The sequence below is a fragment of the Fringilla coelebs genome (assembly GCF_963513975.1).
Source record: "Fringilla coelebs genome assembly, chromosome: 10".
In the NCBI taxonomy this organism is placed as follows: domain Eukaryota; kingdom Metazoa; phylum Chordata; class Aves; order Passeriformes; family Fringillidae; genus Fringilla; species Fringilla coelebs.
The window spans coordinates 17,028,901-17,295,358 of NC_140036.1; the positions used below are offsets into that span (position 1 = coordinate 17,028,901).

At 57.0% G+C, this 266,458-nt stretch overlaps 21 protein-coding genes across 43 annotated transcripts in view; 12 read left to right on the forward strand and 9 right to left on the reverse strand.

Annotated features, from left to right (window-relative positions):
• The first annotated feature begins 1,674 nt into the window (after window positions 1-1,674).
• Window positions 1,675-19,727, forward strand: EIF2B5 (eukaryotic translation initiation factor 2B subunit epsilon). The gene is made up of 16 exons (XM_084212455.1): window positions 1,675-1,842; window positions 2,926-3,050; window positions 3,424-3,609; window positions 3,706-3,883; window positions 5,065-5,145; window positions 5,830-5,907; window positions 5,988-6,300; window positions 6,769-6,914; window positions 7,206-7,341; window positions 7,799-7,900; window positions 8,545-8,652; window positions 9,541-9,631; window positions 10,418-10,541; window positions 15,261-15,386; window positions 16,866-16,976; window positions 18,047-19,727. The coding sequence occupies exons 1-16, from the start codon at window positions 1,690-1,692 to the stop codon at window positions 18,110-18,112; spliced, it is 2,124 nt and encodes a 707-aa protein (XP_084068581.1). The 5' UTR covers window positions 1,675-1,689; the 3' UTR covers window positions 18,113-19,727.
• Window positions 19,728-23,331: 3,604 nt separating this feature from the next.
• Window positions 23,332-56,995, forward strand: DVL3 (dishevelled segment polarity protein 3; the record flags this gene model as incomplete). 6 transcript variants are annotated; one of them, XM_084212673.1, is made up of 17 exons in its annotated part: window positions 23,332-23,548; window positions 44,861-44,930; window positions 48,286-48,407; window positions 48,800-48,906; window positions 49,479-49,614; window positions 49,878-49,971; window positions 50,348-50,417; window positions 50,710-50,849; window positions 51,047-51,123; window positions 51,635-51,702; window positions 52,062-52,112; window positions 52,232-52,381; window positions 53,123-53,254; window positions 53,481-53,648; window positions 54,253-54,465; window positions 54,754-55,152; window positions 55,610-56,995. In XM_084212673.1, the coding sequence occupies 17 exons, from the start codon at window positions 23,382-23,384 to the stop codon at window positions 55,639-55,641; spliced, it is 2,196 nt and encodes a 731-aa protein (XP_084068799.1). In that variant the 3' UTR covers window positions 55,642-56,995. The 6 variants fall into 6 exon arrangements, with proteins under 6 accessions (XP_084068799.1, XP_084068800.1, XP_084068801.1 ...); XM_084212676.1 differs by lacking the exon at window positions 23,332-23,548 and adding an exon at window positions 31,363-31,478; XM_084212674.1 differs by lacking the exon at window positions 52,062-52,112.
• Window positions 56,996-57,616: 621 nt separating this feature from the next.
• AP2M1 (adaptor related protein complex 2 subunit mu 1) lies at window positions 57,617-85,100 on the forward strand. Of its 2 annotated transcripts, XM_084212459.1 has the most exons (12): window positions 57,632-57,685; window positions 62,764-62,805; window positions 67,933-68,045; window positions 73,336-73,601; window positions 74,997-75,079; window positions 79,184-79,319; window positions 79,416-79,557; window positions 81,835-81,954; window positions 82,453-82,588; window positions 83,308-83,405; window positions 83,549-83,660; window positions 83,958-85,100. In XM_084212459.1, the coding sequence occupies exons 3-12, from the start codon at window positions 67,972-67,974 to the stop codon at window positions 84,090-84,092; spliced, it is 1,302 nt and encodes a 433-aa protein (XP_084068585.1). In that variant the 5' UTR covers window positions 57,632-57,685; window positions 62,764-62,805; window positions 67,933-67,971; the 3' UTR covers window positions 84,093-85,100. The 2 variants fall into 2 exon arrangements, with proteins under 2 accessions (XP_084068584.1, XP_084068585.1); XM_084212458.1 differs by lacking the exon at window positions 62,764-62,805 and having other exon boundaries at window positions 57,617-57,685.
• Window positions 85,101-85,923: 823 nt separating this feature from the next.
• On the forward strand, window positions 85,924-96,683 carry ABCF3 (ATP binding cassette subfamily F member 3). The gene is made up of 21 exons (XM_084211919.1): window positions 85,924-86,032; window positions 86,228-86,375; window positions 86,449-86,528; window positions 86,858-86,913; window positions 88,580-88,677; window positions 88,793-88,915; window positions 89,186-89,452; window positions 89,656-89,736; window positions 90,290-90,349; window positions 90,680-90,736; window positions 90,936-90,958; window positions 91,547-91,602; window positions 91,739-91,939; window positions 92,081-92,157; window positions 92,396-92,440; window positions 92,770-92,902; window positions 93,507-93,595; window positions 93,797-93,888; window positions 94,416-94,548; window positions 94,903-94,990; window positions 95,789-96,683. The coding sequence occupies exons 1-21, from the start codon at window positions 85,960-85,962 to the stop codon at window positions 95,945-95,947; spliced, it is 2,139 nt and encodes a 712-aa protein (XP_084068045.1). The 5' UTR covers window positions 85,924-85,959; the 3' UTR covers window positions 95,948-96,683.
• Window positions 96,684-98,672: 1,989 nt separating this feature from the next.
• On the forward strand, window positions 98,673-103,002 carry LOC311157458 (PHD finger protein 13-like). Of its 2 annotated transcripts, XM_084212174.1 has the most exons (5): window positions 98,673-99,067; window positions 100,636-100,728; window positions 101,038-101,650; window positions 101,965-102,003; window positions 102,117-103,002. In XM_084212174.1, the coding sequence occupies exons 1-5, from the start codon at window positions 98,966-98,968 to the stop codon at window positions 102,341-102,343; spliced, it is 1,074 nt and encodes a 357-aa protein (XP_084068300.1). In that variant the 5' UTR covers window positions 98,673-98,965; the 3' UTR covers window positions 102,344-103,002. The 2 variants fall into 2 exon arrangements, with proteins under 2 accessions (XP_084068300.1, XP_084068299.1); XM_084212173.1 differs by lacking the exon at window positions 101,965-102,003 and having other exon boundaries at window positions 98,803-99,067.
• Window positions 103,003-103,251: 249 nt separating this feature from the next.
• On the reverse strand, window positions 103,252-106,088 carry LOC311157318 (uncharacterized protein). 3 transcript variants are annotated; one of them, XM_084211955.1, is made up of 2 exons: window positions 105,968-106,088; window positions 103,252-105,087 (listed from the first exon to the last, which is right to left on the reverse strand). In XM_084211955.1, exon 2 carries the CDS (start codon window positions 105,061-105,063, stop codon window positions 103,939-103,941), a length of 1,125 nt encoding a protein of 374 aa, XP_084068081.1. In that variant the 5' UTR covers window positions 105,064-105,087; window positions 105,968-106,088; the 3' UTR covers window positions 103,252-103,938. The 3 variants fall into 3 exon arrangements, with proteins under 3 accessions (XP_084068081.1, XP_084068079.1, XP_084068080.1); XM_084211953.1 differs by having other exon boundaries at window positions 105,923-106,071; XM_084211954.1 differs by lacking the exon at window positions 105,968-106,088 and adding an exon at window positions 105,529-105,575.
• A 6,360-nt stretch (window positions 106,089-112,448) lies between these two features.
• VWA5B2 (von Willebrand factor A domain containing 5B2) lies at window positions 112,449-120,786 on the forward strand (the record flags this gene model as incomplete). Its single annotated transcript, XM_084212088.1, has 21 exons — window positions 112,449-112,587; window positions 112,936-113,097; window positions 113,423-113,648; window positions 113,754-113,908; window positions 114,337-114,468; window positions 114,582-114,706; window positions 114,831-115,007; window positions 115,090-115,200; window positions 115,326-115,528; window positions 115,817-115,931; window positions 116,013-116,198; window positions 116,293-116,452; window positions 116,529-116,818; window positions 117,911-118,139; window positions 118,224-118,568; window positions 118,640-118,777; window positions 118,865-118,984; window positions 119,218-119,295; window positions 119,495-119,564; window positions 119,778-119,886; window positions 120,178-120,786. 21 exons carry the CDS (start codon window positions 112,449-112,451, stop codon window positions 120,784-120,786), a joined length of 3,879 nt encoding a protein of 1,292 aa, XP_084068214.1.
• Window positions 120,787-121,208: 422 nt separating this feature from the next.
• On the reverse strand, window positions 121,209-124,212 carry ALG3 (ALG3 alpha-1,3- mannosyltransferase). The gene is made up of 9 exons (XM_084212019.1): window positions 124,053-124,212; window positions 123,526-123,625; window positions 123,291-123,438; window positions 122,989-123,149; window positions 122,734-122,854; window positions 122,264-122,469; window positions 122,017-122,093; window positions 121,688-121,832; window positions 121,209-121,585 (listed from the first exon to the last, which is right to left on the reverse strand). The coding sequence occupies exons 1-9, from the start codon at window positions 124,201-124,203 to the stop codon at window positions 121,396-121,398; spliced, it is 1,299 nt and encodes a 432-aa protein (XP_084068145.1). The 5' UTR covers window positions 124,204-124,212; the 3' UTR covers window positions 121,209-121,395.
• A 105-nt stretch (window positions 124,213-124,317) lies between these two features.
• EEF1AKMT4 (EEF1A lysine methyltransferase 4) lies at window positions 124,318-129,107 on the forward strand (the record flags this gene model as incomplete). Its single annotated transcript, XM_084212388.1, has 3 exons — window positions 124,318-124,489; window positions 125,314-125,597; window positions 128,008-129,107. The coding sequence occupies 3 exons, from the start codon at window positions 124,318-124,320 to the stop codon at window positions 128,305-128,307; spliced, it is 756 nt and encodes a 251-aa protein (XP_084068514.1). The 3' UTR covers window positions 128,308-129,107.
• A 200-nt stretch (window positions 129,108-129,307) lies between these two features.
• CAMK2N2 (calcium/calmodulin dependent protein kinase II inhibitor 2) lies at window positions 129,308-133,371 on the reverse strand. The gene is made up of 2 exons (XM_084212389.1): window positions 133,128-133,371; window positions 129,308-130,633 (listed from the first exon to the last, which is right to left on the reverse strand). Exons 1-2 carry the CDS (start codon window positions 133,294-133,296, stop codon window positions 130,563-130,565), a joined length of 240 nt encoding a protein of 79 aa, XP_084068515.1. The 5' UTR covers window positions 133,297-133,371; the 3' UTR covers window positions 129,308-130,562.
• Window positions 133,372-138,774: 5,403 nt separating this feature from the next.
• Window positions 138,775-142,083, reverse strand: LOC311157613 (mitochondrial ubiquitin ligase activator of nfkb 1-A-like). Of its 2 annotated transcripts, XM_084212407.1 has the most exons (5): window positions 142,046-142,083; window positions 141,458-141,595; window positions 141,136-141,223; window positions 140,938-141,058; window positions 138,775-140,190 (listed from the first exon to the last, which is right to left on the reverse strand). In XM_084212407.1, the coding sequence occupies exons 2-5, from the start codon at window positions 141,569-141,571 to the stop codon at window positions 139,494-139,496; spliced, it is 1,020 nt and encodes a 339-aa protein (XP_084068533.1). In that variant the 5' UTR covers window positions 141,572-141,595; window positions 142,046-142,083; the 3' UTR covers window positions 138,775-139,493. The 2 variants fall into 2 exon arrangements, with proteins under 2 accessions (XP_084068533.1, XP_084068532.1); XM_084212406.1 differs by lacking the exon at window positions 142,046-142,083 and having other exon boundaries at window positions 141,458-141,942.
• Window positions 142,084-143,173: 1,090 nt separating this feature from the next.
• ECE2 (endothelin converting enzyme 2) lies at window positions 143,174-150,801 on the reverse strand (the record flags this gene model as incomplete). 2 transcript variants are annotated; one of them, XM_084212426.1, is made up of 19 exons in its annotated part: window positions 143,174-143,350; window positions 143,475-143,570; window positions 143,652-143,842; window positions 144,493-144,560; window positions 144,855-144,965; window positions 145,266-145,369; window positions 145,553-145,630; window positions 145,718-145,816; window positions 146,009-146,119; window positions 146,361-146,475; window positions 146,592-146,734; window positions 147,134-147,322; window positions 147,495-147,560; window positions 147,637-147,783; window positions 147,928-148,052; window positions 148,127-148,342; window positions 148,531-148,675; window positions 149,060-149,146; window positions 150,760-150,801. In XM_084212426.1, 19 exons carry the CDS (start codon window positions 150,799-150,801, stop codon window positions 143,174-143,176), a joined length of 2,310 nt encoding a protein of 769 aa, XP_084068552.1. The 2 variants fall into 2 exon arrangements, with proteins under 2 accessions (XP_084068552.1, XP_084068551.1); XM_084212425.1 differs by having other exon boundaries at window positions 149,060-149,149.
• A 1,676-nt stretch (window positions 150,802-152,477) lies between these two features.
• On the forward strand, window positions 152,478-159,701 carry PSMD2 (proteasome 26S subunit ubiquitin receptor, non-ATPase 2). Its single transcript, XM_084212153.1, has 21 exons — window positions 152,478-152,651; window positions 153,390-153,446; window positions 153,818-153,982; window positions 154,230-154,351; window positions 154,723-154,947; window positions 155,051-155,209; window positions 155,481-155,625; window positions 155,798-155,858; window positions 156,120-156,266; window positions 156,437-156,543; window positions 156,932-157,059; window positions 157,139-157,226; window positions 157,559-157,721; window positions 157,804-157,905; window positions 157,993-158,138; window positions 158,359-158,442; window positions 158,558-158,726; window positions 158,824-158,918; window positions 159,084-159,210; window positions 159,303-159,421; window positions 159,502-159,701. Exons 1-21 carry the CDS (start codon window positions 152,517-152,519, stop codon window positions 159,682-159,684), a joined length of 2,727 nt encoding a protein of 908 aa, XP_084068279.1. The 5' UTR covers window positions 152,478-152,516; the 3' UTR covers window positions 159,685-159,701.
• Window positions 159,702-160,924: 1,223 nt separating this feature from the next.
• EIF4G1 (eukaryotic translation initiation factor 4 gamma 1) lies at window positions 160,925-178,589 on the forward strand. Of its 7 annotated transcripts, none has more exons than XM_084212717.1 (34): window positions 160,925-161,026; window positions 162,120-162,180; window positions 163,446-163,554; window positions 163,652-163,738; window positions 164,686-164,706; window positions 165,252-165,425; window positions 165,776-165,875; window positions 167,619-167,731; window positions 168,794-168,886; window positions 168,967-169,033; window positions 169,405-170,286; window positions 171,190-171,278; window positions 171,478-171,664; window positions 172,030-172,163; window positions 172,417-172,554; window positions 172,746-172,919; window positions 172,999-173,196; window positions 173,456-173,602; window positions 173,696-173,932; window positions 174,013-174,117; window positions 174,528-174,681; window positions 174,780-174,877; window positions 174,977-175,079; window positions 175,199-175,301; window positions 175,870-176,126; window positions 176,219-176,334; window positions 176,489-176,661; window positions 176,795-176,920; window positions 177,004-177,085; window positions 177,304-177,402; window positions 177,515-177,649; window positions 177,738-177,819; window positions 177,904-178,044; window positions 178,159-178,589. In XM_084212717.1, the coding sequence occupies exons 3-34, from the start codon at window positions 163,480-163,482 to the stop codon at window positions 178,338-178,340; spliced, it is 4,872 nt and encodes a 1,623-aa protein (XP_084068843.1). In that variant the 5' UTR covers window positions 160,925-161,026; window positions 162,120-162,180; window positions 163,446-163,479; the 3' UTR covers window positions 178,341-178,589. The 7 variants fall into 7 exon arrangements, with proteins under 7 accessions (XP_084068843.1, XP_084068846.1, XP_084068847.1 ...); XM_084212720.1 differs by having other exon boundaries at window positions 175,211-175,301; XM_084212721.1 differs by having other exon boundaries at window positions 172,435-172,554.
• A 2,425-nt stretch (window positions 178,590-181,014) lies between these two features.
• Window positions 181,015-185,272, forward strand: FAM131A (family with sequence similarity 131 member A; the record flags this gene model as incomplete). Its single annotated transcript, XM_084212469.1, has 6 exons — window positions 181,015-181,045; window positions 182,614-182,738; window positions 183,530-183,623; window positions 183,886-184,068; window positions 184,319-184,447; window positions 184,827-185,272. The coding sequence occupies 6 exons, from the start codon at window positions 181,015-181,017 to the stop codon at window positions 185,270-185,272; spliced, it is 1,008 nt and encodes a 335-aa protein (XP_084068595.1).
• A 1,762-nt stretch (window positions 185,273-187,034) lies between these two features.
• On the forward strand, window positions 187,035-189,087 carry LOC311157344 (heat shock protein beta-7-like). The gene is made up of 3 exons (XM_084211989.1): window positions 187,035-187,228; window positions 188,051-188,202; window positions 188,740-189,087. The coding sequence occupies exons 1-3, from the start codon at window positions 187,087-187,089 to the stop codon at window positions 188,926-188,928; spliced, it is 483 nt and encodes a 160-aa protein (XP_084068115.1). The 5' UTR covers window positions 187,035-187,086; the 3' UTR covers window positions 188,929-189,087.
• Window positions 189,088-189,193: 106 nt separating this feature from the next.
• On the reverse strand, window positions 189,194-201,168 carry CLCN2 (chloride voltage-gated channel 2). 4 transcript variants are annotated; one of them, XM_084211988.1, is made up of 23 exons: window positions 201,040-201,168; window positions 196,521-196,665; window positions 195,942-196,073; window positions 195,699-195,827; window positions 195,051-195,184; window positions 194,888-194,965; window positions 194,703-194,781; window positions 193,976-194,101; window positions 193,824-193,908; window positions 193,614-193,715; window positions 193,445-193,529; window positions 193,212-193,358; window positions 192,696-192,765; window positions 192,402-192,512; window positions 191,948-192,161; window positions 191,725-191,858; window positions 191,461-191,612; window positions 191,274-191,379; window positions 191,133-191,206; window positions 190,297-190,335; window positions 189,989-190,093; window positions 189,830-189,916; window positions 189,194-189,750 (listed from the first exon to the last, which is right to left on the reverse strand). In XM_084211988.1, the coding sequence occupies exons 1-23, from the start codon at window positions 201,088-201,090 to the stop codon at window positions 189,544-189,546; spliced, it is 2,592 nt and encodes an 863-aa protein (XP_084068114.1). In that variant the 5' UTR covers window positions 201,091-201,168; the 3' UTR covers window positions 189,194-189,543. The 4 variants fall into 4 exon arrangements, 3 of the variants coding, with proteins under 3 accessions (XP_084068114.1, XP_084068113.1, XP_084068112.1); XM_084211987.1 differs by having other exon boundaries at window positions 193,212-193,367; XM_084211986.1 differs by having other exon boundaries at window positions 191,274-191,612; window positions 193,212-193,367.
• A 2,202-nt stretch (window positions 201,169-203,370) lies between these two features.
• Window positions 203,371-211,012, reverse strand: CHRD (chordin; the record flags this gene model as incomplete). Of its 2 annotated transcripts, none has more annotated exons than XM_084212006.1 (23): window positions 203,371-203,795; window positions 203,957-204,050; window positions 204,219-204,366; window positions 204,462-204,564; window positions 204,704-204,807; window positions 204,897-204,953; window positions 205,058-205,151; window positions 205,234-205,446; window positions 205,671-205,784; window positions 205,871-206,112; window positions 206,205-206,361; window positions 206,452-206,568; window positions 206,653-206,759; window positions 206,857-207,004; window positions 207,088-207,170; window positions 207,645-207,785; window positions 207,857-207,998; window positions 208,103-208,199; window positions 209,072-209,189; window positions 209,266-209,403; window positions 209,797-209,923; window positions 210,445-210,548; window positions 210,883-211,012. In XM_084212006.1, the coding sequence occupies 23 exons, from the start codon at window positions 211,010-211,012 to the stop codon at window positions 203,721-203,723; spliced, it is 2,853 nt and encodes a 950-aa protein (XP_084068132.1). In that variant the 3' UTR covers window positions 203,371-203,720. The 2 variants fall into 2 exon arrangements, with proteins under 2 accessions (XP_084068132.1, XP_084068131.1); XM_084212005.1 differs by having other exon boundaries at window positions 204,212-204,366.
• A 7,558-nt stretch (window positions 211,013-218,570) lies between these two features.
• On the forward strand, window positions 218,571-220,332 carry THPO (thrombopoietin; the record flags this gene model as incomplete). Its single annotated transcript, XM_084212274.1, has 5 exons — window positions 218,571-218,583; window positions 219,385-219,512; window positions 219,595-219,681; window positions 219,887-220,051; window positions 220,150-220,332. The coding sequence occupies 5 exons, from the start codon at window positions 218,571-218,573 to the stop codon at window positions 220,330-220,332; spliced, it is 576 nt and encodes a 191-aa protein (XP_084068400.1).
• Window positions 220,333-220,896: 564 nt separating this feature from the next.
• POLR2H (RNA polymerase II, I and III subunit H) lies at window positions 220,897-223,245 on the reverse strand. 2 transcript variants are annotated; one of them, XM_084212326.1, is made up of 5 exons: window positions 223,135-223,245; window positions 222,711-222,794; window positions 221,923-222,016; window positions 221,477-221,560; window positions 220,897-221,348 (listed from the first exon to the last, which is right to left on the reverse strand). In XM_084212326.1, the coding sequence occupies exons 1-5, from the start codon at window positions 223,205-223,207 to the stop codon at window positions 221,231-221,233; spliced, it is 453 nt and encodes a 150-aa protein (XP_084068452.1). In that variant the 5' UTR covers window positions 223,208-223,245; the 3' UTR covers window positions 220,897-221,230. The 2 variants fall into 2 exon arrangements, with proteins under 2 accessions (XP_084068452.1, XP_084068453.1); XM_084212327.1 differs by lacking the exons at window positions 221,477-221,560; window positions 221,923-222,016.
• Window positions 223,246-244,601: 21,356 nt separating this feature from the next.
• EPHB3 (EPH receptor B3) overlaps window positions 244,602-266,458 on the reverse strand; it is a gene marked incomplete at its 5' end in the record, with an annotated part of 27,573 nt that continues 5,716 nt past the window's right edge. The window contains 15 exons of the mRNA XM_084212416.1: window positions 244,602-245,845; window positions 246,157-246,312; window positions 246,481-246,674; window positions 246,769-246,918; window positions 247,008-247,223; window positions 247,456-247,703; window positions 247,804-247,926; window positions 248,093-248,190; window positions 248,561-248,666; window positions 248,761-248,929; window positions 249,085-249,209; window positions 249,994-250,329; window positions 250,478-250,633; window positions 257,734-258,406; window positions 258,810-258,874. Of these exons, the coding sequence (XP_084068542.1) occupies window positions 245,737-245,845; window positions 246,157-246,312; window positions 246,481-246,674; window positions 246,769-246,918; window positions 247,008-247,223; window positions 247,456-247,703; window positions 247,804-247,926; window positions 248,093-248,190; window positions 248,561-248,666; window positions 248,761-248,929; window positions 249,085-249,209; window positions 249,994-250,329; window positions 250,478-250,633; window positions 257,734-258,406; window positions 258,810-258,874 (2,924 nt within the window). The 3' untranslated portion in view covers window positions 244,602-245,736. The remainder of the gene's footprint in view (window positions 245,846-246,156; window positions 246,313-246,480; window positions 246,675-246,768; window positions 246,919-247,007; window positions 247,224-247,455; window positions 247,704-247,803; window positions 247,927-248,092; window positions 248,191-248,560; window positions 248,667-248,760; window positions 248,930-249,084; window positions 249,210-249,993; window positions 250,330-250,477; window positions 250,634-257,733; window positions 258,407-258,809; window positions 258,875-266,458) is intronic.

Here is a 266,458-nt window from a genome sequence, read left to right on the forward strand (position 1 = left end):
ACATAAGTGATGCCTGAACATTTTAACTGCTCAGGGAAATTTCAGGGAATACCCAATGCTGCAGAGTCCTTCAGGAGACAGAGGAGACTGTTTTCTACATCAGTGCTGAACCTGCAATTCAATTGGTGGAGAGGAATACTGCATGTTGCCTGTTACAGCTTTCTTCCCTTTACTGAAGACCTCTCAGCAATGCCACGGGGGCTGTACAGCACTGCCTATTATATTGGGGCACTGCTCTAGATCTGTGGTTAAGTAGTGCCTCCCTTAATTTCCCTCCTTCTGCCCATACTGTGTGCCTTGGGCTGATAAGCATGTGCCACCTTCCACCCTTGGGAGAGGCTGTGCCACAGTGGTGGGGTTGCAAATGCCCCGTGTTCTCTCAGACCACAATTGAATTTGAGGCTGAGTCTTTGGCTTGTCACCCAGTAGCAGATGACAGCAGTGAGGACCAGAGCAGGGTGTCACAGTGGGTCAGTTTGTGGGGACTGAGGGGTAGCAAGAGACGCTGGTGAGGTGGCAGAGCAGGGGCTGTGAATGCCTGTCCCATGAGGAGAGGAGCAGAAGTGTGACAACGGGGCAAGGCAGCGAGCACCAGGTCCTGCAGCAGCCCGCACTGGAAAGGGCTGTCCTGCTGCCAGGTTCAGGGCTCTCCATAGCCCTTCTGCTGCCATCCAGTCAGGAGCTCCCTAGAGAGGTCTTTCAGCCTGTTTCCCTGGGTTTGAATGCAGGGTTATCACACAGCTTTTCCTCGGTGACAATTGAGCAGGTGACAGTGCTGCATGAACTGTGCCAGGCAAGTCCTGCAGCCCTGGGACCGGCGGCAGGGAAAGGCAGCAGAGGGACTCAGCTGAGGGCAGGTTTTCTTGCTGAGGGCTGTACATGGCCCATCCCCTTCTGAGGACCAGGATAGTACTGAAATACAATCAGAGCTGTGCGAGGACGGAGCCTGGGCTGGGGCAGGAATGGCTGGAGGGGATCAGGATCCGTGGAAGTGACAGTGTCCGAGCAGGGGGACGGCCGGACACCAGCACTGCAGCATGCCACCCCCACCCTCCGAAACCACGTCTCCTTTCATCCCATCCACTGTGGAAGGGTCTCTGAGCGAGCTCCGAGGGGTCCCTCAGGGCCTGCGGGTTTTGGGGACAGCTTTTTGATGGCAGAGGTGAGCTGTGCGCTGACGGGCTGCTTCACACCAAGGCTGTCCTTTGAAGGAAGAGCGTCTGGACACTTGGGAACGCAGCACAAACACGTCGCTGCTAGGAAGTGTATCAGAAAACATCACTGCTCCCAAAAGCAGACACCACCAGGGTGACACCAAAGCGCTACACACAGCCCGAGACCACCTGGGGCTGTCTGTGGGGACATTCAGGCCTCCCCCAGGCCGGGTCCCGACCGTGCCCGGCCATGGCAGGGAGCTGCGCTGCTCTACCTCCGCTCCTTCCTCGGGGGATGGCGATGAAACGCCTCTCCCCGCTCCTCAGGCCGTGCCACGGCGGATCTTCGCCACGGAGGTGATGCCGGGAGGAAGGAGTTCATGGGGAGGCAACGAGCAGCTCTCGCCCCGCTCCCGCCCCATTCCCGCCCCGCTCCCGCCGGGACGCGCCGCCCCGCGCTGTTGTGTCCCCGCCGGGCGCCCGTTGCCGCTCCCGTCGCGAGCGGAAGCGGAAGCGGCAGCGGCCGCGTGCGGCGATGGCGGCCCGCGGTACCGCGCGGCGCGGGGCGGGCGGGGGGTCCGCCCGCGGCCCCGACCCGCAGGAGGAGCCGCCGCCGCCACTCCAGGCCGTGCTGGTCGCCGACAGCTTCAACCGCCGCTTTTTCCCGATCTCCAAGGACCGGCCGCGGGTGAGAAATCCCCTCTGGGTGCTGCTGCCTGCGCCGCGCCGGTGCCTCCGGGGCCGCCTGTCCGGTGTGCAGTGTCCCCGGGAGGCCGGGGTGCGCAGGGACCTGGCGAGAGGCCGGGCTGCGTCGGGAGGGGACGAGGCTTCTCCCGCCCTCCTGCGCCCCGGCGGTTCTCGCCCGCAGGAGTTTGTATCCCCCGCCGGAGGGGCGGCGAGGATCGATGGCTGTGTCGGGGCTCTCCGCTTTTCCATATGGCGTGGCGAGCTGCGCTATCGGCCCCTCGTCTGCGGCTGGTGCTGGACTGACAGCGCGTTTGGACAGCCTTCTTTCTGATAAAAGACAGAAACGAAATCTTGGCCCTTGCCAGCTGTAATGCGTGAAAGAATATGGCCAGAAAATGGATGGGGGTAGTACTTCAATTATTCATCTCAAAAGACTGTGTGTTAAAGGCTTCTGGGGACTTTAGGTCTGAATAATTATCTCACCTGGTTTGCTGATTAAGTGTTGGTGGTGCTTGTAATTACACACGCGAGCTCAGGCCTGAAATGAAACAGCACCAAAAATGAATTAAGGAATGGTATGCCATCACTCAGGTGTGACTCATTAACTCAGTTTAATAAGTGTGAGTTGAATCTCAAGTCAAGAGAGTACTTACTTCATTTTAGGTTGGGGTTTTATTCCCCCTGTTTAATTCTGGACACTCATATTCCTGTGGCTTCATCATTCACGTCTGACAGGTTTTTCTTGAAGCAGTTGAAGCCCGAGTTATAGAATCAGCACTTTTCTTTTCCAGTCTCTGTCATTTATCTGAGTCTTCTTGAACAGTTTTCAGTGATAACTTCACTTGTTTACGCCTTCCTTTCTGAGCCGAGGATCTGCCCCTAGAAGATCACAAATTAGCTCTTACTGTTTAGATTAAGACTAAAAGATTTTTCTAAAACCTGGTGGAGCAGTTACTTGTGTTATGTTTCTGGTACTGTTGATGACATTATATCCCCAAGTTGGAAGGGGCTGTTGCTGATGTTGGAGTACTGAGTGTGTTTGTTCAGCTATCTGTATGGTTTTTTGGTTTTGGTTTTTTTTCAGGCTCTTTTACCTATGGCAAATGTGGCCATGATTGATTATACCTTGGAGTTCCTAACAGCAACAGGAGTGGAAGAAACCTTTGTTTTCTGCTGTTGGAAGTCAGCTGAGATAAAAGAGCATTTGCAGTAAGAATCTCTTTTTCTTTTTAGTTTTATCTCAGAAAGTATTTGTCTGCCCTCCAACAAGCCTCAAAGGTTTCACTGAATCATATGAAAACTGTAAGGACACCCTTTCAGCAGTGGTCTCCCAGCATATCTCAGAAAGGACCGTCCCTGCTGTGTAGGAGGGTGGTTGTGCAGTGTTAGAAGGGTTGAGTGTTGTGGGATTGCTCCCGATTTCGCCTTCTGAGTGTACCTGAGCCTGGCAACAGCGGGCTTGCTGTCACAGGACGCTCCTCGCACCCCTTATAGGTGTGGCACGCAGTGGGACACTGTGTCCTAGTGTGTCTGTGGGAACAGCCTCTTTATGCCTTCCTGATGGGTTTTTTCCTTCTTCCAGAAAATCCAAGTGGTGCCGGCACACGTCTCCCAACACGGTGCGCTTTGTCACCTCGGACCTGTACCGCTCCCTTGGGGACGTGCTGCGTGACGTGGATGCCAAGTCCCTTGTTCGTTCTGACTTCATCCTGGTCACTGGCGACGTGGTGTCCAACTTCAATATATCCAAAGCCCTGGAAGAGCACAAGTAGGTGCTGGAAGAGTGAATGCTTACCTGGTGTGCTGAGACTGCGGTCTGTAGCTCTCTGAGGAGCATTCTCATAGTTCTGCCCTCCTTTTTCAGGTTGCGTCGTAAGATGGAAAAGAATGTGTCCGTGATGACGATGATATTCAAGGAGTGCTCACCTGGGCACCATGCCAGGTGCAAGGAGGATGACATTGTTATTGCTATGGACAGTGCCACAAACCGTGTCCTTCACTACCAGAGAACGCAGGGGCTGAAACGATTCCGCTTTCCTATGGTGCGTCTGGGGCCTGGGAGGTGGAAAAGGGCTGTGGTAGTGAGGCAGCCCACACAAGGAGATCCTCCTTGAATGAGGGCTGGGGAACTGTCCTAGCTGCTCCTCTTGGAGGAGCAGATGATAGGAACTAACTGTTTTTTTTCCCCCTTGATCTTTATCTGGGGCTTGATGAAATCCTGCTGGGACACGCATGTGTGTGCTTCATTCCAGTTTGAACGTGAGGCAGATGATTTCTCAGAGTTCCGGTTTTGACCTTTATTTCCTTTCCATGATGTAAAACAAGGGAGGGAGATTATTTGTGATATCACAGATATCACAAATTGGGGGCTCCCAATTTGGGGTGCATATACCACTACCATACATAGACCATTTTTACCAAATCATTTAGGTTGGAAAAGAGCTCTGAGATCAGAGTCCAACCTTTGATCACCACCTTATCAGCTAGACCATGGCACGTCCAGTCATTTCTCAAACACCTCCAAGTGTGGGACACCAGCACTTCCTTGGGCAGTCCATTCCAGTGTTTAACAACCCTTTTCTTTTTGAAGTGTTGTTGAACCTGACATGGGGTGGAATTACAAGTCCTTTTACCTGTTTGTTCACCTAATAATGTAGTAAATGTTCTGTAAATGTTTGTGAACGCACTTTCTCCATGAGATAGATGGACCAGTTTCTTTCTTCAACTCATAACTAAGGCTGTGATTGTATATTTTCATCCCCAAATCAGTAATCAGGAGGTTATTTCATGTCTTCAAATGGAAGTACGAACCACTGCGGGAAACAAAAAAGGAAAAATCTAAAGAAACAAAATGCAGCAATACAAAACTGACCCCCAGCTGTAAAAATTGTCTTTGGATTTATCAGTGGTTTTTTGTACAGTTGTAGTTCCCGGAGTCTGAGGTAAGGAGCTTCCTGGAGGAAAAGTGATTGTTGGAAGTGCAAGCTGTTTCTGGGAGACTTGCACTGTGATGGGGCAGGGGCAGTCTCTGCTGACACTCAGCTCTTTGTGTGGCCGGTCTGTGCCTGCTAGATTGGGCCTAGTGTAGATTGTAGATTTCTCCGATCCTCAGAGCTTCAGCTAGTTTAATAATTCAGTCAGTACTGCCCCTGGCTTGTAGCAGGCTTTTGGAGTTGGATACTGCCTGAGGCACTCAGGTCACCTGAATTTTTTCTTCTTTCAGAGTCTGTTCCAGAACTCTATTGAGAATGTCGAGGTGCGCCATGACTTGCTGGATTGTCATATCAGCATCTGCTCTCCACAGGTGAGCTCTGCCCTTCCAAGAGTCCAAAATTCAGTCTGCACTGCTCCCTTGGTACTGCTGGTGTGCAGGGTGTGTGTGGCCTGAGTACCAGGGTTGGGAAACAGAACAGGCTGAGCTGAGGGCCTGGGTGATCATGTGGTGCTGCTGTGTGGAGCATATGGGGGCTCAGTCTGTTTCTGGCATCCACTGCTCAAGCCCAGCAGAACTACATGGTGGATGCATCCAGAGACTGGCTGATTTGGCACAGAATGAAACTATTTCAGGAACTAAGTTATTTCCCTTTGGATATAATAACATCTGTGAAGCAGAGGTGGTGGCTGTGCTGTGGAGAAGAGGCAGTGCTTTTAAGCTGGTACCATGTTAGGGTAACATTCAGGGTTATTCCAGCTAAGGCTTGATAACATGTCTTCCAGATCTGATAAAGTTTGTCTGCAGCCTTCCTTAGGAGGTGAAACTACAAAGTAAGGCTGGGAAAATTGCTAGGAAATGCTAAAGCAATGTCTTGCCCCTTTTGAAAATCAGAATCTGTTCGTGGATTCTGGAGGAGTAGTGGGGTGAGGAGATGGGAGTGTCAATATTCCTAGCAGAAGGAGTTAGAGCTTTATTCAAGGCAAGACCATCACTTTCCCATATTGTATAACTTGCCTCTAACAATAATATTTCCATGTACTTTATTCCTGTCAGGTGGCTGAGCTGTTCACAGACAACTTTGACTACCAGACACGGGATGACTTTGTGCGTGGCTTGTTGGTGAATGAGGAGGTAAGGAGAGGGTTGTTGCAAGGGAGATCCTGTTACTTTGCCTTAGAGAACCCTCTGATGTGCTCCTGCCTGTCTGCCAGGTCCTGGGGAACCAGATCCATATGTATGTAACAACAGAAGAGTACGGTGCTCATATATGCAACCTGCTGATGTACGAAGCTGTGTGCTCTGACATCATCCGGCGCTGGGTTTATCCTCTCACTCCAGAGATGAACTTCACTGATGACAAGAACCAGAGTTACACCCACTCTAAACACAACATTTACCGAGGGGTGGATGTGAGCCTCGGCCACGGCAGTGTGCTGGAAGAGAACGTGCTCATCGGGCAGGGAACGGTCATTGGCAGCAACTGCTCCATCACCAACAGCGTTATTGGGCAGAACTGTAGGATAGGTGAGTGCAGGAGTGGGGGATGTGCCAGCCGTGCCAGGCCAGGGCACACGTTTGCTGGAATTCCGTTTTTAAAGTTTTGCACTGAGACAGGATGATAGGTGGGTACTGATTGATTGCGAATGGGGAGAAAGGAGAAAAGCTTGGTTTTCCAGCAGAGGAAATAGATTAAAGTTTCCAGGATACCATAATGAAGCTGAAAAGTACTTCATGCAAATGAGTTGTTTCAGCAGCAGAGAATGCATGATCTTTACTGATCTAGAGTTATCAACCACCACCATCCTGCAAATGAGGGACATCTGTCCCCATTTTCATGAGCTGTTTCTTCCCCTGTCATCTAACATCAATCATGCATCAAGGGGGTTGGGAGTCAGTAAGATGTAAGACTTAAGTAAGCCAGTAAGACTCAGCAGTGTCAGAGAGCACCAGACAGCCTTCCTCAACATATTTGTACTTGGCGGTGTATAACAGGTGATAAAGTCACTTTGGATGGAGCTGTTCTGTGGGACCGAGTGCACATAGCAGATAACGTGGAGATCCACCATTCTGTTATCTGTGATGAGGCTGAAGTGAAGGAGAAAGTAAAGCTAAAGCCCCGCTGTGTTCTCTCTTCTCAGGTGAGCTGATTTATGTCTGTTCTGCTTTTTGCCTCTCCTGGCAGGTTACTTATCTTACACTGTATATTCCAAAACACAGGATTTCCCCAAGCCTTTTTGCAGAGATGGAGACCATGCTACTGCTCCCACCCTTTTCTTCCCTCTGCTTGGCTGGGGCAGTATAGTATGGACAGTGGCAGTGCTGGTGTCTTCAGTTACACTTATTAGTGACAGCTTGTCTGCAGCTGCTGGTGGAGATACAAGGGGGCAGTCTGAGTGTTTGTCATTAAGATGTGTTTCACATATTTTCAGGTAGTAGTAGGTCCTGGCATCACTCTCTCTGAGGGCACAGTGATCTCTCTGCACCCCCCAGATGAGGAGGAAGAGGATGATGACCAGTTCAGTGATGATTCTGGTGTGAACAAGGAGAGCAAAGTGAAACTGAAAGGTATGAGAGTCTCTGTCTCCATGCACTAAAGCTATGCAGAAGGTTTTGTCTTCCATGATCTTATGGGGTCTTTGCCAGTGCCATTCCAGACATCACAGTGCCAAGGTGGGGCTTAGAGCTGCATTCAACTGGGAACCTTTGGGTTTTCATCAGGGCAAGCAAGGATACTCAGCTGAGTCCAAGGGCTTTGTCCTTGTGAAGTGCTGTTGCTATAGTGTGGGTTTGTCAAGGGTACTAAACATGGTATGCCAAATGTTGCTGCTGTAAGAAGGAGTAAGTCACTTGTCAAGGCATGTGAGAAAATGAAAGCTGAAATCCATGTGCATCTGCAGGAATCCCTGCTCCCTCTTCATGAAGCCTCTTTAGGGGCAGTAACATGCAGGTTATACAGTCTATTTCAGGTTTGCCTGTAAGCAGATCTGCTACATCCACACTCTGAATGCTGATTCTTTTTCAGGTTACAATAAAAAGGATGTAGGCTCGGAGGGCAGAGGCTATCTCTGGAAAGCAGATGACAAGAATGAAGATGATGAGGAAGAGCAGAGGCAAAGCCTGTGGGGTGAGGAAAAGTTTAGTGTGGTCACCTGGGGCTGAGCAGACAGGTGTCTGTTGGGGAAACCAGCCAAGTGGGATGCTGGTGATTGTGTCTAGAGGAAGATCTGGGCTTTGTGAAGCAGACTGGCTCCAGATAACAGCTATGTGTGGAGGGAAGGTGAGAGTTAAAAGCAGATCATGGACCAGATTCTCTCTACCTGTTCTCTGTGGAAGGTGTTTGTTAGATATTTGCTTTGCACTAACTCACAGAGCTGTCTGTGCTAGGAATGCTGCTCTATGGGACACCAGGCCCTCCCTCAGATGGGAATATGCTTTGGCTATTCCAGGTGCTGCTGGCTTTCTTCCTGCCAGTGGCAGTGTCTGCTGACATTGCTCCATTGTGACTCAGCAGTTTGCACAAAATGCAGTTGCTTCTGTCCGTGTCCTTTGTTGTCTGCCTGCAGACTCCCAAAAAATCCCATTATCCTTGTGCCAGCTGTAGTGTTCCCTCTGCAGCAAATCTAATCATCTGGACCTGTAAATAGAAGCTTCCTTTCAAGGACAGATAGTTGCTGACTTGGTTGGGAAGTCCCTGGGACACCTGGTTCCTCATGGCGTATGATGGTTGCAGCTTTTGATTGCTGAATGCTGCATCTTTTCCTTCCTCAGGCCCAGCTATGCACTCAGAGGAAGAGAGTGAATCTGACAGTGACCTGAGCATGGGCTCTGAGGAGCCAGACAGTCGGGCAGCTTCCCCTCAGCTGGATGACATCAAAGGTGAGACGGTCTCTGAAGTACAGTGATTCTGTAGATACTGCAGTGTGTGAGGTTTGTGCTGCATTCTCTGGATGTATTGGAAAATTTGTGCACCTCTGTGATATGTTGTTTCCTGATCTCACTTCCTGCATTTTCTACAGAGTTCTATAATATTCTGTGTATCACTTCTGGGTTAACCCAAGGCAGTCAAGGATGAGAAACTAGCAAAGAGTCTCCATCTTTCTCATTCCTCATCACTGGACCTTCATAAAAGAGACCTCCCTGAGTTGTCTGTTTAAATGGCAGTGTCATTGCCTAATGTTTGAGACTATGGGAAGGTCCACTAGAGTTTCTCTGTATGGACAGCTTAGTACTATAATCATTCTGAAGAAATAAATGCCCTTGTAGGAGTTTCCTCTTTTGGCAGAGATGTTTTGGTTTTCTGTTTGTTGTGTTAAGCTTACCTGGATTTGAAAGAGGTTCAAGCCAAATAGGAAAAGCCCAGAAACTTTCTCATGTTGGAATATCGCCTCAAAGGAAATTAAACCAATAAATTTTAGATTTGAATTAATACTTTCAGTTATGGGAAGATGAGGTTTGTCTGAGTAGAAAAGGCTAGATTGTGAAAGTATAATAGAAACTCTGCTCTAAAAGGCCACAGAGGTAAATAGCTTTGTACTGGTTTCTGTGGATAGATCAATGACATGTAGTAGGTGGTTTCCTTTCGTCGAATTATATCCCACTATTTATAAGTATAGTTGCTGTGGGTTTGTGTCAGTGTACAGAGAACAAATAAACATCTGTGTCAGAATGCTTTTTTTGCGAAAGGCATCATTCCTTCAGTAATGAGCAGTTTGGAGAATCTGTGCTTTTCCCTCATGTCTAACTGCCTGTCCTTTCTTTCATTAGTTTTCCAGAACGAGGTTCTGGGTACGTTACAAAGGGGTGAAGAAGAAAACATTTCCTGTGACAACCTGGTCCTGGAAATCAACTCGCTCAAGTGAGTTGGGGATGTCCTTAGGGATCCTTGGGTGTCCTTAGGGATATTGTCCCTTATGCTGAACAGCTGGGATTGACAGCAGGCATGTCAAAAGAAGAGGAGAAACCACGTGAATGCCCATTGTTAGACATTTTATCAGTATGGAGCATGAGAAATGCAGCTTAAACATTGTGACTGAATGACAGCAGGAGTTGATGGAGAGCACCAGCTGCACCTCTAGCATCCTTGGTGGTTAGGCTTTTCCTGCCCCCTCTCTGTAACAAGAGATTGAATTGCTGCTAAATAACTGTGGACTGAAGAGAAAAGGCCAGTTCTTGGCACGACTGTCTGGAAGTTCATGCAGGGTCTGTTGCTCTGGGCATTGTAGCATTCAGCCAGCTGCCTGCAGCTGGGGCTGTGCTGTGGTGTGACTTGTCCACAGTATTTTAACAGCAGCAAGTCTACAACACATAATCAGAGTGCCTTTTATCTAGTGTTTCTCAAATCCAAACCTGTGTGCCTTCTTTTGTGCAAGAACATTCCTAGAGCACTCTGGTAAATGTGAGGGTGCTGTCCCTGCAGCACCTTGTTCCAATTGTGAAAACAGATTTTCAGGACTTAGGGCCTTATGCAGGGTCTGATGCAATGCAAATGCTTTTATTATCTGAATATTTGGAAAACAAAATAAATAAGAAATAGGTTGGGAATATGAAAATCAGATTTTCTACTCTATCTCTGTGAATAGCCACAGTCTGCAGAGATCTGACAGTGTGAAATGTTAAGGGTTTTTTGCCTTTTTCATTGTAGGTATGCATATAACATTAGCCTGAAGGAGATGATGCAGGTGCTCAGTAAAGTGATCCTGGAGTTCCCACTGCAGCAGCTGGATGCAAACCTGGACTCCCAGAACTATTTCTCAGCATTACTTCCTGTGAGTCCTGCTCCATTTGACTCTTCTTTGGGCTTGTCTTCTAGTGTATAAGTCTTTCTGTGTGCCCTAGGTAGTTCCTGCCTGAGAAATCCTTTTTGTTTATGCCTGGAGCCACTTGAACTCCTTGAGTTCATGAGCCTCTTTGTCTTCTAGAGAAATAAAAATGAACTGAAACTGTTGTTCCTGTTTGACAGAGCTCAACTGAGACTGTCGGTGTAGGAGTTCTACTTCAGTACCTGTGGTTGTTTCTGTTGCCTGTGTGACACAGTAGAAGTGCATAATTTGTAAAAGAGAAAAGAGGAGGTCTGTTAGAGATGTCTTTACAGGCTTGCATTCCAGCAACCCTGTTCCAATCCATCTCAAGTCCTGTCCCTGGGGCAATGGGGAGCACTCCTCTCCCAATGGGATCCTTTCCAACATCTTATTTTACTGCATACCATAATTGGTGCCAATTTTTTTTCAGGCAAATGCAAAGGCATGATATTGTTGTCTTTGTGCAAAGATAAAGTTCTGCTTTGTTGCTAGGGACATGGGTTGCATAGTTGGGTGTACCAATTTCAATTTCCTGCCTTATGGCAGACAAAATAGGGTAGGATCTATTTTAAAAAGCAGGCAGTCTTCCCTTAATGGTTTTGTTCAGCCAAGCTGAAGGCATTGTAGTATCTTTGTCTCCTTGTTACAGTCCATTTATGTATTTGACTTTGCAAACTACAGATTCTGAAAACGCTCTTTGAGAATGAATAGGTCTGACACATGTTTGGGACAGACTACTTTTTTTTTAGGACTACTTTTTTTTTTTTTTTTTTTTTTTTAGGAGATTGAGAGGAACACTAGACTTCCTCATAATCCTTTCTCTGAGGAAGTATGTGCTTTCAATTGATGGGAAAGGGTGGAAAAGTAATTCTCCTGTGTGTAGGTGTAAGCATGCTACTTAATTCACCTCCTGGACATGTGGAGATGCCTTCTGCAGAAAACATCCATGTAAACTGATCTGTTCTTCAGATGGCTTAGTGAGATTTTGCTGCTCACTCTGTTTAAATTCTGCTTGCCTTTGTTCATTTTTCCAGACTGTTTTCTTGAATAGCATGTCCTGTCCTAGAAAAAGAGAATTGAAGGAGGAGGACCAAAGAAAATGTTGGAGCAGGTGCTAGATTCTGAGTGGAAAGCAGTACATCTAGACAACAGCTTGTATGGAATTGGTAGCTATATCGGATAGGGGTTTTTTTATCCCAACTGGGATATGGCATCTCTTGGTCTCCCAGATTAGGCTCTTAACTGTAGCATGAGTGGGAAAGGAGAATTTCACTGCAGCACCCAGTTAGAAGATGGTCTAGTCTGGGATGAAGCATATAAATACACGAAGTTTTGTGCAATTACCCCAAACCCCTAGAAGATAAAGACAATGGTAGCAGGTGAAGAGTTTCTCTGGGTAACTTTGTCCATATCTTTTTCATCAAAGGAGAGCAATGCTCATGCTTAAGAACATAGAGAGCAACTCAGCTCACCTTTAGTGAGAAGCAGTAATAATCAAAATGTGATGTTTAGAGTGGCCATGTGTGATGTCATGGGCAGGTGGCATTTGTCTAGGCAGGGAATTGTGTTCATTTGTGAAATAAAAATTACCCTTAGATTTATCAAATAAAGCCAGGTGTCAAACCAATTGACCATCATGGCAGCCAGTTTCTCCAGGTTCTCCCTTGTAAGGAAAACCAGGAAGTTTCTTAGAGAATCTTTCACTGTGTTCAGGATTGCTGTGCTGGCTTTCTGCACTGCATTCAGCAGGAGCACAGTGTCCTGGTGAGGTACAGGTGTGTTCACTTGCACTCGTGGTGTTTGTCACTGTTACAATAACCCAATATTTGGGGTGAGTATACCTCTAATAGATGTAGTGACCCAGCCTTCAAAGGCTTATTAAACACACATCACTGTTCTCCTGAGGCAGCAGCTTTGTGTATTTACCAGCAGAGCTCTGCAAAGATCAGTTCTTCACGCAGAAGTTGTACAGCATCTGGAACAGTGGCTTCTCTGCAGCTTGCAATTCCCTGGTTAGTAAAATATACACTCCATTAATTTACTAATTCTTATTTACACTCTGCAAATCCCAAGCACAGGTTTGGTATAGGTTGGTACATAATGATGGTAGTTGCTGCTGAAATTTGCAGCTAAAACTGCCTCAGGCAATAGCAGTTTTGGGCTGAGAGCTGCTCACGATGGAGTAGTTATGGAAAAGTGTTATTTTGTGTGAGATGGGGCTACCTGCATTCTGAGAGTGATGGGTATCAGAAGCCCACTGAACCTGACAGACCTGTTTTATGTTTCTCACTCTCTTTGTAACTCAACTCTGACCAAGAGGTCCTGAAATAAGATGTGTTGTTATGTAAAACCTATGGTAGAGCAGTCCCAGGCAGCTCAGGAGGGGAAATTGTGGGAATGCCATAGTTGTGATGTATGGTTTGACTTGAAACCACACTTTGTGGTCTGAAGTACTGGCCCCTGAGCATGAAGCTCTGAAGTGTTGCAGCAATTTTAGGAAACAAGCATCTGGTAAAGGATTTGCCTGTGGGTATTTTTTTCAGATGAAACATGGAGGCTTGACAAATAGAAGTATCCAGTTTGATGTGTGTCAGGCATCTCGTTTAGCTCTTGTGCAAGTTGTAAAGCAGAGAAGGTGCAGAAACAGACCTTTCCTAGAACTATAGACCTTTCCCAGAACTGGGATTCTGTAATGGAGTGCATGTGAACACGCCATGGGATTGCTTATTTGGAGACCAAATGGATTTCTGCTGTCACTGAAGCCATTTATGGCGATCAGCACAGATGCTGTTGTGGTCTAACTACCCCCACTAGCACCAGTTACAGTGCAGTGCATGTTCTCAACTTGACATGGTATATTTTTTCTTCTTTCCCTTTTCCAGCAGCAGGCACACTAAATTGGGTCCTGGGGTTGTGAGTGTTTTCTATATAAATAAGCTGCTTTCAGAAACTCAGTAGCTTCTGGTTAGGTTTGTGCCTGCTTATGATTTAAAGGTGTTAATAGAAAGGTATTACAAAGTGTTTCTTAACCTGGAAAGAACTTTCCAGTAGCTTTACTGTAATTGAGGTGAAGATTCCAAAGAATAATAAGAATGGGGAGATGGTTGTAGAGGAGAGAGGAGCATTTAGCATTAAGTATTTTGCTCAAGTACTCCTGAGGTATGCCACAAGAACCCTCAGTTGTTCTTTTGTCATACCATGATGATCAGGATCATTCTGTGCTGTTACTGTTGTTCCTTAAGCCAGTCAGTGTACCACTGTACAGATGAGTTTGCTTGGACTAATCCCCTTCTTTGTTTCTGCTTGAGGCATGCAGATTCCAGCAGGGTTGCATAGCAGATGTGTCTGAAGAGGTGATGGGGTGCAGTGCTGCAGAGTAGATGAGCGCTGTTTCCTAGCTGAGGCCACCTTTAGTAGTCCACACCAGCCTGGACTATCTCCATAGCCTGGGTTGTAGCTCTGCTGTGTGTCCTGGAGCTCTCCCTCTCTCAGGTCTGCTGCCTGTTAACAGTTACCCTGGACAGTATAATGCTGATTAACCCCAAATGTAGGTGACTCAAAGCTTCTTCATCGCACCCTGAGCCCCTCTGAATTGCCAGTTTCCCTTCAAAACAGACCAGATTGTTCTGTAAGGAGACACTGCTGAAGGAACAGCAGACCTGTGTATCTGTGCAGGCATGCCAGGGCTGTAGTTTCAGGATCACCTGCTGTTGAATTACTCCATTTAAAAAGATGTGGAACTCTGATTTAATTTCCTACAATGCTTTTGTAGGATGGTCAGGTCATGATGTGGCCAATGAAGAATTTTTGTATCTTATCCAAGTTCTGATACCTTTTAAAATTTTTATGGACAGGGATCTAAGTATTATCTCCTATCCCAGATTCAGGTCAGTCTGTGCTGCTTTGCAGAGCTCCCTGCTGCATATTTCCCAGATATGGAAACAAGGGAAAGAGCTGTGGGGGACTCAGAAATATTGTTCGAAGAGGCACCACTAAAATCATTAAACTTAAGACTTCAAGAAAAATAAGCCTTGGAAGGGAGAACAACTAATAGTGTAACAACTTCTTGCCCTTCATTCTTCCCACTCATTCCCTGCAGCAGGCTTCAGGATCCAAACAAGCCTCTAGGCACACAGCAAATGTGTGATTTGCACTTAGGGGCTGCTCTGACACGTTCCTGTTTTAGGGGTGGTTGTTTTTCACTGTTCACTTCTACTCAGCTGGTAATTAACCTGGCATTATCTTTTTCTATGCTTCCTTATTTGTCCTTCTGCTTTGAAGGAAAATTCCACTGAAATGTCAGCTGCTCTGTGGGGGGAGGCTGTGAATAGCATGTAGGTATCTCTCCTTATCAGTCTGCAGTGAAGAGATTTTGTTTGAATACCAGACTCCATTGAACAACATTCATTGTGATGATCTGATATTCCATCCAGAGAGGCAAAACCAAGAAAGCTAATATATATTCTGAAAGCTTAGTAAAACCAGGTTCTGTCCTCACATGTGAGACTCAATATTATCTGTTTCATGGACAGAGAGGGTCAAATACCTGAAGTAGTCAGCTGAATAGTTTCATAAAATGCTTCCCTGGGTCCTGGGTCACTTTCTTGGCGTAACACAGCTGAGACACAGGGCTGAGTGCACCCATCCATCTCAGCTCAGGAGCTCTTCTGTGTTTTCTCCCTGCAGCTGTTGAAGAACTGGACCCCGTTGTTTAAGAACTACATAAAACGATCATCAGATCACTTGAATGCCTTATGTGCCATTGAGGAATTCTTCTTGGAACATGACAGTCTCTGCACATCGATAGCTAAAGTGAGTATCCTCTCCCAAATCTATTTTTGCTAGATTCACAGTGGAATGCATCCTATTTACATCATCACCTCTCTGCTTTAAGGGAGAGAATTTTGGAGTCTCAGTGTGTAGAAAATCCATTTATAACAATTTCTTTTAAAAAAAAAATAGTTCTGTGTCTGCCTGTGCCTCTGAGGGAGCACAGCTGAGGGTGAGTATTAATTACCAGCCTGCAGCCTGTGGGGAGCTATTATTTTGCAGCTTCCAACATAGATGCCCTTGTTGTGTGACGCTGGAAGAGGCGAGGCCAGAGACTCGCTCTAGGAAGAGCTTCTCTTCATTTATCTCTCCATGGTCCCTGGGATTTCACTGCTAAGTGGTTTTTCCTACTTTGGAGTGCAAAACACAAAAGCTGGGAATAAAAGTGGAATTTTATTCAGGCTGAGCTAGTTATGAAATAGGGAGTAAAGGAAAGCTGTCATGTGGCTTATTATCTGTCTCCCTGCTTCTGAGAATTTTCATATATTCCTCCTCACCATCCTTCACAAATATTTTGTCCCTACATTCTGTCTGCCTTATCACATGGAGAGCATTTGACTTGGATTACAAGGCTCCTTTAGCAGCAACTCAGGAAGCCCCTGTCTGTTTTGGGAGAGCTCTCCTAGAGCCTGCTTAACTCTTGATTCCTCAAGAAGGAGTAATGCTAACTTCTGCTACCAGTGCTTCTGGCTGATGGCAAAGCACTTAGGACTGGAGCCAAAAGCCTTCAGTTTGGTGAGCCAAAATGTCCTTGAATTACAGCAATTGTTTGGCATGTATCCATTGTTCTAGGGGCCTGGGTTTCCCTAGAGGCTGGGAATTGAAGTGACACTTTATATTTGGAGTTGGCAGCCAGCTTTGTTAGCGCTCTGCTGCAAGGAGACTGATGCAAAGTGCCTGCTCTGCCTGAGCCCTGAGAAAGCCTGATTGCCTCTCCCCCTCACTCACGGGGCAGGGGCTTGAGCTGAGGAATGACCAATTGCTTTGACACCTGCCATAAGGCACTGCAGAGAGAGAGCTGGCAGGAGGAGGGGCACAGCTGGATAGGTTCATGCTCCTTTGCACGTGTCACTGTTGAATGTGAGCTGGCATCAGTTGCTTGTTGGATCTGCTTTGGGGATGGCGTTTGGGTTGCTTTTAAAAGAGAACTTATGTCTTGAACTGGTGTCCTCTGTGACCCCTCATTGCCCACTGCTCTCAGTCATACCCAGCGTCCTCAGAGCTGAAGCTGATGGGGCTTGAACTTTGACTCATTATGTGTCACAGCATCTGTCAGGAAGATAAGGCTTGGTAGGAGAATCACGGTTATTTTTGACAGTAGAAGGAAGATGAAGCAGACTGAGTGCCTTCTGGTGAAGACAGAGCTGAGAGACACAGACTACGTGCAAACTTTGTACTTGGATGTGAGCTAGTCCCAAAAGAGTTTATAGAGAGCCTGTTGCTCTTTTCTAATTGATGCAGGTGTTGATGACATTTTACCAGCTGGAAATTCTGGAAGAAGATGTAATTCTCAATTGGTTCTCTTTGCGGGACACGTCTGACAAAGGAAAGCAGCTTCGTAAAAACCAACGGGTGAGTCCCAAAGGTGTTGGGAGAGGCTGGGGTGGGGGGAGAGAGACAGACAACAGCTGCTGAAAGAAACTTTGAGTAAAGTTTGGTGTCACTGTCACCTTCTGTGGGGCAGCTGCCATCACATGGTAGGCCAAGAAACACACCAGTGCAGTGAACACTAAGCAACACAGATTTGTTCTCCAGAACAGTTTCTGTGCATTCTGCCATAATCATCCTGTTTGGATAAGGAATGGAGGTAGTATGAGGATTGTTTTTAGTGGGCTCTGTAGCACAAGGCCAGCACTTTCTGGAGTAGCAGCACCGCTTCTCTAAGCCAACACCCATTTGAAATGGGCTTTAGGCCAATGCCCTGTGTGCTGGCCCCATGCAATTCCTTTGAAGCTTTCATTCCTGGCTCAGCAGTCCCTTCACATATATTTCTAAGCATTTGCTGTACTGAGTAGTTTCATTTGGCTTCTGTTGCAAAGAGCATATAAACTTCCCTCCTCCATCAGGCAGAACTTTGTGCTGCAGTTTGGCTGAGCCCTGTTCCAGTCCTCCTCCCTGGATCTGGAAGAGAAGTAGAGGAAAAAGAGCCATCTAAAGAACAACTTTTTTCAAGACCTTTGCAAAGTCAGCTATTAGTATAGGTCAGCAGTGCTTTCAGCTGCTTGTTCAAGCCCAGTTAAAATGTAAATTGAGCTGCCTTTTTAATAGCAGTTTCTGAGGGACGAGTTTTTTTCCCAGCAGAGTTTTCCTAACATGTCAGTTAAGGTGCAGCTGCCATCTCTTTGCACTGAAGCTCTGAAAATGTCTCAAGGTTTTGTCTTTTTGCTGAGTGTTGGAGGGATTGTCTGACTGGAGGAATTTCCTTTAGGAGTTTAATCAATCTACATTAGTCTGTGGCATCACAGTTGTTTTTCACCTGATTGTCTCTTGCTCCTTCAATCTGCCTCCAATTCTGTTTCTTCTGGAAATACTTTCTCTTTCTTGCATGATAGTGATGCTCACTCACACAGTGTATTTGTTGAGCATTTCCAGCATCTCCTAGGTGTCAGTTTTTATCCAATTATGTTTCATTCTCTCTGCAGCTCCAGAAGTTTATCCAGTGGCTGGAGGAGGCAGAGGAGGAGTCGTCTGATGGCGACCAAGACTGACATGGTGGCTCAGCATGAGAAGAGGCTCTCACTGCCTTTCTCGGCCAAGTGGGCAGGGCAAGATCAATGCCAGTGCATGGTGTATAGATGTGGGGCCTGACATCGAAGTGACTGACAATCCCATCATTAATTCAGTTGTGTGTTCCCAACTTTGCCAGTTCCCTCCCTCCCTCCCTCATTTGCACATTATGTTGCAACCCAGTATAAAAACTATAAGGGAAAAGCAGGAGGCGGTGATACCTAAAATCCCTCTGGAGCCTGGATATGATGTACTATAAGCTATCTTTTGGGAGGTCCTTGTTACTAATACAAAGGGAGAGAGTAGATGCAAATGCATGCAATGCCCCTGTAGATCTACCCATCAGGGTTGTGGAAGAATGGTCGTACAGCTGAGGTATTTGGAGTCATTGTTTCTTCTGGAGCTAAGGGAACTCCTGCTGAAGAGACACCGGCAAGGTTGGTGAATAAGAGCATGTGGATTAGGATCTGGAGGGCAGGACTAGAATTCAGGAGTTCTGGTGCCTAAAAAAGATGCAGCTGTCTGAGGACGCCCAAGGCATTTTGCAGCCTAGAAGGCACTTCTGTGATCTTTCCAAAAGGGAAAATCTCTTGCCATCTGCCGTGCTAGGATCTAACACAAATTGCACAGTGGAGTTGGTAAAACCATGTGTTTCCTGTGCTGTAGACTGGGGCTGTTGTGTGCTCAGCTTCCCCACAGGATTGGTTGATGGCTGTATGGATCACCATATCCTGCATGTGATCGTTCTTCCGTGCCCCCAGCTTAGCAGACGTGGTTTAGAGAAGTGTCTGCTTCTTTTTTTTTTGATGAAAAGGGAGCAGAGGTGCCTGACTCCTGCTGCACCAACTACACTTGTATTTTGCCCTGGGAGCATTGACTGCACAGTTGCTTTGAGGAGAATGCAAGTACTAAGTTCTGCTCCAGTGTGAAAAGGAGCGAATGGTATTTCCTTCAGCAGCACACAGTCTGTGTATCCACATGATTTCAGTTATATAAGCTTGCTTACTTCATGGCCGTTTATTTATTTGAAACTTCCCTCAGACAGCAGGGAAAGTACTGCAGACCCACTGTGAGGCTCTGCAGCTGCAGAGCAGCTTGGCAGGCAGCAGGGAGTGAGTGTGCCTCTGGCTCAGACAATGTGTGGCAGCAGCAAGGCCGTCAGGAACAGCTTACTTGGAAGTGTCACTGTGCTGCATTCTCCCCTGCTCTCAGCAGAGTGAAAAGGGTACTGCAACAATCAGCTTGTGTTCATAGGTGGGTTATTTGTTGGATGTGCTGACCTAGCCTCTGCCCCTTCAGGAGGAGCATGGAATAAATCCTTTGCAGGGGGAAATGCACTGGAGCTGCCCACTCAGGATATTTACTTGGCCGTTCCGTGGTGCCACAATTGTCAGTGAGGGGACAGCATTGGATGCTGGAGACCAGGGATACTGCCTCTAAAAAGCTGATGTTCAGGCAGGGCCATCTTGTGCACTCACACTATCAGTTGCCAGGATTGTGCATAAATGTCCTTGTTTTCTGACATTGCAAACTCAGTCTTGTAAATGTTGGGGAAATAGTCGGTATCTGAAATTTCTGTATCTGCCAATATTTAATTCAGGGAGCAAATAAAAACTATCCTGGTGTTACGAGCTTGTTTGGTTTTTTTGACTTGAAATTGTATGTCTCCAGTTTTATATGCCTGAGCAGGGCTTCATGTGTAAGTTAAATAACTGATCACTGCTTTTTCCTCAGATTTTAAGCACACAATAGCCAGGTAGGAAATCAGCACAGCATTGAATTGGTGAAAGTGTTTGATGGTAACTCATGAGCCCTGTTTGCAACTAGAGAATAATTCATTAAAACTTCTGAACTTGGAATCCTGAAGTGGGTGAGGTTTGGTTTTGTACAGAATTATGTTGCAAAGATGAACCTTAAATCCAAAGGAATCTGTTATCATTTGTCATTATGGGAATTGATGGGAATGTTGGCTGATATGTCATGCATTGTGTCCTCCTGATGCTGGGAAATAAGAACTGGCAGAGGCAGCTACAGAAAAACCATTTATGAACCAGCTGCAAGACTTGGTAATTTTAAAATCTCCTTGGACATCTCAAATATTTTTTTCCTTTTACAGGGTAAAGGTGGCTTAAGAATAAATTTAACATGTAGTGCTGTAAATGGGTCAGTTTTGCCAGAAGTTCTTGATTATTTCTGCCAAGTAACAATTCCACTTTTGTTTTTTCCACATTCCTTCCTCCTTTGCTCCAACTTTGTGGTATGAGCTGCTTTTTACCTGAGAGTTAAAATCCAAGGGGAAAATGTTGCTCTATGGGCACATCCTTCAGGCGGTGGTGGTGTGTGTGGTGGGGTAGTTTTGCAGATGCCAAGAACAGAGTAGCAAAAAAAACAAATTAGAAACTTGATACTCTCCAAGGTGGAGTTCTGGCATGGTGCAGCATCCTTATGTACTGATACGTGTTGTACTCTTTAAAAGAGCATTTATTCCATTGCTGAAGTGTAGGGTGGGCTTGGTGCTTTGTTGTTGCTTCAGTCAAGATGTTTTTTGGTTTGGAAGACTAGAAATGCCTTTGAGAGCAATCTTGAATGTGGAATCATTGCTACCCATCTCTGAGCAATGTAAGCAGTTAAGTATTTTCCTAAGGCTATAATAATCAACTTGTCTGCCTTCCCATCTGACAGGGAGGGATGGATGGATGCATGGATGGATGCATGGAAGGAAGGAAGGAACCTGGTGTTCCTGTATCAAAGCTACAACTTCAGTTAACAGTAGAAACCCTTTTAAAGGAAGATAATAATTTGGTTTTGCTTAAAGGTGTAAGTGATGGAACTCAACTACATCCACCTCTGCTTTGGGCTGTTCCATGATGTACTAAAATGTCTGAAGCCTGTGTACTCTGTAAGGAGAAGGAATGTTATCAATGCTGCAATTTTTAAGTTGCCATAATTGCAAAAGTAAGCCAACAGGCAGTTCAGAAACTCTTCCCTGTGGACCTTGGAGTGCATAGCACAATCCCCTCCTGCTAATTTCTTTGGCACTGTGTTCTTAACTTCCATTCAGTGAGTCATACAGCACAAGGCCTCTGTGAGCAGTGAAACTGATCTATCATTGAGTCTATTCAGTCACTTGGCTTGTTTTAAAAGTAAAGGCAGCTGTGGCAATGAGATTTCATCTACTACACCCTGGGGGTGTGGTACCCCTCCCCTGAGCTGCATGTGTTCCCTTCGGAGCTCACACTATGGAAAAATGCCCTTTTGGTAACAAAAGTGTCTAATGTGTACAATACAGGCTCCGAGGTGCATCCACAGCTGTGCTGGGAGGTGGGTGAGACAGTGGCCCTGCCAGGGACACACTAGGATTCTTTCACATGTGCCCGCTTTTGGGGCAGGGGGGTGTTGTAAAAGGACTTTAAGATTAGCTCTTTCAGGGTTGACACAGGAAGAAGCAACTTAAACTTTTCCATTCCTGACCTGGATTCTTCATTCCAGGTACGCCAGCTTTTACCACAGAGCTCCAAGCATAAGGAAATTACAATCTTCCAAGAGCTGATGTGGAAACATGGGAGAGTCTCAGACCTCTTACAGCTTCTGCTTACCTGAGGACTTCCCTGGAATTTTTATTATTTTTTCAGTTTAATGTCAGGTTCTTCCCCCAGTCTAGCAGTGCTGCCCAGGTAATTACTAGCAATGCCTGCAGGACTCTTTAATGCATTAGAGGGCTTATTTAGCTCAGCCTGCCTGCCTGCCTGAGGAACTTGGCTCTGTTCCCTGTAGGATCTCTCTGGCTCCCTTTCCTACGGCAGGGCAGTCTAGTCTGAGGGCTGATCTAGTCTCATGCCCTGTGCAGGCCCATGGTGTGGTGCTTCCTCTGCATTTGTTCCTTCTAATCCAGGATGGTGCAAGGCGGTTCTTGCCCTTCCTGTAGGTGGGTGTTCCCAAAACTCCATCCACACCAGCTTTGCTCTCAGCCACAACTCTGGGAAACTGCTGATGGAGATGGTTCCTTGGTGCCTGCTGGGTGCTGGCAAGGTGTGCAGAGGGGAAACCAGACAGCCTGACACTGCTGTGGAACAGAGGCAAGTCCTAGGGGCTGGGGTCACAGTGCTGATGACTGTTGGTAAGAATGTGCTGGGGTCTGGGGAGAGAGAGGATGGGAAGTAACCACACAGCCAGTTGAAGAAGCCATGGTATATGGAACAGAGTATTCTCATTAAGAGCAGAGGAAGAGTCTGCTTGGTGAGGAAAAGGTCTGAGCACTGGGGTTAGTTGTTGGATGGTAACAAGGGGCTCAGAGGGAAGCCTTAGCTGGAGAGGAGCTGGGGTGGGTGGTAGTCCCTGTGTGTGGTGGCCATCTGAGATAGTACGGGGAGCTCAAAGGGGTCTGTACATGGGAGGATAGGGTAGAGATGGGTATGCTTCATGTTTTGTAAGCTGTACTCATGGGGCACATAGCTGGATGAGGAGCATGGGGAAGGCTGGGAGGTGTGTGATAAAGGACTAGGGCTGCACAGATAGGAGGCCCGGGGTGTGGACAGAGGTGGAGGTCGTGGGACACAGTAATGACCCTGCGTGTGAAGCAGCATCAGAGGGTGTAAAACGGGGTGTGAAAGCTGAATGGGGGTGGGGAGCCTGGGAGAGGTATATTCCCAGCTGGCGCTGGGAATGTGGGTGCACAGGGAGTACCAGGATGCGGATAGGAGGATGTGGATGTAAAGTACAAATCCCAAGGCACCCACGGGCGAAGGGGCTGGGGGCGGGCGGTCCCAGGGGCCGTGCACCCACATGGCACAGCAGTCGCGGGGTGGATGGGGGTGTGGGGGGTCCGTTCCAAATGGGACGGTCAGTGCCAGCCAAGGGGGTCTCCTATCGATGCGGGAGCTGGCTGGGGGCAGGGTGCGGGCCAGCATCGTGGCGGGATCTGGGCCCAAACTCCCGCGCTGCCCGCTGAGCCCGGTCCTGGCCCATGGCGGGTCCCGGGGTGGCTCCCGCGCCGCGGCCCCACGGGGCGCCGGTTCCGGTTCCGGCGGGGCCGGGACGGCGGGCGGGGCGGGGCCGGCCGAGGCCGAGCCTGCGCCGTGCAGCCGGGCGGCGCTGGGACCCGGAGAACAAGGGGCGCGGGGGGACCGGGCGTGCGGAGGCCGCAGCCGGGCCGGGGCGCGGGCGGGGGCCGGGCCGGGACTGGGGGTCCGGGCCGGGGCGGAGGAGGCGGCGGAGTCAGAGGCGGGGGCCTGGCGGCCGGGCAGGGGCGCCATGGCGGCGGCCGAGACGAAGATCATTTACCACCTGGACGAGCAGGAGACGCCGTACCTGGTGAAGCTGCCGATCCCGGCCGAGCGCGTCACCCTCGGCGACTTCAAGGGGCTCCTCAACCGCCCCAACTACAAGTTCTACTTCAAGTCCATGGACGACGACTTCGGGTGAGCGAGGGCCCGGGCCCGGTCCCCCGGGGCCACGCGTGGAGCCCGGGCCCCGTGGGCCTCCCCGCGGAGCAGTGGGGGGTGGCTGGGAAACTCCGCCCTCACGGGGCCGGGGCCGGGGCTGGCTGCCCCCTCGGCCCCAGGAGCGCCCCCGGGATGGCGGGGCCGGGACCCCCGGGGTGGGGAGGTGCCCCCTGTGCCCGGCGCGGGGAGGGGGACCCCGATCCATGATCCATCCCTATTGCCCTTCCTTGGCGAGGATGGGGATGGTGATCCCCTTGAGTTCACTCTGGTGGAACACACCCTCCGTACACCCACAGGACCTCACCTGTGGGAGGCTGGTGGTGATACCCCCCGTGCACAATCTCTGCGGTTCGTTGTTCCTGGGTTCGTTGTTCCTGGACAACCGCATATCCTCGGATCCCGCATCAGCTCTTGGGAAGCTGCGCCATGCTAACTCCTCAGTGAGGGAGCTGGTGATACCCTGCTTCAGGTGCCAGAGGCACCTTGGAAGAGACCGTCATGCCCATCTGAGGGTCATGTCCTCCCCGTACTCAGGATGTTTGGCCAACACCTTGCCTGAGGTGGTATCTCCCGTGCAGCCCACATTAGGGTGTCTAGGGTGGCACCCCCAGGTTGTATCCTACTCAGGACTGTCATTCCCCACCAAAAGGGCCTAGGCATCTCCCACTGCGTCTGCCTGGGGAAAGTGCCCCTTTTTCCCTCCTCCAAAAGGGTGTGGAGGTAGTGCCACCTCTATCAGCCCTTTCCATGGAATGGATTTGGGGACAATTTTGTTCTCCTACCATCCATTTTGGGGAGGGACATCCATTTTGTTAACTTTGTCCTCCGCATCTCATTTTCGGGAAGAATGCGTAGAGAAGACCAGCTTTCTCCTCCCCTACCTCCATGGAGAAGGAGTGAGAGGTCTCCACGTGCTGCCCATCTCTGAGCAAGGGGTGTGTGCAAGACCCACTGTACCCATGTACCTGTCTCATCTTCAAAGATGTCCCATGCTCAGTCTCTGGTATGGAAGAGGGGTGCAGCCCTGCCTCATATCTCATCTCCTGCAGGGCAGCTCTCTTCCAACACTGGTGTTTCCATCACTTCTTTTGTGATGCCCTTTGGTTCCTCCCATCACATCACAGGTGACTCTTTGGAGGTGAGGAGGTGTGTTCTGTCCCTTGTTTGGATGTTATACTCACCAGTATTCTGGGCAGCCCCTGCTGTCTCCTACTTGCGTAAAGTTGGTTACTGTTCTGGGAAGCAATCACCGTGTGAAGCCAGTTCCCTGTAAGACCCTTTGTCCAGATTTCCTCCAGCTGACTTTCCTTTGGCCTTTTTGGGGAACTCTTTTTTCATCCTGGGGCCGTTTTGGTTTCTGCAACATGTGATCCTTTACCATTCCTAGGATTTCGGTGTTTGAAGGAGTTGTGTGGTTCTTCCTCTGAAGATTTAGCGTTTACAGTAGGTCTTATGTACAGAGCTGGGGTTGCAAAGTGTTTTCAGTTTTATAGTCTTCCCAGTGTCTTCTCACTGCACCAAATACCTCTCTAGACTGTGATTTTGGCTTGTACCCCATGTTGAACAGGGCTGGGCCTGTTTGGGGCTTGGATGAGATCTGTGTGGCTGCCTCAGCAGGGGGTGCTCTCCCCTCCTCGGCCAAATTATCCCAGTGCCCAGGTTCCCGTTAGTTTGGGAGGTGCCAGCTTTCAGATGAGGCTTGAAATTTGGAGTCAGTCCTTTGACCGCAGTCTGGGACGCTTTGCCTCCTTAAATTCCTCCTGACCCAGTGGAGAGCTTTAATCCTTAGAAGCTTCCCCATTCCCTCCTGGCAAATAGAGGTCTCCAGCCCTCATTTTCCATAAATTTCCTCAGCAATATCATTTGTCTGTGGATCGTTTCCTTTCCCTCAGCTGTTGAGTAGCGTTGGGTGCTATGAAACAGCTGCCTCTCCCTGTCTCGGAGGGGACCATGTTCATTGGTGGGAGAAGTGAATTCTCCATGCATGCTGTTTGTAAACAAATGCTTTGGGATCCTTTGAAATGTTGTTCTTGAAGTGAATTCAAACTTGTCTTGAATGAAACATTGCCATGTGGGTGGGAGAGTGCACAACTGTAAACAAAGTTTAGTAATAAATAGCAGCATCATGCATTGGGAAGAGGGGTCTGGTGGTAGTGAGGTTTTGTGCTGTGCCTTTTCATCCTCTATCTCTTTAAGTTCTACAAGAGGAGCTAGGTGATAGATTAACAAGACTCAATGATAAAGCAGCATAGGGAGTTATAGTGGGTGATAGCAGAGAGAGGGGAAAGTCACTCAGGAAGACACCACAAGATCAGTTGTGTCAGGAATGCATGGGATGAGATTTTTCTTGTGACCAGTTCAGCTAATTTATTTGGGAAGCATAAACTGCTCTCAAAGGGAAGGTGCAGCTGAGAGAGTGTCAGAGGCTGTGTGTAGGCAGCCTGTTCCTTGGAGAAGTCCTGGGCAGTGAGTTGTGCAGTTGGAGCAGCATGTGCAAGGCTTGGGGTTTAAGAGACAGAGCAAGACTCTGTCGCCATGGATGCTTCATCAGGAAAGCTGTCTCTGCTGCTTTTCAGAGAGCTGAAGAATGTGCTGGTGGTTGGCTGGAACATGGTGGGAACAACCCGGTCCAGCTGCAACCTTTTCTCTGAGAAGCCCTGAAGCCCCAGGCACACAAAATTTCATGATTGCTGGTAATCGATGTCCATGAGAAAGTGAGCCATTGGCCTGCAGGGAGACTCAGAGACAGAAGGGCAGGAGGCACCTTGGCTGCTTGACTGCAAATGCATGGGCAATTAGTGAAAACTAGACTGGAGGTTAACAATGGTGGCATTCAGAAGCTGTGTGACAGGGAAAAGCATTTCTCTCTCGCACATGTATTCCTCTCAGCTCCTTCCCTGAGGGGATTCCCTCAGGGTGCCTTCTGTCTGGCTTGTGCTGAGCTGCTGTCTCTCAGCTGGGCAGTGTCCAGGAGTAGGACCCAGGTTAAAGCCCCCTCAATGAGAGAAGTAGTGTATGGCCTTAGGGCAGCTGATCAATGAGGAGGAGGCCTGCAGGTCCCATGGTTCTGCTTTGGGCCTTCTGCTTGATCCCTGTGGCGTAAACCAAACTTTTCCTCTCATCTTATTAGGAACAGAGACATCTCACCTTCCAGAGCCAGCTGGAGCAGAATCTCCAATGTTTCCTCTCACCTCTGTAGCCCAGTCTGACTTTCTCACTCTTCCTCCTTTTTTCCAGGCTGTGGATCTCCAGTCTGGTATTCCCTTCAGCTAACCCCATCCCCAAGGCAGTATTACAGCCTCAGTCTTGGTGTGTGGGATTTTTCATTCTTTTGTTTATCTTGTTAATATTTGTTTGCTCTGAGAATCAGAGTAGTGATGGAGCAGCTTCAGTGTTTACATCTCCTTGGAAATGTGAACTGAGGTTCCCCTGGGTGGCTGTGGAGTTGTCAGGCTATGGCAGGAGTTAGTGCTCAGCTTCAAATAATTAAGACCCCAGAGTGGTGTCACTTCTGGGTGGCAAGGAAGAGAAATGAGAGGAATTCCTGCACCTGGTCCTGGGGAGAGGCTTTGGGAGCAGCAGGAAGGCTGCAGGGTTTTGTTCCTGATGCAGTGGTCTTCAGCTGCACATAACAGGGTACAGATATTTGTGCCCTTGTTGGCATTGTGTGCTGCTGATCCCAGAAGTGGAGGCACATTAAGGTCAGCGGATGGATGGTGTGAGTGTGGCAGTGCACAGGTGTGGTCCTGTCATCCTGGACCTGAGATGCTTTTTGTGGATGTCTCACCATGAAGTGTGGAACTACCTTTGACTGCACTCATTAGAGAGGGAAGGTTTCTTCCTGCAGCTTGAATCTTTTCATTCAGGCAGGCAGGCAGGAGCTGTGTGTTGATCAGCAGGACAGCATCTTAGATCAGTGCAGTGCTGTGACTGCTTTTGAGATCCATGTTCTCCATCAGATTTCCCCCATGTTTTTCAGGATTTTGAGCAGACTTTTTAATTTCTTTTTTTTTTCCTAAATCTATAAAATGGAATCTCCAACTGTGCTTTGTCTTGTCCACTTGACACTGGGAGCTTCTTGGACAAACAATTTTGTGTCTCTTAGCATGACAGAGCTCTCAGTTCTGTAGAGGTGCTGCAGGAACAGGACTGTAAATTCTTCTGGGCACCTGTGCAGCTGGGAGGGGAACAACCGTGCTGATGGTCTGTAGCTTGTAGTTTGCTGGGACATGGGCTTCAGTCATGTGTAAAGTGTTGTCTCCTACCCAAGTCCATAATGAGAAATGTACCTGGGCAGTGTGGACTTCTCACCAGCCAGGTGTAGTGCCCATTTGCCTCAGCTGAACTACGGATTTGTCTTTTTATCTGGTACAACTCTGAGAATATTATTATATCAGCTGAAATGTGATTTCTTTTGATTCGTTTTCTGTTTCTTGTTGATGCTGCTCATTTTCTATTGATCAAAATGTGTTTCCACAGGGGCATGCTAAAGTTTAAGCTAAACTTTTCAGAGCATTTTAATGAGTGCAGTTTGTGTGTCCAGGTAAATCCTTAGCACCTGGCCTGAAGTTCTGCCTTGTTCTTTCCATAAGTTGTAGAGTGCTGAAAGTTCGAATTTCTTTTGCCTGTGAAGAAGTTACTTTGGTGATCATTTTGCTTATCTTCACTTGGCCACCTCCCTTCTTCTAGACTGGAGAGCAAAAAGGCCCCATTCTTCTGCAAGGGGACCACTCCTCCCTCCCCATCCTACTGGTTCTGCATTGCTGGTAGAGCACCAGTGATCTGAGGTGCAGTGGTGGGATGGTGCTGCTCCTCCTGCCACTGCTGGTTTCTCCTTCTTGCAGGTCTCTATTCCAATTTTAGTTTCATAGCTCTGGTGATTCCTTGGTCTCAGCTGTGAAGTGAAAATTGGTATCCAGCTAATCACTGGCCCAGTATCTTATCCAGACCTGCTTAATTAACACCTGCTCTCCAAAGCCGGGTACGAGGCAGAGATTTGGACAACGCTCTGGAGGCAGAACAAAGCGGGCGCTGCGGGAATTCCCAGTGTAGGGGTCAGATGCCATTGGTATTTGGCAGCCTCATCTCTGCACATGTGCACGAGGAAATGCGTTGATGCTCTCTGAAAGGCTGAGTGATTTATTTTTATTGCAGGGTCTTTTTGAAATTGATACCAGTGGTGACTGTCCTTCTGGCTGGAAATGCTGGGAGCTGGGGAAGGGATCCTAAACTTAATAAGCAGTGTCAGTTTCTAAGCAGTGGTGAGCCCTGGCATGGTGCCCCTGCCTTTCCTGCCAGCTCTTTGTAGCATGTTTTGGGGGAGTTGTTTTATTTTGATTTTGGGAACTTTTTAAAATTTATTTTTAATTGGAAACTTTTGCTGTCTCCAGAAGACCTTTGCCTGTCCCATGCCCCTGATGGAGACTGCTTCCATGTCAGCATGAATTTCATGCTGGGAGATGTTGGCAGGAAGTCTGTGAGTGAAAGGGCCTACAAAACTCCTTTGCATGCTCACATCCTTTGTGGTGGTCTAAGTGACAGCACTGGCCCTACTGGAAGGTGGCCATCACTTTTTTCCAGTTTCTAGTCAGTCCCTGTTCATTCCATGTGGAAAGGAGCACTTTACACATGAAAGGCCACAGCAACCCATCTGTTGTACTCCAGAGGATGTGTTTCCATGCCTGCTGTGAGGTGAGCTGCCCTGGTTAGCAAGGGCCCACCAGCAGTTACGTCAGACATTTTGCATGTAGGTTAGTGCAGCCTGTGCCTCTGTCTCCTGAGCTGCTGAGGACTTGGCAGAGAGCTGCTAACCACTGTCTGCATTTGTGGTGGGGAGTTCCTGTAATGCTGCCCGTGCTTGGGGTGGCCCATGGACACTGGAGCTGATTCTGGCTGGAGCTGCTGCTGGAGGCCGTTTCCAAGTGTTGTGGTTCTGGGCGCTACAGCAGTGCCAGGGTTGAGGTGAAGATGGAGATGGTTAGTTGACAGTATTCCCTGCTTCCCTGGATTGTATTGTCTGTGCCTGGTCCTGCGTGTCCTGCTGTTCAGACCCAGCTATTACTGTCTCTGTAGGTGTCTGGCATTCTCAGTTGTGGTTGGAGCTGTGCTCTGAAGGCCACATCGGATGGCAGTCACAGCCTGGTTTCTTTGCCCAGGGGTGGTGTTCAAAAAGCCAAGTTAGCCAAATCAGGCTGCAGACCAATTTCCCTAAGGCCTTGTGTGTCCTATGCAAACAATGAAGCTTTACAACAGCTATTGAATTAGTTTGCAGCCAGAACTGGTCAGAATTTTTTTTTGACTGAATGTATTTTCTCCCAAAATATGGTGTCATGTTGAAGCCAGCATTTTTCTTGGAGAGGCATTGTTTTCAGTTATGTGTTTGATGGGAATGTTTCTTAATTTTAAGCCTCTTTTGTCATTTCTGAAAAAAAAGAAAGAAAGGTCAAGAAACCTTTACTCAGCCATGTGAATGCAGCTGTTTTGGTGCAGTTTAGTGTTCTGAATCATCTGGAGGACTCTGGTCCTTCAAATTCCAGAACAGAGCAAAAACCTACCTTGATGTCTCAGAAATTGCTGCAAAGTAAATCGGTGTGCCCCGGCTGTGGTGCAGCTGTGGTCCAACATGGTTCAGACTTGGAGGTGAAGGAAAAATGCCATTAAAAAAATGGCTCATAACCCACCATAATTTGGGTCACAACCTGAGCATTTTTTGTTGTTATGATATGATAGTTGTGGCCCCACTGCTCAGTTTTCTGGTTCCTGCTGAGATACATCTTTTTTCTAAAGTGAACTCTAGAATTTCATCTAGAATTTTGCCGTTCCCAAATCCCAGACTTTGGCTCACCCACAAGGTGGTACTGGGTCTTCTGGGTGGTAGTGTAAGCAGTGATGTTCCTTCCTGCATGGCTGCAGTGAGAGCAGGATGTTACTGGTGGGGCTGCATTTCATAATGGACTCTGAGAAGGAAAATGCTGGCATGCAGGGGTGGAGGTAGATGGCCCATGAGCCCAAGGTCATTGTGCTTGGAGGACTGAGCATTCAGTAAGTTACTCTTCTCCATCATGCTCCCGGCCTCTTTCTCCTGTGATTTCTTCACCTGGTGTCCTAGCAGGTGTGAATTCTTCGAGGTGGAGGCTGCCACCCATTGCTATGCACGTGGGGATGCTCAGGAAAGGGGTCTGTGAATATGAGCAAAGAAAATCTGGTTTCCCCTGCAGATTTTCTGCTGCACACATGGGTTTGGCTTCAGTCCTCTGTCAGGGTGGGCATCAGGCCCTTCATGTAGACTTGAAAGCTGTATATGTAGAGGTCTAAGGAGCATAGTTGAAATTCCTGAAATCCTTTTTGAGCTCAGTGTACTTAAAGGGATGGGAAGCCTCTTCCATGTCTGCGTGGCAGTTGCTGAACTGTTCTGAGCTGAGGGTACCTGCTATAATGAATTGCTACTCCTCCACCCTTGACTGCATCCAAATAGATAGAACAGTGTTGTGGTTTAAGATATTTGATCTGTGAAAGAGCCCATGAAGAGGTGCTGGGCTTGCAGAGCACAGCAGATACTGAGTCTGCAGGAAATTGCCTTTATGTTGCACCAGCTTTGCGTCGTGTTGCACATCTGATGAAGCAGCAGTCGGGGCTGTGTGTTTTTGGTGTTTCCTATTGATTTCCTCCTCTCTCCATCCCTTGTTTGTTATTCAGAGCCTGCCCTTCTGACCTGTGCTGGATGGATTGTTGTTTTCCAGAAGGGGGATGTGGCACCACGTGGCTATGTTACTGTTTGTCCCGCTGGTGCTGGCTTGTTAGGCAGCAGCTGGCAAGTTAAGTAAAACTTAATCCCACTGGTGGCTGCCGTTGGAAATTTTTGGACCAAATCCTTTTGTAAAGGCTTTTTGGAAGGCGTTTCAATAAGGTACAAATAGGGGAATTAGTCTAATCTCTGTGACTTTGTCTGCTTTGTCCATGTGCTTATCTGTGTAATGCCATGGTGGCCTTAGGAGAGAGTGTGAGCTTTTGGACTGTGGTCTCTGAGGACTGAATTAGCTTGCGGAGCTGGAGCATTAGTGTTTCCCTGAGCCCCAAAGCTCTTGGTTTCACTTGTTTCCATTGCTATGTTGTTACTACTGTAGCACTAATATTAAACTCATCCAGGAATGGGCTGGAGCTCTCGGGAGGGTTTGGCAGGCAGAGATGCCTGGCGCTGACCTTCTTGTGCTGTGTAATTCTGTATCACAGTGGAGGGTTGGGACTGTTTGGTTGTTGTATCAGTTATTTATTACAGGGGACATACTGGGGGTGTTGTTTTTTCAGCCGCAGCTAACTATGGAAGGCAGCAGAAGCAGCATTTGGGTATCCTGCTCCACTAAATCCTTTGTGGTGATTATCTCCTTTGTCCTTGTGTCTTGTTGGCAAAAATTTGTTAGGATGTTAGAACTGTGGAAAAGATGGTGCAGTGTGAGCAGTGACTGAGTTGCTGCAGTGGGAGTCTGTCCTTCTGGTCCTGGCTGAAGACAGAAGCTGAAGTGGGAAAGGCTTCCTCACATGACTTGGAGCAAAGCTCTGTTTCTGGGAGAGCTGTCACTGGCTGCTGTGTGGGAAGGTCTTTCCTCTGCTGGTTTTTGACCTGCCCCTAGGGTTTGGAGAGGAATTTATTTGCTACGTGGCCCCTCTGATTGCTGGCAGCTGTCTCTGTGATAGTCTGGGAGTTCTGGGTCTGAGTAGCAGAGTTTGTGGACTTTTCCTTGTTTGCTGGTGGCTACAGGCTGGTTCTGGGGACACTGAGAGTCTACCAGAGGTGTCTGTGTTTCAGGAGCTTTGGCTCTGCATGGGTTATTATAGCAGGGAAGCTGGCGTTAGCGCAGTAACCTGCCCCTGCCTGGGCTTCAACTCTCCCTCAGCATTACTCTGAGTAGGTACTCATGTTGTTTTTGTGTCTCATGACCTGTGGGCAAATAGATTGTCCCCTGTACACTGCATTGTGCTGTGCTGCTGTTGTTGACAGCCAGAGCAGTGTCAGCAGCAGGTGACAACCTTGGCTTGATGGCCTGATGCCATCAGGGCTGGGAGAAAGTTGCTGCAGTGATGATGGCTGTTGCCTGGTTGCCCCAGGGAGCAGGAGCTTCTCAAACTGAAGCTTTTTCCAGAAGCTGTGATGGATATGCAAACTCCATACTTGTGTTTGCATACAGCTAACCAGCTGTCCCAGTTCATTCAGCCCTGCCTAGCTCAACCAGTATGTTAGTGCCATTCACACAGAGACTTGTTTGTGGGCCCAGATGGGGCTGTGCCATACTGGAAATCCATATAGGGGCTCAATGCATGAAGTCTTGCTCTTGCACTGTGTTCATTTGAGTTTTTTTGCTGTTTTTTGTCGCTCTGAGAAGGGTGGATTTTCATGGTTCTGGTTGCAGAGCTAAGCCCCTTATGGCAAACCTGCCTTAGACCTAGAGCTGGTAAATGCATCTTTAGGTCCCGAAGGGTGTCCTGCGAGGTGGATTTTTCTTCTAGATTAAAAATGTGTTGTTTCAGCAGGGGCCAAAAAGTTAGACTTGGAGAAACTCTTTAAGACTGTTCCTTGTCTAGTCATCCTGGATGTGTCGGGGGACTTTGAAGATGTCAACATCTGCATCAGTTATGGATAAGCTCTGGGTTTCTTTGGGGCAGTTCCAAACTAACACTAGGTGTGTAACATCTCTGCCAGTGTGCATGATGTTGGAGCTGGGTCTGACTTAGCTCTGCCATGTAGAAGGGTTTGTAGATGTGAGGTGGGGACTGTCTGGCCGTCCTGACTGTAGGGTCCAGCTGTGCTCCTGGTTAATCAACATGTGGTGTTGGTACTAAGTGTTTGTGGTCACTCTACATATAACTTAGAGGAGAGATGCTTCAAGGGAACTTGGTGTCAGTATTGCAGATAATTAGGAAGCTCAAAATCATGGTGGTCTTGTAACATGACTTACCAGCAGATCCACAGACACAGGATGGCCCTATTGCAGTAACAACATGTGATGAGTATTTCTGAACTGCCTTTGGGAATAGCTAACGTGTAGCATGACCAGTTCAACACAGTTACTGAGCTCATGGGGTATTTGCGGACTTGTAGACAGGTTGTGCACCCTTCCCCTGCACTCTTCTTGGCAGTTGTGGCTTTGAGACCCTCCACAAGAGAAACATTCCATGTCCTGTGATGGTGATTTCTGGAGGTCAGTGGCCATTACCCAGCCTTTGCTGCAGTTGTCAGAGACACCAGATGGAAGGTTTTGCATGGTATGTCCCAGGGTCAGGACCAGGAGTTCACAGTGTCAAAGAAAAGCAGCAGTTGGACCTGGTGCTACAGTGATCCAAAACACTGTCCTCTTCTAAACTGGGGGGAGGCTTGCCCTCCTGTTGAAAAGGAAGATGATTCCTGGTGTATAGGTGAGTCCTGGTAGGACCTGAACTGAATTCTGTACGTGGCAGCTGTGAAGGCTTTATATTTACAGTAATGTATTGGGTCCTACTGTATGGCTTTCATCTGCTTTCTGGACCTTTAGTTGAGAAAGTTGTGTGCCAGCACGTGATTGGTTTGGTTGGGACTGGAGCGCCTTTCTTGTCTCTTTCTTCCAGCAATTGAACAGTATTTTCATGCTTGCTGGGTTGTTGGCTGGAGGGCAAGCCTGGCTGGCCTGGTAAAGGACGCTTGCTAGGTTACTTGTTGCATTGTTGTCCTATGTCTTGAATGAAATTTGGTGAATAAGACTGGTTTTAGTAAAATTGATGAAGTACATTAAAGGCTAATAAAATGTGCTCTATTCACTGTTTTTTTTTTTAATACAGGGAATTTCTTGTACTATCTGCGTGACACTGTCAAAAGCAGATGAGGAAGAAGAACAGTTAAGTGTGCCTGGCTTAGCAATGGTCAGAAAAGTTTCTTATGAGTGTTCAGACCCCTTGTGCTCTCTTCTGCGTCCTGCATTTTAGGACCAGAGGGATGTAGTATCAGTGTTTGCCCATTTTTCAGAGCACTGCAATAGCTTGCAATCTGGGACAGAGTTCTGTCTTTGCCACCATGCAGCTGTTGTGACACTGAAAGGCTCTTCTTTGCGTGAGTCCTTTTCATTGTCTTTGGCACATGTTTTGTGGTGAAAGTTTGTTGTGAGCTTTATTAACAGCCTGTTGTTTTTATGGGGGTTCTCTGTATGTCTTACAGACCCAGTTAGCAGAGCTGTTGCTGATGGCAGCCCAGCTGGAGGTGCAGAGTAGGTGCAGCCATCTAGAGCCTGTCATGCTTCGAGACCCCTTCCCATCGGGTAGGAGGTTGAGTCGGTTTCCTAGGGAGGCTCTTGCAAAATTGTTTATGCAAGGAGAGAGTAATGTGAGCTGGTCAGTGTCTTGAGGACAGGACACATGTGGAGGCTGCTTTGTCATTTCTTCGTGGAGATCTGTCATTAAATTAAATTAATTATTAACATGATGGGGGGAAATGAACCTTGCTCCTCTTCCCCACAGACATCTGCCTTGGTCTGTGTGGTCCCAGATCTGCTCTGGAGGTATCTGGCTGGCAGAAGGGTGCTCCTAGAGCATAGGGCTGGTGCTGGGCAGGGCTGTTGTGCTGGCAGCCCGTGAGGAGGAGGTGCTTGTGAGCAGTCTGCTCAGTGCTTCCCCAGGTGTGGAAGTCCAAGCTTTCAGACTTTGTTTCCCACCCTCCCCCTCTTCCCAATTTCCCCCTGTTCTCCTCTCCTTGGTCTCCCGCTGAGTTGATGCTTTTCCAGGAATGAGCTGTACTGCTGGCCCAGCACATTCCACAGCAGCAGCGCTTTTTTGGCAGGAGCCTCACTTGCTGTTAGAAAAAGCAGGACTGACTTGGTATCCCTCAGCTGAGGGCCAGAAAAGGAAGGCCTGGTCTTGCATTCCTCACGGTGCATGCAGAGCCTTCACAGGCATCACGGCCTTCTCCCTTGGTTGTGGTGTATGTGCAAACCTCATGCTGTTCCCCCAGCAGCCCTTGGGGCTCTTTACAGCTCCTTAGTCGTCTTAACCAGTGTGAAGTCCCTGGACATTGCAGGGGAGGCTGTTGCTTTTCTAGCCAGCCTAGAAAGGGGGAGTGACTTCTCACTCATGGGGAGTTGCAAGGAGCTCCCTGTGGGGTGCAAACACCTCATTCACAAGCTTCTTGATAAGCTGGTGCTGTCCTTTGCGTTTTTTAACTAGCAGTAGCCAGATAGACCCTTTGTCCACCTCTGCACTATTTTCACCTCTCTCCCGTTCCCTCTGTCGGCAGGAGCTGGTGTTTTGCAGCTCTGCCTTGTGGGCTCTTCCTGCTGTCTGTGTCCAGATGGAGCTGAGTGTCACAGCAGACCAAGCCTCCTTCCTCCGGTGTGCTTGCTGTCTCACATTAGTGTGAACCACAGCAACCACATCAGGATTTTAGCCTGTCTCATGCACATCTCTGGCTGGGGCCTCTTTGGGCCTGTTTCCTCTCCCACGCTGAATACAAGCCCAGCTTTTGGCCACTGTTACTATGTCTGTGGAATTGTCTCCATTCCCTAAAGGTCATTTCTGCAGATGTTTAACCTCAAATCTTTTTTTCTCACAGTGAGTCCCTGCACTTGTCTTGTATCTTTGTGTTGTGTTGTATGTTTATGCAAGCTTTTAGTTACTGAGGAGCTGAAATTGAGCTAGCAGCATGAAGAACCTGACTTGGCTTCTGCTGGAAGTTCCCGTTTGTCCTGATTTCCAATTCAAAGAGACTGAAAGTGTCACTGAACCTTCGGGGGCCTGCAGAATGCTTTCTTTGATGATGTCTGTAAATGTCCTTCCGGAGGTTGGAAGCATCGCTTGGGCAGGGCAGGATTAATTAGCGTGGAGGTGCCTCCTGCAGTCCCTGTGCAGCTTCCTGCTGCCAGTAGGTCGGTGGAGGACAGGCCTGTCGGGCTTGTTTGCGGAGCAGGGCTGCAGCCAGATGGTCACTCTGGGATCAAGGTGGGAGGGGCTGCCAGGGCGCTGCACTCACCGTGAAATCAGTCTGTAGCTTTGCTTTGATAAGTGCTACTCCTGGGCAGGCCTCTGAGCCTGGGTGGCTCCTTCCTAAATGCCATTCCTTTTCCAGTCTTTGGACTAGGTGAACAGGAGGTCTGATCTCTGTCATCTGCCACACAGTGTTACCTGTAGGACTGAGCACAGGTCCAGCTGGAGCCAAGCATCGCCCAGACTTCAGGGCTCTGCGTGTCCTGGTGTCTGTCCAGGGGAGTGATTACAAACGTGTTGATGAGGGCTTCTCAGGGAAAACAGTTGGCATCTTGGATGTCTGACTGACCGTGGGGAGAAAGTACAGAAAGCTGGGGATGGTGCATGAGGAGGCTGTGGGGCAGCAGAAGTAAGCATGGTTGAGAGAGGCTCTAGGCCCCTTGCAGGGGGACTTGAGATTAAATGATCTGTAAGGTCCTTTCCAACTCAAACAATTCTCTGAAAATGAAAGAGCCTGTTCTTGAGGAGTGCAGGTAGTAGCTTGAAATGGAATGACCTTTGAGGAGTCCTTGTGATGCTCCCTGGACTTGTTAGGAGGGCAGGGATGGCCATTCCTGCACAAATGCAGAGGTGTGTTACTGTTTTGGTAGTTGAACAACTGCTAACAGATGATTTGTGCTTCTTGATTCTTGAAAAGCACACCAGGTAAAGACAGTGCTGCAAAGGAGTTCATGTTCATGTGGGGTGCAGGGGCAGACAGGAAAGCAGGTCTGAGAATGAAACCATCTACAAATCTGATTTCCCCTTTTACCTTGTGCTGCAGCATAGAGGAGCAGTGCAGAACACCCTGTCTGGGGGCTTGGAGGGTGAATTAAATGGGAGAGTGACAGTCTGTTTGTGGTCAGAGAGCCCTTCTGACCCCAGTGTAATGCAATTTGTACTCCTCTTCTTTGCACAGGAGGTGAAAATACAGTGAGGGAGACCCAAAGAGTGTGTTGGCTTACAGAGACAGACAGCTCAAATCCTCTAATCCTGTTTGATGCATCCTGTTTGCCTGCAAAGCCCGAGGTCTCACCAGTGCACGTGTGATCACTGCCATGTGTATTCTTTGGTTGGGTCTGTAGCTCTTGGGTGAATTGTATCCCCTTGGGAAATACACACATCATATCTGGGCTTAATCTAACAGGCACATATTTCCCAACTGAAATCCCGACACTCATAGAGAATTGCCCTCTCCAGTTTTCTACTCTGGTGGAGGGCTGCAGAGCTCATCCCTGTGGCTTCAGCACTATCTTACAGAAGAGATAAGGATTATGCTCTAGAGCCAGGAGCTGCTTATATTTGGGTAGTGAAACATGAAGGTGCTTCCTTTTGCTGTGTAGCATTATTAATCTATACATTCAATTGGAAACAAGACATCCCTACCCTAAGGGGAGTGTACTAGAGGTCTTGAAAATGAGATCACATTTCTAGTGTGTAAATCCCTGAAGCTTGTGCTGTTGGGTAGAAGTGTTTCCTGGTTTCCTGCTGGTTTTTTGTTTGGTTGGGTTTTTTTTGTCCTTACTTCACGAGCTGTAGGAGATGGGGGCTGTTAAGGTTACAGGAATGACCAACCTAATTGTGCACTTCTGGAATGTTGTAAGAGAAGATTGTTTATAATTTAATTTCTGGGCTTTGCACTGTTGGAAAGAACGTTGCTGCTCTGTAAAGGTTTTTCGGCTTAACGCTTGAGGAGACATCTTACTTCTTTAATCTGCTCTACTAACTTTGCATCTTTTCAGTGTGAAATTGTTGTTGCTCAGTTGTCTTCTCAATCTTTGCACATCCCCTGTTTTTCATCCTGGCCATCAAGCCGTCCAACATGCTTGAGAGGTCCCCCACCCTACCTCCCTTCTTGGTACTGAGCCCTCTGATGCCCGATCCAGCTTTTGTATTTGCCACCATGTCTGTGATTTCTTCTCTCTGAGTATCCTCCCCACGGCAAGCCCTTAGATAGGCAAGGTGGGGGACAGGACTGCCAGAAGCAAGCAGTAATTGCTGCTGAGCCATCTGTCTCCAAATCTGAGGTTCAAATCCTGTGGAAGCCTTTGTCCGTGCCTCTTGGGTTTCTTCTTTCGCTGGGCTTGTATTACTCCGTCAGAGTTCTTCTCAGGGACCTCGCTGTGGCTAGCGGATGCTGCTCAGGAGAGACCAGAGCTGGCTGAAGCTAGAAACTCGCTTGTATCCACAGCCTCAGCCAGGCTGGAGGCCACCGAGGGGAAACAAGGAGGCTGGAGCAGAGCAGCTGCGCTGGCGATGTGTGCACAGCCGGGGTCTGACACGATGCAGCCGTCTCCGCGGCTTGGGGTTTATGGCCTCCTTTCTCTCCTGTGCACACTCTCTTGTTCCCCACCTTCCCTTCATTCCTAGGACATGACTCTGTGATATAAAATACCCTCTAATTTCCTGAGCCAGGCTGGAACTCCCCGGAGAAGGCAGCGTCTGCCTGCCTGTCCCTCACCCGCCTCTGCATCCATGTTCCAGGCTGCCAGCTGCTCTCGCCGGCAAGGCAGTGGGAGGGAAACTGGGAGCATGGCAACTTCCTAGGCCGTGGGGAGAGGGTCTGCTGGCTCCAAAGGAGGAGCTGTTGGGAGGGTAGGGATGGAGCCAGGGTTGGATCTGGGTTTCCTTTGCTTCCCTCCCTGCTGCTGGGGTTGTCCCTTCCCCTCCCCCAGCTGCATGGGAGCAGATGTGCTGCTTGTGTCAGCCCTGGCAGCCCCCTCCGCCCACCCCAGCCAGGCTCCTGCACAGCCAGAGCCTCGTCCCCTCCTCCTCTTCTTCCTCCTTCTCCTCCCCCCCGGCTTGGCCCCGTGTCACTGGGGATGGCGGTGGAATCATCCGCCCACTCGGCCTGCCTCCCCTGTAACCCTCCCTCCTTCCTCCCTCCCGCAGGTCTCTTTGTTGGAAAATTCAAGGCAGATGAGTGCTGGGGAGCGCTGGGCCTGCGTGCCAGGCGCTGAGCTGCAGCTTGGCCTTGGCATGTCTGCTGGCCCGAGGATGGGAGCCAGTGAGTGCCCGGCTGCAGGGCAGTTCTCTGGGCAGGGCAGCAGCACCGAGGGTCCTGGACTCGCATTCGCCTGGGCAAGGCTCGGGTTTCTTCCACATGAAAGGGTTTTTTCCTGACCGCTGTTCTTAGCCATGTTCTACCCAGCCCCCAGCAGGACATTGGAACATTCAAAACTTGACAGTAAACTCAAAGCACTTCCTCTGAATCAGCCTTAGGCAGATGTTTTCCCTGGGCTCTGGGAAAAGGAAAGGCTTGGTGAGAACCAGAGAGCCTGAACTCCTTCTGGGTCTGCTCCTTCAGGAATCCCGGGCTCAGACCCCATCAGGTGGGGGCTGTTCCCAGCACATTCAGAGGATGGCTTTCCTGGCCAGCATATCCGCGGGACAGTTTCATCTCATGGCTGCCTCCCCATTAAAGCGCGGAGCAGAAACGTGGCACTGCTCACAGCTCCCCCAGAGGCTGCTCCCTCGGTGGCTTCTGATGTGTGAACCTGCGGTCGTGTCCGTGAGAGAAGTGTGACTGGAAGAGTGGTGAGAGGTGGGAGGAGGAAGGCTGCAGCTAGGGCTGAGGCTGGAAAGGAATGGAGGAGGAAGGCTGCAGCTAGGGCTGAGGCTGGAAAGGAATGCAGGGCACAAATAGCTGGGATGGTGTGAGGGATGACAGATGTGAGTAGCACTGCAGAGATATTCCTGCTCGGCATGTGCCTGACTCCAGCACTATCAGTTTTTGCTCTGTAGAGTCTAAATATATAATCCATTGTGCTCTGGCATCTGGGTGATAAATAGTGATAAATAATGTAGTGGCTGGAGAAGGAGGCAGAAAACTGCTCTGGGGTGGAGCTGACCCCTGGGATGTCTGGGGCAGCCACAGGGTAATAAGAGCGAGGAGGGACCAGTTCTCAGGACAGAGGGAGCTTGTTCTCCATCAGGCCTTGCAGCTGAGACTGAATGGGCGGGTCTTGGGGTTGGTTTCCTCTGTCCCCACTGAAAGTGGAATAGTTGACTTGTGCTGAGCAGTTGGTCACCTTGACCCAGCAAATATATCACTCTGTCCCTTCACCCACAGGCAGGGCTCTGTGTCCCCAAGCAGGCAGCATGTAGCACTGAAAATTGGCTCTGCCTGAAGTTCTCTCTAGGAATTGGATGCAGTCCAGGCTGCTGGCGACAGTATGAATGGATGCTAGTGCAGCCAGGGCAGGGTGCATGTGTGTGTGCACTTGGAAGTGAGAAGACGACAACTTGCCTGCATTGAAAGGGCTGGTGTGGGCACCGGAGAGGGTGGGTCCCAAGGGGTCTGCCTGTATTTGACATTCATCTGGGCTGCAGGGGCTTTGGGCAGAGGCTGGCACAGAATATGCTGAAGATGTGTTAAGCCATCAGGGTTTTAATCCATCATCACTGCTCCTTTCCTGCTTTTCCTGCTTCTCCATCTGTGCAAGAGGAATTAACACACATCCTGGGAGTGGATTAGACTGCTCAAACCATGACCTCCTCATCTGTGCCTTCTGGGGAAGGGTAGCCTTTGTGCAGTCCCTTTGCTGGCTCTCCAGTTTTGTCAGGGATTGTGAGTGCCAGCTGCCAGCAAAGACCTGGTGACGTGCTGCCTTTCACCCCGTGGGACAGCCCTTTGCTGAGCGTGTGTGACACCGGTGCAACCAGTGGGGCTGGCAGGGTGGAGCAGGCCTGCTCCTCAGGTCTAGGCTTCCAGCACTGTTCATTTGCCTTTTGCTGATGCCTTGGGTCTTGGCAGGCCTTGTGTCCTGTTTTTGGGGATAGCTGGGACAGCTGTTGGCACACCAGGGAGCACAGCCAGGATCCCAGAGCGCCTGTTTCTCCAAGCCCCAGTGTGCTGCGACTTGATGGCGCTGGGGCAATGGGTCACAGCTCCGTGTCCCACCTTTGCATCCTCTTCGATTCCCCGTGAGTTGAGGACTGGCTTGGGGACCTTTCAGATCTGTTGATAGGATTCCACTTCTGAGTAGTGTTAGATACTTATAATCTACTTACTTTTAATACATAATTTCTCCTGGTTTCACATTCTTTACTTTTGTTCTTTTTTCTTTTTTGTTGGACTTTCTCCCTACCTCCATAATTTATTCACTATCTAGTTACCTCATGTTTTAAGCATAATATGTGTCAAGCTACCTTAAATATAGGTTGGAAGGGGGAACATAGTATCACAAGCTAATTGTAATATATCTTTATATTAAATAAGAGGGCTTAAAATGTTGTCATTGGTTAGAAAAGGAAATGAACTTGGTAAAGCCTATTTTGGTATTTGATTTATCAAAGATAGTAGTAATTGAATCTTCTGAATTTGCAAGTTGTTTTGATTGCAGATTCTGTGTGGAAAAAGTATTTAGGGGTCCAGTGATATTTAAAATAAGAAAAATAAACTTTATTTTTTTCCCCAGGAGTATAAAAAAAAAAATCAATTTTCTTTGGAGAAAGAAAGTTAGTGCTTCTTTCACTGTGAAGGCTGATAATAATGTAGCTGTTTGTGTAATGCAGCAACGTGACATTATGGCACAACTATAAAGCTTGAAAGGATGTTGAAATATTAAGCATGTAATTAAAAAGCAACAGTATCATTTAGTAGGCAGCGTGTTTAATGTAGTTCACTTTCATCTATTAGAAATCTCTGGCATAGTTTGTGATTCTTTCAGATCATTATAAAGAGGCTTAAATTATGTATTTCTTTAGAAATAAGCAAACTGGTGGAAATATGTCTGCTGGAAATACAGTACAGCAGGAGCAGTCTGGGAGGTTGCTGGAGTGTGTGGAAGAATTTCCTGATACAGCGGGTGAGGGAGCCAGCTGGGAAAGGCACGCACCGGAGAGAAGAACTGGGGGGTCATCTGATGGCTGGAGGCTGCCTTGTGCATACCAACCACAATGTGATAGCAGTTTTTGATTCTCAGAGGAGCTGCCACCTTGGACTTGGAGAGGCAGAGTTTGGCCTGATTAGGGACTTGGTTGACAGAGTCCCTTGAGAGGCAGTCCTGAAGGGCAAAAGAGCCCAAGGAGCCCAGGAAGGAAATCTAAAAGATGCAGGAGTAGGCTGTCCCTATATGCTTGAAAGACAAGCCAGTGGGGAAGAAGAATGGCCTGGCTGAGCAGGGGCTTTGGCTCAAACTCAGGAAAAAATAAAATATTTTACCTTTGGAAGAAGGGGGAGGCAACTCAGAAGTGCTACAAGGATGTTGTGAGGTTATGCAGGAAGAGCTAGAAGGGCCAAAACCCAACCTGAACTTACCTGGCTACTCCTGTTAAAGACAATTAAAATGTTTCTACAAATAATGTCAGCAACAGGAGGGCTAAGAAGAATGTCCATCCTTTATTGGATGTAGGGGGAAACAATGACAAAGGGTGAGGAAATGGCTGGGGTACTTAATGTCTTCTTTGCCTCAGTCTTTAATAGCAAGATCAGCTGTTCTCAGGGTGCCCAGCCCTCTGAGCTGGGAGACAGGGACAGGGAGCAGAATGAAGCCCATGTAATCCAGGAGGAAATGGTCAGCAACCTGCTTAAAAACACAAAAGTCTATGGGGTCAGATAGGATCCACCAAGAATAGTGAGGGAGCTGGTGGAAGTGCTGACTGAATCACTCTGTCATTTACCAGCAGTCCTGGTCAACCAGGGAGGTGCCAGGTGAGTGGAAATCAGCAAATGTGATGCCCATCTACAAGGAGGGCCTGAAAGAGAATCCAAGGGAATTACATGCCTGTCAGCTAGACCTCAGTGCCAGGGAAGGTCATGGGGCAGATTATCTTGAGTGCCATCATGGGGCATGTACAGAACAGCCAGGCAATCAGACCCAGCTGGCATGGGTTTTGGAAAGGCAGGTCCTGCTTGATCAGCCTGATCTCCTGTGACAGTGTGGCACAGTTAGTGGATGAAGGAAAGGCTGTGGTTGTTACCTACCTGGGCTTCAGTAAAGCCTTTGACACTATTTCCCTCAGCATTCTCCAGGAGAAACTGGCTGCTCATGGCTTGGACAAGTGTGCTGTTCCCTGTGTAGAAAGCTGGCTGGGTGGGCTCAGGAGGGTGTCAGGAATGGAGCTACTCACAGTGGTGTTCCCCAGGGCTCAGTACTGGGGCCAGTCCTGTTTAATATCTTTATCAATGATCTGGTCATGAGGATTGAGGGCACACTCAGTTCACAGATGACTAAGTTGGGTGGGAGTGTTGATGTGCTGGAGGGTAGGACGGCTCTGCAGAGAGATCTGGACAGTCTGGATTGACAGGCCAAGGCCAACTGTATGAGGTTTCACAAAGCCAAGTACTCGGTCCTGCACCTGGGTCACAACCCCACGCAGCTGCAGAGTGGGGGAAGGCAGCCTGGAAAGCTGCCTGGTGGGAAAGCAGCTAGAGGTGCTGGTTGACAGTGGCTGAACACAGGGCAGCTTGTGCTCAGGTGGCCAAGAACGTCAATGTCATTGTGGGTTGTGTCAGCAGTAGTGTGCACAGCAGGACCAGGGCAGTGACTGTCCCCTGTGCTTAGGACTGGTGAGGTCACACCTTGAACCCTGTGTCCAGTTTTTGGGCCCCTCACAACAAGACAGACACTGAGGTGCTGGAGCCATGTCCAGAAAAGGGCAACAGAACTGGGGAAGGGTCTGGAGCATGAGTCCTGTGTGGAGCAGCTGAGGGAGCTGGTGGTATTTAGTCTGGAGAAAAGGAGGCTCAGGGTGCACCTTATCACTCCACAATTCCCTGAAAGGAGGCTGTATCCAGGTGGGGATTGGTCTCTTCTCCCAGATAGGAAGCAACAGGACAAGAGGAAATTGCCTCAAGTTTTACCAGGGAAGGTTTAGATTGGACGTTAAGAACATTTCTTCACCAAAAGGGTCGAGCACTGAAACAGGCTGCCCAGGGGAGTGGTGAAGTCATCATCCCTGAAGGTATTTAAAAGTTGTGTAGATGTGGCCCCCAAGAACATCGTTTGGTGGTAGCCTTGTAGTGCTTGGGTAATGGTTGGACTTGATGATCTTAAAGGTCTTTTCCAACCTAAATATTTCTATGATATGCACCTGAATTTTGGCTTTACTGATTAAAATGTGATCTGGGGGATGAAACAGCTGTATGCACATAGAAAGGCTATTCTGTCTTTGGCTCCTCTTCAGGCTGCCAATCATGGCTGTGGGCATAGAAACCTGTGGCCTAGCAGGAGGAGAGAGCTGCCAGTCTTCTCCTGCTCCATCCCCAAGCCTGGGCTGCCTGGTGTTGTATGCAAATACCCATCTGGGAGTCTCCTTTTTCTTTGAAGTCCTGAACCCAGCTCTGACTGCCTCCTCTCCCCTCTGCAGGGTGGTGAAAGAAGAGATCTCGGATGACAATGCCAAGCTTCCCTGCTTCAACGGCCGGGTGGTGTCGTGGGTAAGCAAGCCCCTTGCTTTGGTGTGTCTCAGCCTGTTTGTGCCCTCTGAAAAACAACCTTTGGCTGTGTAGTGCCAAGTAAGGCACAGGGGCTGCTCAGTACTGTTGGTGTGCTGGCTGCTCACAAAGCTGATGAGCTAGATCCCCACACTCCAGTCCCTCAGCTGGAGAGGCGGCTCTCTGCCGGGGAAGATGTGGGATATCTCTATGAAGAGCTCATGGTGACTGACGCCTGGCAGAGATCATGGTCGTGGCCTGTCCACAGCGTAACCCCTGTGCCCCTATAGCAGGGTCAGCTTCCTAAGGAAAGTCCCACTGCAATGACTGGTGCAAAGGGCTTAAGTGACTTTAGTGCTGGTGAAGCGGACTGGATTTGACTGCCCTGAAGACTAAAGGTACTGCCTGGGCAGCTGCAGGACAAGCTTTTCCCTCAGTACCATGCCATGCACACGCTCTGCTCCCTGCTCGCATGCTTCCCTCTGTCCCCACGGGGACCTTCTGTTACTGGGGGGAGAGTCTCCACAGCACATCATCCAGTTTTCCCTCTGCTGAGCTGCAGTTTGTGCTGATGAGGGTGCGTGGATCCACACCAAGACTCTAGTGCCTTTTTCTAGAGGCCTCTGAACAATAAAAATCCTCAGCAAATCAAGCCAGATCACACCTAATTCTGCTTCTATCCCTGCACCAAACAGTGACGGGGCAGGCAGGTATCCTCCTGCCGACACAGCTGCCGCTGGGATTCCAGCCAGGGGAGCAGGGTGCAGGCTGGAGCAGGGAGGAAAGGCTGTCCTGGGCTCCTGCACAAAGAGCTGGGGCCGGACGCCTGTCGTCCTCCCTCTAGTGGTTATCCAGGCCCTTCAGAAATCAGCTGTGTCCCGCTATTGGCCACCACACATTCCTCTGCGTCCATCCCACTGCTGCTCCATCTGCCCCAAGATGTCCCACCACCCCACCCCTTCCAGCTGCTCTTTGCTTTCACCTGCCCTATGGGGAGTCCCAGAGTCTCTAAATCCATTCCAGTGTTCCTTTATCTGGTGTGCTTTTCCTTGTGATCCATGTGTCCATGTAGCTGTTGGCTTTCCTTGCAGGAGCTCTTTGGTTGTTCAGTGTGTGAGTGGCACAGATCTGGTGTGAGTCTGTCTGGTGTGACCACCACACTGCTGCTCTGCTGGGCTGGATCCTTACAGGGAACTTGTGCCCAGAGTGAGCATCACTACCAGCTCTTGTGCATGAAGAAGGGTGATGGCTTTTGTGCACCTGATGATCCCTTTTTCTACCTCTGCTGAGAGTCTCCTAGTCCATGGGTAGTTTGGGGGCTGAGAGGGGAGCACTTGCTTTGCTGCTTCTGACAGACAGGCTGGGATGATGCGATGATGCTATTTTAGGAACTCAGTACTAATTTTAGCAACAGGGAAGACAGGGGCTTGAATCCAAGTGAGTATTTCCTGACAGTGTAAGAGGCAGGAAAAGTGCAGGATCATTATCAAAACCTTCCTGGGAGGAAATCCCAGCCTTGGGAGTGTTAGAGGAAGATAGCATCAATCCTGCCTGCTTGGGAACACCCCTCCACTCTCTTCACTGCTGTTTGACAGCTGCCTGTGGCTGGTTCCCTCTGTCCAGATCTATTTCCTTGATGTTGCCTTGAGATTTTCAAGCATGAAGTGTTATAAGACTTTTCCCTAGGCAATGCTGGCCACTTTCAGCATCTTTTCTACCTTGTGCTCCTGGGCAGTGGCTACCAGAATTGGTATGTGGCCCTGCGGGAGGGGGAATCTCTCCTGGGAAGACAAGTCACCAGGAAGGTGCCAGGAGCAGAGCTAGGCATGTGCCTGGGGCTTGCTGGAGGGAGAGAAGCTGACCTGAGTGTGAGATGAGCAGGTTAGACAGTTGTGAGAGCAGGAGCCGTTGGGCTTGTCCTGGGGCTTGTGGGACGGGCTCTGCAGCTTTTGACACCTGAGGCTGCTCTCTGCCCTGTCTGCTGCCTTGGCTCCGGCTTTTTCAAGGCTGCCCTGTCTTCCTTGCCCCAGCTACATCCCTGTCTTTGTTTCCAGTATCTCTGGCTGTAGACATCTCATCTGCTACACTAATGATGATCTGTGGGGTTCATACCCCCTTTATGAGGGTTTCCCCAGTTCCTGAAGGTGGGCAGGGCACAGCTCTTTCATCAGTGATGCTGGAAGCACTCAAGACCTGTATAAATTCTATCATCTGAGTTGGCATCTGCTCTTGTCTCTATGCAGATGTGGTTCCCTCACTAGCAAGCAGTAGTGCTGCCTCTGAAGTTACACTGGGTATTATGGTTTGGACAGCAGCTATCAGCTTTTTTTCCAGCCTATGTTTCATATTTTGTCTGTCCTGAGCAACAATGGGTATCCCTCACCTTTGTTAGATCCTTTCTGGCCCCTGTCACCTCTGCTCTGGAGGTCCTGAATGCTTCTGTCAAGGAAGAGGCTTTTTGTTGCTTTCCTGCTTGACCCTATTTGGATTACCCCAGTTCATTACAGCTTGAAAGTAAGGGAGAGTGCAAATCTGGACAAGGAGCAATATTGGGGAGCAGCTCATTTGGGCTATCCTGTTTCATTCCACTGGTGAGCCCATGTCCCCTGGGAGAGTCTCCAGCTCATTCCCTGAGCTCTGAAGTTGATGGTTTATTATAGACCCACAATACCAGTGTGCTGGTGTGCCTGGGCTGCCCCACAGCATGGCTGGCATAAAGAGTCTCTAGGGTTTAACCCTTTCTTGAATTTCTACACTGAGGAATCCATTCAGCATCCCAGAGATTGGCTCAAGGTTGTGCTCAAGCCAGTAAGCTGAACACAGTATGAAAGTTTGTGAAGTACATATGGAAGCCAGAAAAAGCCTGTTTCAAGAGTCTACTTCAAAGCCATCCTTGGCCCTGAGCTCTGTTACCCCCAGCTTCTGAGGGTTGTGAAGGTGAAGGTCCTGCTGGGTCCCACAGCTTGAAGGCAGAAGTGTAGAGGCTGCTAGAGCTGAGGAAAGGAATTACTTGTAACTGCCTTTCCCGATGTGAGAACTTGGGGAATCCAGTCCCTGCTGCAGGATGTGTGCTAAAGGTTACCTGAGTGTGTGGTGTGGGTGTGCAGGTGATGTCAGAGTGTCCAAGCACAGCTGTCACCCACCTGGGCTTCACTGCTGGGTCAGGAGTTCCTGAGCCACAAATAGCCAGTGTCTGGGAAGGCCTTGTTGCTACATGCTTGGTCTGTTCTGTACCTGCTCCTGGGCATCTGCTGTTGTCAACTGCCAGAAATGAGATCCTGGGCCAGGCAGGCTTTTGGCCAGCTCCTTTGGCCACTCTTATAAATGTTTTCTCAGCTTTCTTTTCTCATCCCTCCAGCTGGTGTCTGCAGAGGGTTCCCATTCAGATGCTGGCTCTGTCTGTGCCGATAACCAGACAGAGCTGCCGCCCTCCATGGAGCGCACGGGAGGAATTGGAGACTCCAGGCCCCCCTCTTTCCAGTAAGTTACATGGACATCTGTTCTGGTTTCCAAGGGCCACATGGTGCATTTGCTGTAATCCAGACCAGTATACCAGACCAGGCTGGGACACTCTTACCCAAATTGTCAGGATGACAGCCAGCAAGAGGGGAGGAGAGTGGGCCTGGGAGCTGATTTGAGGTGGAGCTGCGTTATTCAACAAACAAGAGCATGCTGAAAATAATGCAGGGAAAGAGCCAGCACAGTATCCCCAGTCCTTTGACCTGCACTTGTAGATGTGCTGTGGTTGTTCCTGTCCCTCAAGAAGGAGAGAGCTGATGGCTGGAACCTTGTGTTGGTCAGGACAGAGGTAGAGAGAGCCTTGTCAAATTGTTCCCTGTTGAACATATTTGTTTGCTTTTATCTCATCACAGCCCTAACACTGGGGGGAGTCGAGAAAACCTGGACAATGAGACAGAGACAGACTCGGTGGTGTCATCCCAGAGGGAACGACCTCGTCGGACAGATGGGCCTGAGCATGGTGAGTGTTGGTAACATGGTGAGAACTCTGCAAGGGCATGGCTGGGGCATGGCAGCACCAGCTCCAGACTTGGGGCAGCTTTCTCTGCTCTGCAGAACATTTCCAGCTCAAAAGGGCTATTCTGTAGCTTTTAGAAGGGCCATCGCCTCATGTTGGAGGTAGGCGCTAACACCTGTGTTGCATCAGAGCTTGGTGTTGAACCCTTTGGGGTCAAGGGAGATATCTCCTGTAGAAGCCCCGAGAGCAGGAGACAGTTGTGCCTCTGTCTTCTTAGCTGAGAAGCAGAGTGAGCTTTAGCCTTGCCACTTGTGCTGCTTCTTGCTCTACCAAGGAAACAGCTGCAAGTCTTCCACAAGTTTAGCAGCATTGTTCCTACTGGGCCACCAGCCTCTTCCCATCCTAGTGATAGAAGAGGTGTCCCATGGGAGATAGAACTGATCCCAGGATAGACTAGGAGTTACTTGGCACTAGATGGGATTGACTGATGGCCAGATTTGTTCTGAGGAGGTTGCCATGAGCCCTGCATAGGGGAAGGGTTTCTCTCAAGCCCACTGACTCTTGTCTTTTTACAGCACCCAGGGTGAATGGAACAGTGAAGGGAGAGCGGCGCCGAGACCTGGGTGGGTACGAGAGCTCCTCCACACTCATGAGCAGCGAGCTGGAGACCACCAGCTTCTTCGATTCAGATGAGGATGACTCCACCAGCAGGTAGGAGAGCTTGGGTCTTGGGGAAACACTATTTTCTCCCTGACTCTCAGAACAGAGAGATGTTTTTGCAGGGCACAGTAGATCTGGGCTCAGACCTGCTTCCGTCTCACCCAGCAGACCCCTCTGCCATTGTCTGTCACCCATGTGCATGTTCTCTCCTCTGCCCCTGCAGTCCTCTATTCCCTCTGCCGTTTCCATGGTTCTCTTGCTGACAGAGCTACCACTATGGCAGCAGACAAGCTGACTCTTGCTTTTGCCTGCAGGTTTAGCAGTTCAACAGAGCAAAGCAGTGCTTCCCGTCTAATGAGGAGGCACAAGCGACGCCGGAGGAAACAGAAGGCTCCACGCATTGAACGGGTACCCAGGGAGGGGCTGGGTATCCTGGGGAGGGCAGTGCAGGTCAGGGTAGGCTTGCAGGGATTCAGCTGTTTTTGCTGTGGGCATGGCTTTGGACAAGTGTCCAAGTGCTGAGACTTCAAAAAGTGCTGTGAACCTTTTCCAAGTCAATGTAGCCTCAAGAGCTGGGTCCACAGGCCTTGTCCCAGCTGTAGAGAGGTCATGAGGACCATGGCTGTTTTCTGGCTCTACAAAGCTCCCAGCATAAGCCTGGAGTTGTGGGTGGAGGCTGTGGTGCCACAAGGAGGGGCAGGAAGGAAAGGGCAAGTGGAGGAAGCTAGGGCTGGGAATGTTACTGAGGCACGGGAGGACATCTCATGTTTTGCTTACATTGCAGTCCTCGTCCTTCAGCAGCATCACAGACTCCACCATGTCCCTGAACATCATCACGGTCACGCTGAATATGGGTGAGTGGGAGATGTGCATGGAGCCTGCAGTCCTTCCAGAGCAAGATTGGGTCATGGAGAGGGAACTGGGGAGGGGGCATAGAGAACACATGGGGGAGGAGTGAAAAGATAGATTCTGTAAGAGATTGGCTTCTCTTGTAGAAATTGTCTCTCAAGAGTTTGTATGTTTCAGGACATCTCTCTGGGACAGGGGTGCAAATCACTACCATTAGGGTGTGTTTTTACTGAGGTTAGGTCTGCTTTTGCTTGATGCTTTGGGGTGACTTACTTCTTTCTCTTTCCATCTCTGCAGAGAAATACAACTTTCTGGGCATTTCTATTGTGGGACAGAGCAATGAGCGTGGGGATGGAGGCATTTATATTGGCTCTATCATGAAGGGAGGCGCTGTGGCAGCTGATGGCAGGATTGAGCCAGGAGACATGCTCTTGCAGGTACTTCACACCCACATATCTCCATCTTTGGGCCTGGGACAGCAGTAAGAAAAGACCCAGAAGCCTCCCTGAGAAGTTTGGCAGGCTAAACCCAGGAAGTCATGCTTGGAAGAGGGAAGCTGAGTCACTGCTGAGCTGAGTGGGGAGCTCAGCTTCTGGTCACATCTCTGGGACTTACCTCTTTGTGTTATTTGTAGGTAAATGACATCAACTTTGAGAACATGAGCAACGATGATGCTGTGCGGGTGCTGAGGGAGATTGTGCACAAGCCGGGGTGAGTATTTGGGTTGTTCCTTCCATGCAGGGACATCTGCCCAGTTTGTGCTTGGAGTGTGTGAGTTATATCTTCCAGCCACCTCTGCCAGTGCCTCTGTAGAAGCTCAGAACTTAGGGGTTTGGTTTTGCTTTGATTCCTGGGTTTTCATGTCCAATGTAAGAATTGCAGCCAACGGAATTGCAGGGAGTTGGGGTCTGTGCCGCTTTTTTTGTGGGAATGCCGTGTTGCTGCTCATCGCAGGGCAATTGGACTAGATGACCTTTAAAGATCCTTTCCAAAACAAATTTTGCTATGATTCTCTGATTCTATTTGGGTCATCAGCAACCCTCAACAGGGTCACATCATTTTGTTCATGTCACTAGGGAAACCCATAGCTGGAGGGCAGCAAAGTCACTATACCAGCAGCTTCTCCCTGTCTCCCAGGAGAGAGCTGGCACACAGCATCCACTCATCATGCAGGGTTTGTGTTACTGTGCTCTGGTTCTGACTCTCACCTTTTTTTTTGCAGGCCCATCACCCTGACAGTGGCCAAGTGCTGGGACCCCAGTCCACGGGGCTGCTTCTCATTACCCAGGAGTAAGTGGATAGTTGACCCACCCTTAACGCTGGTGCCCAGCTCATGTGAGAGCCCTGCCTTAAGCACTTAATTGGTTGTTGTCTTATTCCTCCCCTGTGTGTGTGACTCCATGGGGCACTGAATTGGGGTTTGATGGGGTTTCAGCTCTCCTTTTAGGAGGCTGCTATGTCCTATTCCCAAACCAAAATGCCCATAAGCCCAGCCCTTCTTCCCACATCACGCTGGGGACGCGTTTCACTGGGGCAGGGAGGTCACTTGCTCGGGGCGCCAGAGGAAAGAGAAACCCCCCTAAAGCCGTAGGGGGATCTCTCCCTCTGCACCTCTCCTGCTGACCCTCCCTCTCTTCTTTCTCTCCCAGTTGCTCCCCAGCGGATCTGGGCTGGGCCAGACTCTCCATGCTCCGATCCGGGTGAGTCCCGGCAAATACTGGGGATAGAATGGGCTGTGCTGTGTCCCTGTCCCTCCCCAGAGGTTGTTTTGATGAGCTGAATTTCTTACAGCTGCTGAATGACTCTTTCTTCATTGCAGGTGAGCCCATCCGGCCCATCGACCCAGCAGCCTGGGTGTCACACACAGCAGCGATGACTGGCACCTACCCAGCGTACGGTATGAGTCCATCCATGAGCACAATCACTTCCACCAGCTCCTCCATCACCAGCTCCATCCCAGAGACTGAACGTAAGTCCTTGTGCCTCCGTGCTGCACCCGCTGCACGGCCTCCTCACCTTCACTGTGCTGTGAACGGAGCAATACATCTGCCTGGGGACAGCTGGGGTGGGCCTCATCTGCCCTGCCAAGGGAATGGGAGGGAGGCAGCTCTTGCTGGGCCGGCACTTTGATCAGTAGGAGTTCTGCCTCGGAGAATTAACATGTTTTTAAACCTTCTGTGTGAGGAGAGTAGAGGAGCCTGGCTGCGATCAGGAGCTGTGGCAGGTGTAGAGGAAAGGCTGAGACTAGTCAGGGGTTGGCTGCTGAGAATGTGGATCCAGATGGATTCAGCATGTCCGTGGAGCAATTGAGAGCTCCTCTCAGACAGCAGATAGAAGAGGCAGCTGAGAGCAAAGAGCCTTGTGGTGGGGCAGGGTCCTGCTGAGCACAGGCGTCTTGGTTGCTTTCTGAAGGTTTGGTTTGATTTGGTATATAGAGCCCTGAAGCAAGGGTCTGGAGAGCTTGTGTGAGGCAACAAGCCAAGAGTTTAAGTTTGTGACTCTTGCCTGGGCTTTGCCCAAGAGGAAACTGCTGACATGTGAAGGATAACATGGGAAGGCTGGAAGGGGGGGTACCACAGCATGTACCCCAAGGCTGTCTGCGATGTATTGTTCCCTGGCCCATTCCTCCCGTGTGTGATGCTTCCATGTGGCCCTTTTGTCTCTTCTGCTCTCTCTCACCTCTGCCTGCCTTCCTTCATCCACACCACAGGCCTCGATGACTTTCACCTGTCCATCCACAGTGACATGGCCACCATTGTCAAAGCCATGGCCTCACCAGAGTCAGGCCTCGAGGTGCGTGACCGCATGTGGCTGAAGATCACCATCCCCAATGCCTTCATTGGTAAGAGACTGTGCTTGCAGCAGAGGCAGGGACTGGGAAATGGGTGGCCCGTTTTCAGGCAGATGTCCGAGGGAGCATCTTTGTCACCATAAACAAACTGTTGACTAGGCAAGAGTCAGAAATTGAACCTTTTGACCCACTTTGTTTTTAATCCAGTGTGGCTCACTGCCTCAAGGGCCACCATCTTCCTCTCTCTTGCCAAATTTAACTCTGTATTTGGTGGCAGGTTCAGATGTGGTAGATTGGCTCTATCACCATGTGGAGGGCTTTACAGACCGCCGTGAGTCCCGCAAATATGCCAGCAACCTGCTGAAGGCTGGCTACATCCGACACACCGTGAACAAGATCACCTTCTCGGAGCAGTGCTATTACATCTTCGGGGACCTCTGTGGAAGTATGGCTCTTGGCATGGGTGGGAGGGAGAGGATGGAGGGGTAGTGGTCCTGCAGAGCCCTGCAGACACCATAGGGACACACCTACAGCCATTGCCATCAGGCTGGGCCCCTTGTTCTATAGACTCTGTTAAGGGAGTGATGAACAATATCTCAGCTCCCTTGTCCTGCTGCTGAGGTAGTGAAGTTGGAAGCAGCATTGACAGTGTCACCTACTATGTGATCTTTTCTCCTGAACAGTCTTAGTCTTTACTGACTGTCTCCAGGCTCTGAATTTCAGTGCTGGCTAGGGGTCGGTGCTCAGGCAACTGGGTTCTGCTCAGATAAGATGGGGGAAGAAATTGGCAGGGTGAGCTGTAGCTCTGATGTGGTCCTTTCCCACCAAGCCGGTCTCTGTATTAGAGTGGCAGCTTGGACTCCCACAGCCTGGCAGTTGTTCAGCCAGGAAGCCCAAATAGTGGCATTCACTAACGGAGAGAGTGCCAAATTCTTGTGTCTCTTTGCATATCCTGTCCTTGTCCATCAGCAAGAATGGACAGAAAGCTGCTTCACCACCTATGGTTGTTTTTTTGCTTGCATTAACCCCTGTTCTCTGCTTTCTTGCAGACATGGCTAATCTGTCTCTTCATGATCACGATGGCTCCAGCGGTGCCTCTGATCAGGACACTTTGGCTCCGCTCCCCCACCCAGGAGCTGCACCCTGGCCTATGGCCTTCCCATATCAGTATCCACCGCCTCATCCGTACAACCCCCATCCCGGCTTCCCTGACCCAGGCTACAGCTACGGAGGGGGCAGTGCAGGCAGTCAGCACAGTGAAGGTGAGTGAAAAGGACTAAATATGCCTGTAGGTGGGCAGATGTCCTGTTCAGTACAGGGCAGCAGCAGGAAAGGGCTGCTTAGGCAAGGCCCTCTGTGGGAGAAGCCAGGGCAGAAGCCATCTTGGAAGGGTCATGGGACTCGCTGCTGAAGGGAGATAAAGAGCACCGACTGTGCTGGGGCCTGGCTGTGCCAGAGCGTGCTGCAGTCCTCCCTTGGCTAGAGGAGATCCATCTGTTCCTCCTGACTTGTCCGAGCTCGCACCTAACCCTGCCTCACATGCTTCACAGGGAGCCGGAGCAGCGGTTCCAATCGCAGTGGCAGCGAGAGGAGGAAGGAGAGAGAGAAGACCGGGGAGTCGAAGTCAGGCGGCAGCGGGAGCGAGTCGGACCACACCACGAGGAGCAGCATGCGGCGCGAGCGTGCGGCCAGCGAGCGCTCGGTGCCGGCCAGCCAGCACAGCCAGCGCAGCCAGCACTCCCTGGCTCACAGCATCCGCAGCCACCACAGCCAGCAGTCGTACGGGCCGCCCGGCCTCCCCCCTCTCTTCAGCCCCCCCATGTTGCTGATGCCTCCACCGCCGTCAGCCATGGGGCCCCCCGGGGCGCCGCCGGGCCGTGACCTGGCCTCTGTGCCCCCCGAACTGACAGCCAGTAGACAGTCCTTCCGAATGGCCATGGGCAACCCCAGTGAGTTCTTTGTGGATGTAATGTGAAGCGCCCGTCCCCTGTCTGTCTGCTGTCCCTCCTTCCCCCTTCTATCCCTGTCGTTTGTTTCCTAGGACCAGCCCTGGCTTCACCCCTTGTTTTTTTGGGGTTTTTTTTTGTTTTGTTTCTTTTTTTTTGGTCTTGATAACGAAAAGAAAAAAAGGGAAAAAAATAATAAATGGAACTAAACCTTGATTCTAATCCCTCCTCGAGCGGGGTGGACAGGCCTGGCAGGCCTGCTAGGTGCTGTCAGCCCATCCTGCCCCCAGACTTGTGTATTTCCGATGGTAATTCCCTCCTGCCATCCTCTCTAACCCCATTAATCCGCATCCGTCCCAGCACCCTGTGCTGCTTGCCCGTGTGTCACTGCTGCCTCAGTCCTTTCACCCTAAACATCTCTTCTTTCTTTTCACCCTTTTGTGTTTCTTCTATCAAGCAGCAAAGAATTACGGGGTGTTTGACTTTCTCTGAGCCTGCCGCCTGTGGGGGGGAGAGCTGGAGCATGGCGTGGCCCGACAGCAGGACACGGAGCTCCAGGGGCGCTGGGCACGCATGGCGCTGAAGATGGCTTCTTTCCTCCCCCTCGCGGAAGATGCCCTGCCCTTCCCACAGCCCTGAGAGGGGAGCAGGGACCAGCCTTACATATGTATTTTAAATCCCGTTGTAGTTGCCTTTTGGCTAATGCATGAATGTTCCAGGGCTTCAGTGCCTCCAGGGAGTGGAGAGATGCTACCACTTCCCTCTTGCCTCCCTTCTCTTGCCCACATATTGGGCCAGGTCCAAGCCTGACACTGACCCATGGCAGAACCCTCCTTCACATTGGCCAGGTCTTGGCGCTGGGGCTGTACCTCAGCCCAGAGAGGCAGTGATTGCCTGTGCATGGTCTCTTGCGTGACTCAGTGCCCTACACCTGCCCTGGGGTTCTTTGTGGGGATTTAAGGGCAGAGCTCTGCTCCTTCCATCCTGCTCTTTGCCCTCCTGCCTGCAATGTGCTGCTGCCTGTCCTGTTTGTAGGGGCTGTCCCATGCCTGGGGCTGGCAGCTGTGGCCTTCTCCCTCCTGCTGTCGTGCTGCTGCTCAGCTATGTGGTACCTTCAGGGGCCTGGACTATGATAAAAGGCAAGGGCGGGGCACAACTGGTTCACTTTCGTGCTTTGGAGAAACGTGGAGGTCCCCTGTATTTGCCCTCTGAAGGGCCTGAGTCTGTCTTCTCCTCTGCCCAGTGCTGCTGGCCTGGCTGCTGGGAGGGACAAACCTCTAGGACAGCCCCACTCCCTCTGGTCTGTGAGCAACACGAGCTCTCCAGGGATGAGACTGCAGCCTGAACCATGGCCTCTGGGCTCAGTACCCACAGGTGTGCTGGGACAATTGAGTCTGTTTGCTCCAGTGCTCCCTGCCTTTCTTCCTTCCACTTCTGGGTACGCGGAGACTTGCCTGGGGCTGGGGCAGCGGCAGCTCTTTCCCCATGCCCAGGGCCAAGCACGGTACAGTATGGACATGTCGACCCTGCCGCTGTTGGTGCTGGCGCCCCGGCGCCCTCTCCTCCTGCCACACCGTGGCTTTCTCCACAAGCGTTGCCTCCTTTGGTCTTTCTTGTGTTCACAGTTTTTATACGATGGAGTTGAATTGTATTTTGCTCCCGGGGAGTCTGCATTGCCCCTGCAGCCCCCCTGCCAGCTCTCACGCACCATCAGGTCATCTCCCTGACTCCCTAAAGCCTCTCCTTCCCTCAGCCCACTGGAGTCAGACTGTCCCCAGTAGCCTCCCTGGCCACTGTGCACCCCTTGCCCTGCCCTACCCACTGGGTTTTATAAAAACAACACCAATCTCCTTGTTTTTATTTATAAACATAGTTTTATTGGACTCCTGCCTCCTGTCGTTCGTTTATTCTTTTTCCCCCAGCCTCCTCCATCCTCCTGCCTTTCCCTCTACAGCGAGATCCCAGCAGGAGGAGGGCACCCTATGTCAGTGTGCCAGCTGTCATTTCCCGGGATGCCGAGGGCGGCTGCGGGCTGTTTCTCCGGAGCAGGGCCTGGGCGGGAGCTCTCGGGGTTCCCTGGGTCCCCGTTTCCAGCGGCAGCACGGCGGGGAGAACCAGGGGCCAGTCCGAGCGCGGGCGCTGGCCCTTGGCGGAGCAGTGCGGGGCGGGGGAGCGGGGATGCCTGGGCGCGAGGCTAGCGGGAAGTAGCGGCCCTCTGGAAGGGCGCGGCGACCTCAGGACTGCAGGGCGAGCGCGGCCTCCTGCCCGGGCGCACCCCCGGCCCAGCCGCTCGCTGAGCGCAGCTGCCGTGCTGCCCCGCCCAGCCATAGACTACAACTCCCAGTACGCCCTGCGCGGGATAGTGATTCCCGCCGCGCGCCCCTCCCTCCCTGCGGAGGCGCATGCGCAGTGTCTGGGCGCGGGCGGGGCGCGCGCGCGGCGTCTCTGCAGTGCGCGGGGGGGCGCGGGGTGAGGGGGGGCGGCGCCGCCATCTTGGGCGCGGGGCGGCGAGCGGCGGCGGTGGCGGCAGTGGCAGGTGAGGCGCTCCGCTCCCCCGCCTGGCTGCGCGGCCCCCGTCCCTCCTCCGGGCGGCTTCCTGCGGTTGGGCTCGTTCTGTGGCCGCGCCCGGGTGGTGGCCGAGCTGCTGCGGGTGACGGCTCTCTGGGCGCTGGTTGGGGGTTGGGGTCTGCAGGCCCAGGGGCGGGGAGCTGCAGGGTGAGGTGTCCCCCGGCTGCCCTTGGGAGGGACGCGAGAGTGGCCCCGGAGCCGGGAGGGAGGGAGAGAAGCGGGACCTCCGGGAGGGCTTTTCCTCTGCTTCCTCTGGGGGAGTGATGGGCGACCCCATCATTCGTTCGCACTTTGCTTGTGGCTCAGAGGGGTTATTAACAGCTGTTAGTTAGCTCTCTGGCTGGAATACCTGTGTGGCAGCCCTGCGGTGCTGCATCGGGGAGGGTGGGGACACGGTCGGGCTCTGTGTGTGGCACAGGAAGGCCGGCACCGATGCGTCAGATCAGCCTGAGCAAAGGTTTTTTTCAGTCGAATCGGGCTGGAACTTCACCGAAAATTATTTGTCTGTACTGCTGATCCAAACGTGAATTAGTTGGGTCATGGCTTGCACTCTGCTTCCTCCCCGGAAAACCTGCTGAGGCAGAACGCAGCGCTGCTGATGCCGAACTGCTTATTCTGAGGCTTAAAGCAGACTCCTATCCAGCGACTCTTCTGGATGCCTTTCCGCATCCGTTCTTCCCAGGACTAGGTTTTTGGATTCAGTAAAACTGCGGGAAGCATAGTCTGTGTTTATCAGCTAGCGCAGTTGAGTTCTTTCCCCACTGGGAAATGACTTGCTTTTGATCTAGTGTTCTCTCCATAAGCTGTGTGAGTGCACGATCTGTTTTCTGCTTGCTTTAGTATGACAAAGCTGCTATCAAGTTTTAGCCTCAGGCTGCCAAAATCTTAGCCTGGAACTTGCCCAGATAGGTGAGTCTGGACGGCTTCTGTGGCTTGAAAGTCTCGGTATTGCAGGCTTTTAACTGTACAGGGGCTCGTGGTGGTGTTTGGTTGGGCAGCATTTACTTGAATGCTGTCAGAGCTGTAGCTACTGTTTTTTCCTGTAGTAAAAGCTCTGTGTGTCCCTGTGAGTTTTGCTTGGAGGGACAATCTCGAATCTGAAGAGATGCTGCCAAACTGTCTATTTCCATATTTTTCCTGTCAGAAGGGAGGCATCACTCTTCTGTAGAAAATGCCATGTTACTGACATCTAGTGACAGAGATACCTGGTGTTCTTTGGGCTGTAGAGTGGCCATGTTCCAGGGAGAGCATTGGGGTGTCTTTGAAGGGTATCATGGCCAGCTGCTTCCTCCTCCCAAAAGAGCCCAGTCCTGGCTTTTGGAGAATTGACTCTTGAGGCTGTGAAGGGTTATATCTTGAGTTCTTTGAAAAACGGGGGACTGGACATGCATTCTTGTTTGATACAATCTCTTTGTTTTGTTTTGGTTTTTTGTTTTTGTGGGGGGTTTTTTGTTTTGGTTTTTTGGTTTTTGGTTTTTTTTGGTGGAGCAGCAACAGTTACCAAACAAAACAGGCTTTATAAAGAAATTTCCTGTAGCCCTCCTTAAACTCTTCTTGCCTCATCCCTGCATCAAAAAACGCAAAGTCAAGACTGTCTTTTGCACCTCAGTGTCTTGCACGGTTTTCTAAGCTTATTCTACTGAAGACCATTAGAGTATTTAAAGGCTGTTCCTGGGGCCAACTGGAGGATGGCCTGTGGTGCCAAAATATAATTGGTTTGTGAGGCAGAGTCTCCTTCTCTCTTTTAGTGAGTGACCTACTGAGTCAAAAGTTACTGGCAAGTCATGTATTATTTTGATCTTGGCAGGAGGTCGGCAGCTCAGCTAAAAGCTTGCAGGCAGAGGCACAGAATGTGAAATGCAGTTATCTGCTCTACAGTAAGAGTAGTGAGAGAAAAGCTGACACATCAGGGCACCTAGACCATTAGTGGTCTGCAGAATACAAGCTCTTACTCAAACTCCACTCTGTGCCTCTAACCTCTTCTGTTAGGTGATGCATAGGAAGCAAATCACTGTTCAGGTTTCTAGCTCAAGAGTGAAAAGCAAGTAGTTCAAACTGACTTTCAGATGCTTTGATAGAATGGGTAGAAGTAGAAAAAGGCATTGGGGCTGTTCACATCAGGTTGGGCTCAAAATATTCCTGGGAGATGTGTTAAATGCTGTACCTGTGATGTTTTACTGGAGTAAGGGAGCTTCTTGTGTTTCCCTGTGTCAGTATTTATCTCTTGTTACTCTTCAGACTGGCTGCGTGCAGTATGGCACGCAGAAGTGGGCTGTAGGAGGAGAGCCTGGTAAGACAACGTGCTTCTCTTCCTGCCCACTGGTTATGGGGATTTATGGGATTGTGTTTAAAATAGGAACAGTTTCTCTGAAACTGATGGGTTTAGCTCAGGAGCTCTTTAGCTCAGGGTATGCCCCTTAAGTAAATTATGCAGCCTGTCTTCCCCAGGATGAAGTGATTGCAGCTACTCTTGTTTAAAACCAAGTGCAGCCCATGGTCTCCTGGAAAGTGGCTAATGCAGCCAGCTAAGCAAAGCTTAGGTGCTCAGATTAGCTGGTGGGGTAATGGCATTGTTTTGAGCCTTAAGTCTTGGGTCGATAATGGCTAGTGCTAGCTGAAAAGGATGGGTTTTCTCAACAACTTCAGTTTGCCAGAGCAGCCCGACTAATCCCTCTCCTGCTTCAACTGCTGTCACTTGTCCAAGATCATACTGATTTCTGGAATGCAGAAATGGCTGCAGTTGGTGATTTGCCTTCAATACCTCTCCTGATTTCTTCCTGGATGAAAACTCAGCAGCTAATGTACCTTGAACTGCTTAGTTAGATAAGCTCATTAATGCACAGAAGTCTTACTTACTGTTAAGTCAGAACCCAAACTGTCTTTTAATAGACTACTAAAGGGGTTGGTTGTTTTACACCAGCTTATTAACTGACTTGTGATTGCTGTTTCCTGGATGTGCTCTGTAGATTACAGAAATCAGCATTCCTGTTTGCATTCAGGCTAAGTGATGTCTGTGCTGTAGGAAACTTTCAGCCCCTTAATGGGAGTGACAAAGTCCAAGTAGCTTGGTCTTGGGTTCACTACTGATCAACTTGTGTTTATTTGTACCCTGTACTGGATGGTACAAGATGAAGCTCATGGCCTATCTCACAGTGGGGTTGTGGCCAAAAGGGCTCTGCAGGTTAGCAGCAGTCCTGACATCTCCTCTTCCAGCCTTGGTCAGTGGCTGGCTGAAGGCTTTATTTTCCCCACCTGTAGTGCCAGACTCTTTTCTGGACAGGTATCTTTATGGTATGAGTATCACCCACACTGCTGGCTTGGGAAAATACAGCTGATCCCAAAGTTGCCTCCTGAGGTGTGCTCGCTGGTGGTACTACTGGTGCTCATCGAATCCAGGCACAGCTGGGGCAATAGTGTGAAACTGTAGTTACATTGTTACAGGCAGCCTAAGAACTGCTGCAGTCACATTGCTCCTGAGCAGTTATTCTTGAGCTGCTGTGTCACCAGTGCACCTCTGAAGAGAGGACGCAGAGGATTTGCTGAGTAGATGCCATGAGGGCAAACAGGCCTGGCTCAAGAGTTTCCTCAGTTTTGGCCTACACTGGACATAGAGAAGCTGGCGCGGAAGGATACAAAGAACTGTATTTGTCTGTTTCCTTAGGAAAAAAATTATGGTGACTCTGGTACAATTAGGCTGTAGGTGCATTACATTGCTAGTGACACATTTCTTTCAGACAGTTCCTTCTTTTGGAGCTAGAACAAGTACTTCTTGCCTTGCAGGTGAAACTGTAATTACTGCAGCCATGTTCCTTTTACCACTGAAGAAACCTGACTAAAAATTCACTGTTTTTCCTAAGCAACAAATTTGAGCAGATCAGCTTGTTTGTTTTTACTTGTGCAAATACAGCTAGGAAAGGCAAAGAACTGTTTCAAGGTTTACGCTGTAGGTTGAAGGTACCACTATCTGCTGGTGCAGGGAATGGTTAATGGTCTTTGTGGTGTCATGTGAAAGACCTCAGATTATGGGACAAATGTATTGGAGAAAATCACTCATTTTAATATCTGTGTATCTGGGATTTAGGCTACAATTCAGCTTAGTCTTTCATAGGCTAATGAACAAATGACTGATACTGCAGTTCTGTCTTACTGCTGATATGATGCTTTGGCTTCTCAGAGAAACCATGGAAGGATGCACTGAACAGAAACTACAGCATTGGTACTGTGTGCTGTGGAGGTTCTGAAAGAGTTGCTGCAGATAAACAGCTGCAGAGGGAATGAACTGTGCTGGTTAGTTGATTCCTTACGCGTGCCTTGTTTACTCTAAGAAAGCTCCATGCTGCATGTTGTTAATTTTTCTGCAGCTATTATAAATCAGAATTGGTGAAGAGGAAATGGAAGAGGAAGGCTGGGCTCTCACATGGTGCAGGAGGGAGCTGCTGTATCTCCACTTGATAAGTGCAGGTTTAGTGCCTCATCTCACTAGGTAGCTCCTAGTCCAGCCACTTGTTACATCCCACAATATGTGAAACTGACAGTCCAGCAACAGGATCCTGCTGCCTGAACTTGTGCTCCTGACTTCACCCAGGCATTCCAAGTGAGTGGCACGCGTACAGGATGAAGTCTGACTTTTGGAGAGCCACCTGTTTTTAGATCAGACCTAATAAACAGAGCATTTTCCATCTCTCATCGAATCAGTGGACAAAGGCAGTTTTTTCAGATACTGTGCTTTATTGTGTCTTTATCTTTCTCTGGACTCATAGTTATGGTCTGCAGCTTACCTGCAGCGGACTGACTTTGAGGGCTTCCAGTATCTCCTAGTTGGTTGAGAGAGGGATGCTTATTGCACATCCCCTGCCCAGTGGGAACACTGAGACATGATTTGAGGCAAGTATGTGTGATTCTTAGGAAAGTGCATGTTACCATGTCAGTCATTGTAGGCCCAGCTAATCCTGCTGCTTTTCTCTTATGTAACTACTGAAATGCATTCATTAAAATCTTTTTCCCAGCCTTTGTTTTTATTCATGTACTTTTTTTTTTTTTTTGCAGTTGGTGTCTTAATGCTGTAACTTTGCCACAATTGCTCTAAAGGTATATTTTATTGTTCTCATCTTCACTTGAATGAAAAGGCATTCTGAAAAGTCATTTCCATGTAATCTTAACTCCTGGTGGGTTTATAAGCGTGTATATAAGTGTGGTCTGTCTGTGATGTTCTTTACTCTCCTTTTCTGTTTATGGGTTGAAATGGAAGTATATAGGAATGTGAGCACTTGGCAGGAGGGTAGGAAGCCTACTGGCCTTAGGTATTTGTAGGAGCTGCATTCAGATGTTACTTCTATGCTAGTAGCTGCTTGAAGAATGCAGAGTGTATTGGGAGAGGGCTGTTGTTCCTAAATTAAGGTGATTAGTCACCAACTGGTGTGAATTCAGCATACATGTGGATTATCCCTGTACCTTAACTAGAATAAATCCATCCACACTGTAAGTAGAAAACAGGGCTGTAGCTACCAGTGTGGAGCAGGTTGCCATATGTTCAAGCTAGTGAAACAGAAGGAGTGAAGCTGCAAAGCCCTGAAAATGCAGCTGATGGATCATTAACCCAAGGGTTTCAGCTAGAGTCATCTTGGTTTCCAGGCATTTCGTGGTAAACAGGTGAAGAAATGGTGGGCTTTGCTCTTAAGCTGTGTCTGACAGTGAGATATTAGGCTTAGGAAACTCAGAAGCAGTGTAGAGCAAGCTCCCTAGGAAAGGCTGACTGGAGAGGAGCAGAATGAGTCATTGAAAGCTGATTGAGCAATGCTTTCTGAGTCATGTTGCTAATGCACAGGGAGCAGATGAACCCATCTCCTGTGCTGGAGTTCTTATTCTGAGGCCTTCTGATTCCAGCAGCCATGAGTCACACTGAATGTCAGTCTCAAATTAATTTCAGCTCTGTTCCTTGCAGTTCTTAACCACTGCAAGTACTAGGATCTTTAACTTCCACAGCTGATCTGTAAAGAAAACTATTAATTATTTTAAAATATGTGGAAGATTGTGCTATGTCTGAACTGTACCACTAAATCCTCATTCTAGTTAGAACGTAACCTTGAAATACAGTGAAAGGAGTATCTGTGAAACTTGAAACACAAAGGAGGGTCAAAACAAAGCAGGCTTATTTTCACTGCAGCGACTTCAAGAAGAGGCATTGTCATCTTGAAGAGCCATTCTTCTTGCTGAGCTTTAAGCAACTTTCTTTTGCATTCTGCCCTTTGTATAGCTTTCTGCTCTGTTCATAGATCTCTGAGCTACTTACTCCACCTCTTGAGTTTCCAGCTGTGTGGACATGATTCCATTAGCTGATGGAAGTAATTCTGTGTGGAGAGAGAGTGTAGTCACTCTGATCTTGTCTTGGAGGGATGTAATGCAAGTTGTGAACAAAAGACTGGAATGTTGTCCATGGTTTCCTGAACTCCCATCATGGGCAAGCTTGGTGAAGGCTGACAGAGAGCAGCCCTTCACCAAACTGAACTTGCTGGAAGTTGTGTTGATGCCATTGTGCTGTCTATGCTTGTGATGTCTGAAACTCTTCAAGATGCTGAACTGCAGAAGTTGAGCAGACCAAGGGAGATCTGATTATAATTGTGTTAAATACCGTGCGTAGTTGAGACTCCTTGTTCTCTGATGCCGTTAGATGGGAGTGCAGCGGGTTTATACTGCTTGTGTCCTTCAGCTACTGCAAAGAACTGATTGGTAGCTGGTTCACTTGGGTAGGTCATCTAAAATCCTTTCCTTACAGTCCCCATTTTTAGCCCATGTGATATTGTTGGTACCTGGAAACGCTACCAATTGTCTGACACAAATCATTAGATAAATTGTACTTAAATGTGAATTCAGGTTTCATTTTTAGAGCTGTAGAATTGTGGGTTCTTTCAGACTTGAGATGAATCCTAACTCATATGGAGGCATTCTGCTGCTACATATGAAATAATGCTCGTGCATGTCTCAGTATGGTTGGCTGCCCTTTTAAAACAAACTGTCAGAATGGTCCTGATCTTGTGACCAAATCTGTAATAGTAGGGGAAAGTACAAGCTCAGGTGTTAACCAGGGCCTCACATATCACAGAGCAGCCCCTTTCTGACTTTGAGCAAGTTCATTATCGAGTTGTTTTGCCAGTGTAGTACAGCGAGCACACTTCAGCTGGTTGGTGGCAGATCTCTGCATGCTTCTGTTTTGTACCATACAAGAATTTGCAATAAGAGCACTCCTGGTGAGTAGTCATGGCAGTGGGATGTGTGTAGATATGAGGATATTCAGAGTAGTAAGGGCAAAGTGGATCAAAGTAGACTAAAGAGGTGCAGATGGGACTACAAAATGGCATCCTAAATCCAAGATACCCAGCTTGCATATAGAAAGTGTGTGGAAGTAGCAAAGGCAATTCTGGCTTCACCTGTAGCTCTGAATATGAACCAATGCAGCTCTTAAATGTGCCAATGAAGGTGGAACCAGGAGCTAACTGGGCGGTCTGAAGCTTGAACTCATCTCCTGGGATATTTTGTATAAGGAAGAAGCCTAGCATTTCATTGCATTGATGAAGAATTTTTGAAGACTAAAAGCCTTTGAGTCATAATCTATCTACCTTATCAAACATGCTTTTACTAACATCTAAGATGAGGAAGCAGCTGACTCTGCTGCCTGGTACTGTGATACAGTTAAAAATCCTGATTTTTTTGCCTGTAACTTCAGCAAAGCTGTTACAAATATGTTCTAAACTAACATGAGAAAGCATTGCATGGTTATTTCAGACAACATTTAAAATTTGTAGATCTTCCTAAGAGAAGGCTTTTAATTTCCAATGCAAATCTTCATCAGCAATCTTCTACATGTTTTATAGTAATGCAGTAAATATTCAAATCAAGGCTTTTTCAAAATTGATTGGCTTGTCATGCTGGCAAAGGGCTTTGTCTTGTTTATGCTGCCTGTCTGATCCTGTTGCTTATCAAAGCAGACATTTCCTTTATACTAAAAATAGTGAAACAAATAACTTAAGCAGCATTAAAACCCAGAGGGAGATTATTTTTTTTTAAGACTAGGATGTGCTTTCTAGGATTCTTCTGGAAAGGGTTTGTAGGATTCTTACGATCCAGCTTTGGCCAGTTGCATAAGCTTCCTGGAAGCTGCTCTCCACAATACAAGTATTAAAAAGAATGCAAAAACTCTTCATCTTTGATTGGAATAGTCTGTATCTGAATGTGGAGGCCAGCACTGTAGAATTCTGAGTAAACATGCTTGTTTCTTATCTGGAGTGAAAAAACTAGTAAATAGGAAAGAATTTTCTGGAGTGGGCAAAAAGTTGCTTTCATTGTCATAATGTTTCTCATTTTTTTCATTGTTTGACCAGTGTGAATGACCTTGCAAATGTTTCAGCTTCTGCCTGTCTTGTTGGGCAGCTGTGTTCAGTTCTCCATGTTTTGGATTTCAGCCCTGCACATTACCTCCCTGTGGTCTTTTCATGCCTGTTAGGGCTGTGTGTGCTTTGTGTAAGTAGTTGTGAGTTTGTGGTACAGCTATTTCCTTTAGTCTGATAAATTGGGATTGTTTGGTTAACCAGTGGGATTGTCTATCAAAAGTTATAAAGTGTTATGGTTGGGAATGGAAGAAGAACATATTTGGAAAGCTGTTCTGTGCTAATTGGAGTCTCAGACATGAAAATATGTTGGTGACAGTGCCACAAGAAGCCACTGAAAAGTGGCAGAAGGCAGCCCATAGTAGCCAGAGATACTTGACCAGAATAAAAGCCAGAAAGCTTACTGCTGAGCTTTGGGAAAACTGCTTCTTTCTATTTTGACTTAACTGACTTTGGCGCTCTTTTTTTTCCTATTAATAAGCAGAAGCACCCATCTGGAAGCTGAAGGCCTGTAGCAGAGAAGTATGAGTAGTGTTATTCTTTGAGGACTCACTAGATGTAGCTAAAATGTTGGTGTAAAGGCTTAGGAAATTAAAAGTTTCTTTTTTGTCTTGCTGAAATTAAAAGTAGTGGCTGCGCTGTAAACCTTGGTTTAGCATAGAACTCACATCTGCAGTACTTCCTTCAGATGGACAGTTATTGTAGTTTATTGGGCGTAACTTCTAGAGGATACATTACTTTTGATAATCCAGAAGTCCTTTAGTCCCTCTGATGTGTGCATTGTTTTTGTATTCTCTTTTTTCCCTGACATTTGAAGTGATCCAAGGCTGGGTCACTTCAACTTTGTCATTGCAGCGTTCCTGAGCAGACGCGTATCGGTTCAGTGTCAGCATCTGTCTCTAGGTTGGCCTCTCCCTATCCTTTTCACCCAGCCCATACTAATGGGTGTAGGCTAACCCACCCAAAGACAGTGTGGAGATGGTTGTTATCTAATGCTCTGCAGTGCCCAAGCTAAGCAGTTCCTGTGGGATCACCCCAAGGCCTGCCCTGTCAGGGTTGCAGTTCTCTTCTTGGGACTAAGCCAGCCAAGTAGTTGCTGCTTGTGGGTATTATGACTTTGACCTAAGTGAATAGGAGTGCATAAGGTTCCAGGAATGGGATCTGGTGAAGTAGCTGTATATTTTAAAAAGTCTTCTCTATCAATAATATCTAATGTCTTTGGAGAGAGCTTTGTTGCTTTCTCCAAAGCAATCTTCCTTTGAAGAAAGATATAATTAGCAGTTTAGGAGGGTAACTTCTAAGAGACTATCTCCCCGTTCAAATGGCTCATGATTGTGACCACTCCAGTGGTACCTTGTAGCCAAATGGCTCTCAGTTTGAATTCTGAAGTGTGACTTGATATGGCTGCTAGGATTATCAAAGGCTCTTACTCTGATGTGTAAAAACTATGTAAAAATGGTAATAAACAGAGATGTGCTTGCTGCTAGGAACCCCGTATCATGTGGTGATAGGTTTGGTGACGTGTCAGACATTTGTATGAACTGCGTGTAAAAAGACTTAGGAATTGTGTCTGATTTGTATCTCAGTCTTTAGGGAGATAGACACTTCATAGTAGAAGTAAGGGGTCTTTAATTTTCTTGTAGTTCCAGGTCTGTGTTTTTTCTCACATTCAAGAGGTATGTTTTGGATACTTGTCCTTGAGGCTTAATCTGTCCATGCTGATTTTTGGAATGAGAAGTAAGGCAGCTTCTCTTTCAGCACCAACTTTAAGCTTTAGTCCTGGCTACAAATTGTTTCTGTACAGCCTACTTAAATATGCTCTTTTCTGCTTCAGGTATTAAGCAACATGGGAAGTGAAGACTAAAGTTCCATCATGATCGGAGGCTTGTTCATCTATAATCACAAAGGAGAGGTTTTAATCTCTCGCGTCTACCGGGATGACATCGGGTAAGTGCTTCTGTTGCATCCCCAGTTTTTGCATTTTTGTCTCATTTTGGTGCAGTAAACAACCCAGAGCTGCTTTGTTTTGCATTAGCTGTGCATGCATGTGAGACTGCAACTCAACTTGCTGCTCTAGGCTTAGCTTAGAATAAAGAAGTTTAAGCCCTGGTCACCTACAGTGAAGGATGGCCTGCAGCCAAACCTGGGACTTTATTTTGGACGGTGGGGATCTGGCCAATATTCCAAATGCTTCAGCAGCATGGACTGCCACTGTGGGAACCTACCTCACTGTAATTGCTAAAACTTTACAGGAGCAGTAATGTGAGAACTGTCTGCCGCACACTATAGCTAGGGTTCTGAATTAGTTTCAGGCACTGATGTTTAACATCAAGTACAGGCATGCAGGAGACTGTGGTCTTAGAAAGTTTTATCATGCAAGCAGTCTCATGTACTGCTACAGCTGGCTTTCTGTCCCCCAGTTTTGTATGGCAGCCTAGTGTGAAAAGCTTACATTCATTGGGTAACTAAAGTTGTGGGAAGCCTTGAAAACCTTCAGTAGATTGTAGGTGTCTTGTTGCACTTCCCTGAAGTGTTATGATGCTCACTTAGACTGGATCTGTGCAACCCTTAGGCTACTAGTTTCCAGAAGGCATCTTACTAAAAATACAGTGTCTTGTAGGCAGCGGATAGTACTGTAGGGAAGCATAAGTTATGGTGCTGCTTGGACTGAAAACCTAAATTCAAGGGGTTTGTTCACACCAGTACTCTTTCTGTTGGGTTTTCATTGGTGTCAGGCATTAGGTGGAAGTTAGTAATTAAGTTGGCAGAGTTAAGACGGAGCTAACAGAGGCAGAGCTGTGGTAGGTGCTAATTGAAAGTTCAGTGAGAGAGAGCCTTCAGGCCAATTTAGGAAAAAGTAGTTTGTACCAGGTCTCCACAATGACTAGTGGTAGGATGTGCTGCGAAATAACTTGTTGCCATAAATTACAAAAAACAGTCAAGCCAGTCTGCCTTCAGACTCCTCTGGTCTGAAGAGTATGTCCCTTCTGGTTATGGATTGTCTAGTGGAGGTTAAAAGTTGAGGTAGAACTAGTAGCTAGTCAAGGCTTGTACTGTTTCATCAAGGGAGTAGTCAACACAGTGTCTGTAATGAGGCTTCACCTAATGAGCTTTTAAGTCTCTTGGCTTGTTCTAGGTCACCTAAGGTGAAGTAGCTGTTCTAAGGTTGACTGAGTTATTCCAGGACTTCCATACATAGCTGAGCCAAGGAAGCATTGTATTTCTCAAACAGAAAGCTAGTGGCTGTTATGCTTTGCCTCTTTTCTACTGTACAAGCTCTTATCAGTCTTCAGTGCTTGTTAGCTGAAGCTCTTCAGAGCAACTCATATGACAGGACTGACTTTGTAAAGCTGGTATCACAGTGGCTGAGCCAAGCCAGTCTGGATTATAAGTAACTTTGGTGAATATTTCAGGTGTGGGCTAGGGACACTTTAACTGCAGTTTCTGGCTAAAATATTATGTTGTTTACAAACTTGAAACATGTACTAGATTGTTCTCAAACTGATGTTTATTCAAGAAGGCCTTTTGATTTAAATGGCATTATGGATGTGGAGATGCAAACTGGGGAGCAAAGTAGGTATTTTTAATATGATCTACTGCTTTTTATCTTGGCTCATTTCTCTTACAGAAAGTACTTCCTGCTGGCTGGCGAGACAAAGCTAGAAAATGGGATTTCCTGCCTGATCCTATCTTAACTTTTTCATTTGGCAGAGTGCCAAAATATTCCAGTGTTTTCTCTAGTACTTGAGGAGTTGGTCTTCCTTTCAGTGAAATCATCCATTCAGTTCTTGTGAAAGTGTCAGTCTTGTGACTTAGGTGGAGTTGGCGTTGGCTGTTGACAGAACTTGCTCCCAAGGTGCTGGATTTTTTCTCAAACAGGCCTTCAGTTTGAATTTTTTTTAAACATGTAGCCTTACACAAAAAGTTTTTATGAAATGGCTATGTCTCATCTTGTGTAATCAAGAAACTGAGAGTCTTTCCATTTCCATTAGCATTAATGCCAGATCTGTTTAAAATTTTTAATATCCTAACCCTCAGTGGGAGGTAAGGAAAGGAATAGCTATGATACTGTAGCTTGTACTCAACTTTATAGGAATTCTGTTTCTAACCAAACAGCTGAGTGATGGACTTCTAGCACACCATACAGTTCTTAGCTCCTAAGCAGTAGTTCTGAAGTGCTGAGGGCTGAACCCACCCTGCTTGTTGGGAGGTAGTTGAATAGGAAAAGAGCATAACTGCTCCCTGTCTTCATGAGTAATTGACCCATAGGACCCCTTAGTCTTGGCCATTGCCTTTGGCATTCTGAAGCCTCAGTTTCTGAGCTGGGAGATACTAAAGGTCATCTGTGGTTATGAGAACACCTCCCCTTGCAGTTTTAGGGCCTTAAAAAGCACATAGCTCAGATAAAATGACCAAAGTGACAAACAACGAGGATATTCTTCTTAAGACTTTGTTAAAGGCAGAAGTACCACAAAACTTGAACTTTCTTTGCTTGCAACTTAGAATGGCTTTGGTGCATGTAGCGCATCTGTCCGTACAGCAGCTAGCTGCATGTATAAGCAGCCTTATTAAAAAAAAAAAAAGGCAAAACACCATGCATATAATTCAGTATACCATGGAGGGCTCTGCTGTAATTTTTGAGTACCTTGTTCTTCAGTGACTTAGTCGTTGGGGAACCTGCCTGCATTTAAGAATGCAGCTCTGTAATAAAACTTCAGCTATTTGAAACTGAGCAGCTTACATGACAAACTGCATGTACTTTAAATGTAATAGATATTTGGTTTCTGAGCTTCTAATACATCACGTCAGCTTCGTGGCTCTTGATCCTTAAGGAAAAGGTGCAAGCTGGATAGAGCAGTGTCTGAATCTGCAGGATGTGCCCTATCTCTCCAGATGTGCTCCAGCTCTATCAAACTTGCTGTATTTCCTGTTGGCTGGACCAAACCAGAAAGCATCGACCCAAACACCTTCAAATGAGAAGTACTGTCAAAGAAATTCACACCCAGACTTGTAGCCCTGTCCTGAGGCAGACTGGGAAGAAGATACTTGATACTCTGCGGTCCCCAGGTGATGCCTCTGATTGAGGCTTTGGGGTTTTTCCACACCAAGGCCTGCTACCTATATTAGCAGAGCAGACTGGGTATCACTGTTGTGATACAGGTGCAGTTCACCTAGACTAAATGCCCAGTTTTCCCTGAAGTTCAGCCAAACACAAATCTGTCCATGCTGACAGCCTGACCATGGCATGTCAGTGTTGTACCTTGTGAGGGCTTCATTGCTGCTGTAGCTTGTTACTGTCCATCCAATACTACCTTGGCCTTTTGTGCCAAGGAGCAGGGGGAGGGGGTGCTGTTTGGTCTCTTCTTATCTCTTTGGATTCATTGTGCCTTGTGTGTGTGTTTCTAACCCTTTCTCTTGTTGCTGTCACTCCTCCTTTCTCCGCTGGCGCCATTTCTGTCCATCCCATCTCATTGGCTGCTGTAGCAATAGGTAAGAGACGCGTGGTAGGCCACGACTGGCACTGCACAATGGGCACCTGGTGTGCTAGCAAAGCCTCCCTGACCTGAGGCTTCTCGTCTAGTGTGCACCAGTCTGGTGACTGGTTCTGGTGTTACTTTTAGCGGGTTAGAACTTGAGGCTGGGAGGGCTAATGCTCCTGAACAAGCTGAACTTTCCTTGCAAGGCTTACTGGAGGGGAGGATTTGGGCTTTTAGATATTATTTTATAGTAGATTAAATTACTTTCTTATGGAAAAACTAAAGTAGAAATGAAATATTAATTTAACTCCAACTTGCAAACTTTCTGGAGCAATAAAACCTGAGAAGTAATCAAATGCCAAAATTTTGCTTATGGGGAACGCATTTACTGATGAAACTTCTACATATGTCCCCAGACCTTCAAGGAGCAAACACCTGCTGTGGTAGCATATGTTCCTTGGAATATCCTTTGTTTTCCAACTGTGTGTTGGATTGTTGACAACCCTCAGTGCCTACAAGCATTTGTATGCCTGTATCCTTGCTTGCAAGGATGATATTACTGTCTGCTCTCAAACGTGTTTCTGCGTACTCAGTACCATGGCCTTGATGCTACAGTCAAACCCCCTGTTCTACAGAGTGTCGGAGAGTATGAGTAATAAAGCACGACTAAATAAGTCTTGGCTTTGTGTGTAGACTGTTGCTTTAAGTTTTGGTCTTGTCATATAAAGCACTTGGGCTTCCTTCCTGTATTCTCAGGATTGGTGGGCTTAATTTGGGAAGTTTATTCTGACTTGTAGTTACAGGATAAGGAGACCATTGTGCAAGAGCTGGCATCCAGAATGTCCCTTGGACTCCTTGTGTAACAAGGAGGGCTTTTTCCCCTGTTGCTAGTGTATAGACAGTTTGGATCAAAGAGGGCAGCACCTATGGGCAGCTTGTACAGCAGTTTTTCAGCACAGGGGCAGAACCCTTGACTGTAAATGGTCCTGGACCATACAGCACTGCTGACATGTTGCACTGTGGGGACTCTGAGTCTGGATGCAAGACATCTGTTCTGAAACAGAGCAGTCTTGAGGTGACATGTAACTGGAAATCAAATGGTGATTCTAATCCTCCTGCTGCTTTGAGCCTGACATCCAAGGTGTGTGGGGTATGGAGGTGAGCTGGATCTGAGAACTAAAGCTCCCTTCTGGAGTGTACCTGGGCACTGACTTCTCTTGGGTGGCACAGGCAAAGTTTGCTGTTTTTTCCTTGTTTGTATGTCTGGGAGCAACTGCCATTGACACATACCTTGAGAGACTACAGCTTGCTTTGGGGCAAGAGTGTGAAGGTCCGGGCATACAGAATAGAAAATAATTAGGTGTTTGGTCAAAACTGGACTCTCTGAGCCATATGTTGCTAATGTGTTTGTTTCCAGCTATGACAATCAATTGGGAGTGCTGTCAAAATTAATTGAAGGGAAGGTTTCTTTGCCTTTTTACTCCAGATAGAAGTTTGCTTCTCCTTCTGACTACAGTTACACTGTAGTCCAAAACTTCCTAGAGACCAGTAGCTCTCTCTCTCCTTGAACTTGTGCAGAATTTAGTGTCTAACTCTGCTCAGAGCCTTCACTTGCTGTCTTAGAGACATCCCCAGGCACCCTCCCTAGGTGAGCTTGGTGTGTGTAGTTCAGTGTCTGACCGTAATGGCAGAAGCAGAGCTGTGCAGCCAGCTGGTGTCACATTCGCTGTGCTGACTTGTCTTTGGTGGTGCTTTCGTAGGCGCAATGCCGTGGACGCCTTCCGCGTCAATGTCATCCACGCACGGCAGCAGGTGCGCTCGCCCGTCACCAACATCGCCCGCACAAGTTTCTTCCATGTCAAGCGCTCCAACATCTGGCTGGCTGCTGTCACCAAGCAGAATGTCAATGCTGCCATGGTATTCGAGTTTCTTTACAAGATGTGTGACGTGATGACTGCCTACTTTGGGAAGATCAGTGAGGAGAACATAAAGAACAACTTCGTGCTGATCTATGAGCTGCTGGATGGTGAGATGTTTCACTTATATACTGTGGCCTATTGCACTTGGTCATTCTGAAATCCTTAGCTCAGTATGAGGTAGTAATAATCCTCGAAGTATTTTTAACATGCGTGGCAGAGTTCAAAATTACTTGTTTGGCTTTCTAATGCCACCTGTACTGCAAATGTGAATGTCCAAGTCCATAGGCTTATGCAGATTCCCTTCCCTGAAATGTTGGGAGCTGTGAACTTGTACGACTCAGACAGCTGGTACCGGTGCTCAACTTCTGAGGGGATCCTGTGTAGATGTCAGGCTTTCCTTACCTCAAGGTATATCAAGAGGACTGTCAGTAGCACCTCTAAGGCCAGCTGGTGCCCAGGTGGCTCTAGCAGTGTATGGAAGCAGCCACCTCAGGCTTAAGTTGATTGCCCCTAGTAAGTTGCCTTTTGGGCTCAATTCTGAACAGAAGTAAGTCAGTAAAACACAATGTGCTCTGTCCCAGCCCTACCTCCCCCACTCATAAAGCTCCAAATTTCACCGCAGATTTATAACAATGTCCCTTCAGCTGCTTGTGATATCCGCCTGCTTGTGTAGGTTGCCCTTGAGCTGCCCCTGTTTCACAGATCATGAGGACTTTGTGTAAGTTATGTTTCAATTTGTTTTCCAGACAAAGCACCATATGTGTGTGTCCTGGGATTCTTAGCCAAGGATCATAGTGACTGATGTTTTCCCTGTTCCCTCAGGGCAGACCAAGAGACTGCCTGTTCTCTGCTTTGGTCAGTCACTGCTCCTTCCTTGCAGGCACAGTGAGATCAAACCTGCCAGTTTGGTGTTGCTCAGTATCATGTTAGTGGTCTTCTTTCCCCTCTAAATCTCTTGTGGGTTGTTCCCTTTCTCTTTGAGGGGAGTAGGTGTGTACTGTTCACTGTGTGTAGTTAACATCTATTTTCCTCCTACACTCATCCTGCAGTGCCACTACTCAGCTGTTGTTTTAGGTTTTGGTATTATTACATCTTCATAAAAACAAAACTTGGAAAAAAAAAAGCTGCAAAGATAAAATTGCTGTGGTGTTTTAAAACTCCCTATTGTCCCTTGGATGTTTTTGGAAAAACTCCTCAGTGTGCCCTGTGCAGATGGCTATGTTAGTTGATATTTAATCCTGAGGTTTGTTGTGTTTAAAAACTGGCAAATTCATCGCTTACACAGCTTTCCATCACCCTTCATCTCCAAAGTATTGCTTCAGGAGGTCAGTGTAACAAGAACGATTCTTTTCCCTTGGTAAGGAATGCTGCAGCACCTTACCCAGAAATTCAATGTGTAAGCAGTATCTGTGCACTGATTGCCTCTCTCCACATAGTAGTGGTTAGCCTAGTTGATGTGTTTATACCTTGTAGCTCTGAACTAACCTTTTACCCTTCTGTAGAAATCCTGGACTTTGGCTATCCTCAGAACTCTGAAACAGGGGCCCTGAAGACTTTCATCACTCAGCAAGGCATCAAGAGTCAGGTAATCAGAGGAATTTGGGGTACAGCACTGTTTGGCTGGTTCATTTTTGCTAAACCTGTTCAAGAGAGTATGGTCTTACCATCTAACCATTTGCCCCCTGTGGGAGGAAGGTGCCTGAATACGTTGAGAACACCCTGGCAGGGGTGTATCTCAGTGGCACCCTCTTCTAGGTGTCCCTGCACTGTGCTACCTCATGTTCCCTGGCACACGATAAGATGCAGGAGGAAGAGCCCAGAGCTAGGATAATGTCAGTCCCTTGCATGTAAATATGGTTGCTGGCTTCAGGCTCTGCTTTGTGTCAGCGTCTGAGAGAATAAACAAATCTACCCGCTGAACCAGAAGTAGCTTTTTTGCATGTGAATCTCACTGAGCAAGTCTGTTCTCCAGTAGAGCTGTCAGGATTTCATGCCTGCCTTATAATGAAGTATTCTTCAGCCTTGTGAATCTTGCTGTGAAGTCAGGAAGCTCATGTTGCTCTATCTCTACCTGAAACTTCCTTGCAGGTCAGCGTACAGCCTGAGCTTTCTTAGGTTAGAGATGAGAATCTCTGCTGTGCTTTTAGCATAGTGTTAACCCTTGCAACAAAGTTTACATAGAGTTAGAAGATAAAGGATATGTTGGGAAAAAGATGGTTAATTGGACTGGTTTGGGAAATGTGTTTAAACTAGTTCTAATCCTACTCCAAGTACAGCCCTCAAAACTAGGCTTCCTGTCTCATAAGCTCATGGTTAACCTCTGAATTCAAAGGAAACTCATAGTCTGTTTCTCATGTCCCCAAGGAATCTTGTCTACCATGTCCATCTGACACAGCTGTGCAAGTCAATAATAAGACCTTAGCCTTAAAGTTAGTCCTCTCCCCTGCACAGCAATGAGTCAGAAAAAAAAAAGCTGGGAGTCCATAGTGAGTGTCCATAGTCTGTGGTAGAGTAAAGCCTCAGCCTCAGCTACAAACAGAAGCAAAGGGCTAAACAAGAGCCTGCATAGTGATTGTTCTTGTTTAGGTTAGCAGAGGTCAGTCTCTGGAGGCTCTGTTTCAACGCAGTTCATCAGCACTGATTTCCTGAGAATTCCTTTTAAACTTTTAATCTAGTAGTAAGACTAACTGCATTTCAAGAGGAGGTGAGAGAGAGAAGCTGCCCCTGAGCAACATATTTCCCGCTAGAACAGCAAACTGTTTTGCAACATGGCCAGATGCGAATGCATCCGGTCGCGGTCCCCATCACAAGTCCTAGTGTAAATCTCTGGCCTTCTGCAGTCTGACAGTTTGGGCAGTCAGCACTGAAGATAGCTGAATCAGCTCCTGTTCCTAGGAAAACTCAAAACTAACCACCCTTCACACTTCCTTCCCTTTTGCTCTTTTTTTTGCCTTTGTTAGTTTTAACAAACCTTTGCGCTTGTTTGTGTGCAAACCACTGTCGCAGCATCGTGCTTAATTCAACAGCAGGTTTAGTCCTTTCCTTACAAAGAGGAGTATGGCTTTCAGTTTTACACAAGTAAGCAGTTGTTCTGTTCAGTATTGGAATTTTGTGCAGCCCAGTTCAAAAACCAGAATTAATCTATTGCAGGCACAGGATGGCAAGGGCACCAGTTGAAGCAGTACCTGCCATGTTTCCTTAACTGCTCTGTACTCTGGTACTTCTAGCCTTCAGCTCCTCATTGACTTAGAGCCAGTTCACATAGGTACCCAGGACCAAAATCTGTGTCTGAATCATCTGGCCTATAATCTGTGTTTCCTGTCTTCATGTAGTTTCTGGTGATGCTTTCCTTGGGCTTGTGTCCTGAGGAATTTAAGGAGCAAAATCTACTTACGGCAGACTTTCCAAACTCAGCTTTTTGACTTTGTTCTCAATGAAAGATTGGAGGTGTACTGAGCTGCTGTGCTCTGAGTGCCTTCCCTGTATGGCTACAGTGATCTTTCCAGAGCAGGTGATCTTGAAATGCAAGATCTGTTTTATTCTTTTTGAAAACGTGTCTGAAACTGCTGCACTGCTTGCCAAGGAAAATAGCTGTGTGCTCTGGCAATGAAGTGATGTGTCACACAGGATTTTAAAGGTCTTGGTATGCAACATAGTTTTACTTCTAGTCCCTACACTTGAAGTAGCCCACTACTCAGATGGCAGGACTGCAGGCTGTACTGTAGCAGAACTGATGAAGCAATTGGCTTGAATATCTTCCTCCAACAGATGCTAAACCTTGCTCTTACAGCTTGAGGTAGCTGTGCTTCATGTGCTGTTCTCACTCTTAAGATGCTATCTGCATTTGTCCAGGCTTTGCTAACTAGATGTACACTGAAATTTTCTTCCCTTCCAAGTGATTTCCGGGCTTGTGAGTTGGTCAACTCTTAGTTACAGTGTTTCTCCAAACTGTAGATATTCTTTAGTGCTAAAATGCTGGTGTTACATTTAAAGTGGGCAGAGGGCCGCCACCAGCTGGAAGATGCCAGGAAACATGCTGGTAGCTAGCTGTCTTTAACCTAGTCACCATGCTGGCAACTCAGCACAAGGTGGGTATTCTTGGGCCATTTTAGCTGATTTGTCCAGCTCTGAGAAGCACCCACTCCTGAGAAATTCCAGACCCAGGTGTCTTCAGTGCCTCCCTTAGGGAATACTCATGGTGCTGGGTCTCAACTTCAGCTGCTGCTTCCAGATCCATCCAGTTGCTTTACAGAGCAAGTATCAGATCAGGGTACTGGTGCTGTTGCAGGAGATGAGAATGTCATCATGTGATCAATGTCCCTTTGGAAGACAGAGCACTGGGTATTAAATCTATGTATTCTTCTGAAGCCTGAACAAAGCATTGAACAAGACAGTGCTTTTTTTTTTTTTGTGGGACAGACAAGAGGGGTATTTTGTGTACTGTATTGAGCACTTACCTAGGCAGTTCTCATGGGAATATAAAACTCTGTCTCTTAGATGATGAGACAGTGCTTGTGTTTGCTCAGGAGCTGGTCCTGTCTGTGACAAGAGCATGCGTGAAGCTGAGATCATGTACTGCCACCCTGTGGGCCTACTGCAGGGCTGCTATGGGAAAACCCCCTTGTGTCTCATGCAGTTGTTGTGTGGAAGAGCAGAATTAACAAGGATATCACTTTATAGAGTACCCAAAGTGCCTGTTATTTCCCGTAGTCTGGGCATCTGTGACATGGTAGACATCCAGGATTTGCATTAGGAACACCAGCATGAGTCTGTTCTGCAGAGAAACATTATTGGGAGTGGTATTTTGCCTGTCTCTCCCTCTGCTCCACCTTGCGTTTGGATTGTCAATAATGGGCCAAGTCTGAAAAATTAATTTCACTGCTTGGAGTGCTGGGTTTCCTGCAGGGAGCTAAAGGTCAAAACCCCTCATCTTGTTTGTGCTAATTAGCTCCCTAATTAACAAAGAGCTGACCTGCTTTTTTCCTGTCCTCAGGTAGCCTTAAGCCTAATCTGCCTCTTTCTCCCTTCCTCCCTTCTCTTGCTATTGACCTGCTTGCCTGTTAACCCTGTCTACACTGCACTTGCTACTCTACACCTACTTCTTGACTTTCTGCGTGTGACTGGACCCCACCTCTAGCATCAGGTAGGAAATCTCTCTGTGCCTCTCAGCACAGCCCTGGGTACTTTTCAGAGGCTTAGAGCTTGGCTGCTGTTAGATGCATTTTGGGTTTGTGTTGGTATGTAACTTTTATGACTGTAGTTATTAAGAAACAGGCCTTGGGGATTAGCTCTCCTGTGGCCCTGGCGTTTCATGTTGGATAAGGGTGTGAACTGCTACATCAATCCGTGTTAAGCTTCTCTGCTTAATATGGATTGATGTGACAGTCTGAGATATGATTTGAATGCCATTAGTGGAGCCCATGCCTCCCTGCACTAAGAGGTAGCCTGATAGACTTGCTAGCAAAACAGAACAATATTCCTTGCATTGCTATGGCCAGTTCTTGGTTAGGCATAGAATTTGATGTTCTGAGGAAGGAATCACCAAATCATGTGAGGTGTCACAGCACCCGTATCTAAGTGACAAAAACTTTTATGTGTGCTAAATGGCAAGTGTTTACTCTTAGATTCAGAGCAAGGTTTCTTAGACTTTGAATTTATTTATGTCTAAGATGTCATTTCTTCTCTTCAGACCAAGGAAGAGCAGTCCCAGATCACCAGCCAGGTGACTGGACAGATTGGATGGAGACGTGAAGGAATCAAATACCGTCGCAATGAACTCTTTCTTGATGTGCTGGAGAGTGTGAATCTCTTAATGTCCCCACAGGGTAAGTAGGTGGTGTTGAGCTGGCATCCTTCTCCTGCTCAGGGTTTGTGAGTGGTGACTCTTGTAAGTGTTCTGAACTGTGGTCTTCTCTAACCAGGTCAGGTTTTGAGTGCCCATGTCTCTGGCAGAGTGGTGATGAAGAGTTATCTGAGTGGAATGCCAGAATGCAAGTTTGGCATGAATGACAAGATTGTCATTGAAAAACAGGGCAAAGGGACTGCGGATGAAACGGGGAAAAGGTAAGAGGTTTGGACCTCGTGACCACTTGCCACCAGGGACTCTTATGAAAGGGCAGCCCTTAATAGCATTTCTGATCTGACAGACTAAAAGCTGGGTTTTTTTTCTTCCCTTCAGATGGTACTGCTATCTTTGGGTAGATCAGTTGTCATGCAAGCTACCATCCTGAGGGCCTCAATACAGAGGGCTTCTCTACAGCTCTTTATTCAAACATAGTTCTAAGTGTAGAGTTCTTGCACCTGGAAACACTTCCCCAAGATGGATTCTCCTGTAATCTGTATCTCTAGCTGTTTTGCTCAGTGCTCTTAATCAGAAAAGCAGTAGCAGTGCTCCCAAGAAATAGTGAAAGAATCCTTCTGCCTGCTTTACCTGGACTGTTCCCACAAAGTAGAACAAAGACTGGGGAAGCCCCTCCTGCTTTACAGGTGATCAGTGGTTGTGTGAGTAGGAGGCACATCATTTCTGAGAGCCCAGCTACTCTCCCTCCCAGCTGCACCTCAGTCAGTACCCACGTTGAAGCTGAAAACAGCTCTTAACAGTTTCTCCAGCTTTCCTGCTTGGGGTGAAGAGATAAAAGCAACGGGACTGCCACTTTCGTCTCACTAACCATTTGCAACTCATCTGTATTTCTCTTGGTTGTCTTTTTTTTTTTTTTTTTTTTGCTGACCCCCAGTGAATTGGGAAGGTAGATAATCTGCTTCAGCTTTGTGTGCACTCTGCTCTCCCTCTGTCTCTTGCTTTGTGTGACTTGTGCATGTAACTTGGATCTCAGACACTTTCCATGATGGTTCCTGTAAATGGAGCTGAGCTGCTATTTGCCTTTTCTCTCAGAACCAAGCCAAGAGCTATCACTTCACTGTCACCTTTAAGCCATCTTCCCTGTACCTGAATTGAGCTAGTAAAATTGCAGGTTGAGCCTGAGATGGCTGATGGGCCCAGTGAGGGTTTACTCCAGTGAAAATACCAACTGCACAGGCCTTGAAGAGTCAGTACACTGTCCCAAAGCTCCTGTGCCAACTGCCTTTGCCAGTAAATATGCTTGTTTTTTGAGTTACAGAAGTAAAATGAACAGGGATTCTTGGTAGGTGGTTCTGTGATTATCCAGCTTGGAGACATTACTCTCCAGGAGCATTTTGTTATGAGGTGACCAAAAGGGACAGCTGCTATCAACTGCTTTTTGGGATCTAGCTTGTGGCAAGGCCAATCTTGAGTAATGCGCCTGAGACCTGGAGCAATCCTAAGCAGAGAGCTTTCTCAGCTGTTTTGCAAAGAAATAGAAATCAGTTGACTAAGATTGGTTGTCATCTGGGTAGCAGATTAGGAAATACTAACTCCTCCCTTTGAAGCACAAACCAGACCACTGGTGGTTGTGTAACTAGACAGCCAGTTAGCCTGGGGTCAGTCTGCTTCCCCTTGGTGTAGGTAGTGGTGGTTCCTAGGAGAGTTAAAGCTGCTGTCATTCTCACACTATCTTGGCATATTGGCATGGTTGTTCTGTTGCTTCCAGCAATTGAGGCAGCCTCGATACCATAGTGATACACTGTTGTACCTTCTCTACACTGCTGCCTCTTCTGTTGCTCCTGCCTTCTGGTCCCTCTCAGTAGCTGAGGGGTTTTGGTTGGCCTAGGACCTGTATTTTCAGGAATTAGTACCTGGCACAAGTTCAGTGCTGGCAGGTTAGGCTGGTGCACATACATGGACAGGTGGTAGCTCATCAGATTTTTAGGAGAGATACAGACTTGTATGTCACAATGTCATGGTTTTGGTTCAGAATCAAACCACCTGCTGGCAGAGTGGAAATGAACAGCTGTGAAGAGATTTCTGAGCAGGAGGACTCTGAACCTGGCATTTCCTGGCTGTGTGGCAGTGGGATAGCTTTGTGGACAGGAAAGTGTTTTCTCTCCTTTGAACTGTGCTGTGGGAAGACTTGGGCTGGCAGAGTTGCCTTTGCAGTACTGAGTGCTGCTGGCAGGCGGACCCAAGCATTGTTGTGCTGGCTATGACAGAAAGGTACTCTTCTAAGCTCTCTTCTCTTTGAGGAGAGGAGGGAGAAAATTCTTTCAAACAAGCTTCCTGAAATAAGATTTTTGTGGTGGTGAAACAAGGAAAGTCTGAGCCAAGAGGCTGCTGTCCCCTAAATCTCTCCCTGCCTCCCCATTTCCTGGACACCTGCGATGGCAACATGCTCTGTAGAGTAGTTTCTGCCTGGACAGATTTTGACTGCACCAAGATACCAGAGCTGCAGCTTGTGCTTCTCTAACTGTGTTTTGTGTTTTTAGCGGCAAACAGTCAATTGCCATTGATGACTGCACTTTCCACCAGTGTGTGAGGCTCAGCAAGTTTGATTCCGAGAGGAGCATCAGCTTCATTCCACCAGATGGAGAATTTGAGCTCATGAGGTACTGTGGGTGGAGGATGAGCAGGCTGGTGTTGGCATCTGCTGGCTGCTACAGTAGTGTTGGTGCTCCCAGGCAGACTTGCAGCCCTTGAGCACTTAAGAAATACACACCACCCCCTTTTCAGAGTGGAATCTGTAGGGCGTCCCACAAATCCGTCTGTTACAAATGTGGAAGCCCAGCTGTGTTTAGTTTTCTTTGCCATAACCATGGTGTTGGATTGGGTTTTCTTGCTTTTGAGCTTCTGTCTGTTGTTTTTAGTGTTTAATGCTGGTGTCCTTGAACAAGGCTGTTAGCAGCAACCAGATACAAAACTTGAGACACAAGAAATCATTGCTGCCCTACAGCAGCATGGATCTTAACTGCTATGTTTCCCTTTCTGGCTGATGTTTCCAAGCTGTTTGGCATATTCAGAGGCTATCTCTTTAGGAGGATGATACAGTTTGAGGCGTAAGGGAGTTAACTCCTCCTCAGAGTTCACTGTAGCTTCCATCCCTGCAGATACCGAACCACGAAGGACATTATCCTTCCCTTCCGTGTGATCCCACTGGTGCGGGAGGTGGGCCGGACCAAGCTGGAAGTGAAGGTGGTGATCAAATCAAATTTCAAACCTTCCTTGCTGGCCCAGAAGATAGAGGTAAGAGAAAAAAAAACAACTGTGGTATCTTGTGCCTGGAAGTCATGCCTCTAGTTATGTCCACTGTGGTCGAGTTCTCACAGATGAGTCTTCAGGCTTGAACAGGGCTAAAAAAGCGAACTGATTTATTTCTTACATGTGTGGTGCTGCTGTTTTGTGGGAAGGAGGTGCTGTAGAGTAGGGAGATGGAAGCTATTTTTATTTGCACAGCTGCATTGGCAGGGGCCTCATTCCATCCCTGCAGCAATTGTTCACTTAATTCCTCAGCCACTGTGAAAATTTCATGTTCTTCTGTCTGCATGATCTGATGGTGTGTCAGACAGGCAGCAGACTGTGAGCTGTGTAAGACAAGCTAGGGCTGGCTTTGCAGCTTAGTTCCCATCTGAGAAGGCTTACTGCTGCAAGGCTGGGCTGTCCAGAGCCTGCTGCAATGCCTGGCATCCTTACTGAGCTCATCTTCCCAACATTTCCCAGGATTCCTGCAGCATGGCGATCTCTGCCCTGTTCCTTACCAACTTCGTGTATTATGGAACTGTGAACGTGTACTTCAAAGCAAGAAACTGGAGAACTAGCCTAGGATGCCTTGTGATAGCTGATGTTCTCTGGGCCCTGAGCTGGGAGAGAGACGGCCCAAGGGGTGCAGGACAGACTGTCTGAGACTGCCCAGAGTGCCCAGGCTGCAATCTCCTTGCCCCCGCTTACCAGACTGTGCCTTCCAGGTCCGGATCCCAACGCCCCTCAATACCAGTGGAGTGCAAGTCATCTGCATGAAAGGGAAGGCGAAGTACAAGGCCAGTGAGAATGCCATTGTCTGGAAGTAAGTGAGTGTGGTGGGGCTGGCCTGCAGGGACAGGCCTCTGGGAGGCAGGGTCTGTTCACTGCTCCTGTCCACCCTGAGATGATGTAGTGATGGGGAGCATAAACCCTGGCACCTTCTCACTTCTGAGCTTTCTCCAATAGGATAAAACGCATGGCTGGAATGAAGGAATCCCAGATCAGTGCGGAGATTGAACTGCTGCCCACCAACGACAAGAAGAAGTGGGCTCGGCCTCCCATCTCCATGAACTTTGAGGTGAGTACCTGTCTGCCTTTCAGGATGCACGCAACCTTGGAGAAGCTTTGTCAGTCCCTCTTGGGAGTTATGCAGGTTTGAGCATCCCCTGTGACAAGCTGCCTGGTGAGGTCAGCCAGATGGTAAAGCTAATGGAAGAAAATTGCCCTTAGAGCCACAGGAGTCTGTGCATTCAGGGAGCAGTGGCTCTTGATGTCCGCTTCTAGATGCGTTGCCCAGGGGTCCTCTGACGTTTGTGTATGGAGAGCATCTTACCCCCATTCCAATGCTCTCTGTTGCCTTTCCCTCTCTCAATAGGTCCCATTTGCACCCTCTGGGCTGAAGGTGCGCTACCTGAAAGTCTTTGAGCCAAAGCTGAACTACAGTGACCATGATGTGATAAAATGGGTGAGGTACATCGGCAGGAGTGGGATCTATGAGACCAGATGCTAGCCCCAGCAGGCTAGCAGGCTCCCTCTTCTCCAAGCCATGCTCTGCCTCTCCTCGGTCTTCAGCTACATTCAGAGATGTCTGCCTGGCCCCTCGACGCAGATTGAAAGACCCCGTGGCTCACCCCGGGAGTGGACTTGCCTGCCTGTGTTCAGTTACCACCCACGCTGCAGATGAAGTTCAGAACCCCGTCGTGTGCAGGGGTGCAGTCAGCCTCCTGCTCCCTGTCCCAGGGTGGGCAAGGGCTAGTCTAACTCCCATCTTCTCGTGATCTTTCTAGGGAACGTCCACCATTAAACTCCTCTTCTGTTGGTGTCTCACTACTTGCATCATATCCTAGTATTTTTGAAGTTCTTGTGCATATGTACTCGTAGAATAGACCTAAACATAGACTGGACAAATCTGAGTTGAAGTTACCCTGGCTTCTGTACTAGCTATTGCTGTTGTGGTAGATGTTGCTGGCCAGTCTGAGATGTCTGGGGTGGTGAGTTTGTTGGGCCCTCACCAAAGGAAGATGGTGGGCTCACCAGATCTCACCACCACCTTATTTCTTGCAAAGTTGTCAGTATAGAGTCCTGCTGTGGGAAGGTTTGTGACCAAAAAGGATGATGAGGGTTTAGGCTCTTGCTGGTGTGTATGTGGGTGGCACAGCATTTCAGATCCTTGGAGCATTTACCCCTACCCACTGCTGGCTTGAGACAGTCTGTCCTTTCCAAACAAATTGGAGACATGGCCCCACTGTCCCAGGGAGTGTGGGCCAGCTGAACTCTGTCAGGATGTGAACAGGGTGATCTGTCCTTGGGGAATCTCAAATGCAGTTGGCAGTAAGAGCACCCTGACCCACCCTGCCCTCTCCACACTTCTACCAAATGCTTCTGGGCCATAGGAATGCTGCTGCAACCCACAATCCTGCTTCTGGTAGTGTGGTCTCCATTTTGTACACTTTGTGATTTGTCCAGCTCTGAATCTAATAAAGTATGTAGAATGGAGAAGGCTGCCTGTGCTGCTGTTTGCAACTGGTGCTGCAAGAGCCTGGGCTGTGCCCTGGGCCTGTGCCACAGTGTCTGGGGGCTTGCTTGTGCTGCTTCCCCAGCCCTGGGCTGCTTGGGGGCTAGTAGGTGAAAAGGACAAGTGATGCTTTGTTTCCAGCTGTGCCAGTGCTGCAGCTCCCTGGAGAAATGAGGATGCTCTGGGTTTTCCTTGGGGCTGCAGCTGGGATGAACTGAACTCAGTGGAATGTGTCCCAGCCCCCTGTAAATCAGGCTCCCATGCCCCAGCCAGGCTTAAGAGAATCTTGGTCTTCTTTCCTTGCACTTACCTGAAAAAAACCTCAAAAGACAATTTCTCCTTTTAACGTGGCTTTCCGTGGCAGGGGCCAGGGTGGGTGCTGTGTGGGGTAGCTGAGGGAGTCAGTAACTGCTGAGCAGCTGGAGCTGGCCCTTGGCTCAGCCCCTCTGCCTTCAGTCTGTGAGCAGGTGAGGATGTCCAAATGGTCATTTCCCATCGGTGGATTAAAGTATTCAAACCCAAACCCCAACCTGAAGTGTCTTGATTGTTTAAAAGCAGAAACTTTTTAAAAGACGGAAGAAAAGAATTCCAAGTCCTCCCAAAACCTCTTTCCCTGGGCGACAGGACAAGCAGGGCCTGAGCGGGCTTCGGGTCCGTCCCGGTCGCTTCCGGTAGCTCCTGTGCCGGCGCGTGGCGCCGGGAGCCCCACGCCTGACCCCGTATTGCGCAGGCGCAATTGGACCCGGACTACATTTCCCGGCGGCCCCCGCGCCATGGCAACCGCCCGCCTTCTTCCCGGCAGCGCCCGCCGTCCTTTCCGGCTTCGAGCGGCGGCGGCTCCGCGGGGCGGGCCCGCCCCGCCATGGCGTCCTGCGCCGACATCCTCCGCTCCGAGTTCCCCGACTTGGACGGCGAGCTCTTCGCTTACGTGACGGGTGAGCGGCCCCCCTCTGCCCGCTGTGGCTCGGCCTCCCGCGGCGCTGCATGTCGCGACACGTCCCCGCTGTGGCGACAGGCGGCAGCGCCCGAATCGCGACAGGCGGCCGGGGAGGGGTGCGGTGGGGGACCGGGAGGGTGCCACCTGTCGCGACAGCGGCGGGGTGTGCAGCGCCGGCGCCGTGTGCCCGCAGGGATCCTGCACGGCAGCGGGGCGGACTTCGAGTCGGTGGACGAGCTGGAGGAGGCGGTGGGCGAGCTGCTGCGGGAGGTGTCGCAGGACACCAAGGACGACGGCGCCATCAGGGAGATCTGCCAGCGCCTCTTCAACACCCTGCAGCTGTAAGGGTACCCGCCGTTCCCTCGCACCTCCTCACCCCACTCACGCACCTCACCCTCCTCCTCCTCTCCGTAGGGACGAGGGCCAAGCCCAGCGCTGCAGCCAGGTGTTGCTGGATGCCCCCATCCAGCTTTCCCAGATCACTGATGGATACGGTGAGTGATGCCCTCGGCTCACGTCCTGCCGTCGCGGTGCTGGAGCTCGGAAGGGCTCGGGGTGCTGGGTGTGCTCTCCTGACCTTGGGGAGGGGAGCCTCAGGCTCTCCCTCACAGGCACACATCTGTTTCTGGTTTTGCTGCTGAGCTCTGGGCAGCAGTGCCCACGGTGTAAGCTAAGGTGGAGGTGGAGAGATGGCCTTTGGTCCCCTCATCTTGTCGGGAGAGGGATCAGTCATGTCTGGGCATGGGTGGTCATTAAGGCAGGGCTTTGCAGAGCCTCCCTGCCCCACATGCTCACCAAGCCCAACCCCACTGCCTCCTTGCAGGCGACGCCAGCGCGGATCTGCTGCCGGGGCTGCTGCTGAAGAGAGGCCAGACCTCGGTAAGTGAGGGCTCTGCCCTTCCTTGTGGAACAGCTGACACGTGGGGCTGCAGGTGCCCTGCCCTGCTCCAGTCCAGGTTGCCCTTGGAGAGCAGCCAAGGCAGGCAGCAGCCTGGTTAGGAGTATAGCTGCAGGGGCTACTGCTCCTCCTTGTCAAGCTCTCTATAATTTGGGGAACTCTTGACCTTGGTCTTGTGAAGAGGCTCCAGATGAGTTAGCAGCTTATTAATCAGATGAGATCTATTTTGCTGTAATTTCTTAGTGAACTCTGATTTTTGCAAAGACCTTTGGTTCCTACAGCAAGGCCTTTGATTGAGAAAATAGGATGTCCCTGAATGACGTCTTGAATATTCAGCAAGGGGTAAAGCCCTGGGTAATTACAGGAGGGGGGGGTGTTAAAGGTGGGAAGTTAGCAGAAAGCTGCTGCAGGGACATTTTAAGCTCTAGAGCCAGCTGTAGGTTGTTGTGGTTTGGGAAATAAGATCAAGAGCAGAGAAGTTTGGAAGTAGTTCCACTCCATGACCTGAGGAAATCAGGATGTCTGTATTGATGGAATGTGTAGCTCCTCAGGAACAGCCTTGGCTTGCCATCTGTGTTGGATGTGCTAAAATCTGAGCACGGGTGAGGTGCAGGTGTACATCCACCAAGCAAGGGTGGCAGTAGCTGCGCAGCGTGGGCAGTGTCATTGCAGGCTGGTCCCTCACAGAGCTCTTCACTTGGAGGCTGAGACTCAACACGATTCCCACATGTCTGAAAGGGAGTCTTAAGCAAAAACTGGCAGCTCTGGCTGGGTTTGGCACCAGAGTTGCAGCTGGATTCACTTTCCAACTCTTGTGTCTGCAATTCAAAAAAGGATTTTCAGAAAAATTGGAGACAATTCCAAGCAGGCCTGGGGAGGCCTGTCAAGCTTTGGAGGACATGTCTTACTAGGAGATTCAGAAAGCTGGGTATAGTTTACAGAGTGACTCTGTCTGTAGGTGTGGAGTCACAGCTCTAGTAACAAAACTCTCTTCAGTCTGGCATGCAGGTCTCTAATGTGCTCCAGTGCCTGCAGAGTTGCCTAGAAATACCTAGGAGTGTTCTTGGTCAGCCACAAATATTTGACTCTATGCAGGAATAAGCTGGAGTGGGCTGAAAGCCTGGCCAAGACCAGAAGCCAGGTTTAAACACTTGGCGCCTTCTTGCCTTCAGGGTTAATTAAATGTTTTTTGTCTCTGATCCACTGCTCAAGAAGAGTTTGTTCCAAACTGGCTAACGTTTAACGTGTTGGGAAGGGAAACACCTCATGGCGCGCTTCAAGGGTGGGTGCAGGGTATACCAGAAGAGTTACTGGGATGGCAGGTTGCTGCCGTTGAAGTCACTTGGCTGATCCAGGACCCTGGAACTACAGAAACTGACTGTACGAGAGGGTCAGCCAAAACCTCTGCCTTGCTGAGGCAAAACTTGTGTATGAGCTGTTGATTTAGGACTTCATTCCTGAGGTAGCTTCCTGGCCTGATTAGGCTCCTCAAAATATGCTTGAATCTGTCCCAGTTTCCCTGTCCTTCCTCCCTCCCTTTCTTCCAGGCTTGAGAGGTTGACTGATCTTTTTTCTCCCAGAGCTGGGCTTTTGGGGGTTTTGCTGAAGATGCTCTCTCTCTTCTTCAAACTCTCTTCTGTTTCCCAGATGGTGAATGCCAAGAAACTGGAGAAGGCGGAAGCCAGGCTGAAAGCCAAGCAGGACAAGAGGCTGGAGCGGGACTCCCTGAAGTCATCTGGCCCTGTGTGAGTGGGCAGGGCACTTTGAACATCCCCATCCTGCTCTGCTGAGTATGGCTGGGATCTGGCTGTACCAGAGTTTTCCTGTTGAGCCCCCTCTCTGTGTTCTGACTGTCCTCAGAGTCCTTGAGGAGGCATCTGCCAGCCAAGCTTCCAGCAAGAAGGAGACTCGCATGGAGTCATCAGGCAAGAACAAGTCGTACGATGTGCGCATCGAGAACTTCGATGTGTCCTTCGGTGAGCGGTGAGTGCAGTGGGGACTGGGACAGACCCTGCCTGGGATTTTGGACCATGGGGGATTGAGGCTAGTTTGGAGAGCAGTTGAGAAGTTACAGAGTGTGTGGCAAAGATCAGAAAGCTAGGTGGGCACTGACCCTATTGGCTTTGGGCAGGAGGAGCCTGTGATTTTTGCTTGGCTACAGCACAGCCTGAAATACAGCAGGGGCAGGTGGCTGTCCTTTATCCCCTCTTCATGGGACAGTCTGACCAGGGAGCTGCCTGTTCCTTGTTTCAGTGTCCTGCTGACGGGAGCAGACCTGAACCTGGCCTTCGGACGGCGCTACGGGCTGGTGGGCAGGAACGGGCTGGGGAAGACCACGCTACTGAAGATGATCGCCAGCCAGAGCCTGCGCATCCCCTCACACATCAGCATCCTGCACGTGGAGCAGGAGGTGGCAGGGGATGAGACACCAGCACTGCAGAGTGTGCTGGAGTGTGACACCACTCGTGAGAGTCTGCTGCGGGAGGAGAGGGACCTGACAGCCAAGATCAGTTCTGGCAGGTGAGGCGATCCCCTGGATTTCCAGCCCTTCTGTGGCCTCTTGACCACAAGGTTTCATTATGAGGTCTGTCCTTCCAAAGCCAGGCTCTGGCAGGGGTGGGCTGTATCTTGCCCACCTTAGTCCTACCTGGGGAGATCAGCCTCCCCCAGCACTCCAACCCTGACTTGGTGAGTCCCACACACTCCTCCTTTTTCTGCCCTAGGGGAGAAGGGACAGAAGGTGCCAGACTGTCAGAGATCTATGCTAAGCTGGAGGAGATTGAGGCAGACAAAGCCCCAGCAAGGTGAGACAGCCCTGTGAGCACTGCTGTGTGTTGGCATGGCCAGGGCTGAGCAGTGGTTTGGGGTATGGAAGGGTCATGCTGTGGCCCTGGGATCCAGCATGTGGGGATAGGGTTTTCCCTACTTTTCTTCTTGTCTCTTCTCTGTCACAGCTCTGCTGGTTTAGGAATAGTTGAGCTTTCTGCTGAAGCTGGAGGGAATTGTTTTGCCCCAAATGGCTTGTATTGTTGTTGCTGCTGCTGTCTGACATCCCCTAGGTTCCTGGTGCCTGGGGAGCATTTTTGGGATGGTAGTGGTGGTGTGACTCTCTTCCTGGCCAAAGAGATGAAAACTCTTTGCAAATCTGGGACTTCATGTGGATGCCGTGCCCTGCTGGGCTGCATTTCCTAGCCAAGCGCTTTTCTCGGGTGTGCAGGGAAGTTCTCCTGCCCAGAATGGCTTTTAAATATGTAGCAGAGTTCCCTTGGTTTGGTGGTTGTGGGTCTGAGACCTCGGACTTTGCCCTGCCATTGGATGCTGTAGTTGGATTCCAGTTCTCTCTCCCCTTTTCCCCAGGGCGTCCGTCATTCTTGCTGGGCTGGGCTTTAATGCAAAGATGCAGCAACAGACAACCAAGTAAGTTTCCAAACTTTGGGCACTGAAGCAGTGATGAGGCTGGGGAAATGTTCCAGTTGAGCCCCCAGGCACTGCTGTGGCTGTAAGGAAGAGCAAGGGTTTATTCTTGCCTATCCAGTGTGGTCTCCTGCCCTGGGGGTTCCTGTGGTCTCCTGCCACCTTCCTGCTGGACCTCAGATCTTGTGCTGTGCCTGAAATCTCTGCAGGGACAAGTTGCCTCTGAGCGACAGCAGAGCCAAAAGAGCCGTGGGGGAGCAGGGATCCTGCAGGCAGGCAAACACAGTGGTTCTGTGTTGAACAGTAACCCCTCTCTGCATCTTCTCTCCTTAGAGAGTTTTCTGGAGGCTGGAGAATGAGACTGGCCTTAGCCAGAGCCCTGTTTGCCAGGTTGGTGTCCAGGCTTTCATGATCTGGGGTTAAGCCTCCTTGTTGTCCATGCTGCAGAGGTGCTGCCTGGGGGCCCTCTCAATCCAGGTTCTTGAGGTGGGGGGTGTTGGAGGCACTGCAGCTCTGTGTGTGTGATGAGACTCTCTGCACTGACCCTGTGCTCCTTCTGCTTCTGATACCCATGTCTTGTTTTCCCCAGGCCAGATCTCCTTCTGCTGGATGGTAAGTTGATACTGTGAGTCCTCCTTTAAAACTGCTGTGCCTGCCTGTGCCCTTCCTGGGGTTGAGAACATGCCATGGCCTTTATCTGCCTGCTCAAAATAGCCCTGTGTGATGGGTTGGCCTGGCAGCACGGTTGGCAGCAGTGGCACAGGGAAATCTGCCTGGGCAGCAGCTCTCACTGTGCTCAGCACAGCCCTGTCCTGTGACAGAGCCTTGCCCTGTGCTCCAGCCAGGTGGTCTGCATGTCATCCTGCCCCAGGTTTTGTTCCCTTTCCCTTGCTAGTCCCTGGAATGCACCTTGGCTGCCAGTCTGTGCTGGGGGAAGTCCCTTCACTGCAGAGCATGCCCAGGCTGGATAGGGAGTCTGGGTGAGATGCTGCTGTGAGGAGCATTCCTGCTCCTTGAGCCTCAGCCCCCTTGCACACGTGACATTACACCCTACACATGAGTCCCCAGAGCTGGACAGGGAAGGTGTCCAAGCAGGCTCTTTCCTCCCCAGTGCAGATCACTTGCCTTTCCTATGGGAAAAAAATATAATCCAGCCATCCCCATCCCTCCTGACCTCAGTGCCTTTTCCCCTTCCCTCAGAGCCAACGAACATGCTGGATGTGAGGGCAATTCTGTGGCTGGAGAGCTACCTACAGGTACGGGGAGGGGAAGAAGACCTTGATACAAAGAAAGGGTGAGGGAGGGAGGTGTCCTCACCTCCCTGGGTGATGGGACCAACCCCCGTGCTCTGGGTTGATGGTGCTCAGGCCTCCCTCGTGCTGTCTCCTCCAGACCTGGCAGTCGACCATCCTCGTGGTGTCCCACGACAGGAACTTCCTGAACGCCGTGGCCACGGACATCATCCACCTGCACTCGCAGCGGCTGGACATGTACCGTGGGGACTTTGAGAACTTCATCAAGATCAAGGAGGAGAGGCTCAAGAACCAGCAGCGAGAGTATGAAGCTCAGCAGCAGTACCGTGAGCACATCCAGGTACTGGGAGAAGCCAGTGGAGCTGAGGCATTCTTCTCCCAGCCTTGTCCCTTTCTCTCTGCCTTACTGCTCACCACCAGTGAGCAGGGTGGCTGGTGCTGAAGGGGGCTTGGGGCTCTCTGGGGCTTTTCTCTCTCGCAGGTTTTCATTGACCGCTTTCGCTACAACGCCAACCGGGCATCCCAAGTCCAGAGCAAGCTCAAGCTGCTGGAGAAGCTGTGAGTGTCTGTCATGCCCCTCTGGAGGTGGGAAAGGGGCAGTGCTCATGGGAAGAAATGGAGGTTCCCAGGGTACCTGGCAGATACAGTTGTGGTTTGGGCTTTTTGGGTGCCTGTCTCTGGTCAAGGCTTTGGTTAGGATGAGGTGTCACAGAGCTAAAGACTCTTCTTGGGCTTCTGGTGTGGGAGCAGACCCACAGTGCAGAGCACCTTGGTTAGATGTTTCCTCTTCTTTCAGGCCAGCGCTGAAACCTGTGGACAAGGAATCTGAGGTGATCATCAGGTAAGTGTCCCCTGAGCCATTGTTTGGAGGGCACTTTGCTCCATTTCTGACATGAACTTCTCCAGGCTGCTGTCCCAGCTGGGACAACCACCCCTTCGTGTGGGCTCATTTTACTCTGATAGGGAAACCAGACAGGTCTCCTCATTCAGGCTGGGTTCCCTCTTGGGGCCAGGGCTACAGGTCTTTGTTGCTTTCTCCTGACCATCCTTCCCTGAGGCCCTGCATGGTAGGGAGCCCTCCTTGTCACCTGGGGGGTTACGGAGGTTGTTCTGAGTGGTTTGGAGTCTCTGAAGTTCCTGGCTATCTCTCTCCTCTTCCTGCCTCTTCAGGTTCCCCGATGGCTTTGAGAAGTTCTCCCCCCCTATCCTGCAGCTGGATGAAGTAGACTTTTATTATGAGCCAAGTCACTACATCTTTCATTCCCTCTCTGTCTCTGCTGACCTGGAGTCCCGCATCTGTGTGGTATGTGGGATTGTAGAATAATGGAGGCTGTGAGGGAGGCTGTGAGGGACCTTGGGAGGACCCTGCTCAAAGCAGGAATAGCTTTGATTAAAGGTCAGGATGCTCAGGTCCTTGTCCATTTGAATTTTGGATGTTTCCAGGGAGGACAATTTCTTCCATTCCACTGGGTCCCATCAGAGCATTTGATCATCCTCATTTTGAGGATGGGACACTAGGACATTTTGCCTAGTACCGTTTAGAACTTGTGATTTCATCCTTTCACTGGATACCTCTGGGAAGAGACTGGATCCATATACAACCTCTGTTAGATGACAGCAGCATGTAGTGGGGGCCCTGCTACGTTGGATGGGACAGCAGACACTGTGTTTGCAGAGGAGGCTGGGACTGGGTGATCCTTAGGCTTGAGAGTTGGGGAGGGGACATCTGGCACTGCTGCCAGAGCTGCTTGTCAGTGATAGAAATGCAGCTTAGAAATGTACACCATTTGTGCTCTGTCCTGCTCCCCCTCATCATCTGCAAGAACTGAAATTCCCTGCTCATTGCCCCCCTCTCTAAAGTGCCTTCATGGATTTCACATTCTCCAATGCTGCTGCTACTTTTCTAGGTTGGGGAAAATGGAGCTGGCAAGTCAACCATGCTAAAGATCTTAATGGGAGAGCTGGCACCAGTCAGAGGGATCAGGCATGCTCACAGGTACCTGGTTGGAAGGGCTGGGGGACAGGGAGGAATGGTGCAGCTGGGGGCCTCCTGGGCTGTGCTTTGGAGCAGTGTGTGCTTTAGTGGCTGGGATGGGTCCAGCGTACCCACACATGTGCCCCCTTATGGCACGGCAGCTATGAATGCTGTGGTTGTAGGGTCTGGTACCAGCTCCCAATTGTTCTTCTCATTCTGCAGAAACCTAAAGATTGGTTATTTCAGCCAGCACCATGTGGATCAACTAGACTTGAATATCAGTGCTGTAGAGTTACTGGCAAGAAAGTTCCCAGGTGAGTTTTTGTTGATCCCAGAGGTCTCCTTTGCTGTATGTGGAGGAGCATTGATTTGTCCATGCTCCTGGCCGAAGGCTCTGTCCCATCAGTGCTTAAGGGTCACTGCCAACACTGGGACAACTCTCCTCATCCAGCCAAGTTCAGGTCATCAGCCATGAGAAGAAGGTAGCTGGTAGTCTGCAGATCTCAGGCTGGTGCCAAGTTTGGGGGCAGATGAGCTGCTTTCCTGCTCATAGGATGAGCACTGGATGCCCCTTTCCCAGTTACCAAAACCTCTGGTTCCTTTCTCCATTACTTGACACCGTGACAGGGACTTGGGAGTAGCATCACTTAGTATCAGTCACCAGCCCTGCAGCCCCTGTCCTCATTGTGTCAGTCGGGTTTTCCCTGCAAACCCCTTGCATGGGAGGGAATTGCCTGGAAGTGCTGCTGATCTCCCATTTGCTGGTCTGGCAGAGGCTGTCCAGCTGTGACCCTGTGTCACACCAGGCGTGCCATAGCTGTGTTGTGACATGATCCTGCAGGGAAGACGGAGGAGGAGTACCGGCATCAGCTGGGGAGCTACGGCATCTCCGGAGAGCTGGCCGTGCGTCCTGTGGCCAGCCTGTCTGGGGGCCAGAAGAGTCGGGTGGCCTTTGCCCAGATGACTATGCCCTGGTAATGTTCTCCCACGTGCTGTTAATTTTTGCATGGCTTCATCCCTGGAGCTTGCTTCACCAGGAGGAAGGCAGGCATCCAGGGCCTTTCTGCTACCTCACAGAAGCCGTGTCCTTGGGGGTTCTTATGGAGAGGGAGGTGTCACCCTGGGGAAACTGTGTGGATGGAGGCAGGTGGTTTTCTCCCACTGCTTTGGGCTCACAGGGATAAGAGGTATCCCTGGGACTGGGCAGTGCCAAGCCTGGGCCAGGCACATGCCAATGGCTGTGGCTCTAAGCAGCTAAAGCAGCAGTCAGGGTGCAGACCCAGCCTGAGCTTGTTTCACTGCATCCTCAGAGCTGTCTTCTCTTCCAGTCCAAACTTCTACATCCTGGATGAGCCAACAAATCACCTGGACATGGAGACCATTGAGGCGCTGGCAAAGGCACTGAATAAGTTCCGGGTAAGGTTCTCCCAGCAGCATCGCTTGTTTTTCTAGCACCTCTTGCAGCTCAAGTTACTTGGTATGTCAGCCAGAGGTGGATGTTGAAATACCAGCAGTGACTTCAAGTCTGGGACAGTTTGGGAAATTAGTCACATTCTGCCTTAGCCATCCATCCTGGTGGTTTGTTTTCATGATGGCTTTGGCTAGGAGTGGCTGAGAGAGGCAGTAGCAACTCAGAAAGCACCTTGTCCCATCCTCACTTACACTCTGGCTTCTCACCATGCTGTGTGCAGCTCCCAGCCTTGCCTTGAGGCCACTCAGATCTTCCTTAGGCACATTTTATGCCTGATCTCTAAAGATTCAGCCTCCAGATACCACTGTGATCAACCTGGATCTCACTGGTTGTTGCTCAGGTTGGGGCCATTTTCCTATGACAAAAGCTTAGCTGAGGCTGCTCAGGGCCCTACCCAGACACCTTTTCACTGTTACGGACTTTGTGTGGATTCTCCATCCTTGAAGTTGTTGGAGACCTGGAGAGCCAGTAACAAACCTTGCACTTGCCTTCTGAGAGAGGAGATTAAATATGTTACTAAGGCACATGGCTCCTCCATAGGTGATCTGCCTGTCCCCCTAAAGGGAGGAAAAACTGGGATGAGCTCCCTGCCAGTAAAATGCTGTTAAGTTTTCCCTGGAGCTGATGGAAACCTGAAGTGCTGGGCACAGGCTAGACAGAGGCACAAGATCTCCATGCCAGCAATCCTGGGCCCTGGGTTATGCTCCACTGAGTTCCCAATTTTCCCAATTGTGTGTTGACAGGGTGGTATAATCCTGGTGTCCCATGACGAACGCTTCATCCGCCTGGTGTGCCAGGAGCTGTGGGTGTGTGAGAACGCCACCGTCACGCGCATCGAGGGTGGCTTTGACCAGTACAGAGACATCCTGAAGGAGCAGTTCCGGAAGGAGGGTTTCCTATAAGGGAGGTGGGAGCCGGACTGCACCAGGGGCTGGAGGGCAAAGCTCAGCCACCTCGGCTTCCATCCCAACTGTGCCTGGCAGAGCGCCGAGGACGCTGCTGCCCACATGGACCGTCAGCCATGCCATCAAACTGCCCCTGACCTGCTCTCCCCTCCCGGAGCCGGGTGGAAGGACAGCGCGGGAGCAGGAGCCTGGTGTGCGTGGCCAGGGGCGCGCCAGGGGCTCTGTCACTGGCCAGGGCTGTGCCTGGCACTGGGCACGCTGAGAAGGCTGTGCCTGGAGCTGCTGCTGTGCCGAGAGGAGGGAAGGCAGAGCATCCTGACCCTCGGTTTAACTCTGTGCTCTGCAGGGCAGAAGAGCTGTTCTCTGTGTTTCTTTGCTTCACCCTCTGCCTTTTTCTTTGTTTTTTTGTTTAACTGCCTGAGCACTAGTCCGGCTCCATCACATGCCACTGTCCTCCCTGCTGCCTTGGAGGGAAATGAGGCATTTGCTGCTAAAAGTGACCCCTGCCTCTTCCCCAGCCCCCCAGTGCTGGGGCTTGCTTATGTCTTTAGTGCCAAGGGAGCCAGAGCCCAGTTCTCCTGGGCGTGGTCCCTGCTCCTTTCCCTGTGCTGCTGCCGGTACCACCTCGCTGCCTGCCTTGCCTTTGAGCCGGCTCAGGGGTGGACTGCCCTGGGGTGGGCTGCCCAGCATCCCTCTCTGCCCACCCACACAGAGGTTGTGGTGTAAATAAACCCGGGACACAGTGGGTGCGATGCTCTCCTTTCCTTGGGGGGGTGTGGGGCTTGATTTTGGAGGGGAGGGGGGGATTGTCCTGCTGTTGCCTCAAGCACAAGGCTCTTAAGGGGGAGATGCTTTCCAGATTATTCTCTCTGAGTTAAATGGCAGCTCTGTGGTGCAGGTGGAGTGTGCCAGTGTCCCACTGGACAGTGGGAGGCCACCGCCCACCTTTCAGGGCATGGAGCTGGTGTGAGGCTGGGTTGGATGTCAGCTGTGGAGAGTACAGGATCCAGTTGTGGCTTGAGGGGGAAATGGGCCCAGGGTGGGCAGGAGGAAGGGGGCAGAGCTTTAAATTACATTGAGCAGGGAATGGGGATGTATTTCTGGGCGTCAGAGAGGAACGAGGAAACATCAACACCTTAGGAAGCAACAGGGTAAGACCCATAAATTGTCTCAAAGGAGTTACTAGGCAGGGCTTCTCCCAGATGGCAAAAAGGCCCCCAGCTGAAGTGTCTCCACACCAAAGCATGCAGCATAGGTAACAAGCAAGAGGAGTTGGAAACCATGGTGCAATTAAAAATCTATGACTTAATTGCTGTCAAAGAAACAGACATGCCACACGACTGGAATACTGCAATGGGGGGGCTACAAGATTTCAGAAGAGAGGACGGGAAGGAGGGGCAGGGGTGTTGTACTCTCTTAAGGAAGGGACAGGTAATGAAGAGCTGCCTCTGAGTAACAGCCATGAACAGGCTGAGAGCCTGTGAGTAAAAATCACCAACAGGACCAGCAAAAGACATCCTGTGTTTGGCATCTACTACAGGCTGCCTGGTCAGGGAGGCTCATGATACAGCTGCCTTGCTTCAGATATGTTGGCAAACTTGGTGTATCTTCAAGTCCTGCCTCCAAGTTGTTTATGAAGATTTGAAGAGCATTGGCTTTAAAATTGAGCTCTGCAGAACCCCACTAGTGACTGGTCACCAGTCTGATGCCACCACATTCACTATAACCTGACCCATGAGCCCATTGCTCACCCATCCCATGACATATTTATCCAGCTGTGAGAGACCATATTGAAAGCTTTACTGAACTCCACATTTTGTGTCAAGGCTTCCCTAGATCAACTACTTGAGTCACCTTGTCCTTAAAGGAAGTTAAGTTTCTCAAGCAGAACTTTCCTCGCATTAACTTGTGCTGGCTGTGACTGATGCCTGCGTTGTCCTTCAGGTATTTTTCCATAACTCTCAGAATAATCTTCTCCATAATTTTACTAGGCACTGAAATGTGACTGACAGGCCTATAGTGCCCAGGATCATCCCTCTAGTCCTTTCAGGGAAAATGTTTGCCAGTTTCCAGTCGAGTGGGATCTCTCCAGATTCCCATGACAGTTTAAAAATCCTTGAGAGAGGTCTCATGATGACATCCACCAGCTCTTTTGAGTACTTTTGGGTTAATTCCTGTAAAGGGATTCAGCTGGAACAGCAGATCCTGTGCAAGTTTGGGATCGACTGGGAGTTTATCATTCTCACAGCCATGGTCCTCCAGCTCAGGGACCCCTAGAGCCCATCACTGGTGTTGAAAGTTGAAGAAGGCATTAAACATCTTTGCCTTGTCTATGTACCTACTTGTGGGGTGCCCATCCTCATCTGGTAACGAGAAAATATGAATTCAGGGGTGGCTTTTGCTGTTGACATATTTTTAAAAGAGGGAGTGACTTTTTTACACAGGCAGGGACGAGAGATGGGGGGGATGGCTTTAAAGTGAAAGGGGGAACACTTACTTTGGATGTTAGGATGAAATTCTTCCCTGGGAGCGTGTAGAGGCAGTGGTCCAGGTTGGCCAGAGCAGCTGTGGATGCCCCAGCCCTGGAGCTGTTCCAGCCGATGTCGGATGGAGCCCCCGGTGGGGTGGGGTGGGCGCTGGCCCGGCCCCGGCGCGCGGGGACCGTTCGAACGCGGTGTTCCCCCCGAGCCCCAACATTCCATGAGCCGCGACCCCGCGCGGGCGGTGGGCGGTGCCGCGGCGTTGCCGTTGGCGGCGGCGGCGGGTCCGGGCGAGTCCAGCCGGGCTGCGCTCCCGTACTCGGTACCGGGAGGGGCGGACACTCACCGGCACCCCCCCGCACCGGGACGGCCGGCGCGAGGCCCCGCCCCCGCCTTCCCCGCCACCAGGTGGTCCCGCCCCTGCGGCCGGGGCGGCGCTCGAGCCTCGCTCCCACCGGCGGCGGGCACCGCACCGCACCGCACCGGGACTGCTACCGGCACCGGGACTGCTACCGGCACCGCCACCGGCACCGGCATGAGCGCCGGCGGGCAGCCGGCGGAGCCCTGCCCCCGCGGCGGGCCGTGCTCGGCGGGGAGCAGCCCCGTGCCCAGCCCCGCGTCCCCGGCGCCCGAGGAGGTGAGCGGGGCGGCGGGGAGCGGATGGTGGTGGGGGGCGGCTGCGTGCTGGGCATCGGGGGTGCGGGGGTGCCCTCCGGAGCGGGGGGGTCGTCTGTGTGTGCGTGGAGGGGGGTGGGCTCGTGTGGCTGTGTGTGTGCAGGGGGGGTCCCCCCTGTGTGTGTGCGGGCGGGTGGGGGGGAGTCCCTTCTCTGTGTGTGTGTGTGTGCGCTGGGGGGGGTCCCCTCTGTGTGTGTGTGAAAGGGGGAGGGGGTCCCCTGTGTGTCTGTGTGTCCGGGCGGGTCCGCTCTCTGTGGCTGTGTGTGTGTACGGGGGGGTTCACTCTGTGTCCGTGTGTGTACGGAGAGGGGTGTCCTCTGTGTGGCCGTGTGTGTGTACGGGGGGGTCCCTCGGTGTGGCTGTACGGGGGGGTCCCCTGTGTACGGCCATGTGTGCGCGGGGGGGTTGTGGGTCCCTCCGTGTGTGTCTGTGTGTGCTGGGGGGGCCGTGTGTCGCGGAGGGCCTCGTGGGGGAGCGCTGTGTGCGGGGGGGCGGTGGTGCCGGAGGGGGAAGCTTGGTGTGGAGGGCTGGGGGGGCTCTGTGTGTGTGTGAGTGTCTGTGTGTGCGCGGGGGGGGGGGCGGCTCCGTGTGTGCCCGCGGGGGCTGTGCGTGGGAGAGGAGCCCTCGGGGGGTGGCTGTGGCCACGGGCGGGGGATGTCGCCCCGGGGGGGGCGGCGGCGGCACTCTGGGTCCCCATGAGGGGGCCCGGGGTGCTCGGGTGGGCTGGGGGCTGCGGGGGTGCCGGGGTGCCCGTGTGTATGCAGGGGAGCGGGGGTGCTGCGCGCCGGTCCGGGGGGAGCGGGGGGTCCCGTGCCGGCGCGGTTGCCGCGGGCGCGGGGGTGTCGGTTTGGGGGGCGGGGTCCCCCCCGGCCGGTCGGCCGGGGCAGGACCGGCAGCGCGGCGCCATCTTGGGAGCCATCAGGTGCCCGGCGCGGGGACGCGCGGTGCGGGGGGGCCGCCACCGACACCCCCTCCCATCCCCGGCCGCCGCCGCGGGGGGAGCGCTGCGGCCCGGCCCCGGCTCCCCCTCGATCGGCCGCGGGGTGCGGGGCCGCCCCGGTGGGGCGCTGGTGCTGCCGGCGGCGCCCGGCCCTCCCACCGCTCCCCCCGCGGGACCGAGCCCCGAGCGCGCCGGGCGCTGCCCCGGGAGCGTCCCCCGTCCCGGAGTCACCGGCCGTGGGTGGACATCCCGGCACCGGGCCCCCGAGCCGCTGATTCAGGCTCCGCCAGCGGCTGCCCGGCTCTGGGTGTCCCGGCATGTCGTCACGGTGTCGTCGCGTGTGTCCGGCCCTCCCCGGCCCCCCCGCCCAGCCCCGCCACCACCCCGCCCGGGATCTGGGTTTAAAGGGAAGGGCTGCATTTTCCTCGGCAGATGAGGAAGACTTACGGGAAGGATGGGTGTTTGGGTGACCTCGATATTCTGTGCTTGTAAATCTGCCGGGTGGTCCAGGGCTGCCGCCAGAGCCGGCTGTGATATCGGCCTGGCTGGGATATCCCGGGAGTTTAACCCACTGGTGGTGTTTGTTGCAGCCACTTCAGAAACGGCGGAGAACCGTGGAGGATTTCAACCAGTTCTGCACCTTCGTTCTGGCCTATGCAGGCTACATCCCCTACCCCGAAGAGGTAAGTGGGCTTGCATGGTGTTCCTCTACAAAGACACTGGTTCTCCTGGTCTCCCTGCCATGTGCAGACTCAGCTCCTAATCTTTGACAATCATGGATTGGTTTGTGTTGGAAGGGACCTTAGAAATCACCTAGTTTCAACTCTCCTACCATGGGCAGGGGTGCCCCCACTAGATCAGGTTGCTCAGGGCCCATCCAGTCTGGCCTTGAAGTTTGGGTAGACGCTGCTGGAGAGTCGTTCTCTCTTTACCCCAAATATCTGTGCTCTGGTCTCCCCTGCTAATCCTTCATCTTCCCCTCTTGCCACTAGTATGTGCCCTGGACCCATGGAGGCAGCATGAGCCCCCAGAACAGCACGGGGAGCACTCAGGACAGCGACAGCTCAACCTCATCTCACTCCTCTGATGGCCACATCCCCATGGACAATAGGAAGAGCAGGAATGCTGTGGCCAGGGGTGCTGTGGGCAGTGGCCTCCTAATGAGCAGCCCTGCCTTTTCTACCGCCTTCTACAACGTCCGGCCCCAGCAAATCAAACGGAAGAAGCCACCAGCAAAGAAACGCATTTTGGAGCAGGAGGTGAAGAAGAGGGTGCCGCTGAGCGCTTGGAAAGACTTTGGGGCAGAGCAGGATGGGGTGAAGCAGCTGGCTGCACTGGCAGGACAGCTGTCTCCTGTGAAAGAGGAGCTATTGGAGCCTTCCCTCAACCCGCCTGGGGACCCCCAGCCCAACTCCCTCCTGGAGGAGCCAGTGACGGAGGAGAAGGACTTGATGTATGGAGCACAGGGAACTGAGAAGCCAGCAGATGATCCTCAGCTTAAGGAGCATGACCCCTTCTCTGCAGAGAGGAAAAGCCCTAGTCCCTGTAATACCTTGGACCAAAGCACAGGGGAAGATACAAGCAGAGACACCTCCCAGCTCAGTGGTAAGTGTCTGGGGGACTGCAGAGGGTCCTGTTGTGCTGCAGCCAGTGCCAAACATTGTCCCTCCCTCAGCTGGAGCCACCCTTGCTGGCCACAGGGAGGGCCTGTCCATAGCCCCAGCTTTTCCCAGCAAGAGTAATACTTTTGATACCTGGGGGACTGAAGAGCAGAGGGCAGGAAGCTGACCTGCCCTTTGGTAGCTCTGTTCTGCAGAGCAAGGGCTGCAGACCTGAAACAGGTCTGAAGTGTGGTGTAGGGCTGCCTTACTCATCTGATTTTGTTTTTTTTTTTTCTTTTTCCCCTTTTGCAACTTTAGCAGTTGAATTTGCAGAAGTTCCCAACACCAAAGCAGAAGGTGAGTGGGGGGCTGTCCCATTTAACAGCAGTGGAACTGGCTGGTGTGGCCACAGCCAGACCTGCAGCTGGTAAGGTGGTGTCTGAGCCGTGTCTCTCTCTCTCTCTGAGCAGATGACGATGCCTGGGATCTGATCACTTGCTTCTGCATGAAGCCCTTTGCAGGGAGGCCCATGATTGAATGTAATGAGTGTGCTACCTGGATCCACCTCTCCTGTGCCAAGATCCGCAAATCCAACGTGCCTGACATTTTCATCTGCCAGCGGTGCCGGGATGCCAAGCAGGAGATTCGCCGCTCCAACCGAGCTCGGACAGTGCCCCGCAAGCGCCTCGTTGACTGATGCTCCTGCAGAGCAGGAAGGCCGGGGGTCCCTTTTTAACCTGAAGACTTAGACAATCAATGCACTGGCAGGGGAGGGGCTGGGACACAGGGCCGGACTGTCCCCCTCACACCTCTGGCCCCTGAAAGCTGCCCTGCGTGTTCTCCCCGAGGATCGAATCGGCCACAGAGCTCGGTTATCCCAGAAGTGTGCAGGGGGTAGGAGGGTGGTCCAGATGCTCATCCCTGTGGGTGGTGTGTTAGTGTTTGTGATCTCCTGGGGCCCCACATGCACTAACTGTTGGATCCCACCTCCTCCTCACAGCCCCTCCAAAGAGCCCTGCCCATGTGCCTTCTGCACTTTCCCTGGGGGATGCAGGACCCGCTCCTGTCCTGGTGACACTCAGCCCCTACCTGCCAGTCCCCATGACTATAATTCTTAACTGGGTTCTTTCCTACTTGCACATCTGGTTACTGTGGGACCACAGCTGGGGGCAGGGTGTGGGACAACCCCCTGTCACACAGCAGCCCCCAGGCTCGTCCCTGTGCCTCTCTCCTCCTGTGGAAAGCCTGGGCCCCAAAAGTGCTTTATGTTTTTATAGTTCATTTGTATCATAGTTAATTTGTATTATAGTTACTTTGTATTATAGTTAATTTGTATTATAGCAAATTCTGGTCCTTGCCCTGTGGAGTGTGACTGGAGTCTTATGTATATAATAAATACTTTTGCCATAACAGTGGTGGCTTTGGCATAGGTCAGTGACCTTGATTCTCTTGGGTGTCTCTTGGGTGATTCTCACCCAAGTGCTCCCTGCTTCCCTTCTCCTGTGCCTGGGAGGGGTCCCAGTGTAGGGACACCTCTCAGCCCTGCTATTCCCCCAGGTAAATCCCAAGCTGCAAAAACAACAGGAAACGAGCACCAGTGCATCTATATTTAATTTGGCAATGACCACCTGCCCACACTACTGCAGTTTACAGGGATGCTCCATGGGTAGGTCCTCTGGAGGGGCATGGCCTGGGGAACAACCTCCTCAGTGGGAATCGTGTTCCAGAGCCTGCTGCCATTTCACAGGGAATGTCATGGGTTATTCCACAGGAGCAGCAGGTCCTTCCTCAGGGAGGAAGGGTGTCCATGTGCCTTTGCTCTGATGCTTAAGGCACATCACTGGCTCACAAGAAGAGTTTTGCTCTTGGGCTCTGATAAACCTTCCTTGTCTCTGTCTCCACTCTGGAGTGCAGTTAGAAAATAGTCCCAACAGCAGATGAGGTACCAAAGTTTCCAGTTTTCTCCACAAAATAAGCCTCTAATTCCAGCACAGAGATGTCATTGGCTTCATTTGCAGATCCAGACGTGTGCCAGCTTCCATCAGGCATGCTGTTGGGACAGGTGCAGTGAGGGTGACAGGACAAGAAGGCTCTGGGGTCTGGCTGGGGCAGCAAGAAGGCACCGTTTGTGGGGACCCTTACCAAGCAGGGTCCTGCTGGTACAACTTTTCAGTTCCAAGGCTGTGAACAGTTCAGGAACAGCAACTAAACTGGGTATAATTTCTATGCTAGGGAAAAAAGCTGGAGTTATGCAGCCAAACAAGTATCCAGTTGAGGTAGGCAGGCAGTGGTCTATTCCTCCTTGGCCCAGACAGAGCTGCCTGCCTTCTGCTCCAGGTGGGGAATCACAGCTTCCGTGTAAAACTTCTCCAGCTTGGGCACCGTCTTCCCCCAGAACTCCCTGTCAAACTCCACGGGGACCACAGCTGTCTCCTTGTTGGTGTGCACCACGAAGTCAGCCCGCTGCAAGCCAGTGGTTCCAAGCTGGCACTGGACCTGTGTAAAGTAGGGATGATTCTTCTTCAGGGCATAGGAATCCCCATCCACCTCCAGGCAGAAGTCCTTGTCCTTGCAGGCCTCACGCACCGTCCTGTTCCTGTGCTTGTAGGGACACTTCACCTCCAGCAGCCCCAGGTCCTTCCCTGTGGCCGGATCCTTGATGATCCCATCCGGGCTGGCAGCAAGCCAATTCTTCTCCGGGTGAATGAAGAGGCCACAGTCCTCCACTTGCACTGGCTTGCCCCCCTTCTGTGACTTCTGCTTGTAAGCCTCCACAGCCACCTTCTCATTGCGGATCCCCCAGGACATGGCTGGAGTCTGCACCTTGGAGCCAGAGCTCACCACCTCTTTTAAGTAGGACTTGGGCACCTCGTCTGTCTTGCTGTTGGCGAACCTGCTGTTGGCAATTTTGGGGGCCACGGAGGCAGTGATGCGGTTCTCCCGCCACTCGTACCACTTGGGGTTCTCCCGCTGGCCCCGGGTCTCCTTCTCCACCCTCGGGATGTCCTGGCTCTTCACAGGGGGCAGGAACTGGTCACAGGCCTTGCTCAGGTCAGCCCCAGGCTGCTGCTTCTGTGCGTACAGGTCACTTCTGGCAGGACCAGCGGCTCCCTTGGCACCAGGCACCTTCTGGGTTGTAGAACTCCTGGTGGGTGCTCTGCTCTTGGCCCCAGCATCTCCTCGGGCTCCGCGGGATGCTGTGGATGTCGGCTGAGCAGAGTCTGCCTTTGTCCCCCGGCCCTGCGTGGGGGTGGTAGCCTTGGCAGCCGAAGCGCTTCGGGATTGGCTCCCTGCAGCTGCGCCCTTGGCCCGGGTGGCTGAAGTGGAAGGCGAAGGCGCAGCGGGAGCAGTTTTGGAGGCGGTTGTGGCTGGTCGGGGGGATGATGTGCCAGCAGACTCCTTCCTAGGTCTCCCCATTGCTACAAGTCAGAGGATCTTGTACTGTGGACATGGAATAAAGTTTAATGCAGATCTTCACAACACTTATTTTCCTTTTCTTAGCCCTCCCTGCGCCTGCGCCAGGGCACACCGTGTCCGTGCCAGAACTGCTACTCCCACACCTTCCCTCGGCTCACGTGTCTGGGTGGAATGGTAGCTGGCCCAGCTGGGGTGCTTGTTCTCACCCCCTTTCCCCGCATCCCAGCCCGGGCCCCGAGGATAGGGCGGGGGCACAGCGGAGCCATCTCCGCCGGGACGCGGCAGCGGCGCCCGCAGGAGCCACTTCTGCCCGGGGGCCAGGAGCGCTCCCCGCGGGCCCATCCGCTCGGCCAGCGAGGGTGCCGGGCAGGCGCGGGGACGGGAACCCCCAGCACCACCCCGGGGATCCCGGGCGTGCTCCGGGACCGCGGTGCGGAGCTCCCCGCCCGGTGCCGCCGCTCTCACCGCTCCGCCGCCGCCGCCGCTCCGGAAGCGCGTCCCGCCTTCCCCACATGCCGCAGGGGCGGCGGCCCGAGGCTGCGGGAGGGAGGAGGGCGGTGCGGGGCCGGGCCGGGCGCAGCCGTCGCTCAAGGCCCCGGTCCCCGCTAGAGGGAAGCAGCCGCTCGGCCATTGGCGCCGCGGGATCTGTCCGGGCATGCCCGCTCCGCTCCGGCCCGACATCCCTCTGCCTTCCCCCGCATCATGCCCCCCGGCACCCCCGGACATCTTACGCCGGGCTGGAGACAAACCCGCAGCCCCGCCCGTGGGCAAGGGTCCGAGCCCGGCCCTCTCGTAGCCCATCCGCGCCCGTGGGCAGGGGGCTGAGCCGCTCGAGCTCCACTGTGAAGGAACAGCTGACCTGACGCGACCCCGCCGAGCCCCGGTGGCCCAAGCTGATCTGAACCTGCACGTCCCGCCGCGAGCAGACGTTCGGGAGAAGGGCAGGAAGCTGGAGCGGCGATAGCACCGCGGAGCGCCCGCTGTGCTGCCTGTGAGCTGGTCCCGGCGCAGGGATGGCACAGCCCCACCCCGAGCCTCGCCGAGGGCTGGGCCCCGTGCGGGAAGCAGAGACAGGCGTCACGGCACGGGAGTTTCGGGTTCCTCAAATCCAGGCGGTTTCGGTTTCCCCGGAGGGGCTGGCGCCGCCGAGTGAGCCCCGGCGGGGAGGCTGCTGAGAGATCCCCCCGGGCCCGCCCCACGGCTGGAAACCCCTGTTGTTTTCGCCTGCCGAAAGAAAACCCAGCAGCCACCAGTGTGTGGCTTGGGTCTGTGTCAGAGCCAGCCCCTCCATCTACCTCTGCCAGCATCCTGGGAAGATTTCAGTTAGGCAGGCTGAAATGCCGGCAGCATTCCCAGCCCCTTTCCCCAAGGATCCCAGATGTCTCCACCAGCCATCTCTAGCTCTGCTGATGTGTCGCTTCATTTCCTCCTTCCAGGCCCTCTGTACCTCCCTACAGCTGGGCAGACCAGTGTTACCTAGGTTAAGCCAAAGTGTGCCTGATTGTGACCAGAAACACCCCTGGCACCTTCCTCCTCCATGGCCGCCCATCCTCAGGATTTGGTTTAGTTCTTCCTTATTATGGAGCAGCTAAACTGGACACCCCTGCCCCTCTCCCTGCAGGCAAGCCTGTGCAATCTTCAGCGGGTTTGAGGAGCTGCAGCTGCATTGAGCACGGCTCCTGCCAGCCTGGGTTTTGGGTTATTTCCCAAAATAACTCCACTCACACTAAATTCACAGGGCTTGTCAGCTACTCAGGACCTGAAAGCATCTGTAAAATCTCTGTGGTCTGTGCCCCCTCCAGCAAGCACAATCAGTGGGTGATAATTCGGCTCCAGGAAGAGGTGATTTGGGGATAAATACCCAGATCCTGATTGGTCCCTTGGATTGTGCTGCAGCTGCTGGTGAGGTGTTACTGGGGTGTGAAGGAGCTGAATGGAGCGATTGGGCTGAGCTGGGCCTCTGCTTGCAGAGTTTGACAGGTCTTAGCTCAGCACTCTGCTGAAGAGCAATGCCAAGCTCTCCAGGTCTGTTTGTGTCTGTGATGAACTGCTGTGGGAAGCTGTGACAGTGCAGAGCAGGGACGCAAACGCCTGATGCTGCTGGGAGCAGAGTGGGATGGAGCCCTTCTGTGTCTCCTGCTGAAGTTGCCAGCATGCTGGGGACACTCAGCTGTGTCCCCAGTGCTGCACAGGCCATTGTCACTCCCCTGCTGTCACATTGGGGCCGACGTCTGACGCTGGGGGCTGGCCAAGCTCCATCACCCCGGCTTGTGGCACTGAACCAGTGCTCGCATTTGGATGCATTTCTTCGCCTCAGCTTGGCCTAGAAATGATATCTCAGAGAAAAATCAAAGCTTGTGGGTTTTTTCTGGGGCTGGAGTGGCTGTGGCGCTTGCTGTGATGATGGGAGTGAGAGTCCCATGCATGTTGCAGGCTGTGAGGATGTGTTGTGGTGTGTGTGGGGCCTCCAGCAGCTCCCAGAGCTGCTGGCTGTCACGGGGGGATAACACATGGATTAGCATCCTTCTCCTGTGGTTGTAAAGGAGAGGGAAGGGGAGCAGCTGCACACTTCAGCTCTCCTCTGTGCACCGGGAGGGGAAGTGATGTGCCATGGGGCATCTCATGTGGGGGAGGGAATGGCTCAGAGTGCTCTAGCAAGGACCCTAGGGATGCACAGAGTGCCTCTTGGCCAGATAATTGTTGGCTAAAGCTCAGGGTGAGGGGCCAGGAAGGAGGAGTGTGTCTCCCGCTACCGTGTGCAGCCAAGGGCATCTTCCACTGAGATTTCCCTGCATTGCTCCTGCTGTCACCTGTGAAACCCGTGTCAAGGAGCTGAAGCTGCAGTGGCATATGGGTCAGCTCAGAGGTGAGATCTAAAAATACCTGCCGAGGACTGGGGACTGCTCCCCTTGTGGTGCTGCTGGATTTTCTGCCCCAGTTTGTGCCTGGACTGGCTCCAGGTTTGGTGTGGCTGTGGCGGTGGGTTCTGCGGTGCAGGAGGTGGGGGGGACTCCTCTCTGTGTCTCTATAAAAAGAGCTGCAGCAGCACAGTCCTATCTATAGCACAGAGAGCTGCCTGGGAAAGGCAGGGCAGGGATTAGCCCAAATCTGATGGATTTCTCTGGTCCTGCTTGGGAACGTGGGGCTGTCAGTGGCTGAGGGATTCCCAGTGCGCCCCGGGCTGTGAGATCTCCCTGCCAGCAGACATGTCCTGACTTTGCTGGGATTTCCTGACTGTCTGCACCTTCCCCAGGGGGGCTTGTTGTCATACTTGTCTCCCAAAAGCTGCGCTGTCCCTGAATCCCCCCTCGTTCCTGCTCCTCAGGGCTGCAGCAAATGGAGGCGGATGAGGACAGCCCAGTGGTACCCCAGAGCTTCTGGGTTTGGGGTGGATATTGAGCATCTACCTGCTCCCAGTCATTTTGTTATGGTCTCAGGGCAGCTGAGACCTTTTCTAGTGAAGCCGGTTGTGACACTTGTGGACAATGTGATTTGTGCTGGAGAGTTTAGTTGGTTGATGGGGGCTATTTTGCCTCATGATCCGTTGGGGGGCACACAGGGGGTGGCTACATGTCCCAGTCAGACAAAACCCATGGTTTTTCTTGCTGCAGCATCACCAGGGGTCTCACCAGTACCCCAGTTTGCCTGGACACTGCTGTTCTGTCAAGAGCAGCCCACGGGCGTGGACTCTGCTCTTGACTGGTGCCTGTCACTCTGTGAGGGCGTTGGTTGTCCCCTGAGACCCCCAGCGTTCCCCGTGAGAGCATCCCCCCACCCCCCCAGGGTGCCGGTATAGGGAGTGTGTCTCTTTAACGAGGCTGGGCTTGGAGCAGCTCTGCTGCTGGCACAGGGAGTGAGGGATGGAGCGAGGGCGGTGAAGGAGCCAGTGCCAGAGAGGGAGCCTGCAGCAGGGAGAGGCGGGGAAGGACCGCTCATCCCCCGGGTACCGCAGCCACCCAGACAGAGCCACAGGGAAACCCATCCCCAGGGAAGAGGGCTCTGCAGAAGGCAGGGACCCAGCGGGTGCTGAAAGGAGCCTGCAGCCTCTGTGTCATCCTCATCCTCCTCATCCAGGTAAGGGCCAGGGGCAGGCAGGGCAGGGACCATGGTGGCTTGGACCCCGAGGGTGTCCCGCAATTCCTCGGTGTCCCAGGGTTGCACATCTGCTGTCAGGGCAGCTCTGGGTCATAGGAGGGGTGAGAGGTGGAGATGAGACAGCAGGGCCACAAAAGTGCTGAAATCACCATCCGGCAGGGACCAGACAGGGCTGGCTCCAGCAACTGCTGGGAGCACACTCCAGGGTATCAGAAACCAGTCCCTGGCCCACGGCACAGCTGTCCCGTGGTGGGGGACACTGGGACCCTTCTGTGGGGCTGCCCTGCCAGGATTTGCCCTTGTCAGGGGAAATCCACGGGGCTGAGACTTTTCTTTTGGTGGGTGTCTGTGTTAGGGTGCATTGAGGACAAATAACTCCTGTTCCCTGACACAAGGATGGGATTTCCAGGGGTTTTAGTGGCTCTGGGGAGGCAAGAGCAGCAGCTCAGGTCCTGGAGGTGGTGGTCCTGGATGCGGTGTCGGAGTCAGGATGTGAGTGCCAGCTTGCACGCGCGTGTGCAGTGGGCTCTGCTCTCTGTTCCCACTCCCCAGCAGACAAAGCAGGAGGCACCATAGGCTGGACACAGTCCTTTGCCCCATTCAGCAGTTCCTTTCCCCTTCACTCCTCTTTGGGCTCTACAAAGTGATGTGTACCATGGGTATAGGGCAACAGCACCGTCACCTCCTGGCTCCATGGCCTTCTCCATGCTCCCGGAGTTGGGATGGATCCTGCTCTCCTGCCTTTGCGCTCCATGGGATGACTCGCGGGGAGGGGAGCCAGGGAAGCAGGGGGTAATGCAGCTGAGCAGCAGGGGCAGCAATGGCTCTTCACTCCAGGCACTCTTGCAAAGGTTGGGCTCCTCTCCTTCCATCCTTTCTATTGAACCTGTCTGTCTGTGTGTCTGTCACCAATGGAAATTTCTGTTGGGTTTGCCTATGTTGGGTTTGGCCTCTTCCTTTCCCCAGACCGTGCTGAGCCCCAGCTTGGGTGGCTGTTGCTGCAGCAGATGAAACTCTGGCAACTCCCCAGGCAGCTAAGGAGGGTCTGCTGGGCTCAGGCGCCTGCCTCCCTTTCCAGCCTTGCTGGAAAACTCAGCCTGCCCACAGGCAAGAAGAGAAACATTGATTTATTCTGACCCAGGGAAGAGTCAGCTCCGTCTTGCCTTCAGAGACAGTTTTTAGCTGCCAGCACAGAGGGCTACCCCCAGCCTGCTGTAGCCCTTTTATACTGGGGGTGTTGCTGGTTAAACCAGTTCCTGTAGGCAGTAGGTGGAGGGGAGGAAGAAGAGAGGGCTGTGAAAGTACTGGAAATAATGCTGGGGATTGGGAGAGGGCTGGGGACCTGTTGGTGATGCCACATTGGACTCTGGGGACAAGTTGCTGCCCCAGGGAAAGAGGATGAAGAGGCTGGAGTGAGAACCATCAGGTCTGGTTTCATTCATTACCACGGGGCTTAGAGCAGCCAGCACAAAGCGTGCAGGACCAGATGGGGCCTGTTTACTCTGTGAGGTAAATGTAAAGAGAAGTGATAAAACGCAGCCGGGACGGCTTCTCCAGCAGTCCCTGGTAAACACGCTGGCAGTGACCTGGCCGGCAGGCGGCACGGCAAACACCGGCACGTTGCTGAGCATTCAGCTGGGTGCCTTGGGAACAAATTAAACAGCTCTGGGGAGAAATACATCTTTAATGCTCAGTGTGGCTGGGCTGGTCTCCAGATCCCATCTGGGTGCTGTGGTCAGGGCAGGAACCAGCTGTTGATGTTCCCAACTGTGGAACTGCAAGTGTGGAGGAACAGCAGGCTGTGCAGGGAGGGACCCTGTGCCACCTCGTGTGCTGGGAGCACAGTTTGGGGACAGCAGCAGTGCATGCAGCATCCTGCACAGAGGGTGGAGGGCTGGTGATGATGGGGTGTGGTTGGGTGGCCAGGATCCGCCAGCATAACCCTGCAATGCCAGTTGTTCATGTAAATGGCTCTTCTCTGGTGTAATGGACTGATTTTCCTGGGATGCAGCCATGTTGCTAATGCACTTCTGCACTTCTCCAAGGCTCCCTGTTTTGTGCCAGCTGGGAGTTTGGTGCCGGTGCTGCCTCCAAGGATGTAGCCCTGCTCCACTTTCAAGGATGCTCTGTGAGAGGCACTCTGTGACCCCACACTGAGGGCACCCTGAGCCTCCCATTACCAAAGCTCTTATGAGTGGTTCCCAGGATGAAGGCCACTGGAGTGGGGGCACCAGATGGCTCAGTTGTACCTGGCTTTGTCCTTGCCCTGGGCACATTGTGTGCTGCAGCACCAGCACATGGCATGGGGTGGGGGCCTTGCTGGGTCACAGGTGTTTGGGGCAGAGCAGAGGCGCAGACCCACGTGTGGAGCAGACCCCATGCACACTGTCCATAGATCCACACAGCCAGGGCTGAGGCTGACAGGAATATTTTACACAAATATCTGATGGCACAGGATGGGCTGATGTTGGAGAGATGCTTTGACTCCAGACAATTGTTTGTGATGCTGCTCTTGGGTGTTTTTCCCAAGGGGAAGAGAGGTGTGGAGCGGGTTGGTGCCATGCTGGAAGGCATCCCCAGGCACCTCTCTTCCTGCCAAGAGGTGGGACCCTAGACACAACAATTTCTGGGCAAAGAAGGTGGTGATCATCCACTTGTCGGGCTCCACCCTGCAGTGCATTCCCTCTGTGCTGTTCTTCCATGCAGCACTGACCTTGTTGTTAATTATTAAACCCCCAGCAAACACTGCTGGCTGCTTTGTCCTAGTTACACTGTGGGCTTCTCACCCTTCTGGCTGCCTTTTTTTTTTTAAACAAATTACCCTGGTAACCTCTGTGGACAAATGGAGATGGGAGCAGCAGAGGCCTCTCTCCCAGCCAGTGCAGGAGATGGCCTGGAGAGGCTCTGGAGCTGCTCTGGGGTGGCTGAGAGATGGGCTGCACGTGGCTGGCCATTATCCATTCTGTCCAGGAGTCCCTGTTTGTCTGCCAGGGTTTGGGGCTTGGATGTAACCAGTGTTCACAGAAGTTTTTTTGCTCTCTCTGTGGGCTCCTGTGGCTCCAGACCTGGTTTGCAGGTGGGCTGGAGCCCAAGGAGAGACCTGGGTCCAGGTCCATGTGTTCTGTGGATGCTGAAGAGCAGAGTGGGATGTGGGAGGGCTGGAGACCTGCTCTCTCTCGCAGGCTGGGCAGATGTAAATGGCTTGTGGGCAGAAGCCCCTTCCAGCAGACCCTGTCCCTGGGCATCCAGTGCCTGCCTTCCCTCTGCTCACAGCTGCCCCCTGAGGGACCATGCCAGGCCTCTACGCCCTCTTGTCCTGGGAGGCTCTGCCCCTGAAGAGCTCCACGGTGAAGGCTTGTGCCAACGGGTACTCCCTGAGCATCACCGCTCACCTCCTGTACACCAACCCCCACAAGGAGCCCGTGGAAGGTAAGGGAGGGATATCAGGTGTGGCAGGGACTGCACGGCCCCCTGAAAGCCCCTGTGCTGGAGAGCATCCTGTCTGCAGCCCATCTGTGTCCCGACCCCCAGACCTTGCTCAGTCTGGGGAGAAAAGACGGAGGCCAGCAGAGGTGGGGCCACTGTCCCACACTGTGGGCAGGAGGGGAGTGAGGCTGAGCAAACAGATTGCCAGCGTGGAGGAAGAGGAGGATTTCATCCTCGCTCTGGGTCGCTCCTGTATCTCACTCATGCGCTGTGAGTCAGACAGGGGCTCCCATGGGCTGTTCGTGCCACAGCCATGCCAGCATCTGCCTCGGGGCTCTCTTCTGCCTGCAGGCATCTTCATCTACCCGCTGGAGGAGTCGGAGGTGGTGGCTGGCTTTGAGGCAGCAGCGGGCAGCCGGCGGGTGACGTTCCAGCTCCAGAACCGGCACCGGGTGCAGGAGTGCTGCCTCCAGTGCAGCCCCAGCCCCGGCCGCCTGCGCCGCTGTGCCAGCGGTAAGTGCCCTGCCATGGCTGGTGCTCTTGGGTGGTCCTGGCCAGGAGGCTCAGAACGGGCAGGGAGGAAGTGTGGGGGAATACGAGGGGCTGAGAGCCCCTGCCAGGCCACCCCAGTGCCTGGGGGGGTCTCTGGGGCTGGAGATCTCCACGTCTCCTTTCCCCTCCCTCCACCTCTTCTGGGGCTCTGCCACCATGGGCACAGCCTTCGTGACACCTGTGCTCTGCTGTCACCTCTGGGAGTGATTAGGGCCACTAATGACCTCCTCCACAACCCCACATGCTTCACTGACCTCCCCCCATTCCTCATCCCTCTCCTGCCCAGGCCACCTTGTCTTGGATGAGGACGTGGAGCGCTCCACCTTCATCATTGTCACCGGCACACTGTGCCCATCGGAGAGCCTGGCTGTCACCCTGAGCACAGTGCAGGAGCTGCCCACGCTGCCAGACGGGGCCCTGCGCCTCCTCCTGCCCCCCATCCTCACACCCCACGTCCCCACCGACCCCGAGAGCGAGCCGGCAAGCTTGTGTGACGACAGGTTGGCCCTATGGTGATTTTCATGGCTTCCTCAGTCTCTGCCATCCCAGGGGGGCGATGCCAATGCTGGGCGAGCAGGCCAGGGGGGCAGGAGCCATCACCCCCTCTCCCCTTGCAGCCCCACAAGCTGTTTTGGGGGGCCAGGTGCCCGGAGCCAATCACCCACTGTGGTGCCTGTGGACAGCGTGGATGTCTTTCGGGGACGACCCTACAACCCTTTTCCTTACGAGTTCACCTTCGAGCTGCTGGTGAAGGGCCCCTGCTTGCTGGCAGGTAGGGGGTGTGGCTTGGGTGTTATCAGCTGTTTGTGTAAAACCTCTTTAAAATGTAGGTGATGTTCCCTGGTCCCTCCCTTCTAGGAGGATGTGAGGGCCTGTTCCTGGGCATCCTCTTGCACTCCCTCCAGGTGAAGAATCCCTTTTTCCATTCCATCCCTGGGGCTGGGACCCCTCAAGTCACCCTGCCTGTGCCTTTTGGCAGCTCTAGGTCAGCAGCCTCTTTCCCTGGGGTGATGTGATGCACTGGGGAGAGGGTGGGTGAGGAGGGGAAGATGGCTGGTTGGTGGGGATGTGCTCCTCACTGCTGGCCCATTCAATCCCATTAGGTCTGTCAGGAACAAGCCACTGCTGTGGGGCCTGGTGGGTGGTGGGCTGAGGAGGGGGATTGTGAGGGATTTACTTGCTGCCTTCCCTTCTTTGCAGGGCTGGAGAGCCCATCACATGCCCTGAGAGCTGATGCTGACCCCTGGGCCAATTCTGCCACCACCACGTGTGTCACCCTAGCCGAGCCCCACCGCTATGACAGGGACCTGGAGATCATCCTCTACCCTTGTGGTGAGGGGAGACGGTGCCCTTGGAGGGTTTTGAGGCATCACCTCAGAAACATCCAGAGCATCCCCCAGCCCCTTGCAGCACATGGTAACTCGAAACTCTCCTGTGCCCCCAAGAGCCCCACAGCCCGCACCTGGTGATTGAGGATGGCACCATGACATACCCCGAGTACGAGGCGCACATCCGGAGCCGCCGGGATTACATGCGGATTGCCAGGAAGGACAGCAGCGGCGAGAGACAGGTGACAGGGCGCAGGCACTGCTGCCCCAGCCAGAGGAGCAAAGGGGAGGTGGTGGGGTGTGGCTGAGGCAGACCTTGCTGTGGTCTGAGGGCGGGAGAAAGCCTCTGACCTGCCTGGCTCGCAGGTGGCTTTCGTGCAGAAGCGTTTCCACAAAGACATCTTCCCCAACCCCGTGCTGATGCTGAACTTCTGCCCGGCTGTGGAGGGCGTCCCCGGGGCCCTGCAGAGCGTCACCCGCGAGATCCTCTTCCTCATCGACCGCAGCGACTCCGTCAGTGGCCCTGACCTTGACAAGGTCAAGGTGAGGCACGGCCATGGGTCCGGGGGCGCTCCCTGGGTGGCCAGCCCTTAGCAGCTGTCCCTGGTCCCTGCTGTCACCTCAGGAGGCTTTGCTGGTGGCCCTGAAGAGCCTCCCGTCAGGAACACTGCTCAACCTTGCCAGCTTTGGCGCTGACATCAAGCCGCTCTTCCCATCCAGTCGCCTCTGCAGCAATGTGAGTACCATGGGCAAATCCTGGGGATCCACTAACCCCTCCTTGTCCTTCTCCCAGCTCCTTGACTTGGGGTGGGGGCTGGTGAGCCAGGGGACCGCTGCAAGGCTGGCTCCTTGTGCTGACAGGAGACGTTGCGCCGTGCCTGCGAGCACCTTGGCGGGCTGCGGGCAGACCCTGGTGGCACCAACCTGCTGGCAGCCCTGGGCTGGGCGCTGGCTCAGCCCCTCCACCACGGCTACCCTCGCCAGCTGTTCCTCTTCACCGGTGCAGCAGCGGGCAGTGCGAGCAAGATCCTCCGGCTGGTGCGCAGGCAGGCCAGCACTGTCAGGTACGGCACCGGCACTGCGGCAGGTCTCCGTGTTCCCTAAATCCCCCACGCTGTTCCCACTGATTTCTCCTTGTGCAGCCTCAAATCTTACCTGCGCCTGCCCCAAGGGTGTCCTTCACCCGTCGCATCCCTCAGCCCATCGCCTCGGTTCTTCCTGGGGTGCCCGGGCCCAGCACAGAGCCAGGGCAGCACTCTGGCTGCCAGATCCCCCTGCCCATCCCTGCTAAAGGGCTCATCACTGGAGCCCCCAGCCCAGCCATGGCTTTCCATCCCCTGGCTCTCCCGCAGGTGCTTCAGCTTTGGCATGGGCCCACGGGCGTGCCGGCGGCTGCTGAAGGCCATGGCCAAGGTGAGCCGGGGCCGTGCCGAGTTCCTGAGTCCGGCCGAGAGGCTGCAGCCCAAGGTAAGACCCGGGCAGGGGCAGGGGCAGGGGGGGCTCTGGGCACACTGCCGTGTGTGACACTGCCTCCGCTCCCCACCCCAGCTGATCAAGTCCCTGAAGAAGGCGATCGAGCCAGCCATCAGTGACATCACCATTGACTGGTACGTCCCCGACAGCATGGAGGCTCTGCTCTCGCCCACCGAGCTCCCGGCCCTGTACCCCGGTGACCGCCTCGTCAGCTACTGCGTCCTCTACAGCATCGCCCGCTTCGGGGACAGGCGCCCGCTGGTACGACTGGCGCTGGCCTGGGGAGGGTGGCGTGGTCCCTGTGCCACCGGCTGCTATCCCCCTGGGGCTGATGGTGGTGTCCTCTCTCTCCTAGGGCCAGGATGGGGCTCGCCAGAGCTCCCGAGGTTCAGCCTTTCTCTCCCAGCAGGAAGTGCCCAGTCCTGGGGAGAGCCACCAGCCACCCCAAAGCAACCCAGGAACTGGGGATGCCTCCCTGGATGTTTTTTCTGGAAGTACAGAGGTGTCAGAGCGGAGTGAGTGGGGTCCAGAGCTGGGACAGGGGGCAGTCGTGGGAGCCATGGGCTAACAGAGTGTGTGCTTGCCGGGCAGGTATTGATCCTGTTTCTGGGGGAGACATCTGGAAGCGGATTTACCAGCCCTCCTACATCCAGGAGCAGTATGTCCTGACACACTGCTCTGTCAGCACTGACCGCAGCCAGGGGCTGCTCTCCCGCAGCTCCACCAGCAGCGAGTCCACTGGCTCCCGGGATGTGGCCCCCGAGGGTGGCTCCTCGGCCCCTGGTGCTGATGTCACCTCCCAGCAGGGCCAGAAGAGCCTGTCCCTCTGCGAGTCCTCCACCAAATCTGCCCCGCTGCCCTCTGCCCCAGCTGGCACCAAGGTAAGGATGCCAAGGGGGTGCAGGGGCTCATGGTGTAGGGGGTGTTCATGGTTTAGCTGGAGCTTGGCTGCCGTGTTGTGCCAGGCATCTGCCCACTGGGTGGGAAACAGTGCTATAGCCTGAATTTTAAGCAAGGATCAGCAATGGATGCCATGAGGATGTTCCTGGGTGGTTTTGCCCTACTGCAATGGGACAGCTGGGGACCAAGCAGCTGGTTCCTTTGTGTCCCTGGCCAGCAGTCAGTTGCATGTCTAACAGACCCCTAAGCTAGCTCAGTGACACCTTCAAGCTGCAGAAACCAAGTGAAAATAGCTGGGCTGGCATCACATAACAAATCTGTTGAACCAGAGAGGAAAGGCTGGCTGGCTGGCTGGGCTTCAGCCTGGCTCCTTCACCCTCAGCCAACACAGCCAGATGCTTCATTAGCGATGGGCCACATCCCTGCTGCTTCATACCTGGGTTTAAAACCCAGCTGGGTCGCTGGGGTGGGGAAAGGTAGCTGCCCTGGTGATGACAGCCCCAAGGCTTGCTGAGGCCAGCTGTCACCCGGCACCAGGACACACTCCTTCCCAGTGGCACTGCTTAGGTAACCCACTCCTGTCACACAGCAGCACAGCTGGTGCCCTTTGCTGCTGAAATGTCAAGCGTAAGTGATTTCACTGCAGAGTAAATGATCCTCCCAACTCCCTGCTGCCGGGGTGAGAGGTGTCATGGGTGCCACTGCCCTGACATGGCTTTTAAGGGAAGCATCTCAATGCAGGGATACCACTCTGCATTGGGGAATGCATCCCTTTGTAACATCATCCAGCCTGAGTATCCTCCTTAACCTCACTTCTGAACACACACAAATCCCTGGCAACCCCAGCATCAGGCTGAGTCAGTCCCCAGGGATGTTTGCAAACTCCTGTGTGGGTGCTTCCCATGTCTATGGTGCCAGGGCAGCATCCCTGGGAAGCAGCTGGTGCCAGTCTGCAGAGCACTGACGACAGCCAAGGCTCCAGCCAGCAGCAGGAGAGGTGCAGGTGCCCCATGGCAGCTCGGGGCAATCTGGGCTCGGTACTGGCCTTGCCAACAGCCTTGTCCCCACCATAGGTGACAGTGGTGGCCCTGAGCACGGAGGAGCTGGCGCGGCAGAAGAAGGTGCTGGCACGTGCTGCCCTGGCTGGGCGCAGCTTCTCCACGCCACACGGGGAGCTGGATGCCCATCGGCTCTGCCAGGCCCTGGAAAAGGTGTCGCAGAAGAGAAACCAGTCCCTGCAGGGGCGGCTGGATGAGCTGGGACCCCAGCCACGGCAAATGCAGCCCGGTGCAGTGGAGTCAAGTGTGTGCTGGCTCCGGGGACGAGGGCGGTGGGGTGGAGCCAGGTGCCCCCGCCTTGCTGAGCCCAGCCTTTGCCGTTTGCCAGATAACCTCCTCTCGCCCACCCACCTGGACTGGGACATGCTGGTAGAGCCGTCCTACCTCTTCAGTGCCTCGCCAGCGCCCGAGCCAGGGCAGCCCAGCCTGGGTGATGCCAGCATGCCCCTGCGCTGCCAGGTGGTGATCCACGCGCTGCGAGCCGGCAAGCCGGTGTCCTGGGAAGTGACAGCCTCGCTGGAGTCACTGCTGCAGACCCGGGAGGGGCCGGGCAGGGAGGACCCGCCGCAGCGGGTGGCCAAAGCCTGGGACAAGCCCCTGCATCGCCTGGCAGCGCGCTCCGTGGTCCGGGACAATGAGAGCGTGGCACAGCGGGAAGCCAAGCTGGAGCAGGGTGGGTGCTGGTGCGTCTCCCGGTGCGGCTCCGGCATCCTCCCCCCGCTCTAACCACCTTGCTCCGGGCAGGTTTTGCCCGCCGGTTCCGCCTGAAAGCCGTGCAAACCAGCAAAGCCTGCAACGTGCCTTCCCTCTACACCCGCCTGGTGCCCGTGGACGGTGCCACGCAGACAGCCCTGCCCGCAGCCCCCGAGGTGTGGGGCATAGGTACTAACAAGGGCCTGGTGGGAGGGAGAGGGCACAGAGAAGGGGCAGCAAGGGGACGGAGGTTTGAGGTGGCATCATCCCTTGCAGCTGGCTCAGCCAGCCGGACACGAGCTGCTGCCGCAGGGAACTGGCACCACCGGGGCTCCTCAGCGCACCAGGGGCAGCAGCAGGAGGTAGAGGAGCAGGATGAGGCCCCTGGCACTGCAGGTACTGACTCAGACCTTTATATCAACTTACGCTCCCCAGGGATCTGCACTGGGGTCTCAGCTGGTGGCTGTGAGGGGCTGGTCCTGCCTAGGGTGCTGTGGATATCTGGAAAGAGGCATCTGGCTGTACTGGGGAAGGGAGTGTTGGTGGACAGCATAGCAGCCCCTGAGAGCAGCTGTGAGCTCTGGGGGTTCCTGGAGCCTGGGGCCCCACAAGATTTTGCTCTTTTGCAGAGCGAGACGAGATCGCCAGGTCTCCAGGCAGCATCTCCTCCCCTACCTTTGGCTGGGAAAAGCAGAACTACTCAAACGGTGTGTCCAGGCTGGAGGGGACCAAGGGCTGGATGAGGGTGGGAGATGGGCCCCCTCAATGCCCTGCCACAGCTGGAGCATTCACTGTGCCCTCAGTACCCTGGGCACGTGGGCCGAGCTGCCCTCACAGCTACTGGGCAGTGGGACACACCTCTGGGTGCATCATGTTCCCACTGTGCTTAACTCTTCCCCCTTGCAGGGCCTCCATCCAGCCCCTCCACTGCCTCCATGGGCTCCCAGAAATCCACAGAGAGCATTGCAGGCTCCAGGTGACATGGTGGGATGGGGGGATTCAAGGGACGAAAAAATGGCATGCTGTGGGGAGAGAGGGACAGTGCCACTTTTTGGGAGCTGCTGGTTCTTGTCCCCTGCAGCATAACTGGGGGGGTTTGGCACTCCAGACCCTTCCCTGCAGCAGTTTGGTGTCCAGCTGCCTTTCAGGAATTCCTCCCAATCCTGTTATCTTGCCTGTGACCCCACAGGTTTAGCCTGAGCAGGCGCAGGGGTCCCAGCCTGGTGCTGCGCCCGCAGTGCCTCAGTCCAGAGAGCGAGCGCTCCAGCAACCACGCCAGCCATGACTACCTACCGCTGGTAAGGACCTGCTGCCTGTCCCCTGTCCCCATCCCAGCAGGGGTCCTGCCCTGCTGGGTGCCAGCTGAGCCACCCAGGTCATGCCTGGCAAACAGTGGAACATGCTCTCAGTAGGTGCCTGCTGAGGCCCTGCTGCATCCTTAAACATCTCTGGGGATCTTGGTTGGCTTTTGGGGGGCATTAGACTGTCCCTGTGCCCCAGGGACACTCCTGCAGCCCCCAGTGTTTGGTGCTGCAGTGGGTCTGCACCCCTGCCTGCCCCCCCCCCCCATCTGTGCCCCCTCCTTGCAGGTGCAGCTGCAGCAAGCCCGGGGGCCATTCCAGCTCACCGAGAGTTTCTCTGAAGTGGTGCAGATTCCCCTGGACCGCCTGTGCCGCGCTTCCCCCTACACCTCCCACCGTGCCAGCCTCAGCCCCGTATCCCCAGGGGCCAGGAGCCTGCCTGAGGCAGGACCCGGGGCTGAGGAGGGTGAGGAGCCCATCACAGCCCCGCAGCCCAGCTCGCCCCCGTCCCGCAGCACTTGCTCCGAGGTGCCCAGCGCAGCCGCGTGGGCGCAGGCGGACAGCGGGCACGGCTCCGAGTCCGACACCGGGCCCCACTCGGCTGCCCCCTCTGAGGCCGGTGTGAGCTGTCAGGACATGGGGCCAGAGGATCTGGAGAGTGCCAGCTGGGCCACGGCGGTGGCCTTGGCGTGGCTGGAGCATCGCTGCGCTGGGTTCTTTGAGGAGTGGGAGCTGGTGGCAGCCAAGGCGGATGCGTGGCTGCAGGCACAGCGCCTGCCCGAGGGGGTGGATGTGGGCTGCCTCAAAGGGGCAGCCAGGCACTTGTTCCTGCTGCTGCGTCACTGGGATGAGAACATCAAGCTGAACATGCTGTGCTACAACCCCAACAACGTCTGACGGCCGCCCAAGGGGCCAATAAAGACACCTGGCTCCAAGCCACCTGCACTGGTGTCTCTTATCAGCAGAGAGCTGCTGGCTCCATTCAGGCCATGCCAGGACTCACCAGAATCCTAGGAGGGGGTCACCCCCTTCCCAGCCATCTCTTGGTGGGAGGGAGCAGGCAGGGGAATAGGAAAAGCTGTACTGGAGGGACTCCTGGGTTCCATCAAAGCAAATGAAATGGTGAGGCAAAGCAGTTTTGCAGCTCCTCTCTTCTAATCTCACCGCAGAGGTTCCTGCCTAGCTCTGGGCACCCCTTTCCCACAGCTGGGAAGCAAGAGTGCTCATGGCTCTAGAAAATGCTCTGCCTTTCCTCAGGTAGGGCAAGTCTAGGGACAGCTGTTTTGACATCATCACAGGACAAGGATTTTGGGGAAGGGCACACAAAGCCCCCTTTATTCAGGAAGTCCTGCCTTTTGGGGGTCCCCACACCTGCCCCCTTTGCACAGTTCCGGGGCTCACGGCCCTCTAGGGATTGCTGTGGGCAGCCTGGGAGTCGAGTGGGAAAAGAGCAGGCAGATGGGGCGGCTCCAGAGGGCAGTTCCCACTGGCCACCCATCCCCACTCTCACTGGGCTTTCTTGGACGTGGCTGTGGGTTTCCTGCTCGGTGGAGGGGTGTGTGACACTGGCGTGGGGGCTGTGCCGTACCAGAGTTGGAGCAGGATGAGTCCATGGCAGATGTGCAGGGAGAGGGAGCTGCAGACTGTGGAGGGGTAAGTGTTCCAGCAGAGCTCGATCACGCCCAGCAGCAGCACCCTGTGCAGGGGGAAAGCTGGGGGTCAGCGTGGGGGACACACCAGCCACCCTCACTCCCAGACCCCCAGCAGATGGGTGCTCCCCTTCCCTGCCAGCACGTACTTGGGCATGTGGGCCAGCTTGGTGGTCGGGGTGCACCAGAGTAAGTAGGGCAGAGTGTGGAAATACCAGACGTAGAACTGGTAGTGCAGGGAGCGGCTGCAGCAGACACCCAGGAAGTTGGAGGAGAAGAGGATGAAGACAATCCATGCACTGGCATTAAGGGGGCAAACACAGGGGGCTGGAGGTCTGGTCCCACAGCAGCTCCCCACCATAGCTCCTTTCCCCAGGGGAGGCTGGTACAATGGCACTGCATGACCTGGGACCCAACCAGGTTTCTCCCTGCCCTGCCTTCTCCCTCTCTCCTTGCTGCCCACGCTGCCAAAGGATATTGTTGACAGTCAAGCGAGGGGATGCAGGTTTCCTTTTGGAAGGATCCTTCAACAGAGTCAGGATGTTCTCTTTAGAACTGAGAGGGAAGAACAAACATTGATCTCACCCCAACATTCCCCTGTGAGCCCCAATGCCTGGGCCATACATTCCCCAGAATAGAACAGTAACTGCCCTCCAACTCACACCTGCAATCCCAGGACTGCAGCACTGCAGGGGAGTCATGGATCTGTATCCTGCAGGTCTCACCTGTGCCACCGGTGCAGTGCAAAGAGCCCCAGGCCTGCCAGGTGAGCCAGGAGCAGAGCAGCATGGAAGACTCGATTCTGGAAAACCTCTTCTGGGAGGAAGCGCCAGTTCACCGTCCATTTAAACTGGAACTGGCGGCCCAGGTCAAAGGAGCGGGTCAGGTACCCCACGGGGTTCACCAGCAGGAAGGGCAGGCCCAGAACCACCTGCAGGGACACACCAGCACCATCACAGAGCCCTACACCAGGTTGTTGTTACCCCCAGCTACCTCCTGAGAAGCCCAGTGCCACGTGTGGTGACAGGGACAGTCAGCCCAAGATGAAAGTCACGTGAGTTAGATTATTTATCAACACCCAGCTTGCTGTGAAAGGCCACCGGTGCTGGTACCACTGTCTCCACCCATGGCTCTGCAGCCTGGCAAGGCAGCCCACTATTCCCTGCTGCTGCAGCTGGTGCAAACAGGCACCCACCTGGAGCAGGGCACAGATGCAGAGCTTGGGGATACAGCCCAGGAGACCAAACCGTTGCAGGAGGAGAAAGAGGAGTCCGGGGGCGAAGAGCAGGATGTTCATCTTCACGGACACAGCCAGGCTGAGCAGGAAGCTGCATTACCACTGTGGACCCCACAGGAGCCCCGGCAGCCCCTGAGCCCAGCGCAGCCTCCTCCTGGGGCTGAGCTGGCTCACGCACCCAGCAGCCATGGAGAGCAGCTCCCAGCCCCTCACCTGAAGAGGAGGCAGCCCCAGGACCAGTGCTCCTCCAGGAAGAGGTTGATGGCAAGGAAGAGGATGGCCATGGCCACAGGGTCATTGAAGAGCCGCAGCACAAAGATGGAGTGGATGCGGTATGAGGCGCAGCACATGAAGAAGAAAACATACGGAGGAACCTTACAGGGGACAGAAAGACAGAAGGGTCATCAGCAGCCTGTCCTGGACTCCCTGCTGCTGCTGAGCTCCTCCACACCCCAGCCCTGAGCCCATGTCCGTTCCGCCGGGGTGAGGGCTCAGGAGCCCTGGCCTCAGGGTACCTTGTTGGTCCGGCAGTAGATGCGGAAGACAAGGAGCAGGTTGAGGAGGTAGAGGCCGGCGAAGAGGTACTGTGCCAGGCGGATGTCGGAGCCGCGGCCCGTGGCATGGTACAGCCCCAGGAAGATGTACACGAAGCCGGCGGGGTAGCTGTGGGGAGATGGGAGTGAGGGGCCGGGACCTGTGGCCCCTCCGGGAGCCGCTGGTCACGGAGAGTTGGGTGTCCCTGTCACTCACACCAGTGGGCCGGTGTCACCCTTCAGCTGGGTGTAGTCGAGGGTGCCGTTGGCGAACCCCTCCACCTCCTGCATGTAGGCCTTCCAGTCGATCTCGGTGTCTGCGGGACGGCGGAGTCAGGCGGGGCTCGGGGGGCACTGCAGGGGCTCTGGGGGCTGACCCACCTCCAAAGCCGCCAGACTGACCCTGTGCCTCCCTGCCATGCTGTCGGCACGGGAGGAGCCCGTGCCGCCACATCCAGCACCCTCAGCCCAGCCTCGCGTCCCTCCCTGGCCCCATCCAGGCGCCCCGCCCGGCCCTATCGCCCTGCGCGGGTATGCTGTCACCCGAGGGGCCGGGGCAGGGCTGTCCCTGTGCCCGCGGCATCCCCGCCCCCCGCGCAGCACCGGGACAAGCCCCGCCATCACCGCCCACGCCGGGGCCGAGCTGTCCCTGTCCTCGGACCGCCCCGCGCCTCCTGGACCGGCCCCGCCATCCCCGCGGGCAGCCCCAGGCAGCGCCGGGCCGGGCCGGGCCCCGGCACTCACAGGGGACCCTGCGGATGACCCAGAGGTTGACGCCGCCCTCGGCCAGGCAGAGGCAGGCGGCCACCAGCGGGGTGTAGCGGGGCTCCAGCAGCGCCGCCCGCCGCTCCCGCCATGCCCGCCGCAGCACCGCCGTCCCCCGCCCGGCCGCCATTCCGCTCCGTGTTTCCGCCCGGAGGGCTTAGCGCGCGCACCGGCCCGGACCGGAAGGCGCACGTGGGGGCGCGGGCGGCACGTGGCGCCCGGTGCTCCCGCCCCGCGCCCGGGCATGGAGCGGCGGCGCGCGCCCGCCGCCCCCCCCCGGTACGGGCGGCGACGGTTCTGGGACGAGCTGTACCGGCGGGAGGGCGCCGAGACCCGCGAGTGGTTGGGGGGGCTCTCCCGGTTTCTCCCGCAGCTGGAGCCCGAGCTGCGCCCCGGTGACCGCATCCTCGTCCTCGGTATGTGCCCCGTGCCCGGCGTGCCCGGTGGAGGGCGGGCGGGCGGGGCTCGGGGTCCCGCTGGTGGATGCGCTGGCGCTAGCCGCCAGGGGGCGGTGTGGCAGCGGGCCGGTACCGGGAGCTGCGCCCAGCCCGGCCCGGCGGGGTGGCCCCAGTGCCGGGGGTGCTGGCGGGTATAACCGCCCCGTAATCCCACCTGCGGTCTGATCCGATGGCGGGATTAAGCGGGTGTAATCACCGATCCTGTTAGCGGATCAGCCGCTCCCAGCTGCGCTTAATAGCCCCCAAATCCGCCGCCCTCCCCGGGATCCCCCTCGGCCCCCCCGGTGAGCGGCCGAGCCCCGGTAGAGCGGCTCCGAGGGGAGGGCTTGGTAGTGGAGCTCTTCCCGTGTCCCGTTGAGACACCAGTTCTTCCATCCCTCTCGCCATCGCACCCGGTTAACCCTCCCACCGAAGTTCCTTGATTTCCCACGGGAGTTACCCAGCAGGCTCTTGGGACCGCAGCCGGCTCCTGCCCCACAGCACTGCGGGAGGAATAACTGGGGACGCCCCTGCCTCTTTCCTGCCTCCATCCTCCCCACGCTGCCCACCCAAGGTGAGGGTATCGGGTGTGCAGGGCTGCCCCAGGATAGGAGCCCAAAGCACCCACCTGGCAGGACGGGGGTAATTAGTGACTCTCCCAACACTCACTAGCTGGCATCAAAGCCGTGACCTGCCCAGCAGCCCCAGCCCACTCGCACCCTCCCCTGGACTATGGGAACAGAGTTAGGGTGCCAGCAGCCCGATGGGCACCCCGAGCCCTGTGTGAGCTGTGCCCCACACAGGCTGTGGCAACAGCGCCCTGAGCCACGACCTGTACGAGCTGGGCTACACCGACGTCACCAGCATCGACTTCTCAGCCGCCTGCATCGCGGCCATGCGCGCCCGCTACGCCCGCTGCCCCGGCCTGCGCTGGGCCGTCATGGACATCCGCGCCCTCGCCTTCCCCGACGCCTCCTTCGACGTGGTGCTGGAGAAGGGCACCCTCGATGTGCTCATGGTGGAGGAAACCGACCCCTGGCACGTCTCGCCCCAGGCAGCCGCTGCGATGCGCCGGGTGCTGGCAGAGGTACGGGGTGGGGGGACCTGGGGAGGGGTACAGAGTGTGGACCCCATCCCCATTTGGGCTGGGGGAAGGTGCTGAGTGCCTGCTCACCACCCTGCTTCCCTGTGGGTGCCCCAGACGGCGTTTCTGTCTTCCCAGCCGGTGCTGCCCCTTAGCTGTGTTGCAGGGGGGTGCCTGGGGAGCTCCCAGGACTCCTAGGGGTGGGAGACTGCCCCCTCTCACAGCCCATCATTTCCTCCCCAGGGAGGTGGTTGGAGCAGGATCTGTTCCTGGGTCCTGCTGGGGAACTGGATGACCCCTCTCTTTATTTGCATGCTAAATACAAAGAGTTGGCTGGAAAAATGGGCCCCATCCTGGTGTGGGTGGCTGTAGGGGACCCAGGGGGACACACCGAGGTGGCCCTGCCTGCCCAGGGCAAGGTGATGACCGTGGGGCTGTGAGAGCTCTGGCCCCCCCGCACCCCCCGCCCCAGCTTCGATCGCCTTAGCCGGGGTCCCCATCATCTGGTCTGGTGTTGCCATGGCAACTCCCATCAGCATCGACAGGGCCATGGCGTTGCCACGGGGACGGGTGATGCCTCGGGGCCCTGTTAATTGGCGGCGGCGGGACTGGATTGAACCTGTCCCGGCGCGGGGGTGCAGGTCCTGGCAGCCTCTCCCACCCTGCGGGAATAACCGCCAGGATAATTAATTGCTGCACCTCTCTGGCACCCTGGGGTTGCAGGCACGGGGTGCTGGGAGGGTGCTCATGGCTGTTGACAACCCTCCCAATCCTCTCTTGCCTGGCTGAGCCTGTGAGGGAGTGCAACCCGTGGCAGGGCAGTGGGGCTGTGCTCACTATCCGTGCTCTGCCCTCCTTGCCAGCGCTGCTGCCTGTCCTTGTCATTTTGCCAAACAGCCGGGATTTAATTTTCCCTTTTTTTTCCCTTTTTAATCCTCTGCTCAATCCCTGCCCTCCCCCAGCATTACTGGGTACCAGCTTCCACCCGCAGCAGGTCCCTGCTGTCCTCATCCCCAGGGGGATTTGCTGGGTGTTCCCACTTGCTCCCTGTTTTGGAGGTCCCTTCAGAGGGGTCTATCCGTGGTACCTCCCTCCCCACCCTCATCCCCCTTCACTGGGGGGTTCACAGCCTCTGTCTTCCTCTCCCTGGGGGCATGTAAGAACCTGAAAATCTACCCTGCCTGTGGGGACACCCCAGGGACGCCCTGTCCCAGCGAGCCGGGGACAACGGGTGTGGCGGGAGCGGGGAGCAGCCCCCTCGGCCCCCCTGCTCCCTCCTGCTGACGGATGGGAAGGATGGGAAGGTTTCCTGCGCTCGTCTCCAAGCAACGGCCATTATTGCTCTATTAACGAGGGATGGATGTGGACATGCGGGATGCCTTGCTCAGTTCCAGTCGGAGATCCCTGCCTGCCCCCACCTCCGGGGACCCCCCTCCCCACCCATAGCTTGGGAAGCTGTGGGGTCTTCCCAGGGCAGATTTTCAGGCGCTTAGCAGGAGGGATACTGAGCTAGGTTCCCAGAGAGGGGTGTAGGGACCTGCCTTCCCCTTTTCCTGGCCAAAAACCAGCAGGGTTTGGTTCAAAAGCCACCGCCGCAGCAGGGAAGGACACGCAGGATGCCTGTCCCCTCCACTGGCCCCAGCCAGAGCTCCCCAGCTGGAGCTTCCCAGCAGGATTAAACCAGAGCTCGGGAAACCCCCCAGTTGGCCTCCAGCCCTGTCCCCTGCAGCGGTGATTCTCTGCCCTTGCTGGGGGGGGCTGGGGGTGTCCCTGCCTGGGGCAGGGTGGCGGGGAGGGGGCTGGACGCCCGCCCGCCCCGGGCATTGCCTTTGCATGCCGAGCACGCGGGCTCTGGCCGTAAAAGCCTTTTGACATTGGATAAAGCCAAGCAGGAAAATTGATGTTCTTTTCCATCCTGTTAGCGGGGCTTAATTCCAGCAGGGAGAAAATGGTGATTAAAAGGGTTGAGTCCTTTCCCATCAAACACCCCCCCATCCCCCTCTGATTCTGGGTGTTGGTGGTATTTCTGGGTGGTCTGGGGAGGGGTGGGTGGGACAGGTGTCCCACGCTGTGCTTGGGGGGGCCCTGTGCTCGAAAGGGTGAAGGTTTTCCCATGCCAGGGTTGGGTTTCTATGCTGTCTGCTGTGGGTGGGAGTGAAGAGTTTTGGGGTGCAGGGAGAGGTGGAGCATGGGGATCCCTGTTCCTGATTGCCCTACCCTGTTGGTGGTCTGGAGACAGGTCAGAACCGGGATGTCTCTTGGAGGGTCAAGGTTAGGACAAGAGGTTTGGGGGTGTGATGGGAAAGGCTGGGAGGGGTCTTTGGCAGATGGTGATGGGGTCCCTGGGAACGGAGCCAAAGCAGTGAACCTCACTGTGTTCCCCCACCCCATCCTGGGGCTTTTCCTGACGCAGGTGAGCCGGGTGCTGCGCCCAGGGGGCTGCTTCATCTCCATCACCTTCGCCCAGCCCCACTTCCGCAAGCCCCACTATGCCCAGGAGGCCTTTGGCTGGTCCCTGCGCCACGCTGCCTGCGGGGACGGGGACGCCGGTGCCTTCCACTACTTCCTGTACGTCATGCGCAAGGGGCAGCCCCTGGAGCCCCGGGACGTGGCCTTGGGGCGCCGCCTGCACCAGCCCCCCCCAGCCCCCGCCCCGCCGCCCCCCGCCCCCCCGGACGACGACGAGGACTATCTCCTCGCCATCCAGCTGTGACCCAGGGGGCTTGCCCACCTGCCCCCACCCAGTAAAGCCTTAAGATGCTCCATCCTCACAGGTGGGAGACAGGGAACCAGTGCATCCCCCTGCGAGCTGCCCAGTGGTGTGGGTGATGGGAGGAAAGAGGGGGATGCGTGGCCTCCTCCGGGGGCACAGGGATGCTCTGGTGATTCTGTGCCCCCTCCCTGGCCTTTTCTTGCTGAGCTGGAGAGCAGCCAGGACTCTAGGCTTTGCAGCCAGTAATGAAACCAAATCGGGTTTAATTTCACCCATCCATCTTGCAGGGAGTGGCTCCCTGTCCCCCATCCCTTCTCCTTGGCACGGACAGCCGGGCTGAGGGCAGAATGGGGATGCTGGCACTGGCTATGGGGGGCAGGATTGGAGGTGCCCACTGGTCCACCCCCCCCACTCCATCCTGCAGCAGGACCTGGCCCTAGGGGTGTGCAAGGGCACCTTGTCCTTGTCACCCCCCAAGTAGTGGGGGGTCCAGGCTGGAATGTGCCAGCATGGGGCAGGCAGTGCCACAGGGCAGGAAGGGCAGCATATCTGCCTCTTTCCCCATCCATCCCCACTCCTGCCTGTGGTGACAATCCCAGTGTGCTGCACACGCCTGGCCCGTGTCCCCCAGTGCCTGGGGCCAGCAGCACGGTGACACGTGTGCCAGGGTGGGTGACGGGTGGGCCACCGCCTGCTGGCAGGACTAGCTGCGTGTGTGCTGCTGTGGCAGGTGCATGGGTGCCACTGGCAGTGTCTCCAGAGGCTCTTTAGGCACCAATTCCCCCTGGGGCGGGCAAAAGGGACCCCTCCTGGGTGGTGGCAGCACAGAGGCGCAAGCTGCTGAGCTGCTATTTCGGGCAGAAGGTGTAAGTGGGTCAGCCAGTGGCTCACCTGCAGCAGGAGCCAGCGAAGGGCTCCGGGGTCAGCCCCCATCCTGGCCATGCCACCCCATCCCACAGGCACCCCAAAAACCAGCTGGCACAAGGAGCAGGCGACTGCTGGCTTCACCTGGGTACATGAATGTATTTTATTCATTGCATTTTGTTCACCAGTACAGTGAAAAATGGCATTTAAATTTACAATGGATCATTCGTAGAACATCATGACACAAGTATCTTTTTTTTTTTTTTCTTTTTTTCCTCAGTTTTTTGTTTGGTGGTTTTTTGTTGGTTTTTTTTTTTTTTTTTGGTTGTGTTTTTTTTTTTTTTGCGTCGTTGTCTCCATAAATGCCACTCGTAGGTTATTGAAAAAGATGACAAGTTTCTCATGCACATCAGAACCCCCCGAGAAGCTTCTTAAAAAATAAAATTAAATTAAAGTATAAAATTAAAAACAACGACTCAGGCCAGTCCCTGCCCTCCCCACTCTCCCCCGACCCCACCACCCTCAAGTGAGGGGCAGTGCTGGGACCCCCCCTGGCACCTGCAGCTGGCCCCGGTGGGCTCTGTCCCGGTGCTGCCGGGAAGGAACTGCAGCGGCCGGTGATGCTGCCAAACCCTCCAGTGCTCCTGCTGCCTGCCAGCGGGGGGTCGGGCCAGGGGTCCCTGCTCCCCTCCCTCCTCCTGTGGCTTTCCTCATGCTCCCTCCATCACTCTCGCCCCCCCTTTAATTTTTGCCCTCGTTTTTTTCTTCTTTTTTTGTCTTTTTTTTCTTATGGAAAAAAAATATGAACCTTTTTTTGTTGGTTGGTTGGTTGTTTTCGTTTGTTTTCTCGATGCAGTTACTTTGACATCTCAACGTCAGCAGATCGTTTTTAACAAAGATTCGGATATAAAAATACAAATATGAGGAGTTTCTGTTTAAAAAGAAGCGTGCCGGAGTGGTGGGGCTGACCCTCGGCCCCCGGGCCGGCCGCCCGGGCCACCAAGCTCATGCAAAAAACGATGGAGCAAAAAATGTCTCTGGACAGCAGCGCTCCCCCCCCCGCTCATGGGGCCGGGTGGCCCCGGAATTCGGGGACCCTCCGCCAAGGAGGATTGGGGGGACGCGCCGCGGAGCGGGGGGCTGGACCCCTTCCCCGGGCAGGGGGGTCTTCGCCCAGGGTGGGGGGCTCGGCGGTTTGTCCCGGCCCCGGGGGAGGCGGAGGGGTAAAGTGCATGGCTCGGGGGGGGGGGTGGTGGTGGCTGCAGGGCCCCCCCCCGGGCCGGGGGGGGCAGCGGGCATGGCCTCCCCCTCCTCGTCGGCGGTCCAGCCAGCATGCGGGGCGGCGGGCTGGAGCGGGGCTCGGCCGGCGGGTCCTGGCGGCGGGTCCCGGCTTACACCCCCGGCGGCGACTTCTCCGTCATGCCCTTGAGCACCTCGTCTATCCGGTCATCCTCGATCACCACTGCGGGGACAGGGGGGGCGCGTGGGCGAGGGGACGCGACAGCTTCTGCCCCTCTACCCCGGCTCTCATCCCCTTCAGGCTCCAGGTGTACCCCCGGGTGCTGGGCAGCGGGGCAAAGGGGGTTCAGGTGGGTATAATCGGGATGAAGGGTGGGGGATCACCCCCCTGCCCGGCTTGGGTAGGGGCAGCATCCCCCCTGCAGCCAGCCGGCTGCCTCTGGATGGGTGATTAGGGAAGGGGGGGGGGCAGGAATAGACCAGGAAGGACCCCCCCTCCTCTCTGCGGCAGGCGCTGATGAGAGCAACAGGACTGGAATGGGTAATGACCCAGCGGGGGGGGCACCGCCTGCTCGGCGGGGGTGGCAGCCAGACCCCCATCAGCATCACCCGCTGCGCAGGACACCCACCCTCACCATCGGCATCACTGGGGGGGCCGGACAGCCCCCCACCAGCATGGCGGGCTGCACGAACCCCCATGAGCATCACCGTGAGGGGCTGGAGAGCCCCCCGTCATGTCACCTTCCAGAGAGACCTCCCTCAGTATCACCCACTGGGCAGCCCCCTCCCCAGCAGCAGCAGCAGCGGTGGGACACTGGACAGACCCCCGTTAGCATCACCAGGGAGCTACACACACACACACACACACACACACACACACCCCTTCCCCTACCCCACACCATGACCGCCTGGCCAGCTACCTCCCATCAACATCACTCGGGGGGTGGAGGGCAGACCCCTACCCCAATATCACTACTGGGGGGGGGGGCAGTAATCCCCCTCATCACCCTCCTGGGGGTGGATTAACCACACCAGAATCACTGGGAGAGCAGATGGACCTCCCCAACACCACCGAAGGAGAACCATCCCCCCATCAGCCCGGGGGTGCTGCTAGACCCAGCCTCCTGCACTGCAAAAGGGGGCAGTGGAGCAGGCAGCGCTCACCCCCCGCGGGGCTGGGGTGTGTTAGAGCTGGGGGGGAACTCTCCTGCAGGATAAGGAGGGGTGTTTGCCTATGGAGGACTCCCAAGCAGGTGGGATGGGGGCTGCAGGAAAAGGGGGGGGGAGCATATTTAAGGGTTCCCAAGGCTTTGGGAAGGATCAATGGTGACAGATCAGGGTGCAGGAAGGAGAGGGGGGCAGTTCTTTGGGTCCTCATGGAAGCAGGGGAGTTGCTGCTCGGGTCTCTGCAGCAGGAGGTGAAGTACAGGGGGGCAGGACGCAGCTGGGCTCATGGAGTCCTGGGGGGGCAGTAAAGTGGGGGGATATTTGCTGATCAGCATGGCCAGAGGCTGCTGGTGGTCTCTGCGGCAGGCAGAAACGTGAAGGGAGAGAGGTTCAGGGGGCAAGGAGGGCTGTTCTGCTGGTCCTCAGGTACAGGCTTGTTTATTCAGAATGAAAAGGGGACAGTCCCGGGGGTGCTGAGGAGCAGTCCCGAGGGGTCCCAGGGGCACTCATGGAGGTGCTGGGGGATAGTCCCGGGGGCAGCCCCAGGAATGCTGCAGGGTAATCCCAGGGGTAGTCCCGGCATGAGGCGGGGGCTGTTGCAGGGCAGCGCTGGGGGAACAGCGTGGTGTCTGGAGCAGGGGATGGGGGAGCCTGTGGTTCTGGGGGCGGGTGTCAGTCACGGAGCTGGGGAGTCTCAGGGTTGCCGGGGGACAGTGCTGGAGCTGATGTAGGGCAGAGATGGAGATTCTGGGGATGCTGGCAGCAGTGGCAGGGGTGGCAGGGGACGGTGCTGGGGATGCAAGGCAGAGCCGGGAGGCGCCGGAATGCAGTGGGTCAGTGCTGAGGATGTTGCAGGGCAGAGACAGGGGTTGCCATGGGGCAGAACTGGGAATACAAAGGCAGGATCGGGAGTCTGGGGATCTCGTGAGGCGATATTGGGGGTGCCAGGCAGGCACTGCACAGTGCCGGGAATGCCGGGGAAGCAAGGGTAGAATCCTGGATCCTGGGATTGCTGTGGCAAGGTGCTGGGGATGCAAGGGCCAGTGCCGGGGATGCCGGGGGGCAGTGCCAGGAATGCTGCAGGGCAGATCTGGGGACGCTGCAGGGCAGAGCCAGGGATATTGCAGGGCAGAGCCCGGGATTCCAGGGCAGAACCGGGGATTCCAGGGCAGAACCGGGGATTCCAGGGCAGAGCCGGGAATGCAAGGACAGATGCGGGGGTCCCAGGGATGCGGTGGGGCAGCGTCAGGGATGCAGGAGGCAGTGCCGGGGACGTTGCAGGACAGATGTGGGGGTTCCGAGGATGCCGTGCACAGTGCCGGGATACAGGAGTCAGCACCAGGGATAAAAGGACAGACCCGGGGGTCTCGGGGATGCCGTGGGGCAGTGCCGGGGATGCAGGAGTCAGCACCAGGGATGCCGGGGATGCTGCAGGGCAGATCCGAGGGCCCCGGGACAAACCCGGGGATGCTGAAGGGCAGATGCGGGGGTCCCGGGGATGCGGCGGGGCTGAGGTGGGTTTGGGGGGCAGAGGCGGGGGTCGGCGGTACCTCTCTTGGCGCGGCCGATCTGTCCCAGCTTGGGGGGCCGCTTGCCCTGGTTGCCCCCGAAGAAGGCGTTGGTGTCCTGCAGGCGGCAGCTGAAGGGCAGCTCCCCCGCCTCGGGCTCGGCGCCGTAGCGGCCCACCTTGTCCTCGCCGTAGGGCAGCACCTGCGACATGGCGGGGCCGAGCGGGCCGAGCCGCGCCGCGCCGAGCCGGGAGCCGGTCTGCGGCGGCGGCGGCGGCGGCGGGGAGGAAACCCGGGCGGAAGGATGAAGTCATGCATCCGGGGGGAGCGGGGACCCCCCCGGCGGGGGGCGGCTCCGGAGCGCCGCGGCCCGGCCCGGCCCGGACAGGACAGGGACGGGGGACCCCCAGGGCCGGTGCCCGGGGACCGCCCGCTCGGGATGGGGACCCGACCACGCCACCGCCCCGGCCCCTGCCGCGGCCCCAGAGCGCAGTGCTCCCCCCGGCACAGCCTTTCCGAGGCGGCCGCCTCTACTCGGGGGTGCCCCCAACCACGGGGTGCCCCTGTAGAGGGGGAACCCTTGTCACAGCCGGGTGCCACCGGGTCACACCGCTGAGGACCACCAGACACAGCTGGGCCCTCCCCTGGCATGCAGAGGTGATGCCAAACAGACCCCCAACACCCTGCTCCAGTCCCCCAGCACCCCACAGACCAGAAAGCTCAACCCTCCAGGATTCCAGGCCAGCTCCCACCCTGGGTCTACCTCAGCCCCTCACTTGTGTCCCTTGCCCAACACCTACCCAGGCACCCCCTCCTGTAGCCCCATTCAGTGCTGGGATTCCCCCTTGGAGCCACACCAGTCCTGCCTCAACCCCTGCTAGTCCTCTTGGCCCCCACATGTGCCTGTGTTTGTACACATCCTCCCATTCTGTATCTTTGCAGGAATGCAGGGGCGCACTGGTGGAATTCTGCAGGTGTCTGTAAGTGTGGGTACGTGGGGACTGTGCCCTGGGACACCCCTTGTCCCACTGGCCCTTCCCTGGAGGCTTTCTGTGGAAAAGGGGAAGGGCTGTCCCCTGTGGGGACCTGTGATGGGGCAGAAAGGGATGATCCCAATGTCCCCCCAGAGCCCCATTTGTATCTACACACCTCTACCCCAAACCCACCCTGGATCTTTCCTCCTACATTGCTGACTGCCAAGGCAGTGATTACATTAATTGGCATTGGTGGTTCTGGGCAGCCTCACCCAGGACCTCCCCCATTCACGTCACCTGGGGCAGCTGGGGGGCTATTTAAGCTCAGGATAAAGTTGGTGCTCCTTGAGTGAACTGTGGGTACAGCCGTGATCCCTGGATCTTGGACTGAGGCTGACAGCAGCAGTGGCTATGGCTGGTTGGAGAGGACCATCCTGAATTGGAGCAGCCCAGCTGGTTGGAGAGGACCATCTTGTCTTGGGCAGTCTGGTTCCTGCTGTTCCCTCACATCCAGGTCCCCCTGCTCATGTTGGGCTCCTGGGTTGCAGCAAAGCCAGATCCCTGAATGGAAATGGCACTTCATTCATGCCAGCCCACAGCCCAGTGAGAATATCTTGAGGGGTGAGAGTGGTGTTTTCCAGACAGCTCTGTGGTACATCTTGCTGTTCCAGCATCTCCACAGTCTGAGATCCTGTTGAAAGGTGCTGCAGAAGAGCATCAGCTGGCTTGGTCCATGAGGGCAGGCAGGTTCTTCTATTTTGGGAAGGCTCAGCCATGCTTTTACCTTTTGTATCTGGATCTGCAGAATATCGGTCCCTGCTGTCCCCTACCAGAGCCAGGTTGGGACAGTGGTACCTGCTCTCCTGGCAAGGCAATTCTTTTATTCGTGCCTTTGCTGGGGAACCAGCTTGAACTTTTTCATGTGAAAGCTTCTGCTCCTGTGAAAAGTGCCTGGGAAAATAGGCAAGAGGCCCACGCTGAGATGTGGCCTGCTTTCCCCGTTGCTGAGCCCATGTGCCACTGCCCGTGGGCAGGGACAGGCAGACCGTGGCACGCGCGGGGCTGGGGGTGAGCGACAAGAGGAGCAGATGGGCTGTGTGGGATGTGAGTGGCACTGGTGCAGCGCTCCAGGAGGGCCTCCAGCCTAGCAGGCTGCTGGGGAGAGGCTGGAAAGGGGTCACCCTGAGAATGGCCCCACATATCCCACACCTGTATCTGCACATTACCTCACACCTGCGGGAGCTACTTGACTTGGCTGTGGGGTGGGGGGGAGCTCTGGAAGGCTGTCTGGGATTTGGGGTGTGGGAAGGACCGTCTGCCCATCCCAGGCAGGAGGAGGGCTGGATTAGTGCCAGCACAGCTGGGCTGTGGGTGGGACAGGGCAATGCTGTGGCTCTGGGCTTTGCATCTCCTTGAGATGGCTCTAGTCTCTGGTTCCCCAAGGGTGCAGCTTGTCACACATCCCTGAGTAGCAGGGGAAGGTACCAAGGACCTGAATGTGAGTGAGCTGGCAATGGGGTGCATAAGAGATCCCCTCATCCCCTGGCATTACATGTAGCATCCCCCCTGGTGAGCCAGATGAGCACCCTCCTTCCCCTGGCTCTCATCCCACCTTCCTTATTCGTCTTTTAGCAGCCACGTAATCTCCTTTCTTGCTTCCTTTGCAGCCTTTTGTCCAACACAAAGCCAACTCCACCGGAAAGAAGAGGCTGTGGGGGTGGGAAGCAGGGTGTTCTTCCTGCCCTGGCTCCTTAAACCCAGGCAGCAGCTCCTGAGCTGGGACACCTTGGGGATGATGCAAGGGCTGGAGGCCAGCCATGTTCCCCCGGTGGATATGGAGCTGGGTAGGAGGCACAGCGTCAGACTCCCAGCTGCAGTGGGGCTGGAAGTAGAGGTTGTGCTGCATTGCCAACACTTGGGCTATGCTGGGAGCTCACCAGTCCCTGCCATGCTGTAGCTCCACACCTGGATACTGCTCCTGAGCCCGGCACCCTTGCGGGAATTTGGGTGACTAGTCCAGGTGCTGTGATGGAGATGAGAGCTTTTCCTGCAGTCACTGATGGTTCAAGTTGTTTTATGGTGGAAAATCATGCTGTGTGTATGCAAGTGGCTTGTGGTGGAGCACGCCCTGTCCATGTTCTGCAGGGACCCCAGGCAGCTGGAGCTGGGAACTACCAGGCACTCCCATCCAGGCCTTGGACTGGAATGGGGTCGGTGTCCTGGCAGGCAGTGACTGGATGTCAGGGAGCTGAAAGGAGGCAGGAAGCATCAGCCACAGACCCAGGGCTTTCCCTGCTGCATGTCTGGGAGGTAGTGCTATCACCTGGGGCTGGTGCCACAGAGCTGGGGGCTGCCAAGGCATGCCAGGAGGCCATTGCGGGTGCCTCCATCTGTGTTGCTTCCAGCCCTGCCAAGAAACGTGAAATGGCACTTCTGTTTCACAGCAGTGGCAGCCACTGGGGGCCTCACTGAGCGCCTGCTGTTGGCACTGATGCTCTCCCTGAGTCCCCATCCCAGCAGGAGGGACTATGTCACTGGTAAGGTTGTGGATGTGCTCGTCCCTAGCTGTTGCTGCTGGCTCTCAGTAGCCACAGTCCAAATGGGGATGCCACTTTGTGTGCTGCTTGTGCCACAGTCCAGGTGTTTTGGGGGAGCAGAAACACACACTGGGCTGGGCACAGGCAGTAGGGCTGACCTTGTGAGACGATGGTTGTGGTAAAAACTGTCAGCCCAGGGCAGAGATGTTGGGGAGCAGGTGTCCTTCTTGGCAGCTGTCCTGTGGGTGAGCCCAGGACAAGTGTGCAGGAGTGGCATGCTCCTCATCTTCTGCTGTTCCTGCAGCTGCTGCTGTGGGAAGATCTGGCTGTCCCTGGAGGGACAGTGTCCTCCCCTGGGAAGAAAGACAGGTTGTCATTACTAAGATGAGTTTGTCTGTCTCTGTGCACAGCTTGGGAGATGCCCTGTCAGGGCAGGTGGAAGGAGGATGGCGCTGTCCCCATTCCTCACATGAGCTGCCTGGGACACAGCTGCAATCCTGGCATCTGAGCAGATGGAGCACCCCCAGCACACTGCCTGGGGCAGGGGCTCCACGGAGGGTCCCCTGCCGAGACCCGGGGGTGACAGGGGAAGAGCAGGAAGGGGGGGTAGCCAACCCTTCTGGGCAAACAGCCCTGCTGGGGTGTGAGGCTCCATCCTCGCCTGTCACCACATATCTGGTCACCATGACAACAGACAGGGAGGCAGGCAGAGCAGGCTGGCAGCCCTGGGGGGAGCGGGTGGAGGCTATGGGCATGGGCTGGCACACCGGGGCACCCTGTGGGTGTGAGGAGGCAGCTGTCAGGATGCGTGGCCTGTGTGACATGGAGGGAGGCTGGGCAGTGCTCTGCCCAGGCACTGTGAACTCCCCACTGTCCTGCCCCTGACCAAATACCCATGAGAGGCACACAGCAGGTTTGTCTGGGGATGTGGGCACTGCAGCGTGGCTGGGCAGCCCCTGTGCCAGCCCCTGTGCCAGCCTGTGCCGCGGGTTTGGCACAGCGAGCTCTGGCTGGTGGTGAGTTGTGGGGGTGAGTCATGCTGCTGCCCGGAGCCATGCCAGGCAGGACTGGCAGCTGAGTCTGCAGCCAGGCCACTGCTGGGCTGGTGGCCTCCTGGGAGTGGCAGAGACCCGGGTGGGGCTAGAGTAAGGCTATGTCCCAGCACTGGGGGGTGGCAGCCTCCCTCCACAAGGGATGTGTTCCCTGCCCTGGGCACCTTTGGGGGCAAAGGGGAGTAGGGGGTGCAGACCCCTCTCTAATTATCCTGTCCCTGTGTGGCTGCGGGGCCCTGGGGAACGAGGTGAGCAGTCTCGGGGAGCAGGGACACCCCCCGCCCTCCCCGGCCCACGCGCCCACTCGTGCCAGCAGCTCTTGGCATGCAGGGAGTGTGTTCCTGGCAGCCCGGCCCTCTCCCATCTGGTATTTATCTCCTTCCCGAAATCCCTCCTGCTGCGGGGGGGATGCCCAATGTTAGGGGGGGTGAGAGGGGGAATCTGGGCCCCACTGCTCACTCTGCAGCCCAGGGAAGAGGCTGGGCTGTGAAAAAGGCAGGGTGGGGGAAGAGAACTCCCCCACACATCCCCACCCCAAAAAGGCATGTGGGTCCCAGGAGGCCTTATTGGGTCCTCTGGGGCCTCCTGTCTGGTTGTGAGTCCTGGGAGCAACCCTGCCAAGGTACCTTTGCCCCAAGCAAGCTCCTAGCCAGCTGCAATTGTGGCCACTGCTTTGGGGAGGGGGCACATCAATCCCAACACTGCTGCCTGGCTGACAGTGGCCTGCCAGCACTGTCCCCCACCCCCAAACCCTGGGTGCCCCAAAGCTGCAGGAGCCAGGAGAGCCCGTGGGTTGCCTGGGCAACTGCAGCCAGGCAGTGATGGGGAGCAGTCCAGGGGAGCAGTTGCCATGGAGATCTGAGGAGCACAATCACCTTGGCAACGGTCCTGTGTGTCCTGCCACCCCCATCCAGGGCTGCATCTGGAGGAGATGCACCTGGGCTCCATTGTGAACCTGAGCCAGCTCCTTGGATGAGGAAGGAGGGGAAGCAGTGGTGCCCACCCCTTCAAAGGGAGAGCTTTGGCTCCCAGCACCCACCCAGCCCCCAGCTTAACGGCGCGAAGGAAGAGGTGAGGCCAAGCTCAGCTCCTTGGCTTTATCACTCCACACACCACTGCAAGCCATTCCCACACCCGCTCCTGTCCAGAGGTGAGCACAAAAGCCGGGTGCAGTGGGGCTGGACCCGAGGGCAGGCTCTGTGGCACCCTAAAGCTGTCCTCCCTGCAGAGAGTGACAGAAGGACACAGCTCCCATCTTGGTGATAGAGCAGCTGGCAAAGGGACTCATCACTGCCGGCCCCTGGCTGTCCCCAGTGTCATCTGGGCAGTGGCTGTAGACACACGAATTGGGGTGGCAGGACAAAAGTGGCACCGAGGTATATCACTGCAGTGGGTCAGGGGGTTTTGGGTCTCTACCACTCCACTGTGCCTGCTGTGTCTCACCAGCCCTGGTCTTACCCTAATAATCCTCCCCATAAATCCACACACTGGGAAAAACCACAAGGGAGAGTCCTGTGTGGCTTTTGGGAGGTCATGGCTCAGAAAGAGACACAATAGCTGGCAGCCAAAGTAGTGCCCCAGTGTGGGGTTGGGGTCTCAGCTCCTCAGCTCAGGCATTGTGTAGATTTTCCCCAAGCCTTCACGTTTAGGGGGGTCCTTCTGGCAGACAAAGGGAGGATGAGGAGGCGTTATTCCCCTCCTCCCCAGAACAGATTGAAGGGCACACCAAGACCCCTCCCTCCCAAAAGGATTGCACAGCTGCACACGAGGAGACAGCTGAGATTTCTGCAGGCTCCAGGCTTGGCCCGGTTCACGCTGCTCCTCCCTGGGCACCACCAGGTGCTCTCAGGCCTGGTAGAGGGGCACCACACGGTCAATGGGCCCCCGGCAGATGGGGCAGAGGCGGGTGGGCAAGGCTTGGAAGCAGCGGAAGCAGCAGCAGATGTGTCCGCAGCCCAGGAGGACGCACTCGCGGGGCCGCGACAGGCAGATCACACAGGAGTCCTCGGGCGCCTGGTCGCCGCCCTCCTCCCCATCCAGCTCCTTGTCCTCCGACTGCTGCCCGGGGCGGGAGCGGCGGTAGGCGCGGCACAGGGCGTGCAGGAGGACGGCCAGCCCCGCTGCAGCGCACACCAACGCTGCCCCCTTCCAGAGCCCGCTGGCCGACTCCAGCTCCGACAGCACTGTCTGCCAGTCCCCCAGGCACAGGAAAAACTCGCCTCCCTGGGCCGGCGGCTGGAGGTGCAGGGAGCCGTCGGGGTGCAGGGACAGCTCCCCGATGCCTGTCAGCCCGGCCCCCACCCGCAGCATCTCCTCTGTCTCCAGGATGCCCTTGGGCTTCTCCCCGATCAGGTACTGGCCCAGCAGGTCGCGGAAGCCGTGGGATGGCTGCTGGAACCGCTCGTACACCATCTCCAGGGGCAGGCAGACGGCTTGGAGTGGGCTGTCCACACTCACCTGCGTGGCTGCCTCAGGGCCTGGCGAGGCCAGCAGGAAGGGGACTGTGTAGATCTGCTCTGAGAGCACCCGCTCGCTCTCGCTCCTGCAAGCGCAGAGGGTTGGGGTGTGGAGAATCACAGCATCAGTTAGGTTGACCTCTGAGATCATCATGTTCAACCTATGACTGAATATCAGCCTGTCAACTAGACCATGGCACTAAATGCCATGTCCAGTCTTTCCTTAAACACCTCCAAGGATGTCAACTCCACCGCCTCCCTGGTGGTAAAACCTCCTGCTCCCTGGACAGCTCATTCCAATGTCTAATCATCCTCCATGTGAAGTTCTTCCTAATCTCTAACCAAAACCTCCCCTGGCACAGCTTGAGGCCATTTCCTCTTGTCACTGGGAGCAGAGGCTGATCCCCACCTGGCTACAGCCTCCTTTCAGGGGGGTTGCAGAGAGCAATAAGGCCACCCCAGAGTCTCCTCCAGGCTAAACATTCCCAGCTCCCTCAGCTGCTCCTCATCAGACGCGTGCTCCAGCCCTTCACCAGCTCTGCTGCCCTTCTCTGGACCTGGTCCAGCTGCTCAATGGCCTTCCTGAGTTGAGTGACCCAGAACTGGACACAGGACTCAAGGTGTGGCCTCACCAGTGCTGAGTACCAGGGGACGATCACTGCCCTGTTCCTGCTGGCCACAACACAGAGAAGCTCTGAACTCTTGGTGCTGAGCTTAAGCATAGGGACTAAAGTCTTTAACCAAGTTATTTTCTGCCTCTCACGTGGCCCCAGACGATGAGGTCTGGACTCGCTGCTGCAAGCCCCCTCCTGCAGCCCCTTCCCATCACTCACCAGCTCCGGGCCAAGCTGTTCCAGATCAGCCGATGCTCCTTCAGCTGCAGTTTCTGGATCACACCCTGCAGCCCCTCATGGTAGTGGCTGGTCAGTGCAGCCTGGGCTGGCAGCACTATGCCTAAGGACAAGGGATGTGTCAGGGCCAAAAGACATCCTGGCCCTTGTCCCTCATGCAGGGCCACAGGGTGTCCTTACCTTCCAGGGCAACATAAGGCAGGCACCGCCCCTCAGCAGCAGACACCAGAGCAGGCAAATTGTCATCGACCTGGAGCTTTGGGGCCTCCTGGAAGAGCATGGACTCAGTGTGAGCATGGGCAGGGATGGGGCAGTGAGTAGGCCAAGAATGGCCCTGTGGAGACCTCTGGCCAGCGGGATGTGGCCTGCTCAGATCTGCGTGTCATGAAGTCACCAGAAGATGGAGCAGGCTGCAGGCATCAGTGTGTGCACACAAATCAAAGCATGGAGGGCAGTAGGGAAGAGACAGTGGCAGGAAAGGACATCTAAGAGACAGGGCTACCTGTATGCGTGCCACGACTCTGGATTTCCTCCTGTACAGGTAATAGAAGAGGCCAGAGAAGGCGAGGCTGGAGCCCAGACACAGCAGCTCCCCCGGAGTGATGGGTTTGTCCATGGTGCCAGGCTTGGGCGACAACGCCTGCAAGGTGAGCATGTTGTCTGGGGAATGGGGCCATGTCACCCATGACAGCGACATCCCACTGCCCCTGTTCTGAAGGCAGGGGTGTCCCTGGATCCCTGTCCCCAAAGCGGCGCGTTGTCTCATTGCCCCTGACCCCAAGGCAGAGATGCTCGTCTGCCGCTGTCCCCACGCTCTGCCGCCCCAGGACCAAGCCTGCCCACGGCCCCAGCGGGGGCAGTTCACCTCCAGCACCCACAGGTGCCCGGTACCCGGCTCGACCCTGCATTCCGGGCCCAGCTGGAGCCCAGTCCCGCACCCGGAATCGGGCCGAGGCCCAGCACCCGTGACTCAGCCCGGAGCCTGGCCCAGGCTCCCACCCGGGTCCGGCCCCCCGATCTGTCCCGGCCCAGCCCCCGGCTCGGTCCCGGCCCGGCCCCGCCGCGGCGCCCGGCCCCGATGCCCCCGTACCCTCGAGGCGCCCAAGGCCCGGACCCTGGCCCTACTGCGCTTCCTGCTGGGAAATGTAGTCCAGCCCTCGCGATGAGGCGGCGGCCCTGCCGTGACCGAACTACCCCTCCCAGCGTCCCTCACGCTGAACTCCAGTCCGTTTCGTGCCCTGCGTCGTCCGCGGGCAGAACTACGAGTCCCAGCAGCCTTTGCGAGCGCCTCTGTCCGCGGCGGAGGCGTCCCGCGGGGTCCCGGTACCGGGAGTTCGGGAGACCCCGGCGTGGGGCTGGGGCCGCGCTGTGCGGGGCGGGCCCGGGCGGGGCGGGCCCCGGAAGCTCGGAGTGGCGGCTCGGGGCAGGCAGGGCACTCCCTTGGCTCTGACTCGTCCCCACCAGCCTTGCTGTGTTCTTCCCCACACCTCGCTTCCCTCATCCGGGGAATGTCCACCCAGACATGTCGCCCCCGCTCCCCACCCTCGGGGTGTCTGAACTCCCACGCGTCCCCAGCCCTGTAGTCGCCCCCCACAGCGGTCCGGATCCCCCTCTCCCCCCGCCCCGGCACCGCCAAGGACCCGGAGCTGCTGGAGTAAGTGGAAACTGCTTTTAATCGTTAAATAAACTCGGCGACAGCCACCCACAGCTGAAGGCACCAGAGTCCCCGCTGCCGCCCGCTGGTCCCAGCAGAGGTGGATGGGGAAGCCAAGCTGGAGTGGGAGGGGACAAGGGAAGCGCGGAGCCGGGTGGCCCCCAGCCTCCATCTCCGGCAGGCCGGGGGGCAGGAGCAGGGGGATCGTGGCTCTAATGCTTTCCCCGGGACCCCTTTGACCTGCCCGCCTGAGGGGGGGACGCAGCGCAGGGGACACTGAGCTGTGCCCAACTCAAGCACATCGAGGTTGGGGGGCAGAACTGCGTTTTGGGGATGCTACAGCCTCTCTGCCGGCCGTGTCCAGCCCCAAGCCGTGGATGGGGCTGCGGTGGGTGCCTGGTGCGGGGCCGTGTGTGCCGGGGAGGGTGCAGAGGGGGGGTGTGCGGTGTGAGCACAGGAGGGGGACTGCGCTCTGCCCGTGGCCAGCTCCGGCAGCCTCTGACGTCTGGGGAGGGGGAGCACAGCAGAGTATCATCCCCTTTGTCCCCAGCACCCTCCCCGTCCCTACCACACCTCACAGTGCTTGCCGGGGTTCATGGGGGAGCCCAGGGGGCAACCGAAGTGTTCGACAAAGTCCCGGGAATTGCTGAGGGTGCCGATGACACGGTACTTGTCGGGGCTGTGGGGATCGGTCACCAGCCCTTCGTGGGAGCTCTCGGGCGTCCGGACGGAGCACCACACCTGGTGGAGCCGGAGCAGCCTCAGGGATGGGGACCGAGCACCCCCCGGTGCGGGATGGGGAGCTGCGGGGTGGCTCCGAGCAGCCCGGGAGGCACGGGAAGCCCATCATCCTGCTCCGCCCTACCTGCGCAAAGCCCACGAAGAAGAGCTGGTGGTTGGTGAGCCCCAGGGCTGGCAGGCGCTTCTCCTCCCCGTTCTTCTGCAGCCAGGATTTGTAAGCCTGCGGGAGAGCTGGCCTGAAGCTCCGGGAAGGGACAGACAGACACGGGGGTTTGTGTCCCCTCCGGATGGCGGCACTCACGTTGTAGGCTGCCTTGAGCCCGCCGTTGTCGGCGATGTTCTCGCCCAGGGTCTGCCGCCCGTTGACCTTCTCGCTGTGGACGGTGTAGCGGCCGTACTGCTCCGTCATGCACGCCGTCCGGTTCTTAAAGGCCTCCAGGGAGGAGTTCTGCCACCACGGCCGCAGGTTTCCCTCTTTGTCATATTCCCGTCCTGCAGGACCGAGCTGTGGGTTGGGGTGGGACCAGGGGAAGCCGTCCCAGTGCAGCCCCTCAGCTGCAGGGCGTCCCGAAGCAGAATGGGGTGTGGTGGGGGAATGGGCACCGGGGGATGCCAGGGGGACCTGGCACCTTGGGTCCACGCCCAGGGGAGAAGGTGTCCCCCAGCCCCTGCTGTAGGCAGGCTCTGCCTGGGGCTCAGCCATGCACTTGGGTCCCCAGGCATCCCCCAGTGCATTCTCGCTAACCCAGCCCACATCTGTGACCCCAAATTCCCTCATTGACCCCATGTCGGCTCCGGGGCCGTGGTGAAGGTGCAAAGCAGAGTGGATGCAAGAGGAACCCATCCCATGCCCTGGAGGGAGGAGGATGAGAAGGGGGCTGGGGCTGCAGACACTGTGTCCTCACCAAGCGGATGAAGCGAAAGCTGCACAGAGAAGCCGGGGGAAGGTATCGGCAGGTGCCACCTGGGGAGACAGGACGATAGAAGGGGGTGGCCAGGGGGGCACGAGCACACATGATGCAATGGATGGCAAAGCGGGACCTCTGTGCACCCAGGGCACCTCTTCCCCATGCCAGGGGCAGGGGCTGGGGGGGACAGGAAGGTGACAGGGGTCAGGGCCAGCGCTGCCTGTAGGCTCTCACCTTGGTCATCAAATGCATGGGTCAGCTCGTGCCCCATCACCACGCCGATGCCACCGAAATTAAGGGCTCTGTGGGGCCATGGGAAAGAACCAGGTAAGTACAGGATGTGTTAATGATGCCATTGCAGCCCACCCCATCTCTGCCTGGGCACCCAGTGACATTCTGCTCCAGCTGGGACCCAGCTAGGAATCACTCCTGTTGGGGCCCTAAGGAGACTCAGGCTGTCTTGACTGCAGCATGTAAAGCCTTGAGAGACACTCAAGCTCTTCAGGGCTTTTATTTGTGATTGTAGGGGGAATCTGTGGCATGTTGGCCCTGATGCAACCCCTGGCTCCAGGTGGTGCCCCCCATGCCAGACTCACTTGGGGTGGTTGCGGGCATAGAAGGGAGCCTGGAGGATCCCAGCAGGAAAGACGATCCCGTTCTTGGTGGGCAGGTAATAGGCATTGACAGTCTGTGGGGTCATGCTCCACCTGGGCAGGGAGATGGGACAGGGTACAGGCAGGGGTGTGTCCCTCTCACCCCAGCCCCAGCCCCCTCCTGTGCCACTGCCCACCACAGGGCCCTGCCCAAGGTTGACACTTTTGCCCCCATCCTGTTACCAAGGTCCTTGCCTCGGGATAAGCTGCAGCTACCACAGGTGACCTGTGCTACCACAGGTGACTTACTGTGCTGTGCTACCCCATGAGGGTGACCTCCTCCCCGCTGAGCCAGCACCCTCAGGCACCCAGGGTCACATCCTCCCCTCCTCCCCACCCAAGCCAATCCCTTACTGGTCGCGGTTGGGGGGTTTTCGGAGTTGGTCGGCCATCACTTTGGCAGAGAAGTTGTAGAAGTTGAGCATGTTTTGGAAGAAGGAGTCCTCAGAGACCTCGTACTGGTGAGGAAGAGGAGGCATGAGGACAGGTCCACTGGGGTAGTTCCCCACACCCTGGCCAGGATGAGCTCAGTGCTTGGGTGGCTTTGCATAATGTCCCAAATAGGGACATTGCTCGACAATGAAGCCCCCCCCAAGCTTGGCATGACCAAGCTTCTCCCCCACAAGTCAGGCGCCCCCTACCCCATCATAGACATCATCCAGCTCCTTGTTGTCCAGAATGAAATCAGGGAAGCCAATCATGTCGTAGATGGCATCCGCCTGTATGGGGAGAGGCCCCACCAGTGAGACTGGGGAGCTGATATTGATAGGGTAAGGTTTCTCATCCACTTCCCTCCCTGGGGTCACCTTCTCCTTTGCAGCCTGCCTGGTCTTCTCGTCCATCCAGTCCAGCTGGTCCAGGGATACCTCAAAGGCTGCACGGATCTCGCTGATCATCTCCTCAGCCTGGGGAGGGGAGGCAATGAAGGCCCCCTACCCCCCACAATGCCTCGGTGGGGACAGGGTGGACAGGGTACAACCTCCCCAGGGCTAGGGGTCCCATTTTCCAGCTCCCTGCCTTCCAGCCCTGGGGCTTGGGTGGGATTGGGATTCCCACAAATGGTGATGGGGAGGGGATGGGGACAGAAGTATTCTCACGATGGCCTTGCTGTCCCGGTCAAAGGTGGCTTTGACGAAGAGGGAGCCAAGCGCAAAGCCCAGTGTGTCATCCGTGTTGGAGATGCAGGTTTGCCAGCGGGGCGTGCAGGACTGTGGGAGCGAGATGAGGGTCTGTGAAACCCTCATCCCACTCCCCTGCCCCCCTGCCTTCACCCAGCCTGGCTCTGCCTCCTCATCAGAGGGGAGATAGGTAGCAGCAAAACCCTCATCCCAAAAGACAATCCCTGAAGCATCCAGGTCTTAGCATCTCAAGGGCATCTGAAGGACAGAGGAGGTCCTGGCTGCTTCCAGGCTGAGTGTGGACAGGTCTGATCCCAGGGCCCTCCATTACCTTCCTGGTGCCATAGAGTGTCTCCAGCAGCCTCTCCTGGGCTGTCTCGAAGCGCTGGTCCAGGCTGGAGGCTGTCTTCTGCACCAGGTTCCAGATCAGGTAGTTGTTCAGGATGCTGCAGGGGCAGAGAAGATGATGCAGCTCACCACAGTCTATGACTTCAAAACACTGATGAGCCCAAAATGTGTCCCTGCTGTGGGGGCCACAGCCAGGGATATGAAGGAGCCTCACCTCCTGTCAGTGTCATTGATGAGGTCAGAGACCTGCTGAAGGTAGGTGTCCCCATACACCACGACAGGCTCCGTGTCCGCCAGCTCCAGTGGGGCCAGGGCGTAGGAAAGGTAATCCAGCCAGTCAATGGCAGGGGCCAGCAGCTGGAGGGGACACCGGAATGTGGCACCAGGGGCTTGGCATGGCTATGCTGCATCCTACTCAGCATGCTCAGTTCCTGGGGCAGGAAATGTGTTTTCTGGGAAGGACCCAAAGTCCCCCACCAGTCCAGATTCTCTGCACCCCTCCTGCTGCTCTTAATGCTGCAGGACAAGGAGGGGATGCCTGGACCCCACAATATGAGGTGGCAGCTCCCCCCAAATGGTAACAACTGGATGGATGGGCACTACTCTTCAACACCCAGTGCATGTCCCACGGCAGATGGGGCTGTCCAGGGTGTCCCAGAGTGAGGACAGCAATGGGCACAGACCCCTTGGTGCCCTCTGGACATGGCCCCGTAAGTCCCAGAAGGGTCTCCCCAGGCTGCCCTGGGCCATGCCCACCTGCAGCTCGGCGATGCTCATCTTGTGGTAGATCTTCTCGTCATCCCGACGCTCAGCCTGGGGCACGGTGATGTTGGCCAGCTGGGTTTCAAAGTCCAGCACCTGCTGCATCTGGAGGCGGGTGGGTTCTGGGGTGCCCCCCAGCAGTGTGCCCAGCTCCACCATGTAGTCCAGGTATGCTGCCAGAACCTGTGGAACCCCAAGCCCTGCCTCAGTGCCAACCACAGTTCATCCCACCTCCCTGGGGTGGGCACCCAACAGCCAGGATGGAAATGCCAGGTGTGTCCCAGTGCTGCTCACACCCCATTGCCATGGGTTTCCCCTGATTGCTGTTGGCAGCATGCCCAGCACCCAGCCTCACCCTCTCGTTAGCAGTCTTGTTCAGATAGTAATCCCGGGATGGGAGGAAGAGCCCCGACTGGTCCACCTGTGGGGAGAGAGGGGTAGCATAGACATTCTGGTGTCCCCTGGTATCTGCCACCCGCGGGGGCCAAGGTGCCAACCTGGATGATGTTGCTGTTGGAGCTCTTGGAGTCTGCACCCACATACACCGTGAAGAAGGGGGTTGCCCGGTATGTGCCTGACACACTCTTGAGTACCTCCATGAAGCTGGTTTGGTTCCAGGAGCCAGTGATGTTCCATCCCCCAATCTGCCGGCAGACAGACCCAGCACCTCAGGGAGCCATAGGGTGCATCCCCGAGGTCTGCTCCCTCCCCGGTTACGTGAAGAGCTAAGCAGGAGGTGTGCTGGGCTGAGCCCTGACAGCTCGGCTCACATGTGGGTGTCTGCCCACCTTATCAATGAGCTCCATAAGGGGCTGGGAGCCCAGTTCCTCTATCCTCTGCTCCTTGAGGCAGGACAGGTAGTACCGCTGTGTCTTCCGCTCTGCCTCGCTGCTGGAGTTGAAGGTGGTGTTTTCTGCGGGAGGCTGTGGGTCAGCCCCAGTGACACAGGGGTCACCCCCTCAGTGTCTGCAACCCCTTGGTGCCCACCTAGGAGATGCTTCATGATGGCCTGATTCTGGTCCCAGATGCTGTTGAAGGTGCTCCACTTGGAGCGCCCATTGGGCAGCGGGTTCCTCTTAATCCAGCCCCCACAGGAGTACTGGTAGAAGTCCTGGCATGGGTCTGTCTCTGTATCCAGGGCCTCCAGGATCTTGCTGGCCACCCGGACACAGGCATCCGTCAGGCACGTGCTGTGAGAGGGATCTGGCAGGGAAGGCATGCCTGGGGCTGGGCGAGTGTACTGGGGGAAACTGAGGCACGGAGCGGGGCCAAGCCCTGTCTGTACCCCAGGATGGGCAGAGCACCTGGAGCAGGTACCCTAGGCTGACCCATCACTCCTCATCCTCCCGTGTCCTACCGGGTGTGGGGACCCCGCTGCCAAGTCTCCCTACCTCTGCGGTACTGAATGGCCAGAGTGACGACGGCGACGCTGAGCAGCAGGGCCAGGGAGACGGCGACGGCGCAGAGCACCAGCTCCAGCTGGCTGCGCGAGGCCAGGCGGCTCAGCAGCGTCCCTGGCCCCTTCCGGAACCCCACCTGGGCAGGAGGAGGAGAACCTGCCATCGCACCATGGTGGGGCGAACATCACTGCCCCCCCCCTTCCTTCCCCGCCACTCCCCAGTGCCTGGTGTGGCTGCATGAGGAGGTGAGGACCAGTGCATCCCTCCCCACCAGCCCTGGCGAGCCGGTGGTGGGTGCTGGCAGCGCCCCCCAAGCCACAAGGAAGGACGATCGTCCAGGCACACTCTGTGCCGCATTTTGGCTGACTCCCAGCACATCCCGGGGGACAGCCATGTCTGGCTTGGCTCCCAACCCTGCTCCCAACTGCCCACTTGGTTGCAGGCAGGCCCCAGAGAGGGTGAGGACGGGGGCTAGAGAGGATGGAGAGGGGAAGGATGGAGGAGCTGGGGCAGACCTCACCTCCACGCTGTCGGGAGAGGTGCTGCCATCCCCCGCTGGCTCCGGCCCCTCCTCGTCCTGCAGCGTGGCACGCTTGTAGTTGGGCATCTGCTAAAGGAGGGAGCGGGCTGGGGCAGGAGCGTGGGGGTAGCTGTTCCCTGCCCTGCCACACCCTCTGGCTCTTATGGCAGGGCCGAGTGCCTGCTCAGTGAGTACACAGCGGGGCTGAGGCAGCCCCTGACCCCCCTCAGTGTGCCTGGGCCTCCCCCAGAGGTTGTCCCCAGCCCTGCGTGGCCCTGGAGAGCATGGTTAGAGCTGCTAATGAAGGACTTGGGGGCCGTCACCGGAGCATCCCTCTGCATAGCCATGGCATCAGCCCTGCCGACAGGTGACACATCGCCACGGAGACATGGTCCCCGTCACCAAGCAACGGTTTCCTAGTGCTGCTGTCTCACCCCTCCTCCCCTGACTGGAACTTTCCATGCAGATGTGCACTGGTCTGAAACATCTGGAAGTGCTTCCAGCCCCATCATAGCTCTGGGGGTGACCAGGATGCAGGACAGAGTGTGCAAGGGGAGAAGGGGCACTGCAATGTGTACCAGCCAGGAGGGCAGGGTCCCCCTTCCTCCTGGCCTTGTCAGGCAGCTTGCACAGATCCAGCCGTGAGGGCTGCTGAGGACTCAGCCAAGAGGGAGGTGGTGGAGTTGAGCCAGCAGCTTTGGAGGGGGGAATCAGCTAGAAGAAAATGCTGGAGGTTTTGGTGGAAGAGAATCAGCAATGCTGCCGGTTGTGAGCTATCCTTAGGCTTCAGAGCTAACGCCTGGGTGGGCTGCAGCTCACCCTCCAGTCTGTGCTGCAGACTGAAGTGAATGCCCAGCCTGCAGGGCTGCTGTCATGGGCCGGGAAGGAGCTGGGTGGGATGGATGATGGGCAGGGGGGAAAGCAAGGAGAGTGCCTCATGCCCAGCTCTGCCCACTGCCACACTGCTGGGATAGGGAGGGGGCATTGCCAAGGGCTGCAGCAGGAGGGTGGGATTGGCAGGAGATGGCAGGAACCCCCCACTGAGTCGGGCTCCTGGAAGGTGCTGGCATTAGAAAGGATTGCTCAGCATCCTGTAGGAGCTTGGCCAACCTGGCCCCCCCACCACCCCAGCTCTCCTCAATGTGGTCCTTTCCAGTCCTGGGTGGTCCTCATCCTAGGCAATAGCCAGCACCCCCTCTCCAGCATCTTCTGTGGCATCCTCTTACCCCCTCTGTAGGGCTGAGACCCATGGGGACAGGGCCCCCTGCCCCCTCCAGAGGTGCTGTCTTGGGGCTCACCCTATGAGCAGCATTACCATCCTCGGTGGAGTGGGGTTTGTGGGGCCATGTCTGAACTACCCCAGTTCTGTCTGTCCAGCCCCAGGCAGGGATTTGGAGGGGGTCCTTCTTCCTCCACCGTGGGGGGCAGGGACCCTCTAGCCACTCAGTCCCGGCACCACGCAGCCCCTGCATCCCATAGGCTCTCGCCGCCCCCCGTAATTCACCAGTCCCCCCCGCCCTCCCTCCCTCCCTCTGGCTCCCGAAGCCCCCGCAGCCCTTGCAGCTCCTTGAGTTCTCCAGCCCCGGGGCTCTCCTGTGCCCCGAACCCCTCCTGTCCCCCTCGCCGAGCCCCTCGCCGGCGTTTCCCGTCCCCCCTCGTCTTGCCCTCCTCCCTGCCGCGCCGCTGCTCCGGGCACTCACGGCGTGTCCAAGCTCCTGTAGGGCCACGTTCATCCTGGCCATCCCGGGCCGCCTCCTGCCTAGCTCCGCTCCCCGCCCGGGCCGCGCCGGGCCCCCGCCGCCGCCGCAGCGCCGCCTGCCTCCGCCGCCGCCATGGCCCGCACCGGGCGCCGCGCTGCCGCCAAGACCGGCACCGGGGCTGGGCAGGGATGGGGCCGGGTGGAGATGGGGCCGCGCCGGAGGGATGGAGCCGCAGGGGCTGAGACCGGCGGCGCGCGGACCGCAGGCACCGGGCGGGGGCGACGGGGGCCGGCGGCCCGGGAGGGGCTGGAGCGGGAACCCCGGTTCCCAGCCCAGTCGCACCGCTCAGCTCCACTCGGCCTGGCCGCCCCAGCAGGGTGACAGCCGTGCACACGGGAGGAGCTCCGCACCGGTATGTGCGCCGGCACCTCCGCTTGCACCCCCGGAGACCGCAAAGGCGCCGAGACGGTGAGCCGCAAAGGCACCCGCAGCCTCCCTCACCGACACCGGCACTCGGACCGGCGCCCTCACCGGCACGGGCGGCAGAACTCGGGCTTACATGCGGCTGCCCGGCACACGCACCGGCACACGCACACAGGGACACAAGGACCGGCTCCTGTCTTCAGTACCCAGGGGGGTACACAGCGCCGCACGGTACCGGTCACCGGCGCCGGCCGCGGCCGGTAATGGTGCACAGCGGCAGCAGCACGCCGTGCTTCGGCACGCGGGCACACCCCCCGCAGCACCCGCACAGATGGATGCACACACTGACACCGACACCCCGTCCCCGGTACCTAATGGTCGGCACCCCGATGTCACCCTTAGGCCCATGCCAGAGCGCACGCACCCAGCGGTGCACAGCCGTGGTCAGAGCTTTGGCAGTGAGCAAAGAGGAGGCCGAGGTTTGTGCACAACTTCACATCCTGCCTCGATACTTCCCAGCCCTGTGTAACCGCCTGTCCGGGACAGGGTGTCCCTGCAGGTCACCTGCTCGGTGCCCGGGGTGCTGCTGTTCAGGGGGTGCGAAGCGCTCCCCGGGGTGCGAGGCGGGACAGGGTGAAGGCGGCGCCACCTGCCCCAACTGCGGAGGCAGGGACACAGCATGGAGGGATGTATGTGAACACAGGTGCTGCGGCACCAGGCTGCCCACGGGTGTCTGTGACATGTGGGGGCCACCGCAAGCCTGCCAGCAGTGCTACTTCACTTGCCCAGCTCGGGTGGCAGCGTTGCCCGTGCCAGGGTGGTGGAACCCCGGGTCTCCAGCTGCCAGTGCCGCTGCCAATGTCAGCATCAGTGCCGGTGCCACTGTTGGTGCCAGTGTCGGTGTCAATACTGGTGTGTCAGTGTCGGTTCTGGTGTCAGGGTCAGTGCTGGTGCCAGCGCCAGTGCCGACGTCTGCGTCGGCGTCAGTGTCGATGCCTGTGTCAGTGTCCCTGTCAGTATCGGTGCCGGTGTCATTGTCAATGTCGGTACTGGTTTCAGTGTCAGTGTCGGTGTCATTGTCGGTGCTGGTACCGGTTTCAGTGTCGGTGCCAGTGCCGGTTTCAGTGTCGGTGCTGGTACGGGTTTCAGTGCAGCTGCCGGTTTCAGTGTCAGTGTCGGTACCGGTTTCAGTGCCGGTAACGGTTTCAGTGTCGGTGTCGGTGCCGGTGTCCCCGCACGTGGGGCCGCCCCGCCCTTGGCCCCGCCCCCGGCGCGCGGCCGTGCCGTCACGGCGTTGCGCAGGCGCGGTGCGGCGGAAGCACGGCCGGGCGAACATGGACGCGGGCGGTGGCGGCGGACAGAGCCGGGTGCAGGGCGGCCCCGGGGCGGGCGGCGACGAGAAACCCACGCCGCCTTGGGGCCGGGACCGCCGGGACCCGCCTTCCGGGCCTGAAAAGGAGCAGGAGCTGGTGAGTGCCGCCGCGCCGCGGGCCGCAGCTGAGTCACGGCCCATTCGGGCCCGCGTCACCGGCGGGGCAGGACGTCATCCCGCGTCACGGGGTTGGCCGACATCCCTCCGGGAACGGGACGTCATCCCGCGTCACGGGGGCAGCCAGCATCCCTCCGGGGACTCCCTCCAGCGCGGTCGCCTGACGGCAGCGGGGGGTTCCCTCCGGCGAGGCCCCGGGACGTCATGGGGGGCCCGCGTGACGCAATTGAGGGTTCCCATTTCTGGGCGGGGGGCTCGGGGGTCTCAGAGGAGTGTTGGTGAGGGTGTAACCAGGGTTGTGTGTGGGCACTATGGAGGGATCCCCGCTTTGCCCAGCACGGGGGTGACCTTGGCTCTGGGGGTCCCCGTGGGCTGGGGGGCACAGTCTGTGGGGTGAAGGGGCTGCTGTCAGTGGGGTGCCACCGCTGGGCTGTGACCTGACGTGCCGCTCTCTGTGGGGTTGTTTTCATACGGCACAGAGTAATAGGGGAGGTGCATCTCACAGCCCGGGAATGGGTGGTTTCTTTGGGAGGGTTTCCCCAGTAATGTGAACATTGCTCCACCCTGGCAGCACTGGGGTAGGGTGGTGCCCTGAGCAATGAGTGCATCACTTTGTCCTGGTACCCCTGCGGCTTGGGGTGACATCCCTGCCTCTGTCACACTGAGACTTCCTGTGCTCTGCACCCTTAACTCTGCTTTCTCCTGTGCATTTTGGCAGTCTGAGGAGGACAAGCAGCTGCAGGATGAGCTGGAGATGCTGGTGGAGCGCCTGGGGGTGAGTCTGTGCTGTGTCCCTTAGCAAGGAGTCCTGGCCAGGATTTGACTCTGTCTCTTGCTTATGGCTGTTCCTGTGCAGTGGAGATGGGCGGATTTTACCTAGAGTGGGGTGGGCCCCTGCTTGTCTGCTGTGATCTGTCCCCCAGCCTTGTTGCCTGTCTGACGTGTGCCCAAGGGACCTCTGTGTCTCTCATGTGAGAGAGGCTTTCTGCCCTGCAGTGCCCTCCTTCTCCAGCTCTTGGGCTGAAGGAGGCAGCCCCGGGTGGGGGGCTGTTCTGCTAAGAGCCATGGCTGTGTTTGGGGAGGGCTGGTGAGGTAGTGGCTCAGGAGCCAGCCCCTTGCTCCCTGACAGGCAGCTTCCCTCTGCAGGAGAAAGACACGTCACTTTACCGCCCAGCCCTGGAGGAGCTGCGGAGGCAGATCCGCTCTTCCACCACCTCCATGACCTCCGTTCCCAAACCCCTCAAGTTCCTACGGCCCCATTATGGCAAGCTGAAGGAGATCTATGAGAACATGGCTCCAGGAGAGAACAAGGTAGAAATTTTTGGCCCCACCGTCCCATGTGACTCAGGGGACAGTGCTGGGGCAGGCAGTCACAGAGCCCTCTGGACCCTGGGATCTAACAGCAGTCTCTGTGACTTGCTCCAGAGGATTATAACTTGTCAGGACGGTACCTTTGCCACCTGTGGTAGTTTGCAGGCACAGGGAAGGTGTTGTGTCCCTGGCTGCCCCTGGTTCCCTGTGCCTGGCCTGTATCCGGAGCTCTGCACTCTTTCTGCAGCGCTTTGCAGCAGACATCATTTCTGTCCTGGCCATGACCATGAGTGGGGAGCGTGAGTGTCTGAAGTACCGGCTGGTGGGCTCCCAAGAGGAGCTGGCATCTTGGGGGCATGAATATGTCAGGTAAGCGTGAGGGGAACCAGAGGGGAAGGATAAGGGCTCAGGGGAATTTCCTGGAGTGCTTTAGCTCTGGCCTGGCTGGGAAGTGTCTTGACTAGCTGGTCATGTGTTCAGCTGCTGCTATCACACCTGCACATGTATCACTTCATGCCCTATTCACGATGTTTTCTAACTGCAGAGGTCTTGCTGCTATGTCCTCTGAAAACTCTGGTCTTAACTCTGTTTCTCTTCTGGCCTTGTCCCCCATAAGGTCTGCAGAATGCAGAGCCCCCATAAATAGTACACAGCCCTGGCTAACTGGGAGCAGCTGCTCCCTGTTCTTGTGGCTCAGTGAAACTGGTTTTTGTAGTGGTGATGTCCCTTTGTTTCTGCAGGCACTTGGCAGGAGAAGTGGCCAAGGAGTGGCAAGAGATTGATGAAGCTGACAAGGCTCAGAGGGACACACTCCTCACCCTGGTCAAGGAGATTGTCCCCTACAACATGGCCCACAACGCAGAGCATGAGGCCTGTGACCTGCTCATGGAGATAGAACAGATGGATATGCTGGAGAAGTACATTGATGACAATGCCTACTCCAAAGTGTGCCTCTACCTGACCAGGTGAGGGGGCTTGGCAGGCTGAGGTGCTGGATGGGGCCTGATCCCTGTGGGGCCAAAGTTGCCTGATCTTGTTGTCACCCTCATGTCTGTCTCCTCCTTAAAGCTGTGTAAGCTATGTCCCGGAGCCCGAGAACTCGGCTCTCTTGCGCTGTGCCCTGGGCATCTTCCGCAAGTTCAATCGCTACCCTGAAGCCCTGCGCCTGGCTCTGATGCTCAATGATGTGGAGCTGGTGGAGGACATCTTCACTTCCTGCAAAGATGTGTAAGCAGAGATGTTCCCTGCCCTCTGCAGCCTTTGCTCATCCTGGTGGGGCAAGGCTCCCCATCTGGGCAGAGATAGGTTGGATCTGTCACTGTTAGAGGTGTCTGGGGGTTTAGATTGAGACTCTTGTCCCTGAAATGAGAATGGGCAGGAGTGAGTTATGTCTGTATGCCCTGGGCAGGGCAGGGTTGGCTCACTGCTTGGTGAACCCGCGTTTGTGCTGGGGCTTGCTGGGTTCTGGGCACTCAGGAAACCCCTCCCCTCCGCACAGAGTTGTCCAGAAGCAGATGGCCTTTATGCTGGGCCGCCATGGGGTCTTCCTGGAGCTGAACGAGGATGTGGAGGAGTACGAGGACTTAACAGAGATCATGTCCAATGTCCAGCTCAACAGCAATTTCCTGGCCTTAGCCAGAGAGGTGAGCGTCCCAGCTGCAAAAAGTACCCTGGGCTACCCTGGCAAATTTGCCCTGGGCAAGATTTGAGAAGAAATCCATCACCCATATGATCTGGGCCAGACACCTCCTGGAGAGGTTGCCACTGTAGGATGTGCTGGCCAGGTGGTAACCTCCTTCTCCCTTGTCTTTGCAGCTGGACATCATGGAGCCTAAAGTGCCAGATGATATTTACAAAACCCACCTGGAGAATAACCGTAAGGGCTTGTGTTGTGGCTTCTTTGGTCCCTGCCTCTGTGGAGTTCTTGAGGCTGCCCAGCACCTCTGAGCCTGTGTGGTCAGATGTGTATCTGAGGTGGGCGGCTGGCCTGCCCATGGTCTCTGGCCTGTGGATTTGGGCTTCTCCTTCCTGCTGGTGATGGGACAGTTCCTCATTCCCCTACGGTGTGGGATGGATGCATGTTGAGGGCTGGCAGGGCTTCTGTTGCTGCTTTCCTCACTGTGTCATTGTTCCACAGGATTTGGGGGAAGTGGTTCCCAAGTGGACTCAGCCCGGATGAATTTGGCCTCCTCCTTTGTGAACGGCTTTGTGAATGCTGCCTTTGGACAGGACAAGCTGCTGACAGATGATGGCAATAAATGGTTGTACAAGAACAAGGACCATGGTGAGTTAGCTGGCTGGGGAGGGCTGGAGGTGCCTCTAAGCTTGGGGTTACCACCCTGTCCCTTTTGGGGTAAGGGTGGCTGAGCTGGCCTAGGTCCCTGGCTACCACAAGCCCCAGACAGGGCACATCAGTTCTGGCCTGATGAGGGCCTTTCTTCCCTGGAACCACAGGGATGCTGAGTGCTGCAGCTTCGCTGGGCACAATCCTGCTGTGGGACGTGGATGGGGGGCTCACACAGATCGACAAGTACCTGTACTCCTCAGAGGATTACATCAAGGTCAGTGACAGATGGCTCTGTGTCTGTGTGGGGCGGTTCCTGCCGTGAGCTGAGTGTGCAGCTGGCTGGGGAATGGTCCTTGCTTTGGGCCCCTGTGCAGCTCAGCTCCTGAGCAGAGAAGGGTTGGATGCCCTGTGTCCCAGGCTTTTGAGCAGCTCACAGTGAGGTGGTGGTCTCTTGGGGACTGACTGAAGCACCCTGGGGGTTCCCTTTCTCACAAAGCTGTGAGCTTTGGATTTCTCAGCTTGATCCAGAGCTGTGTTGCCCACTTTGTACCTGCTTGCCCATCCTGCGGAATGGGTGTGATGTGTGAGGTGACATCAGTCACTGGCTGGCAGGGAGCTTTGTGTGTTGGTGGCTAGTGTCTGATGGTACTTCTGCCTTGCAGTCTGGAGCCCTCCTGGCCTGTGGCATCGTTAACTCAGGGGTGAAAAATGAGTGTGACCCTGCCCTGGCCCTCCTGTCTGACTATGTCCTCCACAACAGCAACACCATGAGGATTGGAGCCATTTTTGGGTAAGGGCCTGGCCCCAGCCTCCCTGTGCTGCACAGTGTGGTGCAGTTCCTCCCTCACACCCCTCTGGACTCTCTGCAGGCTGGGACTGGCATATGCGGGCTCCAACCGCGAGGATGTCCTGACTTTGCTGCTGCCTGTGATGGGAGACTCCAAGTCCAGCATGGAGGTAGGGTGTGAGGCAGGGTTTGCCTGTGATTCCTGCTTCCCATCCAGTGCCCCGGAGCTCCTGGGAATACAGGTGCTGTCCTGCAGCCAGTTTGAGCTCCAAGAACGTGTCCCTGCTCAGCACTGTGCTGTGCCAGAAGAGCATGGCCCTATTTTCCTTACCTGAGCTGTTGCCACAATGGGATTGTAGCAGATTTAGGAGGGTAGGAAACCATCAGGTCTCCCAGTAGCCCAGATTTTCATAGGAAGTGGAGACCAAGGGTACCTAGTGCTATAGGCCAGCTTACTCTGAGCTGTCCCTGTGTATGACATGGCTCCTTCCCCCATCACTAGGTGGCTGGTGTGACTGCCCTGGCCTGTGGGATGATATCAGTGGGCTCCTGCAATGGGGATGTCACCTCAACTATCCTCCAGACCATCATGGAGAAATCAGAGACAGAACTGAAGGACACCTACGCCCGGTGGCTGCCACTTGGCCTGGGCTTGAACCACTTGGGTAAGGCTGGGCAGTGCCAGTGGCTCATGGGGTGAGAGCATCCCTCCATCCTGTCCTTTAACCACTATACTTTCCTTGACAGGGAAGGGAGAGGCAATTGAGGCCATCTTGGCAGCGCTGGAGGTGGTATCGGAGCCGTTCCGCAGCTTTGCCAACACACTGGTGGATATCTGTGCTTATGCGGGTGAGTCAGGCGGGTCGAGGTGGGGGGAGGCAGGAGCAGGTCCAGGGTCCTCTGCCTGCTGATCCTGGCCCTCCACTTTCTGCCCAGGCTCAGGGAATGTCTTGAAGGTGCAACAGCTCCTGCACATCTGCAGTGAGCATTTTGACTCCAAGGAGAAAGAGGAGGACAAGGACAAAAAGGACAAGAAAGAGAAGGAGAAGAAAGAGAGCTCAGCTGACATGGGTGCTCACCAGGTGGGGAAATGTGGGCTGGGGTCTGTGTTCCTGGAGAAGGAACTGGCTTTGGAAGGGTTCCTAAGGCCCTTGTGGTGTCAGAGCAGAGGGAAAACAGCTCCCAACAGGATCCCCTCTGCTCACCCTATCCCCCTAGGCTTGGGGTGGGCACAGAGGCTTAAGAACTTGGGTGTTGGGCTGGGTGCTCCCTGCCTGGCGCTCAGGGCCTGTGTCCCCGCAGGGCGTGGCAGTGTTGGGGATCGCGCTCATTGCCATGGGCGAGGAGATCGGTGCGGAGATGGGCCTGCGCACATTCGGCCACCTGGTGAGTGACAGCACAGAGCCAGGAGGGGACCTCGGAGTAGAAACTGGGTATTGCCTCACATCTCGGTAGACCTTGCTGCGCTTGGTGATCTAACACCCACCTCCCCTCTGTGCAGCTGCGGTACGGGGAGCCCACCCTCCGCCGTGCCGTGCCCCTGGCCTTGGCTCTTATCTCAGTCTCCAATCCCCGGCTCAACATCCTCGATACCCTCAGCAAGTTCTCCCATGACGCTGACCCTGAGGTCTCCTACAACTCTATCTTTGCCATGGGCATGGTGGGCAGTGGTAAGCCTGGGGACAGCCTGGTTTGGGGTTTGTTTAGGGGGAAAGGTGAGAGACCCGTGCATTGTACACTACTCTGCCTGTGCCTCCTTGTCCCCAGGTACCAACAACGCCCGGCTGGCAGCAATGCTGCGGCAGCTGGCCCAGTACCATGCCAAAGACCCCAACAATCTCTTCATGGTGCGGTTGGCCCAGGTGATGACACTGTGCTCACTGCTTGTCTGTGGAAGGGGAAGTTTGGGGTCTCTGCCCTGGGTGTGGAAGGAGAGTGGTGTCCTGGGGGTGTCACCCTCCTGAGGGCAGGGCTGGGAGTCCCAGGTTACTCCATCGCTCTTTTATGTATTTTCTCTGCCACACCAGGGCCTGACTCATCTGGGCAAGGGGACACTTACCCTATGCCCATACCACAGTGATCGCCAGCTCATGAGCCAGGTGGCTGTGGCTGGGCTGCTGACTGTCCTCGTGTCCTTCCTGGATGTGCGCAACAGTGAGTGGTGCTGGCTCTGTCCCCCCAGTTCTCTCTGCCCTGCAGCGTGGGCATTGCATTGCTCAGCCCCTTTACTTCTGTATTCCCTCCAGTTATCCTGGGCAAGTCCCACTACATTCTCTATGGCCTTGTTGCTGCCATGCAGCCCCGCATGCTGGTCACCTTTGATGAGGAGCTGCGGCCTCTGCCGGTGTCGGTTCGGGTAGGACAGGTAAGGAGCAGCCAGGGCTGGGGAGCGGCTGTGCTGATGTCCCTCTGTGTCCCTGGCATTGATCTCACTCTCTCTCTCAGGCTGTGGATGTGGTGGGCCAGGCAGGCAAGCCCAAAACCATCACTGGCTTCCAGACTCACACAACACCAGTGTTGCTGGCACACGGAGAGCGGGCAGAGCTGGCCACAGAGGAGCACGTGCCTGTGACACCCATCCTGGAGGGATTTGTTATCCTACGCAAGAACCCCAACTACGACGTTTGAGCCAAGGGGAAGCTGGGGGGTGGGTAGGTGGTTTGGGAGGGGAGGGAAAAAACCTAGTTTGTTTTTTGTTACTGAGAGTCAAGGAAATAAACTATGTGGAGACTAGTGCTGCCCTCTTCTCCTTGCGCTAGGAGTGTGGGCTGGGCTCTCATCCTTTAGGGTGGGCCTGTGGCCCATGGAAGCTGTGCACAGTGCAGATCCCAACATAGAGGGCATGAACAGTTGTGGGGTGCCATGGGTGCTCCTAAACTTCAGCATCCAGCTGTGCTGTGTGTGTGTGCCTGGCACAGCCACATGTGCTCAAAGTGTGCAACTCCCCTTTAGCCCAGCATGGCCTGTCCCTAGCTGGGACTGCCCTCCTGGTGGGTCTTGGCTGGCAACTCCCAACTTTGAGCTACCCTGCCAGATGTGCTGGGCTCTGCCATCATTTGGTGCTGCTCCAGAGCTGACATTGGGGTTAAAAGCAGTCAGGGAGGTGGGGATAGAAGCAACATGGGAAGTACTTTTAGTGAAGAGAAAAGCCCTGCCCTGTTTCCTAAACTGACATTGTCTGGATCCTGCTGCGCCGCAGCTGGTGAACACGGCAGGCTGTGTCTGGGTGGGAGTGGGGTGGATGCAGGGTCGGGGTAAGGTGCTGCATCCTGCGGGGTACAGGGTGAGGACCATGTCCCCTGTGGGTGTGAGGTGCTGGGTAGGCTCTGGGGGGGTGCAGTTCGTGGCTGGGAGAGGGGTGGGTGCTGGATGGGTCCAGGGTCAGAGCAGACCCTGGGTGGATGCATGTCCCGGGAAGGTGCCGGTGCACGAGGGTGCGGCCACGGATGTGGCCAAAGTTGGATGGAGCACGGGTGGGTGCCTGCCGGGTCCCGGTGGTGCCAAGCAGCAAATGCGTGCGAGTGTCGCTGGTGCCGGTCCCTGGGTGGCTGTGGGACCTGGCTGGTGTCAGGCCCCGGGTGAGTGCGCGTCCCGAACGGTGCCGGTGCCAGGGGCGCCCACTCACCTCGTGACCCTGCACGGGGTGCGCGGCGGCGGGACGGGACGGCGGGCGTGGTCGCCGGCATGGGGCGTAGCCACGCGGACCCCGGCCTCCTCTGAGACGCCCGGGCCTCGCCCCGCCCCGCCACGTGACCGCAGCGGCGGGGCGGGCGCGGCGGCGGCGCAACGTGCGGAGCGGGGGCGGGGCCGGCGCGGCTCCGGGCGTGGCGGCCCCGCCCCCGTGCGCCCCTCCCCCGCGGCGGGCGCGCGGCCCCGCGGCCCGCCCCCTGCGCGCGGCGCGGCTCCGGAAATGGTCGTGCTGCGCTGCGCTGCGGCTGCGTCGGGCCGCGCGCGCTGAAGGAGACTGAAGGTAACGGGCGGGGGCGGGGCGGGCGCGCGCCCCGCGGGGGGGGGGGGGTGGGGGGGCGCCGGTACCGGGGCCGCGCGTGCCGCCCTATTCCTCCCCCTTCCCCGGGCTTCGCTTCGCCGGGCCTTGTCGCGCCGCCGCCGCCGCCGCCGCCGCCGCCACCACGTGGGTGCCGCCCCGCCGCCGCCACCCCCTTCCCACGCCCTGTCCCGTGCTTCGCTTCGCTGCTGCGCCGGGCCCCCCGCTCGTCCCGATGGTCCCCACGTCCCGGTGATCCCGCGGCGGCCGCGTCGGTCCGCGCCCACGTGCCGGCCGGTGCGCCCCGCCGCCGCCGCCACCGCCGTACACGTGCTCCCGGCGCCGCGCCCGCCTAGGCCCGGCGCCGCCGCCGCATGTGTTGCGAGTACTGCCGCCCCCGCCCCGCCGCGACCGTCCTCTCGTGCCGCCGCCGGTGCCCGCGGGGCCGCGGTTGCGGCCGGCAGTGACACGTGTCCTTGGCAGAGGCCGCCGCCGCCGCGGGGGGGAGCGGGGCCGCCGGATGCCGCACCGGGCACCGCACCGCACCCTCCCGCCGCCGTGATGGTGGTGCCGCCGCCCCGGGACGGAGCCGGCCGCAGCCGCCGGTTTGGCCACCGCCTCGGCCTGGGGGCGAGGCCGCGCTTGGGCCTGGCGGGGCCGGCCGCTCTCGGGCCACCGCCGAGGCCTGTCCCAGCTCGGCCGTCGGTGATTCTTGTCCTGTCCTTCACTCCCCCGTGCGTTCTCGCCTCCCCGAACTGCTGCTCCCGTCCCCCCGGCCCCTCACTCGGACCGAACTGGGCCTTCCCAGACCCCCCCGGCAGGGACCCCCCGCCCCGTCGGCGGGCCCAGCACAGGCCGCGGCCCGGCCGCTCCCGGCGCAGGAGAGGCGGCGGCGACTCCGATTACAAACAGCCGCGCTGTGCCCCGTTGTCCCCCCGGGACGGAACCCGCATTCGCCGGCCCTGCTGGGCTACCCGGGCCAGTGCGAAGCCGCGGCCAGGCCGGGCTCCCCCCGCGGGGCCCGGCCTGATCTCTCTTTTTCTCTCTCTCTCTCTCTTTCTCTCTCACCCCCTCCCAGTCAGTCGGATGAACGGTCTCTGCAGGCCCGCTCAGCCGGCCCAGGTTTTTCCCGCGGGGGGGTGAGTATCCTGCTCGCTCCCAGTTTTGTCTGGTGGAAGAGACCAGGTGTGGCTGTCCCCGGGTGTCCCTGTCCCCTGAGAGACAATCCTCCCCCTCTGTTTAGGGGTGATTGTTCTCAAGGCCTAGCTAAGCTGGCTCAGGTACGGGCTGTCCGTGCTGGGTGCTTGGGTCCCCGGTGAGAAGGGGCCCGAGGGGAGCACTGGGGGGTGCAACCCAGCCCCTGCCGCCTCCTGAAACCCTGGCAGGGCCCATCTCCACTGGGGTTGTGGCTCAGGGGATCCCTGGGATGGGGTGGCACTCCCATACCAAGGCACAGCGTTGGGGGGATTGGGGTGCCCTATTTCCCAGTGTTGGTGGGACGTGTCTGGCAGTGCCCACAGCGGGGCTGGGGGCCGGCAGTGCTGACGCGTCCAGGCGTCAGATTACAGGAGGCACCAGGGCTGCTCCCTTGGGTGTCTGGCCGGCAGTGGGCTCGCTGGGTGCTGTGGGGTGCAGGGGACCCCCGGCAGTGTGCGGGGTACTGCCTCTCCTTCCTGCCCTGGTGGCCTTTGCACTGGGGCGGGGAGAGCGGCACTGGCTGCCAAGTCCTTCCTGGGACAGCCCGGAGGGTGTCCGAGCTGCCTGGGTGCTGGCGGTGGTGGGGGACTGCAGACTCCCCTGGGCAGAGCAGTGGGCAGTAGTGTCGGTAGTGTGGGGGGATGAGGGAGCTGCTCCCTGCCTCCCCTGGTAGGCGTTTGTGGTGTACGCTGGGGACCCGGCGCCACCGGCAGGAACAGGTTTGGCCGGCCGGGGGAAGCGCTTAGTAGGTCAGCCGGGGTGGAGCTGGGCACGGCTGACGCCGGGGTGCCGCCGGCCCACCCAGCCCCCCGGAGTTAGCGGTGGCCTAGGTGCTGGTGGCAAATCATGGGCGCCGGTGCCTACTTTTGTGTAGGGCCCAGACAGGCTTTGTGGGGTCACCTTGGGTGGGTCAGTCCTGCTGGTGGGCATGGCTGGGTTTGGGGCATGATGAGGGGTCTGCTCTGAGGAGCAGACCAGGCTGGGTGACTTGGCAGTACTTACCCCATCTTCTTCGTGGCCCAGTGGGGCAGGAGGAGGTGGCTGGGGGTCCATGCCTTGGTGGGATACTGTCTGTGGGGCATGGCTGATGCCTGGCTTTACACTGGTAGGCTGTGGGGCTGGAGACTTGCAGATTTTAGGGCTGACGTGGACAGATGCCTGGGATGTTGCCATCTCCAGCTTATGCCCACTGTCCCTGTTCCTGCAGATAGCGAGGGGATCCTTATGCACAACCCCATGAAATGAACAAAGCTCCACAGCCCACAGGAGGAGCCCCGACTGCCCCGCACCCTGCCCCTTCTCCCGGACTGCCGCAGGTAACTGTCCCCTGCAGGGCCGGGGGACCCAGCTTTGCCTCCCCAGTTGGTGCCAAGGGCAGTGGTGCCATCTCTTTCCCTCCTTGCCTTCTTCCAGCCGACATTCCCACCTGGTCAGACGGCACCTGTGGTTTTTAACCCGGCACCGACCTCACAAATGAATACGCCTTCTCAGCCGCGCCAGGTAAGGATTTTGTCCAGAGCTGCAGAGGGTGGTAAGGGGTATCCAGCAGCCTTCTGCTTCCTGGCCGAGTAGCCCACACTGCCATAGAACCCAAGGGTGTTAGGAGCAATGTGGTGCCCCTCAGGCCTGATGTGTGCCTGTTTAGGGGGAATGATCCCATGATCTGGACCATGACTGCCACCTGAGGACCTCTTGGCCCTGGGGTGGGAGGGCAGGCGCCTCCAATGAGGATGCCCACAGAGTGACTGCTCTTCTCTCCTTCCTCCCCTGCCCCAAACCTCCCTTTCCTCCTCTCAGTTTCCAGCAGGGCCTCGGGCTATTCACCAGCAGGTACTAACCCGCTTCCCCTGCCCTGCATGCTGAACACCCTTCCCCGACACTGCACAGAAACACCCACCTTGGGCATGAAGGGGCTGGGGAGCATTTGGGGACCCTGGACTCTGGGGACTGGCTGGTCTGGGGAAAGTGTGGGATGCCTGCTTGACTTTGGGTAGGTTTCTCTGCAGTGTCTCCCCAGTTCCCTCCTTGCATGAAGCCTGCAGCATGTGGCTGTGCCTGTGCTAACTCCAGCCCAGGCTGTTGCTTCTGCCTGTGCCCTTCCTCATCTTCCTCTTCTTCCCTGCTTTGCTTGGTCTCCCAAGGCCCTGCAGTGGCGTGCAAGCCTCTGGACCTCCATCAGCCCTCTTGTGTGGAGGAGCTGCTGGGGACAGATCTGGTGACATCCTTGGCTGTGCTGTCTGGGAGCTCATCAGACCCATCCCTGCCCCTTGGGAGGTCCCTACAGGGGACCTCAGTATATTTGGGGATCTCAGTATATTTGGGATGTGGGCACAGAGCAACGGGCTCCCTGACTTCTTGTCCTTTCCTCTGCTATCCCTGTCCCAGTGCCAGTAACTCCTGTCTCTCTCTTTCCCCCTTTCCCTCTGTATGCGTGCGCTTGCTAACAGGGAGGATTCAGGTCTCTTCAGGTAACGCTTTCTCCTTGCCCCGGGGGTGCGTGCGCGGACCCTTCCTTGCCCACTCGTCGCTGGGCTGGAGCTTCTGCTCCCGGGGATGCTCTTGCCCGGCAGACAAGCTGGGTCGGGATGAGTGGCATTGGCCGGGGTGGGAATACGGAGCTCCACATGTTGTCCGGCTCCGGCATGGCGGGACTACAGGTCCCAGCATCCACCGCGGGCGCCGGGAGCCGGTGCAGAGCACGCTGGGACCCGCCGCCGCCGAGCTGCGTGCGGCCGTGGCCGGCCCCGGGCGCTGGAGCTGCCGGCCCCGGGAGGGCTGGGCCGGGGCCGCGCCGGGCATGAGCTGGGTCGGGTGGACCCAGGCGGCCCCGCAGGTGCGTGGGGACAGGATGGTGCCGGGGTTGGGGGTGGCCTTGTGGGTGGCCTTCTGGGCTGCCGAGACGGTGCTGCATCCCGGCAGTGGGGGGGGGGGGCTGGTGTCTCCCCCTGTGTGCGGTGGTGGCAGATGAAGATGCTGGAGCTCCTGCTGACGCTGTGCCCCATCTCTCCCCAAGCATTTCTACCAGAACAGGGCACAGCCTCCTGCCAGTGCATCCCGCGTGCAGAGTAACACGACGGCTCGGCCCGGCCCTCCTGCCCATGTATATCCAGCTGCTTCCCAGGTGATGATGATACCCTCCCAGATATCCTACACACCTTCCCAAGGAGCCTATTACATTCCCGGACAGGTGAGGGCTATGCTTTGGGCTCTGCGGGAGGGGGTTGGGATGGGCACTGGCAGGAGGTGTTGCCTGGGCTTGGAGCCCGGGTCTGTTTTGGCAGGGTGGAAGAGGTTGTGAGACTCTGAGCACCCACTGGTTTGAGCAGGGTGCTGCTGGCTCTGTAGAGAGGCGGCAGGCAGTACTGGTCCCCTCCCCAACAGTTCTCTGAGGCACTTGGTGTCTAGTCTGTCTGTGTCCTCCTCACTGCCCTCGTGTACAACTAGTTCACAGTCAGGTTTGGGATTACATCAGTGTTTTGGAGGTATGTCTGCTCTGCAGGGGACATAACTGACTTATTTTCTTCTCTCCTATTGCAGGGTCGCTCCACGTATGTTGTCCCGACCCAACAGTACCCGGTCCAACCTGGCGCCCCTAGTTTTTACCCTGGAGCCAGCCCCACAGAGTTCGGGACTTACGGTACAGACAGAGGGGTTGCTCTGCTCCCCGGTGCTCTTTCAGTCCCAGCACTTCCCTGTTTTTTTACTCCCCTGGCCTCTGTGTGTCCCTCTGAGCTGAACACAACTCACTGGGGCTGACTCTGTTACTCCATTGCAGGCTGTTTTGGGGGACAGTTGCTTGTTGCCCAGCAGCACATCATGTCCCACTGGTCCATTTGTACCAGTCCAGTCACCCCTGTTCTTTTCCAAATTGGGGCTGTTTAATATTTAACTCTGCTGGCGGAGGGCTGGGACAGACTTTATCCCCTGCTCCCCCTCACTTGCTGTCAAGGTGGTGAGCAGTTCAGTGCTTGCTGACCCCCCTCAGCTTCTGCTCCCCAGGAGCTGAGCTGGGGTGCTCTGTGCCTGCCCCCTCCTGGTGCTTGGGGAGTGTGATGTGAGCAGCCCCTCCTCCTTCCCCCTGCTGCATATGGCCACCCGGGCTGTGACTATATTTAGGCTTGGTTGGCCCCAGGAGGCCCAGCAGACACAGAAATGTGAGCCGAGGCCTCCGGCCTGGCCCCAGCACAGCAGCAAAGCATAACCGGGGCAGAGATGGGCTTCTCCTGAGCCAGGTACGTGCCCGGCCTCCCTCGCTCTTGTCTCAGGGCCCAGCCAGCCCCTCAGAGGAGGGAGGTGGCCCCTGGCTGTGGCTGTCTCCTGTGCTTGGGCCAGGACACTGCTGCACCTTTGTCCACTGAGCACAGCCCTGGGACATGCTCTGGGTATCTCTTTGAGGTTCCAGGATGGGTGTATCCCTAGCCTCTGCTTTGGGGCTGCTGTGGCTCTTCCTGGGGAAGCTGGCAGCTCTTGCCCCTTGCCCACAGGACTGGTAGGGTGACCTGACATGGTGTGACCCTTGACAAATTAATCAGACTGGGTCTCCTGTCTGGTCCTCAGGGCTAGGCAGCTCAGGGTCTCCTTCCTTCCCCCCGTGCCCAGCCCATCCTGACGTGTGAGGCCTATTCAGCGTCCCTGTGAGTCCCCCAAGCAAAGGGAGGGTCCCTGACTCAGGGATGAGGCAGTCACCAGAGCACCTTGGTTGACTTTCAGGGTCAGTGCAGCAGGAAAGGTGCTGGAGCCAGAGGGGGCCAGGACCCAGTTGTGCCTGTCCCAACACACCTGTATCCCTGTGGCACTGCTCCGGGGTGATGCTCATGGATGCCCTGGGAGGAGTGGAGCACCTCTTGAGGGTTGTGCCAGCCCTGGATGGGGTCCAGCTCTGCCTCTGTCCCTCAGCACAGCTCCTTCCTCTGGGCTGGGCTCTCCAGGGACTCGGGCTGCACGGGGAGCCTGAGCCCCTCAGCCTGGGTGTGAATGGAGGCTGCCTGGTGCCGCCCTCGGGCTGGTGCTGGCCCTGGGGAGATAAGGCCGCAGGCAGGAAGGCAGCCGCCTGCAGAGCCAGGACGCCTGTACCTGACATGGCCGAGTGTCCAGGCAGAGCTCTTGGTGGCGTGGAGCTGGTGGGCATGGTGGATGCCTGCGGGGCCTGGCTGGGCGTGGGGGTGGCGCGGGGACGCTCTCTGCTTCACAGGGAAGGAATTCGGTCAGGCCTGTCAGGCGGGTTGGGACAATCCAGGCCGGATGCGATGGGGGTTCGCTGCAGAGCAGCAAGGGCTCTCTGGGCTCCTGACAGACCCCTGTGTTTGGGAGATCAGGGAGTCTTCAGGACAGGCTTGGAGGATCTGGCTTGGCTGCTCTGACGCTGTCTCCTCTCCTTCAGCGGGTGCGTATTACCCGGCGCAGGGGGTGCAGCAGTTCTCAGCGGGGGTCCCCACTGCCCAGGTCATTGTGAGCCAGCAACCACCGATCCCCCCAAAACGAGAACGCAAGACGGTAAGGAGCCATCTGCCTCCAGGCATGGGGGTACTCATGGGTGAGAGGGTGTGCTCATGTGCAGGAGGGGGGTGGTGTCAGCCCCAGGTGCTGGTGGTGTGTGGGATGGGATGTGGTGCAGCATGCCAGGGAAAAGGGTTGGCACAGGGCTGTTTCCCCATAGGCTGGAGGGTTTAGCAAGGGAACTGGGGTGCGCGGTGGGTGCTGGCGACCTTGGTCGTCCCGGCGGACAGCGTTGTGCTGAGTCACAGCTCCCGGGAGGGCGGGGGTGCCGCGGCTGCCAACTGCTGTCTGCTCCCGGAGATGCCGGTGCTCAGAGGCCTCGCATGGGGCCTATTTATAGCGGGGAGCCGGGTGGCTGCCGGCATGGCCCTGTGCTGGGAGGCAGGGGTTGCTACTGGGAGGTGGGATGCTGGCATTTTCTAATCAGAGATGGGTTGAGCTCTGCACTTGCACTTGGTGTTCTGGGAGCAGGTCATGTTCAGAAGGCAGAGAGAACAAGATTCCTGGCTGCACTTTGCCCTGAACTGTAGTCCCAGCCAGACCCACATGTACCCCTCCAGTCACCCCGCAGCAGGGTGCCCTGTAGCTCGTACTGCAGACATGGGGCACGCAAGGCTGTGGGCATATAGGGTGTGCCTGGGGTGACACAGAGCTCACTGTGGTTTCTGTGTGCTGAGGCTAGTCCTCTATATTGTCCCCAAAAGGGGGGGGGGGGGGGGGGCGGGTCTTGCAGCCCTTGTGCCAGCACAGTGATGTATTGAGGTCCCTTCCCTTCTGGACATGGACACTGTCCTGGGACCTACTGGCTCCAGATGCTTGTTGCGGTGACTTGCAAGGCACTGGAACAGGCCAATGTCTGTGGGACACTGTGCCCTCTGGTGAGGGGATGTGGCACCCACTGTTCCCCAAACTGTGTGGCCAGGACAGTGAATGAACCTTCCTTTTCCCTTTGGAGAAGGGTGTCCTGTGTTGGGCTCGTGGAAAGGGGGTGGCCTGGCCTGTGTGTTGTGTCCTGCACTCTACCAACAGCTTCCCCACTCTGCTCTGATTCTTGGACAGATCCGAATACGAGACCCCAACCAAGGCGGCAAAGACATTACAGAAGAAATTATGTCTGGAGCAAGGACCTCATCCACCCCCACCCCTCCACAGGTAAGTGGACCCTCTGACTTCGCAGCTGCAGCAGAGGGAAGTGCACGTGGCTCTGTTCAACTCCATCTTTGCCCCCTCAGGCTGGAAGTGGTTTGGAGCCCCAGGCCAATGGAGAGACCCCCCATGTAGCAGTTATTGTCCGGCCCGGTAAGTGCCTGTGCCAGTGCTGGGTGTGCCTGCTGGCATGGTTGCAGCAAGGTTCTGTCGTGTTGGCACTGCAGGATATGAAATGCCAGCCCCACTGTTCCTTGGTTCTCTTGACGCTTGTGGGGTCAGAGGCCATCCCTGCATACCTGGGGACCTCTGTCCCCTTGTTGGATCCAGGAGAGTTTACGGGGGCTGTATACTCATCTCAGCTGTCCTCTGGGCACTGGAGGACCCCTGTTGTCCCCATCCCCCATTTGTGATGTGGCTTGGCATGTCTGTCCATGTGCCTCCTGAAGATAGAGGGATGGGGGGAGGAATGTGGGAGGAGCAGGGAATCAGAGAGTCATCACTTAATGCCATCCACCTTGCAGATGACCGCCCGAAGCCTGCGCTGGTGGTGAGCAAGCCCGTCTCCCTGGAGCCCAGCAAGTCGGCGTCCCCGTCTCCTCCCCCTCCCCTGATCCCCGAGGTGGAGCCCGTGGTGCTCTCGCCCGTGACGCTGGTGCCAATGGAGCCTCCTGTGGACACGGACACGAAAGCGGAGCAGGGCGAGGCGCCACCTGACCCGCAAAAGACGTTAAGCGCCATCACTACAGTGCCAGGGGCTGCAGAGCTGCCCCTTGTGCCAGCGCCCAACATGGACACGGTGGCTGCAGAGGAGGAGGAGGAGGAAGAGGAGGAGGTTGCTGTTTCCCTCCCAGAGCCTACCCTGCAGGAGCCTGTGCCCCCTGAGGTGCCGCCGGTGCCCGTTGTTCCCTCGATGCCAGCCGTGCCCCTGGTGCCGGCTGCGCCGTCGCCACCACCCGTTGTACCACAGGCCCCTGAAGCGCCTGCCAAACCCGCCTCCCCTAGCCCCCCACCGCCCCGGGAAGAGCCGTGCCCTGAGCCCACCACTGAGGCCAATGGGGTTTTGGAGGAGACGCCTGAGACAGTCCCTGAGGCGCCCGTGTGCCAGCCAGTGCCGGTCTCTGAGCCGGTGCCTGTGCCCACCCTGGACTCCCCCATTGCCCAGCCTGAAGAGCTGCCCCTACCCAATGGTGTGGAGGGCACCAGCAAAGTGGAGCTGAGTGAGGAGCAGCCCGAGTCAGATGTCAGTCCCATCTCAGAGCCTGAGGAGCCAGCCCAGCCTGGCACCCCTGCCTCCCCACCTGCAGAGGAGGAGGAGGAAGAGAGTGAAGGCCCTGGTGAGACCCAGGAGCGAAGCTTGAGCCCAGCCCCTGCCCCTTCACAGATCTCGGAGGCGACCGCACAAGGTTGGGAATGCTGGGCTGCAGGATGCTCCAGGGTGGGCGTTGGGTGGTGGGGGGCATCACATGGCATGAGGTACAGGGAGGATGTTGGAGAAGGAGATGTGGTTAGGGAAACACATGTGTAGGTATGGGATGCTGAGAGGGATAAGGTGTCTGTGGATGGTGGCATCATGGAGATGTCTGGGGAGTACATCCATGTGGTGATGTATGGGGTGGGTATAGAGGGCTGTGTGTGGGGTATGTCACGGGGAATGGGAGTGTTTTATATGATTTTTTATCAGGGGTGTAGGGTGATGTATCAGGGTTGTATCTGAGGGTTGTCCCCAGTCATTGAGGACACTGGGAGGTGGCGGATTGGCAGGGAAGATGTAGGGCATGCGTTGGGGTTTCTCTTTTTTTCTTTAAGCATCCTGCACAGGAGTGTTGGGGTTACGTGGGTGTGATGGCGAAGATGGGTTCACAGGATATGTTTATATAGAGTGCCTTGGGCAGGGATACAGGGGTGCTCTAGGAGGGCAACCTCAGGGCAGACAAATTTCTGGGGAGCACATGTATGGGGTGGTGTATAGGGGTGCCAGGGAGGGGAGTGTCGATGGGAGCAGAGATTTGTATGGGAGTGTCCCTGTAAGGGCTGCCTGTAGAGCAGTGTCTGTAGGGATACTTTGACAGGATGGGGAGCACACACTAGGACAGTGGTGTGGATGGGAGGCTTTGATGAGGCATGAGGTAAATAGGGGTGTGTTTGGGGAAGCGGGCTGTTATGGGGTGGAAGGACCACATCTCTGTGGCTCCATCTTGAAGCTCACCTGCTGTTACTGAGGCCTTGCTGGTGAACTCCATAGCTAGTGTCAGGGTGCTGGGGACTAGGAGGGTTCCTGTCTTTCACCTTCCTGCCTCTCCTCCCAGTCGCCATGTCGGTGCCAAAGAAGAAACGAAGGATGAAGGACCTGAACAAGAAGGAGGCAGTAGGTGATTTGCTGGATGCCTTTAAAGAGGTGAGTGTCTCAGGGTGTTTGGGGATCACCCTCTGTCCCATCTCCTGTGATGAACTCTGCTTTGTGCCATCGTGTCTGGGCCACTGATGCTCTGTGATGGTAATGAGGATCTGAGGTGGGGTGGACGCCGAGGAGTGGGGTGAAGGGGACAGGAACAGGCTCATGTGGGTGACTGCTGTCCCTGTCTCCTCTGCTGCAGTCTCAGACTGGTGATAGTGCCTCGGAGGCAGAGAACAAGCCCCCCGTGTCTGCCCCTGCCAGTGAAGCAGAGGACGTGGCTCCTGCCCGTCCACAGGAGGAGTCAGAAGAGACGTGGGAGGAGAAGGAAGACAAGTTGGCCCCGGAGAAGGGCAAGGCTGCTGGCCAGAAGTATGGCTACAAGGAAGGTGAGTTGTGCCTGGGCACAGTCCTCTGCTGGCAGCCACCACCTCTGGACCCAGCAGTGGGGAAGGTGTGGGTGGCATGGTCCCTGTGTCCTAAATTGAACATTCTCCTCCCATCTTGTCCCCAAGCTTGGCATGGGATGGGGAACAGAGTTCCAGCACAAGGGTCTTGGTACAAGGCAGGGACCTGGTGGAATCAGGCTTTCTAAGCGTGCACGGTTATGCTCATGGTGTACCAGCCTGGGGCAGTTCTGTGGTTGTCTATATCTCACCTTGCTTGTCTCTGTGTGGACCCAGACCCACCACAGCTCAGGGTGGAGAATATGGGACAGGCCACATCAGAGTGTCCCTCTTGCCCCCTACTGCAGAGCAATGGAAGCCATTGAACCCTGAGGAGAAGAAGCGATATGACCGGGAGTTCCTGCTGGGCTTCCAGTTCATCTTTGCCAGCATGCAGAAACCTGAGGGGCTGCCCCAGATCACAGATGTGGTGCTGGATAAGGTCGGTGCGGCCCTGGAAATTGGGGAATTGTGGGTGGTGGTTAGGTGGGGATCTGGTTCCTCTTTGTGCCATGTGAAGGTGGGGCAGGGACTTACTTTTGTGCTCAGGGTTCTGTTGCTGCATCTGCAGTGACCCTTGAGCCTGAGTTTGGTGGGTGTGGGGGCACTTCTGGGGCCTTTTTTCCAGTTCCTTGTCCCGGCGCTGAGGCTGGGGGATGGATCCGTCCCGCTCCTCTGCCCCCGGGCATCCTCAGCCGTGTGTACCTTCGCAGGCCAACAAGACCCCACTGCGGGCAATTGACCCCATCCGAATCAGTGGCATGAACTGCAGCCCTGACTTCACCCCCTCCTTCGCCAACCTTGGCCGGCCTGTCATGGGCAACCGGGGCCTGGTGAGTATCTCCTCACTTCATTCCTGCCATCCTGCTCTGCCTCTCTGTGATGATCAAGCTTTCGAGCCGCTGTGTCTGGGCCACTGATGTCCATGATGGAGTTGAGGATCTGAGTAGGTGGACTGGGGACTTCTGGGAGCCAGCTCATGTGGTCCCAGAGCAGAGAGCTGAGTTTCTTCTCCACGTGTCAGCCCTCAGGGTTGGGTCCCCGCCGCTCCCAGCCAAGTCAGAGGAAGGAGCCCCGCAAAATCATTGCTACTGTGTCCCTCAATGAGGATGTCAAGCTGAACAAGGCCGAGAAGGCCTGGAAACCCAGCAGCAAACGTGCTTCCGAGGAGGAGGATCCTGAGAATATCAAGACACAGGTGGGAGCTGGGGTGGGCAGGCAGTCGGAGGGCCTGAGGGAAGGGTGCCCAGCTCTCGCTGACCCCGCTATCCTTGCAGGAACTGCTCCGCCGTGTCCGCAGCATCCTCAACAAGCTGACACCCCAGATGTTCCAGCAACTGATGAAGCAGGTGATGGAGTTGTCCATCGACACGGAGGAGCGGCTCAAGGGTGTCATCGACCTCGTCTTTGAGAAGGCCATCTCGGAGCCAAACTTCTCTGTTGCCTATGCTAACATGTGCCGTTGCCTTATGGGGGTGAGCAGAAGCTGGGTGGTCTCCTGTTGAGCGGGCAAGGTTTTTTTGGCCATCTCAGCTGAGCTTAGTAGTGTGCAGGTCCTTCCATGTGGAGTGGGGAAACGGGTGTGTGGATGGAGGACCATGTTCAGAGTCTCAGCAGGGCATTACAGTGTTGTAGGGTGGCTTTTCCCTGATTTGAGTAGTGCCACCTTAGTTGCCCAGCTTTTGGGGGAGACAAAACTCATGCTCTTTCTCTGGGGTGTACCTCTCCCTGCAGCTTAAAGTGCCCACAACAGACAAGCCCACAGTGACTGTGAACTTCCGCAAGCTGCTGCTCAACCGCTGCCAGAAGGAGTTTGAGAAGGACAAGGATGATGATGAGATCTTTGAGAAGCGGCAGAAGGAGATGGATGATGCCAGTGCTGTGAGTTGTGGTGGGGGTCTGCTCTGAGGGCTGGCGTGGGTGTCCTTGGGTTGGCTCTAGACACTGAACTGGCCTGCTGTGCTTTTTGTGCAGCCCGAGGAGAAGGCGCGTATGAAGGATGAGCTGGAGGAGGCACGGGACAAGGCCCGACGACGATCCCTGGGCAACATCAAGTTCATTGGAGAGCTCTTCAAACTGAAGATGTTGACGGAGGCCATTATGCATGACTGCGTGGTGAAGCTGCTCAAAAACCACGATGAAGAGTCTCTTGAGTGCCTTTGCCGCCTGCTTACGACTATTGGCAAGGACTTGGACTTCGAGAAAGCCAAGGTACTCCTCGCCCTGCCCTACCTTGTTTGCTCTTCTCTTACCTTTAGGAGGAATGTGACCATGGCTCTTTCCCTCTATAGCCCAGGATGGACCAGTACTTCAATCAGATGGAGAAGATCATCAAAGAGAAAAAGACATCATCCCGAATCCGTTTCATGCTGCAGGATGTGATTGACCTAAGACGGGTAAGGTTGATGGAATGCAACTGCCTGTGCACTCTCCTCCATCTGCTGCTTGGTCCCTTGGAGCTGCTGGCCCATGTCCTCAGAGTGCCAGCAACCCATGTGTCCCCTCTAGGAGAGAGGTGGGTATGTGAGCTGTGGCCAGCCCCAGAGACACCATGCTAGCCCCTGCTCTTGGTTATCATGGTAGTGGTAGTGGGCACACAGTAATTGGCGGCTGTTTAATGCAGGGGGGCTCTGGAACCTGAGCCTTTTTGTGCCAAAAGCTGCCACAACACATGGAGAGTGGTGATGGCCCAGGCAGGAGACCAACCCGAGACTGTGAAAGTGGGGTGGCTGGGAAGGGGGAATCCCTTTCCCTCCATCTTTCAGCCATCTCAGTTCCCTCTTCCCTCCTTCCCTGCCCTCTGCAGAATAGCTGGGTGCCGCGGCGAGGAGACCAGGGCCCCAAAACCATCGATCAGATCCACAAGGAAGCAGAGATGGAGGAGCATCGAGAACACATCAAAGTGCAGCAGCTCATGTCAAAGGACAAGAGGAGAGGACCCCCTGGGCCATCCTCTGGTGGTGAGTGTCTGGTGCTTGAGTTTGCTAGGAGTGGGTTGCTCCTGCTGGACTCTGCTCAAGGCTGTTGTGCACCTTATGACTGTCCCTCTTGTGCTCAGGACGCAGTAGCCTGGTTGCAGATGATGGCTGGAATACGGTGCCCATCAGCAAGGGCAACCGGCCCATTGACACCAGCCGGTTAACAAAGATCACCAAGGTGAGGCTGGGGGTGCAGTGTGGCAGCCGAGCTGGCTGCCTGGCCTGGGTCGTGCCTTGATGGGGGATCAGGCCTGACTATCTCTCTCTCCACCTGCAGCCTGGATCCATTGACTCCAATAACCAGCTCTTTGCACCAGGTGGACGGCTGAGCTGGGGCAAAGGCAGCAGCGGAGGGTCTGGCGCGAAGCCTGCAGATTCAGGTAGGCAGTGTGGGACTGGCTGGGTGCTGTGGGTCAGAGTGGGAGGGGTGATCCTTCCCCTGGCAGTTCCTCTACCAGGGAGTTGCCGAACTCTGAGACTTCCCTCTTTTCACGCCCAGCATCTGATACAGGGCGACCAGCCACGAGCACCTTGAACCGCTTCTCAGCGCTCCAGCAGTCAATGCCTGCCGAGAGCCCAGAGTCCCGCCGTGTGGTGCAGAGGTGAGGGGCCAGCCCTGCCTTGGTGGATGGGTGTGGGGGGTTGAGGGAGAGCCCCTGATTCAGTCTTGTGGTTGATCTGTGTGTAGGCAAGTTACAGTATCAAGGCCCCTGTGGCAAGCTCGGAGTCAGTGGTGAATCCTTGTGGACCTCACCCTGGGTGTCCTCCCTACTGTTCCGCACTTGGGTGACCACCCCTGGGTGCTCGGTCTGGCCTGGGCGTCCTTGGATAGACATTAATGGGTGGGAGTGTGAGGTCCCCAAAGAGAGCTGGAGTTTGGATTTGTTTGGGAGAAGAGGAAAACAAAGGGAGTCTTTGCCACAGTCTGCATGAGAAGGAAGGTGTGGGTAGGACAAAGGCAGGCAGTGCTCAGCCATGCCAAGGAGCAAAGTAAAAGGAAAAGGGTATGATTTGGAACAGGGGAGAAATAGGGAAAAAGTTTTCCCCTCAAGAATGGTCAAGTGCTAAAAGAGGTGGGGATTGGAGCGGCACACTTTACAGAGCTCTACAGTCTGGGGTCAGGGAGGGTGGTGATGGGTTTTTCACGCTGTGTGTCTTTCTCTCTTCCAGGAGCAGCTCTAGCCGTGACCGGTCAGAGAAGGCTGGGGACAGAGGGGACCGGGAGTCACGTTCAGAGAAGGGCAGTGACCGTCTAGAGCGCCTTGACCGGGGGGAGAGAGTAGACAGGAACAGGTCTGCCCTCACCAAGAGGAGCTTCAGCAAAGAGACAGAGGACCGGAGCCGAGAACGGGAGAAGCAGGGTGGCCCCGAGGCTGTGCGCAAGGCTGCGAGCATGACGGAGGAACGGGACCGGAGCCGAGAGACTGGTGAGCTGGGGAGGGGCGATACCCCAGGGTCTGGCTGCACCTGCAGCTCTGCTTGTCCCAGGTGATGCCTGATCCTTGCTCTTCTCTTGCAGTTAAACAAGAGCCAGCACCTCCTGCAACATCCACCAAGCCCGCCCTGTCAGAAGAGGAACTGGAGAAGAAATCCAAGGCAATCATAGAGGAATACCTGCACATCAATGACATGAAGGTGAGAGAAGGGGGTGGCCATGTTCCTCTGACATGCCATATGCTTCCCTCCCTGTGTGGTAGCACTGTTGGGCGGGGTTCCGGTGGTGCCTGGATGTGGAAGGGGGGAGCCAGAGTTGGCTGTAGGACAGTACTGACCCACCTTTTCCCTGCAGGAGGCCCTGCAGTGTGTGCAGGAGCTGGGCAGCCCCTCCTCGCTCTACATCTTTGTGCAAAATGGCATCGAGTCCACGCTGGAGAGGAGCACCATCTCCCGTGAGCACATGGGAGTCCTGCTCTGCCAGCTGGTGAAGGCAGGCACGCTCTCCAAGGAGCAGTACTACAAAGGGTAAGGGGCTGAGGCAGCCTGGCTTTGAGTTTGGCCCTGCCTTGAGTAGGACTCAACACTGAGACATCCTGAGGTTCCTCCTAGCCAAGGGTATGGGAACTGCTGGATGCCAACAGCTCCCTCTGCTCTTCAGGCTGCGGGAGATCTTGGAGATCGCAGAGGACATGGAGATTGACATCCCACACATCTGGCTGTACCTGGCTGAGCTCATCACACCCATCCTGCAAGAGGAAGGCATCCCCATGGAGGAGCTGTTCAGGTGAGGGCTGTGTTCCTCAGCAGGGCTGGCACAGGAGTCCTCGTTGGGGCAGGTAGCTCACTCATGTCTCTTGTGCTCCACAGGGAGATCACAAAGCCCCTGGTGCCCATTGGGAAGGCCACCACGCTGCTGGTCGAGGTGCTGGGCTTGTTGTGCAAGGGCATGGTAAGTGCATGGGGCTTGTGGCTGCTGGCTGCAGTCTTAAGGACTTGGCATCCTGCTTGGGGGGCCAGGTGGGGATTGAAGCCCCCTGCCACAAGAGAGGATGGTGAGGGGCATCCCTCTCAGTGTCTGGGTGATGGGGCTGGCGTGGCAAAACCGCGGTATCTTCCTCCCTGGAGATGGAGGGCATGCTGTGCTGATGTCAACTGTCTGTCCCACAGGGCCAGAAGACCGCAGGAAAGCTGTGGCGGGATGGGGGCCTGAGCTGGAAGGAATTCCTGCCTGAGGACCAGGATGTCAACAAATTTGTCACAGAGCAGGTGGGGGCTTGGTGGCAGCAAGGGACAGAGGTGGGCCGTGGGCAAACCTTGGGCAGTGTGAGTGGCACTCCCCTGTGCTGCCTTCAACAGCTCTGTCTGCCTGCTTCCCCAGAAATTGGAGTACACTATGGGGGACAGCTCAGACATGCCAAGCCGCAAGGAGCTGACCTCAGAGGAGCTGTGCAAGCAAATGGACAAACTGCTGAAGGAGAACCCGAACAACCAAAGAATATACGACTGGATTGAGGTGAGGGTGGGGGCACAATGCCTGAGTGTCTGGAGGCTCCCTCTTGGCTCCCTCTCCAGCTCACAGTCCTTAACCCTCCCCCCTCTAGGCCAACCTGAGTGAGCAGCAGGTCTCGTCCAACGCGTTTATCAGGGCCCTGATGACGTCTGTGTGCCACTCGGCCATTGTCTGTGAGTATCAGGGTGAGGTGGGAGCAGTGAGAGCAGTGGGGGTGCCCCTGCCTACGCTGCCCCTCTCATGCCTGTCCCCTGCAGTTGAGAACCCGTACCGCGTGGACGCCATGGTCATCCGCAACCAAGCCAAGCTGCTCCAGAAGTACCTGCGGGATGAGCAGAAGGAGCTCCAGGCACTCTATGCCCTGCAAGCCTTGGTGGTGAAGTTGGACCAGCCTCCCAGTGAGTATCGTGGGTGCGGGTGGGTCAAGGAGAGGGTGGCAAATGTGTCCCCACCCCAGCAGGGTGGCCGGTGGCTGGAGAATAGCAGAGGTTCCCCTTTGTGCCCCACCCCAGACCTGCTGCGGATGTTCTTTGATGCCCTCTACGATGAGGACGTCATCAAGGAGGAGGCTTTCTACAAGTGGGAGTCCAGCAAGGACCCAGCCGAGCAGCAGGGCAAAGGGGTGGCTCTCAAATCGGTGACAGCCTTTTTCACCTGGCTCCGGGAAGCTGAGGATGAGTCGGACAACAACTGAGCAGCTGTGAGGAGGAGGAGGAGGAGGAGGAAGGGGGGAGAGAGAGCGGGGCACCCTGGGGAGTGACTCCATCCCTTCCCACCCCTGGCCCCCATGGACTTGCTGATGCCAGGGCTGAGGGACCTGTCGTGCCCCTTGCAGCCCCTCTCTCTTTTTTTCAGTTCTCCTCTCTCTTCTTCCTCTGTCCTGGTTCTGTTTGTAAGGCCTGTACGAGTTTGTCATGATGATAATAAACAGATGCTGACTGAGGCGGTGGCTGCCATGGGTCCCCTTGGGGACCCTCCTTGCCCCCCTCCCAGTGCAGGCACACCAGGTCTCTGGGAGTGGGGCAGAGCACCCCTGGATTCATGTCATGGAGAGGGGGGGATGGGATGGGGACATATCTCTCCCCTCCTCTCCCTCCTCCTCTTTCTCCTTCCCGCTTCTTGATGAAATATAGAGAGATTATATATATATAAACTTATTAAATTTGGTTTGGGGACAGGAGCGTGATTTCTCCCCCTCCCCTGTCCTCTCTCTATTCCTCCATCACTGCCTGGACCCCCTCCCCTCTATGGTTTTTAAATTTTAAATATAAATCATTCCCCCCCCAGCTCCTGCTCTGACACCTGGGGAGGGTGCCGGGGAGGAGGGGGGGTGGCCCCTTCTCTCTGGGCCAGGCTGAGTCCCTTCCACGACCCCAAACGCCCCCATCCTCCTCCCAAACGTTTAAGGCCACAATTGGGCAAGCAACAGGGCGGCCCCCTCATCCGCGTCCCCTGTATTTATAGAGCGCTGGATGTGACGAGCCGCATGTGTAATTATTAAAACAAGGATTCAATTACTGGTCACGTGAATTTGTAAATAATTTTTTTTTGCCTTTTTTTTTTTTTCTTTATGGAGTATTTAATTGAAGATTTAAAGGCATCTTTTCACCTTAAAACTGGAAATAAAAGAACATTGCTAAATAATGCCCCGTGTGCCGCTGTTGCCGCCCCCCTCCCCCTCCCATGTCCCTGTTTGCCTGGGCTGGTGTGGGGGTGCCAGCCTTGAACATGGGCAAGGACCAGCCTCCCCTGTCACTGCAAGGCAGGTAGGTACCCCCGGCCCCAGGGTTGGAAGGGTGGCAAGGGGGTTGGATGTGCCTGGAGCCAGGCCTCCTGGACTCTCCTTGCTGGCACTGGCTTGCATGGTCTCTCTGGAGGTGGAAGAGACAGCCCTGCCAGCAGCCTGGGTGTGGAGCAGAGCCCTGACGTCCCCAAATGTCCCTTTTCCCACAAGGCATGAGTGGCAGAACCTGTGTGGTCTCCTTGGGGCAGGAGATGGGCGGTGTTGTGCCAGGTGCCCCCTACAACTTCCAGTGTGGGAGGGCATTCTTCTACCAGCCTCTCCTGGCCTTGTCTTGCAGTTGGAGTGGAGATGGGGCGCAGCTGGGGTTCCCCTGTGGGGTATCCCTGCTGGGGACAGGGGCTGGTCCCCCTTGGGACTGGAGGCTGGTCTTTGCTGCCTTGGGCTGCCTCTTGCTGAGTCACCCTGGCCATGGCCCAGAGGGTACAGAATAATTAACTGGAGGCTGTTCCCCAGATTAGAGGCTGATCTGTCTGAGCTGCAGCCCTGGCATCACTAATGCTGGGAAGCATTTGGCAGGGAAAGGCCTCGGGATGGGGACTGGACAGGAACTCCCCCTGACTGGGAATGAGTGAGTAAGGAGGGAGGGAGGCCTTTGGAGCTGTTTGGGTAACCTACTTGCCAAGGGATAGAGGGTGGCACCGCAGCAGTGCCCTCCTGTGCCAGGGAAAAGGTACCACAGCATTAATTGCCATCAGCAGGTTTCAGAGTGAGCACGGGTTGACCCATCAGCCTGGCCGTCAGCGCTGGCCTGCATCTCCTGCAGGGGCCGTTGCTGTCAGACGTGATGTTCCAAAGCCTGCACCCACCTGTCCCCAACCCAGTTCCGTGGGGGTGGGGGCTGTGTGCTCCCTCCCGCACCACCAGGCCCTCGGGGCAGGGTAGGGGCAGGCAGGTCGGGCTGAGGGGTGCCGTGTTTCTGCGGGGTTCCAGCCCTTGTCCCCCCGGGGGGGTGTACGGGGGCTGGGGCCGGGAGGGGCGGCGCTGTCCGCGGTGCTGGCACGGCGCTCTCCGCGGTGGCCGGCCTTCTTCCCCTCCTCAGCCCCCTCCTCTTCCTCCGTCCATCCTCCTCCTCTCCGCGCCCCCTCCTCTTCCTCCATCCCCCTCTTCCTCTTCCTTCAGCCCCCCTCTTCCTTCATCCTCCCCGGCTGCCTTCATCCCCCATTCACCTCTCTCCTCATCTCCCCTTCCTCCTCTTCCTCCCGGCCTCCCTCTCCCCTGTTCTCCCCTTTCTCCCTCTCCCTCATCCCTTATCCCCCTCCGCCTTCTCTTTCTCAGCCTTCCTCCCGCACATTCTCCTCCTTTTCCTCCTCCTCTTCTTCCCGCCTCCCCCTCTCCCTCCTCTTCCTCCCCCAGCAGTGACGTCTCTGGACGTGCTGCTCCCGGCCCGGCGCAGGCACCACTCGGGGCTCCGGTACCGCTCGGGGCTCCGGTACCGCGGCCCGGCCCGGCTCGGCAGCGGCTCCGGCGGGGCGCGGGCGCTGTCCGGGGCCGCCCATGCGGCCGGGGGGCGATGTGGGCGGCGCGGAGCCGGCGGTAGTGCCCGCACCGGGGCCCCCCCGGGAGCATGGGCTGCATCGGCTCCAAAACCACCATCGGTGGGTGAGCGACACCGGGATGGGAGCGCGGACTTGAGGGATTAGGGGGTCCTAGGGCACGGAGGGTGTATGGGGAACTTGGGGGTGCGGAGGGGGCTGTGCGGGGGCTGCTGGGCACGGCCGAGGGGGATACGATGGGGGTGTGGGGGGCTACGGAGGCTGGGGGATATGGCAAGGGGGAGAGCAGGGAGATGAGGGGGATCCAGGGGATGGAGTGGTGCTGTATGGGGACTGGCAGGTTGTGAGGGCTGTAGTGTACAGGGAATTATGGAGGTGAGAGAGAATTGGGGTATCTAAGTGTGTTGTGATTGCAGAGAGCTTGAGGGCTCTGGAGGACTTTGGTAGGTAAAGGGTGATGGGGGCTATGGATGGGTGGGGGTTTGGGAGCTGGGGGTGCTGCTCTGGGGCAGCTGGGTGGCCCAGGGAGTGCAGGGAGATCTGGGGCGGGGGGGGGGGTGTGGATGTGTAGAGGCTGGGGAGACTGCAGCTCTGGGGAGCTGGGGATTGGGGTAAGGGTGCAAGGGGATTGGGAAAGGGATGTGGGACTGGGGTGCTGGTTAGAGTCCTAAGAGGTTGTGGGGTGCTTATGAGAGAGACAGAGTCGTTCAGGGGGTGTTGGAGGCTGGGGTTTGCTGCAGTGTGTGGGGTGCAGCGGGGGTGCTGCAGATGTCCTGGGGGTGCTGCAGGAGGGATGGGGGCTGTGATCATAGGGAGTTCTGGAGGCTGGGTTCATGGGGGCTAGGACAGTGTTCAGAGTGTTGCAGACATGCCGGAGGGGCCCTGGGGGTGTTGTTGCTAGGATGTCACCACAGGGTGCCCCTGCCCACAGCTGGGAGTGGGGGCGATCCTCTCTGCAATTTCCCAAAGAAGCCAGGGTGTACCCTCAGATGTGGGTGGGAGGCAGCACTTTTGAGCTCCCCTGTATCTCACCTCACAGCTGGTTTATGTCAGCCAGGCCCATCTTAGTGCAGGGGAAATGAGGCTCTTGAGAGATACCCCATCTTGGCCCCTTTGGGACTGGCCTTTCAAGGCAAATGAATTGACAGGAACCCCCAGTTCTTGGGAATCAGTGCCTGAGGGTGTAGGCACCCATCCGTTTGAGGAGCCAGTGCCAGGAGGTCAAGCTGTTGTGGCAAAAGATGAGTGCAGGTGCTTTTATTGACCCTATCCCTTCTTGCTCCTTTCCCTCCTGACCCAGCAGGGAAATGGAGATGGGGATTGTGGAAATAGTGGAGGAGCAGCAGCCCCCTGCAAGTATGGCCCAGTGCTGCCTCCCTTCACACTCCCAGCACCTGGCCCAGTCCAGCCCGGTCTAGCTGCCCCCACCCCTCCCAGAGCAGCTGCCAAGCTGGGACAGGAGCCTGGTCCCTGGTGCCAGGCTGGGGACGTGCGTTACCGCTGACACAGGCGGAAGAGTTGCCCGGGCGTGAGTCACCAGTGCTGCAGCAACGAGTTGTGTCTGGTCTCAGACTGGACAAGAAGCTGCTACCACAGGGTCAGCGGGTGGGGGACTGAGAGGGCTGCTGGGGAAATGGAGGTGCTGAGGTTGGCCTCGGCTCTTCCTGCAGTGGCCGTGGACACAACGCTGTGTGTGGAGTGGAAGGAGGTGAAGGCACTGTCACCCCTGAGTGTTGCCCGCCCGCTGCCCCGGCTGGTGCGCCAGGCCTCCTTCGACAGCCAGGACTTCCTCCAGGTACCACGGAGCCCAGCTGTGCCCAGCTGAGGTAGCCATGTGCCCGTGCCCCATGGTGGGGCACCCGTCCTGGCCATGGCCCTGCCAGCTCGCAGTGGCTCGGGGCTGTTCTGACGTCAGCCGTGAGCCGGGCTGTATCCTGGGAGAAATCAGTCCACGGTGCCTCGTTGCCATGGCAATGCAATTTGTTGCGCGCCTCCAAATCCCACATCGCTTCCCCCGTGGCCATGGGCTCAGGGCCTGGCATGGCCGGGATGGCAATGGGGACATACAACAGGATGTCCTGGCACGGTGTGTGCTGCCCGGGAGTGGGTGCTGGGGAGCCGGGCCGTGGTGGTCTTGCACATGCACGTGTGTATGCACAAGGCTGGGGTGGGCACACACGTGTGTGTGACACCATCCAGCACAGGGCATGGACACGTGTGAGAGCACACAAGCGTGCAGGTGCATGTGTGTGTACAGTGGAGTTCAGGTGTGAGTGTGCAGGTGTGTGTTTGTGGTCAGTTTGTGTGTTTGAGTGGCTGCCAGTGTCTATGGGCACATGTGGTTACCTGAGCGGGCATGTGCAGGTGTGTACACAGTGCCAGTGTGCGCTCACAGCGGGTGCTGACATTGTGGGAGTGTGCCCTGCTGTGACCACCCCTCTGCACACATGCCTGTAATGTGTGTGTGCACAAACACCCCAGGTCCCCCAGGCTGGGCACTAAGCAGGGCCAAGCCCTCTCCTGCAGTGTGGGGCTCCCAGGAGGGAAATGGTGCCAGGGCTGTGACCACGCTGCCCGCTCTGGCAGGTCAATGTTGAGGACACTGTCGAGATGCTGCCCAAGTCACGGCGCGCACTGACCATCCAGGAGATCGCTGCCCTGGCCCGCTCCTCGCTGCACGGTAACCGCTCACCCAGGGGCTCACCTGGGAAAGGGATTCTCCTGAGATGACGAGTCTGGGCCTCTTGGGGGGGCCCTGGGTATCACTCTTGTCTGGAGTTTTGGGGTGAACCAGGGGGTTACTGGTGGTACTCAAGAGGAGGACATGGGGGTGCCAGGTCCCGTGAACTGGAGGTAGGGAGTGCTGGGTCCTGGCATTATGGGCTTTGCGGTGGGGACTTGGGGCACCCGAAGGCATGCTGACATTGGGGCACATCCCACAGGCATCTCGCAGGTGGTGAAGGAGCACGTGACAAAGCCAACGGCTATGGCACAGGGCCGTGTTGCCCACCTCATCGAGTGGAAGGGCTGGTGTAAGCCAGTGGAGTCACCTTCCGCCCTGGAGAGCGCCTTCAGCTCCTACTGCCACCTGAGCGAGGGCGAGCAGGAGGCGCGATTCGCTGCCGGTAGGCACCGCGGGCACGGCCGGTGGGCTGGTCCCCACTGCGGCCCAGGGCAGGGGTGGTGGGTTGTCCCCATCCATGGGGTGGGTTGTCCCCATCCATCCATCCATCCATCCATCCATCCATCCATCCATCCATCCACCCACCCACCCACCCACCCATGCCATGGCACTGTGGGCGTAGCGGTGCCAGGGCAGTGGGATTTTGGGACCATCTCCCTGTGTGTGTTTGATCCGTGCCTGTCCCGTGCCAGGTGTGGCGGAGCAGTTTGCCATTGCTGAGGCCAAGCTCCGAGCCTGGTCCTCAGTGGATGGGGACGACTCCAATGACGAGTCCTACGATGAGGACTTCATGCCCTCTACAGAGAGCTCCCAGCCCACCGGTAAGTGCTGTGGGGAAGTGGGCAAGTTGTCTACACACTGCTGGTGTGGGTGCCCCAACACTGAGGGACAAAGGAACAGAATGCCCACTGCCTGGCACATTCCCCAGCCTGGTCACTCCCATAGAAGGCAGCGTCCCTGCCTTGCACCCTGGCAAACAGTGCCTGAGGCAGGGATGGGGAAGCCCTTAAATGCAACACCTCTGTGGTGCCAGAGAGTGTTTTGCTTTTACTTTGATGGTTACCAGTGCCATGCATGCAACAATTTGTGGGCAAAGCAAGCATGGGACTTCTCCCAACCTGTGGTGTACAGGGCGGGGGGCAGCTGACATCACTGGCACCCTCAGCTGTGGACTGACCCAGACATGCTGATTTCCCACAGAGCTGACAGGCACGATGCCCGCCAGCGCGCTGCTGCGAGACCTGCTGCAGGGCCACCTGTGCCAGCTGGGCGTGCGGCACGGCTCCTGCGAGCCCGAGAGCGACTCCTCGCACACCCTCTCCCCTGAGACTCTCTGCTCCAGCCTCTGCAGCCTGGAGATGGTGTCCCCCTCCGAACTCACTGCCAAACTGCTGGGCTCCCTGGGGGGAGAGGACCTGCTGCTGCCCAAGCTGCCGCCCCCAGCCAGCCAAAGTGCCTTGCGGGGCCTGGCACGGCTCCGGTGCCAGGACTCCCTCTACTCCGTGTCCTACGCCGAAGCCTGTCTCTCGCCCACGGAGGACGAGGTGGTGCTGAGCAAGGACTTCCCGCTCCGCCGGAAAATCTCTGACGTCGCCTCCTCCGGGGTGGCATCGCTGGAGGAGGAGGAGGAGGCCGAAGAGCCCTGATGCCTCCTGGGGTGCCCTGCCTCTCCTGGTGGGGGTCCAGGTCCCCTGCTGAAGCCCTCTGGCCAGACCCCACGCTGGGTGAGGGACAGGCCCTGCCGCTGCTCCCCCTCGCTATCCGGGTGCAGGAGGGGTCCGGGGGCCACTGCAGCCCCCCCAGCCAGTGTGCCCCCACTGTGCCCCGGCCCTGCTTGGCCATATCGTTGCCCTCCTGGATTTTTGCATGAGAGCAGGGAAGGGGCACAGGGAAGGGCTTGGGGGGTGTCTGTCCTCTGCCCTGATGCCCAGATGTGCCCCCAAAAACTGACAAGACTAAATAAGCGGGGCTGGTTGTTCGCATGTTCTCCCCCAAACCACCCTGGGCTCCCCTTTTGGGCACAGTTCCCTCCCCTACAATGGCATGGCTGAAAATCCCCAATCATCCTGTGGTGCCTCTACCACCCCAAGCCAGGGTGGTGGTGGGGGTTTCGCTGTGGGAAGGGCTTTTCTCCTCTCTCCCTGGCCAACTTCTATTGGACCGAGTTTAAAACTGTGAACTGCTGCCTTGGAGCATGGAGCTGCCGGAGGGGTGCTGTGGGGGTGCCAGGGGTGCTGGGGGGCTGTGGATGTGCTGCGGTGCTGGGACTTTCTATACTTTTGTAATTGCATGGGGCTGACACAGGAAGACTGCAGGGCCAGGTGGGTGCAGGTCCCCAGGCTGAGGGCTTTGGGCCACCAGAAGAGCAGTCCCAATCCAGCCCTGCAGCAAGGGGGTCAGCCCAGCCAGGCATCCCCAAGTCTGCTGTGAGGCAATGCAGGGTGGAGAGAGGGGGTAGGACGTGGGACTGATGTCCCTGTCGACAAGTCACTCACCCCTAGCAGGGAACCAAGTGCCTACATGAAGGGCAACCAGCCCCCCCTGTCCTGGCTGGGGGTGGCACCCCCCCTCGAGGACCCCCAAGCCCACCTGAGGGGTTCCAGGCACGTCGTTTGGGGGAGGAATGCCAGTTTTTGCCAACGCTTGCGCGCCCCTTCCCGCATGGCACGTGTTCTCGTGGGGCCACTGTCCCCCTGCATGCTGCTCCTCACCCAGCCCAGTCACTGTTCCCTGTCCCCACACCCCGGGATGCCCCCAGCACCCACTGCACCTCTGCTCCCCTGCATCCCCCAGCACCCCCACCAACCCCTGCCGGGCACAGCTCCTGTTCTCCCTCCCTGCCATGGGGTGCCCGCTGTGGGGCTGCCCCCCTGCCCTGCATCACCGAGGGGCTGCGGGGGCCAGCGGGCCCGACTCCATCAGCCGTGCAGCTGGCTCCCTGCCACCCGCCACCACTTGCTCCGGAGGCCGTGGGTGCTCCTGGCGGTGCTGGGGTGGGCCGGGGGTGCCTGTGGATGGCTGGGGGGCTTTGCTCTGTGTGTGTGTGCATGAGCACACCTGGCAGCGCAGGGGCATGTGCACGCGTGTGCATGTCTGTGGCAGCTGCCCGAGCCCCCGCCCCGCTGTGGCGGTACCTGTGGAGTATCCGTGGGGTGCCCACACCGTGGCACCCCCTCCTCCATCCTGCCAGGTCTTGAATAAAGTCAATTGTGCGAGCGCTGCACCGGGCGCCTCTTCTTGCAGGTGGGGGGCACCTCCTCCCAGGGGACCGGGGTGGGTGGCAGGCCAGCGGTGGCAGGGATGCATCCCCCTCCGCGGCCCCTCAGGGTGACGGAGGCCTCGTCCCTTATCTCGCATTCCTACGGACAGGGTGCCTAATTATGGGCATCTGGCGGTGGCGGCTGGCGGGCGGCTGGACCCTCCCCAGGGCAGGGCCCGGGGGGCGCGGGCAGCAGGCGCCATGGCATCGCTCAGCTCGGCCTCCACGTACCGTGCCGAGCTCCTCAGCGCCTACGGGCCGGGGCACAGCGAGCCCCGCTTCGAGGGCGACCGGCGGCATGGAGCCTTTGGGGCACGGGGACAGGAGGCATTTGGGTACCCAGGTACCGGGCGTGGAGGGTGGGGGGCCCCAGGGTGCGGCGGCCCTGCTACCCTGGGGGAGCCCTGCTGCCTTGGGGACGGTCCCCCCAAGGGTTATCCAGCTGATCTGTGCCTGGGGACAGTGTGGGACCCTTCCCCCAGCACCTCCAAGGTTGGGAGGGCTCAGAGGGGCACCCTGGCTGTCCCCCCCGGTGCCCCATGGCTCTCTGGACTGCCCTCCAACTCTTACTCTCTAGTGCTTTTGTGCTCCCCCTGTAAGTCCCCAATAACCCACTGTCCCTGCTGTCCCCAGGACCACCATGCTGTCTCTTCCCCCACCCCAGACCCTTTTGATTCTCCTTTTGTCCCTGGAACCCCCCCCAGTTTTTCCTCCCCAACCCAGACCATCACGGTATGTCCTCAGCTCCCCTGTGCCCCACCCCTTGATGTCACCAGCTAGGTCCCCACTTTCTTGTACATCCCCAGTAACTCTAGTGTCCTTCTCTGCCCCAGCCCACTCCCCCCAGACCTTTGTGGTCATCCCCAGTGTCTTCACCCTCCTGTGCCATTCCCCTGCTCTCCTCAGGTTGTCCAGTGCCCCTGGAATCTTCCAGTGCCCTCAGGTGCCTCCAGACCACCCACTACTCCTCCAGGCCCCCAGTACCCCTTTACCCTTGGGACCCCCAGTTCCCCCTGCAATTCCCTGGCACTTTCTGTATCCCCAAACTCCCACTGCCACCTGCTACCCCCAGCCCTCCCTCCCCCAGTGTCACTCTCCCACATCCCCCAGTGCTCAGCCCCTGGGTGCTGTAGCCCCATGCCCAGCAGCTCTCTAATGCCCACAGAGTCCCCAGGTGCCATGTACCCCTGCAGCCTGGGCACCTGGGTGCGTGCCCAGGGTGACACCTACCAAGTGGTGGCCGACGTCAGCCAGTTTGAGCCCCCTGACATTGTGGTGACCACCTCCAACTGCTATGTCGCCATCCAGGCAGAAAAGGTGAGGCACCTGAGGGGGCAGCATCCCCTCCAGCCATGGCACAGGTCACCCCCTCAGGTCCCAGGACACCCCCTCCTGTGGGTGGCGAGGACAGGGTGGTGACTGGGAATAGCCCTTGGTAGCACTGGGGTAAACGGGAGCTGTGCCTAGTGATGGGACAATAGGCAACTCCTGCTCTACTGCACCTGTCCTGCACTGGTGTAACTGGGAACTGTCCTCACTGGGAATGGGACAACTGGGAACTCCTGCTCTGCTGCCTTCTCTGCTGGAGGTGGCAAGCGGTTACAGTCCCTGCTGGCACCGGAGTAGCTGGAGTTTACCCCACTAGCCCAGACTCGGGCAGCAGAGGCCTGCTTCCTGCTGGCAATGGGGTAACTGGGAATTGCCCTGGAGTCACTGGGATCTTTCCTGTTGAACTCCCTGTTAGAGTCAGGGTGACTGGGACTGCCCATTAGAAGCACTGGGGTAGCTGGGAATGTGCTGTGGAACCCACCATGCCACGCTGCCTTCCGCTGCACTGGTGCTGCCTCCCCGCAGGTGGCTGAGGACGGCACTGTGTGTGACACCTTCACCCACAAGTGCCAGCTGCCTGAAGACACAGACCCGCTGTCGGTGAGCTGTGCCCTGACCGAGACGGGCACGCTGGTCATCACCGTGCGGCGCCGCACCAGCGCCGGCCCCGGGCAGCGCCCGCAGCTGCTGCACCGCAGCGAGGCCATGCTGTGAGCGGCTCTGCGGGACAAAAGGCTCCTCGCCCGGAGCCGTGCCAACCCCAGCACTGTGGTGAAGCTCAGCCGGTGCCCCACTGGCTGGGCCCTCTTCACCTCCAGCCTCATAGTGCTGCAGCTCTGTTTATAAAGTCCTTTTATTAAATTAATATAAAAATCTCTGTATTTACATGGGGAGAGGTGCACGGCAGAGGGGCAGCAGGACCCCCTGTTCCCAGCCATGACATGCTGAGCACAGGGGGCAATGCCCACCCATGTCCCGTGGACACCCCAACCTGATGCCCTCTCCGCCCCGTGCCACCCTGAGAAGGGACATTGTGGTGCTCATGGAGGGTGTGAGGGCAGTGGCCATTCTGGGGGGCACCGGGGGCTGGGGGGGGTACAGAGGTAGCAAAGTGGGAAGCCCCAAGAGCTGGCAGGTCGTTGGAGAGCAGGGGCTGGCTGGGGAGCATTTGGCTGTTCCCCATCCCAGGGAGGGAGCAGAGGCACTGGATTGAGAGTGCCCACTCCTGTGCTGAGCCTGGCATCAGCGGGCTCAGGGTGGGCACACCCCAGCACCTGCCAGGGGGCCCTTGTGGCTTCTGGGGACACAAGGGGGTGGATCTCAAGGGTCTCACTGACCCTTGGGGGTGTCATCATCCTCGTCGCCGCCAGGACCGGCCTCGCGGGGCATGTGGTGGTGCTGGTGGCGGTCCCAGAGCTGGCGCAGGGCCGTGGTGTCGGCCTCGCTGGTGCTGGCGGTGCTGTCGCGGAAGCTGGCGAGCGGCGGGCGCACCTTCACCCCCTTGCCCGTCAGGGAGCCCTCGATGGCCTTGCGCAGCTGCGGGGACCCCAAACCCATGGGCAAACAGCTCCAGGTGCTGCTCTGTGCCCCCCCAGCCTCCCTGTCCCCTGCTCACCTCCTTGAGGGACACCATGCCCACCAGCCGCCCAATGCTGGTGACGAATGCATGGTCCAGGCCCAGCAGAGAGAAGATGGTGTGGGTCTGTGGGAAGAGGGGGCTCAGTTGAGGGTCTGGGGGTTGTGGGTGGGGGTCTGGGATGGGGACAGGACGTACCTTGTGCAGCGAGGTGTGCTCCACCAGCTGGAAGGGTGCGGGGTCGATCTTGGCACTGCTGAAGTCCACCAGCTGGTCCAGCTGCTGTTCTTCCCACTCCAGGATCTGAGGAGGTGCCATTGGGCAGGGTCAGGGGTACGGCCTCGCCACAAGTGCCACCAAGGGCCCTCCCGTCCTCCTTACACCCAGTCTTATGGAGAAATCTGAGTTATCCACCCCCTACCTCCCCACACCCTCCTCATGCTCTGGCACCCCTTTGGCATCCCTCTGAGCAGGAGGGTCCTGCCTGTCTCTGCCCAACCCCTCACCTCTGCTGGGGTCATCTTGTCACCCAGAATCATCTCCTCCTGCAAGAGAGGTGTGTTGGCACAGCCCTGAGGGCAGCGGGCAGTGTATCTGCGCACCGCTGGGCAGGGCACGGGCAGGGTGCGGTGGGGAACAGCGAGGGTGGAGGTAGCACATGCAGGCAGGGCACGGCGAGGGTACAGGCAGGGTACAGGCAGCAGGTGGGCAGGTCAGGTAACGTGATTGGTTGACAGGACATCAGTCACACCCTGATTGGCCACAGTTGGACAAGCCAAGCTTGTGATTGGTGGAGAGAATGCAAGGTGTGTCACGATTGGCTGAGCAAAGTGGTGCAGATCCCGCGGTTGTGATGGCTGGAAGGCTCCACATCCCGGTTCCTGGGATGGTTTGGGATGGGGAGGATGCACACCAGGATTGGTTGGACGGAATCGTAACTGTCCAAGATGGACTGCACAGACATAGGCCCAACGTGATTGGCCAAGCAGAATCTTGCCAGGCCCCTGATTGGTTCAGAGAACTCCTGCCAGGCTCTGATTGGCTGGAAGGAGCTGTGCCCAGGCTGCGATTGGCTGCAGCTTACCACAATGGAAATGCGGACGCGTTTGGCCTTGTGATAGGCTGTGCCATGGGCCTGGCCCGTGGGAGAGACAGCAGTTAGGGGATGGGATGGGATGGGATGGGATGGGATGGGATGGGATGGGATGGGATGGGATGGGATGGGATGGGATGGGATGGGATGGGATGGGATGGGATGGGATGTGAAGGGCCAGGCAGGGCTGGGCAGGGCCAGGCAAGGCCATTCAGGGATGGGAAGGGCTGGGGAGGGACAGGCTCTCACCTCGGTGGGCTCTGTGGCAGCATTGGCACAGAAGAGGCTTTTGAGGGCGATTCCAGTGTGGTCAGTGCTGCCAGCTGTGGGAGGAGAGGGGGTGTCAGCGGTGGGGACACAGCGGGGCCAGGGGGCCACATGCAGACTCACCTGGGGGGCTGTCGGCTGGGCTGCTGGGCACCCGCTTCAGCGCCGGCTTCAGGGGCTTGCGGAGTGCGGCGCGGGCAGGGGTGCCCGAGGAGGTCTCTGTGCTGATCTGTGGGGGGATGGAGTGGTAGGGTGACAGTGGTGGGGGACACCCTGACCAGGCATCCCCCACGATGGTCGCAGCCCTCACCTGGAAGCGGATGCTGGAGTCGGAGAGCCGGTTCCCATCCTCGGGCAGCACCTTCTGCCTCAGCGCCAGCAGCCGGCGCTGGGGACTGAGCTGGGTGCTGAGCAGGGCCCCCACCTGCGTCCGCTCAATGGAGCCCAGCAGGATCATGGACTCTGCCAGACACAGCAAGGCGCCACGTTGGCTCCTGATGTTCGCTCTGCCACCCACCCACGGCACACTCCACGACTGCTGTGGATGCTGGCAGAGCCCCTGCCTGTGTCTCACCAGCTGACTCCACCAGTGGCAGGTTCTTCATCTTGGTGCCGTGCAGGACCTGCTGCAGGTCCCGGTACTTGCAGTTGAGGGTGACGTAGCGGATATCCCGCACCATGATGTCCTCCACCCGCACGTTGTATTTCCTGCCCAGGGCAAGAACAGTGGCCTCAGAGTAATGCCACCTTGTGCCTCAGCAAGGGGTTTGGGGCTGGGACAGGGGACACAATCTCACTCGTGGTGGCCCCAGCCCAGCTCAGGGAGGTAGGGAAGCTTCTTGATACGGATGATGCTGTCGTAGAGGGAGGGCTGGAGGCTCTGGGCGACGGCATTGGCCAGGATGACAGCGATCATGACCGGCAGGATGTGCGAGATCTGCCCCGTCAGCTCGAAGACGATGACGGCCGTGGACACCGTGTGGGTGACAGCACCCGACAGTGCGGCTGCTCCTGCAGCCACCGCCAGGATAGGGGGGGAGGGCCGTCAGGTATTTCCCACCAGGCTAGGTCCCCACCCTGGGTTCCCCCCTCTAAGGCATTCATCCACCACATATGGAGAGCCCTTGGGACCATGCAGGGACATTCCCAGGGGTGGTATCACTCCCAGTTCCAGGGATCATCACCTCAGCAGCGGGGCAGCATCTCCAAACAATGCCCACCACGGTGTCCCCCTTCCAGCTCAGTGCTTACCCACCACGGCGTAGCCCCCTGGCACGATGCGGTAGATGTTGCTGTCTGTGTGGATGCCATCAGGGAACCAGGCTGCCATGCTCTCCCCCACCAGGCGCCCAAAGGCTGCCCCTGCAGGCACAGAGGGGCTGGGAACGGGCTCAGGGCTCTCCCAGTACCCAGCCCAGCCTCATGCCCTCTCCTCTGCCTGATGCTGCCAGGGAAGGGGACATCTGGAGGCACCCACAGTGCCCAGTGTGGGCTGAGAGGTGGCTCCCTCCTCCCACTGTGCCCACACAGGGTGCAGGGTCTCACCAATGACGAAGACAGGCATGAAGGCTCCACAGGGCACTGGGATGGTAGTGGCCAAGGCTGACATCCAGAACTGCGGAGCAGACACCCATTAGTTGCCCTCCCTGACCCAGCCCTGCCTCCTGCCCTGGCTGTGACCCTCAGCTGGGTGCTGTGTAGCAGCACGTGGACACCGGGACACCGCACCCTGCAACGGGGCATGGGCTCCTCCCAGGGGCACCCTGCCAGTTCCTCCCTGGTGGCACTTGGTGGCATCTGGCCAGCACCTCCCTGGTGGCACCTAGGAGCAAGCAGCCAGAACCTCCCTGGTGGCATGTTGGTGGCTCCCAGCCAAGATCTCTTTGATGGCATGCCAGCACCACCCAGCAAACACCTTGGTGGACTCTTGGAGCAGCCACCCAGTGCCTTCTGGTGCCACCTTTCTGGTAACAATCTGGCACCTCCCTGATTGCTTCCAGATAACCCTCTCCATAACCTCCTGGTGGTGCCTTGGGGATGACAGGGGAAGGAGGCACCCACCTTCATGAGGATGAAGACAACAAGTGTGACAAAGACGTTGGAGCGGGGATGGAGCCAGGCCTCCAGGATGCCCAAGTATTCAAACTCATCATTGATCCCCTGCTTGGCCCATGTCTGGTTGTCAAAGAGTGTCACCAGGGTTTCCTTCTGGGTGAGCTGGTGATGGGCAGGGATCAGCCGGGGCTTGTGGTGGCCCTGGGGTGGGGACTGGTGTGCCACCCCACGGCGGGTACCTGGCCAGCCATGAACTGTCCAAAGCCGGGCGGGAAAGTCAGCGTGGAGATGATCAGCGTCACCAGGGCAGGGAAGAGCAGGCGTCTGGCAGGGTGGCACAGGGCAGGGTGTGATTTTGGTGCAGCCCCAGCTCTGCCACCCTGCTGCTGGGGACTGCTGGGCACCTACTTCTTCATGAGGAAGCGGTTGATGGCCTTCTGGCGGCGCATGAACTGCACAATCTTGCGGTTGAGGTAGACGAAGAGTGCACCCCCGAAGCCACTGGCAATCCTGGACAGAGCCAAGGGAAGAGGTGTCTTGCTGCCACCACCAACACCACCAGTGCCACCACTGCCACCTCTGGGGCCATGGGATGGGTGCTGGGATGGCCGCACTCACCCGATGACGGCAAAGGCAGGCAGCTCCTGCAGGTCGAAGGGGAAGTCGAGGCGGAAGCGGGTTTTGAACAGTGCCGTGATTGTCTCTGGGGGATGGTGGGGCTCAGTAGGGCTGGGCAGGGGACCCCTGTGCCCTCACCCTGCCTGAGATACCTTCATCCTTGTTCCAGACAGCGAGGACACGGAAGATGAAGGCGCTGAAGGTGGCAGCGAAGAAGCCGCGCCAGTAGTTGCGGACGGCAAAGAAGGTGGAGGTGACCTCGATGCTGAAGAGGACGCCTGGCGTTGGGGGAGGAGCACAAGGGAGGTGGAGAAACCTCGACAGGCCCCCGGTGCCTGGCATGCTTCCCACCCTGAGTCCACACTCGTGCACAGCCCATGGGGGTCTGGCTGCCCCACGGACACACTATGGGGTGGTTCAAGGGCTTCCCTGGCAAAGCACTGGCCAGTCCCAGCTGGGCACAGTGGACACAGCACAGTGGGCCAAGCACGAGTCTGCACGAGCGACAGGGTAGCACAGGGATGTGCGCAGCGACACGAGGGGTGGCACTGGGATGGCGGGGGGTGCACACAGATGGACAGACAGACAGGGCAGCAGGCAAAGGGCAAGGAAAGAGTCAGACACATCACCAACCTACGGGCAGGGCTCAGCAGGGCTGGAGCGGGGAGCTCCCTGGAGTGGAGGGCGGCAGGGGAGAGGACAAGAGCAGACGTTACACATCTGGGAGGGTGGTGCCCGCTCCTCCCTTCCTCCTCCCTGCTGAGCAGCACTGCCCTCTCCCATGCCAGCTGTCCCGGGGGTCCTGCTTGCCTCTCCAGGTGGACCCTGCTGCCTGGGCGGGAGGTGTGGGGGTTGTGGGGAGGCCCGGGGTGACCCTACCTCCGATGGGGGCGGCGAAGCAGCAGCCAACACCGACAGCGCAGGCAGCTGCCAGCATTTCAATGTTTCTTGCCTCATTCTGTGAGGGAGACGGGAGTGAGTGGGCACTGCCCCCAACCCTAGGCACTGCCAAACCTGCTGGTAGGCACAGGTTGATCCTTCTGGGGCCAGCCTGCCTTGCTCACCTCGTAGAAGCCCCCAAAGAGGGAGAGGAAGCGGCTGAGCAGGGCTGCGCACATGCTGGCGATGTGGACAAAAGGACCCTGAGAGGACAAAGGGAGACTGAGGACATTGCCCTTAGCCTCACTCCCTGGAGCCCTGCTCACCCTGCCCCAGCACTGCCCTCACCTCCTTGCCCAGGGGCATGCCACTGCCCAGGGCACACGTCAGTCCGATCACCTTGGCCACAAAGGTCTTGAGGGTGAGGTACTCCTTCAGCACGACACCCCGCAGGATGGTCTTCATCTCGGGGATCCCTGAGCCTGGTGGTGTGGGGACAGCCTTGACCAATAGCCACGAAGGGGGGACACTGCCCCATGCTTCTGGGGGCTAACCCTTGATGCTTTGCCACACCCCACTGCCACAGGGAGGTCCCAGACACCTCTTCCCACAGTACAATTGGCAGGAACAGCCCCATGATTATGTAGGCACAGCTCAACCCATAGCCCCACAGGGACCCCCAATTTCACAGTTCCCAGGAGACCCTCTGTAGATCAGGTCTTAGCCCTAGGAAGACCCCCTAGCCTGCAAGCCTCATATCTCAGGAGGAAATCCACCCCTTAACTCACAGGAGACTCTCTGAAGACCTCTCATAGGCCTTAGAAGATCCCCAACCCCATAGCTCAGGATGGCATCCAAACCATAGACCCTAGGAGACCTTCTGAGGACCAGCCCATATCCCTAGAAAGACTCCCAGGACCTCCAGGGACACACCCAGGCACAGCCCCAGGGAGTAGACACCCTGTTTAGGGTGCAGGCAGCCCCTTGATGCCCTACCCACAGCCTGGGGGGCAAGGATCTGGGTGAAGCCAGCTGAGAAGGTGATGAGCACAGTGGGGTAGGTGACCCAGGCCATGTACTGCAGCAGCACGTTGGTGTCCAGGCCCCCGTACATCCACTTCTGAGCTGTGGGAACAGCCAGTCAGACGGGTGGTGGGTGGCAAGGCACATGGCATGGCCCTATGGCATGGCCACCCCCTGCCCTGCCTTGGCCCTGGGAACCCACCGGTACCCGCCTACCTTGGAGGCACGTGGCGATGGCGAAATCCATGGCCCAGCTGACCAGTGCCATGACCAGTCCCAGCAGTATGAGGAAGACCCAGTCCTCGCCCACCTTGGAGATGAGGAACCGCTGGCACTGCAAGGCGCAGACTGTGGACACAAGGGCGGGTTCAAGGCTGGATGCCCCAGGGATGGGCACACTGAGGTGGCAGAGGCAGGCTGGCCGCAGCAGAAATGCTCGCAACCAGCAGCACTGACCCAGCACAGCTGGCACTGTTTGGTGCAGGAGCACTGCTGTGTCCAGCTGTCACAGCCAGCTGACTGTGCACAGTCACACACGGCACCACTGGGCATGCACCTCCCGCCAGCACGGCCTCCCTGGCACGGCCCCAGGTACAGGGGCTGGGGCCCCCCGGTCCCTGCAGCGTGCCCGGCTATTTCGAGCCATTGTGTCCCTGCTGCCCGGCGGGCAGGTGGCATTGTCCTCGGCGCCGGTGTCCCATGACAGCCAGAGAAACTCTACCCGCGGCACCGTGGTGGGGTGTGCAGCCGTGTCCCGACTGTGCCCACCCGTGTCCGTGTCCCGGTGACCCTTACCACGACAGGGGGCACAGCGGCCCTGGGTGTACTCCAGCAGCTCGGAGGGGCGGCGGGGCTGGGGCGTGTCCCCCTCCTGCAGCCGCAGCCGGGCTGCCTCATCCTTGGCAAAGGTGCCCAAGTCCTGCGTGTAACGCCCATACATCTGGGGGAGAAGGACAGGCAGCAGTGTCAGGGCGGCTGGTACCCCAACCCCGGCACCCAAGTGGGGAAACTGAGTCAGGGCAGCAGTGGGCATACTGGCATGGCCTGCCAGGTGAGGGAACAGCCGCAGCATCCCAAGGCAAAGGGGTGGAGGTGCCTGTGGGAGTGCCCGACTGCCCTCCAGGGCGTGGGAAGGAGCCAGGCAGATAAGGCGAGTGTGGATCAATGGTGATTGTTTTGCCTGCATGCCCAAAGCAGGCAGCTGAAACTTGTACCAGTCTCTGGCCCTGCCCAGGTGCCCCAGGCACTGCACTGGGGTGGAGGGTGGGGAAGGGCCTCCAGTGATAGGAGTGCAGCCAGCTTGGCCAAGAGACTCTCTGAGAGCTGGTATTGGGGTTGTGCTGGGGCTCTGCAGGCACCACACTCTGACATTGCTAAGAGCAAGGCTGGGATACTCCCTCAGATACAGCCTTGGCAGGTCATATGTGACATGAGCTGGCTGGTCTCAGCTGGCAGCAGGGAGGCAAGAGGACAGTGAGGGACAGGATGTACCCCCAGTTCCAGGAGAGAGGGAGCACAACGTTAAGCCCAGGGAGGTCCCTGGGCTGTGAAGAGGGGGATCACACAGGGATCACCCCTCTTTCCTCGGGTGCCTCCTGCCTGGCTGAGGCATGTGGCCTGGCCCTGGCAGGGGGTGGCCCTGGCAGTACCCCTCATGCTGGCCAGGAGCTCTTTGTGCCTGTCTTCCCCGCTGAGCCGGGGGCATTTGTCCCGCGCTGGCGGGCACTGCCAAGGACTCGGTTGCTTGGTTTCCGCCTCACTCCCCCCCGCACGACCTGAATGCCAAGCGCCAGAGGTTGGCCCGGCACAAAGGGAGGCTTCAGGACCGTGGGGGCCCTGCCAGGCTCCCACGTCGGGACAACGTGAGCCCCATGCCGATGGCGTGCCCACCCGCCGTGCCGTGCCAGCGCAGCGCGTGGCTGCCCAGCCGGGGCGCAGCCGCCCTGCTCCCGGCACAGCCCGTGCCGGCTCCGGCAGAGGGGCAGCGCCACGGGTGGGCACCGCGCTCGGCACGTGGGCAGCCCAGCCCCGGCTGCTGGAGGCAGTGCCCACCCCGCATGCCCGGCTCCTGTTCACAGCCCCCTGGCCTGCCGGCACACGGCAGCTCCCCGTGGGGATGGCGTGAAGGTGCACTTCAGACGGGGCAGCACTCCTGCCCAGGTCCCTTCAGCAGAGAGCAGAAAGCAGTCAGAGCGGCGCCGGGTGGATTCTCTGCTGTCTAATACCCGGGTTGTGCCCAGCAGCGGGAGGGAGGGTGGGGATGCAGGCAGGGAGAGGAGGGTGAACTAAATTCCATTGCTGACCCTGTCCTGGCATGGAGTTTCCCCCAAACTCCTGCTCAGCATGGGCTCAGCGGCTCCTTGCCCTGCAGAAAAGAGCTGGGGGGAAAGGCACGACCACCTTGAGGGGCCAAATCCAGCATCGGCTGCCAGAGGAGGACCCCGGCCCCACATGGGGTCTTGAATTCAAAGGCTCCCTTCGGAAAAAGCTTGTTTGCTCTGGAAGATGAAATGGGCCGGCACCCCAGGAGTGCTGTCACCCTGCCAAGTGCTTGCCTGCCTGGCCCCACTGCTGACCCACGGCCAGCCCAAAGCAAGATGGAAGCACCCCCAGGCTGAGTGTCCCCCAAACCAGCTCTGTGTCTACCTCTTGGGGCTGTGCCAGGGGCTGCCACACCGTCCCCCCAGGTGCTGGGGCATACAGAGGGATGCCCAGTCCCAAATGCTCCAGCCTGGTTGAGGGTGATGGGATTTGCTCCCCCTCTGCCTCACTTTGGAGCCCACCCCACTTGTAACAACAGGGATGCAAGCAAAGGGGCCATGCCACCCTGCTGCCCCCTACCACCCTGTGCCATCCCATGCCACCCCTCTGCCCCATGCCACAGCCCCACAGGTAGGACATGGGACCCTCATGGGTGCCCAGTGCTGAGCAGCCACAGCTACTGTGCCCACAGCCCTGGCATGGCTGTGAAAGCCAGTGGTGGGCTCTCTCCTTCCTCCTCCTCCTCCTCCTCCGCTTGGGTTATTTTTCCACAAAGGCCTTTTGAAACACAAACAGCCCCGGGACTCCGGCCTCTGCCGTGAAGCAGCTGAACAATCACAGTGCCGGGCGGGCAGGGAGCGGGCACAGGGGGGGCTGCCGGGGGGCACTCGGGGACACGGGCACAGGCCAAGGCCACTGTGTTGGTCCTGAGCTGCTGCGCTGCAGGCACGGCTGTGCCACAGCCCCTTGGGCTCTGCCAGCCCGTGGTGCCTGCTGTGCCCGGGCGATGCTGCGCCTGGGGCGGGCACTGGCATCTGGTTCTGCCATCTCCCCGTGCCAGCCTGTCCCACAGCACTGAGCTGGCTTGGCAGTGCTGCCCACCTCCTCATGGCCAAAGCCAGCCATCCTTCTCCCCCAAATTTCCCCTTGGGGAGATTTTTTAAGGTAAGGGGTTGGGGGGTCCTCTGGGCTGGCAGCGGGCAGGCAGAGGCCAGGGGGTGTGTGTCACGCTGCCCGTCTTAGCTGGGCTCTAATCACCCTGAGCGGCTCTGCAATGAACAAGGGCAGTTTGTCAAGCTTAATCCCCCCCACGGGGCCCATTGCTCCCTGCCACGACAGCCTGGCACGTGGGGGACACTGGGGCTGATGTGCACCCCAGCACCCTGGGCATGCCAGGGCTTCCCACAAACACCTGCCAAGCATGGGGAGTCCAGGGAGACCTTTAGGTCTGGGGCCCCAAGACTCACAGCATCCCAGGGCTGGTGAAATCTGGGGAGGGAAAGGGCATGGGGTAGGGACAAAGGCCTTTGGACATAACTAGGCACAACCCTACAGCCTGGCTGTGATGACTTGGCTATGGGCACAAGCAGCAAGAACTATCTCCAGGCTGTCCAGCTCAGACCAGCCCATGCCAGGCTCCAGCTGGATCCTGATCTTCCTGGCAGGTGCTGGCAGGAGCTGGTGGTGCCTCATGCACTGAGCTGGGCGCTCCTCCTGCCCAGCACGTGCCCAGGCAGCTCCCAAAACGCAGGTGTGAGGCTGTGGGACAGGAGCCCACACCCAGCCTCACCCACGAGCCCCAGGCACTTCCACGAGCCTCACTGAGCCCAGAGGCCACGGGGATGGGCACCACGGAGCACTCGGGGCACGGGTGCGACCCTGCCCAAAGAAAAGGAGGGCAAAGTCTGCTGGTGCCGAGCACGGCTGCCCTGATGCCAGCCCAGCCTGCCTCTCCCCTCCCGCTGCCCGCAGGCTCCTCCACCCCGCGGTGCCCGGCTGGGATGGCCTCTCTGCTCACCCACCGTGACCAGGGCGCCAGGGGGGCCCTCCGGAGCTGGCGGCAGGGAGAGGCACCGCCACCTCTCACCCCTGTTCCTGCCCCCGACTGCTCCCTGACTCAGCCCTGCCGGGAAGGACCGTGGGGTCAACAAGGTCGTGGAGATGACGGCACAGCCGAGGCTCCCACGGCCAGCTGGTGTCCTGCAGCCACCTGACAGGGGCAGCTTGGGGTGAGCACTGAGGGGCACAGCCAGAAGAAGGGTTTGGGTGGTGGGAAAGGGTACACAGGGCAGCAGGCTCCTGACGCTGCCACGTGCGGCCATGCTGGGTGGGCAAGGCTCAGCAGAGCCCGCCCTGCACACAGGAGCCGGCTCAGGCTCTCTTGGGCAGCCGCGGGCACAACTCTGCGGCCACGCAGTCCCTGCTTCCCTGCACACCTCCCTGGCCCTGCCTGTCCGAATGCCTTTGCCAGGGCAAAGTACCGTCCGCCTTGGGCACCGTCCCAAGCCAGGGAAAAGAACCTTTGCCCGTGATGTCTGAGGGCCGTGGGCAGCGGGGTGGCTGGGAAAACAGCAGGCAAGGAAGACACCCCGGGACAACGGGACACCCTGGTGCCAGTGGGGAGGCCTCTGAGGCAGAGGAGTTGTAAACATGGGGCTAAGGTTGCAGGCAGGGGAGATACCGTATCTTGGGGGCAGAGGGCCGGGGACAGGCAGTGCCGGGGAGAGAAGAGTGCCCGGCTGGCGCCTCCGGGATCCCCCGCAGGGTGGGCATCCCTTCCCAGGGAAGAGGGCTGCTGCCAGGGGGTGGTGAGGTGTGTGCAGAAGTCCTGCCCGGGGGTGGGGGCTCATCTAGGCTCTTCCACAGCCGGAGGGGGGCTGGGGGTGACATCCCAAACAGGAGGCAGCATCCCAAACAGGGTACCGCAGAGTTTTGCCTCCCTGAACAGGGCAGCACCCCCCAGACCCCCAAAACCCCCGGGTGTTCCATCGCACCCCGTCGCGTCCTGTGCCACACAGGTGCTCGGTGCCCGCCCGGTGCCCCCGCTACTCACCAGGGTCTGCTCATATTGCAGCGCCCGCTGCGCCTCGCTCTCGGAGGCCATGGTGCCGCCGCTGTCGCCGCTCCGCTCCGCGCCGTCCCGGTGCCGGTGCCGCTGCCGGTGCCCGCGGCGGCCGCGGCTCCTCCCGGACCGCGCGGGGCGGGCCCGGGGCACTGCCCGGGGGAGGGATCGGCCGCGCTCCGCCTCCGCCGGCAGCGCCCGGCACCGGCGGCGCCCGTTACCGGGACCGGCGGCGCTGGGCACCCAGTGCCCGGCCGGGTCAAGAGGAGTCCGGCCGGAAACTCTGTCCTGTGGCGGGACCCCATCCACCGTGACCTTTGCCAGGATGGCATCCCTGGGCAACCAGCGGGTGCAGGTGAGAGTAAAAGCTGGCGTGGGTGACGTGACCACGGACCAGTTTCCCCCGCGACACCGTGCTCCCTTTCCTACAGGTACAAGGGGCTGGCGTGGGGCTGGGCGTTGCTTCCCTGTGGGTTGCCCCTGGTCGGATGTGGGATGACCGTGCTGGGGCCCTGCAGATGGTCACCCCCAGGCTCATGGCCGTGCCCCGCTGGGGGACAGGTTGGTGGGGGCAGAGTGCCTGAGGTCTGTCTTGTCATGAAGGGCACGGGGGAAGCTGTCAATGCCCAAGGAGGGCAGGGCACCTTGGCACTGTGGGTACTTCGCCACGCAAAGCTGCCAGGGAGCTCATCCTTACCGTGATGCTGCTCAGCGTCCCGGGACTGTCAGCCCCCAGCGACAGAGGTGGGCTCCACTCTTCCTTGCTGAAGTCGCTGGGCAGCAGAGGCTCAGTCCTCTCCAGAGAGGCACACGGGTAGACCTTGGCACCAGCAATCCCTGGGGAAGGCGCTCCGGCATGGCAGGCTGGCTGCCGGGACCTCTGCCTCACCGCCGCCACGGGCTCAGGGACAGGGCTCCAAGGCAGCTGGCAGGGCCAGGCTCACCCTCCTCCCCAGGGCACAGGACGGCACTTTTGTGGCAGGAACTGGGTGCAGGGAAAGCCAGAGCTGTGGCACTGCTGGGCTGATGCTGTGGGATCAGGATTGGGCTGGTTCTCACTGCCCAGGTGCCACCCTCTGCTTTGACGTCGGCACCCTCAAGGGTGGGTGACGATGGCTGGGCTGTGGGCTGGGATATCTCCTGTGCCAGTCTGGGAGGGTTCATTGCCCGACATGAACCAGTTTGAGGCAGGGAGGTGACAAAATGGGTTGCCCGCTCATTGTATCCCCAGGCACGGAGCTCCCTCTTGCTCGTCAGCTCCTGGCACTGCCCTGTGGCAGCAGGGATGTTCATCCGGAGGGGAAGCCCTGTGCCAGCACACATCTCTGCCCACTGCCACCAGTGTGCCTGGCTGTGGGCCACCAGCATACTGCAAGGCCACCACAGGTGATGCCACCCTGCTGGCACAGGTGCCTGTGTGGCTGTGGGTGCAGGCAGGGCAGGACACCCAGCTTAGCATGCAGGGCTCTGTCCCAGCCCAGCGTGCCCCAGTGCCTTCCTTCTATTGCTCTATCACTAATCCCCAGTACAGACGAACACTGTGCCACTACAGTGTGGTGGTTGTGCCACCATCCCTTACTGCTATCCCAGTAGAGCCCAGTGTTACTTTCCCTACAGCTCTGGCACCATTCCAGCATAGCTCTGACTGTCCCAGTCATCCCAGCGTGTACCAGCACAGTACAAATGGCCCCAGAGACCCCTCAGTCCTCCACATTAGGGATCAAAGGGCAGGTGGCAGCTTTGGGTCTCCCATGGGCCCCACAAGGCCTTAGCCCAGTGCAGCTGTACTGGGGTCACCAGGGTTGTGCTGCCCCAGAGCATGCACAGGGGTCTGCCCTGCACAGCCATGGGTGTCTGTGCCCAGCCCTGGGCACGTGGCTGGTTATGGTGCTGCAGGACAAGGGCTTCCATGGGTGGCAGCTGGACTGGGGCCCCAGGCTGGGCTCTTTTTGCCACCATGGAGGTGTGAGGAACAGAGTCCTGCCATCCCTGTGCTAGCAGACACCATCACCAAGCACTGTGTTGGCAGCCTCCTCCATGGGCCGAGGTTAGCATCGTGCTTCAGCTGTGGGCATTGTACACTGCTCTGGTCTTCTCCAGTGCCACCTCACAGCCCATAGGGGTGTCCTCATCCTGGAATTGGCTTTCACACCCCATACCCCCAAGTATACATCCCCAACCCCAGCAATGCCAAGGCCTGCAAGTTCCCCATGGAATGCAAAGGCCCAGCCCTGTGCCCGCTGCTGCTAGAAAGAGACAGGAACCAGGTGGGCAATAGCTCTGGTTTTAATAAATACATCTTGACCTCCATCCACTGGCACCATAAATTATGTGAGAAACCCGGCTGAGACAGGGTGGGTGCAGTAAACAGGGGCCAGAAGGACTTTACACTATTTACAACACGGGCGCGATGCCCGCCGGCCAGGGGGGCTTGGAGTGGCAGGGCAGCGGGTGCTCCGACCTCCACGAGCCTGGCCACTGCCCACTGCACAAGGGTAGGGCAGTCCTGGCATTGCAGTCGTGCTGAGATGGGGTGGCCAGGCTGGGGGCCAGGCCATGTGCACCCCACTGTGCTCCTCTGTGCCCCCGCCCTGCACGGGCAGGGGCAGTGAGTAGTGGGACCCCCCAGTGCCACCAGCGTCGCCGCGTGCTTGCCCCGCTCTGGGCAGCAGTCACTGCTCAGTGGCTCCGTGACTCCACCTTGGCATCGTGGACCTTCTCCCGTGCATCTGAGGGGGCATCAAGGGCTGGGGGGGGGAAGTGTGGCTGAGAGATGGGTACAGGGGATGCCAGGAGGGCACTCGGGGTGGTTGTGCCAGCCCTGGCTCAGCAGCAAGGAGACTGGGAGGTGCAGGGACTGCCACAGAGTGTTTGGGCAGTGGTGTCTATGTGTGAACACTGCACTCACCACGGCACTTGGCACAGCAGGGGTTGTCCCTCGTGGCAGGGCTAGCGCAGGCAGATGGGGGGCACTCCTGGCGCTGGCAGTGCGTCTCCCCCGACTGGGGAGCAGAAAGAGGGGCTGAGCCCCAGGGTGGGGGAACAGCAGCTCCTCGTGGTGCTCTGGGTGTCTGAGCTGCTCTCCCACCATTCCCAAAGCCCTGGGGACTGGCACAGTGGCGCCTTCCCTTCCCCTGGTGCTGCCCTAGGCCAGCACACTCACCACACACCAGCACAGGATACACTTCATTTCTCCGAAGGGGGGCACAGACGGGTGCCAGCTCTCGTTGTTGAGGTACCAGCGACGCCCGAAGCGGCACGCCCGCGGAGCATCTGCCTGCATGGAGTCAGCCAGCTCCGGGACACTCTTCTCTGGGGCTGCAGGAAAGGGCACTGAGAGGATGCCCCATTGCCAAGGGGCACACAGGAGCCATGCAGGGAGAATGGAGGGCAGGAGAGAGGGGTGCAGGTACCTGGGCACTGCTTGCAGCAGTCAGAGGGGCTGGCGCGCACAGGGTTGGCACAGGTGAGCCGTGGGCACTGCACCTTCTCGCAGTGCACTTCGCCTGTGGTGCCCTGCAGAGAGGGCACAGGGCTCGCAGGAGGCACAGGGCAGTCAGCTCCCCATGCCCTGGTTTGAGCCTCAGCGCCTGGGAACTGAGAGCCCCCATAGGTGCCTGACCAGGCTGGGGGCAAGTCTGGAACCCACACCCACCTTGCAGGTACAAATGGCACATTTGATGAGGCCAAACGGGGGCACAACAGGGTGCCAGCGAGTGCCAGAGCCTCGCCATGTCTTGTCGCCATCAAAGTAGCAGCCTGGAAGAGGAAGAAGAAGAGGAAGTCACAGCCCTTGTGACTCAGCCTTTGCAGAGCTGCCCCCTCAGTCCATTCCCACAAGGACTCACCCTCGCTACTGTCCCGTGCCCGCTCCAGCTTCAGCTCTTCCTGCTCTGTCTTCTTCTCTACAAGGAAGAGGAAGGCCATGAGGGAGTGCACATGGCAAAGTCTCCGAAAGGGACCCCCACCTTGTTTTCACAAGGAGCTCCACAGCCCACCCCCCAGGTACCTTCACAGATGGGGCAGCACAGCTCTTCAGGGTGCACCTGGTGGGTGCAGTTGAGGGGCTGGCACAAGATGGGGTCACAGATCACTGTGCGCTTCTGGGGACAGCAGAGGTGGGGCTCATTAGAGGGGGCCATTACTAACGGGTGCTGCCCCTTCAGCACAAGCCCCAGCTCGTACCTGGCAGCTGCAGATAGAGCACTTCTTGTCATAGTCAGGTGCCCAGCGAGTGCCATGTGCCCGGTGCTGACCCTCAAAGAAGCAGGAGTTGGGGTCCTTCTTCAGCTGCTCCAGGTCCCTGGTCTTGGTGCTCTCAGAGAGCTCAGCCTGCCCCAGGGACTCCCCTGGGGACAGGCGGGTCCCTCCTGCATGGCACTGGTTGGGAATGTGCACCTGGAGGGGGCAATGAGCAGGAGGTCACTTCCCATGCCGATGCCTGGCTTCCTTCCATAGTCAGGCTGGTGAAGGAGCCAGCCATGACCACAAAACACATCAGGCTGTACTGCTGGGACCTGGTAACAGTGATCCTGTGCCCATCCTCCCGGCTTCAGGCAGTGCCACCCTGCCACAGGGAGCAGCTGGGGTGGGTAGGGTGCCCTGCCCCGATGAGGACCTACCCGTCCTCGCATCTCCCCGTTGGGATGTGCTTTGGTGCTGACTTGCAGGAAAGCAGTGCCCTGGGCCAGGTGCTGCAGCAGGTCGGCATCCAGGTCCTTCACCACGCCCTGAGCCTGTCATGGCAAGAGAGGCTCCAGGGTGGGGATAAGGTCTGGCCCAGCCCCTGCTGTGTGGTGCCCTGACCGGGTGCCCACCTCACCTCAGTGCTGTAGAAGCCCTTGAGCAAGCGCTTGTGCTGGTGGGGGCGGGTGCCCATCTCCCCCAGCTCAGCCACGCCGTGGATGTGGGCGCTGACGGTGCCATCGCTCGGCCGTCCCAGCCCTGCCACTGAGATCTCGTAGTGCAGGTGGCAGTGCTCATCCAGCGAGAGCCAGGCATGCCCCCCAGCGCCGCTGTGCACCGGGGGGGACACCAGCTGCCCCGCCAGCGCCACGGGCATCTCTGTGCACAGACAGGGACCGTGGCAGGGTGTGGTGGTGTGTGGGAGGGCTGCCCCACTGCCCCCCCATTACCACCCCACGTGTCCCTGGTACCTGTGTAGCGGGCGAGCAGTCCACTGTAGGGCAGGGAGATGATTTGGCCCCGCAGCTCACCCTCTGCCCAGTCTTTGGTGGCCACGTTGAGGAAGAGCTCATTTTGTAGAAGCATGTGGGCATCGCGGGCGCTGGGGCTCTGCCAGGCACCCCAGGCCTGCCACCAGTGGGAGACCATGCAGGTTGGGACAGGGACTCACCCAAAGTCCCCACACCATCGTCCCTCCCAGCATCAACCAGTGCTCACCAGCCCATCCTTGTAGCTGGGTGTCATGTCAAACAGGATGTTCCTCTTGCTTTTCCGTCGGGGTTTAGTCTCCAGTGTGATGCTCACCACCTCGCTGGCAGTGCCCACCACCTGAACCTGTGGGTGGGATGCCAAAGGGCAGTGTCAGGGTGGCAGAAACACCTGGGACCTTCGAGAGGGAAATGGGTGCCCCCCACTCACCTGGTACTCCAGGGTGCCATTCTCATGCAGCGCCAGTTTGGCTGAGCCCACAGCCCCGGTCTTGGTCGGCAGCAAAGCGTCTGCTCCACATAGCACACTTTGGATGGCTTCAGCCCGGGGAGAGAGGCACAAGGGTGGGTGAGATTGGCACGGGGACGAGCACAGCAATCCCCCTGCACCCCAGCGTGCCTGCCCTCTGCTCACTGTCACAGCTGCGCCGGCTGGTGATGGTGCCAGCCAGCTGGCGTGCGTGCTGGCCCTCCGTCTCAGCCACGATGCGAAGCTGCCCCTGCACCAGCCACTGCAGCTCCAGGGCAGACAGATCACTCAGGACCTCCGCAAAGTCAGGGTCCTGGCAGGGGGGGTAGAGTGCCATGGATCAGCCCTGGTGCTCTGGGCACCTGCCAGGGCCTGTGGGGGAAGAAAACACTTTACCTCCACAGTGATGTTGGCGCAGACCTCGCGTAGCGTCTGGCCCTGGTGCACGATGCGGACCCTCAGCGGGACCCGAGAGGATTCTGGACATGGCAGAGGGGATTGGACCCACAGGACCAGGGGTCTGCAACCACTTCGAACCTACACCTCTGTGCCTACCATCTCCAAATGCCTGGAACTTTCTTGCCAGTTCCCTGCCCCTGTGTGCCTGGGCCCTCATCATTCCCTCCCACATTGCAAACCTATCCTTCTTGCACAGTGACCCTCACACCCCATATCCTCTGCAGCCTCCCCAGCCCCCCTGCATAGGTGCACACCATCCTCTCCCACCAGGCGCACCCCAAATCACACAACACACTGTATGTACACCTCACTCTCCACCCCACCCCACAAACGGCCCCCATACCCACTCTGAGCCCCACACCCAGCCCAGTCACCCATCCTGACCCCACAGATGCTGACCCATGCATCCTGAGCCACAGACATGCCATGCACTCCTTCAGGTCTATGCAGCCCCCTCTGGGCAGTGCCTCCCTCCTTTCCTTGCCTGACCTCACCTCTTGCTCCAGGCTCCAGCAGTCCCCGGGCCATGAGGATGAAGTGCAGTTTGTTCTCTGTGTCACTCAGTGTCAGCATGGCCATGCCCCCAGCGCCCAAATGCAAGGGGTTCGATGAGGTCAGAATGGCACCGAATGTCTCTGTGCAGGGACAGGGGCATGAGGGACATTCTGGTGGCACCACCGCGTGTGCGTGCAGGAGCTGGACTCACCTGCAAAGAGTGCCCGGTGCTTGAGGATGCGCCCATGGACCTCTCCGGAGGGCTGTGCCCGGGTGATGAGGGACACACGGAGCTGTTCTCGCCGCAGCAGCTGGACGTTGGATTTGGACACCGTCCTCCACATTCCACAGAGCTGCGGGTGATGGATGGAAGGGCTGGGCGGGGGCTGGGGGGCACCACAAGCCCAGCAGGGGTCGGAAGGGGCGCCGTGCCCCCTGCCCTCCCAGCCCCTCTCACCATGCCATCCTCGGGGGCAGCGCTCTTCTGCACGGGGTGTTCAAACAGCACGTTACCCTCGGGGTCACTGAAACGCACCCGGCTCGGCCGCCCCAGCCTGTGAGCATCCGGGGGATGAGCAAGGGCCACGTCCCTGCCCTTCCCCTCCCCCTCACTCAGCATCGGGCACAGAGGTGTGTCAGGGAGGGCATACGGGGGTTTGGGGTGGGCAGGAGAAAGAAGACCTTCTCCTGGGGTGCCGAGTGCTAGGCTCTGCTCGCCCAATCCAGGACTAGCCCAACAGTGCTGTCCTGCCAAATGCCAGGATTCTCTGGGCTCCCCTGTCCTGGAACGGGGTTTAACCGGCACAAAAAGCAGAATGAGGGTCTCTGCCGGGAAAGGCACCATGGCAGGACCCGCTGGGAGCTGAGCATTCAGGCTGTAAATAAGGAGCATTTTCGGCTCCGCTTGGCTCCCCCTGTCAGAGCTGGAAATTAGTCACCACTTTACTATGCAAAGGGGCCTGGAAGCGAGGAAGAGCTGAAGAAACTGGAGCGGGAAGGAGGGAGGGAGAGGAGAGGCTGGGGTGTTGGCGGGCATCCGGAGAGGGCATAGCTAGGATGGGGAACCCTGGCAGCAGTGCCAAGGCACTGCCCCCCGGCAGAGCCTGCAGGGTGGCACAGCAGTTCTGCCAGCTGCACCCACGGGAGCCCTGGAACCGTTCCTGTTTGTTTCCAATCCAGATCTGGAGGCAAATGGGTGAGGCTGGGCCGACAGTGTGGGTGTGCCGAAATTCTGGCTGCTGACCTAAGCTGGAGCCCAGCACACTGTCCCCCCCCTTCTCCAAATCTCTCACTCTGTCAGTGCAAGGCTGTGGCACCACGGGGGGATATCAGAAAGGAAACAGAGGCACAAACACGGCTGCATTCCCTCTTTTCCAGAGGGCTGCCTGCTGTGCTGGGCTGGGCAGGGGACGGGGGCAGGACTCACCGCTCGTAGCTGATGGAGAAGAGCAGAGAGGAGCGCAGCAGGGTGAAGCGAGCCTTGGCCACGGCGCTGGATGTGGGGTGCCACGGCTCTGGGCCACTTGTCAGCAGGGCCACAAACTCTGGGGAGGAGATGCTGCTGCTGAGGGGGAGCGTGGGGGGTGCCCCACACTGCTGCTGTCTGGGTGGGTGGCTCACCTGTGCGGGCATCATCACGAGCCAGGCCCTCAGAGCTGAGGTAGGAGCGGTCATTGTAGGGCTTGTCCAAGTCATCCTCCTTGTCCTGGAAGTACTCCAAGGTGTCAAATCGGAGTGCAGGGCTCTTCTCTGGTGGGCCTGGCAAGGTTGGCATGGGGTGGACACAGGAGGAGACCATCACACCAGGCTGCTTGTACCCAAGAGCTTGGGGTGGGGGACAATAATAAATCGCCCCTTTTGAGACAGAACAAGATGTGCCCTGTGAATCACTATGGGGCTCTTAGCTAGGGCATGCTGTGCACAGGCACATGGACAGGCAGGGCATTTAGCCCTGTGTACCTTCCCTGCACTCCTTTCAGGCTGTTCCCATCAGGGCTTTTCCCTGCCCATCGTATCATGGGCACTGGTGACTTTCATAACAAATTGACCAGCCCTTTTCAGGGCAGTGGGCAATGCCCCCATTCCCAGGCCAGCGGGGGACCCTGGGGGACTGGTGGGGGCTCCCTGCAGAGAAGCACCCACTCTGCTCACCTTTGGGGCAGGTATGGCAGCAGTGTCCCGGCAGCAGTGTGGCCCGGGGACAGGCAGGCACAGGGCAGTCCTGTTTCATGTTCTTGCAGTTCACTTTCCCCACGGGCTTCCCCCGGTGGTTCCTCTGCTGTGGGGGGCCAAGAGGATTCCAGGAGAGCCGTGCCAAGATGTGCCAGGCCAGTTCTAGGTGTGCCAAGTCGTGCCCTCCCAGCATAGCATGGCTTCCCCCATCTTTTTCCATCTGGAACCTGGACACCTTGCCGAGTCCCCACATGCCTGTACGGCAGCCAAACCAGGGCCCCCTCCCCACAGTCCCCAGCCTCCTGACCAGCTGTGCGTGGCCCCACCAGCCCCGGCCTCGGGGAGCTGCTCGGAGGGAGGGAGGGAGGGAGGAAGGGGGCCGGAGGCCATCCCCGAGGAGGGGGAGGAAGAATGAAGCCTGATCCTTTAAACCCCCCTTCTCCTCCCCCCTGCCGCGGGGGAGGACATCCAGGTGTCCGGCTGGCTGAAGGGATCCCGCTTCCCTCTTCCATGGGAATGAGAGGAGTGTATTGAACAGAGGGGTCGAACTCCCTCCTTGCCAGCGCCCTCCCCAGCAAGCCGGGGTTCTGGGGGGTCTCCCAGGGAAAGGGGTGTGGGGGCACTCACCGGCTCGCAGTGACAGATAACGCAGCGCATCACCCCGAAGGGCTCCCCCAGGTCCGGGTGCCACGTCTCCTCCAGAGCATAGAAGTGCCCCCCGAAGGCGCAGCCTGCGGACATCCCACCACCACCCACCGCCGTCCCCAGTCACCTCCGGGCCGCGGGCACCCCCCTGCCGCAGCCCCGGACCGGCCGGCACCGCCCCGCCGCCCGCTGCGCTCCCGGTGCCGGTCCCAGTGCCGGTCCCGGCCAGCCGGGGGGCCCGGGGCGGAACGCGGGGTGCCAGGGAAGGGGGGTGCAGGCACGCGATGCACGGACGGGGGGCGGGTGGCAGGGAGGGGGTGCCCGACGCGGGATGCGTGACGGGGGGTGCGGCAGCGGCTTGTACGGGACCGGGGGTGCGCGGAGCGGGGAAAGGAAGGGTGGAGGACAGGGGGCTCCTACCTGCCGCCCCGCCGGGGGGCAGCGGGTCCGTGTCGGGCCGGATGGGCAGGGCGAGCTTGGGGCGGGCGGCGCGGCCGGGCAGGGGCCGGAGCGGCAGAAGGGCGAGCAGCAACAGCGCAGCGGCGCGCATGGTGCCGGCCGGCCGGGGCGGGCGGACCGGGACCGGAGGCGGCGGCGGGGAGGGGGGGCCGGGCGCTGCCGGGCGCTGCCGCCGCCTCTGCCCGGCTGCCGGCTCCGGCTCCGCTTTATAGGCGGCGGCATGGGCAAGCGGGAGCTGCGAGCCCTGTGCAAACAAAGGCCCCGCTAATGAGGCGCAGGCAGCGGCCGGCCGGGGGGGTGATGCGCCCCCCGCCGCGCTCCGACCCCCCCCCCCCCCCCACATACCCCCGGGCCCCGGCCCCGCCGCCCCCGCCTGGCACGGGACGCCCTGTCCTGTCCCGTCCTGCGGCACCCGGGGCACGCGGCTGCCCCGCATTCGAGATGTCCTGGGGACCCACCCCCCCCCCCCCCCCCCCCCCCCCCCCATTCATTGCTCCCCCTCTCCCCGGGCATGAGGTTCCCCAGCGTGCAGAGCATCCTTACTCGCATGCCAGCCCCAGGGCACGGGGAATCCTGAGGGATGGAGGCTGGAACTAGATGATGTTTACGGTCCTATGCAACCCAGACCAGTCTATGATGCGATTCTATGATATAACCCTCCCTCAGAGCATCGGGCACCCTCGGGTTCTGGGCATCCTGAGGACATCCCCTCCCAATTCACACAGCACCCTCTGGGATATAAGGCACTGTGGAGACACCACCACCACCATCCACACCCCCTCCACAGAGCTTGGGGTGTTCCTGAGCACTAGACATCCCAGGTATGCCCCCATTCACATTCCCCTCTTCAAGGGTATGAGCCCCACAGGAGTCTCCACATCCAGACAAGCCCCCTCGGGAATACGGCATTTGCAGGGCACACCCATTCAATGGAAGTCTCCTCAATCTGTGCAGTCTTCCCAGCATGGGGCATCTCCTGGGCACAGAGCATCCTGGAGTCTCCACACCCACACTGTCCACCTGCAGTCATGAGCTCCTCCAGGGCTCATTGGCCCCCTCCCCCCATCCCCATCCCTTCAGGCATGAGACATCCTCGGTGCTACTCCGTCCACTCAATCCACTCCCAGGCCCCTTGGCACCCCAGGACACAGGGCACTGCAAGGCTCTGTCCAACCACTGTTCCCCTGCAGCCAGCCCTTCCTCCCTCCACTCAGCACCCCTGAGCATGGGCTCCCCAAACAGCCAGCCCCCTCTCCTAATCCACACTGAGCTCTGCAAAGGCATAGCCAACCCCCTCCAGCTTGTGCCTTCCACATTCCTAAATTTCTCCAGCTGCTGCCCACCCTGGGCAGAGCAAGACTCCAGAATGGGACCCTGGGCTCCTGCCCACCAGTGACAAGGGCTGCAGGGGAATAGGAGCCTGGGTTCCCTTGTCCAGGGAGGGAAGAGGCATCTGGAGGGGGGATGCTGTGAGAGCAGCATCCAGCACCAGCCCCATTCTTCATCCGCACCTGGGCTGGTAAGGGTGGCAGAGGGTGGCAGTGAGTAGGCACCATGGAAAAGTTTGGGGAAAGCATCGTCCATCTGGGGAAACTGAGGTATGAATTTAGGGGAGGGGGAGCCTATGAGGAGTGGGGGCACTTTGTGTCACCCTTGTCCCTGTTGCTACCCCTGGCGAGAGTGGCAGGGAGAGGCTGAGGGTGGTGGGTGCGTGGCAGGCGGGCGCCCGGCAGAGGGAAGGCGGGTGGGGAGGGGAGGAGGGGGAAGCGTGGGGCTGCCAAAATCAACTCCGGGCGGTGCAAACACCCGGCCAGCTGCGCAGTGTAGCTAGGGAAACACGGCACAGCTGGAGCACAACAGGCCCCTGCCTCCCCAGAAAGCTCCTCCTGGGCCTCCCCGCAGCCCAGCGAGCAGCTGGGGGGGGCTGCAGCCCACCGCCCTGCACCCCAGAGCCAGAATGAGGTTGCCCATCCCCAGCTTATCCATGGCTGCCCCATCCCATTCCCTGCCCTGGTCTGGCACATGTCTCCATGCAGCGCGACACCTCTCCCGGGGAGGGCAGTGGGACAGGGGGCTCGGCCCTGCCGGGACCTGGCCCGTGGCAGGAGCTGGCAGACAGCAGCGAGGAGTAGCTGGGCTTAGCCCAGCAGGATGGCCCGCTGGCATCACCTGGGACACTGCTAGGACCTCGGGCATCCCCCGGGCATGGCCGTCCCTGACACCTTGCTGCTTGCAAGGAACAGCGACCATGACTGGCAGCATGGCACCCCTTGGCCCCGTGCCCTCCCCGCGGTCCCCAGCGGTGTCACTGACCTGTCCCCTCTCCTCTCTGCCGACGTCCTCGCTGGCTGGGGGTCCAGCGACACGGAGGGCAGGGAAGGGTTGGGGTCTGTGTGGCTGTGCCAGCGTCGCTGTGCGGTGCCCGCTGCGGCACAGCAGCGGCTCTGGGGACGGCCGGACGTGAGTGGGGCTGAGCGGGGAGGAGGCGGGCGATGGCTCCCAGCTGTCCCGCCGATGCCAGGAATCCGGAGCTGGCTCTGTGCACCCAGAGCTCGTCACAGTCTCCTGGCTCGTCTGCGGGCCACGGGGAAGAGATGAGGGAAGCTCCCTCCCCTTTCCCGGGGAAAGGAAAGAGACGGGGAACCCGCCTGGCTGCAGCCCCTCGGCACGGGGGAATCCGAGGCACAGGGTGGCAGTGTGAGGGAGAGAGGGGCTGCCAGGCTGTTCTGGCACTGCCAGGCTGGGAGCAGGGTGGTATGCTGGCATGGGGCCTGTCAGGTCAGGAGGGTGCTGGGCATCCCTGCCCAGGGAGGGGGGCATGGCCCCTGCAGTGGGGGCACATGAGCAGGGAGGAAATGGATGCTCCAGCGGCTCCTGGGCTTCCCTCATCCACAGCCTGGACTGCCCCTGGAAATGCCCTCATCAATAGGCAGAGGTGGTTGACAGAGCCTTGGGGGTCCCTGTGCTCTTGGAGAGGGGATGGTGCCAGGCAAGGGCAGAGCTGGGAAAGGGTCCCGGTCCCAGCAGCTGCTTCTCAGCGCCTGCGCTTGTCTGTGAGGAGCAGCACCCTGCACAAAGGCACCTCTGAGGCTCCAGAGCTGGGCCTGGCACCGGCACATCCCCAACGGGGCTGCCAGCTGCGGGCAGCTGGAGCTGCACCACGATGGAGACAGCTGGCCATGGGCAGCCTCAAGCCAGGCACCTTCACCCCTCCATCACCTCTTCCCAGGGCAGGTACTGGCTTGTCCCCGGTGGGGTGGTGATGGTCCCATGGGGTGTCTCCCGATCCAGCAAAGTACAGGTGGGGTGCCCCAATGGTGCCCTACAGAACAGCCTGTAGTTCTCCAGGGGCTTGGTGGGCATGTGCCCTGTTCAGTGGTGAGGGTCCTGTGGGATATTCCAGAGGATCGTGGTGCCAGGGCTGTGCCATGCCTGGCATGGGGGTGTCTCAGCAGGCCCTCACCCGAGCTCTGCACGACGCAGCTCCCATTGTCTGCCCTCATTAGCTGCTGCCTGCTCGCTTTGAACATGAGCCCGGCTCGGGGCGACAGGAAGGAGCCTCTGCTCCCAAGGGATGGGGTCGTGGTGAAACTGCATGCCATGGGCCCCCCTTCTCACAGCCTCCCACTGCCTTCTGGGCTTCTCGACACTGCCTCCAGGCCTAAGCCTGAAGACAGAAAGGCATGTGGGGCACCCCCTCTCTCCAAAAAGAGCCCCCCTCGAGTGCCCCGCCCCATTGTGGGATGCAGAGAGCTGTCAGCCTCCCCAAAGCTTTGTGCCGAGCGTGGCTTGTGCCGTGTCTAATCCCCCCGGCCTCACACACACGCGGTGGGGCGGGAGGGGCTGTCGTAATGGGTGGAAATATCTCATAATTCACGTTGGACACAGGGATTACAGCCGTTCCGGCAATATTTGCACAACTGGTAGGCGACTTGCAGGGCTGGGCCATCCCAGATGAAGGCCAGGGGGGTCTGGGGATGGAGGGAGTTCTGGGGGCGGTAGGTATGGAAGGGGGATGCAGTTTGGGGGGCAATGGAGTGGGGGAAGTTGGCTATTTTCTGTCTGTGAACACATGGAATTTATTACAGAGAGCGCATTGCTGACATGGTGGGGATGGCTGGGGCTCTCGCCTTCATCTCATCCTGCTGTGGTGGCCATGGCTCGGGGAGCAGAATGGAAACCCCAAAACAGTCTCATTGGCCATGCCAAACAGACCCTGGCAGTGTTCCTGAACAAGATACCTGCTCTGAGTGCTCAGTCAACCCCATAGAGCTCCCTGCTCACAGGAGCACCCAAAGGTGCTGGCGTCCCCCTGACCCCAAATATCCCCTCCTCAAAGGCTTTGAAGGGTGACCCCAGCAGGAGGAAGATGGGGGGCATGTGGGGGCCTTGTTTGGCATGGGGATTAGCAAACTCCCAGAAGCGATGGTGGTCTCCCCCCTCCCCACCGGACATGCAGGCAAATATTTGTGCCCAGACTTCGCAGGACAGCGAGAAGGAATTTCATTCTTGCGCCCACCTGCGGCTCGGCTGCCTGGCATTAACCCCTTCTCCTCTCCATGGGATGGAAGCGGAGGGACGAGGTGCCCTTCCAGCACACTCTGTGTGCCCCATTGGAGTGGGAAGCTTGGCTGAGAAGCAGGATGGTAGAGGAGGCACAGGGGAATCACCCCAGAAGCCAGCAGAGCCACTGGCATTAGGTGCCCTTGTCCAAGGCAAGGAGGATTTGCCCATGGACATCCTCCGGGCAGCACCGAGGGCTTTGCACTGGGGTGCTGGGTAGCATGTGGCTTGCTGAAAATTGGAAAAGGTAAACCCCTGCTATCCTTCACCCCCAAGCTGCTGCACCCCGACCAAGGTGCCCCTTGCAGGTGCACCCGCCAGCGTGGGTGTTCTGGGACGGCTGTCTGGGAGCAGCGCAAGGACCGGGTTGCCCGGGGAGCAGAATTTGCCCACGGATGTTTATTGGCGATTTGCATATGTAGCAAAAATGCCGGGAGGGTCCAGGAGGGACCCTGCTCCCGGGGACTGCCCGTGCTCGGGGAGGGGCAGCCCGGGTAGAGGGTCCCCCGCTGCCTGGCACCCGTAGAGCCCCGCTGTGCTCCTTTCCCTGGCCCCGGAGCCAGCTGCGTCCTGAGCAAACGGGGCTGTTTGCTCACGCCGGGATTAGCCGCTCTCTTTGTTCCTTTGACTTTCTCTTTCCTTTATGCCCGACCCTTTTATGGGGGCTTCAAAGAGGGCTAGGACCCCCCTCCCTGTCCCTGGAAGGCCAGGTTTGCTTCCCATGCTAGCACTGATATCCTGGGGGTGCCCACCGAGCACATCTGGGTGGCCTGCGGGGACAGCAGCTGTGCCACCGTACCACAGTCTCCCCCCCACCCCGGCGTATTCCTCCTCTTCCCCCCCCTTCCCTGACTCCAGGCACCTCCTGCTGTCTTCAGCACCTTGGCAAAGTGGGTGCGAACGGCTGTCCCTGCAGCGGGATTCCCAGCACTTTGCACCCTGTAAGGAGAGGTGGGAATCTTGGCACCGGGATCCGGCCAGCTGTGCAGCCCCGCGGCCCCCGCCTGGCTTCCTGTCCCCTGCCAGAGCCCGGGCTGCCTGGCCGGAGCCCCCGCGTCCCTCTGGGGTCCCTCTGGGGTCCCTGTGCCTCACTTACTGCCCCCATACTCTCTACAGCACGCAACATCCCTGGGAGCGGGCTGGGGCCAGAAGCAGGAGCTCTCCCCCATATCCTCCTCTGTCCCCCTGGTACGGGCAGCAAAAGCTGGCATTGCCCTTTCCAGCAGAGGAATACCAGGCTGCCCACGGGCACAGGCTCATGCTGCCTGCCAGCTTCTGGCATTGTTGTGAAGAATATTTTGGAGTAAAGGGACTATTGTGGGCACCTTAGGCTGACCATGGGGGTCCATTAGACCTCCAGTTTCCAGTTGCTCTCCGGTTTCCCCTGGTGGGTTTGTTGCCTAATCAAGAAGGAATGCAGGGCACGGCAGGGCACAGCAGCTCTCCAGCCTGGCATCCCAGTGACTTTGCATCCAGGGAGGGACAGGGAATGGACATGGTGGGGGCATGGCAGGGACTGGCATGGGGACAGCGGCAGGCCCAAGGCCAGCGCTGGCAGAGGGGCTGAGGGTGCTGACAGGCGATTGCGGCCGTGATTGCAGCTTGTCACGTCCGCAGAAGGGCCACGGCCGTGTGGGGGAAGCCCGGAGGAGTTTGACCCCGGTGCTCACGGGTCTCATTGCTGCCAGATGTGCCCAGGTGAGCCGGCGCTGCCTGTCTCATCCCTGCACCCGCTGGAGCCCCCACCCAGGCACCCTGCAAGGTGGGCTGTTGTGGGCTGAGCAGGGCATAGGGCAGGTGGAGCAGGGCACGGGTGTTTACTTTAACTGCTGTCACCCGGCCAGGCGCTGCCGGGAACTGCTGCTGGGAACGTGCGAGAGTGTGCGAGAGAGAGCCGGGGTGAGAGAAGGAAACGCAGGCACTGCAGGGAGACAGGAGCGGGAGGATGTGTCCTGGGAGGGGGGTGTTACCCAAAGGAAGCTGTGAGGGATGCTGGGGTGGAGGGTTATCTGAGCGCAGGCCCAGTGTGTGCCAGGGAAGCGCACGTGTGTACATGTAGGTTTGAGGGTGCACGTGGTGGCTGTGTGCCCGTGAGCAGTTTGGGGGACACACAGGTACACATGGGCATGGGGATGTGCACCCTCCGCCAGAGTGCCCAGCGAGAGCTGACTTTACCAGGGAATGTCACAGCTGTGCCAGGGCATGGTGCTGAACATGACCCTGGTGCTTCTCCTACCCAGGGAGGGGGCATCTCTGGGTGCCTCACCCAGCCCATTCCCAACCAACATCCCTGCTGAAACAGCCCTGGGGCCATGCACTAGCCATGACCCCTGTGATCCATAGCCCTCTCCAGCCCAGAGGGATTCCATGAACCACAGCCATCCCCAGAGTCTCCAGCTCCCTGAGTCACCTCTGGTGGATGCAGGGGTCAGAGCATGCCTCTGTGTGAGGGTCAACAGGGATGGGGTCTAACAGGGTAAAGGTCACCATGGATGAAGTCCACCTCTGGGAGAGGGTCACCAGGATTTTGGTCCACCTCTGGGGTGGCTTCTGTACCTGGCTGCCACAGCTAGGAGCAGGTCTTCATTAGCACTGATGTTCCCGGGGCTGTCCAGTGCAGGATCACTGACACCATCTCTTCTGCAGGTGCCAGGGCCACCCTCTACCCCTGGACAGGCACAGCTGAGGCACTGATCACTGAGCTGCTGGCCACTGAGCGCTCAGGCCCGCGGCCAGGTGAGCAGCCATGGAGGGTGCCCAGGGACGCCCTTCCCGTGCCCTGAGCCAAGGGAGGAAGCGGCCGGAGGCAGGAAGCCTTCCCCCGGGCCCGGGGCCCCTGCTGCGATTTTGCTGGAAGGTCAGGGCAACACAACAGGAAATCGTGCTGCCTCGGCTGGGCGGCCAGGCCGGAGGCGCAGAGCCGCGCCGTGCTGTCCCGGGGCCGCTGCCGGCTCCGGCCTCCGTCCTGGCTGGGCGGCTCGCGGGGAACCCGCGCCACAACTGCTCTCCATGGAAGGGGGACGGGACCCAGGGAGCAGCCGCTGGCCCCAGGGTGGAAGATGCAGGGCCGAAGCCCCCAGCCGAGCATGGAGCTGAACAGTGAGTGTGCAGCTAAAGGGGGGACCGGCTAAAGGGGGGTGCGCAGGAAGGGACTGTGGGTACTGCGGCCCCACAGCCAGAGCATCCCCTGCATGATGAGTCCCACAGCTGGGAACCAAACCCCAAGGGCGGCTCTGTGCTAGTTGGACCTGGCCAATGCCAGCATGTGAGGGCAACCAAGCATCTCTCCATGCCCATCATAGGTAAACAGGCTGCACTGAGGATTTCTGGTGTAGTGCCAGGGCAGGCAGTGAGGCAGGCAAGAGGCTGCAAAGAGGGCGTGGAGAAGCTGGCAGGGTGGGCAGGTGCTGGGCACAGTGGTGTGCAGCAGCACAGGGGAAGGCAGAGCCGGCAGGGGAGTGCTCAGCCGGGGCAGTGGCCAGGAGCAGATGTTCCCTGTGGGACACTGCAGGCTGGGATTCCCCGAAGTGCACATGACGCCTGGAACTGCTCTTGGCAGGGATCCGGAGGGCTGGCCCTGGTCTGCACAGGGAGTACAGCCCTGCTTCCTTGCCTGGAGCGTGGCCGAGAAACCTGGCAGACGTGGTTGTGCAGCCTCTTGGCACACACCGCTGGCACGGAAACCGTGGCTCTCCCCCCTGAGCACCGGCACCCCTCGCTGGCTGACTGGAGAGCAGCACCCGGCCCTCCTCAGCCACTCACACCGCCCCCTGCACCCCCTCCGCGGGGCCATCAAGACCACCAAAAGGCTGGGGAGAGGACTTGCCACTGCAGGTGGCTCTGGGCTGGCACTGCCCAGGGAGGCTGGCACAATGCAAAAGGTAACCCTATCTCCTCCAGGACTGCTCCTCCTCACATCCTTCCTCCTGCACGTGAAAGAGGACCGTGCCAGCCCAACACGGCTGGTCTGTGACAACAGGCTTATCCAGAAGTACATCGTGGAGGCCAAGGACATGGAAAAGAAAGTGGTGAGGATAGAGTCCCCGCAAAACCCCAGACCAGGGACATGCACAGTTCCTGGCACCTCACCTTGACATCTCTCCTCACTAGGGCCAGTGCCAGGCCCTGCCTGCACTCAGGTGCCCTGCAGTGCTGCCCTTGGTGGACTTCACTTTCCAGCAGTGGAAATCCAAATCGGTGAGAGGGGCTGGGAGGAGGGTGCTGGCACTGGTGTGCTAACAGGACTGGAGAAGGAACCTTGGGCTGGCAGAAGCACCAGAAATGCTGAACAAGATGCTTGTAGGCATATCTGGTGGCACAGGGAGGGTAGAGGACTCCATCCAGACCTAAGGTGAGCACAGAAAGCAACGAGGCCTTGGGGGGTCACTGTCTGCTCCTCCAGAACGAGACCAAGCGGCGGGAGATCCTGTGTGACCTGGCCCTGCTGCTGGGCGCTGCAGCAGGGGCCCAGGGCCAGGTGAGCGACGAGTGCGGGGCCAGGCAGCTGAGCCAACTTTACCGACACGCCAACTCCTTCTTCCTGCTCCTGCAGACCTTCAGCTGGGAGGTGAGACCTCCCCACATGAGCCAGACCACCCTGGCACAGGTGCCAGCTGGGCTGGGTTGGGTGCAACGATGTCTGTCACCCATCTGTCCCACTCTCAGGCAGGACACTGGGAGCCAGGCTGCTCCCCACACTCCATGGAGCAGACCCACATCTCCAGCATTTTCCTCATCTACCGGCAGCTGGTACAGGGCAAGCTGCGATTCTTCTTCTACGACCTGGCCAAGGTCTCGTGCAAGCAAGGACAGGGGGACAACAGAGACCCTCCATGTGGGGCCCAATGAGGCTGCACAAAGGGTTCAACCACAAAGCAATGCTGGAGCAATCCTGCAGGACACTAAGCTGTGCTCTGGGTGCCCGGGAAGATGCCCACGGGGAAAGGGTTGACACCTGTTCCTCAAGGACTCACAACCGTGCAGTGCATGGAGGCAAACAGTGACACTCATGTGCCAGCAGGCACAGGCCCTGCTCCCATCTGGGCAGGCCCTCTACTGTGAATGCTTTTTGATTAAAGAGCTATTTTTCTAAGGAGTTGTGTGTGTCCTTGTGCCTGGGCCCAGGGCAGAAGCCAGCTCATCTGGGACATGCTCCCAGTTCTGCCCAGTGCCCGCTCCCAGCTATGGCAGCTGCCAGTGCTGCAGGATCCCCCAGCACAGCCCGAGCTGCCACTCCTCCTCTCTGACCCACATGCTGCAGGTTTGGACTCCCCTCCTTTGGGAAGTGGCAGAGTCTCCCATTAGCCCCTGTGCAGGTGTATCCACTCCCTGCCAGCCTTATCTCTCAGCAAGCAGAGCCAAGTGTACAAAACATCCCAGTTTAATCAAACCCAAGGCAGCCTGCCTCAGGATGGCTCCTGAGGGAATAGTCCCCAGAGGCAGGCAGGCAGCTGTCCCAGTCTGGTTGCTCCTGGACAGAGCCATGGCTGTTGAGCACAGGTGATGGGGAGGAAATGCCATCAGGCAAGACTGGAGCATCCAGCATTGTGTCCACTCAGATGTCAGGCATCTCTCTCCTCGCAAACAAAGATGTGGATCCCAGCAGGAGTCAGAAGACACTGGGATGAGAAGGGGGACTGCTCCTGCCTCCTCAGCTCTGAAGAGGCTAGGCAGCATGGATGCTGGAACAGAATGTGGGCTCTCAGGGCTCCAGCTGGATGTCTGTGGGGTAGCCCACAGAGGTGTGCTAGAAGGCCAACTTCTTCATCAGCAGGTAAACACGAGAGTCCACCTCAAACCCGTGCAGGTTGTTTGCGTCTCCCTGCAGCCGCATGAGCAGCCCCCCGTAGGACACATAGGCAGAGCTGAGGTGGGAGGAGAGGAGTAGTAAGAGCAGGGAATCCCATGGGCGACCCGAGCCCAGATCCCAGCGCTCCCACCCCACCCCACCCCACCCTGGGGCACTGTGTCCCCCTTCTCAACAGGCACTCACAGGCGCGTGGCCGCCTCCGTGGAGGTCTCGTCCCCCTCGATCCGGTACACCTTGCCGTACATCACGTACTCAAACTGGTCTGCCCTGCAACAGCACAGCCTGAGGTCAGCAAGGAATCAAACCTGGCTGTTTCCCCAGCTCAGTGTCCACTGGGAGAAGGTACCTCTCAGTTACAGAGTAAGTTAGACTGGAAAAGACCTCTCAAATCATCAGGTCCAACCTGTGACTGAACACCACCTCGTCAACCAGACCACGGCATGAGTGCCACATCTAGCCTTTCTTTACACAGTTCTAGGGATGGTGACTCCACCATCCTCCTGGGCAGCCATTCCAATGTTTAATCTCCCCCTCCGTGAAGAAATTCCTCTTAGTGTCCAGCCTGAAACATCCAGCCTCAGCACTTCACTTTGTCCCTGTTTCCCACGCGTCCCAGCTGTGCCCTGTACCTGGAGGGCCGGTCATCCGTGGGGTTGTACTCGCCGTCGTCCAGCGTGCCGTCCTCATACAAGGTGCTGGCGATGACCAGGCGGAATTTGTCCCCTGCCAGAGGCCAGAGCAGCAGTGAGAAGGTCAGAGCACAAGCAGAGCAGCAGCACACACAGCCAGAACACAGCGGGTGGCAAAGGGCCACCCTGGCAAGGGGTGCTAAACAAGCTCTGTCCCTGATGCCAGTCCTCCAGCAGGACTGTGGGGAATGTGTGAAAGGTCACACTGGATCCTGTGTCTCCTTGTTCCCCACATTACAGAGCAAACCAGAGGCACAAGGACACCACTGCTGGTGTTTTCAGGGAACACAAGAAGATATTCACTTATATCCCCCAAGAGAGCTTGGCTGGACCCTTGGGCAGGTACCCTGCAGCACCAGCTTCAACTCTTCTGTGTTTCATAAAGGGTAATATTCTCTTTTTCACACATTTAGTGTATTTAGCTGCAGAAATTAATTTCAGGAGGTCTCCCCTAAAGCCTGGTTACCACCAGCTGAAGCAGCTTCCCCAGACAGCATCTGTGTGGAAAGGGACAGAGGTGTCCCAAATGACAGGGAGGTGAACGAGAAACCCGGCTCAGCCTCAGTACACTGAGAGTGCCCTGAATCTCCTGTCACCTGGGGACAACACAGGGGCACAAGGCAGCCTGAGGCAGCTTATTCCTTGATCACAGCAATTCCCGACTCCACCCCCTCTTAACCTCGCCCACCCAAGCCGACACCGGCTGTGCCAGCGGCCCGACAGCTCACCGAGATCCACGGGATAGATCTGGATGTTCACGTCCAGGATGAGATCCATCTTGAAAGATTCGCTCTCGCAGTGCAGGCGCGACACTGGGGAGAGCAGCGGTGTCAGGGACAAGGACAGAGGAGATCCCCGAGGGCTGGGTGGCAACAGGGTCATCTTCCCACCCCAGGCTGGCACCGGAGCCGTTTTCGGATGGGTTCGGGATGGATGCCAGAGCCCGGCAGCCGACGAAGGCATGCACAGGCAGGGAGAGGAACACGGTGGGGCGAGGAATGCCCGCCACAGGGCTGTGGGCGGCACAGCAGCCGGGCCGGGGAAGCCCGGGGGAAGGGGGGCGCTCCGGGGGCTGCCAACACGCGGAGGGGCCAGCGCCGGCGGGAACGGGAGGACGGGGGACCGCGAGAAGGGGGCCGGGGCTCCACTCACCGCGGTCGAACTTCTTTCCCTCGGGGTCGATGTCCTTCACGTCGAAGATATCCTCGAAGAGGATCCCGGCCATGGCAGCGGCTCCGCTCCCGCTCCCGGCGCCGCTCCCGCCCGGCGCGCCCTGATGACGCAACCCCCGCCACGGCCGGGCGGAAGCGGCTTCACGGTGGGCGGGGCCCTCCCCGCCAGGACCGCGGGCCCCGTGCCCCCGCCCCCGCGCGCGGCCGGCAGGGGGCGCTGCCAGGCCGCGGATGGAGCCGCGCGCCGCGGCCCCGCCCCCGGCACGGAGCGGGCACGGCAGCGCCCCCGCGCGGCGGAAACGGGGAGTCCCGGGAGGGGTCCGGGGTGTCCTGAGTGGGGTCAGGGATGTCCCGGGAGGGGGCCGGGGTGTCCTGAGTGGGGTCAGGGATGTCCCGGGAGGGGGCCGGGGTGTCCTGAGTGCGGTCAGGGATGTCCCGGGAGGGGGCCGGGGTGTCCTGAGTGCGGTCAGGGATGTCCCGGGAGGGGGCCGGGGTGTCCCGGGGGGAGTCAGGGATGTCCATGGATGGGTTCGGGGTGTCCCTCGGGGCCCTTGCAGCCCGCGCCCACCCTCGCGGCATGGGACAGAGGGGCTTCACCCGCGCCCCCCGAGGGCAGCTGGACATCGGTGTGATGAGCTGTGCGGACTCAGCCAGCTATGGGTCTCGGGGCTGCCGCCCCCGCCGGCTTCTTCCTCCTCGCCCGCCAGCCACGGCGGGAAGGGACGTGTGACACCGTCCCCCGTGTCCTGCCGGTGAACCGTAAGGGGAGCAGGGGGGTCTGGCACGGCCGGGGGCTGCCCACACGTTGGGCGCCACGGGGTGCTCCATACTTGGCATGCGGTCGGGAGCTGCCGGTGCGGGTTCAAGAGTTCAGCCCTGTCCTCCGCCTTCCCCGAATGCCACCCCCAGCCTGCCGGAGCAAATTCTTCCCTGCCTCAGGAGAGGCTGGGCAGTTCGGACCCTGCGCCTCGTCTGGGCCGCGAGTGCCCGCCCGGATGTGGCACAAGGAAGGCTGGTGGAGCCGGCAGGTGTCCCCGTGTGATGGGGACTGCGGAGGGCGGGTGGCACGGCGCTGTGTGTGAGTCACATGTCTCCATCTCCCTAGGGACCCCCAGGTTGTGAGCGGGGACATCTATGGGATATGGCTCCCTGTGTGTGCCCCTATGCCTGCAGCGAGGTGGCTTTGTGGGATCACAATCCCTGCTGTCCCCGGGAACCAGACATTTCCAGGTTGTGGTCCGGGATGGCACCCAGAGCCAAGGTGCCCCCGCATCCGCACCAGGAGGCCTGTCACAAGATGCCTGTGGTCCCCAGACACACAGGTGTGACCTCTGCATGGCACATCCCCTCCGTGACACGGTGCCAGCGCATCCTCACGCATGCCTGAGGCGCAGGCAGCGGAACGGGGCAGGGGGTGACACGCAGCGGGGACACTGGCGTGAAGGGGGGTGCTGGTGCCAGGGGTCTGGTGGCTCGTCGGGGGAGCGTGGGCGGTTCACGGCGGGGTCACCCCGCGGCGGTGACACTCAGCGGGGACAGTCTTAATGCGCTGGGACGGAACCTCGGCTCCTTCTAATCGTGGCCTGGCTGGTAACTCCCCCAAGCCCCGCAGCCCCCTCCCCACGCTGTCCACCCTGGCTCGGGGAGGGGCAGAAACCTCTTCCTGCCAGAATGTGGTGGCCGCAGACAGGCTCCCCTCTGGCGCAAGGCGAGAGGTGTGCACCCTTCCCCAGATTCCTGAGCCTTCCTGGCATCCTGCATCCCGCCTGCCCGCTGGTTTGGGGGGCAGGACTGGGCTGGTGCAGGGGACCTGGACAGCCCTGCGCGAGGGGCTGTGGGGGACACCCGAGGCTGTGCAGGTTGCCAGGGGGTGGCAGCAGCACACCGAACATGGCAGGACAGCCCCCGGGGTGCGCCGGAACGGAGGGAGTCCTACCACAGCCAGGCTCACCAGTACGACGAGTCGCCCTTTCCAGAATCCTCAGGGTGCCGTCCTGGAGCGATGTGACCTGCTTGGCGGACACCAGCCGGCCGGGGCAGGGTGGCACGGGGTCCAGGGCTGTTTATCGGGGAGGGGTCCATGTGCCAGCCCCCCCTGTACTCAGGGGTACCCACTGGGATCCCGATGTGATTCAGGGCCATGGCAAAGCTGTGGCAAAGCTCCCTGCTTGGATGCTCTCAGGGCCACTGCGGGGTGACACAAAGTGCTAATCCCACCTGGCTGTGCCTGTCTGCCCCTGCTGAGACCTGGCACAGTCGGTACAGGCCAGCAGGCAGCTGGGGCTGTGCTCAGCAGCCGGCGAGGCAGCCCCCAGGGGTGCTGCTGCCCAGCGACCCTGCCAGCCGGCACTGCCGTCTGCCTCCCTGCCCTTGCAGGCAGGGCACACCTGCCCTGGGCAGGGTCATGGGCGTGCAGCCACCTCCAGGGCCAGATGGGGAAGGGCAGGGGTGGATTTCCAGATGCCCCACAGATGCCACAGGGTCTGGGTGGCAGCAAGAGACTGGCACAGCCCTGAACCTCCTGAGCGCTGGCTGTGTAGCAGGACCACAATGCCAAGAGCTGTCCTTGTCCCTAAGCCCCGTCCTTGGCCCCATGCCCACGCAACCCTTGGGGCAGGATTGGCCGTGGGGTTGCTGGCCCTGGTGTAAATCTGGCCCGGGTTAGCAGAGGATGGGGCACCCTGCTTTTCCCTGCACTCCATGCCCATCTGCCCTGGCTGTGCCGTGTGCCGGCTGCTTCGCTGACCCCGTGCCATGTGCCATGCCATGCTGTGCCACAGGAGTGTGGGTGGCCATGTGGGTGGAGTGTGAGGGACTCATGTACCCAGCTAACAGCAGCCCTGTGCAGATGGGGCTGGCACAGGTGCTGGTGGGAGCTGGGGCCAGCACTGCCTTTGCTGCTGCTGCCCAGGGAGTGCCCGTTTGCCAGCCAGGTGCCTGGCGTCGCCTCCTTATCTGGGATTAAACAAACTCTTCTCAGATCTGGTGCCAGGTGCTGCCCCAGTGCCCGTGGGACCAGCCCTTCCCTACCCTGTGCCCCTCCATGCCTGCTGCCCTTACCCCATGCTGGGAAGTCCATGTGTTCCTGGGGTGAAGAACCCCCAAATACTGGACCCGGGCTGCCCTTGCTCTGGTCGTGCAGTAGCCTCTGGCTCTCTCTGCAAGGCAGGCAGCAGCTCCAAAGCAGGGCACAGAGAGGGACCATCAATGGCTCTGCCTTGGGGCATCCCCAAACCACAATGGGACCTACACCTTGGCCAGGGAGGTGTGCATGCCCCAGTGTGATGAATCCTGGCAGCAGCAGTGCTGTGGTGCCAGACTCCCTAGAGCAGGGGTACAGCCCCCTCCTTGTTAGCCGCTTGTCTGTTATCTCCTGCCGATAAATTATACAACACAAACGCCTTTGAAAGGCAGCCAGGCCTCCATCCGGTGGGGCAGCCTTTGGGGCCCCACATCAGCCATCGTGGGCTGCTGCCAGCTGCTTTCCCTGGGAGGGGGAGAGGGACAGGGTTTGAGCCCTGCCCTGGTGCCGGGGTGCTGGGGATGGGCTCATGGGCTGCAATATGGACCCGAAGGCAAAGCAGAAGAGCTGAGGGGGTGATAAACCTGCCTGCACCCCATGCCCACACCTGCTGCCTCAAGTCTGCCTGCGCTCCTGCCCGTGCATGGCCTGTACCCCTAGCTGGTGTGCCCACATCCTGCTGCCCAGTTTGGGTGCAGGGCTGCTGGCCGGCACTTCAGAGGCAGCCGAGACTCCTGTTATCCGCCGGCACAAAGGAGCCGAAAGGCCGCCACCGTTGGGGAGCAAACAAGGGCAGGGTGAGGCCAGGAAGGTGGGCAACGGCCAGCACCTGCCATGCTGGTATCCCTGCCCATCCCAGTGGGGCAAGGAGCAGGGAGGCACTCTCCCCATGCCGAGGAATGGGGGTTGTCGCTGCACCCCGATGTTGGGAGCCAAGGCCACGTGGGCTGCCTGGGGCAGTGCTGCCAGCCCGTGTTGTGCACCCCTCTGCTCTCCCACCAGCTCTGCATCCCAATGGGGTGCAGCAATGTGGCCTCCGGGTGCCCATCCCTGCACCCTGCTGGGCCAGTCCCCACCTGGGCTGGGGGTCGGGCAGGAAGAGATGAAGCCGAAATTAAGCTGTTAATGAGCCTGTCTGTCACCAGGCCACCAATTACCCGGGCTGGGAATGAGGAGATGATGGAGCATGACTGGGGGAGGGGGGCAGGATGTCGGGGTCTCCAGCATGGAGGCAAGTGGGGGGGTGTCACCATCTCTCTGCAACTTCTTCATCTCCACCGGGCACATCCTGTGGGGTGGGGGACAGAAGGGACCAAGGGCCATAACTATACCAGAAGCCCCAAGACATCTGGGAAGGGATTAGAACTTTCTTTCTCCTCACTGAGATCCTGAGGAATTCAGCCCCCGCCACTGCCCCTCACCAGCACGTGGAGTGTTACCAATGTCATGAGCTGGCTGATCTCTGCAGTCAGAGCTTGAAGGGAGCAGAGTCAGTGCCTGTACCCTGGGGATACTCATGGACCCTCTGGGCTGCTCCTGGCCCCCGGGAAGGGGTAGAGCCAAGAAGGGGGCTTATTCCACCCCCTTCTGCTTCACCTTGCTCAAGTCTGCTGTGGCGCATGGCAGAGGCCCCTGTCTCTGTCCCTGTCCCCAGCTGGGATGGGCCAGGGAGGCCGAATTCCTCCGGGCTGGTGCTGATGTCAGTTTTTCCGCGGCACCTCTCGGAGCGGGGCCGGGTGCCTGTCCGGGCTGGCAGAGGGACAGGCCATCTCCCCAGCTGTCATCACAGCCACCTGTCCCCATGACGGCCCTTAGCAGCACCCGGCCCCAGGAGGGACCTAGGGGCTGCTGGAGGCTGGTCTGGGAGTCTGCAGGAGCGAGCTCCTGCTCCTTCATGATGGAAGGGGCTCCGTGCTAGACGCTGGCAGGATCTGGCAGCTGCCTGACATGCCCCTGCCAGACCCATCGAGCTGGAGGGTGGGCTGGGATGAAGGCCGTGGGATTTTACTGGGTTCGGAATTAATTTAACAGCTTTGGAAGACAAACAGATTAGGGAGCTGCAGGCATCGGGGCGAGGATCAGCCAAATTGGAAACAGGGGCAGGCGGCAGTATCCTGCACAAGGTCCACTGCCCCTGCCCAAGCCCCCAGCCCAGCCCCATCCCTGCTGCCCTGGGTGCCTCTATAGGGTCCTCACAGTCCCCTCCCACAACCAAGCTGATGGTGGGGCTGGTGGGGGCTGGCTCTTTCTTCCAGTCTGGATCTTGGCCACACATCAGTAGCCTCTGAGCATTGCTGCCTTCCCCTCCCTTTTCCCTGCCTGTCCCCTGCCTGCTCTCAGTGCCCCCTCTCCCAGCCCTCCCTTTCCCCAGCACCCTGCATCCCCACTGCATCCCAGCCATGTCCCCTCACACCTCTCCTCACATGCCATGAAGCCACAGTTCCGAAATAAGCGGTCCCAAAATAAGCTTTCTCCTTGAACTCCATAAATCTCAGCAAAGCACTGAGTCATAGGGTCAGTCCTGCAGTCCCCTTTGCTGGCAGGGTGCCCTGTCCCACCCCCACGTGTCCCCCACGGCACCCCAGGAGGGTTTGGGGTTGTGTTGCTACCCCGATAGTATCAGGTCCTGGGGGCAGCCCCACTCACTGGAGATCAGATCACAGGAATGAACAACAGCTGGGCATGGGGGCTGGGGACAGGGAATGGAGGGGACAACCCTGTCCTCCCTTCAGCAGCCAGGCACACCTCTGGGGACACTGGGCAACATCAGATCAACAGGCTTCACTGCCCTTTTTAGGGTGACAGCCCCATGGCAGAACCCCCAGTGCTATTTGTGACCTGAGCCTAGCAGCTCTCAGCCAGGTTTTGATGGCACAGTGGGGGAAGAGTGCCTGGCCTGGGGGTCCCCGAGGAGGGGGCCGTGGCAGGGAAGGCTGGATGTGGGCACAGCCTCCTGCTGCCGTGGCCCCCCTGGCGCCCCCGTCCCCCTCCCGCCCCCGCTTCCTGCGCAGGCGGCCCGGGGAGGCGATGAAAGCAGCCCCAGCAGATGTTTCTGGCTTGTTTTCATCTCATTAACTGTTTCCTCTTTTATTATGGGATAAATTATTAATTGTTCAGTGCGAGGAAGAAAGGAAAGAGAAATCCTGACGGAGAACCCTCAGGCTCTGGGGAGGGTAGCGGGCAGGAGTTGGCACAGCCTGGGGCAAGGGGAAGGCAGGGGGATTTGGGGTCTCTAGGGGGGAGGCAGCCCCTTGCAGTGCCACCAACGCCCAGGTGTCCTCCCGAAAAAGGGGGGCAATGTGGGGTGCAGGAGGTGCTCTGGGAGTGGGGCAGGGCCTGGCTGCTGGCACCTGGCCTCTGTCAGCAGCAGGGAAAGTAACCCAGACAGACAGGGCAACAGGACAGACTGCCCACATGGGACCCCGACATCTGGGCACCAGACTTCAAGCCCTCTGCCCCGAGACCCCCAACCCCTATTCCCCATGCTCTCTGTCCCCTGTGGTCTGAGAATGGACACACTCACTGCACCTCCTGGCCAAGGAATGGGGCTCAGCCCCAGCCCTGTCAACCCTGGCCCCCCCAGCTCCCCAGCCCCTGCCCCCCTGAAATATTCATGGCCTGCAATGACGAGCTAATTTAATTGCCCTGATGAGAAGCTGAATAATTTACGTTCTTTTCGAGCAGGGTCAGGAGACATCATTAGCAGCTGATCTGGGAGCAGGGAGGGGAAGTGGCTGAGCCCCGACCCTGCTGCCTGGGGACACCAGGTGGGCCATGGGAACCCAAAAGCTTTCCCATTCTGGAAGCCCCATGGCTGGGTGGTATGTGTTGAGGTCTGAAGCACCCAACCTCTCTGACCATCCCATGAAGCCCCAGCCATGTGGGGTGGGAAATTGTGTCTTCCATGGTCCTGGGATCCTGGCGGGCCCTGAGACACAGCCTCCCTCCATTCTGTGGTCTTGACAAAGTTTAAGGCAGTTGTGATCTTTAAGTCTTTTACACATCCCCATCATTGCTGCTTTGGTTTGGGGCCAGCAGGGATGGCTGGGATGAAATATGGCTGGGAGAAGGGCCTGGCGCTCTCCGGATTCCTGAGATAAGGGGACAGGCGGGACAGGGACCTTTATTTACATTTTTTCCTGGAAATTTCAGCCTCTCTCTGGTGAGACCCCATCCGGCTGCCGTGAAGATAAGAGGGGCTTGTAGGGGGGCTGCTGGAGCCAAGATGCCTTTCAGGGGGTTTATTACCCCCCAAGCCCAATTCTCTCCCCAGTCTGTGTACCCTGTGTGAATGGGGGGCACAGAGGAGCACAAAGACAGGGCTCAGGACTGGCTCCTTCCCCATCAAAATCCATGTTTCTTCCTCTCTACTGGTTTGACAGGAATCTGGGCGGCCTGATCCACCATATCCCCTCACCCCCAAGGTGCCGAGGGGAAGCTTGGCTGGACCCCACCTTGGTGAGGAAGGCAGAGCCTGGGATAAATGCTGTTGTGATGGCCACGCCAGGAAATTTCGGGCCAGAGGCCACGGCAAGGGCTGCAGCCGGCTGCCTGATAACGCCTGGATTTCCTCCCGGCACTGCCCAGCGTCCGGCTGGTGGGGAGGGATGTGTTGTTGGGGCTGCCCAGCAGCAGCACCTTGTGCCCCGGCAGGAACAGCCCCAGCTGGCCCCTGGCCGTAGGGGACACAGCAGACAGGTCTGGCAGTCCAGCAGTGCTGGGGGTCCCAGGCTGTGTCCCTTGCAGCCCTGGGAATATCACTGTCCCAGGGAGGGATGGCTGAGGGAGAAGAGCTGCCGTGACCTGCAGGTGCCTCCTGCACCTGAAGCCCCGAGGGTCCTGTCCCTGCTGCCCCCGCGGGGTCAGCTGGGGAGTCTCCCTGGGAGGTCCAGCAGGGCTGGGGTAGGGGGCAGAGCCAGGCAGGACCTACTGCAGCTGCCCCAGATGGCAGAACCGGTGGGGTGGGAACACAGGGGTGTCCTCACAGCCATGTGTGCAGCCACAGGCACACCTTCGCTCGTGCACACACACAGGGCTGCATGCGGCACTGATGTCCCAGCATGGACAGACACAGGCACCTCCTCCGCCCCCCGGCACTCAGACACACACAGACAGGCTCACAGGTGTGCACAGACCTCCATGTTTGCACACAGCAGCACTGTACACTGACACACACACCATCACAGCCAGATGTGCACATCAGCAGGTGTGTGGGTGTGCATACAAGGGCACTCAGGCGTGTGCGTGCACACCCCCGAACCCACACACGCGTGCGGTACATCCACACCCAAGCACACACAGGGGTGGTCCTGTGTATGTGCACCCCCAAAAACGCACACGCGTGAACACGCATGACCTCACACACAGACACAGCCTCCTGGCTCTGCCCTCACGTGTTCTGCCCGCCTGGGGTGCCTGTGGGTGCTCCCCGTGCAGCCGCTGCCCACTGGCCGCTCCCCAGAGTTTGAGATCGAGGAGGAATTTTAAATGTATTGACCCCTGACCCATCCCTGCCTGTGAGGGGAAGCCAGACCTTGAGCTGCCCCCAGCCGGATGGGGACGGGGAGCGGCAGGGGACAGTGAGCCCTCAAAGCTCGTGGAGTGCAAAGGGGACACTCTGCCTTGCTCCCCCTTTTTCTGCACCCCATGTGCCTCCCACCTTGAGGAGCATCAAGAAGGATCGCTCCAAAACCTCGCTGCCTGGAGCACTCATGGCTTGGGGATGCCACAGCTGTGTGCCCCACACCAGGAGGGTCCTGTGGGAGCGGGATGCCCCTACCATGCCCTCTGCAAAGGGTCCCAGGCCCCCTACCCTGCTCCTGCCTGGCTCCCAGCATCCTTGCATCCCGTGGAGGGGTTGCCATGATGGCAGTGTAATTAAAAATGCAATTAAGCGCTGCCACTTAGCAGAAAAGTCATACAGTTTGGGGATAATTATCTGACAATATAACAAGTTGCCCAACATTAATCAGGCGCTGATCTGCTCCGGCAGCTGTGCTCCCAGCTCCGGACGCTATCTTAATGGCATCCTTCAAGAGACAGCAATAAATCAGATCCTTATGGGGGCCCTGGGGGCAGCACACTGTCCCCTGCCTGCTCCCTGCCTGCATTTGGGGGCTTTTGGGGCGTCAGAGCAACATCCTTCCCACTGAGCCCCACGGCACTTTGTTCCTGCCTGAGGGTGCTGACAGACACCCAGGGCAGTGGGGCAGGTTCCAGGGGATCAACCCTCCCTCCGAGTGGAAGGGATGGTGGGACACCCTTGAGAGGAGACCTCCTGGTGGGGATGGCTGTGGTGGGGGAGATGCCCCAGGCTGGGGGTTGCCCATTCTTCTCTTTCAAGGGGCAGACAGAACTCCCTGCCCTCTCTCGGGAAGGCAAAGGGACCCTGGATAGCTGCCGGACAAGAAGCGAAAGGGACGCACCGGTGGCCAATCCCGTCAGTGATGTGGATTTTAACAAGATTTTATGGCTTGTATTTGTCACTGTTAATGAAGCCTTTGCTCTGTAACAGTATGAACTCTGAAGCAGAGGCTGGTCCTACTGCTGCGGAGCCCCAGTGTGGCCTGGGGACCGTATTCATGCCGGGCCAGACCCACACATTTCCCCACCCTAGCTGCCCTCCCACCGCTGTTCTGTCTTGAATGCTGAAGGCTCCCACGCCACAGGGACCCTCGGTGCCATCTCTCCCTGACCTGGAGATGAGTCTTTTTGTGCCCCTTCCCTAAATTTATCCCCACAGCCAATTGTTGGTACAACTTGCTTGCAGCATGTTCCTCCCATGCTTATTTGCCAGAGCCCCGAGCTCTGCCGGTCCATGTCCCCATCTCTGTCCCTGCCTGTTCCGGAGGGGGAAGCACAGCCCTGTACAGCTCTGACTTCTAAGGACCCGAGATAAAAGCAGAGCCTTTGTTCGAACTCCCGCCGGGCGGCGTGGGCTGGGGAGGGGGAACCACCAGAAAGAAACCAGCAGCTTAACACATTCACTTCGCCCCTAATTTGCCGGTTCTGCCACAAAATCCCATTACAAAGGGCTTAGCGCTGCGCCCAGGAAGAGGTCACCGCCGGGGGCCCCCGAGGAGATTTTCCAGTCACAAAAAGCACGAGAAAAGAGCAACCCCATCTCCCCTGGGCACTCCCCGGCACGGTGAGGAATGGGCACAGTGTCCCGGGGTCCCCTGTCCCTGCCCTTCTCCTCCACCCTGCACCTGGCAGCAGGGGAGAGCAGTTGCAGAGGTGCAGCTGGGTCAATTCACCTTTATCACTCCAAAAACAAATAAAATGCGGATTGGCATTGATCCGCAGGTGTTGAATAGGGCCATAAAACACCAGTTCCAGAAAACGGGCACTGCTGGAGAATCAGCTGCATGGGCCGGGGTCTGGTGGGGGACGTGGCTGCAGTGGGGACGGGGTGACCCCTTAGCTGCGTGTGCAGGGAGGATGCTGGGAGCTGTGGGGAGCCCAGAGTTGCTCATGATGTTCCTGTGCCACTGGGTCTGGCTGTGCTGGCTGGACAGAGCTGCCTGCCAGCCCCGGGCACCCTGCTCAGCTGGGGTGGGGGCATTTGGGGGACCCTGAGGGTAGGGGGTGTGCATGGAGGTGTGAAAACGGCAGAGTGGGTGCACACAGAGTGCAAAGTGGGTACACATAGCTGGAGCTGGCCGCAGCTGGGGGGGCAGGTGCGAGCTGTGCGCGTGGGAAGCACACACTCTGATTTTGGCAGCCCGACACCCTCCGTGCAGGTGTGCGCCGACCCTCAGCGGGACAAGGACAGGGCAGCTCCACAAGCACCGCATGGGGCAGTGGCACACACAACAGCTCAGCACACCGGGATGGGGCACGAACCCCCGGGATGGGGACGGTGCCGGGCCGGGGCACAGCTGTGCGCTCGGCACGGCTGCTGCAGGCTCGGGCACGCTGGCGGAGCAGGGAACAAGGCACTGAAAGGAGCGAGGCGAGCGCCCGGGCGGGATGGAAATGAGCCCCCGGGGGTCCGCACGGCACAAAGGAGCCCGCTGGGGTGGGCCGAGACCTTCCCAGCCCCTCGCCACAATGTTTGCAAATACCAAAGGCCGCTTGTGGCGGGGCCGCCAGCGGGGAGGGCGAGGGGGCCTCCAGCATCCCCCTCTGACTGGGGGCTCCTCCAGCGCCGCGGTACCCCACGGATACCCCATGGCACCCCAGATGGTGGGGCGAGGTGGGCAGCGGCTGCCCGTTGCTTTTGTCGGTGTCTCGGTGCTGGAGCCAGGGGAGCAGGGAGTGTCGGGGAGGAATGTCCCCGCTCAATGCCCACCATGCTGGGGCTGACAGCCCTGAAATCGGGTTGTCACATCCCGTCTGGGCAGCCCTTCACCTCCATTTGTGGGGGCTTGTTCGGCTCCCGCCTCATTCAGCCAACACAAACAGCACTTAACCCTCTGGCTCCCACCGGCTCCGGGCAGGGACTGCCGGCCCCAAGCAGAGAATTGGCCACTGGGATGTGCCGCTGCCATCCTGCCACATCATCTGAAGGCATGATGTGAGATACCCCATGGAGCCAGGATCTTTAGAAGGGAAGTTTAGGGTCCCCAGCACCACTCTCCCTCACCTCAGAGCCCCCAACAGCCAATCTGAGCCAGGACTTGCTGCCAGCCCCAGGACTGGGTGGTTCACACCAACCCCTCTGACACCCAACACCCTTCCACCGCTGCCTCTCTTCAGCCCTGTGACCACCCTGAGACCCCTTCCCACCCCCCTGCAGGGACACCCACCCCGCAGCAGCCCTGGCTGCCATGAAAGCAGGAGCAGGAGCCTTTCCTTTGACACAATTAAGCAGCCCGGGGTCCCAGCGCCTCGGCTCGCCGCAGTGTGTTAAATTAATGTAGCAGAAAAAATCATTATGCGGGGACACAGATGGAAGTGACCAAGCAGAAAATGCGATGTGCAGCGGCAGAGGACCCCTCTTACCCGTGTAAACACCACGGGAAGAACAGGTTTCCCTGCTCCCAGGCGAGGAGGTGACTGCAGCCTGCCAGGAGGTTCCCCTTCCTCACTGCCGCTGGGGCAAGTCCCGGATGCAGCCAGACACGGGGGTCCCATGGGCAGGGGAGGGGGCAGGAGGTGGGACCCCCTGGGCAGAGCTACCTACCCTGGGCTGGGGAGGGCTGGCCAGCGAGCTGGGCAGTGCGTGTGGCCAGGCCTTTGCTCACAATTACCATGTCATTATGTGCCGGCACAGCCGTGCCTAACGGAGCAGAAAAGCGGCCCCTGCTCAGCACCCGTGGGGAAAGGGCTGAGGAGGGAGCACCCAGCTACACGTGTACATGTACCCAAACAGGTACCCAGTGCACGTCCCCAGGGCTGGGAGCTTATTCCCCAGGTGCCACCACCCAGGACACCTCTCCCTGGGTGTATGCCCCGGTCTTGCCTGCCTCTGTGGCCCCAACTTAAGGCATCAAAAGGACCTGCACTTACCCTGGGGACCCTCTCAGCCCCCAAGGGAGTTGCCCTGGAGAGGACGACAAGCCCATGGTAGACACAGTCCTGGGTTTCACCCCAGGAAACACTGAGGGCTACAGGACCACTCCAGACACTTGCAGATCAGTAACCCCAAACACTGGCAAAGGGTCCCCACACTAGGACCACGCATGTTCCCCATGTAGGAGGCAGAGGGAATGGAAGGGTGCTGAGCACATGGGAAACACAGGGTGGGATGTCACCAAGGCAACTTGTCCTCTTCCTGTCTCATAGGTCCTACCTGCTGCTTGGGCAGGAGCTGGAGCCTCCCAGTTTGAATGCACAGGTATTTTAGTGGTCTGAGATTGCCCCTGGGTATGTGTGAAGCTCCCACTACCAGTGGGGGTCCCCCGACAGCCCAGCTCCCCTCCTGGCTGACCTTATACCCTATGGCCTCCTCCAGCCTGGATTATCCCCAACTGGCCAACCTGTGGCAAACAAGGACTCGTTTACACACTTGCCCTTGTTTGCCAGGAGGTCCCAAGTGACAGCGCTCGGGTACTTCCTGTGCCACCTCCCTCTGGGGCTTGCCATAGTGGGACATGAGGATGGACACGAGGTCAAGGGGGTGGCTGGACGCTGGCGCAGGGTTATCGTACTGGGGTGGTGGGGGATGATAACCAGAGCTCCCTCCTGTCAGCACTCTGCAGTGTGAAAGTAGGATGGGGACAGGGACAGTCCCCAAACCCCTGTCCCCCACCTTGGGGACGCCGTGGGATGGCGGGTGCCTGCTCCCCGCTGCCTCCCTGTCTGGCTTTGTTCCCACTGGGCTGTGTTCCCACCCGCCCAATATTCATGTGGGCCCCTTCCCTCCCCGGGGGGCTGCTAATCCCCCCTGAAATGGGCCGGGGATTGTTGACCGAGCTGCCGTATCCCTTGAACAAGCAAGCCTGGGCCCCGCAGCTGCCGCCGGATTAAGAGTCACCCTTTGGCTGCCACAGCCCCGCGCCAAAGCCCTGCCCCCCCAGCGTGCTCGGCCCCCGTCCATGGCGGGGCAGCCAACAGGACGCCAAGGAGATGGTCATTGGGGCACTCCTGCTGTCAAAACTGACAGGTTTAGTGTGGCCCTGCCAGCGCCTGAAATGCCTGATCTGCTGGGTCTGGCTTGTGTTGGCAGTGCCTGGGGAGTGGGGCCAGCAGCGTGCCAGCCTGCAGGAAGGAGCCCTGGCAGGGCGTTGGTGGCGTGACACTGGCACTGGCATCGGTGGTTCCCCTTCCTGCTGCCACCAGTCGTGGCAGGGGCACAGCTGTTCACAGCAATGGCACAGGGTGAGGAGCAGCTCTCACGCTCCAGAATTGTGGGTCATTGGAATTACATTAATTAGCGTGTGCTAATGGTATCTAATTAACACCCAGCTGTGCTGATGCAGAGCTTGCTAAGCCAGACACCTGACCCATGCCCTGCTGCCTCAGTTTACCCACCTGCAGCAGGGTTAGCCTGGCACCTGGTGCTCCATGAAGCCAAGAGACATCAAACCAACAGGGAAATGTTGCAAGGAGAAGGGACCAGCTGCTGGCTTGTTATCGGGGCCAGCCCTGCCAAGTGCCCCATCCGGGGCAGCCTCTGGCTATCTCGCTATCTCAAGAGCTCGCTCTGGGTCGGGGTGGACGTGTCCTCACACCAAGAGGGTGTTGCTGGATGCCCAAGCCAGGGTGGCTGGGGGAACCCAGGCATGTCTCAGGGGGTGAATAAATAGAGGCGGGAAGAGTAGAGTACCATGGTTCTGTCTGCTACTGCTGCAGAATGGGGGCTGCCTTTTATAGGAGGAGTCAGGGACCCATGGGTGCTATTCATACCTGGAGAGATTAAAAAACATCTTTTGACTCCACTAACAAGGCCCCAGAGCTCTGCAGAAGCTTTCATCCTGGTTAAGTGCACAGAGCAGATAAGGGGTCCTCAAGAGTCCCCAAGGAGCTGGCTGAGATGCTTGCTGTCCTCAGTGTGCATTTTTGGTGGCAACTTGTCCCTCGCTCACAGGGACCCCCTGAGCTCTGCAGCAGCTTCAGCAGTGGTGCTGGGCACCTACTGTCATGGGCTGTAAAGAGGAAAAGCCCTTTACTCATTCTGTGCCCATCTCAGCCTCTCCTAGAGTCTCTGCCTTCAGGTTATGTGTGACACCAGCTCCAGGAAGAGCCCTTCTCCCAGACAGCTGGTGTAATGGGTGCCGTCCCCTGGCTTGACCCCCAGGGGCTGCAGGGATATCTGGAGGCTGTGGCTCCACGGGTCACACAGGGTTCCCCAATATCAGCATTTAGGGGCATTTTGGGGTCAACCCCATCTGGGCAAGGGGCTGGTGCAGGGGAAAAGGGTACTTCAGAAACGGCAAACCCCGGCACAAGCTGTCCTGCCTTCAATGCAAGCAGCAAGTGTGAAGTTAAGAGATAAAGAGGGAATTAGGAGATAAAGTCTGCGTAATCCCAGTTGCTCTATGCAATTAAAATGAGCTTCACCCCACTGTAATTGGATGGAAGCTGCCTGCCAGCGTCAGCGCAACCGGGAGCGCTGGGCGAGCAGGCACGGAGGATTCAGCGCGCCGAGCACGCAGACTTATCTCCCCGCCAGAAAAACTGAGAGGGCAGCGGCACAGAGAGCGGGAGTTAATGAGATGAAAATGGAAAGCCTGGCACAAAGGATTAGCTCCCGGCCGGCTCTGCTGCTGAAATCCCAAGGTTCCCTGGAAAGGCTTTCCTTGCATCATGGATGCATTCCTGCCTGGGCCTGCTTTGCAGAGGAGGCATGTGCTTGGAGCAGGAAAATTTGGCTCCTCTTCACCATTTTGACCCCTCAGTTGGAATTGGGCTGTCCTGGCCTCCAGCTCCCACTGCTCCATCCTATCCGTGCCCTGGTGCCTGGTCTCCCCCCGGAGGGTCCCTGCCCAAGATGATCCCTAACAGCATTTACAGCTGCTGGTATTAAGCAGAAATAAAAAACCCCCAAGTGCAGATTAAAAGGACACTGATGGAATGCCAGGAGAAGAATTACAGCCCTAATAAACTGCTGCCTTCTGCTGGGGGTGGGTGACAAGGGGGTTTACGAGGCCATTTAAACTTCACTGTCAGAAAGGTGTATTAAAGCTATAAAGGTCTCATTGCCTCTCCTGTCCCCTGGATGCTGGAGCATGGCTATGGTCATAAATCCACCTGCTCACAGCCTGGGGCGAGGGCCCCAAAGCCCCTTGTCCCAGGAAGAGCAGTGAGGCCTCCTTGGCTGGGGTCTTGGGGGGTGACGTCAGTCCTGGCGTGAGATAAATGCCGGCCGCGGGCCGCAGGGACGGGATTATCTCGGCATGGAGGCCTCGTCCATCACCCTCTGCCCACCCGCCGGGAGCGTGTGAACGGGAGCCCACAGCCCTGGTGCCAGCGCACCCTGTCCTTGCCTGCCGCCTGGGCCCAAGGGGACACGGGACAACGGCTGGGAGCACAGCACGGCTGCCATCGCACCGTCAGGCACGGCTCCTGCCTCACACCAGCCCCCAGATGTGCTGTGCTGCACCTCCATCCCCTGGGTCCTGGACCCCATGAGCCCCAGCGCTGAGGGTGTTCCGGGACGGGCCCTCCCCGCTCCTCTGCCCGGCTCCCCACCATCCCCGCGGTCCCGCCTGTTTGTTTGCACAGCTCTGATGACGCTGCCTCGCACACCTCGGCACTCCTGCTCCAGTGCTCCGGCCCCAGGCTTGGCTCATCCTCCTGCTCTGCTTCCTGCAAGGCTGGGCTGTGAACAGACACATCCAACACCTCCGTGGTGTTTTTACCTCGCTCCTCTCTATCAGTGCCTCCTGTGGGGTCCTTCTGTGCCACTGTGGGATGGGGATGGGGTCAGGCACAGGGATGGGAACAGGGATTGGGACAGGGACAGGAATGGGGGTGGTGCTGAAAGGTGCTTTCCAGCAGAAGTCACCTGGCACAGCCTGACTCACCGCCCTGGGGATGGGTCATGGTTTCAGCTTCATCCTCCCGAGGTGCAGTCCTGGTTCCCTGTCTGGGTGACAACGGGGACAGTGGGATGGGGGGAAACTACACCAGGGAGGTGGCAGAATCTGAGCCACCCTGTAAGGTGGTGACATGAGCCACCCTTCTTTTCAGGCACTGATGTGGGGCTGCTGGGGTGTCAGGGAAGTGCTGGGGGTTAGTGGAGCTGGCTGGGGAACACAAAGAGCAAGCAGGACTCGAGACAGGGAGTTAAGGGTGGATGGTGGTTGTCTCTCCCCCCAGTATGCTCTGCTAGGAGCCACTCGCTCTCTCCACTGCCCCAGTTTGGAGCCCCTCGGTCCCTGCTTCTTCCCACGCAGGCTCATTAGCGAGTTCAGAGCGAGAAAACCCGTTAATGGCACGAAATGACTTCAGGCTGTGACATGGGGAGTGAGGATCCAAGCCCAAACCCTCACACACAGTGGGGCTGCTGCTTTTCCTCTTCCTTTGAACTTCCCCAGCTGCCCCGAGCTGTGGCTCCCTGAGCACGGACCGGGGCAGCTGGGACGATGGGGCACAGCGGGGTGTGGCAGCCGAACCCAGGCTCAGCCCGTCCGCCCCGGCTACAGAGCAGCGCCCGGGTTCGGGCATCGCTCTGGAGCGTTTGGCTCTCGCAACACGATGGATCATCGGAGTTTTGGTTTTGTCGGGCTCCCGGTGATACCGTCCTCAGGGGAAGGCACGGGGAGGGGTGCTGGCAAGCACGGTGCCGGTGGGTGAAGCAGCGTACGGGAGGCGGCCCGGGCCCCCCGTGACTCAGCCTGCCGTGGCGGAGGCAGAGGTGGGGTAGCGATACCGGAGCTAAAAAAAACCTGGCCGAGCGCCGGAGAGAGGAAATTTCTCATTAGCCAGAAATGTGTGGCTGAACCAGTCTGACACCCGGGGCGGCCCCCAGCCCCGGCGGCGATACTGACCCTGGCTCCGGGGGAGATCAAAGCGGGAGAGGGACAGCGAAGGGGCTCAGCAGCAGCTGGGCTGGGCTTGCTGGGGGACCGGGGCAGGGTGAAGGGTCTCCTCAGCTGAAGATGACAGATTTAGGTGGCAGGAAGGGCTGGGTGGGCAGTGGCATGGGTAGTCTGCCATGTGGGGCACAGGAATCAATATCTGTGATATTTCAGGACTGGGCAGGGGTGTTGGCCAGTGAAACATGGGTAAGGTAAACTAGCAGGGATGGGGGCATCTCTACCTCTCGCCATGCAGCGGTCCTTGCCCCCCTCATTCCCGAAGGAGCCAGCGTTCCCAGCCAGGGCAGCCCTTGGTGGGAGCAATGCAGCCCCTGGCACTAGCCCCAGCCCTACCAGCAAGGCCACCATTGCTTTCTATCGGATTTCCCCTGAAGGTCCAGCCTTTCCCGGACCACACTGAGTCAAGGCATTGACCTGGTCTTGTTTAATAACCCAAAGCTGCTTTTTTGCCTCCTGGTCCAGTGCTGTGTCAGATTCTGCTCCCCAAACACGGCAGACAGGCGTGGGGTGATTGATGTGGGTGCATTTGCTTGCTGGCTGTGTTGCCAAAGACGATGTCAGCTCCCAGGCATCTGCAAGAGAGCTGCCTCCTGCTCCCCAAGGCAGCCCCCCGGCCCTCAGATCCCCTTTTCCAGAATTGGCTGGCAGCTTCTGGGGGTCTTGTCCCCCTGTGGGGACACTCAGCCCTGGTGAGAGGCGAGGCTGCAGCCCCAGCAGCAGTGGGCAGGGAGGATGGGCTGTGGTGGTGGCAGATGAGGACGGATGCTGCACCATGTGCAAGTCTTCTGCTAGCAACCAAAGGAGACTGGAAGGAAGGAATGGAAAGAAAATGATTAAAACAATTTGGTTTTTTTTTTTCCTTTCATAATTAAAAAAAAAGCCCTGGGAAAAAGCCGTGTAGGGTCCTGGCACGTGAACAGAGTCTGTAAGTGGTCTTAAAAATTACCAATAAATAATCTTAACGGGAAACAGAAGGAGCAGAGCTGGGGTGTTCGTGGGTGTTTCGTGGCTTCTTGTGAGCATGGGAAAATGTGCTGGGTCCTGTCCCTTGTGCTGTGGGGACAGCCCCCTCCCGGGTCATGGTGTGTCCTTGGCTCCAGCCGTGAGGCAATGACCCGCCTGGCCGGCGTCCGGCCATCCTTGGCCGAGTGGGCTCAGGATGTGGCCCCAGCACGGCCGGGCTTGGCCTTTCCCTTGGGCACAGGGTGCCAGTGGGGACAAGGCATGGTGGAGGGTGTGGAGGAGGCCCGTGCCCTCCCTGCCCCGTGCCTCGTGCTGGCCTGCCGGGTCACAGGCGCGCTGTGCCAAGCTGTGCCGAGCCGTGCCGAGCCGTGATCCCTTCCAGCTGTGCCGGCCCCAGGCGGCTGACGGGGCTGCGGGATCCTCTCCCTGCCAAGTTGTTGAGGTGTCAGCCAAGAGTTAGCAGGGAAAACGCCAAGCAGCCGGCGAGCCGGCCAACCCATCCTCCTCAGCCTTCCTCCTCCTCCTCTGCTGCAGAGAGCCTCCCACCCTCCCGCTGGAGCCCGGAGCCTCCGGGCCACCCCAGCAGGGATCCCCCATAACACTCGGTGTGCCCTCATCGCAGCTGTGCCCCGGGATCCTCCACCGCCGCTCCCAGGGTGTTCCCTCCATCCCGGCCCCTCCACCTGGGGCGTATGACCCCCTCCTCTGGGTCTGTCTGGAAAGGGACGATCCCCCCTCCCCGAACTTTCCAGCTCTCTGCAGAGCGGGAACAATCGCAGCCTTTGTCTTCCCTTAATCTCCTGGTTAGGAATTAAAAGCGGGGAAAAAACCCAGCAGCACAAAAGGCTCTTTTGCATGGGCTGGGAGGGGGGAAGCGCCGGGCGCAGGCAGAGCCCAGGCAGGGTGCAGGCAGGGCTTGCCGTCCCCCCAGCCCAGCCTGGCCACCACGGTCCCCAAGGGCCACCCCACGCTGCTCCCATCCCCATGGCCCCAGCATATTCCCACAGGAGTACAGGAGGGCTGGCGGCCCTGGGAGCACCATCTGGTCCACTCAGCCCCTCAAGACGTCCTCACCCATTGGCTGTTCCGGGAGGAGGCAGGGAGCATCTTTTGGGAGGGAATTGGACAGGGTTTGCACCCCCGTGGGATCAAGTGGCTCCTGATCACTGCCGTGGACCCACTTTTACACACACAGTGCCCAAACACACCCTCACCTGCCCAGCACGGGGCTCCCTGCCACCCAGAGCCCCCCAAGAACCACGCAGGCACCACAGACCTCCATAAAATTCCTTAAATAATTTAATTGAAAAAAAGTCTTTCCGTTAAAAAATATTTTTACAAACGCACGCTCGCATTGATTTCCCTGGCTGCTGTTTTTCACTGTTGCTTTTCTTTCACCATGGAACACAGCTTTCCCCCAGATCTGTATGGAAAGGGAGGAGGCAGGTACAGGATGTGGAGAGCTGCTGAGTGCACCCCTGTGGCTGGGGCGAGACCCGGGGCTGGCTGCAGGGATGGTGTGTCCTGCCCCATGGGAGCAGGGTGTGCATAGAGAAGGGTGGGAGAAGGGGTTTGTCGTTTAAAATGAGAACAACCCCTCCTCAAAGCAAAGCCAGGCCAGGATGGAGGACTGAGATGGGGATGTTTGAGATGCACCAGGGCTGGTGGGACCCCAAATTTTGCAGCAGCAGGGGCTGGGGGGCAAGGGAGGCAGGGGCAGCCCCTGTGCCCCATTGTGCTTCTGCAGGGGGAGGCTGTGGGTGGTGAGCAAGCCCCAAACAGGCTCTCATATCTCTTCAGCCATTTGCTCTTAAAAGCCTCTCAATGCCAGGTTTCTTCTCCTGATCTGGGAGGGGGGTGAGGTCTACCCAGTGCTGCTGATTGGGGTCCGACCACAGCAGGGCTGGGGAGCAGCCAGGGTAGGGAGCAAGGCAGGAGGGGAAACCCCAGCAAAATGGGGCTGTGGTGTCCCTGTCAGCCAACATCCGAGGTACCTCTCACAGAGGAGACCCAGGTGGGATGTGGGGAGACCATTCCTGCTGCAAGACCTGCTGCCACCTGCCCTCCTGGACTTGTTTACCCTGTGAAGGAGGACAGGGTTAATGAGAAACCCAAGGGCAGGCCTGTTCCAAGGGAAGGGAACAAACAGCACCTGCCGTATCAGCCCAGGGAGAAGGGGATCGGGGCCAAGCACTGGGGAGCATAGGGGTGCACCCCCTCATTTTGGGGAGAGACCACTTGCCCCTCTGGACTGCCAAAAGCCAGTTAGCAAGGTAGTACAGCCGAGGGGAACCTGAGAAACCCAGGATGAGCAACTGGGGTTCCACATGGCTACTGTGGACAAATCTCCCCTAGACTGAGGGCATGGCCCCCCCAGATCTGCTCTCCCAGGGGGTTACCTTGCCACCTGCAGCTGGTACGTTCACCCTGGTGAGCTCCCCCCTGATCAAGAGCCATTTTGTAAAGGAGTGAGGCCAGTAATCCAGGGGTGCCAGGGGCTGCTGCCACCCTCCTGCTGAGGGCAGACTGCCCAGAGGGAGGCAGGGGAGGAGCAGTGCCCTGTGGAGAAGCCCCGGAGCTCTGGGGACCCTCTGGCATTGGATGAGCAGGGTGCATGCCTGCTCCCTGCTTGGCTATTACATTCCCTGTTTGCTTCCCACAATTCCAGCTTGACTTGAGAAGGGTATGGGGGGAAAAAAATGCTGAGTATTTCTGGTACATTAGAGTTTCCTGACTGGCTCTGACCTGGGACTCAGAGCCTCCACCCTGTGTGCCTCACAGGGAGCGTGCTGGGTTTCCCAGCACCACAGGGTTGGTACAGGATCACTGCCTGGTCCCTTGGACAACCTGAAAACATGACAGCAAGAGAAAGGGAGAGCAGAAAGGGGCACACAGCCAGCTTGGGGTCGGCCAGGAGGAGGAGAAGGATGACCCTGGTGGGCAGCGAAGCTGCAGGCAGCCGGGCCCATCCAATGAGAGCGCGATCGAGCAAAGGAAACTCGGGTAAAATTCTTATTGCCTTTATTCTGCCCATTGCCTCCCACAGTCCTGCGGCCAGCACACACCCACGCACGCATGCACACACTCACGCACACTCAGGCACGCTGGGAGTCTCTCCCTCGGCTCGGAGGAACCGGGCTGCAGTGAATCCTCAGGGAAAGGTGAGTGAGTCTTTTGGCAGCAATCACAGCGTGTGTCAGGAGCGGGCGGCCGCGCCGGCGGCACCTGCTCCTTCTGCATAAAAGAGGAGGCTGGGGGAGCCGCGGCCCCCGGCGCAGCCCCCGCCCCAGCCCCGCTCTCCGGCCCTCGGGGGAGCGCGGCTGCCGTCGGTCGGTCCGGGGGCGGAGGGTCCCTGTGCAAACGTGCTGATGGCCTCGCTCTGCAGTCCAGAGCCGGCCAGGAGAACCAAGAGGGTAAGAGATGAGGAGCCGGGCACCTGGTCCCCCTCCCTCCCCTTTCTGCTCCCTCTTATCTTTTTTTTATATATCTCTTTTTTTTTTCTTTTTTCTTTTGTTTTGTTTTTTTTGCCTAACTCCCTGCATAGTAAATCGGGTTCGGGTTCTGGCGTGCAAAGCCAAGAAAGGGAGCGAAGCCTTCCCTTCGGACACGTTCCAGTGCAGACCCTTGGGCGGAGGGCTTGCCAGGGCTGGAGAAGAGGAGTGATTGTCTGGGGCTGGTGGCCCCAGCCCTGTCGCTGGCTCGGCCTCCCCCAGCTGCTTCCATGTGGGGAACAGAGTTAGGGAAGGCTTCGGACATGTCTGACGGACTCGGCGGACGGGTCAACAGTCTGTGGCCTCGGGGAGGTGAGGGAAGTGAGGATTTGGGGGAAAACAGGGTGAAAAGAAATCCAAGAAGCAGAACAACTTTTCAAACCGATGAGCACCAAGACAGGGTGGGAAGTGGGATGTGCCATCTCTGTCCCATAATCCATCTTCAATATGAAGATGTGTTGCTGCCTCGCCATTCCAGGACAAGGGACGAAAAGCTGGGCTCCCTCAGCATGAGTGCCTTCGATCCAGGGAAGGGTGTCCCGTCCCATCCCGTCCCAGGCGACCGTCTGAGGCAGAGGAGCGCCGTGTGGAGGGGAAAACAGGAAGCTGGGCTGCACCGCAAACTGAACCTTTATGGCAGGTTCCCTTGGTCCGTTCCAATGCAGAGTCCCCTGCGGTCAAACCTGCACTGGGAGTGTCTGGTTCATCTGCAGCCTCATGTCCTGAATGCTGCTCAGGATCTTCTTCTGGTGCCCTGCTAGCGTCACCCCTATCCTCAGCAGGTCCCTGCAAGGAAAAAGTGACAACTCAGCCCCCAGCCACCAGCAACATCAACATGTGGCCCTGCCCCACTGGGGCAATGGATCAATCCATCATTACAGTCCTCAGCCAAGCTCCAGTGATCCTTCTAACACCAGAGGGGATGGGATGCTGAATCCTAAACCAGAACTCCCTTGGGATTGGATGCTGAATCCCAGTCCTTAATTCAGCCTGCCACACACCCAGGTGGGAGCAGGTGGCTGTCACATAAGCAAGGGACAGTGTGCAGCAGCCCCAGTCCCAGTTTTCTCCCTCCTCCCCTCCAAGCAGGGACTTACTCCGCAGTCATCTGTGCCACCAGGTCAAAGGAGGCAAACCCAGCATTGACGAAGTTCTCCTTGTACCGTCCCATTTTGATGGCATCCAGCCAGTCTCCCACGGTGGTGAAGGTGGTGTAATCTGGGACAGTGCGGTCCAAGAGCGGCTGGGAGATGCTAAAGGGCAAGAGAGCCAGAGGTCACAAGGAGCAGGGCACAGAAAGGTGTAACTGGAAACAAGGGATCCCCAGTCTTATCCCCTCCCTCCCACAGCCTTATTCCCAACAACTCCAGTGTTCCCTGGAATTGGGGTAAGTGCTGGCTGGAAACAAGGATGTCACTGACCCAGACTGGACGCTGGCGATGACCTTCAGGCTGGCAGCATTGCGGATGAGCTTGTCCAGCGTGTTGACAATCTGTGCAAATTTTGGCCTCAGGTTGCGGTCCCGCACCCAGCAGTCGAGCATCAGCTGGTGCAGTGCAGTGGGGCAGTCCATGGGGGGTGGCAGGCGGTAATCCTGCTCCACAGCATTGATCACCTGCAGAAAGATAGGCAGAGGCAGGTTGTGAGCTGCCTGGGCTTGCACAGGCAGCCTACAGCTCCCAGTTCCCTACTCCCCAGAGAGCACTTACATCCTGGTTGGACATGTCCCAGTAAGGTCGCTCCCCATAGGACATCACTTCCCACATGACAATGCCGTAGCTCCACACGTCGCTGGCTGAAGTGAATTTGCGGTAGGCGATGGCCTCGGGAGCTGTCCATCTGATTGGGATCTTGCCTCCCTGCACGGATACACAGCTCCATGATTAAGGCATACCTGAGGTGTCTCCCCCCACCCCCAGATCCCAGATCCCTTGTGAGTGTCCCATACCAGGGAGCTGGTGTAGGTGGGGTCAGCTGGGTCATCCTCCAGAAAGCGAGAGAGCCCGAAGTCAGACACTTTGCAGACCAAGTTGCTGTTGACCAGGATGTTGCGGGCAGCCAGATCCCGATGCACGTAGTTCATCTCCGAAAGGTACTTCATGCCAGCGGCGATGCCTCGCATCATTCCCACCAGCTGGATGACTGTGAACTGCCCATCATTCAGCTGCCAGAGGAGAGATCAGAGGGGTTTGCAACATCCTGAACAGATTGAGGAAGGATCCCAATGTGCTACCACCATCACCTTCCTCCTCCCTAGAGCTGCCCCTCTTCTCCCACTCAGAGCTTAACCCAGGGACACCAGCACGACCATGTAGAGAGATGGAGAAGTGCTCAGAGCTGCTGCCCCTGCATACACTGCAGCCCCCAGCCCAGGGCAGGAGGGGATGGATGCTCACCCGGAGGAAGGAGTCAAGCGCACAGTTCTCCATGAATTCTGTGATGATCATGACGGGGCGGCTCTTGGTCACCACCCCCTCCAGGTGGATGATGTTGGGGTGGTCGAACTGGCCCATGATGCTGGCCTCACTCAGGAAGTCCCGCCGCTGCCGCTCCGTGTAGCCCACCTTCAGCGTCTTGATGGCCACAAAGATCTCGCGGCGGCCAGGCAGCTTCAGGCGTCCACGGCACACCTCGCCAAACTCCCCTGCAGTGGGGAGGAGAGAGGGGAGCAGCACGGTGAGCCACAGGACAGGGTGAGAGGCAGCAGTGTCTCAGCACCTGCTGTGCCCAGCCCCAGGACTTGCCTGCTCCTATGACCTCCTCGATTTTCACACAGGAGATGTCAATCTCTTTGGCGAATTCCCGGACAGCTTCGTTTGGGTCCTCATAGGTGAAAGGGTCAATGTACACCTTCATCCCAGGGGTAACTGCAAGGGCAGAAGCCATCACCAGGAGGGACGCAGCAAGGGTGACACATATCAAGCCACTTGGCCGGCTGTCAGCCCACCCCTTGTTAGAAAAGGCTGCCCCTTTGCATGGAACAGGAACTGGGAGAGGGCAGACAGAGTCCATTTGCTGGGCTCACACACTCACCATATTGCTGCAGCTTCTCTGTGTACTCAGGGTCGGTGTTGTTGCGCTGCTTCCTGCCCAAAGGAGACGAGAGGAGGTGTTCAGTAACCATCCCTTTCCTGATGGGGCAAAGACATTCACTGCCAACTTCCAAATCCCAGCACAGACAGCCTCTGCCAGAGAGCCTTCCCTCTGGCAGCCTGTGCACAGAGCTATCCCTCCACCCGAGGTGCGATGGGAGGAGATGGCCTAGTTGTGCTGAGTGCATGGCAGGAGCCTGGGCAGAGCCCAGCTCGTGCTGGGGAAGCAAAGGCACAAATCCTCCCACAGGACCCCTGCTCCGGGACCCACATGTGGCCAGTCCAGTCCTTCACTCTGTGAGTGGAGCTGCCAGAGCTCTGCTCACAGTTGAGGGGGAGACAGCTCTGTGGAAGACATGAGCAACCCCCAAACCCAGATTTGAAGCCCTCTTCCCTGAAAAGCCAGTACCTGAAGCAGACGATAGCAATCACCACCACCACGATGACGAACACCAGCCCTGCAGTGGCCGAACCCACAATCAGAGGCAGCTCCTGGAAAGTCTTGCTGGTGGAACCTGATGGAAGGACAGGCAGGAATCAAGGTCAAGCTGGGAAAGGAGCAGGCATGGGAGGGCTGGGTGATGGAGGCAGCCCAGTGCTGGTACCTACCGCCCTCCGCAGTCGTCTGGAATTCCGTGGGGAGGCTGTAGCGGCCGTATCCCGCCACGGTGCGTGCCCGCACCTGCACCATGTACCGAGCATTGGCCTTCAGCCCGTCCAGCCGCACCGAGTTCTTCTGGCTGGTGACTGTGTTGGCGATGCCATCATTCTGGCCCTGCTGTAGGGGAGACGTGGGTGTCACCTCTGTGAAGCCACCCCCCATTTGCTGACTCCCACATCCCCCAGGAGCCAGGTTTGCAGGGACCCCCTATGCCACGGTGCTGATGGCCAACTAGAAGGGCTGGAGGAGGGAAAAGGCTGTTCCTGCTTTACCTTCTCCGAGTACTTGATCTCATAGTCCAGAATGATGCCGTTGGGTCTCTCTGGGGGAGTCCATGACAGTGTCATGCTGTTCCCAGTGCTGCTGTGCAGGTGCATTGTCGGTACGGCAGATGGGGCTAGGAAGGAGGGCAGGGAAGAAATGAGCCACCTGCACCAGGTTTCCCCCTCCACCATCCCACACATTGTAGGGAATGCTCTGCCTGTGACCGGCTTGGATAATCTTGGTGGAAAGGCATGGAAAAGCTTTGAGACTGGCCTCCCCAAGTCTCCATAAGGAGGTGTGATCTCAACCCCAATGGGAGCCTCAGAAATAGCGCGGAAGTCATGCCTCACCCCATGCCTAGCTGTAGACTGGTCCGGGGAAGGGCCCTGCCAGCCCAAACCGGGGCTCCCTCCCCTCCTCCATTTGCCAGGAGCTCTGTGCTCCACCCCAGCAGCAAGACCCGTGAAATCAGATCAGTGCGCAGTGGCTGGAGATTACCAGCACGCTGGAGCGGGGCCAGAGCGGGAGGAAGGAGGGAATGGCAGAGCACTTGGCTGCCTGCAAAGGCTTGGGCTGGTGCTGAGCCTTCCCATGCACACAGGAGAGAAATCTCATTTCCTTCCTCCTCCCCTCGCAGCAGGCACAGCATCTCTGGGGTAGGTCTAGAAGATCCAGAGCTCTCTGGAGCATCTGCCAGCCCTAGTCTTCTTCACTTGCTTGCATTTTGATCTCATCTCCTCTAGGGACATGCTTTAAACAGAGAGGAGAGTTTACCCAGGGGATTAGATGCAGGCCCAGAGAGCCAGTTAGGCGGCACCACAAAGGACTGCAGCCTCCCAGGCTGTCAGAAAGAAATCTCTGCTCCACTCCGCTCTGTGGAGGAGATACAGCCCCTGCTCCCTGGTGGCTCCACTGACCTGCCTGGTTGGTGGTGATGTTGACAGAGGCAAAATGGGGAGGGTAGGGACTCTTGTTGGAGATGCCGTTCACGGCCTGGATCTCGAAAGTGTACTGGGTGTGGGCCATCAGGTTGCTGATGTAGATGCGTCGCTCAGTGAGGCCGAGCTGGCGCGGCACGAACTCCACGTTGTCGTCGCAGCGGGTGCACAGGCGCCGCTCCACGCTGCATTTCTTGCAGATGACGTTGTAGAGCAGGTCATCCCTCCCGCCTGTGTCCTGCGGCTCGCTCCACTCCAGCACCAGCGACGTCTCGTTCACGTTGGAGATGACATTGCGGGGGGCTGAGGGGACACCTGCAGGGAAATGTGAGGGGCAGGAGTGGGTGTCTTCATGTCCAGCTCAGCCCTGGCATGGGCACAGCACATATCCCCATCCCAGACACAGACGCCCATCACCTCCACAGCTTTCCTTCCTCCCCTCCTTGCCCAGAGCAGGACTCACTGGTGCAGGCGGTGTCCGCAGGGTCTGTGTCTGCCCGGAAAAAGCCGTTTCGACAAGTGCAGACCATTGCTGCTCCAGAGGTGGTCCGGCTATTGGGAGGGCAGGGAGAGCAGGGACCTTCCCCCTGCTTAGATTTGAAGGTTCCTGGGCCACACGCTGGAGGAAAGAAAACCAGACCTGAGTTACAAAGTGAACCCAGAAAACATTCACTGCTCCCACCATAGCTGGGCAGACTCTTCCTCGCTGCCCTGCCAAATCTTTCATCAGTGGCTTGAAGACCTCACGCCTCCTGCAAGCCTTTCCACTGCCATCAGCCATGCCCAGGGGCTCATGGCTGGGTAGGGTGAGAAGAGTGGGCTGCTGGAAGCACCAGAAGGCTCAGGCACAGCTCTGCCAGGAAATGCTGGGCTCCAGCAGCAGACCCAAGGTAACTGGAGATGGGACGAGCTGGTCACCACCAGCAGTATTGGGGGACACAGCAGGTCCATCCAGAGCTCCACTCCTCAGTTATGATTCTTCACTGCCTGTCCCAAGGGTCTGACCGTGCCCCCTTCCATGGAGGAAGGCCATGCTGTTTTCCAGGCCTGGCAACCTTCACAGTGCCAGGTCCATCCTCTGGGGAAACACGGCTGGGAAGGAAAGAATTCCTCTGCAGCCCCTACAAGAGGCCTCCAACACCCAAAATCAGCTACTCAGCCCCAAACCTTCCGCCTCAGGCTCTTGAGCCACTTCTCAGTCCCGGGGCGGCGGCACCTCACGAGGTCGGCTCAAGTGGAGCTCTGAGTGAGATGAAAACATTCCTGCAGGTCCTTGGCTGAAGAGCTGCTTCAGCATCACTGCCACCTCCCTCCTCCGCTTCCGATCAGGGTCCTTCAAGGAGCCACGAGGCCTGGGATACAGCCCCATTGGCACCACAAGGTGTTTATTTGTAATGAGGGGCACGTGAAAGGTTTAACAGCACTTGAGCTGAGGAGCAGAGCGGCCTCAGGAACCTGACCCACACCTCAAAATAGCCCAATTTATCACATTGCTGCCCAAGGAAGTGGATTCTGTGCTCTGTGTTTGCAGCCGGATGAGGTGAGAGACCCACTGGCGCCAGCTCTGCTTCAGCATCACCCTGTTTGCCACAGCTGGGGCAGCATCAGCACCGATGGCCCCGAAGGAGGGCACGTCCTCCTCGCTCCACCACGTTTGGGAAGCTCCAAGGGCAGGTAACCCTCCCACGCCTGTCACACATCATCCTGAAAACAGGAGGAGGTTTCCTGGTGCTTCACCAGGCTGTGGCGAGTGGAAGTTTCCTGCTATGAGGCATCTCCCGACACCCTCTGTGGAAGTTTTCCGGCTGGTTGCAGCCCCACATGGGGCGTGGAGTGCTGTGAGTCACACGCTGCCAGGCCGGCCTCGCAGGGACCCGCACACAGCTCCAGGTGCTGTCCTGGGTCCCTGGTTTGCCCAGGCACCACGCAGCAGCAACCCCAAGGGAGAAGCTCCGCTCCTGTGCAGTGCTGCTGACCAGGGGGACGTGAGAGCAGCCCTTGCAGAGACAACTGCCTGCTCTCCCGCCCCTCCGCCTGGATGAGTGTCAGGAGCTGTTTCCTGCTCCCAGGGTGCGAGCCTTCCAGCAGTGAGACTCTTCTTTGGTCAAAACAGGACTGACTACATGGCTCAACTAACTCCAGCTCCTTGACCTGAGTTCACCCAGCCTCTGGGCCTTCCCTTTGGAAATGAAAGCTTTGCCCGTCCTGACTGTGCAGGCTGGAAGGCAAAGCAGTGCACAGATCTGCTCTTTGGCAAGTAATGGGAAGCCAGCAGGTCCAGGGCTTCTGTCTCCCCAGCCTAGGACAACCCAGCCATCAGAAAATGTGTCTTTATGTGGACAGCAGAGGCCCAGAGGTTGCAGAGAAGCCTTGGCATAGGCAGACGCACCCTGACTGGAGTCCCGGGCGGTTCAAACTGGGTGGATGCAGATTCACACATAAGGAACCAGATTGTTGAGGAATGAGAGATGACTGAAACCTCTTGGACAGGAACGCTCTGGGCTCAGAAAGCTGCCAAACATGCTTTGGTTATGGAGAGGAGCCCAGATCCATCAGGGACAAAACCCCCTGAACAGGCTTGTTGGGGGGAGAGTGAAGCCAGAGCAACCAGAGCGTGTGTGAAGCTGACAGCCCAAGCATGGCATGGCAGCCAAGGACAGCCAGGGGGTTGCAAAGGATGCAGGAGGGATGCAGGCGCTTGGTCTCCAGCACATGAAGCGCCAGCCGGTGCCCAGTGGGTTACGGGCACGGAGGTGATTGTGGCCTCCCAGACACAGGAGGAAGGGACAGGCAGAGCTGTCCTTCAGCAGCTCCCTGCCACCCCTAAGTAGTGCCCAGGGCAGGCTAAAGGGATGAAGGACTTTTCTTTGCATCCTCATGCCATCCTGGCAGGAGGGGGATGAGCCCTAAACCAGCCCTGTTAAGAAGGGGAAGAGCAGCAGAGGGACCGAGGCCCAGATGCACTCCAGTGTGTAGATTTCCAACTCTGCTTAATAAATCAGAGCATAAAGACCTCGGTGGCAGTGTGACAGCTCTCAGCCGCCACATTTGAAGGCTGTAACCGAGCTGAAAGCTGATCCCAGGTCCCTGGTGGATAAGCCGCTGTGTCATCTCTTCTCTGCAAGAAACTGCCTGTACAACAACCACTGTCTTGGCCGGCACGCTGCGGAACGAGCCTGGGAGCTCTGGAGTGGGAACGTGACTCCATCCAGCCTGAGCTGGGAAGCCAGGCTCCCTTCTCCCTGCCGAGAGCTTTGCATAAGCACTTTTCCTGCTGAAGTGTCCTCAAATAAAATAACAACTCTGAACCTCTGCACACAGATCACATCTCCTGGTGCTGTGCTGTGGTCACTTCTGGGGAGAACATGACAGTCAGTGACAGCCACAGGATAACAGGTCAGGGAACCGAAGCGGAGAGGAGCCGCTGGTTTGATGGGAGGGAGAGGCAGTCTGGCCTGACAGCGGAGATCAGCCACAGAGGGGATTTGTGTGGGGCGTGGGAGGGAGGAGGACAGTAACAGAGCCCTGCTGTAAAGCTGCCCCTGCACCCCCTATGGGGCATCGCACTCCTGGCATGGCAAACATGGCCCTACCGGTGCTGGCAGCCCCTCCAGGATTTTCATCAGCTGCCCTCCTCCACGGCCTGATCCTGACTCAAAAGGCTGCAGCACAGAGCTGGGGGAAGAGGGGAGTACTACTCCCAAATACGATCCCCACCGTGAATAAAGTTCAAGGAAGGGAGCTGAAAAAAACACCGAAATAAAACCCTTCTGGCAGCAGCAGAGAGCAGTGACTCATCCTGTAGGCAGCCTCCATTATTGCATGGGATGCAGGCAAGCAGCAGTGAACCACGCATGCATCCCCAAAACTCTGGGGTCCCCTCCCCTGGGGAAGGCAGGGATAGCCATGACACACAGGAAAAAAACAGCCCCAAACGACCATGTTTCATGTTTCGACTGCTTCCCATTCACACTACAATATTCCAACATCCTTCCAGCTATTTCTCTCCCTGTAGGATTGAAGCAGGACGCCTCGCCTGAGCCTAGATAAATTAAACTGATCATATCCCTTTGCCCATCAACCCTGTAATTTCTTTAGAGGCAGCAGTCAGGTTTGTTCGGGACGATCTGTGCTTTATGAACCTGCACAGCTCGCTCCCTTCTCGCTGTCGTAAGTGGCTACAGATGGAGCAGAGCTGTGGAAGTAACAGCCTGACTACAGCCGAGGCGGTAACTCTGTTTTTAAGTCTCTCTTAAAAGGCAGTTATTTAAAATAAAGTAAAATAATCACCCTTTGGGTGAAAATATTTCACACTAGCGCAGTCCAAAAGTGAATGGAGTAAATCTGAAGGGAGAGAAGGGAGAGAGCCTTTGGGGGTTTGAAGCGGCATCCAAGGAACAGGCAGGAAAACAATTTTTTTCTAAGAAAAGAAAAAAAAAATTCAATAAGCAAAGCTGCCTCTTGAGCCACAGTGGGTCACAGGCAGGACGGCAGGGGCAGATTTCCTCGACTGTGTTACAAGTAACCCATTGTGGAGCTGCCTGGCTGTAAACCGGCAGCTCTCCCTGCCTTCCCTGCTGCTGCCTTTGATCTGGAATCCCGGGCAATTAATCCCAGGCAGTTTCACTTCCTGGGTTTCATGCAGCAAGCCCATGTTGCAATGCAAAGCTGCAAACAGTTGGCAAGTGCAATGCTTGCTTGGCAATTTTTTTTTATTTAATTCACGGTGATGTTTTCATTAGTCACTGATTGCAAGGGAAATTTATTTTTGCAAAAATTCTGATTTTGGCCCCAGCTTGACCTGTGCTCACCTACTGATTGTGTCCAAATGTTCAGTGCCTGGTGCCACGAGAAAAGAAACAACAAAAAGACTGAGAAATGGGTCTCAAGAAGGTGTGGTGTACTGCTGGACACTGTCACCCCCAGTGCTCCTATGGTTTGGGTATCCACAGACTGCACCACACAGACTCAGTTCCCCTCCTAGGTGGGGTGCAGGCTCTGGGGGCACTGTGGCCCTCCTCCCAAGCAGAGGGGACATGCAAGGAGGGGGCTCATTACCCACCCTGGCACAGCAGCCTTTCTGTCTTTGCGTGAAGCCAGCAACATAAGGGGTGCAAATCTCAACAAATCTATCATGGAGCACATGCCCAGGAACATTTTTGGGGAGCCCCTTGACACCAAATCCCCTGAACTGTTTGGGTACCTCCTAACAAAAAGGAGAAGGGATGGGGCTGGAGAAAAGCTAAACCCCAGGGGATGCAGGGATTGGGGTGTGAGCGCAGTGCACCCCAGCCCATGGAGGCATGTGGGAGCCTTTGCTCCCCTCCCCGGCCAGCAGCTCTTTCTTGTCCTCCAAGAGCTGCCTCTGCAGCTCTGCGTGGTAGGGAGTGTGTGGGAAGCGGCACAACCCCCAGAAGGGCCGTGTGCTAATTAAATAAAGATAATGAGGCTGAGAATGAGATGCCAAATCAATGCTGTGGCAACTCAGGAGTAGAGCGCCAGGTACCAGCCTGGCGTATCGCCTTACAAAGCATGCCAAAGAAACTGTCTTCAGTCGGGCAGGATGAGCCCTCTGCTCCCGAGGGACTGGGATACAAGCTGCATTGTAACAGGTCTGAATGTGAGCTCTAATCTTGGCTTGGATGGAGATAAAGAGGAGGAGGAGGAGGAGGAGGTCTTCAAAGGCCACTGAAAGTCTGGGAAAAGGGGGAGATTTACAACAGGGCTTATCCCATCTAAGCAGTAACTGGGTATTGTTATTTATTAAAATGCCATCTGGCACTCTGGAGCGCTGCTTGCCTGCACGGTGAAGCCCCTGCGGGCTCCCTGGGGCAGGAGTGATGAAACCCCAGCTTTGGGGGGCTGCCTCCACACTGCTGCCCACGACACCGGCTCCCAGACTTCTTGGGGGTGCTGGACTGTGGAAATGGGGTAAGGGAACATCCAGCCAAGAGGAGAAAAGGAGCTGCAGCTTCAGCTTCTCCCAGCCCTTCTTCAGCTGTTTCCACTTAAAACACACGATCATATGGCGGAAAATCTGATCCTACAAGCGCAGTGCAACTTTCCCAGAGAAACGTGAGGACACCGCCGCTCCTGCCCAGCGAGAAGGCAGGCTGCCGGATGGAGACGTGCCCATGGCCCAGCATGGCTTCCCTGCCTGCTGCAGCAGAAGCTGGGGCTTGGTGGGAAATCAAAGGCGCTGGGAAAGCTGCCACATGGGGGGCTGTCCAGCTTGGGGATGTGGAGACGGGACATTGCCCCAGGCTCCTGCGCCTAATCTGAGGAGTTCTGTCCTGCCTTGGAATGCCCCCTCTCAGCACATCCCCAGTACTGGCTGGAAACTGTCACCTTGTGCCCAAACCCCACTCTCTGCTGGTAAAGAGCCAACATCGTGTATGGTCTAAGATCTCCCAGTCCAAGCAAGAAGGAAAGCAGCTACCCAGGAGCATGGACCTCAGTGCAGTTTAAAGTGTGGACGGATGCCTGGCACTGGTGTCCATCAGCTCAGGAGGAGCCAGATTGGCTGCTCACAAGACTGATGCAGGGGGCTGTGGCACTGAAGTCAAAGCTGTGCTGGCACTGATGGTGCTGGAGGCTCTGGATCCCCGGCAGAGCTGCAGCCCTGTGGAGACTGACCTCTCCCTACCCAGCCACAGCAGCACAGCTGTCAGCTACACTGCTCCCAAAGCCAACGGGGAGGCCAGCCTGGCCCGAGCCCCACGTCACAGGCCATCCCAAATCACACGGCCCCTGCCAAGAGCAAAGGGCTGGCGCCAAGCATCCCGTCATCGGCGAGCACAAGGCATCCAGTGCTGGGGGCCCCGCCAGCATCCCACTCCCTGTACAATGCCTGCAGCCAAGGGGAACAGCAACCTTTCTGCCCTAAACCCCAGGGCAGGGTCCTCCCTGCCAGAGACAGCTCGCAAGAAAAAAAATCACCCCAAGGGAATGCAACATTTATCCAGACAGATTTTTCCTTACCTACACACCCGAACTGGGGTTAAACAGCAACACCAAAGCTATCGTGGGAGAGCACGGCAGCTGCAGGACCCACACAGAGCTACCCTGCTGCTAGGGTGGCTCTCCATCCCCAACATCGCCATGTGCAGGATATGTTTCCTTCCCTTCCAGCAAGAACAAGGAGCTTCAGATCCCCTGCCTTCGTGCTGGTCCCTACCATCCCTGCTGCAAGCTTTCAGCACTGGCAGGGGGAGCATGCATCAGCATGGCTTCTCCCACAGGGGAGCCCTGCTCACCACCAGGGCTTCTGAACAAGCCTCCGCACGAGCAGCGTGAAATCACACTTGCCAAGAACAATCACTCGCCCCAGCCACGAGCACTGCAGGAGGGAGCGAGGCAAGACTCTGGATACGGCAGCAGCGATGAGAGAGAGGTTTTGGTAATGCTCAAGGGCTTAAATGTGCTGGATCCCTGCTGAGGACCATGCCTTGAGCTGCAGCTCTGTGCAAGGAGATGCATCCCACAGAGGGTAGCACTGCTGGTTGCTCACCAGTGTGTCCCAGCAGACACCGCATGAGTCCAGACCACAAAGGTTTTAAGGCTTCGGAGTCAAACTGCAGACCAGCCCTCTGAGATATCACCCTGCTCACTCATCAAGGAAAAGCCTCCAAAACCAGACTGAGCTCAATGCAAAATCACCTCCTTCACATCAATGCACCCATGGGTACAAAAGCCATGATCACTCTGCCATGCACATACCTTGGCACTGGGTATCCTTCATGGTGGGCTCATATCCAGCAGCACACGTACATGCTCCCACGGGTACCATCCACTCGCCGTCGCCGTTGCAGTACAGCTTGAGGGGCACAGACACCTCCACTGCATTGGGGATGCAGGTGCCCGGGGCGATGACCAGGGAAGTGGGCTCGGCCCCCGTTAAAGTCTCCGGGAAGATAGCAAAGCCAGCAATGGTGTTGGAGCATTTCTTGTAGAAAGCCCGGACGGAGATGAGGGACATGCAGGCTCCCAGGTCTTGGAAGGCAAGGTAAAAACCATTCTTGGAGAGAGGGCCAAAGCTGCGCACCTTGGTGTTCACACGGCCAGACTCCAGCTTGGAGAAGCTCTCATCTGGGGCAATTGTATCCACTTTGATATAGGGGTTCTCCATCCAGAAAGGGCTGTTTGCAGAGGCAGAATCCGTATCTGACTCATAATAGAAGAGGTTGAAGGTCTCTTTGCAGGAGCCAGGGATGTTGGGGATGCTGTTGCAGTCCCGCACAGTGAACTTCAGCTCCACATAGACGCGCTGGACATCCTGGCGCTGGATGAATTTGGTACGAAGCCAGTTGTTCTGGTTGGCCTCCCGTACGTTGCAGACCTGGTATGTGCGGATAGGGTTCATGGCCTCATCATAACCACTGACTTCTTCCCACTGTGATTGAGAGGGAAAGCGTTAGATCCCCAGCCAGGGACATCAGTGCTACAGACACATCGTGAATGGCACAGGGTGGGGGGGAACAGGCAACAGTCAACAGGGAAGAGCAGCAGCTACACCTTCACCTGTCACAACCCTCCTGGTGATCAAGTTGACTAAGAGCAACCCAGGCCAGCGACCATGACACTCCCACTCCGCTGGCACGGAGTCAAGAGGAGATGGTTTCACAAGGCGAGGATATGCACAGGAGGAAAGGAGAAAGATGCAGGCAGCTTCACAAAGGCACTGGTGAGCAACCATGATTCCCATGGGGCCAGGGCCAGCTCTGCCCTCGATTCCCATGGGGCCAGGGCCAACTCTGCCCTTTGGAGGTCAGGACCAGGGCTGGTTCCAAACTTACCCCTGTCTCCGGATGAGTTGTCCATGCCAACTCAGAGGTCACCCACTTTGTGTCCATCAGGGTCTCTGGAGAGAAAGGAAGGAGAGAAAGAAGTAATTGGAGATGAAGGCCAAGATTAGAGGGGAAAAAAACCAGGAGGAGTGGGGGAGAGGAGAGCTGAGCCTGACATTTCTGTGGAAAACAGCAACTTGGGGGGTGAGACGTGGTGGGAGGAGGGGGGAGCGGCGCAGACAGACTCCAGATTTCTCTTCTCCTGTCAAGAGAACAGGAAGAGCGAGGCGTCCCTGGAGAGCTGTGCTGGAGGAGGCAAGCGGCAGGACGAGGAGCTGGCCAGGTGGCAAGGGGGAGACGGGGACAAGCTGCCGTCCCCAGCCACTAGCACAGCCAAACGTGTCCCCCAGGCAGTGCAGGGGTGCCAAAGGAGGAAGACCGGGCGCCCCTGTCCGCACCCTCCCCCTCTGCTTTGGCAGGGCGCGTATTTAATGTGGCTGGGGTTGAAAGGGCCCGTTCCCATGACAGGGCGGTGCGGGCCAGGCAGGTTTATCCAGAGGAGGAGGGACTGGCAGGCTGCTCTCCCAGAGACGCCCCACATCACTCATTTTACAAGAGGGGAGAAGAATTTGACCGTCTGGCCAACATTCCTGCAGCAGACTACAAGACAAACCACCCCGGCAGCATTCCCCAAACAGCCCCAGCCCCAGCCTTGGGGGAGCGAGACGCTTGTCTGGGAAGAGCTGCAATTGCAGGCAGCTGTCGCTAATCCCAGGCAGAGCCGCGTGGCTCCGCGCGAGCACCACGCGCAAAAACCAGGGGTGAAACACAAGGATGAGAGCACACTGACATGCTCAGGGGCCAATGACCCTCTGTGAGCTGCTGGCCCTGTGAGCTCTGCTCCAGGGATGGCCCTTAGGCTGTTTGGAGGGGAGCAGGCGCCCCACCACCCTGGGGTCCTCTGGACCTTCTTTTGCCTAGGAGGGGTTTGGTGGAAGTGGGGTGCAAATGCGTGGAGACCCCGGTGTGCTCAGGGGGGCCCTGCTGCCTGCACCAAGCAGAATCCAGGACCAGGGCCAAAACACTTCCCTAAGGGCTGCCCATCCATCTGTCCACTTCTCAGCCCACCCGGGCTCAAGAGGAAGGGCAGGGAGCCATGGCTCTCCTAGCAGCGGGCCGGGAACCGCTCACTCTCGCCGGCTGGGGCACAAGGATGTGCCAGGGCAGCTCAGCTGTGCCAGCACCATGGCTCAGCCCCACAGCAAGAAGCAGTTTCAGCTTCTTTCCTTCCACCCCAGGAAAACCCTAGGCTGACCTAGGCAGGGAGGAAGTGTGGAGGAGGAAGGAAGCATTCACGCATCGCAGGGTTTCGGATGAAGCCTGACTGGAGGTAAACACCTTCTTCCCGCGTCCCACCCCGGCAAGACCCGCCAGCAGCTGCCAGGCCAGCACCCACAGGCAGGCTGGGAGCACAGGCTGTGGGTGCCACCGCGGCACACAAACAAGCACGTTCGGGGACACGTGGGCTCTCTGACCTGCCTTGTGGCTTGCCAGGTTCCCAGCTGGGCTAGCGAGCTTGCTTCTTGCCCAGGCTGTTCGCCGAGAGCAAACACAAACACAGTCCCATTGCGGCCTGGTGGCACCAGCAGTGGGAATGGCACTGGGGACAGAGGGAGGAAAACCTTTCATGGTGCCAACTCCCCATTGGTAGAGGTGCAGAAGGGCAGCATCTACATCAGACTCCAGCACAGAGATGGTTGCTGGGCAGGGGTCATTTGCTGTTTCTCAAGAACACAAACTAAGGGCATCTGGCAAAAACAGAGGGAGAGAAGGAAGAAGCCCTCTGTCAAACAGGCAATGCAGGAAGGGTGGGACACAGGATGGGCAGAATGGGTCTGTGCACCCATAAGGCAGTTTCTGCTTAGTCCCAAGGCACTACCTGCCCAAGGGACACAGCAAGCCGCCATCTCTCTCCCTTCTCATTTCCCACATCACCAGTTACTGAATGCCAGCAGGATCCCAAGTGTAGCTTTGCACGGCCACAAGACCACAGGAGACACTGCTGTGCTTCCCAGACCCCTGCATGGGGTGGCTGCCAGGGCGGGTGGGCAGCACCAGATGATGGGGGAGCAGGTTCCAGGAGGGGGCTGCCCACACCTCTGCGAGGGACAGGCCCCGTGCTGGCTGCCCTAATAAGGGCACAGCGGTGCTGAGGGCCCAGACACGCCGTGCTGGCGGTGAGCAGAGCCAAGCGTGTGCTCAGCGCTCAGAGTGCGGGGCTGCCAACTCCCGGGGCAGAGACTGTGCGGGTGCAGCCAGTGCAGGGCCAGCTGGGGGTGATTCTGCAGGAGCAGCGGGGAAGGGATGCCCTGCGTTCTCAGGGCTGGGGCTGCTGATGGATGAGCGGCTGTGGCGGTGAGTCAAGCTGGGGAGATGGGGATCTGGGTGGCAGGGTGTGCCCGCAAATAGAGTGACACAAGGATGCTGTGGCAAGCCACAGCATAGCATGGACTGACCAGACCATGGTGGGTGTTTGCTTCCCAAACCTGTCCAGGGTATGCGGGAACTCTCCTGCACAGCAGCAGGCCCCACGTAAGAAACCCTTGCCATGGCAGTTGTCCCCTCTGGCAGCGTCCTTCGCCTTGAGTGTCGGCCGTGGGCAGAACCTCAGCTTGGACAGGAGGCTTGCTGCCTGCATCCTAATTTGGCAGCATCTGCCATCTGACCAGCAGAGGAGAGAAAAACTGACAGAGCCAAGCCGGCTGTTGGCGTGAGAGCCACGTAAATCACAGAGAGAGAGAGTGGGGAGGGGAAATAATAAAAAAAAATTCACTGAGCAACTCAGCTAAAGGAAACAGGCTGAGCACAGAGGGCAGAGGGGGTTTCCTGCAGCCACGGGAGTGACCCAGGTGGGGTCAGTGGAGCCTCCCAGACCCTTGCAGCCTGCCATTGTGAAGGTCGTGGGTGGAAGGCCCTATGGGCTTCTGTGCTGCATGGTCCAGGGGCTAGTGGCACATGCTGAGCTGAGTTGCAGAAACTGTTCTGGGCCCTTAAAGGTGCCGCAGAGCTCTCACCATGACCTGGACCTGAACCTGGTCTTCTCTCCCAAAAACATTGGGGCACACCAAGCACTGGCCCCCCTTGAAAGGGCATGTGAGAGGGGATGCTTGGGCTGGGGAGCCCAAGCACTGGGCTTCAGTGGTTCAGGATCAAGCAGCTGCTCTCTTCCCCCGGCCCATGGTGCCAGAGCGGGGTTGAGAGGTGTCAGCGGTGATTTCCCAGCACGGTTCAGGTTTGCAGGTGCTGTGGAGGGACGTGAACGGTGTCAGGGCTGGCTGAACAGTGAGTCAAAGCCACTTCAATCCCGCACACCACAGCAAGAGCCTGGTCCCATTAGTCAACGGGAAATTGGCTCCCAATTTTGCCAGCTTGGGGAAGTCACCCTAAGGCTTGCTTTATCACTGTCTGCAGCGCTGGGAGTTGTCCTCTCCTTACCTTCAGCTGGGCAAAATCAAGGCATGGAGCAGGAGCCTCACTATGCTCAGCAAGAGCAGCCAGCCAGGCTTGACTCCACATAGAAACAGAAGTTCCATGGCAGAGTGGGATCCCATGCAGGGAAAGATTCTTACTCCTTGGACAGGCCTGTGAGCATCATTCTGGCTGCCTCCTCCCTGCCCTGCATGTCTCCTCCCAAGCACACCCTGAATTGCAAAGACAAGCGGTCCCCTACCAGCAGCCCTCCCACCACCTCTACAGAGTCCCAGCAGTTCACTAGGTGTTTGAAGCCCTGGCAAGGACCCATCTGGAGCCAGGGACCTCTCTCTCCCGGTGCTGAGGCTCAGGAATGCGGCGTGCATGGTCTGAGGCCAGCGAAAACGTTTGAACTCCCCCCTTAAGAGGCCCAGAGAGCCCGTCTCGCGCTGTTGAGCGGCAGACGCGCGCGGCAGCGATGGCTGAGCCAGAAAAGGGGGGGAAATATCAAAATTCTTTCAAGATGAAGCCACTGGGGAAGACTCAATCGTCTCCACCAATAAGCTCCACTTTGAACGGTCTCCCCTTTGAATATGTGGACTGATGGCTTTTATCAGGATACACTGGCAATATAGGATGCCAGCTCTTTGGCCCGATGAGGAGAAGGCAGCTCATGCAAGTCCAGAGCATCCTGGAAGAAGGCAAGGGAGAAGAGTTAGTAAAGACACCCACGCAGCCTTGCTGCAAACAGAGGAACCTGTTCTGCAACGTGCCCATGCTCTCTGTGAGCTATGCACACCATGGCACCATGTCTGCAAGAGCTCTGCACGAGGCAAGTGGCCTGGACCAGCCTTACGTCCCCCCTTACCCCACACTGAGCTCCTGCAGACACCATCAATGGCTGGGCCATTTGCTCCAGGACATGGCTTGGCTTCCACCACTGTGGCTGCTAACAGTGGTGCCAGGTGCCTCTTTTCCCCCTCACTGCCATGCTTTTCTCCTCTGGAAGGAAAGCTACCTTGTTTAGAGATGCACTTTTAATCTTGGAGACTGCCTGCTATTCAAAAAGCCACCAAAAGGGGCATCTCTGCATATTTTAATTTCTTTCTCAGTTTTGAAGATAATTACACCAGGAGTGAGTGGCCTTGCGTGCTCCTCATTCAAGCACCTATCGGTACAATTAATCCCAGCACTGTTCTGAGCAGCGGCACAAAGGGCCTTTGGTGTAAGGTCCTTTATCTGGGAACAAAGAGCTGCCTGTGGGAGAGAACCTGAGGTTGCACTTTTCCCGCTGACAAGCGTTCTGTACACAAAAGCTGAGCCACAGGAGCGCCCTGTGAGCGCGTCAGGTCTGGGAGACCCCGCAACACGTTTTCTTGAAGCATGTGGCTCACCCAGATCCCTCCTCCTCCTCCTCCAGGAGGGTTCTTCCCCGTCCGACCCCAGCTAAACCCTGTAGCCATCCTCCTCCCAGGCAGGGGATGTCCCAGCTCCAAGGCCAGGGGACTCCACATGCTGCCTGCACTTAGGAAGCTCTCCCAGCCCGCTCAGCCCACGTGCTCCGTGGATGGAGCACACCACAGACAGCAGCTCTGGGGCACAGGAGGTGGCGTGCTGGGAGGTTTTGGCACTTGGCAGCCCCTTGTGCCGGAGCTGCACTGCAGGGAGGAGAGGCTCTTGCTGATGCAGTCAAGAGCCAAGAGAGCAGGGAGGAAGGCTGCAGCCAGCGTGGGAGGCATCAGGCAGGGAACCAGCAGGCACCCTCGGTGGTCAGGGGCTACCCATGGTGGAGGTGCCAGGCATGGGCTTTGTGAGCCTGGGGAAGGTTCTGGCAGGCACTATTTGCTAGTTCTCTCTGCAGGGATGGGGCCGGCAGCACTGCCAGCATGCTGTACAACTCACATGCCCTCATCCTCCCTCAGGAATCCCATCTCTTCCAGGGACCCCCTGCACACACATCTACCCTAGTGCCCAACGCAAGGCCAGGGGGCTGTGCTGGTCCCACCCTTGCCCTCCCCGACTGTCAGGCCGGGCAGGCCAGGCAGTGCGGTTCAGCCCAAGGGAAGGGCTGGAGCACTCCCTATCACCGCCCACGCTGGGAACCTGTCCTTATGACAAGCAGGGCGCCTGCTGCTCCCCAGTGCCGAGGGGGGAGACGCGAGGCTGCCGTAGGAGCTGGCCCCCCATCCCAGCCCTCTCCAGGGGGCACAGGGGCTCTGACCACACATGCCCACCAACGTCCACTTGTCCCAGGTCCAAAGGCAAGCCAGCGACTTGTCAATGAACTGGGAACAAAGGGAAGAGAGGAGGGGAAGAAAGAAAAAAAGGGGCCTGTATCACAGCTGTGGCCCTTCATGCCAAGGGCGTTTGGCCCATCATCAAAGGGGATTGGATTTGCTGAGGCAAATGATGACACATCCACTTCAAGCGGGGCAGGTTCTGCCTGCTGCTGGAGGCGAGCCACCGGAGTGAAGAAGTACTGTGGGCACTTAATAATAGACTCATTATTTCTGCATTATGGCAGGGCCCAGAGGCCCAAACTGAGATTAAGGCCCCTCTGCGCACACGGGGCACATGCACACACCAAGCGAGGCAGTCCCTGCCCAGAGAGCCCAGCCAGGGGTGGGCAGCACTGCCAGTCCGGGCATCATTCAGCACTGCCAGCTCCAGCCCTGCCAGAACCATGGTAAGCTCACAGTAGGGCCCAAAACTCCAATTCCAATGATGCTCCAAGGATGCATCCTTCATTTCCCAATCCCACACCTACACTGGGGTATTAACCTCAAGCCAGGAGACGGTCCCATGGCTCTGAGCCACTGGCCTACTGCATCTCTCTCACAGTCCCTCCCCATCTGATCCCAATGTCCTGCACCTACTGCATTGGCCAGATCCAGATCCCAGATGACTGGGAGCTGCCTGGCACATGGGGTGGAGGGGGACAGGAATGCTTCCTCCATCCAGCCCTGCCCTGTCGCCAACCCACCATCCGCTAACTGGCTGGAGAGGGTTTTCCGGCCACGTGCTCCTCACCAGGAGCTGTTTCCTGATGGCTGCCAGACAGACTGAAGCATGTGAGAGAGGACAGGTGCCAGCTCTGCAAAAGGCAGATCAAGTGGCAGCGGCTGGGATGCAGGGAGGGATGGGTGCTCTCTTCCGCCTGGTCACGCAGTGGATCAAGGCGGCAAGGGCAGATTTCTGCCGTTTTTTGAGCAGAGCCATGCCAAGCTGGGCTCCAGCACCCGCCAGCATCACACTGTGGGCACCCCCTTCTAAACCACAGCACTTGGAGCCTCGGACTTTTGCAGGATAGCAGCTTCCGCCCTCCAGCTGCACGCCAAGGGCACGTGCAGCCTGCTGCCCAAAGCCTGCCAGGTCCTGCTGCCAGGCCCTGGTCCTGCAGAAAGGCTGTACCAACACTGGGAGAAAATGGGAGCCAGCTGCCCGAGCCCAGCCCTGCACTGCAATTACTGTTTTATTAATACCACGGGGATTTCAGATGTCAGAGCCCAGCGTGCTACACCAGGGTCAGCTTGGCCAAGGAAGAGCTGCCATCCCTGCCCACGTGGTGGATGTGCCCCGGTACTTGCTACTTCAGCTTGTCTGGGGGGAAAAGATGCTTTTGCTGTGCCAGGCTGTGTGCAAAGGGGAATGGACAGATCCCACAGACAGCGTCTCATCCTTGCCTGCTGCCAGACTGCCCACTTGGGACAGAAATGTCCCTGCCTGGCCCAGGGGAAGGGGCTGCCCGCCGCAGGTCTCTGCCATACGGACAATGAGACCAGCTGTGCCAGACAGACAGGAGCTCTAGGGCCAGCAGGCAGGACAGATTTATAGGTCGCCGTCCCCAGCAGGAATGGCCATGCCACTGTCCTCTGCTGCCACAGAAATAAGTCATCTGATCAGGAGATGCCAGACCTGTTCGAGCCACAAATGCCATTGACTAGGACACAGGCAGCAAATCAGCCTTCCAGAACATGTTATGATGGGGACACTCCTGCCACCTCTCTCTGTGACCCCACTGCCCTGTGGCCATGTTTTCATGGGGTAGGTGTCCCCATGGAGCCATCAAGCTGAGCTGGGCTGGTACGGGTGGATAAAGAGCCCCAAAGTCCCCAGGGGAGGGAAGAAAAGGCAGTCGGTACTGCAGACCTGCCTCCGCAGGGCAACTGCTTGCGTCAGGCTGAGAT

What these genes read in the sequence shown, in the direction of transcription:
- LOC311157613 (XM_084212406.1), bottom strand. Translation starts at nt 141,721, where the DNA reads ATGAGACAACGCGCCGCTTTGGGGACAGGGATCCAGGGACACCCCTGC. An exon ending in GAGTCGTGGCACGCATACAG is followed by an intron (nt 141,224 to 141,457) that starts GTAGCCCTGTCT and finishes ATGCTCTTCCAG; the next exon opens with GAGGCCCCAAAGCTCCAGGT. An exon ending in GCCTTATGTTGCCCTGGAAG is followed by an intron (nt 141,059 to 141,135) that starts GTAAGGACACCC and finishes CCTTGTCCTTAG; the next exon opens with GCATAGTGCTGCCAGCCCAG.
- PSMD2 (XM_084212153.1), top strand. Translation starts at nt 152,517, where the DNA reads ATGGACGCGGGCGGTGGCGGCGGACAGAGCCGGGTGCAGGGCGGCCCC. An exon ending in TGGGGGCATGAATATGTCAG is followed by an intron (nt 154,352 to 154,722) that starts GTAAGCGTGAGG and finishes TTGTTTCTGCAG; the next exon opens with GCACTTGGCAGGAGAAGTGG. An exon ending in ACTCCAAGTCCAGCATGGAG is followed by an intron (nt 157,227 to 157,558) that starts GTAGGGTGTGAG and finishes CCCCATCACTAG; the next exon opens with GTGGCTGGTGTGACTGCCCT.
- CLCN2 (XM_084211986.1), bottom strand. Translation starts at nt 201,090, where the DNA reads ATGGCCTCCGAGAGCGAGGCGCAGCGGGCGCTGCAATATGAGCAGACC. An exon ending in CATGCCTGTCTTCGTCATTG is followed by an intron (nt 192,513 to 192,695) that starts GTGAGACCCTGC and finishes CTGTGCCTGCAG; the next exon opens with GGGCAGCCTTTGGGCGCCTG. An exon ending in GCCACTGGTGGAGTCAGCTG is followed by an intron (nt 191,613 to 191,724) that starts GTGAGACACAGG and finishes TGTGTCTGGCAG; the next exon opens with AGTCCATGATCCTGCTGGGC.
- EIF2B5 (XM_084212455.1), top strand. Translation starts at nt 1,690, where the DNA reads ATGGCGGCCCGCGGTACCGCGCGGCGCGGGGCGGGCGGGGGGTCCGCC. An exon ending in GAGATAAAAGAGCATTTGCA is followed by an intron (nt 3,051 to 3,423) that starts GTAAGAATCTCT and finishes TCCTTCTTCCAG; the next exon opens with AAAATCCAAGTGGTGCCGGC. An exon ending in GCAGAGGCAAAGCCTGTGGG is followed by an intron (nt 7,901 to 8,544) that starts GTGAGGAAAAGT and finishes TTCCTTCCTCAG; the next exon opens with GCCCAGCTATGCACTCAGAG.
- CAMK2N2 (XM_084212389.1), bottom strand. Translation starts at nt 133,296, where the DNA reads ATGTCGCAGGTGCTGCCCTACGGCGAGGACAAGGTGGGCCGCTACGGC. An exon ending in GATCGGCCGCGCCAAGAGAG is followed by an intron (nt 130,634 to 133,127) that starts GTACCGCCGACC and finishes CTGTCCCCGCAG; the next exon opens with TGGTGATCGAGGATGACCGG.
- ALG3 (XM_084212019.1), bottom strand. Translation starts at nt 124,203, where the DNA reads ATGGCGGCCGGGCGGGGGACGGCGGTGCTGCGGCGGGCATGGCGGGAG. An exon ending in GCATCTGTGCCCTGCTCCAG is followed by an intron (nt 122,470 to 122,733) that starts GTGGGTGCCTGT and finishes GTGTCCCTGCAG; the next exon opens with GTGGTTCTGGGCCTGCCCTT. An exon ending in AAGCTGGCCCACATGCCCAA is followed by an intron (nt 121,586 to 121,687) that starts GTACGTGCTGGC and finishes CCCCCTGCACAG; the next exon opens with GGTGCTGCTGCTGGGCGTGA.
- ABCF3 (XM_084211919.1), top strand. Translation starts at nt 85,960, where the DNA reads ATGGCGTCCTGCGCCGACATCCTCCGCTCCGAGTTCCCCGACTTGGAC. An exon ending in CTCTTCAACACCCTGCAGCT is followed by an intron (nt 86,376 to 86,448) that starts GTAAGGGTACCC and finishes TCCTCTCCGTAG; the next exon opens with GGACGAGGGCCAAGCCCAGC. An exon ending in GATGTGTCCTTCGGTGAGCG is followed by an intron (nt 88,916 to 89,185) that starts GTGAGTGCAGTG and finishes TCCTTGTTTCAG; the next exon opens with TGTCCTGCTGACGGGAGCAG.
- AP2M1 (XM_084212458.1), top strand. Translation starts at nt 67,972, where the DNA reads ATGATCGGAGGCTTGTTCATCTATAATCACAAAGGAGAGGTTTTAATC. An exon ending in AGCAAGGCATCAAGAGTCAG is followed by an intron (nt 75,080 to 79,183) that starts GTAATCAGAGGA and finishes TCTTCTCTTCAG; the next exon opens with ACCAAGGAAGAGCAGTCCCA. An exon ending in GCGGATGAAACGGGGAAAAG is followed by an intron (nt 79,558 to 81,834) that starts GTAAGAGGTTTG and finishes TTGTGTTTTTAG; the next exon opens with CGGCAAACAGTCAATTGCCA.
- POLR2H (XM_084212326.1), bottom strand. Translation starts at nt 223,207, where the DNA reads ATGGCCGGGATCCTCTTCGAGGATATCTTCGACGTGAAGGACATCGAC. An exon ending in GATCTATCCCGTGGATCTCG is followed by an intron (nt 222,017 to 222,710) that starts GTGAGCTGTCGG and finishes GGCCTCTGGCAG; the next exon opens with GGGACAAATTCCGCCTGGTC. An exon ending in ACGGAGGCGGCCACGCGCCT is followed by an intron (nt 221,349 to 221,476) that starts GTGAGTGCCTGT and finishes CTCCCACCTCAG; the next exon opens with CTCTGCCTATGTGTCCTACG.
- LOC311157344 (XM_084211989.1), top strand. Translation starts at nt 187,087, where the DNA reads ATGGCATCGCTCAGCTCGGCCTCCACGTACCGTGCCGAGCTCCTCAGC. An exon ending in GGAGGCATTTGGGTACCCAG is followed by an intron (nt 187,229 to 188,050) that starts GTACCGGGCGTG and finishes TAATGCCCACAG; the next exon opens with AGTCCCCAGGTGCCATGTAC. An exon ending in TCGCCATCCAGGCAGAAAAG is followed by an intron (nt 188,203 to 188,739) that starts GTGAGGCACCTG and finishes GCCTCCCCGCAG; the next exon opens with GTGGCTGAGGACGGCACTGT.
- LOC311157318 (XM_084211955.1), bottom strand. Translation starts at nt 105,063, where the DNA reads ATGGGGAGACCTAGGAAGGAGTCTGCTGGCACATCATCCCCCCGACCA.
- EIF4G1 (XM_084212717.1), top strand. Translation starts at nt 163,480, where the DNA reads ATGAACAAAGCTCCACAGCCCACAGGAGGAGCCCCGACTGCCCCGCAC. An exon ending in CTCGGAGGCGACCGCACAAG is followed by an intron (nt 170,287 to 171,189) that starts GTTGGGAATGCT and finishes CTCTCCTCCCAG; the next exon opens with TCGCCATGTCGGTGCCAAAG. An exon ending in GAAGTTGGACCAGCCTCCCA is followed by an intron (nt 178,045 to 178,158) that starts GTGAGTATCGTG and finishes GCCCCACCCCAG; the next exon opens with ACCTGCTGCGGATGTTCTTT.
- LOC311157458 (XM_084212174.1), top strand. Translation starts at nt 98,966, where the DNA reads ATGAGCGCCGGCGGGCAGCCGGCGGAGCCCTGCCCCCGCGGCGGGCCG. An exon ending in ACATCCCCTACCCCGAAGAG is followed by an intron (nt 100,729 to 101,037) that starts GTAAGTGGGCTT and finishes TCTTGCCACTAG; the next exon opens with TATGTGCCCTGGACCCATGG. An exon ending in AGACACCTCCCAGCTCAGTG is followed by an intron (nt 101,651 to 101,964) that starts GTAAGTGTCTGG and finishes TTGCAACTTTAG; the next exon opens with CAGTTGAATTTGCAGAAGTT.